Below are 256,695 nucleotides of genomic sequence, written 5' to 3' on the forward strand. Positions count from 1 at the left end.
GCAAGACTTCTGGTGGGCTTCCCTCCCTCCACCCCAACCTCTTCTGCCCCCCTCCCCCCACCTTTCCCGCTGTGTCAGGTAGGGTGGGGCGGGCGGCCATCTCTGACACAGTCTCAGTGGCCTCGCGTGCTGCCACTAAGCACCTCGCCACTCCCTGCCCTGCAATGCTGCCAGTGCTTTCCCTCCAGCAACCGCAGCCACCTTGCTTTCCACTTTCCCTCCCTCTTCCTTCTATGCTGTCTATAGTCTTCACTCCTCCCTCTGTGTATGCAAATTAACTGCCATCTTTGTTGGGTTAATTTGCATACTCTGATTGGGTGGTGGGCATGGCTTGTGTATCAGAGTGACGGTTAATTTGCATATTACTCTATTATTAGGTTAGATTGTTTAATCCCCACATATTTGTGGTTTCTTCCTTTTTGAGGTTGATTTCTAATTTCAAGGCATCATAGTCAGAGAATATACTTGGTATAATTTTAATCTTCTTGAATTTGTTGATGCTAGTTTTGTAACCCAATATATGGTCTATTCTTAAGAATGTTTATGTGTGCTGAAAAAAAAATCTGATATTCTGGAATGAATGGTTCAATAAATATCAATTATGTCCATTTGGTCTAGTGTTTCATTTAAGGCCAATATTTATTTATTGATTTTCTGTTTGATTGATCTATCTAGAGCTGTCAATGGAGTATTAACATGCCCAACTATGATTGTGTTTTTCTCTCTTTCTCTCTTTAATTCTGTGAGTAGCTGTTTTATATATTTCAGTGCTCCTTGGTTGAGTGCATGTATATTAAATAGTGTTATGTTTTTTTGTTTTGTTTTGTTTTTTTGTTTTTTACCATAAAAAAGTTATAATAGTGAAAAAGTTTGGAATGTTGTGAGAATTAACAAAATGTAACACACAGACTCGAAGTTAGCAAATACTGTTGGAAAAATGGTGCTGATAGACTTGCTGGATACCAGGTTGCCCCAAAACTTCTGGGCTTATAGTCTGGTTCCTCTACTTCCCAGCTATGTTAGACTTAGCAAGTTTCTTCACCTCTCTGAACATTTTGAAAGCATATTGTAAATTTCTCTGCCATCCTGACTGGTAGATGAAGATTAGGGCTTTTGATTCAGTCCCCAAAATAATTTGCCTTTTCGTGACCAAGCAAGCAAGACTCTAATTGCAATACCTGCACACCATAATGGTTCCTGTTGGCCCCACATAGGGCTCTCAGCTGGGAGGTGTTTGGAAAACACTTGGGGTTGTTTAGACTGTGTATGGTGTAAGTTGGTGGTCTAGTTTCATTTTTTTGCATGTTTCTGACCAAATTTCCCAGCACCATTTATTGAAGAGACTGTCTTGACTCCATTGTATGTTCATGCCTCCTTTGTCAAATATTAATTGAGCATAATTTCTGGGTTTTCTGTTCTGTTTCATTGGTTTATATGTCTGTTCTTGTGCCAGTCCCAGGCAGTTTTGAGAACTGAGGCTTGGTAATATAGCTTGTTGTCTGGTATTGTGATCCCTCCAACTTTTTTCTTCTTTCTCAGGATTGCTGTGGATATTTGGGGTCTTTTATTATCCCACATGATTTTTTTGGAAAGCTTATTCTAGACCTTTGAAACATGCCATTGATATTTTAATGGGGATTGCACTGAATCAGTAGATTGCTTTAGGTAGTATGAGCATTTTAATGATGTTGATTCTACAAATCCATGAACATAGTATATTCTTCCATTTGTTAATGTCCTCATCTATCCCTTTTTTTCAATGTCCTGTAGTTTTCTTACTACAGGTCTTTTACGTCCTTGGTTAAGTTTATTCCTAGGTATCTTAACTTTTTTGGTGCAATGGTAAATGGGATTGTGGTTTGTTTGTTTTTTTGTTTTTGTTTTGTTTTTTCATTTATTTTTCTGTGAGTTCATTATTGGTGTATATAAAGGCCATATATTTCTGGGTGTTAATTTTGTATCCTGCTACATTGCCAGATTTATTTATTAGGTCTAGTAGTTTTTTGAAGGAGTCTTTGGGATTTTCTAAGTATAGTATCATGTCATCTGCGAATAAGGACAGCTTTACTTCTTTTCCAATTTGGATGCGTTTTATTTATCTTCTTGTCTGATCACTATGGCTAGCACTTCCAGTACTATATTGAACAGGAGCGGTGAAATCAGGCATCTCTGTCTTGTTCTTGTTCTTAGGGGAATGAGTTTAGTTTTTTCCCATTAAGTATGATGTAGGTTGTAGGTTTGTCATATAAGGATTTTATTATGTTGAGGTATTATCCCTCTATTCCCATTTTGCTGAGAGTTTTTGTCAAGAAAGGATGTTGGATTTTGTCAAATGCTTTTTCTGCATCAATTGATATGATTATGTGATTTTTGCCTCTCGATTTTTTTAAATTGATTTGTGGATATTGTACCATCCTTGCATCCCCCTAATATTTACTTTTCTTTTTTTTTTTTTTTTAAATATATTTTATTGATTTTGTACAGAGAGGAAGGGGGAGAGATAGAGAGTTAGAAACATCGATGAGAGAGAGTCATCGATCAGCTGCCTCCTGCACACCACCCACTGGGGATATGCCCGCAACCAAGGTACATGCCCTTGACCGGAATCGAACCCGGGACCTTTCAGTCCCCAAGCCGACGCTCTATCCATTGAGCCAAACCAGTCTCGGCCCTTGCATCCCCCTAATAAATCCCACTTGGTCATGGTGTATAATCTTTCTAATGTAATGCTGAATCTGACTTGCTAGAATTTTGTGGAGGATTTTAGCATCTATGTTTATAAGGATACTAGAAGCCCAATGCATGAAGATTCGTGCAACAATAGGCTTTCCTTCTTCTGATTGCCAGCATGCCACCGAGGGCTCCTTCAGGCAGCCTGTGCAGCGGTGGTGGCAGACAGTGGTGGCAAGCCCTGTGTGCTCCAGCGCTACTTCCGCCTTGCCCTCCTTTCCCAGAGAGTTCCTCTGTGCAATACTGGCGCTCCTGGGGAAGCACGGAGGGGAAGAGATCAGGGAGTGAGGCAGGCGGGGTGGACTGAAGACTTTGGATGCAGAAGTACATTTCACTTTCCCATTGTGAAAGTGGGTTGCTACTGGCTCTCTTCCTCATCCTCTTCCTCCTCCGCCCTCTATCTCCTGCCTGCCAGTCCTCCCTCCATATCCATCACCCTCCCCTCTTGATTTGGCAAGATAGGGAGGAGGGAGATCTGATAATTTGGGTTACTGAGTAGGTATCCTCTTTCATCCATTCAAAACAAAGCTGAGCTGCCTGCTACTGCTGCCGCGGCCACCACCATCGCCCCTTGACTGGATCAGGGCTCCCGAGGAGTGCTAACTGTGCACTAAGCAAGCTCCTGTGTGCATCCTCGCCTGCAGGGCTGCTCCAATGCTAGGGTTTTGTTTACCAGAGCAGCAGAGCAGAAGTGGGGTAGAGGGAGATGCCAGACACCAAGGAGGTATGACCTCAGGCACCAAAGGGTTGCCTCTGAGACTGGGGGCTGGGAAACAGGGAGGCTGCAAGGATGGTTGACAGGTGTAGAGCATGGAAGGGTAGCTCTGAGGAGGCACACTACCCAGAGGCTAGAGCAGCATGAGGGCGGGGCCACTACCATCTTTGTTGGGTTAATTAGCATACTCACTTCTGATTGGCTGTGAGTGTCGTGAAGTGATGGTCAATTTACATGTTTCTCTTTTATTAGTATAGATTGGTCTGTAGTTCTCTCTTTTTTGTGGTGCTTTTATCTGGTCTTGGGATTAGGGTAATGCTGGCTTCATAGAAAGAGCTTGGAAGTCTGCCTTCCTCTTGAACTTTCTGGAATAGTCTCAGGGGGATAGGTTTTATTTATTCTTTGAATTCTTGGTAAAACTTCCTAGTGAAGCCGTCCAGACTAGATCTTTTGTTTTTTGGAAAAAATTTTTTTTACCACTAATTCAATTTCTTTGGTAGTCATCAGCCTATTCAGGTTTTTTTATTCTTCCTGATTGAGTTTTCTTTTTAAATAAACCTTTATTATTCATATTATTACAAAAGTTCCTCATTTTTTCCCCTCCACCAGGTTCCTACCCCACCCTTTGCCCTTTCCCCACCCCCCATTGTCCTCATCCATAGGTGCACAGTTTATGTTCAGTCTCTTCCCGCACCCCTCATTCCTCTTTTCCCTGAGAATCATCAGTCCACTCCCCTTCCATACCTCTGATTCTATTACATTCAACAGTTAATATTGTTCATCAGGTTTTTTTAATTCCCTTGGTGTTTTTGTTTTGTTTTGTTTGTTTGTTTTTATTGGCTTTCAGAGGGGATTTTAAGGTCAAAAGGAGTTTCAGGTGTGCCCAGATCCTATTCATCAAAATCCTTATTTTTTTGGTACAAGATTTAGCATATCGAGACCTGGGTGAGTCAAGGTCCTATTTGTTCCTCATTCCAAGCACATGGATTAAGAAATCAGTACTGATAAGAGGATTCTGCTAGTGCCCTCAGGCTCAGTTGATAAGAATTAAAAGAATGTTCATGTGCCTTCTCAGGCGGCTCTCTACATCTCACCCTTTTTTACTAAATAAAATTTAAACATCAACAATAGGGCTCTAAAATTAAAAACAATTGCAAACAATGCCAATGCAAAAACTAAACCACATACATGTTATTTTCAAAACTTGAATGTCAAGAGCAAAACTCTGGCTATTTAATAATAACAATGCCATTGCAAAACAACAAAATGAGAAATCAGAATTATGGACATATTAATATTTTTAGCAACTAAATGAGTCTCTTTTGTTGCTGGTGTAGATTTACTCAGAGTCCTTGAACTTGCTGCACAAGACTTTGCAGAAGACTGTAAGCTAACAGATGCTATAATGAGCAGGAACATGATTAAAGAAGTATCTTCCACTTTAGTCTTTAATTTCTTCAGATGACTCCATGTTGGCACCTCAGTCCCTTGCATAGCCTTCAGATTTCTTCTCCTGCTTTGCTGTTTGCTGTTGTCTGGGCAACTCTCCATCCTTTTGGGTGAAGGGACACAGGAGCTTCTCTGAGTCCATTGTGATGACGGGCATAACACTCTGGTACCTGAATTGGCTGCATTGCTTCTTCTTTCCTTTCATTTTGAACCCAGGGTTTGACCCCACAGCACTCCGGGCCTGGCTGCTCCAGGCCTGGATGCTGCTCCGGGCCTGGCTGCTGCTGCTCTGAGCCTGACTGCTGCTGCTCCAGGCCTGGCTGCTATAGGCCTGGGTGCTCTGGGACTGGCTGCTGCTGCTACGGACCTGGCTGCTGCTGCTCTGGGCCTGGATTCTCCAGGCCTGGATGCTCTGGGCCTGGCTGCTCCAGGCCTGGCTGCTGCTGCTCCGGGCCTGGCTGCTCTGGGCCTGGCTGCTGCTGCTCCAGGCCTGGCTGCTATGGGCCTGGGTGCTCCGGGACTGGCTGCTGCTGCTCCGGACCTGGCTGCTGCTGCTCTGGGCCTGGCTTCTCTGGGCCTGGTTGGTCTGGGCCTGGCTGCTCCAGGCCTGGCTGCTGCTGCTTCGGGCCTGGCTGCTCTGGGCCTGGCTGCTGCTGCTCTGGGCCTGGCTGCTCTGGGCCTGGCTGCTGCTGCTCCGGGCATGGCTGCTCTGGGCCTGGCTGCTGCTGCTCCAGGCATGGCTGTTCTGGGCCTGGCTGCTGCTGCTCCAGGTGTGGCTGCTCTGGGCCTGGCTGCTGATGCTCCGGGCGTGGCTGTTCTGGGCCTGGCTGCTGCTGCTCCAGGTCTGGCTGCTCTGGGCCTGGCTGCTGCTGCTTCAGGCGTGGCTGCTCTGGGCCTGGCTGCTGTTGCTCCGGGCCTGGTTGCTCTGGGCCTGGCTGCTCTGGGCCTGGCTGCTGATGCTCCAGGCCTGGTTGCTGCTGCTCCAGGCCTTGCTGCTCTGGGCCTGGCTGCTTCGGGCCTGGTTGCTCCAGGCCTGGATGCTTTGGGCCTGGCTACCCTGGGCCTGGCTGCTCTTGGCCTGCCTGCTCTGGGCCTGGCTGCTGCTGTTCTGGGCCTGGCTGCTCTGGGCCTGGCTGCTGATGCTCCAGGCCTGGCTGCTGCTGATCCAGGCCTGGCTGCTCTGGGCCTGGCTTCTTTGGGCCTGGCTGCTCCAGGCCTGGATGCTCTGGGCCCGGCTTCCCTGGGCCTGGCTGCTCTGGGCCTGGCTGCTGCTGCTCTGGGCCTGGCTGCTGCTGCTCCGGGCCTGGCTGCTCCGGGCCTGGCTGCTGCTGCTCCGGGCGTGGCTGTTCTGGGCCTGGCTGCTGCTGCTCTGGGTGTGGCTGTTCTGGGCCTGGCTGCTGCTGCTCTGGGCGTGGCTGCTCTGGGCCTGGCTGCTGCTGCTCCGGGTATGGCTGTTCTGGGCATGGCTGCTGCTGATCCAGGCCTGGCTGCTCTGGGCATGGCTGCTCTGGGCATGGCTGCTCTGGGCCTGGCTGCTGCTGCTCCAAGCCTGGCTGCTGCTGCTCCAGGTCTGGCTGCTCTGGGCATGGCTGCTACTGCTCTGGGCGTGGCTGTTCTGGGCCTGGCTGCTGCTGCTCTAGGCCTGGCTGCTCTAGGCCTGGCTGCTTCGGGCCTGGTTGCTCCAGGCCTGGATGCTCTGGGCCTGGCTGCCCTGGGCCTGGCTGCTCTGGGCCTGCCTGCTCCGGGCCTGGCTGCTGCCGTTCTGGGCCTGGCCACTCCAGGCCTGGCTGCTGCTGCTCCAGGCCTGGCTGTTCTGGGCCTGGCTTCTTTGGGCCTAGCTGCTCCAGGCCTGGATGCTCTGGGCCCAGCTTCCCTGGGCCTGGCTGCTCTGGGCCTGGCTGCTGCTGCTTCAGGCATGGCTGCTCTGGGCCTGGCAGCTGCTGATCCAGGCCTGGCTGCTCTGGGCCTGGCTGCTGCTGCTCCAGGTCTGGCTGCTCTGGGCCTGGCTGCTGCTGCTCCAGGCCTGGCTGCTGCTGCTCTTGGCCTGGCTGCTCTGGGCCTGGCTGCTTCGGGCCTGGTTGCTCCAGGCCTGGATGCTCTGGGCCTGCCTGCCCTGGGCCTGGCTGCTGCTGTTCTGGGCCTGTCTGCTGCTGTTCTGGGCCTGGCTGCTGCTGCTCCAGGCCTGGCTGCTGCTGCTCCAGGCCTGGCTGCTCTGGGCCTGGCTTCTTTGGGCCTGGCTGCTCCAGGCCTGGCTGCTGCTGCTTCAGGCATGGATGCTCCAGGTCTGGCTGCTCTGGGCCTGGCTGCTGCTGCTTCAGGCGTGGCTTCTCTGGGCCTGGCTGCTGCTGCTCCGGGCCTGGTTGCTCTGGGCCTGGCTGCTCTGGGCCTGGCTGCTGCTGCTCCAGGCCTGGCTGCTGCTGCTCTAGGCCTGGCTGCTCTGGGCCTGGCTGCTTCGGGCCTGGTTGCTCCAGGCCTGGATGCTCTGGGCCTGGCTGCCCTGGGCCTGGCTGCTCCAGGCCTGGCTGCTGCTGTTCTGGGCCTGGCTGCTGCTGCTCCAGGCATGGCTGCTCTGGGCCTGGCTTCTTTGGGCCTGGCTGCTCCAGGCCTGGCTGCTGCTGCTTCAGGCGTGGCTGCTCTGGGCCTGGCTGCTGCTGCTCCGGTCCTGGTTGCTCTGGGCCTGGCTGTTCTGGGCCTGGCTGGTGCTGCTTCAGGCCTGGCAGCTGCTGCTCCAGGCCTTGCTGCTCTGGGCCTGGCTGCTTCAGGCCTGGTTGCTCCAGGCCTGGATGCTCTGGGCCTGGCTGCTCTGGGCCTGGCTGCTCTGGGCCTGGCTGCTTCGGGCCTGGCTACTCTGAGCCTGGCTGCTGCTGCTCTGGGCCTGGCTGCTGCTGCTGCTCCAGGCCTGGCTGCTGCTGCTCTGGGCCTGGCTGCTCCGGGCCTGGCTGCTGCTGTTCCGGGCCTGGCTGCTTTGGGCCTGGCTGCTTCGGGCCTGGCTACTCTGAGCCTGGCTGATGCTGCTCTGGGCCTGGCTGCTGCTGCTCCAGGCCTGGCTGCTCCGGGCCTGGCTGCTCTGGGCCTGGCTGCTCCAGGCCTGGCTGCTCCAGGCCTGGCTGCTCTGGGCCTGGCTGCTGCTGCTCGGGCGTGGCCCAGAGCAGCCAGGCCCATTCTTCCATTTCTCCAGCTGGTCACATTCTAAGAGCCCCATCTGTCCCTCATCACTCCCACCATCATGTTACCATTGACCACTAACTACCCAGTACCTCCTTCCTGCATTCCCGGATGACAGATGTCCTTCATATTAGTTTTGATCCTCAAATTGTTGTGGGCGCGGCAGACCAGCTGCTCACCCATGCCGCCATCTTGGTTTTTCCTCCAATCGATCCTGATTGAGTTTTGGGAGCTTGTATTTTCCTAAGAATATGTTCCTTTTGTCTAGGTTGTCCATTTTGTTGGAATAGAGTTGTTCATATTGATAGTATTTTTTCATAACAGTTTGCATTTCTGTGGGATCGGTTATTGCTTCACTTCTTTCATTTCTGTTTTGTTTATTTGGATTCTCTCTATTTGTTTCTTGGTAAGCCATGGCTAGAGATTCATCAATCTTGTTTATCTTTTCAAAGAACCAGCTCTTGGTTTGTTTATCTTTTGTATTGTTGTTGTGAGGTTTTTTGGTCCTTTTTTTTTGTCTCTATGTCTTTTATTTCTGCTCTAATTTTTATTATTTCATTTCCTCTGCTTACACTGGGCTTTTCTTGTTGCTCTTTTTCTGATTCTTTGAGTTGTAATGTTAGATAATTTATTACCATTTTTTCTTGAAGTAGGCCTGTAGAGCTATGAAATTCCTTCTCAAGACTGCTTTAACTGAGTTCCATAGATTTTTGGATTATTGTGTTTTCATTGTCATTTGTTGCCATGATGCTTTTTACTTCTTCTTTGATCTCTTTGGTAACCCAATCATTGTTTAATAGCATGCTGTTTAGCCTCCACATGATTGATTTTTATTTGTTTTTGTTGTAGTTGTTTTCTAATTTTATGCCATTGTGATCTGATTTCTATCTTCTTGAATTTGAAGAGACTTTACCTGTTTCCCCATATGTGGTATATATTCGAAAAAGACCCATGTGCACTTGAGAAGAATATATATTCTGTAGCTTTGGAGGGAAATGTTCTGTAGATGTCAATTAATTCCATCTGATTTAGTGAGTCATTTAGGATTGATGTTTCTTTGTTGATGTTTTGTTTAGAGGATTTGTCCAGTAGAATCAATGGGGTATTAAAGTCCCCTACTATGATTGTATATTGCTGTCAATCTCTCCCTTGATATCTTCCAGAAGTTTATTTATGTGTTTGGAAGTTCCTGTATTGGGTACATATATGTTTACCAGAGTTATATCTTCTTGTTGGATTGCTCCATTTAGCATTATGAAGTGGCCTTCCTTATCTTTTGTTATGTCTTTCACTTTGAGATCTAATTTGTCATATATAAGTATTGCTACCCCAGCTTGTTTTTCATTTCCATTTGCCTGAAAACCTTTTTTCCATCCCTTCACTATCAGTCTGTGTGAGTCCTTTGTTCTGAGGTGGGTCTCCTGTAGACCGCATATATATGGGTCAAGTTTTCTTATCCACTCAGCTACCCTATGTCTTGATTGGAGCATTTAATCAATTTACATTTAATGTTATTATTGTAAGGTACTTGTTTGTTGCTATTTTTCTTCTTTATTCCTGTGTTCCTTCTTAGCTTCCTATTTCTTTTTCTTACAGCAGACACTTTAGCATTTCTTGCATTGTTGGTTTGGTGATAATGTGTAGAAAGCAGCCTGGGAAGACACATGGGCAATTTTCTTTAATTATTGTCAGCTGAAATCAAGGCATAGGCAGAGCCATGCCTTGGGAACATGTTTTCCCAAGATGGAGGACACGTTGTCAGCTTGGCCTTCTTATCAGCCCAGGTGTCGGCAGGGGCAGGACTAGATATGTAAATCCAGGCATGCTAGGGCCTACTTAAGAATGCAAATAAATTGGTGTTACTTCCTGGTATTGGGGGTATAAAATAAATGCGCTGGGAAGGGTCATGTCGCCTTCTTCCTGCCTCTCCAGCAGACAGGATGGCAGCCTACCCAGCTCCCAGCTTAAAACCTATCTCTGTGTCTTCTCTCTTTATTTCTAATATTTCTCAATCCCTGACCTCCTCCATTTAGAACCGGTTTGTGCAGGATGGGGAAAAGGGAGATCCCCGCCATGTTTGGCCCCCACCAAATCAGGCCCCTGCAGTAATGAACTCTCTTAGTCCCTTTTTGTCTGTGAAGCTCCTGATTTCACCCTCAACTTTGATTGGTAGCCTTGCTATGTATATTATTCTTGGATTCAGTCCTTTGCTTTGCATGACTTTATATATTTCATTTTATTCCCTTCTGGCCTGATGTGTTTCTGTTGAGAAATTAGTCAATAGTCTGATGGGAGATCCCTTGTAAGTAACTTTCTGTTTCTCTCTCTGGCAGCTTTTAAGATTCTTACTTTGTCATTGGTGTTTGCCAGTTTAATTATAATGTGCCTTGGTGTCGGTCTTTTGGGTTCATCTTGTTTGGGACTCTGTGAGCTTCTTGGACTTGTGTGAGTTTTTTCTTTTTGTTTTTTTTAATCATTTTTTAATTTAATAAATCTTTATTGTTCAGATTATTACAATAGTTTCTCCTTCCCCCCCCCATAGCTCCCCTCTACCCAGTTCCCACCCCCCCTGCCCTTACCTCACCCCCACCAATGTCCTCATTCATAGGTGTACAATTTTTTTCCAGCCTCTTCCTGCACCAACCATACCCCTTTCCCTCTGAGAATTATCAGTCTACTACCTTTCTATGGCCCTGATTCTATTATATTCACCAGTTTATACTGTTCCTCAGATTTTGAATCCACTTGATTTTTTGGTTCACTTGTTGATAGATAAGTATTTGTTGTTCATAAGTTTTTAGTTTTTTAGTTTTTTTTTTGTTTGTTTTTTTAAAATATATCTTATTGATTTTTTTACAGAGAGGAAGTGAGAGGGATAGAGTGTTAGAAACATCTATGAGAGAGAAGCATCTATCGTCTTCATCCTGCACACTCCCCACTGGGGATGTGCCCGCAACTAAGGTACCTGCCCTTGACTGGAATCAAACCTGGGACCCTTGAGTCCGCATGCTGACTATCCATTGAGCCAAATAGGTTAGACTGTTCATAATTTTTATCTTTACTTTTTTCTTCTTCCTCTTCTTAAAGAATACCTTTCAGCATTTCATATAATACTGGTTTGGTGGTGATGAACTCCTTTAGCCTTTTCTTATCTGTGAAGCTCTTTATCTGACCTTCTGAATGATAACTTTGCTGGGTAGAGTAATCTTGGTTGTAGGTTCTTGTTGTTCATCATTTTGAATATTTCTTGCCACTCCCTTCTGGCCTGCATAGTTTCTGTTGAGAAATCAGCTGACAATCATTTGGGTGCGCCCTTGTAGGTAATTAACTGTTTTTCTTCTGCTGCTTTTAATATTCTCTCTTTGTCTTTTGCTCTTGACATTTTAATTATGATGTGTCTTGGTGTGGTCCTCTTTGGATTCCTTTTGTTTGGGGTTCTGTGCACTTTCTGGACTTGTAAGTCTATTTCTTTCACCAGGTGGGGAAGTTTTCAGACATTATTTTTTCAAATAGGTTTTCAGTATCTTGTTCTCTTGCTTCTTCTGTCAACCCCATAATTCTGATGTTGGTATGCTTGAAGTTGTCCCAGAAGCTTCTTCCACTATTTTCAACTTTTTGGTTTCTTTTATCCTTTTGCTTTTGTAGTTAAGTGTTTTTTGCTTCTTTGAATTTCAAATCTTTGACTTGATTCTTGTGTTGCTCTGGTCTGCTGTTGGGTCTCTGTATAATATTTTTTATTTCAGTCAGTGTACGTTTAATTTCTAGTTGGTCCTTTTTCATATCCTCTAAGCCCTGGCTAAATTTATCGGCCTTTTCTAGGAAATTCTTGAAAAACCATATAACCATGGTTTTGAATTCTATATCCAAACGTTTGTTTTCCTCCATTTCTTTTGTTTGTGATCTGTTACTTTGTCTCTGCCTTTTCACTGCTCCCCTGAGTTGGTAGGATAGCTTTTTGTTCTAGGTTTTCTATATGACCCAGTGGGTCAGCCTCCCCAGTCCACCTGAATTGGACACTCTTGGTGCACCCCTTTGTGGACTGTGTACAGCCTTGTTGTAGTTAAGTCTTGATTGTTGTTGGTATCACTGGGAGGATTGATCTCCAGGTCAATTGGCTATGTGTATCAGCTGTGTCTATGCTGGGAGACCTGTGCTGGAGATAGCCATCTAGGACAGACTTGCAAAATTGCTAAAGCCTCTGTGTACAGCTTGGATGGGGCAGAGTCTCAAGGCTGAGAAGATTGTCTTGGCTTCTTGTCAGCCTTGCCCTTGTGTGCACACCTCCAGATCTCTGCCTTCTTCAGCTCTCCTGAGTTTCCACCTGACAGTCCAGATTCCCCCAGGCTCGCCCAGAACTGGGGTTCAGTGCAGTCTGAACTGAGGTTCAGTGCAGTCACAAGCTTCAGACTCCCTTTTGCTAGAGAGAGCTAGCAGCAAACTCAGCAGTCAGTCTTTTCTGTATGCACTCACATGCCTCCAGACCCCTGTCAGCCATGGGGAAGCTGAGTCTCTGAGTCTCCATGTGCCTTCTTCTCTACATGACAGTCCACTCCCTGTATGAGCCTGGTTCCTGACGTTTTGCCCTGAACTGGGGTTCAGTGCATTTGGAGGCTTCCTTCCCTCTTCTGCCAGAGAAAGCCTGCCAGGCACTCAGCTACCCTTCCTCTCTGCACATGTGTCTCCATACCTCAGTCATTTGCAGTTCTTCTGATTCTCCATGTGCTTTCCTCTTTTCTTTTAGTTGTAGAATTTCCACTCAGCCAGCTTTCCTGTGGTTCTATATGATGTCCGTTCTGTCTTTCAGTTGTAGTTTTAAAATTGTTATGTGAGGCAACAGTATAGGTGTTTACCTATGCCGCAATCTTGGTTTCCCTGTGTGAGTTTTTTCTTCCTGATATCAGGGAAGTTTTCTGTCATTATTTCTTCAAACAGGTTTTCTATTTTTTGCTCAGTTTCTTCTCCTTCTGGCACCCCTACAATGTAGATATTGTTTTGATTCATGTTATCCTAGAGTTCCCTTAGACTCTCCTCCTGTTTTTAAGTTTTTTTTGTGTGTGTGTGTGTTTTTCCCCCCATAAATACTGCTCTGCTTGGATACTTTTTCCTACCTTGTCTTCTACCTTGTCTTCTCTGATGTGGTCCTCCACTTCTTCTAGTCTACTGTTGATGCTTTCTATTGAGTTTTTTATTGCAGCAATGTAATTTTTTCATTTTTTCTTGATTCTTGTTCTTTTCCTCTTGGTTCTTACACATACTTTTGTATTTGTCTTCCATCCTTTTCAGCATCCTAATGACCATTGCTCTGAATTCTTTCTCTGACATATTGTTTACCTCCATTTTGTTTACATTCTTTTCTGGTTATTTCTCCTTTTCTTTCATATGCGGGCTGTTTCTTCATCTCCCTATGATTTTTCCTCTTGGGGTGTCTGGTTATTTAGCTATCTCTCTCCTGCATTGACTTTCTCTAGGTGATATATGACCTCTCTGTCTATGGATTGCCTCACCAGCTGTGTTTAATTTGCCAATTCTGGGTTGGTGTTGTTCAATTCAATTGTTCCTTTTATTTGCTCTGTGAGAAGGCATAGGGCCTGTCTGTGTATTTGCTGCCACTTTGTCTCCCCCTGGACAGACTTTATAGGTGCCTGTGGTTGGGGAGGTTGGACTCGTGGTGTTTGTGGGTTCACAGCTGAGGCAGCCAGTTCCTGGCAGTAGGGTCTCAGGAAGTATCTGAGGTCTCCCTGGTTGAAGGTAAGGCTGGACTTCCAATCTTGCCACTCCAGGCAAGATTTCAGCAGCAGTAGAGGCTGCTCAGTCAGGGGAGCCTTGTCTGCAGTCCCCAACAGTCCTGAGGAATATAGCTGTCTCTCACTCCCAAATACAAACACTCCTCACATGTCCACACACTTTCCTTTCATTCTCTTACACACTATCTTGCAGCCTGCTGTCACTTTGGCAGACATCTTGGATCTCTCACTCCTTATAGTTTTAATTTCCATTTCAATGATGACTAATGGACTCCAGTGTCATTTAATTTGCATATGGGCCATTCTTACATATTCTTTTGTGAAGAGTGTTAGAATCTTTCAATCGTTGTTTAACATTTTTTCCAGTTTTATTGAGAAATAATTTACATATACCACTTATAAGTTTAAAATATACAGTATGGACAGAATCCAAGATGGCTGCACAGGTAAACACCTAGCCGCAGCCGCACACAACAATTTCAATAAAATACAACTAAAATATAAAATGGACATTACCCAGAACTACAGGAAAGTCGACTGACTGGAAATTCTACAACGAGAAGCAAGGAGAAAACCAGAAGGAAATCAGAGGAGCTGTAAAAGCCTGAGGTACGGAGACACGCTGCGCGCTCGGAGAGGAGGACAGAGCCGGAGAGGAGGGCGACTGAGTGCCTGGCTGGCGTTCCCTAGCGGGAAGGAGATAAACGCTCCAACTGTGCTGGGCCCCAGTTCCGACTGCTCTGAACCCCAGTTCTAGGCCAGACCTCGGGGACCCAGGCTCATCCATAGGGAGCTGGGCTGTAAGGCGGAACCCTGGGGAAGTGGCGAAAGGAGGTCCCGGCGGTGCGCACACTGCGCACAGAGAAGGGACTGTCGGCTGTGCCGCGGGATTACCCTGACAGGAAGGAGACTGGGGCTCCAGACTGCTCTGAACGCCACCTCCAACTCCACTTCCAACTGAACTGAACCCCAATACCGGGCTCATTGTGGGAGAGCATAGACTGTTTGGCAGCAGGCGAAAATCGAGGGCACCTTTCTCTCAGAGGCGCTGGCAGTGAGCACTGAGGGACCCGCATAGGGCGGGGCTGACGGAAGCCAAAGCTGCAGGCTCCACCCTGAAACCCCGTCCCATCTGTAACTGTGAAATGCGACAACAAAATAGATCACAAACGAAAGAAATGGAGAACAAAAAGCGTCTGGATATAGAGTTCAAATCTACACTTATAAGGTTTTTCAAGAATTTCCTAGAAAAGATGGATAAGGCCTATGAGGATATGAAAAGAGATCAACTAGAATTAATAAGGAGTCATCGAGAAATGATAAGGGATCAATAAGAAATAAAGAATACATTGTCAGAAATAAAAAATATTTTACAGAGTCCTAAAAACAGAAGGGAAGATCACAAGAATCAAGTCAAAGATTTGGAACATAAAGAGCCAGAAGACACTCCTCCACAGAAGCTAGAAGGCAAGAGAATCCAGAAAATTGAAGATAATGTAAGAAACCTCTGGGACAACTTCAAGCGAACCAACATCAGAATTATTGGGGTCCCAGAAGATGAGAGAGAGCAAGATATCGAAAACATACTGAAAGAAATAGTGACAGAAAACTTCCCCCACCTGGTGAAAGAATTAGACTTACAAGTCCAGGAAGCGCACAGAACTCCAAACAAAAGGAATCCAAAGAGGACCACACCGAGACACATCATTATTAAAATTCCAAGAGCAAAAGACAAAGAGAGAATATTAAAAGAAGCAAGAGCAAAGAAGGTAGTAATCTATAAAGGAGCACCTATACGATTGTCAGCTGACTTCTCAACAGAAACCATGCAGGCCAGAAGGGAATGGCAAGAAATATTCAAGGTGATGAATAGCAAGAACCTACAGCCAAAAATAATCTACCCAGCAAAGCTATCACTCAGAATCGAAGGCCAGATAAAGAGCTTCACTAATAAAAAAAAAGCTAAAGGAGTTCATCACCGCCAAACCAGAATTATATGAATTGCTGAAGGGGGTGCTTTCAGAAGAGAAAGTAAACAAAGATAAAAATTATGAACAACAAATACGTAACTATCAACAAGTGAATCTAAAAACCACGGAAATTAAAAAAATCTGATGAACAATATTAACTATTGAATATAATAGAATCAGAGGTATGGAAGGGGAGTGAACTGATGATTCTTGGGTAAAAGGGGAGAGGGGGGCGTGGGAAGAGACTGAACATAAACTGTGCACCTATGGATGAGGACAATGGGGAGAGGGGAAAGGGCAGAGGGTGGGGTGGGAACCTGGTGGAGGAGAGCAATGGTGGGGGGGAGAAAAAGGGAACATTTGTAATAATATGAACAATAAAAACTTATAAAAAATATATACAGTATGATGGTTTGAATTACATATATTGTGAAATGATTGGCACAATAGGTTTAATTAACATTTCATATAGGTACCATAGAAAGGAAAGAAAAAATGTTGCTTTGTGATAAGAACTCTTAGGATCTATTCTCTTAACTACTTCCTTATATATCATACAGCATTGTTAAATATAATCGTCATGCTGTACATTACATCCCTAGTATTTATCTTACAACTGAATGTACCTTTTAACCTCTTTCCTTTGATTCCCTTTCTACCCCTCACCTCTGGTAACCACAAATCAGATATTTTTCTATGAGTTTTGTTTAGATTCCATGTATAAAGGAGATCATACAGTATTTGTCTATCTCTGTCTGACTTATTCCACAGTGTAAATTCTTCAAGGTCTATACAAATGGTAGTATTTTTTTCTCTTTTGTGGATGAATAATATCCCACTGTGTGTGTGTGTGTGTGTGTGTGTGTGAGAGAGAGAGAGAGAGAGAGAGAGAGAGAGAGAGAGAGAGAGAGAGAGAGAGAGAGAGAGAGAGAGAGAGAGAGAGAGAGAGAGAGAGAGAGAGAGATCACAGCTTCTTGTATTTTTTTTGTTGTTGTTAATCCTCACTCAATGATATTTTTTCCATTGATCTTTTAGAGAGAGGGAAAGACAGAGAGAAAGATTGATGTGAGAGAAATACATCCATTGATTGCCTCCTGCATGTGCCCCAGTGAGGGCCCAGGTGGGAAGGCGCCTGCAAGCAAGGTACTTTCCTTGACCGGAATTGAAACTAGGATCCTTTGGTTCACAGGCTGATGCTCTATCCTCTGAGCCAAACCAGCTAGGGGTATAGCTTCTTTATCCATTCATCCATCAATGGACACTTAGGTTATTTCTATGAGTTAGGTATTGTGAATAATGTTGCTATGACCATGAGGATGCAGATATCTTTTTGAATTTATATTTTTGTTTCCTTTGAATATATTCCTAGAAATGGAATTGCTGGATCATACAGTAGTTCTACTTATAATTTTTTGAGGAACCTTTATACTGTTTTCCATAGTAGTTGTAACAATTTACACTCCCATCATCAGTGCACAAGAGTTTCCTTTTTTCCACATCCACACCAGTACTTGTTATGTCTTGTCTTTTTGATGATGGTCATTCTAACAGATGTGAGGTGATAATTCATTGTGTTTTTAATTTGCATTTCCCTAATGACTAGTGATGTTGAGCATCTTTTCATGTACCTCTTGGCATTTGTATATCTTTGGAGAAATTTGCACATTTTTAAAATTACTAGTTTTGATATTGAGTTGTATCAAATCTTTACATATTTTGGATATTAACCTCTTATGAGACATATGGTTTTCAAATACTTTTCCCCATTCTTTAGATAGTCTTTTTACTTTGTTGATGGTTTCTTTTGCTGCACAGATGCCATACAAAATATTGCCCATGAGCAAAATGTTCCCTGAGGGTTTTGATTTGATGTAGTCCTACTTATGTATTTCTTATTTTGTTGCTTATGCTTTAGGTGTGATTTCCAAAGAATCATAACTAAGACCCATGTCAAAGAACTTTCTTCCTCTGTTTTCTTCTAGAATTGTCATGGTTTCAGGTCTTACATTTAAGTCTTTAATCCATTTCGAGTTAATTTTTGTGGTTGTTGTAAGATAAGGGTCAAGTTTTATTCTTTTACATGTGAAAATCCAATTTTATTTTACTATCTATATTAGTTTGTCTTTTCTGGTCGTTTCATGTAAATGAAGTCATATATTGTAGTACTTGGTGTTTGGCATTTGGTTACCAAGGCTTTTGAGGTTCATTCATGTGGTAGCTAACTATCAGCAGCTCCTTTTCATTGTTGAGTAGTATTCCATTATATGTATATATAATAATCTATATGTAAATTCAACAATTATATATCTGGATCTTTCTCACCTTTTGCCTATTATCAGTAATGCTAGTATTTGCAGTACAAGTTTTTGTGTGGTCATATATTTCATTTCTCTTAAATATATACATACAAGTAGAATTGCTGGATCATATGGTATCTCTATGTTTAACATTTTTAGGAACAGCCAATTTGTTTTACAAAGTGGCTGCACCATTTTACATTTCCACAAGTAGTTTATGAGGGTTCCAGTTTATTCACATTCTTGACAACACTTATCTGTCTTTTTTATTATAGCTACCCTAGTGGGTATGCAGTGGTATCCCATTGTGGTTTGATTTGTATTTCCCTGATGTCTAATTATGTTGATCATATTTCCATGCTCTTATTAGCTATTATGTGGTGAGTTGTGTCCCCTAAAATTTTATGAGGTGGGGTCTTGTCCAACTGAGACACAGAAGACACCACAAGAGTGGGATCTGCATAGCTCTGTTGCCTAAAGAGGTGGCTGAGCTTGCATCCATGAAGACACTTTTTGGGCCTTCAAAGCCCCAATGGGCTTCTGTGGTATTTAGGTAACCATCATTTTTTCATCTTGCACACAAGACAGTGCCCATGAGCAAAAGTTTCCCTGAAGCCTGGCAGAGCTGGGCCTGAAGACCCTGAGGCCAACTAGTCTGACTCGAGTGGCCATCACAGTTATCAGCAGATCATGAAGGTGGGTGTGGTTCACTGCTAATCTGGAGGCTGAGCCTGGCCAGTGACAAGTGTTCTGAGACTGCAAGACAGGGGTTGCAGCCTGTCCTGACCCTTCTCCCCAGTTCACTTGCCTCCACTTCTCACTGCCTATTCTTCATACTACATCTTTGAAATCCAGTGTGTATTTTATGCTTACACAAAAATCTCAGCTTGACTAGCCTCATTTCAAGTACTCAATAGCCACTTGTGGACAGTGGCTACTATATTGGACAGCATAGCTCTATAGTTCTATTTTTGTCTGAACTGTCATTTACAGAAAGAGGTATGATAGACTTGTCCTATGACTATGGATATATTGACTTTTAGTTCTATGAAGTTTTTGCTTTCATAATTTTGAATCTAGGTTATTGTATACCTTAAAATTTTTATCTCTTCCTGGTGACTTGAATCTATTGTCATTATGAAATGATCCTTGTTATCTTTAGTTCATACTTCTTACATGAACCCTTTAACATCAGTTATTCTCATAACTTGTTTTTATTGTTTCTGTATAATTTAATACTATATATATCATTGACTTTACATGACATTATTATTATTATTATTATTATTATTTATGAATGCAGTTAATATTTGCTTTGATTTACCAATAGATTTACTATTTTTGTTTTTCATTACATCTTGCATCTCTAAGCTGCCATCTTGGGTCATTGGTATTTAACGTTTCTGCTAGTAACATATTTTCTCAGTTTTTATTTTTGAAAATATATCTAGCTCACTTTTCTTGAAAATATTTCTTATAACTTTAGATTCACATGCAGTTATAAGAAATAATATACAAAGATCTCATATACTTTTTACCAAGTTCCCCCAAATCTTGCATATAGTACAGTATTACAATCAGGAAATTGTCATATTGAGTACACTGATTTGAGATTTCTCCAGTTTTAATAGTATTTGTTTGTGAGTGTGTCTTGGTCAATGCAATTTTGTGTTTCTACCACCACATCCAAGATACATAGCAGTTTTATATCACAAGGTATTCCCATGCTACCCTCTACAGACATATCCATCTCCTCCCACCCACCCCAACTCTTGGAAACTACTAATTTAACATTTAAAAAAATGTTTATTTTTCAAACATTATGTAAATGCAATTATATGGTATGTGGCTTTTTTTTCATTCATCACAAATCCTTGGAGGTTTATCTAGGTTATCGTGTGTATATTTTATTGTTGACTAGTAGTCCATAGTGCAGATATGCCCCAGTTTGTTTAGCTATTCACCAATGGAAGTACATCTGAACTGTTTCTAGTTACTGGATATTATAAATAAAGCTGCTATAAACACTCACAAGTTTTTGTGTAGACATAAGTTTACATTTGTCTGGGATAAATGACCAAGAATGCAATTGTTAGGTTGTTATGTGTATGTTTGTTTTCTAAAAACTGCTATACACATTTTCCTAGGGTGGCTGTACCATTTTATGCTTCAATATATAAGTGATCCAGCTTTTCTGCAACCTCTCTATAGTATTCGATGTTGTCACTATTTTTATTTTAGCCAATATGATAGATATGCGTGATATCTCATTGTGGTTTTAATTTACATTTACATGGAGATTAATGTTATACCTGGCTTGAAATGTGTCTCCCCAACATTCATATGTTGAAGTACCATCCACCGTACCTCAGAATGTAACTATATTCAGAGATAAGGTCTTTACATGATGAGTACATTGAAATGAAGCTCTTAGGATGGGAACCTAAACCAATATGCCTGGTGTCCTTATGAAAAGAGAAAGACACCAGGGGCATGTGTGCATAGATGGATGACTATGTAAAGAAGTTTTAAGAGCAACCATCAACAAGCCGAGAATGAGGCTTCAAAAGAAACTAACCCTGTTGGCACCTTAATCTTGGTCTTTCAGTTCCAGTAGTGTGGAAAAATAAAAGTTCTATAGTTTTTGTCAAATATTTTGTCACAGCAGTCCTAGCAAACTAATATAGGTAATGATGTTTAACATCTTTTCATGTACTTATTTACCATGTGTATATTCTCTCCAGTGACATGTCTGTTCATGTATTTTACCATTTTCTAATTGGACTTTTTTTACTGTTGAGTTTTGAGATTTTTAAAATATTTTTAATATGAGTCTTCTGCCAGTTATATGATTTGCAAATATTCTCTTCTGGTATGCAGCTTGAGTTTTCATGTAATTCACAGGATTTTGATTTGTCGGATTTTCCCCCCCCTTATAGTGTGGTGATTTTGGAATCAGGTATAAGAATTATTTAACTGCTTGTAGATTGCAAAGATGTACTACTATGGTCTTCTACTAAACTTTTATAATTTCACTAGAGGCCTGTTGCATGAATTGAATTCATGCATGAGTGGGGTCCCATGGCGTGGCTGGTGATCAGGGCCAATCTGGACCATTTAGCCCAGTCCCGATCGGGGCTGATCAGGGTTGGCCGGCCAGGGGTAGGGGCCATGGGAGGTTGGCCAACTCTGGGTGGGGGTGGGGGTTGGGGGGAGGGGGAAGGAGGACACTGGACTGCGGGAGGTTGGCTGTGGGAGCACACTGACCACCAGGGGGCAGCTTCTGCATTGAGTGTCTGTCTCTGGTGATCAGTGTGCATCATAGCAACTGGTCAACTAGTAATGGTCGCTTAGGGTTTTATATATGCACAGATGTTTCATATTTTTCTGTTATCTATTTAATTTTTGTATAAGGTGTGAGATTTAGGTCAAGTTTCATTTTTTGCCCCTTCATGTCCAATTGTAGAACCATTTTCTGAAAAGACTCTCCATTGAATCATTTTTACACTTTGTCAAAAGTCAATTGGACATATTTATATGGGTGTATTCACTTTCATTTTCAGAATATATTTTTACTTAATATCAAATTCTAGATTGCTGTTTTGGTTTTATTTTTCCAGCAGTTTGACAATATCATCACATTATCTTTTAACTTCTGTTTTTTATTTCTTTTGTAATTTTTAGTGTTGCATTTTTGAAGTTAACCACTTTTTATTTCATTTTTATTTTTAATTGGATTTATTGGGGTGATTTTAGTTAATAAAAGTATATAGGTTTCAGGTCTACAATTCTATAATATATCATCTGTATTGCGTGTTCACCACCCCAAGTCAAGTCTCCTTCAATCACCATTTATCCCCCCTTTTCAACCTCTTCTATCTCTTTCACTCACATCACCCTCCTTTCCCTCTAATAATTTTTCTCTTTTTAATCATACTCTCTTCTATCTGGTTTCAGTGTGGTGTGTCCAGATACATGTAATATATTTTTTTAGGTTTTGATAAATCTTTATTGTTCAGATTATTACAATTGTTCCTCTTTTTATCCCCATAGCTCCCCTCCACCCAGTTCCCACCCCACCCTCTACTCTTACCTTCCCACTACTATCCTCATCCATAGGTGTATGCTTTTTGTTCAATCTCTTCCTGCACTCCCCACTCCCCTTTTCCCCCAAGAATTGTCAGTACATTCCCTTTCTATGCCCCTGATTCTATTATATTCACCAGTTTATTCTGTTCATCAGATGTTTTATTCCTATGGTTTTTAGATTCACTTGATTATATATATATATATTTGTATATATATATATTTGTTATTCATAATTTTTATCTTTTTCTTCTTCTTCCTCTTCTTAAAGAATACCTTTCAGCATTTCAAATAATTCTGGTTTGGTGATGATGAACTACTTTACCTTTTTCTTATCTGTGAAGCTCTTTATCTGACCTTCTGTTCTCAATGATAACTTTGTTGAGTAATCTTGGTTGTAGGTTCTTGCTATTCATCACTTTGCATATTTCTTGCCACTCCTTTCTGGCCTGCATAGTTTCTGTTGATAAATCAGCTGACAACTGTATGGGTGCTCTCTTGTAAGTTACTAACTGATTTTCTCTTGTATGACACCCATATAGTTGTCAGCTGATTTATCAACAGAAACTATGCAGGCCAGAAAGGAGTGGCAAGAAATATGCAAAGAAAGAAAATCAGTTAGTAACTTACAAGAGAGCACCCATACAGTTGTCAGCTGATTTATCAACAGAATATTAATATTCTCTCTTTGTCTTTAATATTAATATTGTCTTTATATTAATATTCTAATATTAATATATTAATATTCTCTCTTTGTCTTTAATATTAATTAATAAGACAATCTCTTTGTCTATAATATTAATATTATCTCTTTGTCTTTTGCTCTTGGCATTTTAATTATGATGTGTCTTGTGTGGTACTCTTTGGATTCCTTTTGTTTGGGTTCTGTGTGCTTCCTGCACTTGTAAGTCTATTTCTTTCACCAGGTGGGAGAAGTTTTTGGTCACTATTTCTTCAAGTAGGTTTTCATTATCTTGCTCTCTCTCTTCTTCTGGGACCCCCATAATTCTGATGTTGGTTCGCTTGAAGTTGTCCCAGAGACTTCTTACACTATCTTCAACTGTTTGGATTCTTTTTTTCTTTTTCTTTTTCTTTTTGCTTTTCTGGTCGAGTTTTTTTTGTTTTGTTTTGTTTTGTTTTTGTTTTGTTTGTTTGTTTGTTTGTTTGTTTTTTGCTTCCTTGTATTCCAAATCTTTGACTTAGTTATTGCAATCTCTCTAGTCTGCTTTTAGGTCTCTGTATAATATATATTTTTTTTTTATTTCAGTCAGTGTTTGCTTAATTTCTAGTTGATCCTTTTTTCATATCCTCGAGGGTCTCATTAAATTCATCAGCCTTTAATAGGAAATTCTTTAAAAACCTTATAACTGTGGTTTTGAACTCTATATCCAGTTGTTTACTTTCCTCCATTTCCTTCATTTATAATCAGCCTCTTTGTCTCCGCATTTTGGCTGCTTCCCTGAGTTGATGGAGTGGCTTTGTGTGCTAGGTGTCCTAGCAGGGCCCAGTGTCTCAGACTCCCCAGTTACCTGAGGTGGACACTCTTGGTATGCCCCTTTATGGGCTGTGTGTGCAGTCTTGTTGTAGTTAAGCCTAGATTGTTGTTAGTATCACTAGGGGTAGTTGACTTCCAGGCCAACTGGCTGTGAGGATCAGCTGTGTCTCCACTGGGGAGAGCTTCTGTGCTCAACTTGGATGGGGCTGAGTCTCAGGGTGGAGCACACAGCCCTGGTTTCCTGTCAGCCCCACCATAGGAGGCTCCTGTGTCTCAGTGTCCCAAGGCAATGGCTGCATGCACCTCAGAGAAGGCTGCCCTCGAGTTTTGCCCACTGCCAGACAGTCCAGTTTCTTTCTGAATGAGTCTGGGTATGCAAAATCTCACCCAGAACTGGATTTCAGTGCAGTTGGGAGGCTTCATTTCCTTCCTGAATGAGAAAGCTAGCCACGCACTTGCTGCCTGCCCTCTCTGAGTGCCGCAAGTAAGCCAGCTGCGTATTCAGCCTCCCCCCCTTTCCTCACGTGCAGGTCTCCACACCTCTGTCCTCCACAGCTCCTCTGGGTCTCAGTGTCCTTTTATCTTTCCTTCTAGTTGTAGAATTTCCACTCAGACAGCTTTCTGGTGGTTCTGGACGATGACCACTCTGTCTTCCAGTTGCAGTTTTGAAATTATTGTGCGAGGCAGCAGTATAGGTGTTTACCTATGCTGCCATCTTGGTGTCTCTCTCATATTACCCTGTAATATTCTTGTATTTACAAAAATGAATATGAAGAAGCCTTGCAAATATTTACATTCATAATCTTAACTTCTATGTAATAGTAAAAGAAATCTTTCTACTAACTCCTCACAAACTTCTTTGTGGTTTTATATATGTTTAAGGAGAAGGGCACACAAAAGGTGCATATTATATAAAAACTAGTATCATCACCCTTTCTTTTAAAAGTAAAAAGGAGGGAGAAATCAAGATGACGTCATAGGTAAACACCTAAACTGCTACCTTGCACAACAATTTCAAAACTACAACTAAAAGACAATACGTCTATCACCCAGAACCACGGGAAAGCTGGCTGAGTGGAAGTTCTACAGTGAGAAAGAAAGAGAAAAGAGTGTTGAGACGTGCACACGTGCTGAAAAGCTGAGGTACGAAGGAGCGCAAATAAGGCTAGTGGCAGGTGACTGGGAGCACTGCTTTTTTCAACCCGAAGGGAGACAAGCTCCCTATTACTCTGAACTCCAGTTTCTGGGGAGACACTGGGGACCCAAACTCCTATGGGGAGAAGCTGGACTATCTGCCATTGGGTCGGAAAGTGAGGGTGACTTTCTTGCAGAGGTGTGCCCAGCAATCATTGATTACTTCTCTGGGGAACGGGGCATGGGGCATGGGGACTTGAAAACATGGAGACGAAGAGATGGCTGACTGGCAGCCATCACTGTTTACAATGCCTTAGTGACTCCCTGAGACCCGACCCCGCACAATCTGCAAACCCACCCAAACTCCATGTAGTGGCTTTTGCATATAAATGACCTTCCCTATCACAGCTTAACCTAACAATCTGAAGCTCTGGTCAGGCAGCTCCAAAACCTCCAAAACTCAAGCAAAACATAGAAAACTGTAGTTCTTGCTGTAGCTCCTGCTGGATGGCCTCAGACAGTAGCTGACCTGCACCACATTGGAGATCCAGTAGCTAGTATATCTAGTGGTCAGTGTGAGACGACACCAGATTTGAACTACTCACATCTATAAGTGACACATTCAAGAGACAGACTCAGTGAGCACCAAAGCCACACTGAAACAACTTCTGCCCCATAAGTGTGTCTCCAGCATAGCAGTTCTTCCATCATAGACACAACAGGTCCTTTCTGCCAATTGGCCTGGAGGTCAATTCCTCCCAGTGACACCAACAACAATTAAGACTTAACTACAACAAGACTGTACACACAGTCCACAAAGGGGTGCACCAACAGTGTCCATCTCAGGTAACTGGGAGGCCTACCCTCTGGGACATATAGAACATCTCGCACGCAAGCCACCCTATCAACTCAGGGAAGCAGCGAAAATGTGGAGACAATGAAACAGAACACAAATTAAATAAATGGAGAAAAACAAATGAATATAGAGTTCAAAACCATGGTTATAAGGTTTTTCAAGAATTTCCTAGAAAAGGCCGATAAATTTAAGGAGACCCTCAAGAATATGAAAAAGGATCAACTAGAAATTAAGCATATACTGACTGAAATAAAAAATATTATACAAAGACCTAAAAGCAGTCTAGAGGATTGCAAGAACCAAGTCAAAGATTTGGAATACAAGGAAGCAAAAAACACTAAACCAGAAAAGCAAAAAGAAAAAGAATCCAAAAAGTTGAAGATAGTGTAAGAAGCCTCTGGGATGATTTCAAGTGTATCAACATCAGAATTATGGGGGTCTCAGAAGAAGAGAGAGAGCAAGATACTGCAAACCTATTTGAAGAAATAGTGACCAAAAACTTCTCCCACCTGGTGAAAGAAATAGACTTACAAGTGCAGGAAGCACACAGAACCCAAACAAAAGAAATCCAAAGAGGACTACATCAAGACACATCATAATTAAAATGCCAAGAGCAAAAAACAAAAAGAGAATATTAAAAGCAGCAAGAGAAAAACAGTTAGTAACCTACAAGAGAGCACCCATACAGTTGTTAGCTGATTTATCAACAGAAACTATGCAGACCACATGGAAGTGGCAAGAAATATTCAAAGTGATGAATAGCAAGAACCTATAACCACGATTACTCAACAAAGTTATCATTGAGAACAGAAGGTCAGATAAAGAGCTTCACAGATAAGAAAAAGGTAAAGTAGTTCATCATCACCAAACCAGAATTATTTGAAATGCTGAAAGGTATTCTTTAAGAAGAGGAAGAAGAAGGAAAAAGTAAAGATAAAAAGTATAAACAACAAATACATATCTATCAAGTGAATCTAAAAACTAAAGGAATAAAGACTCTGATGAACAGAATAAACTGATGAATATAATAAAATTAGGGGCATAGAATGGGAGTGGATTGATAATTCTCAGTGGGAAAAGGGTGTGAGGGTATGGGAAGAGACTGGACAAAAATCGTACACTTATGGATGACAGTAGTGGGGAGGTAAGGGCAGAGGATGGGGTGGGAACCGGGTGGAGGGGAGTTATGAGGGGGGAGGAGAAACAATTGTAATAATCTGAACAATAAAGATTTATTAAATTTTAAAAATAATAAAGGAATTTTTAAAGGCAAAAATAAAATAAAAGTAAAAAGGAACTCTTACCATTAATTTTCTTTTTATTCCCATGGCTCTGCCTTTATTTTACTGTATTAACTAACATTTTGGTTAGTTGGAATTTCTCCTACTATTTTTAGTGTTGTTCTTGTGTTCTGAGATAATGCTTTTATGAATTATTTGTAAATTTTCCACTCTTATATAGAATTTTTTAAATTTCAGTATCTTTTTGGAATTTAAATAGGATCAATCGTTAAAGTGATTTCTGGCGGGGTGGAGGAGGGGGATGGGACAGGGGAAGAATGCCATTTCCAACTGGCTGAGTACATTCACAGTAGCACAATATGTTCATTGTACTCAATATGCAGGCAGCCTAGCTTTGGAGAAATAGCATGAATTGAGGATTTTGTAAACCATTGCCAATGACATCTACCAAAAATCACCAATCCCAGCAATTCAAGCAAAGCTACTTTTCCCATGTTCACATTTTTCTATATACAGGGCCATGTTGATTAGTAAATGGAGTATCCAGGAAATGTGGGCAGGCAGAAAAATGGGAGTATTTCAGCTACCTGTAGAAGTAAAGTCATGAGTATTATCATAGCACCTCTAGTAGTTTACCTGAATGGCTTTTACACCAGATCTCCAAGGGTTCCTCCCAGAATTTTCTGGGGCTTGTGCCTGCATTTGAAAGGCAGACTGTTATACTGATGTTCTTTTAACTGTGTTTATTAAAATTCCACAACACTCCCTTGGCCAGGTAGCTCAACTGATTAGAGCGCCATTCCAATACACCAAGGTTGTGGGTTCAATCCCTGGTCAGGGAACATACAAGAATCAACCAATGAATGCATAAGTGAGTGGAACAACAAATCAATGTTTCTCTCTCTTTCCTTCCCTCTCTAAAGTAAATTTAAAAAATTAACTCCAAGACGTCGCTGTCACCTCAGAAAATATTAAATAGCCATTAATAAATTTTAATTTTGCAAAGAATAGATTTTTATTTTAAACTTTTCTTACCTATGGAAATTGTTGCAGTTTTCCAAAAATGTTTTGACAAGTTTCCATGGATCTGTTTGAGCAGTGGAAATTTTCACTGTTAGCTGAAAGCAAAGTGCCTTCTCCTAGTATAACAATTTTTCTGCATAGTCAGGTCACTTCTGGGTGTCCATGAAAGAGCTACACACAACTAGAGCTCTCAATATGGAATTTGAATTTAAAATAAATTTCCTCCCCTGGTTCTCAGAGATCGGTGAACGATAAAGAAATTGAACAAGTACACCAGTGTAGCCATGGGACAAGACTGATTCTGGGTAAATCTTCCTAGGTATTGTGGGTTCAAGGAAGAGTTTTAATGCTTGAATTCTACCATGTACCTTTCTCCTCATGACTTTATACTGAGAAAATTATGCACACAAGGACAAATTAGAACAGCAAGCAAAGTGTCATTTGTTAATAAAAGCTTGATTTGAGAATTCAGAATATGCTCAGTAACTCTTCCTCCCCTCTTTCTATCACTCTGTTTCAGGGTTCTCTGGTTAAAAAAAAAAAAAAAAAAAAAATAGGTCCTGATAGGGTTGCTCAGCTGGTTAGCATTGTCCTGAGATACCAAGGTTGCAGGTTTGTTTCTCTCCCTCTGTTTCTCTATAAATCAATTAATAAAAAAATTACTGTAAAATGAAGCTTAAGTTACTCCTCCCTTCTGATTCTGAGAAGCTTTTAAAAAAAAATTGGGCCTGACTTAATCATCCAGAGCCAGTGGAACCGATTACTGTGTACAGTCAAAAATGTGTATTGCTTTTCATTGTGATGACCCTGCTCACTGGTGACAGGTAGCTTAAAACTTGATCTCAGACCAATCAGATTACTAGCTCTGATGCAGGAAGATCTTAGAAAGGAGTATATCAAGAACCTGGAATTGTGAGTAAAGTATTGGCTCTCCACCATCAACCAAGATTGAAGCATGGAGAGAGGGTTAAAAATGTACCCTTCCCTAGCCCAGTGGTGTGGCTCAAAGGTTGAGCATTGACCTATGAACCAGGAGGTCATGGCTCAATTCCTGGTCAGGGCATATGTCCAGATTTCAAGCTCAATCCCTAGTGTAGGGTGTGCAGGAGGCAGCCAATCAATGATTCTCTCATTATTGATGTGTCTATCTCTCCCTTTCCCTTCCTCTCTGAAATCAATAAAAGTATTTTAAAAACAAAAATATAATAAAAATGTTCCCCTCCCCTAACATTAGGAAGAGTATACTTGCTGTTCCACATATGTCTGTTGGGTGAAGTTGGTTTCAATGATGACTCCCTCTTGGGTTGCCATGTGATAAGAGAGTGAAGAAGAATTGACAGCAGAAAAGAAAATTTAGTGCCACCTGGAGATCTAATGTTCCAGGAGGAAGTAACAAGATTTTCCTTTCAGCAGAACCAAGTTTGCCAGGGCTTCAGTGCCACACAGGGACTAAGGAGGGGGTCTCTGGACTGAATTACTTGTTATCTCAACAGTCTTTATGTTGTTGCAATTGTTAAAATTGAGGGGATACCAGCCTCTGGTACTGACAATCAAGCCTGCATTTTCTACTCCCAGAGTTATGTCAAGGGACAGACATTTTATCTTACTACTTCCCTCAGTGCCTGCAAATAGTTTCTGCCATCAGAACCCATACTGATGACACACACACATCTGCACCTCCCAATCTGTACTAAGGACAGAGTTGCCCTTTTGTGCACTTGACGGTTACGTACACCATGAGATGAGTGGCTAAATCAAGCTGGCTGTGAGTACAGAACAGTGGCTAATTTCTCAGCAGTGCATGCAGCTTAGCTGAGGAGATCATGTTCATCTCTCCTCTAACCTGCCATCTAACATTTGATTTGATTTTTGGCATGTGCTGGAGATGTGATTATCTTGGGTTCCCAGTCCTGATAACTTGCTGCCATTTCTTTTAGAAGGATCTTTAATAGTTTACTGATGATATAACGTTGGCCACAGTAGAAGCAGCAGTCTTGTCAGAGTGCAGTAATGTGGCCTTCAAACCATAAGCCAACTCCTAGATTATAGATGCTTTGTGTTTAGCTAGACCTCAGGGCCCTGAACAATTGCAAGTGTTAAAGAAAAACACTAGACTCAATGTAAGATTCTGAGGTCCAGTCTTGACTCCTGCAGTGACTTTCTTTATAACCTTGAGCAAGTTACTTCCCTTCCCATTATCTTCAATTTCCACATTGAATAATGGGGACATATCATGGGGAATATAAAGAGTTTCAAATGAGGTCATTGATATAAAATCGCTCTAAAATGCAGAAAAAAATTTAGCACCTGAGTAACGCAAGCATATTAATATTCACAGGATAGTGAAGGACAAAGATGTACAGTTCAAGATTCTTGAAAGTATTTATGGAGAAAAGCAAGTGTCTTAGCCCAGGTCTTACACACAAGCCTTAGGTGAGAGTGTGGACATTGCCTCCCTTGGGGTAAGACAGTGGGCTTGAAGACACCAGGGACCTAATAGATAGGGAGAGAGTCAAAGATGTAACTACTGAAATGATAGCATGTGTCAAAAAATAATGATATGTGTATACACACACTACACACATACACATGTATATCACATCTATAATGTGCTAAATACTCTGCTAAGTCGTGTGTGTGTGTGTGTGTGATCTCATTTAATCATAATAACAATCCTGTGAAATAAGTATGATTATCATCCCTATATTATAGATGAAGAAACTAAGGCTTAGAGATCAATTTGCTATTTTTTTCATGGTCACTTAGCTAGCAAGGAGGAGGACCAGTATTTACTTGTAAACTCAGGTCTAGTGTGACTCCAGAGCCTGTCCTGATAATCACCAGGCTGGCCATAGAATCCTTAGGGTGGATGAGCCTCCTGATCCCTTTTCTGGTGCCATAGGTCTAGGCTCAGTCTAGAGCTCAGCCACTACAGGTTGTTGCCTCTCATGCTGTTAATGGACACTAGTTGAATTGCTAGGGACTTGCAGCTGGCTCTTCTCTTTCAGATATGGCAGACCTTCAATAACCCAGAGCCTGATTCCACCTTGTTCTTGTGCTCTCCCTCAACCCTCTTTAATTCATACTTGGCCCCAGGCCCCAAGTGCTTCTGGTAATGGAGATAGAAATGCCTTAGCATGGCAGTTTGTGTGCTTCTTTCACATAGGCCATGGGTTACCAGGCAAGCTGCGGGCCCTTATAGGACTCTTAGGACTTCTTTGGGAGAATGAGTAGAAGAGTAGGAGGGACCCAGTAGTTAAAAGCCAGGACTCTATCTACACTGTCTGGGGCCTCCCCACTTCACCTCTATGAGCCCATTCCCCATCTGTAAACATAATAATAGCACAACTCACCCTGCTTGGGGCTTTTGAATCTTGTTTAGCATAAAACAGCTCACTATGGGAGAGCTCAACAATTGATAGTTCCTCAGACTGGGCCCAGACTGCAGATGGGAAGCACCACACTCAGCCAGGGCCCATTATACTCAGAAGCCACAGAGTGGAACAGAAGTCCCTTATGTGCCCCTCTCCTCTGGTAGCCCTGTGACTGTATCCCAGGTTCTGTGAGAGCATCCCACTTCCCTTCAGGAAGACCCCAAATATCCCTCAGTGATCCCTCAGCTTTTCCTGGTCCAGAATTCTTCCTAACCTCTGATTCACTTCCTTACACCCAGAACTGCAACATTTTCTCTTCTGCTCTCCAAGAGACTTACTCTTCACGAAGCCTTATAGATTGCACCTCCTAAAAGCATGGGGCTCTAGAATGAGTCAAGTCTGAATGCTGTCCTGATTTTTATAATTGGTGTAACCTAGGGCAAATGTGGGCATCTCTCAAATCATGTCTCAGCCAATTATTCACTGTGTGAACTTAACCTCCCTGAACCTGTTTTCTCATCTATAAAATGAGGATAAAACTAGTACTTAAGTCTCAGGATTGTTGTAAGGATTAAATGAGGGACACAGGTAGTCCTGGCCATGTGACTCGGTTGGAGCATTGTCTCATACACCAACAGGTTGTGGTTTTGATTCCCAGTCAGGGTGGGTACAAAAAGCAACCAATAGATGTTTCTCACATGGATGTTTCTCTCTTCCTTCCTCTTTCTCTAAAAATCATCAACAAAAGGGGACATATGTAATACTTGCAACATAAAGATTTAAAAAATAAAAATACAGGGAGCAACAATAAAAAATGCACCATGTCTAAAATTAATAATAAAATAAAAATCATCAATAAAAATTGAGGAATGCAGGTAAAGTGCCTCACGCTTAGAAGGTGTTACAGATGATCTGTGATTTTTGGTAAGGTTTTTTGAAAAAACAAAAACAAAAACAAAAACAGAAACAACAACAACAACAACAAAAAAAAACCCAAAACCTCAGTCTCCCTAATTGTAGCTATATCTCAGGATTGTTATTTTAAGTGAGTTAATCCATGTAAGGTTCCTAGCCATGCACCCAAATCTATAGTAATAATTCAATAATTATCAGTTGTTATAACTCCTAACCACCATATTGCCTAGCCTTCTCTGGACAGGAAAAGCCCATTCATCTACCTCAGTGGATATTATCACCTTCTACCCACCCACCTCTAACTTTGCCTATGTGGTTATCCAGTGAGCATTTTTTCCTCTATCCTCCCAGTCCTCTTCTGTAAATTGGTAGCACAAGTTCACTGTTCTGTCCTGTCAGAGGCCTGGAGTTAGTTATTGTGTTTTGGTTTTACACTATAGCTTGAAAGGCTTGTAGCAACCTCTATGCAAAACGCATACCCATGTACAAAAACCTTGCTAACTCTTATTTTTCTCATTCTTAAATGGGCATAATAACTGTGCCTATCTTCTAGGATTGTTGTGATTACAGTACCATAGAGGAACCATAGCTGTAACATGAGTAGCAAGTGCCTTGCAAAGAGTATTGTGGCTACTACTTACTAAGCCAAGCTTTTGTGTTTGGGTTTGTGTACTTGCCTAGAGGTTGCCACAAGCCTTCGCAGCTGGGAATAAACACAAAACACAGTAACAAACAGGTCAAGAGAGTGAATTCAGGCCATCTAACAACCTTGTTTGGGAATAAGATTGGCAAACATTTTACAATAGGGGTCTGGGGTGGAAGGGAGACAAACTGCCCACTAGACAATCACACAGGCACAATTAGGGACAGGAATGAAAGGTGGGAGTTGGTAACACCCACTGGGATAGGTGAGGGGGTTTTCTTTGCCCAGAGACAAAGGGACAAAGGAGAATAGGCAACATTTAATGAGTATGTGCAGTGCATGCTTGCGTGTGTGTGTGTGTGTGTGTGTGTGTGTGTGTGATATGATAAGAGATTACAGAGCTGGTTGTGAGAGCAGAGAGTTGACCTTGACACCTGACCTGAGGGGAGTGGGCCCATGGATAGAGCCAGCATTGCGGCAGATATGGGATTTGAAGCCAGGTGCTTCTCCTCCAAAGCCCATGCTCTTAATCAGTATAATATTAATGCTTGGCACAGAATAGGTGCCCAATAAATATTTGTTTAATGAAAGAATCATATTGTTGCCTCTTTATGGAAAGTTTTTTACCTCCATCTCTAGCTGGGCCCAGCTCAAATGCAGCCTCATGTTCAACCAATGTACCCTCTCTCTCTGTTACTATGGGGTGCAGGAAACAGGAGGCATCTGTGCTGGGGTCTGAAGTATGGAACACTAGGATGGATTAGTAGGATGGACCTGGAAGAAAGACTCTGGGTTTTGCACAGATATTTTTCCTTCTGAGTTTGTACACTGGTCTTGAAGTTATTATAAGGACTGGATATACCCAGCACAAAGTAACTCACACTGGGCTCTGATTAGTCAGAACAGTAAATTCCAATTACTTAGCAACCATGTGTACAGAGGACTGAAGTAATTTTTGAGCTATGAAATGCTGGGAGCTTAGAACCCAAAACAAGGATTTTAAATGGAACACTGAACATGTTAAAGCACTAATCCCCATTAGACTTCAGATCAATTATATTTTAACCCTTGGGACAGTGGATTCCAAGTAGCCTTCCCACAATCCAGGAATCCCTGGCTGGTGCCTTACAGAAGGGAATGGAGAGGCTTTGTTTACAAGAGAGAGGACACCATGATGGGAATTCTATGCCTCCCCTCCCCCTGGATTGTGGCTTCCATGAGAACAGCTCCAGCTCTATTTGGTTTGTATATGGAATATCTATATTCAATTCAAAGGAAGAGTGTTCCTGCTAAAGCACAAAAAATAAGTTTTGAAACCTCTGTCCCAAGAAGCCATATTTTGCCTCTATTTTGTGTTTTGTTTTGTTTTATTTTGTTTGTTTGTTTGTTTGTTTGTTTATGAGGAGCAAACATTGCAAATATGTTGTGACTGATAAACCATCAAATGGTGTCAGGGAGATCAGGTGTAGAGGACTGACAAATCAGTCATTAGTTGAGTAAACCAGTCATTAGCTATCTTGAGCCTACAAAGCTTATTTCTGTTATAAAATTAATAAAACCACTGCTACAACTATGATTACTATGACTGCAACCACTTATTGAGTGTTTTTATTATGTGCCGAGAGCTGTGCTAAGTACTTTACATATATTATTTCATTGACTCACACCAACCCTGAGAGGAAGTGTCATTATTTCCCCCATTTTACAGATGAGGAGACTGGAGCTCAGCATGGATAAGTAACTTTCCCAAGATCATACAGCTAGACATAGTAGATTCCACTTTACTTACAAGCACAAATGAAATCAACTAAAGCCATATAGCAGTCAAAGGTCAACTGCCTGACAGTAATAAGGAATAAGGTTAAATGTTGAACAATAGATGGCACCACTGTGTGAATTTGATTGCCTACTCAAGGCTGAGTCCAATTCAAGGAACTCCAGCAGGGCTCAGAACTGAAGTAGCCTGTCACAAATTGATGGAAGAGGGAAGGAAAGATGGCTAGCATTTTATTCTTGAATCAGACTGTGTTACTCTATCCTGTTTGTAGCTAAGCAAATAAATGGGAAGCCAGTAAGGGAAGGAACAGAGGAAATTCTGTCAAGAACTGCTTTAAAAGGACCTTATTGCCCCCCCCCCCCAACATTTCCTGAGTGTCTGCTTTGTGCTAGGCAGTGTGCTGTGCAATGAAGTCACGTGGAGATATTAAACACAGCCCTATCTTGTTGCGTAAGAAGTGGGAAGATGCTATAGTAAAGGAGGCACTGAATGTAATGGGGACACCCATCCTAGACTTAGAGGTCTGGAAGGATTTTCACAGGATAGATGTCTAAGCTAGTTTTATTGGTTGAATAAATTTATCAGACAGGTAAAAGTGGAAGAGCATTCCAATCATAGACTTAAAGCTATGATTGAAATAGATGTGAAAAAAAGCATGATACATTCAAGGACAGTCAGCATATCTTTCAAGTGTTGAGAGATGAGTCTGAGGAGACAGACAAGTGAAGAATAAGATACAAACTTCCAGTTATAAAATAAGTCGCAGGATATAGTGTACACCATGTGGGAAATAGTATTATAATATTGTGATAATTTTTTATGGTGTCAGATGGGCTCTAGACTTATTGTGGTGATCACATTGTAAGGTAGATAAATGTCAAATCACAATTTTGTACACCTGAAACTAATATAGTATTGTATGTCAACTGCATTTTAATTTAAAAAAATTTTAAAGAGAGATAGGCAACAACCGAATAATTGGACAGCTTGGAATATCAAGTTAAGAAATTGATTTGTGAATCTATGAGTAGAGAGGCAATAGATTTTCAAGAGGATCTGTGATTTTTTTTAAAGGAGAAGTTTTCAAATATTGGTGAGGCAATGAAGAGCCATGGTAGGCCTTTAAACAGGGGTGCAACATGATCTGACATGGTGGCCACTGTGGAGGATGAATTGCAGAGGACCACGCTGGAGCATGAAAATTATCTGATGAGTACTTGGGATAGGGGCAATGCATGAGAGCCTGAACTGTGGAAGTAAAACTGATAGGACTGAGTAGCCCCTAAGCTCTCCTCCCCATATGTACACGCTCATTTCCAAGGCTGAAATCTCTCACCCCTCTACCCCAACTCATAGTCCTATTCTCAATTTTCAAGCTATATTTTGGGGGCGTTTTTGCCCTCTTTCCATGTGTCTTTGAAGTTTAATCTAGCCTGATTTCACAAATTGACATAGAGGGCCTGGCCTGTGCTGGGGCCTCTGGACCTACATCCCCATCTGTAAACTGACCTCAGATAGAGCAAGAATTGGCCTTGAGCTGGTCTCTGACCCTGTGCCCACGGCCTCACAACATGAACAGAGTTCAGTTAAGAAATCAGCAGTTACAGGAAAAAGGCAAACATCATCTAGTTTATTTTTCTCCTGATTCATCTCATGCCAACAGAGACTGCAGTTGATAGCAGCCAAAATGAGGGTAGGTCCCCAAAGCAAGCTGATTCTCTAGATGCCCTCCTTCTTGTTGCAAGGCCCATCATAAAAGCATTTCAACTCTGCTTAAACATGGTGTTGGTATCCCTGGAGGTGAAGCCTGAAGTCAATTTTTCCACAGGGAGACAGGACTACGTGGCCACCTGAAAGGCTGGGGAGTCAAAGAGCCCTGAAGAGTGAGACTGTTGCCCTCTTCATGACCATTCTTTGTTTTGTTCTGTTTCCTGGGGGCTTCATAAAGCAGATCTTCCTTCCCCTATAGCTACTTGTACCCTCCCACTGTCAACACAACAGCAACCCAGACAATGAGATGCCAGAGACCTGTACTTACAATCCAGTTGGATATAGCCAGGGTAAGTTGGTACTTGAGGACCCAACTTTCAATCCAGAGAGCTACGCCTGGAGATTCCTGGCTAATCAATGCCCTGGAGCCTTGCCAGGCATATGAAACCCTAATCAGACTCTGGCTCAGTTTGAACAGGTAAGGGATGGGGAAAGAGGATGACTTGTGACTCTGTGTGGTGCTGTCCCTAGTATCCTCACACACATTTATGGCCCCTTTTTATTTGCCTCCTTTTCCTCCTTTTTCTTCTTAGTCCTCCTCCTCTTCTTCATCGTCCTCCTCATCCTCTTCACTGTCTGAGTCTTCATACAGATTGATAGTCGCCTGGACAGGAAAGTTCTGCAGTAAAATCTCCCCATAACTGTACAGGTAGTCGAAGGAGCGGGATTTAGGCCAGAAGAGCCTGTGGACAGAGAAAAAGCATGGCCCCTACCTTAGACAGGTCTCTTATGTACAGAGGGGTCAGTAGGACCATAGAGGAAGCCAGACCCTAAAATTTTTGTCCTACCCACAATAATGGTGTGAGACAGAAAGGAAAAAAGAGAGCTATGTAACAGAATTTTCTGAATTGTTGCAAAATGGCTCCAGGCAGAAAGGTAACATCTGGTGGGCCTATAACTTTGGGGATCTGCAACCCCAGCATCTATCAATTCTGACACTGATTTCACCCTCACCTCAGAAGGTCTCTACCCCAAAATTATGTAGATTTCTCCTGTGTCCACCATCTCCTACTAAGGTTCTTTCACTGATCTATCCATAAAGTCTCATTCTTAGGAATCATTGACAATGCCTCTAGGGAAGGCAACCTTGGCAAAGTTCCTAACTTCTCTGGGCTTCAGTTTTCTGGTTTATGAAATAGTGATCATAGCAGTGCCTCCCTCCTCCTGATACACAAGGCTGTTGTGAGGGTTTGAAGAGCTAATAAACCTATGTAAAGTTATAAGCTTGGTGCCAGGAGCTTACCTGACAGGATGATGGAACTTGGAGTCAGCTTTGGTGACCTCAGCACTTGTTGCCCCATCAGTGGCCTGTTCAAAGCAAAAGCTAGCATGTGGCTCAAAGTACATGCAAGATAACTGCCTCCTCTTTATCAGGGGTCAGAAACCTTTAGGTAAGATGATCTAGAAAGAGACCTTAGACATCTCTGGGGTCCAGCTCTTGCCCCACTCCCACCAAAGGGGTCTGTCCTGGCTTTGCTTGAAAAACTAGTGGAAAGAATCCTGGGGCTTGTTAACTTTCCTCTCCCTGTTCTAACACATGTTTGGAGATTGCCCAGGGGACAGAGTTCTACTGGAACAGCAAAGATTTGGGGTGAGGAGTGGGGGAAGAGCACTGGGGTTAAGTGCCAGGAAACCAGGATTCTAGCAGCAGTTCTACCATAGCCTAACTTTGGAGTCTGTTCATACCCTCCCCTATTTTGGGCCTCAGTCTCTTTATCTTTAAATTACACAGAAATCTCAGGTCAGCCTTCCTTCTAGAGCTGTTGTGAGAATCAAATGTGAGCAAGGCTGCAAAGATGGTTTCCCAGATATGCAGACCTGGACTGAGATCAGGGGCTCTCTGGGAAGGGACCTGGTCAGTGTGAATGCAAGTGGCTACATGCAAACATGTGTAACAGGGGCTCAAACTTACCAAATCCACAAGTTTCCTCACCTGCCTTGGAGGATCATTTGTAGAGTACAGCCAGGGTCTCCAAAGACAAACCCCTCTAGGACATAGAGGAGAGATCTATCAGTGAAGGAAGGAGACTGAAAAGTAGGCTCCCTGAGATAACAAAAAGGCCTCCAAAAACACTTGACTTGGATGCCATCTATTTCAGGAAGCCTTTCCTAAGGAACTTGAGCCCACATCAGGACAGATCCCTTCTTCTCTGCTTCAACAATGTTATCATTACTCTTATCACAGTTTTGTAATTGTTTACTTGCCTTTGAGCTTCTTAAGGGTAGATTTATGTTTGATCATATCTGGTTCCCCAGCAGCTATCACAGTGCCTGGTACACAGTAGGCATTTCAGTAAATATTTGTTGAATTTCTTAAATATTTGGAGGAATGAATGAGGGTTGGGTGGAGAATATCTTACCTCCTGCTCCAAGAAGCAGAGGTCAGAGTCCTCCCACCTTCCTGGGATGGGGAAAGGGGCCAGAAATATTCCTGGGCCAACTGCTTCCCCAGTAGACTTCCATAAGTAGGGGGAAAGCAAATAGAAATCTTATAGTGTGGTCAGGAAATAGACACTCCCCCAGTCAAAGACTTCTTGGTACTTTGGCCCTCTTTCCCTTCATCTGCAGCCTAAGTCATGTTAAACCCAGGTTTCATAGCATTCTCCTGTGTGCCTCTCAGTTGACTGAGCAACTTTACCCATGAGGGCCTGGCTGCTCAGCTTTCAGCTTTGGCAATGGCCACTGTCCCCAAGTCCCCTCCTGTCATCCAGAAGGATTAGTGAGGCGAAAAGTCAGTTGAGATATTCCAGCCAAGATGTGGAGGGGATGGTTTCTGAGCGTTATGAGGCTTTAGCCTTTTTTTGTTCTTCACAGAGCACAGGGCCACCTTTTTCCCCCAGGAAACCCACTAAAGTCAAAGTTCAGGTTGCCAAAGGCCAAGTTCCACTTACCTTTTACTCCCATCTACTTCTTGTCCAGAGAAAGGAAGGAGTGATGGGCTTAACAAGGCAGGGAGTGCCAGGGGAGCCTGTGCTAGAGCTGGAGCTACACTTAATGTCAGGGCTGGGACAGGGACAGCAGCAGCAGTGGGAGCAGAAGGATCCATTCTTAGGGTGTTAAGACCAGGCAGGCTGTGAGGGCTTATATTTCTCAGAACCTGCTGCACTCTTGGCCTTTCCTGGTTGACCCTTTATAAGACCTGACTGGACTCATAAATTATTCAGGGAAGTACAGAGATGGGGGACTTGAAGGGGGGGGGGTGAAGATTTAAGAAAGGCACTGAAGGAGGGAGAACTGGGTTACTGGGTGTGAAATCTCTCCCAGTTGAATAAACAGAGTCAGTGGGGGAAGGGGGGGTGAGAGGCTACTTTACCTCCAAGTCAGAAAGAAAAACACAGAAGGGGAAAATCACACACCATTTGTGTGAATACCCCAGGCAGCAGCAAAGCCGGAGGGGGGAAAGGTGGGAAGCTCATTAGTATCTGAAACCACAGAAAGTTGTCAGGCACAGAGGGCTGGACAGACAGGTCTTTAGCACAGCTTGTTCCCAACAAGAAGGACAATTGACTGGCTAAGGAGAGTGGGGAAGTCACCCGTTATTTCAGCTCAAACTCCAAATATATTTGCCAGGTGCATCTGATACAGGGTGGCTGCCACTAAGCATACCACCTGGATTAGGAAAGACAGAGGTTCTGGGTAGAGCAGGTATAGTTGCCCTTGGGCTAAACCTCAAATTTCCTGCCATGCCCTCCTTTTTACTTGTTAGCTCTTTTGCAAAAGTGTCAGAATCCCCTTTCCAGCCTCAGCAGTAAGTGGTTCTGTAAAGGAATGCAGGCAGCATTGTCAGGACTTCCAGGTCAGATTCCAAATTTTACAGTTCAGAAGCCAGGATTCTGGGAGAGGCAGAGTTTTGCCCAGCTACTAAGCTGCCAAAGGACTATCCCTGGTTCCATGGCTTTCACTTCCCTCACATGTAAGAGGAAGGTGTGAGCCCAGTGGTCCCAAAAGGCCCTGCAGCCTGAACACTCTGTGACAGGGGCTGGGTAAATGTGTACTGACCCCAGGCAAGCCTAGAGGCTCAAGCACAGCCCTTGGCCTTCGCCAGTCTTCTGAGCTTTAGACAAAAAGCTTCCAGTTACAACTACTGGCAGGTTCCTTGTGCTTTGGAAGTCCAAAAATATTCTTCCTGACCTCAGTGTCCAGTGCACCATAACGAATTTAGCTTCTTGGATATTCATTACAGTCAGGTTTGTAATGGTGAAAAATTAGAAACAACCTCAAATGTCCAATAATAGGAAACTGGTTAGATTAATTAGAGTAAGTCCTTGCAACTGAATACTAAGCAGGCACTCACAATCATGTTCTAGGAAGTATAATTATCCACAGAGAAAGTGAAAAAAATCAGGTGCTAAAATAGGATAAATTATATGACTGGAGGGCTCCTCTTTTCTCTGTTCACCTCCTTCCATCCCCCCACCTCTACCTCACTTCAAATTTCAGCCCCACTGTGTTCTTTACAAAAAAGGAAAATTGGAAACAACCTAAATGTCTCATTTTAGAAAGTTGTTTAAATAAATCATTGAACAGTTATACAATTTTGTATTAAAATTGACTTGGTAGAAGATTGGGGAAATGTCAATGTATTGAAGAAAGAAAAGAAGAAGCCTCTACAATATTACTCATAGTAGGATCACATTTTGGTAAGGAAAAAGTGTAGAATATACAGAGTTCAGGGGGGAAAAAAAACTGGTTAAAAGAAAGAAGAATGTAATAGTGGTTGGTTTTGGGAGTAAGATGTGGTAAATCTTTACTTCCTTCTCTATGCTTTTCTGAATTTTCTAAAAAGTTCCATAAGACCTAATATTATTTGGGCAGTAATAAGTAATGACATAAAAATAAAAAGAAAGGAATTCTTGGAAAAATATCAGCCATTTTTAAATATCTGAGGTTAGACTGCAATGGGGTTATACTTGTTCTGTGTGACTTCAAAGGATAGGTTGAAGGCCCAGGGTGGAAGCTACAGGGAGACACATTTTTGGCTCAATCAAAGGAAAACTGTCTAACAGCCCAGCCACCACCTAACCCAAGGGCCTGGCACTGTGCCGACCTTTAATAAACAGAGGTTTATTATATGTGGTGAAATGGAGTAAGCTCTCTGTCCCTGAACTGTGTAAGTGCAGACCAGATCCTGGATTCTAGAGAGGAAAATCTTTGGGCAGAAAATGAAGGCTGTTGGGGAGCCCAAGGTTCTATCAATCTCTGAGGGTTATTGCTAAATTTACCTGCAGAAGATGAGAATTTGCTTAAACTGCATCACTGATTCAAATGAGGAAGGAGGCTGAGAAAGGAAGCCAGATTGAAAAGATTGGGCTAGAAGGAGATGACAAGTGAGGGTGTAAGGAATGGAACTACTGACATACCCTGGGAACTTTTTTATCTCTAGGTGGCCTTCGTCTCTGAAAATAGGCAGGAGGGAAGAAGGAAAAGGGGCACAGGTAAACAATTCTCCTGATCCCAGGGCTCATTACCAATTATACATAACCATGCCAGCTCCCACTTTGAACTTGTGCTCATTCAGCCACAATCCTTTACGATTGGGGCTGTCCAGACCCTTTACTCCTCTGAGCAGCAGGTCTCAGGATTCCCCCCACAACAGCTCTCTGCATGCTTTCCTGGAGTCCCCTTAGCCTTCAGGCCTGTCTCCATGGTTCTTTGTTCCCCCTACACAACTGATCTGTCTTGCTACTTTCTAAGAATTTTCTCAGCCACATTCAGCTTGTGGGAGATAAAGCCGCTGGATGCTTTTATTGGCCTCTCCCCAGCCTAAAGAATTTAAGGCCTGCAAATGTTGCTGAGCATAAGTGGGAGCCCCACCCCTCTCTTACATGGAACAGCCTCTCCTCCCACTTCCCTGAGAAAACAGAGGCCTTCAAGCATTAATTACCTCAGTGCTCTGCCCCACCCCCTAAAAATTGATATGCCTTTCCAATTTCCTTCCACTCCAACCCTCCCTTCTCAGGGGACAAGGTATCCCTCTTCCCTCTTAGAGCCTTATCCCTTCCCCATAAGCCTTGACATTATCCACCCTCTTTCTCTGGACCCTTCCTTCAGACATGCTCCTCCTCTTCAGAAAAAAAGTTTAGTTTTTCTTCTGATTATAAAAATACCCTTTTCTGTTATCTCCCAGAGCAAGCCCCCTCCTTGCTCAGATGAGTTTGTTCTCTTGCTTGCCTAACTTGCTCTCTTTTTCTCTCTGAATAATATCTTTCTCTCTCTCCCCCTCCCATCTCTCTTTTCTTTCCTTTTCCCTCAAATTTGTTGAAAGTAGAGCCTAAATTCTAAATTGCCACTTTTCCCAACTTTCCATTCCCAGCTCAAACTACTGCAATTTGGCCCCAGCCCCATCCTCCTAGTGTAAGGGCACTATCAAAGGTCACCAATGACCTCCTAATTGCCAAATTCAATGATCTCTTTGAACTCTGGGTGGCAAAAGACACTATTGGCCAAGTCCTCATTTCTGAAAGTCTCCTTCCTCTCTTGGCTTCAATGATCACCCCCTCCTGGTTTTCCTCCTTCTTCTGGAACCATTCCTCTCAGTCTCTTCTGCTGACCGCTCTTTTGCCTATTCCTCAAATCTGTGGTTCTCAATTAGTCCACAAATCAGGATGATACACAGTAATGTTTTCAATAGGTCACAGCAAAATGGGGAAAGCATCAAATGTATTTTTTCAATAATCTAAATGTATTCAATTATAAAGGACTGCACTTTATTTTAAGATTATGCCTTCTGACTGTCTGGTATGACTCAGTGGTTGAGCATTAACCCATGAACCAAAAGGTTAGAGTTTGATTCCTGGTCAGGATACATGCCCGGGTTGTGGGCTCTTCGAGCAAGAGGCAGCTTATTGATGATATTTCTCTCTCATTGATGTTTCTATCTTCCTTTACCTCTCCCTTTCCCTCTCTCTAAAAATCAATAAAATTTTTTAAAAAAATATTATGCTTTCCTTATTTTTTGGGGTGGCAAAATATTCTTTTTCAAAATACTGTAATGGCAATAATCAGTGTTACTTTATTTCTACTTCTTTAATGTAAAAATAAAATGTTAGTTTCTCTAAGTCTGTCTCATTAACATGTATTGAATGAAAAATTGAGAATTATGTTTCCAGCCCAGCCAGTGTTGCTTAGTGGTTGAGCATCAATATATAAACCAGGAGATCAGGGTTCAATTCCCGGTCAGGGCACATGCTGGGGTTGTGGGCTCAATCCCCATTGGGGGACAAGCAGGAGGCAGCCAATTAAGGATTCTCTCTCTCATTGATGTTTCTATCTCTCTCTCACTGCCGTCCCTTCCTTTCTGAAATAAATGAGATATATATCAAAGAGAATTATGTTTCCAGTATGAAATCCTTCCAGTAGGTATCTCAAACTCACGCCAAAATGTACCTGTTTCCCCCACCCCATAAACCTCCTCTGTACTTGCCTTGGTAACCAGCATATTGGCCCAATCAGTCTAGTTAAAAACCTAACCACCAAGCCCTGATGTTTGTAGTCTTTACTATTTCTCATAACTGTCAACTTTGTGCTCCCCACTCTCCCAGTTGTTTCTTCAATTGTAGCTTCACCTGTCCTCTCTCATGTGGATGCCTGAAACAGCTTCCAGATATGTACCCCATCCTTGACTTGGCCTTTCCAATCCATCTTCACAGCCACCCCAGTGAACTTTCTAAAAACTAAGTAGGGTCCTCCTGTACTTAAAAATCTTCCAGTGAGTCCTAATTGCCTATAGAAAATGTCCAAACTCATTTGTGTGGCAATTGAAGCCTTTTTTGTCTAAGTCCAGCTTGCTCCTCCAGTCTTTTGCCTCCAATGCCCTCCACACATCCTCCCTGAAGGTCCCCTTGATTTGATCTGCCTCTGATCTTTTTAGGGTTCAGGGCTTCTGAAGGTCTAAAGCCCACCCTGTACAGGGGTTATCACAGAGAACACTGTAGGTTATAACTGATAAGCAGGGCTTAGAATCAATTTAGTGGGTTGCAACCAGCATTTAACAAAACGAATGAACAGCAAATAGAAGAGTGAATCACATGTGGTAAGGGCACATATTGTTCTGTGAAACTTTTGTTTTAGTTATATATCTAGATCTAGATCTAGATTTAAAGATACACAAATGCATGCACTAGGACATGTTGTAAAATATTATATATTTCTACTCTGGGTTCCAGTTGCAAAATTTTATTGCCTTAGGGGGACTAGATATTATTTTGTAATTCGTTTAGTCAGTGCTGTTCATGTCACAGGCCTTGCTCTCAAAATAGGACTAGTTTCACCGAGAGTGTAATTGAGGTTAGAGGTTAGGAGAACATGTAATGCTAGGAAGATCTCATGGAAGAGAGTGATTGAGCTGAGCTGGGCTTAAGTAGGCAGTGAGAAGGGGAAATGTAATCCTGGCAGGGAGAACTGGCACAGAAGCAGATAGTAAGAGGAGAGAACATTTGTTAAACATTTATGTACCAGGCACTGTTATAAGCATTTTGCATGGATTAATTTAAGTCTCACAAACAACCCTCTGAGGAAAACCTGATAACAAGCCTCATTTTATAGATGAGATTAAGGTACTTGCCCAAGGTCATAGAGCTAAAAGTGACAAGGCTGAGATTTGAATCCAGGTAGTCTCTGTGCTCTCAATCACTACACTGCACTGCACTGCCATTGGGGGCCAGTGAAGAGAGGGGGCTGTCCAGGGAACAGTGAGAACCTATGCCAGCAGGAAACAGATGGAGAAGGCTTTAGAATACCCGGTTGAAAGTCCCAGAACAGGTTCTGCTCTCACCTTGAGAAAGGAGATCTTACTCTTTTCCTCCAGCCTCTACCTTTTGAATCAGAGGCCCTGTAATTGGGGACAGGAGGATTAACAGGCCACTATAAGGGCCAGGTGGAGGCAGGAAGCAAGGCAGGATCTGCTATGAAAAAGGAGGAAAGGGGAAGATTCTCTCCCCCACCCAAGCCTGTCCCAAAAACAAAAATAGCAAATGGTGCCGGGGACCTCTGCCCTCAAGTCCAAATGTCCCAAATGTGCCAAGTCTTAGACCCAGCCCTTTGGGTTCCTGGGATAGGGGGGATCTCCTTTGGAGAACAGTTTGTTGCTAGGTCAGCTCTGCCTGCACCCTCTTGACTCTTAGCCCACCATTTGAGCCAGGGCAGAGGTGCATGTGGTGCGGGACTCTTGGCAAGGCCCCTCGCAGCTCCCCATTTGCTCCTCATTTGGATGGTAGGGGCCTAGAAAAACAGAGCTCTGGGGATGCAGGAAGGGTAGGAAGTAAGATGCCTGGGAAGGTCACTCCTAGCCAGGCTTCTTCTCTGCCCCAATTTAATCCAGTCAGCCTCATCCCTGGCTCCTCTACCCAGTCTCTCCAGCCCCTCTGCTCTGACTCAACCTCCTTTCTCAGCCTGTCCTGAAGTCATGGGAAGACAGAGTGATGCAGAGTTTTCAGTACATTCTCTTCTCTTTTTATTTTTATTTTTGGTTTTTTAAAAATTGATTTGAGAAAGAGAAGGAGAGAGGGGAAGGCAGTGGGTGGGTAGGGGAGAAGAGAGAGAGAGAAACAATGATGTGAGATAGAAACATTGATTAGTTGCCTCCCATACACACCCAGACCCAGATCAAACCCAAAACCTGGGTATGTGCCCTGATTTCAAACCTGTGACCTTTTGGTATATGGGCCGATGCTCTAACAAACTGAGCCATCTAACCAGGGCCATTCTCTTCTCTTTTTAGAATTGGCATCCTGTTGATCCTGTCTAAGTATACATATTGACTAATAAGAATAACAACCACCACAACAGAAATAAGTAACACTGGGTGCTTACAATGTGCCAGTCACCGTGCTAAGCACTTTCTTACCTTATTGTTTCATTTGCTCCCTATGAAAATTCTAAGAAGTATCGATACTATTATTGCTTTCATTTAAAGATGAGCAGGAAACAGAGAGATTAAGTGACTTACCAAATTGCTAGTGAATAAAAGATCTGAAATTGGAATTCAATGTTTTAATCCAACACTCTATGAGATTTTAGAATACAGCTTTGTGGAGGTTATGGTCCATTTGGCAATTGCTTCAGGTGCCCCACTTAGGGGCCATGTGCTACTGTGGAGTTAGGCAGATTGTAAAAGGGGCCACAGAAAGTGGGTGATTGGTGCCACAACTAGAGCAAATCCCTACCATAGCCATCACCATTGCTCTGGTGCTGGGCCCCATCTGTCAATAGAGGCAGCTGGTATTTCTTTCAGTGCTTCCTTCCTTCATGACAACTCTTGACTCAGACCTCACTAGCCATTGCTGTAGAGTGGTTTAACTACCACTCTACCTCAGGTCCTTATCATTGAATGTCTGCATTTCTGAAGTAGACCTTAAAGTGAAAATGCTTGGTCTCTAGAAATAAAGTTTGATGTGTGTCCCAACTTCAACATGTATCTGTGTGGCCTGGGGCAAATTATTTAACCTCTCATTTCTTAGTTTTCCCTTTTGTGAAATGAGATAATAATGGTCCATGCTTCTTCACGGGTTGCAGTGAAGATTTAATGAAAGAGTTATAGGAAAGATTGTCCAGCCTGACACGTTTATAATAATAAAAGGGTAATATGCTAAATAGACCGGATGTCATTCCAGATGTCCTTCCAGATAAAGACAGGGCCAGAGCAAACCCCGGCCCCGGGTGCCAGAGGCAAGCCGGTGCAGGCAGCCAGGGGGTTGGGGGGGAAGGAAGGCCTATTCTTGCATGAATTTCATGCATTGGGCCTCTAGTATTTATACTCATTGTGGCTGTTATCATTATTATAATTATTCCTTTTTCTCACTTCATCATGGGTTATTCAGAACTGAGGCTTTGGAAGGCAGGCCTGTGTTGTAATCCTTCCTGGGTAGTTTACCATCCAGATGACCTTGGGTAAGTTACCCAATCTTTCTGAGCCTCATTTTTGGGGGAAGAAAATAATAGTACCCATCTCACAGGGTTGATGTGAAGATGAAATCATATATTATAGGTAAATTGTTATTAGTTCTTTTTGTTCCACATGCTTTCAGGTATTTTCTCTGCAAATGGCCATATTTTACTTCCTAAAACACAGCTTCCATCCTGCTCACATACCTGCATTGGCAAACTATGACTGACGAAATAAGTCAGGCATTCACAATTTCCCCCATATTTTTACCTCCAATTCCACCTGGCTCTCTCTCTCACTTCCAGCAGGCTTGTCACTACCAGTACACTGGCCTGCACATGGTCATCTCAACCTCCTTCCCTGGTCTAGAATGTCTTCTCTCTCACCCATGATTCAAATTCTACCTCTTTCCAAGGTCCTCCTTAAACACACATTTACTCCAGGAAGCCTCCAAGATGTGCTAATATCTGCCTTCTTCCAGAGCCATTCCTTTAAAAAAAAAAAAAAATATATATATATATATATATATATATATATATATATATATATACACATACATACACATACAGTGGTGCCTCGCATAAAGAACGCCTCGCACAGCGAACGCTGCACACAACGAACTTCATTTCATGATTCATACAACGAACTTCGTTTCACACAACGAAGTCGCCTGAGCTTCCACGACCGCTTTGCCCGAGCTTCCACGATCGCTGCCAATGTATTGCATCCTTGCGCGCAGGCACTGCAGGCAGTCGTTAGTCACTGCGCTTAACTTAAGCACGTATCTCGGCAGTCGTTCTTCATTACGAATTAAATCACGCACGTATCACGGCAGTCGTCCTTTTAAGTTAAACTCAATATTTTTTTTATATCATGGCTTCTAAAAAAAGCAGGAAGGTGATTTCTGTTGAAATGAAACAGGAAATAATTAGAAGGAGTGAATGTGGGGTAAAACAGTGTGACCTCGTCAAAGAGTTTGGCCTCAGCAAGACCACCATTTTCACCATTTTGACAAATAAGGATGCAATCAAATCAGCCAAAGTAGCCAAAGGAGTATCAAAACTATTTCATGAAAAACATAGGTCTTCAATCCACGAGGAAATGGAGAGGCTATTAGCGATTTGGATTAAGGACAGGCAGGTGAAAGGTGACATAACAACCCAAGATATTATCTGTCACGAAGCCAAGAGAATTTATGACGATCTAAAGAAAAACGTCCCTGGAAGTAGCAGCAATCAAGATAATGAAGAAGAATTCAAAGCCAGCAGGGGGTGGTTTTTTAGATTTAAGAAAAGGTGTGGAATCCACAGCGTTACTATGCATGGTGAGGCTGGCAGTGCTGACAAGAAAGAAGCAGAAAAGTTCTCTATTAACTTTCAAAAATGTATTAAGGATGAAGGATACTGCCCACAACAAGTGTTCAATGCCGATGAAACGGGTCTTTTCTGGAAAAGAATGCCGAGCAGAACCTTCATTACAAAAGAGGAGAAGAAATTGCCAGGACACAAAGCCATGAAGGACAGACTTACCCTTATGTTTTCGTCTAATGCCAGCGGAGACCTCAAGATCAAACCTCTATTGTTTTATCACTCTGAAAATCCAAGAATTTTCAAGAAAAATAACGTTATTAAGTCCAAACTGCCCGTCCATTGGAAGTCCAATCAAAAAGCCTGGGTGACCCAAGTTATCTTCAACAAATGGATTCTGGAAACCTTTGCTCCTGCCGTGAAGAAATTCTTGCTGGAAAAAGAACTGCCGCTCAAAGCCCTTCTGATACTTGACAATGCCCCTTCTCACCCAAAAGACCTAGAGGAAATATTGCAGGAAAATTATCCTTTTATCAAGGTGCAGTATTTGCCACCAAACACCACATCCATTCTTCAGCCAATGGATCAGCAAGTTATTGCGAACTTTAAAAAACTCTACACTAGAGCCCTCTTTAGCAAGGTGTTTGAAGAATGCGAGTTTGGTGGAGACAATATGACTGTCCGAAAGTTTTGGAAGGAGAAATTTGATGTCCTTATGGCAATACGACTTATACAGAAGGCCTGGGAAGAAGTGTCACAAAGGACCCTCATTTTTGCTTGGAAGATGCTTGTGCCTTCGTGGACCCAGGAAGAAGCAGTAGTTGATGACACAGAAGTGGTGAAGGACATCATCACAGTGGCCCAAAGGTTGGAATTAGAGGTAGAAGAAGAGGATGTAGAGGAGCTTATTGAGGAACACGAAGAAGAGCTGACAACTGAAGAGCTCCAAGCACTTCTGGTCCAGCAACAGTACAATGCTCAAAGGGAAGCGTCATCTGATAACGAGGAGCAACAATCAAACAATCAACCAATCCCAACTGCTGACATCAAGAACATCCTGGTCAAATGGAAAGCAGTTCAGGAGTTTACCAATGCCCACTATCCGGATTCAGCTGAAGCAAACAGGATCAACGATCTTTACTCCGATACTCTTGTCCGTTATTTCCGGCAGATGTTGGAGAAAAGAGAAAAACAAACGACTTTGGACAGGTTTTTCATGAAACCATCGGCCAAAAAGCAGAAAATGGATGAAGATGTGCAAGATTCGGTAGACTCTACTTAGTCTGTCTTAAAATTTAAAAAATGTGTGGTTTTTTTTTTAAAAATTATGTTTTTAGATGTATCTAAATAAAAATAATAACAAAAAATTTATCTTTTTTTATGTCATCTTAGCATATTTTATGCTACAGAACGAATTATGTTTTTTAACATGTATTGTTATGGGAAAACGCGTTTCACATAACGAACTTTTCGCATAACAAACTTGCTCCTGGAACGAATTAAGTTCGTTGTGTGAGGCACCACTCTGTGTATATATATATATATATATATATATATATATATATAGAGAGAGAGAGAGAGAGAGAGAGAGAGAGAGAGAGAGAGAGAGAAGAAAGGAGAGGGACAGAAGAGATAGAAACATCTGTAGAGAGATAGAAACATCTCTTTAAAAATTTTTTATTGATTTCAGAGAGGAAAGAAGAGAGGGGGATAGAAACATCGATGATGATTGGCTTCCTCTTGGGGATCAAGCCCACAACCCAGCATGTGCCCTGACAAGGAATCAAACTGTGACCTCCTGTACCTAGGTGAGCCACACTGTTGGCTGGGCTTCTAGGGCCCTTTTATCAGTTCCCTTTTCAAATGTAAATCAACTCTTCAGCCATGCTGCCAGTGTGAGTGGGACAGAGCCCATGCTAGCATGGAAAAGGCTCTTTTGTTTATTGCATCGGACTCGGCTCCCTGGTGGTCCTTGGGGATCACGAAGTCTGGGCGTAACATATGGGGGAATTGGTCTGGGATTCCCCAGCCAGAACCATGAGGGACCCCGATCCAGAGAGTCTGACTGGCCACGGTAGGTGTGTGTGTGTCTGTGTCCTTGTGTGCGCGCTCTGGAGGGACTTAAAACCCCTCATGGAATTGGTGCCCGAATACGCCTGGTGGATGCACCATGAAAGCCACGGGCAGGAGGTCAGAAGACGTTCTGACCTCCCAGGAGGGCCCTAGAGAGACCCTCATGTGGGGAGAGGGATAGAAGCCTCTCCCAGGATGAAGTGAGCGGCGTTAGCAGTTGCCTCACCTGCGGAAAGTTACGGAACCTTTCCCAGGTCTGAGTTTGGTATCTGTGGGAGACATGGCGCCCTAGGATGGAGCTGGCAAAGTGTGGCCGGCGTGGTGGTGCGGGGTCCCTTGGTGGCGTTGGGTCGGAGGGGGCGCTCCCAGGGGGCTCAGTCTGCACATTGAAGCGCAGCTGGGCAGTGGTGGCCTCGCTCGAGGAGCAGGCACCTGGGTTAATTTGCTGGCTGCCTGGAGAAGGGGAGGCGGAGCTTGGAAGACGCTGGGGCGACCCATACTTCCTCCTCATGGGGCCGCCTGAGTAGCATGGCTGGGGCGGCGGCAGCAGCAGCCTCACTCCGGGGGCCTGGGCCCGGGGGGCCTGGGCCGACTTGGAGGCATCGGGTACAGGAGAAGAGCTCAAGGGCGAATCTCTGTGCTCAGTAAAGGAAAAAGGCCAGTTCAAAACGAGTGCGCATAGTTTTGGGCTGTGCTTAAAACTTTTCTGTGTACAGAATGAGCTTTAAAAATGGTGGAGATTAACTGGGAGATAAATTAAAACTGATTTCCCAAGTCATTGTAAACAGCTTTTGAAATTCCCAGAAACTAGAAGGTAATGGCTGGGAGTATTCAGCTAAAGAATGTGTTCATTTGCATTTGAATGCTACTCCAGTGATTTGCAGGGAGTGGCAGGTGATTCCGTGGTGAAGCAGCCCAGATGACCTTGCTTACAATGTTTAGTCTTTGTCATTGGTATCAGCTAAGCAGAGTCATATAGCTACTTAAGTATGAATTGTGATTGACCTATGAACAAAATTCATTCTTTTTTCTGACATTGTCTTGAATCTTAGTAAACTGCCTCTGGTGCGGTCTAGGTCTAGGGGAGGCCGGAGAGGGCAAGACTATTTGCTCTCCTGCAAAGAGATTATTCAGTGCTTTGTTTGAACTTCAGAAAAAATTTTGAGATCTGAAAAAATGTGTGACCAGATCTGTTGCTGAAACATTACCCTAAGTAAGCAAGATGTATTAGAAATGTAATGTTATTAATCTAAAAAATGCCAAATATATTTGACTTGCCAGCTTTAAAAGTTCAAAGTATAAACTGAATTAGGAAAAGTTAATTGCAGTAACTAAATGCCTAGAATATGGCAGGCTAAACTGTATAACATGTGTTAAGAATAAGCAGTATGCAGTATTTTTTTTTAAATATATTTTATTGATTTTGTACAGAGAGGAAGGGAGAGAGACAGCAAGCTAGAAACATCTATGAGAGAGAGTCATCGATCAGCTGCCTCTTGCACACCCCCTACTGGGGATGCGCCCGCAACCAAGGTACATGCCCTTGACCGGAATCGAACCTGGGACCCTCCAGTCCCCAAGCTGACGCTCTATCCACTGAGCCAAACCGGTTTCGGCGTATGCAGTATTTTTTTAAGTCAGTTTTTCTGAAGTAATGTTTAATGTAACATATGAAACTTTTATATTTGATTTGTTTTGTTTTGCTTTTCTTATATGCCATTATTGTTGAATTTGGGCTTGTACCTGCATCTTGTATTTTGTTTACACTTTGGGAATCATTTTTGGTTTTAGTCATGTGTGTCTACTTTATAGATTTAAGTAGACTTCATCACAAAGGTTTATAATTTATTTAGAATTGTGTTAAAACAATGTGAAAACAATTATTTGTATGATTTAACCCCCCACGACTGCTTGGACAAATTTTCACTGATGTTCTGTGGGGGGGGGGGGGGGAGTACAAGGGGGTTTAGAAATGCAGATAAATCTGTATCTGTAGGAAAAATGTGGCATTTTAATTTTTAAGTGGCTGGAGGCCTGGGAACAGGTACTGGATCTGCTCCCTCCTCCCTTGCCTTTTCTTTAAAATTTGAGGCATGATTATGTATTTTTGGAAGATAAGATTTTTATAAAAGTTATAAAGAGAATGTCCTGACAGGTTAGCTAGGAGAGGCAAGCCTGTTAGTTTCCTGATGGGCATTGGGGCAGCCTATTTAGTCTTGAGAGAGCCAATAGGACTCCTACATCAGCCCAAGAAGCCACCGGACAAACTGCCTGTTTTCCTTGGACATCAAGAAGGACTGTGGTCCTCAGAAGGAACACGTACTGGGGGAATGCAGCTATTGAACTGGTCCAAAGTGGAACAACGGGCCTTTGAGGAGCTAAAGAAGACTCTCATCTCAGCAACTGTCCTAGCCTTGCCAGACGTCGCGAAGCCCTTCCACCTCTACGTGAGTGAGGTAAGAGACATTGCCAAAGGGGTTCTCATTCAGACTCTAGGTCCCTGGAAGAGACCTGTTGCCTAAGAGACTGGACCCTGTGGCAGCAGGGTGGCCAGCGTGCTTCCAGGCAGTGGCCACCATAGCATTGCTGGTGAAGGAGGCAGATAAGCAGACTCTAGGCCAGGAGCTAAGCTTTTCTCCTGGACCAGCCCTGTGTTGGGTTTCACAAGACTGTGATCATCAACCCTGCCAGCCTGCTTCCAGATGATGATGGAGGAACCCATTCATGACTGCACAGAGGTAACAGATGACAAGGTACTGTTCATGGATGGGAGCAGTTATGTTCAGGATGGGACCTGATATGCAGGGGCAATGGTAGTCATCCTGGACCACACCATTTGGGCACAGCTCCAGAACTTTTGGCCTTAATCCAGGCCCTTTGATGGAGACACTGTGCCATCCACAGAGAAAAGAGGATTACCAACTGCAGCCAGAAGGAATAGGCTGAACAGAAGCAAGCCCCTGACAGACCAGATGATTGGTGGACCCTCCAGATGACAAGACTTTTGGTCCCAGAGGCTCTAGGTCAGAGTTGCCCAGTGACAGCAGATTACCCACTTAAGTGTCACCAAGACTTCTGAACTTCTGTGAGGCAGAGTTGCTAGAAGTACTGTCTGTGCACAGGTAAATGCTAAGCAAGGTAAGGGGGTCCCAGAGAACTTCCCCAGGAGAGCATTGGTAGGTGGATTTCAGATATTAAACCACCAGCATTAAGGTCTAGTTTTTGTAGACACTTCAGATTAGGTTGAAGTATACCCTACTAAGACAGAAACTGCCTCTATAGTAGACAAAAGATTACTCCAGGAGATTATACCTAGATTTGGGCTGCCAGTATCAGATAACAGCCCCACCTTGGTATCTCAGAGTATACTTCTAGCCTTAGGACAGGTAAGTGAGACTCTGGAGAAGGGGTTTAACTAAATGTGTCCTAGAATCAGTGAAAATTGGACCAACCCCCTGTCCTTTGCCCTCTTGAGGGCCAGGTGTACCCCTTACTGGGACAAGTTTCCCCTTTTTGGGAGGGGATCATGTATGGTAACCATTCCCTTGCTCAAGTCCTTACAGGCTCTGCAGTTTGCTTGTTCCAGATGCACTGCCAGTACCCACCACAGACCCTGTAGCCCTGGAACTCAATGTGGGTAAAGAAATTCACTGCCCAAGGACTCAAAGGGACGCTGCAGTTATCCTGAGCACGCCCACTGCTGTTGAAGTAGATGGCACCCAGACCTGACTACATGACTCCCAGCTCCTGCATGGCCTGGATCCTGGCAACTACAGGCCAGGAGGAGAACTGATGCCTGCAGGAGGGGAACTGGACTTCAGGTCACTTCAGGAACCAACCCCAGGACTGTGGATTGGTCATTCATTCTTCAGATCTTCTGCTTGGCCACTGATGGAAGGGAGGTGCAGCTGCAGGAGATAGATGTGCATGCTCAGGCACAACCAAGTGATCATTCAAAGGCTAAATATCAAACATATAAAGTACTTTGGCAGATGTCTACAGAAGAATATTTGGTTAAATACTGTTGGGATATAGACAGATTTTATTTTTCCAATTAAATCTGAGGCATTGTTAAAAAACAAACAAACCAACCAACAAACAAAAAACCCAAATGTAAATCAAGCCTCTCTATTGAAGTGAATAGGAAGGGACTGTGACTTTATCATTCCTCTTTCCCATAGCACTTGACAGAGGACTGAGTACATAGTAGGTGGTCATTCCATGTAAATAGAATGTCATTTGACACAGGGTAGTTGGTCTAAGAAGACTAACAAGATTCAGGTTGGCAGTGCCTTAGGACTTTATGATAGGGTGGAAAAAGTTCATGGGCCAGTATAGAATTCTCTATTAGTGTTTTGGATTTGCAGGATAGAGCATCCAATATCTTAGGATGGGGGAGTTTTGGAGGGTGGTCTTGATTTGGCTGGGATATTTCAGGAACAAGGCAAGTCAGAAGTAGGGAGGGGCACAAAAATCTAGAAATTATCTCCTCCTCTCTATTCCCAGCTGACTCCTCTATTGACAGGACATCTCAAAGCATAATTAAATATTCATTTTCACCCTTCCATATCCCTCTCCTTTCAGCCTCAGCTTAGACCAGCAGCCCTAAAAGTGTGGTCCAAAGACCACTGGGAGCCTCTAAGAGTCATTCACTAGCCATTCAAAAATAGTTTAGTCAAAACTACTTTTATGATAATGCTAAGACATTACATGCCATTCTCACTGTGTTGGTTCTTGCACTAATGAAGCAAAAGCAATAATGGGCAAAAGTGCTCGCAACTTAGCATGGTTCAAGGCAGTATGCCAAACTATAGTCATGTTATTTCTTTTTCTTTTGTAAAAACATTTTTTTATTTTTTTTATTTTTATTAAATTATCTGTGTACATATTTTACCATTGCCCCCCCTCCCATACACACCCACCCACCTCAGAGTTTTGTGTCCATTGGTTGTACTTATATGCATGTATACAAGTCCTTTGATGGATATCTTATCTCCCCCAGATTTCCCTCCCCTCCCCACTGTAATTTGACAGTCTGCTTGTTGCTTTACTGTCTCTATATTTATCTTTTGGTTCATCAGTTTATAATGTTCTTTATTATCCATAAATGAGTGAGGTCATGTGGTGTTTCTCTTTCATTGACTGGCTTATTTCACTCAGCATGATGTTCTCCAATTCTATCCAGGTTGCTGCAAATGATAAGAATTCCTTCTTTTTTATGGCAGCATAATATTCCGTTGTGTAGATATACCATATTTTTTTTTATCCAATCATCTGCTGATGGGCACCTAGGCTGTTTCCAAATCCTAGCTAATGTAGATTGTGCTGCTATGAACATAGGGGTACATATATCCTTTCTGATTGATGTTTTTAGTTTCTTGGGATATAATCCTAGGAGTGGGATTACTGGGTCAAATGGGAGTTGCATTTTCAAATTTTTGAGGAAACTCCATACTCTTCTGCACAATGGTTGCACCAGTCTGCATTCCCACCAGCAGTGCATGAGGGTAGCTTTTTCTCCGCAATCTTGCCAACACTTGTCGTTTGTTGATTTGTTGATGTTGGCCATTCTGACAGGTGTGAGATGGTACTGCATTGATGTTTTGATTTGCATCTCTCAGATAATTAATAACTTTGAGCATGTTTTCATGTGCCTCTTGGCCTTCCTTCTGTTTTCTTTTGAGAAGATTCTATTTAGATCCATTGCCCATTTTTTAATTGGATCATTCATTTTCCTTTTATTTAGTTGTATAAGCTGTCTGTAGATGTTGGAGATTAAACCTTTATCAGTGATAACATTTGCAAATATGTTCTTCCATGCAGTGGGCTTTCTTGTTGTTTTGTTAATGGTTTCTTTTGCTGTGAAAAAGCTTTTTATTTTGATGTAGTCCCATGTGTTTATTTTCTCTTTAGCTTCCATTGCCCTAGGGGCAGTATCAGTGAGGAAGTTCTTTTGGCGTATGTCTGAGATTTTGCTGCCTGTGGATGCCTTTAGAATTTTTATGGTTTCCCATCTTTTGTTTAAGTCCTGTATCCATTTTAAGTTTATTTTTGTGTATGGTGTAAGTTGGTGATCTAGTTTCATTCTTTTGCATGTATCTGTCCAATTTTCCCAACACCATTTATTGAAGAGACTCTCTTGACTCCATTGTATACTCATGCCTCCTTTATCAAATATTAATTGAGCATAGTGATTTGGGTTGATTTCTGGGTTCTCGATTCGATTCCATTGATCTATATGTCTGTTCTTATGCTAGTACCAGGCTGTTTTGAGAACAGTGGCTTTGTAATACAGCTTGAAGTCTGGTATTGAGATCTCTCCTACTTTACTTTTCTTTCTCAGGATTGCTGTGGCTATTTGGGGTCTTTTATTGTTCCAAATGAACTTTTGGAGAGTTCTTTCTAGGTCAGTGAAATATGCCATTGGTGTTTTAGTGGTGAGTGCATTGAACACATAGATTGCTTTAGGAAGTATGGACATTTTGATGTTGATTCTACCAATCCATGAACAAACAGATTGATGTTCTTCCATCTGTTTACATCTTCCTCTATCTCTTTTTTCAGGGTCATGTAGTTTAGGTACTTTACTTCCTTAGCTAAGTTTATTCCTAGGTATCTTAATTTTTTTGGTGCGATGGTAAATGGAATTGCTTTTTTAGTCTCTGTTTCTATAAGTTCACTCTTGGTGTATAGAAATGCCATAGATTGCTTGTCGTTAATTTTGTATCCTGCTACATTGCCAAATTCATTTATTAGGCCAATTAGTTTTTTAATGGAGTCTTTTGGGTTTTTTTATGTACAATATCATGTCATCTGAAAATAAGGACAACTTTACTTCTTCTTTTCCAATTTGGATGCCTTTTATTTCCTCTTCTTGGCTAATTGCGATGGCTAGTACTTCCAGTACTATGTCAAAGAGGAGTGGCGATAGTGGGCATCCCTGTCTTGTTACTGTTCTTAGAGGGAATGGTTTTAGTTTTTGCCCATTGAGTATGATTGGCTGTGGGTTTATAATATATAGTTTTTATTATGTTGAGGTATGATCCTTGTACCCCAACCTTGTTGAGAGTTTTTATCAGGAAAGGGTGTTGGATTTTATCAAATGCTTTTTTCTGCATCAATTGATATGACTATATGATTTTTATCTTTCAATTTGTTTATGTGTTATATCATGTTTATTGATTTGCAGATATTGTACCATCCTTGCATTCCCGGAATAAATCCTACTTGGTCATGGCTTATGATCTTTCTTATATGCTGCTGGAGCCGATTTGCTAAAATTTTGTTGAGGATTTTGGCATCTATGTTCATGAGGGATATTGGCCTATAATTCTCTTTCATTGAGTTGTCTTTATCTGGTTTTGGTATTAGAGTGATGCTAGCATCATAAAAGGAGTTTGGAAGTGTTCCTTCCTCTTGAATTTCTTGGAATAGTCTGAGGAGGATAGGTTTTAGTTCTTCCTTGAATGTTTGGTAAAACTCTCCTGTGAAGCCATCTGGCCCTGGGCTTTTGTTTGCTGGAAGCTTTTTGATGACTGTTTCAATTTCTTCCCAAGTCACTGGTCTATTGAGATTTTTATGTTCTTCCTGATTGAGTTTTGGAAGCTTGTATTTTTCTAGGAATATGTCCATTTCCTCCAGGTTGTTCAGTTTGTTGGAATAGAGTTGTTTGTAGTATTTCGTAACAACCCTTTGTATTTCGGTGGGGTCTGTTGTTATTTCACCTCTTTCATTTCTGATTTTGTTTATTTGAATCCTCTCTCTTTGTTTCTTGGTTAGCCTGGCTAGAGGTTCATCTATCTTGTTTATCCTTTCAAAGAACCAGCTCTTGGTTTTGTTGATCTTATATATTGTTTCTTTGGTCTCTATGTCATTTATCTCTGCTCTGATTTTTATTATTTCCTTCCTTCTGCTTACACTGGGCTTTTCTTGTTGCTCTTTTTCTAAATCTTTGAGTTGTAGAGTTAGATAATTTGTTACCATTTTTTCTTGTTTTTTGCAATAGGCTTGTAGGGATGTGAACTTCCCTCTCAAAACTGCTTTTGCTGTGTCCCATAGATTTTCGATTGTTGTGTTTTCAGTGTCATTTGTTTCCAGGATGTTTTTAATTTCTTCCTTGATTTCTCTGGTAACCCAGTTCTTGTTTAATAGCATGCTGTTTAGTCTCCATGTGTTTGATTTCTTTGGATTATTTTTATTGTATTTAATTTCCAGTTTTATGCCACTATGATCTGAGAAGATGCTTGGTATGGTTTCTATCTTCTTGAATTTGAAAAGACTTTGCCTATGTCCCAACATGTGGTTTATCTTTGAAAATGTCCCATGTGCACTTGAGAAGAATGTATATTCTGTGGCTTTGGGGTGGAATGTTCTGAAGATGTCGATTAATTCCATCTGGTCTAGTGAGTCATTTAGAATTGATATTTCTTTGCTGATTTTTTGTTTAGATGATTTGTCCAAAGGTGACAGTTGGGGTATTAAAATTTCCTATTATGATTGTATTGCTATTAATCTCTCCCTTAATGTCCTCCAGCAGTTTTTTTTTTTTTTTGTGTGTGTGTGTATGTATTTGGGTGCTCCTGTATTGGGTGCATATATATTTACCAGGGTTATTTCTTCTTGTTGGATTGCTCCCTTTAATATTATGAAGTGGCTTCATTATCTCTTGTTATGTCCTTCACTCTGAGATCTAATTTGTCAGATATAAGTATTGCTACCTCAGCTTTTTTTTTTTTTTCATTTCCATTCTCCTGGAAAACCTTTTTCCATCCCTTCACCCTCACTCTATGTGCATCTTTTTTTCTGAAGTGGGTTTCTTGTAGACAACAGATATATGGGTCTTGTTTTCTTATCCAATCTGTTACCCTATGTCTTTTGATTGGAGCATTTAATCCATTTACATTTAAAGTTATTATTGATAGGTACTTATTTGACACCATTTTTATTCTATACCCCTGTGTTCCTTCTTCACTTTCTATTTCTTTATTTTTACAGTAGACCCTTTAGCATTTCTTGCATTGCTGGTTTGGTGGTGAGAAATTCCCTTAGTCTGTTTTTGTCTGTGAAGCTCCTGATTTCACCTTCAATTTTGATTGATATCCTTGCTGGGTACAGTATTCTTGGATTCAAACACTTCCTTTGCATGACTTTGTATATTTCATCCCATTCCCTTCTGGCCTGATGAGTTTCTGTGGAGAAATCAGTTGCTAGTCTGATGGGGGTTCCCTTATATGTAACTTTCTGTCTCTCCCTGGCTGCTTTTAAGATTCTTATTTTGTCATTGGTGTTTGCCAATTTAATTATAATGTGCCGTAGCATCGGTCTTCTGGGGTTCATTTTGCTTGGGACTCTGTGAGCATCTTGGATTTGTGTGGGTTTTTTCTTCTCTATCTCTGGACAGTTTTCTGTCATTATTTTTTGAAATACGTTTTCCATGTCTTCCTCAGTTTACTTTCATTCTGGAACCACTATTACTCTAATATTGTTTTGTTTTGTATTGTCCCAAAGTTCCCTTAGGCTCTCCTCCTTTGTTTTAATTTTTTTTCCAGAAGCTGGTCTAGTTGGGTATTTTTTTCCATCTTGTCCTCTAGCTCACTGATGCAATCCTGTCCTTCTTCTAGTCTACTCTTGATGCTTTCTATTGAGTTCTTTACAGTAGCGATGTCATTCTTCATTTCTTCTTGGTTCTTACTCATATTGTCAAATTTGTCTTCCATTCTTTTTAGCCATCTTATGATCATTACTCTGAATTCTTGCTCTGGTAGGTTGCTTGCCTCTAACACATTTACTTCCTTTTCTGGTGATGCCTGCTTTTCCTTCATATGTGGGCTGTTTCTTTGTCTCCCCATGATTTCTCTTTTTAGGATGTCTGGTTATGTAGTTCTCTCTCTCCTTTTCACTGTGTGGTTGGGCACTTCTTTTTGTCCAAGTGTTCACGCCGCCGGGATCAGCGTTCTGGGGGTCACAGCTGCTTGGTGGTCGCTGTGGCTGTGGATATTGAGGTCTCTGACACAATACAATTTTCCCTCCCAGATTGCGAGATTTCCCCGTCCAAGCCTGTAGTAGCTCCGGGAAGGGGCCTAGCCCCGCCATGGGTGCTTCCATGTCAGGGGCACCCTGATCAGTGGCCCCCAGTTTCTTCTGGTGTTTGGCTGTCTTTTGGCTTGCTAAAAAACACTCACAGCACGACCCTCAGCTGCTCTCTCTTTCTGCTTCTGGACAAGGCTCAGAATCCGCCTATCTATTCTTCTGCCATTTTGTCTTCTCTATTTTTATTGATTTCAGAGAGGAAGGAAGAGGGAGAGAGATAGAAACATCAATGATGGGAGAGAATCATTGATCAGCTGCCTCCTTCATGCCCCACACTGGGGATTTAGCCCGTAAGCTGGACATGTGCCCTGATGGGAATCAAACCCTGACCTCCTGGGCTTCCAGGGCCCTTTAGTCAGTTCCCTTTTCAAATGTAAATCAAACCTCTCTATTGACATTATAGGTCAATGTTCCACCATGAGCTACACCAATTGGGCTAATGTTATTTCTTCATGAGCAATGTATTCTCAGTATAAGATATATCAGATTTATTTAAGAATGTCTTGATGAAACAGTAAAGATTATTAATTTATTTAAAATCAACCCTTTGGCCTTAGCTGGTTTGGCTCAGTGGATAGAGCATTGGCCTTTGGACTGAAGGGTCCTGAATTCAATTCCAGTCAAGGGCACATGCCCAGGTTGCAGGCTCGATCCCCAGTAGGCAGCCAATCAATGGTTCTCTCTCATCACTGATGTTTCTATCTCTCTTTCCCTCTCTCTTCCTCTCTACAATCAATAAAAATATGTTTAAAATAATAAATAAATAAAATCACCCTTTGAATACAGGTCTTTTTAATAGTCTGTGTGATAAAATAGGAAGGATTGATAAAACACTTCTACTGCATACCGAATTAAGACTTTTTGTCATCAGGATAAGTACTTGGGCAATTGAATTGCAAGCTAAACTGGCCAAATGGAACTTTGTTTTTAATTGAAAAAACAAATAACAGACAAACTATTGTTATTCAGACTTGGGTATTTGGTTAGCATTTTGTTGAACATAAATAAAGTGATCCTATTATCTCAAGGAAAATGACTGATAGTATTGGTTATCAATGATAAAATTTAAAATTTCAAGTAAGAAAATAGAATTTTTAAAACCTGCATCTGCCACTGTGAGCTTGAGAGTTTCACAAAATCCTAAAGACATTTCTGATAATATTAGTAGTGACATTATTAGTGAATGTTGTTTTTTATATTCCATAATCATGATATGAGTCAACAATTGGAAGATCTATATAATTGGTTGTGCTGATATTTTCCAAAATGACTAATGCATGATATTACAAAATCATACATGGATAATAGATCCATTCGAAGTGCAATACAGACCAATGGATTTCAATGTCACAGAATACAAAAGGTTCATTGATATGGTTTCAAATTCAACATTGCAAATAAACATTAAGAAACTACCACTTCTGGAGCTTAGGTGTGGTACTGAGGAAGAATATCTACAATGTATTAGTTTTCTATTGCTGCCATAAAAAATTATCACAAACTTAACAACTTTTACACAACACTCCTTTATTATTATGTAGGTCAGAAGTCCAGGTGAGTTAACCTGAGTTCTCTGCTGAGGGCCTTAAAAGGCTAAAGGCACATTTTTGACTGGACTGGGCTTTTATCTGGAGACCCTGGGGAGAAAGTCTGCTTCTAAGCTGATTCAGAATGTTAAAAGAAATCGAGACCTTTGACTTGTATGTCTGAAGTCCCCATTGCCTTGATGGTTGCCATCCAAAGGTCACTCTGCCTTAGAGGCTGCCTGCCTACATTCTTTTTCATGCAGTCCCTCCCATTTTTGAATCCTCAATGGCAAGTCAAGTACTTCTCACACTTTGAATCTCTATGACTTCCTTGTCTGCCACTTAACAAAGCATTCTGCTTTGAAAGGACTCACATAATTAGATTAGGCCCACCTATATAATATCATGGGAATGATAAACATCATAAACACAACTCTCAAAGGAGGAAGAATTTATATACAGGTCATGGTCCTTTGTGAGTCATTCTTAGAATTCTACCTTAAAAAAAGCTATTAAAGCCCTAGGTGGTTTGTCTCAGTGTATAGAGCATTAGCCTGTGGACTGAAGGGTCCTGGGTTCGATTACAATAAAGGACACATGCCTGGGTTTCAGGCTCAATCCCCAGTAGAGGGTGTATAGGAGGCAGCCAATCAATGATTCTCTCTCATCATTGATGTTTCTATCTGTCTCCCTCTCCCTTCCTCTCTCTAAAATCAATAAATATATATTTAAAAGAAAAAAAAAAGGGTACATGCCTGGGTTGTGGGCTCAATCCTCAGTAGAGGGTGTGCAGGAGGCAACCAATCAATGATTCTCTGTCATCAATGATGTTTGTATCTCTGTCTCCCTGTCCCTTCCTCTCTGAATCTATAATATAGATAGATATAGATATAGATATAGATATAGATATAGATATAGATATAGATATAGATATAGATATAGATAGATACAATATATATCTCGCTATTAAATAACTCCCTTCTTTAACCACACTTCTAAGTGAGGCTGAATTACTTTCATATACTTTAATTAAAATAATGTAATATTGCAACAGATTGAATGCAAGAGCAGATATGAGAATCCAGCTGCCTTTTATTCAGCCAGATGTTAGAGAGATTTATAAAAATGTAATATAATGCCACTTTTCTCGCTAATTTTTTTTGTTTTGGAAATCATTATTTTTTTCATAAATACATTATTTATTTTTACATACAATGTTTTTTTCATTGTGATTTTAAATTTAAAAATTGTTTTAAAATGTATCCACTTTTATTTCAAATATATTATATATCAATCAATATAACCCATAAAAATTAAAGATCGGGATTATTCTATTAATTTTTAATGAGTACCTTTTATTTACTTAAGTATACATACATGTCATTTTAATATTCTGTGTGATAAAATGTGGAAGGACACATGAAATTCATTCTTTTGGGTGTATGGTTCCATGAATTTGGACAAATACAGCTATACAACTGTTACAGTTTCAACAACCAGAATAATTCCCTGTGCCACACCACTGTACTCAACCTCTTCCCCCAACCCCAAACCCTGGTTACTATTATATTGTTTTCCATCACTATAGTTTTGACATTTCAAGGATATCACATAAATGGAATCATACAGTAATCAGACTTTTTTTTATAATTAGCCTTTTGAATCTGGGTCCACTCAGCATAATACATTTGAGCTTCATCCATGTAATAGTTGTCTATGTGGTACATTCCTTTTTATTGCTTCATAGTATTCCATTATACAGATGTGCCACAGTTTGTCCATCCACTAGCTGAAGGACAATGGACTGTTTTTTTGTGTGTGTTTTTTTCTCAGTAGATTATCCTTTTTATTCATTGAATACAAAATGAGCAAAGAAAAAGAAATAAGCCCAAATGTTCTGCCACAGAAAGATTTTGCTACCCGTAGGAATTTTCACTGTTCTCTAGAATCTCAAATATATATATAACTTTTGTTAATCCTCAGCTGATGATATTTTCCCATTTATTTTTATTTTTTAATATGTTTTTATTACTTTCTGTGAGGAAGAGAGAGAGAGAGAGAGATAGAGGCATCAAGGATGAAAGAGAATCATTGGTCAGCCTCCTCCTGTACACCTCCTACTGGGGATTGAGCCCAAAACTCAGGCATGTGCCCTGGCCGGGAATTGAACCAAGACCTCCTGGTTCATAGGTCAATGGTCAACCACTGAGCAACACCAGCCGGGCTTTTCATTGATTTTTAGAGAGAATGGAAGGCAGAGGGAGAGACACAGAGAGAAACATCAATGTGAGAAAGACATATCGATTAGTTGCCTCTACATGTCAGTCTGCAACTGAGGTACATATGCTTGACTAGAATTGAACCCCAGACCTTTCAGTCCACAGAATGATTACTCTATCCACTGAGTAAAACCAGCTAGGCTAGAATCTCAATCTTTCTACATCTGAACTTCTAAAATAATTTTATCACCAGTTGGAAGGCCAAGACTTAAAAAAAAAATCTACAGATAAGAAATGCTACCATATTCTTGAGAAACCCTACTGTGAGCAAGTCACTTTGCCACCCATAAATATACTGCCTAGGGTGCCTTGTTTCTTCGTTAATTAAACAAAATGTGGACAGGACTGTGCAATGTATGTGCTGGCCTAAGTGCACCTATTTGCACACATGATTATCAACTAAGTCAATCTTCTCAAAGGGAGTGACATAATACCAAGGGTCTGAATCCTGACAAGGTCACTTCTTACTCGACAAACTTGGGCAAGTTACTTAACTTTTCTCTGTTTCCTCACATCTGAATATTTTTTAAAGTGTAAAGAGGACCTAAGACTACAAATTTTGAGAGATGATGGTAATGGAGGTATCATTTTTATATGGGAAATAATTACATGGATGAAAGGGTTATATTTTGGAAGTAGAATTGAAAGGATTTACACATCAGATGAGATAGGGTGTGGAGGGTAAGAGAAAGAGAAAACAATGAAGTTAACTTTAAGTCAGAGGTTTCTGACTTTAAAGCTGGTTTTGGCAAATGGAAGGTTGGTTTTTGTTCCAAGGGAACCAAGGACATCATTTTGGACATGTTGATTTTGAGATGTTTTTGAGCTATCCAAATCAAGATGTCGGTATTATAGGGGCCTGAATTTCAGAGAAGTCTGGGCTGAAAATTTATGATTTTTGAAGTCATTAGAGTGTAAAGGATAATTGAAACTATGAGAGATACATGAAACCTCCAAGAGTGGGAATTCAGAGTAATAAAGGAAGAAGACCTAGGTCTGACTCCTGAGAACCACCTGTATTTAAGGATTTGGCAGAGGAGGAGTCAATGAAGTATTAGCTGGAGAGACAGGAAAAACATGAGAAAAGAATTATATAACAGGAACCAAGAGAAGAAAACATTTTAAGAAGGGCAAAGTTATCAAGGATATTGAATGCTACAATAGAGGTCAATGAAGTTAAGAACTGAAAAGTGGCCATTGGATTTGGTGACATGGAGTCATTTTTTAACTTTGACAAAAACTTCTTGGTCTTTGTGCAATAGTGGGGATGGAATGTCACTAATCCTCTCTCTGCCTTAGAGTTTAACTCCTTTCCTCTTAGCCCTCTCTCTCCTGCCCCTTTGACCCTAGAATCTCTTATTTTCCTTCTATACTCTTGTTTTCAGAGCACCAGTTACTCCTTCTCTCTTAATATCTTGCTTTATAGTCTTCTCTTTGATTTTCTTCTTTAAAGACCCCTCTCCCAACTCTTTTACTCTATTCCTTAACCCATCTCTATCCAGACCCTCATTTTTCTTCTTTATCCTTAACAAGATACTGCTTTTCTTCTCTTCTTTCAGAACCCTCTCCATTCGCTCTAGGCTCTCTGAATCTCAGCAAGGATCCCAAAATTACTAAGGAGCCAAGATTGAACACTGAGGAGTCACAGTCTTTGGCATGATTCCACCAGGATCTGGCAGTGCCAACCCACAGAAAACACAGTGTTAGAACCTAGTCCTTGAATGAATGCCAGTCTGGTTACCACATCCTGCCAACACAGTACATTCATCCGCCCTGGCAGCTGCTCTTAAGATTTTTCCTATTCTTATTCTCTTTTTATTTATTTATTGTTATTGTTATTATTATTATTATTATCATCATCATCATCATCATCATCATCATTTTTTGCCTTTTCCTATTCTCAATTGTACAGTCATAGTAAGGCACCCCTCTATTACATATTCTGTCTGGTACTTAACCAGCATTCCTTATTTGTCAAAATGCTTTCATGTTGTTCATTAGCCCAGCCTTGGGAAGTCAGCTGGCTGAAGCCTAGAGAAAGAAGATATGAAGACTTGTCTCTGGTCACACAATTTGATTAGAGGATTAACCTACTATCACTACCACTCCTTTGGTCTTCTTGTTTTCATGCCCCCAAAATCCCTGACCTGAGCTCAGGCATGGCTTCCCTTTGAACCTGCCCCAGCCTGCCAAGGGGTAGCACCCTACTGCCATTTGCACTTGCAATATAGTTATGGGCCCCTTTGAGAAAGACAATGATTTCTGATTTGCTTCACTAAATTCTCACTAGGCAACAAATCTGACTGATTGCTTTGACATTACTTAAAAAAACAAAAAACAGCTGAGACCGGTTTGGCTCAATGGATAGAGCGTCAGCTTGGGGATTGAAGGGACCCGGGTTCGATTCCGGTCAAGGGCATGTACCTTGGTTGCGGGCATATCCACAGTAGGGGGTGTGCAAGAGGCAGCTGATCAATGACTCTCTCTCATCGATGTTTCTAGCTTTCTATCTCTCTCCCTTCCTCTCTGTACAAAATCAATAAAATATATTAAAAAAAAACAACAAGAACAACAAAACGGAGTAGAGAATAATGATGAAGAGCCAAGCTCCAGAATTGGCCAGGTTTGGTGTCAGGCCTGACTCTGCAGTGGTTCAGTGAGACAATATACAGAAAACCTCAGCACAGTGCTTGACACCCAGAAAATGTCAAATAAATAGTGGCCACTAATCTTACTTTATTTGCATAGGAATCCTTAGGAGGGAGTCACTGTGATACACTGGAAAGTTTACTGAACCAGACACAGAGATCTGGATTGTAGGTCCAGCTATTCCTGCTCAAATAAAGTTGCTGGGTAACTCATTCATTTTATCTCATGAGACATAGACTTTCTCATCTGGAAATAGTAATAGCTGCCTTATTTTTGTATTATGTTGTTTTAGCTTTTAAAGTATGCATCCTCTTTGCCCTAGCTAGTCTATTCTTAGGAATTTGTGAGTATTATGTGCAAAGATTCCCAGCTATGAAAGTGAAAATTGAAATAACAAAAATGTCTAATAGTTGATGATTAAATAAATTATCTATACTAATATCAGGATAATATGCTAATTAGATGAGGTCAACCAGCCATCTTTTGGATGTTTGACTTCCTTCCAGACAAAGCCATGGGAGCCAAGGCAGAGGCAGTTAGGGGTGATCAGGCTGGCAGAAGAGGGCAGTTGGGAGCAATCAGGCTGTCAGGGGAGGGCCATTGAGGGAGACCTGGCCAGCAGGGGAGGGCAGTTGGGGGTGACCAGGCTGGCAGGGGAGAGCTGTTGGGGGCATTAGGCAGGCAGGCCGAAGAGCAGTTAGGAGTTAGCAGTCCCAGATTGTGAGAGGGATGGCTGACTGTGGGATTGGGCCTAAACCAGCAGTCAGACATTCCCTGAGGGGTCCCGGATTGGAGAGGGTGCAGGCCTGGCTGAGGGACACCCCCCACAAACGAATTTAGTGCACAAGTCTCTAGTCCTATATAATAAAAGCCTAATATGCAAATTGACAATTATTCCAACACACAAGATGGCAGCCCCCATGTGGTCAGAGATGGCTGACCCCTTGTGGACATAAGATGGCCATCATAAGATGGCCAGCAGAGGAGGGCAGTTGTAGGAGATCAGGCCAGCAGGGTAGGGCAGTTGGGGGGGGGGGGGGACCAGGCCTGCAGGGGAGGACAGTTGGGGGGACAAGGCTGGCAGAGAAGGAAAGTTGGGAGGGATAAGGCCTGCAGGAGAGGGAAGTTGGGTGTGACCAGACCAGCAGGGGGAGCAGTTAGGGGTGACCAGGCCAGCAGAAGAGGACAGTTGGGGGCAATTAGGCCAGCAGGAGAGGGCAGTTAGGGGTGACCAGGCTGGCAAGGGAGGGCAGCTAGGGGTGACTGGGCCAGCAGGGAGGGCAGTTGGGGTGATCAGGACAGCAGGGGAGGACAGTTAGGGGTGACCAGGACAGTTAGGGGCGACCCCTGCTGGCCCAATTAGGGGTGACCCCTGCTGACCCACTTAGGGGACAGTTAGGGGTGACCAGGCCGGCAGGAGAGGGCAGTTAGGGGAGAGCAGGCCAGCAGGGGAGGGCAGTTAGGGGCAATAGGGCCAGCAAGGGAGCAATTAGGCATCAATCAGGCTGGCAGGGGAGTGTTAGGGGATGATCGGGCTAGCAGGCAGAAGTGGGTAGGGGCAATCAGGCAGGCAGGCAGGCAAGCAGCTGGGAGCCAGCAGTCCTGGATTGTGAGAGGGATGTCCAACTGCCCATTTAGGCCCAACCCCACTGGGATCGGGCCTAAATGGGCAGTTAGACGTCCCCTTAAGGGTGTCCCAGATTGGAGAGGGTGCAGGCTGGGCTGAGGGCACCTCTCCTGTGCACAAATTTTGTTCACCAGACCTCTATTCTATATAATAAAAGTCTAAGTGCCTGTTTCAGCAGAAGGATAGGAACAACTGGTCGCTATGATGTGCAGTGACCACCAGGGGATAGACACTCAATGCAGGAGCTGCCCCCTAGTGGTCAGTGTGCTCTCACAGCGGGAGTGCCTCTCAGCCAGAAGCCTGGCTCAAGGCTGGCAAGCCTCTCCCACCTCCGCAGCAGCGCTAAAAAGCAGTGAGCCAAGCAGTAAGGAGTGAGCAGGCAAATGGGTGGTAAAGAGCAAGAGGTCCTGGACTGTGAGAAGGTGCAGGCAAGGCTAAGGGCCCCCCCTGCCCCAGTGCATGAATTTTGTGAACCAGGCTTCTAGTATCCTATTTAATAAAAGGCAAATATGCAAATAGACCAAACGGCAGAACAACTGAACAACCTAACAACCCATTGTTATGACGTGTGCTGACCAACAGGGGGCACTTGCGGAACATGGTGGGCCGTCAGCAGCAGGTGGCAGAGCTTGGAACAAGGCGGGCTTTGGCCATAGTGGTGAGATGGTGGAGCAGGTGAGAGGGGGCACCAGACCAAGGCAGGGCACCAGACACTGTCATTGAGGTGAGCCTCTGGTGGTTACTGAAAATTCTTTGCTCCCCTATGCCATCATCCCGCCTGGCACTTGCACCCTCTGCCAGTGCCAGTCCTGATTGTTTGGTGCCATCAGTGGGTGAGAGCAGTGGGTGCCAGCTCCGATTGCCCCTGAGAGCTTCATCACCTCCCCTTCTCCTAAGGGGCAATTGGAGCAGCAGCTGCCACTAGCACCTACTGCGCTGGCCCCAATCACTCCGCGCTGTTAGCGTGTGGGAGCGGCGGCAGTGGGAGTAGGGCTGCTGGCAGACAGGACAGGGAGCCACGGTGGGTGAGGCTGGGCAGGGGTGCAGAGGATGGGCTGAGACCCACCCCTGTGACCACTGTAGCCTTGTGACCCATAGTTACTTTCAAAGTGCACAAATTTGTGCAGTAGGCCCCTAGTATCTATATAATAGAATGCAATGCAGCCAAAAGAGAGTGATCCAGATCTATTTTTAAAAGTATATTTTTATTGATTTTAGAGAGAGAAAGAGAGGGAGAGAGAAACATCAATTATAGAGAAACATTGATCGCTGCCTCCTGCACACTCCGCACTAGGGATTGAGCCAGCAACCTGGGCATGTGCCTTGACCGGGAATTAAACCATGACCTCCTCCTGGTTCATGGGCCATTGCTCAAGCACTGAGCCACATCGGCCAGGCCAGATCTATTTTTTAATTGACAAAGAAATAGGATCATGTCAATGTCATATCATTAAATAATTTATAAATGATAGGCAACAAAATTACAGGGTATAACGTGATGCAATTTTGTAAAAAAAAATATTTTGACTCATGTCTTTTTCAGTACATCAAAATGTTAACAATGGTTAACATTATACCTATTACTGGTGACATTATAAAAACCTCCATTTTCTTCTTTATGCTTTATTTTCTGAATTCCTTGCAATAGCATCTAGTATCTGATCAGAAAAAACAAAACAAAACAAAACAAAACAAAACAGAAAAATGTTTTTTCCCATTTGGAGAAGAAACCCAATCTCTGCACTCTACTCCACAGACCTTGTGGGAGACTGAAATGTATAGAGTATGGTACTCTTGCCGAAACCGGATAGAGCGTTGGTCTACAGACTGAAAGGTCCCAGGTTCAATTCCGGTCAAGGGCATGTACATTGCTTGCGGGCACATCCCCGGTGAGGGGTGTGCAGAAAAAAAAAAGAGTATGTACTCTTGTGTGCAGTATAAAGGCGAGGCCCATGGTTATCATAGCCACTTCTGTCCTACCTTGTAAGGATCTGTTCTTTGAATACCTGCAGTATTCATGTTTGCCCTGTACAATGGGGTCGACCTTAAGGGTGGAGTAGGGTTGGAGGCTTGCTGGAAAACAAATCTGCATGGAAGAGTTTGTGGGACTATAGACAGCACAGGGTTGCTTGGGCACTAGCTCACTAGGCTGTGTCATGAGGCTTACTTCCTGCTGGGTTGTAAGGCCCCTAGCCAGGAACATCTAATGGGCATAAGAGAACACTCTCCTCTCCCTACTTCCAAAGCTGAAATGTTCTGAATTCCTCCTTGGGTCAAACTGCTCTCCCCAAAGCCTCTCCTGGGCTCACAGAGGTCACCACACAAAAGCTCAGCTGGAGTTTTTGACAGGAAAAACATAAAACTCACCAAACTTCTTTTTAAGTACCTCAATCTTCCACAGCCTCCAGGGGTTTAATTCTGATCTGAAATAAGTCTCTGACCCAATGCTAAGATTTGCAAATGGATTTTGCAAAGCTGCTGGCAACTATTAGAAATCCTTTATCACCTCAGTCTGGGGCCCCTTGTACCTTGCGCTCCTCCCTCAGGATCCCTTCAGGATCTTCTCCAGGGTCATACGTCTCCTCCAAGGATCTGCAAAAGAAGCACTTCGTAAGTGTCTCAATTCCAATTTATTTACTGCCGTTTAAGCTCACTTAGGTGGTCTCTTCCTTCCTAGTTGCTCTCAATTTGGCTCATAGTGCTGTCTGGCTAGGCCACCTTGGGTTTCTGAGGGAAGGACAAGGGAGAGAAAACTCCACAGTACATGGGTTAGTAGTATTTGTTTCCTCAAGGGTACCACAAAGTTACCTATCTTTGAACCTATAGGGCTAGAGGAAGCACTCTACAAATCGATAATAAGTTCTGAATGGAGCTTTTGAGAACAAAAGGACTGAGATAGAAGGATGGAAGGAAAGAAGCTACAGTTTACACCTCTATCTAACATGCAGATTGGTTAAGGAGGATTGGAAAGGGTACTCCCTCATAGCCAGGACCAGTGCCTTCCTCAGCATGAGAGTCAGCAGAAAGTAGAATTTGAGTGAAGTAATAAGGCCTCCCCTTCAAGTCCTTAAATAACTTACCCCCACTGCTCTGCAAGTCTGTAATTAGAAAATCCTTTTTTGAAGAAAATCTAGACATTTGGGACAGCACAGATGGACCTTGGGGTATTATGCCAAGTAAAGGAAGCTAGACAGAGACAAACACTGCATGATCTCACTTATATGTAAAATCTTTTTTAAAAAATCTGAGATCATAGATACAGAGAATGAATTGATGGTTGCCAGAGGCAGGGGTAGGTGAAATGGGTGGAGATGGGTCAAAAGGTACAAACTTTCAGTTAAATGATAAATAAATCCTGTGGATGTAATATAGCGATGATGATTATAGTTGAAAATACCGTATTGTATATTTGCCTAGGTAGTGGATCTTAAAAGTTCTCATCACAAGAAAAAAGAATAATATATAACTATGTGTTGGATAACTAAATTTAATGTGGTATTCATTTTGCAATATATACATATATTAAATAATTATGCTGTGCACTTAAAACTAATACAATGTTATAGTCAATTATATCTCAATAAAAACAAAAGAAATTCTTTCTTTGGATGGAGACATTATTTTCTTTAAGTATTCTCTTTGAAAACGCAGTTTCAAATAAAACATTAACAGCATTTTAGTTGTGGACATTGTAGGTGATATCTGTTCTCTAAATTCTGCCTTTCTGCATTTTCTAGCTTTCTAAAATGAGAGTGCCTTACTTTGATGATCAGGACAAAAATAAACTTATTTTTAAAACATTTAGAAAATCTCTCAATCCAGTTATAGTTTTTCCAGAAAGTAGGGCTTCAAAGGAATGGCTTTGCCACTTACTAGGGCAGCTGGGGGGGTGAGATACAGAGAGTTGAGCAAGTGTCTCAGATTCCTCTGAGATCAAGGAATGGAGAAACCCACTTGTCCTGTCCCACTCAATCTTTAGAGGGTACTCCCAAAGAAGGGATACTGTTCACAAAACTCTCAAGTAAGATATGCAGGGACTAGTGGAGCAAGTATCCAGGAAAGAAGTGGTTAATTCAGAAACTGCTGTCAGTCTTGATACCCCTAATCCTCTCCTGCACTTCCAATCCCTCCCTTAAGGAAGATTAAGGTAAGGATCCCAAATGAAGCCTTCTTGCCCAGCCCTTGGGCCATGGAATATGTTGGTCCCGTGCCCAGAAAACAAATTCATCTGGCAAGGTCTAGAGTTCTCTGTTACTCCAAAGTAGCCAGGGCTTGATTTCTAGGAGGATCCCCCATAGAGAGGAGTTTCTTTTAGAGCTTCCTGCTTCTAATAACAGCTGTTCAGTCTTCTATATTTGTCAAAGTGGCTTTCTGTCTTCATTACCTTACTTGAAACTCAAATTCTTGGACGTGAACAAACTAGGGCCTGAAGAAGTTAGGTGACTTCTTAAACAGGTTCCAGGAAGAACCAAGACGCATACATTTTGGTGTGACTTTGACACTACCATTTAGATGATCAATATTCTTAGAATACAATTAACCATTTGTTGATGACCTACTATATGCCATGACCACACTGAGAAGCAAGTGCCATTTGCATTTTACACACAAGGAAACTCAAGTGTAAAGAATTGAAGTGACTCTCCCAAGGTCACACAGCTAGAGGGTGCAGAGGCAAAGCCAAATCCTTGTCTGACTCCAAAGCATAGGCTCTTTTCCTGCTATACCATACCACCTATCTTGAAAACAAATACCCTCAGCTTTTTTCTTTTGATAAGAAAATGCTAAAGCCAGTCCATATTAATAAGAATTTCCAAGGTCTTTTGATTCTCAGGCCAGGACTCTTTCTCTAAACCCTCTACTGCTCATCACACAAACAAAACCAGAATTCAGTCTGTGTCACTGCTCAATCAGTTGCTATTTTGTCCACCACTGACTTCCTGACCATGGCTGAAAGCTGACCCACATTGGGATATTTTTCCCATTTGCATAGTCAGTTTCAACAACTTGTTCTTCCTCCTGCCCAGCTTTGCTAAGTCAGACTTTAGGGATTTCAAATCTCGGTGATTTTTTTTTTTTTTTTACTCTGCCTCTCCCTCCCCCATGCCAAACCACTTTTCTACTTACTCCTACTGAGTCAAGATTGGGTCTGAGGAGAGGATATCTTCTTGGGTACACTTTGGAATTCCATGGGAAACTCAAACTGGACTCTTCTGTCACCATTCCAGAAAGGCTAAAGCAGGTACTGGGAGACAGGAGGTCTTTTCCCAAAAAAATTCAAGGTAGCTTATCAAATATATTGTAGATGGGAAGTACAAAGGGAAAGTATTTATCCCAGTCTGAGTAGAAAGAGGGGTCCAAGGAAAGTTTCAAGGAAAGGATGATTCCTGAAGGATGGCTAGCAATTAAGCAGGCAAATGGTGGATGGTAAAATAACATGCTTAAGGGCTTGGAGACAGAGAGAAAGGCAAATTCAGAGAAGTGCATGTGTCCAGGTATGGCTGGAGTGTGTGTGTGTGTGTGTGTGTGTGTGTGTGTGTGTGTGTTTTGAAGCTGGGAAGAAAAGCAGGAGTCAGACAATTGAGGACTTGCCTGGCATCAGGCTACAGTTAGAACTTCATCCTGAAAACAAATAAGAGATCCTGAAATTTTTTTAAAGCATAGTAAAGAGGTGGGGTGGCACTCAAGATTTCATTTCCATTTTAGAAAGATCTGCCCAGCCAGTTTGGCACATTGGTTAGGGTGTCGGCCCTCACACCAAAGGGTTGAGGGTTCGATTCCCAGTCAAGGGCATGTACCTCCATTGCAGGTACAATCCATTTAGGGCACAAGCAAGAGAAAACCAATTGATGTGTCTCTCTCATGTAGATGTTTCTCTCTCTCTCCTCTCTGTTCTCTCTAATATTCAGTGGAAAAAATATCCTTGCTGCTTGGGTGTTAAAAATGCACCATTCTACAAAGATCTTTGACTGCTGGATGGATCATTGATTACAGGGGCAGGGCAGAAGTGGAATTAAAGAGACCAATTTGAGGTGCCTATGAGATTTCCAAATGGACAAGTTTAGGCAATGGATATGGGGAAAAATGGATTTGTTTGCATATATTTTGACAGTATAGCTAATAGGACTTCATAAATGACTATATATTAAAAAGAGGTGAGGAATCAAGGATGACTGGCTTGGGTTATTGAATTAGTTATGGTCCCATTGAAATAGAGAACACTATGTAAATGTTTGGGGTAGGGAGAGAAGACGGCAGATGACTTCAGTTTTGCAAATGTTGAATTTGAGGAAACATGAAAACATTCAGATGGGGTCATTCCAAATGCAGATAAATATACAAATCTTGAGTTCAAGAGAGAGATCTGTGCTAGAGGTCTAGCCTTAGAAGTCATTAGCATAAAGACAGAGTGGATGAGACCATCTATCGAGAATATGGAGAGGAGGATGGGTGGAGGTGGGAGAAAGCATAGAGAGATAAATGGTGATGGAAAAAATAAAAACAAAAAAGTAAGTTCTGAAAATCAATTAACAATTCCCTTTTCAAAATGCCCAATAAAAACATAAACTATTATGAATGGGGAAAACACAAAATAAAAAGTCTAGATTAAACCCTCAGTGGAATAATCAGATCTACAGAGGGAGCAGAAGAACTTTAAAAGAGACATAGGAGAATCATTCTGAGGGACAGGAAAAACTAGAACTGCTGTTATAGGAAACAAGAGAGAAGACAATTTTATGAAGGAGAGGGAGAAGGTGAAATGACAGGGATATGATAATTGGATTTTGGGATAAGGAAATAATTGGTAATCTTAGTGAGAATATTTTCAGTAGAGGGTTAATGTCAGAAGCAAGACTTCAGAGGGTTGAGCAGTGAGTGGGAAAGGGAAGAAGTAGAGACATCAATATTAAATGGCTTGTTTAAGAATTTTGGATGAAGCCAAAACCGGTTTGGCTCAGTGGATAGAGTGTTGGCCTGTGGACTGAAAGGTCCCGGGTTCGATTCCAGTCAGGGGCATTTACCTTGGTTGCGGGCACATCCCCAGTAGGGGGTGTGCAAGAGGCAGTTGATCTATGATTCTCTCTCATCAATGTTTCTAACTCTCTAACCATCTCTCTTCCTCTCTGTAAAAAGAATTTTTATATATATATATATATATATATATATATATATATATATATATATATATATATATATATAAAGAAAACCAATGCCTGGAAATGACTTGCATAGAATCACAGCTGGAAAGTGACAGAGCTGAGATCCAAGTTAGATTTCCCTTCCTACCTCTTATCAAACGTTTATTGCCTCCTGCTCTGCACTGCTTTGCATCAACATTGGCATTGTCATATCCATCATGGAGGAATGAATACTATTGACTATCAACCAATGCAGCAGAGACACAAAAAAGTTTAATATATGATTTCCTCCTTCAAATTGTTTAGAGATTGGTTGAAGAGATAAGATATTCAACAAATGCATATATATATATATATATATATATATATATATATATATATATATATATATAATGATGCACTTTGTTTTTCTCTATCTGTCTCCTTTTTTTTGGCTGTATTTCTCTCTTTGACTCTTTGTTGCCACTCTGGGTGTTCAAATGCGCTGTGTAAGGCACTTGAGATATAGAAATGAATAATATACAGCCCTTGGCTTTAAATAGTTTACAGACTGGGGGTGGGGGGGGAAGATAAGGATTTCTATAGTTTCCTCATCTGTATAATAGGGACTTGGGTACCACAAAGCATTATTGTGGTATTAAGTGAGTTAACAAGAAAAACCAAGATGGCGGCATAGGTAAACACCTGAACTTGCTGCCTTGCACAACCACTTCAAAACTACAACTAAAAGACAAAACAGGTATCATCTAGAACCATGGGAAGGTTGGCTGAGTGGAATTTATACAACTAGAAGGAAAGAGAAAAGCACACTGGGACTCTGAGGAGGTACAGAGGTGCAGAACTGAAATGCAGAGGTACAAAGGAAAGTGCTCGGAAAGGGCTGGAAACTGAGTATGCTGTTGTCTTTTTCAATCTGGAGGGAGATACAAGCTCCCAACTGCTCTGAACTCGTTTCAGGCGAGAATCTGGGGACCCTGATTCATATGGGGAGAAACTGGACTGTCTGGCATTGGGTGGAACTCAAGAGCAGCTTTCTCTCAGAGGTGCTAGTGATCATTGTTTCTGCATGGTGCCCTGGGACACAGAGACATGGGACCTCTTCAAGGCAGGGAATGACAGTCAGCCATTGCTGCTTGCTCCACTCTGGTGCTTCCCTGAGACTAAGTCCCACCCAATTTACAACCCCACCCAAGCTGTGTGCAGAGGCTTTTGCATATGAATGGCCTGGCCCTTTGCAATCTGAAACCTAACAAACTGCAGCTGTGTCAAAGAGCCCCAGAGCCTCCAAAGAAGACACAAGAGTAGACAGAAACTTGCATTGCTTCACAGCTGGGCCTCATCTGGGCACCTCCAAACCCCAAACAAAGAGAAGGAATCTGCATATCTCTCTGTAGCTCCTGCTGGATGGCCTCTCTCCTTGGAGATACAAGATCTAGTGTACCTAGTGGTCAGAGAGAGACCATTCAGACTATAATTCTTCATATCCATAAAAGACACACTCAGGGGTCAGACTCAGTGAGCGCCAAAACCCCACTGAAGCAAGTCTTGCCCCATAAGGTTGTCTCCGGCACAGAAGTTTCTCCCATCATTGACACAATTGATCCTCACAGCCAATTGGCCTGGAGGACAATTCCTCCAAATGATACCAACAACAATCAAGGCTTAACTATAACAAGACTGTGCACACAGCCCACAAAGAGATGCACCAAGAATGCCCACCTCAGGCAACTAGGGAGGCTGAGCCACTGGGCCCTATAGGACACCTACCACACAAAGCCACTCTTATCAACACAGGGAAGCAGCCAAAATGCAGAGACAAAGGAACAGATCACAAATGAAAGAAATGGAGGAAAGCAAACTACTGGATATAGAGTTCTAAATCATGGTTATAAGGTTACTCAAGAATCTTCTAGAAACCTCCAAAAAATTTAGAGAAACCCTCAAGGATATGAAGAAGGACCAATGAGAAATTAAGCATACACTGTCTAAAATAAAGAATAATATACAGAGATCCAACAGTAGACTAAAGGATCCCAAGAATCAAGCCAAAGATTTGAAATATGAAGAAGCAAAAAACACCCAACTGGAAAAGCAAAAGGAAAGGAGAATCCAAAAATATGAAGATAGTGTAAGAAATATTTAAAGTGATGAATAGCAAGAATAACTAAGATTACTCTATCCAGCAAAGCTATCATTTAGAATTGAAGGTTAGGTAAAGAGCTTCACAGATAAGAAAAAGCTAAAAGAATTAATCACTGCCAAACCAGTATTACATGACATGCTGAAAGGTATTCTTTAAGAAGAAGAGGAATGCTGAAACCGGTTTGGTTCAGTGGATAGAGCGTCAGCCGGCGGACTGAAAAGTCCCAAGTTCGATTCTGGTCAAGAGCATGTACCTTGGTTGCAGGCATATTCCCAGTAGTGGGTTTGCAAGAGGCAGCTGATCTATGATTCTCTCTCATCAATGTTTCTAACTCTCTATCCCTCTCTATTCCTCTCTGTAAAAAAAAAATCAATAAAATATATTTTTTTTTTAAAAAGAAGAGGAGGAAGAAGAAAAAGGTAAAGATGAAAAATTATGAATAACAAAGTGACAAAAATATATATCTATCAACAAGTGAATGTAAAAATCAAGTGAATAAGAACTCTGATGTACATAATAAACTGGTGAATAAATAAGATCAGGGGCATAGAAAGGGAGTGGACTGACAATTCTCTGGGGAGGAAAAGGGTGTGGAGGGTCGGGAAGAGACTGGACAAAAATTGTACACCTATGGATGAGGACAGTGGGGGAGGGGTAAGAGCAGAGGTGGGGTGGGAATTGGGTAGAGGGGAGATATGGAGGGAAAAAGGGGGAACAACTGTAATAATCTGAACAATAAAGATTTATTTGGGAAAAAAAAGAAAAAAGTGAGTTAACATTTGTGAAGGGCTTATAATGGTCAGGAAACACTATATAAGTATAGCTATTCTTTTTATTATTACTATGTGGAGGTAAGTAAACACAAGATATTGTAAGAACATAGAGGAAGGCCACTTGATCCTGGCTAAAGTAAGAGATATCTGAGTTGAGTCCTAAAGCTTGAGAAGAATGCAAGGCATTCTGTATAGAAGGAACAGCAGTGCTCAGGTTTGTAAGCAAAAGATAACATGATCTGATTAAGGAACTGAAAGTATTTTAGTTTAGTTAAAGCATAGAGCATAAGGAGGAAAATGACAAGAGATGAAGCTTGAGAACTCATAGAATACAAATAAGTTTGGACTTTATTCTTTAGCTGATGGGAGCCACTGGAACGTTTTATGCAGAGTAGTGACTTGATCAGATTAATGTGTTGAAAGCTCACCTTAGCAACAGCGTGGAGAATGAATTGGAAGGGCAAGATTGGAAGTAAGACCAGTTAGGAAGTCATTACAATAGTCCAGAGGAAAGAGGATGAAGCAGCTCTGAACTAGGAAAGTAGCAGTGGGGATGGAGAGACTGGTACTATGGATTTGAGGGATAGCCATAAGGTAGAATTGGTGAGACAGTAAACATAGAGTGTGAGGGATAAGTGTAAGAGAGGTATCAAGAATCACTCCCAGGATTTTGGTCCAGCACAAGGGATCAATAGAGATATCATTCAGTGTCCATTTGGGAATCCATGGAAGACCTACTTGAGGAGGGGTGTGATGGGAGAAGTGACTATCATATTTTTCCATGTATAAAACCAATGGGCATCTTATACATGGAAGTCAGCGGAGAAGGGAGCCATACGGGTGCATAGCTGCCCATTCCTTGTCAAACAGATTTCCTCCAATCACAATCCTTATTGTTACTAATGTGAGCTAATGCTGTAATTGTAGGTTGAGGTAGAGAATGTGCAGATGCAATAGGGACCCGAGCATTTTGAGTCCATAAAAATGTCAAAACATAAAAAGATAAATACTGATAAGCAATTGTCTTTTTCTGCAAAATTCAAACTGCATGTAATCAGCTATGCAAAAGAGCATGGAAATAGAGCTGCAGGAAGACAACTTGGACCTCCTCCCACTGAGTGTATGACCAGACAATGAAGAAAACAGGAAGAACAACTCCTTAAGTTGCCAAAAAAGACCTTAAGCAAAATGTTTAAAATATTGATTTATTAATTTTGGGTTGGGAAAGTGGGGGCATCCTATACACAGAAAAATATGGTATATATTTTTACTTAAGCACATTTAATTTGAGGTGTCTATGAGATTTTCAAGTGGAAATTTTAAATAGGTAATTGTTTTGGCAGTATTGAAGCTTAGGAAGAAGGTTTATGCTGGAAATACAGATCTGGGAATGCCAGTGGATGGGTGTGAGATTAAGTCATGAGAGTGCATAAGTGTACTCAGGGATAGAGTGTTAATTGAGAAAAAGTATAGACTTCTGAGGAAAACTCATTTAAGAGATGGGTAATGTAAGAGCAATTTTGAGGAAGGCTAAAATGGAATAGCCAGATTATGCTGGTTGGAAAGCTAGTGGACTGGAGGAAGGATGTGCCCTTTACCCTTAGTGTCTTGAACCTTGGCAAGATTATCAGCTCCTTCAATACTGCAAAAGCCTGGACAGCTCTGAGTTTCCAAAGGATTGGCTTAGATGTTTTCCCCTTACAAAGCCCTCTATTTGGCTTCCCTTTCCTCTGTTCACCCTAACAGAGAGCCCAAGGAATTTTAGGATTCCATCCAGGCCCTGGAACAAACTTTGCTCCAGAGCCCTCCCACATCATCTGAGAGTTCTAGGGCTGATATGGCTATATATTAGGAGAATAGATGGAAAACATCTGGGTGTATTATATATGCAGGAGGCCTTAGGCTAGCTTCATGGTTGGCAAACTGGCTCGCAAGCCACATGTGGCTCTTTGGCCCCTTGAGTGTGGCTGTTCCACAAAATACCACGGCCTGAGCAAGTCTATTTTGAAGAAATGGCATTAGAAGAAGTTTAAGTTTAAAAAATTTGGCTCTCCAGAGAAATTTCAATTATTGTACTGTTGATTTGGCTCTGTTGACTAATGAGTTTGCTGACCACTGGGCTAGCATGTGGAGGGGGATTTGGGCAGATCCTGGAGAACCTGAACTCTAGAGTATAGACAGAAGACTTTGTTGCCTACCCCAACCTGCCCTGGAGTAGATTTTCACCATGGGTAGGATGACCCAGAGCTAAACCACTGTTTTCTAGGCCCTTGAAGATTCAAGAGGCTTCTAATAACTTGGAGTCCAAGTCTGTATCTTAGGACCTGTTATTCCTGGTCTAGTCTCCTGGAGTTTGGCCTCAGTCTGCAATTGAGGGGCCCTGTGTCACTGTTGCTGGGCAATGTGTGTTAAACAGAAGGCCTTGGAGACAGAACCACGCCAGCCAACAGCCAGACATGGAGTTAACACAGCCACCACAACTGCCAGTGCCATCATCACCTTCTTGAAAATGGCCACCTGTCTGGCCCCTAATTCTGTCTGGCTGCCAACCTAAAACATGTGCCTACGTAGGAGGTGATGACATTTTGGCTCCACTTTCAATTTTTTTTTCCTTTCTCATGCTTTATTTCTAAAGATAACAAAGTTCAAAAGGCACCCGGTATTTTCTAGTTTCTCATAAGCTTCTGGTCAATATTTAATCTGGTTTATGGATTTTTTTTTTTTAGGTCTTCTAGATGCCTTCTTGAGCCTGATTGTGGCCACCCACAGACACTTGTAAGGAGAAGAGAAGTCAGCATAGCAGAGAGACTCTGAAATTAGGAAATAGAGGCTGGGATTCAAGGAGCAAGAGCTGCAGCCAGAACACAAGAAGGCAAGCCCTGAAGACACTTCTACTGAGAGGTCTGCCATGGCCTCTCTTGGCATTCAACTTATAGGCTATGTCCTGGGCTTTCTGGGACTGTTGGGCACCCTGGTGGCCATGCTGCTCCCCAGCTGGCGAACAAGTTCTTATGTTGGTGCTAGCATTGTGACGGCAGTCGGCTTCTCCAAGGGTCTCTGGATGGAGTGTGCCACGCACAGCACAGGAATCACCCAGTGTGACATCTACAGCACCCTTCTAGGCCTGCCCCCCGACATCCAGGCTGCCCAGGCCATGATGGTGACGTCCAGTGCAATTTCCTCGTTGGCCTGCATTATCTCTGTGGTGGGCATGAGATGCACAGTCTTCTGCCAGGATTCCCGAGCCAAGGACAGAGTGGCGATAGTGGGTGGAGTCTTATTCATCCTTGGAGGCCTCCTGAGCTTCATCCCTGTTGCTTGGAATCTTCATGGGATCTTGCGGGACTTCTACTCCCCAATGGTGCCTGACAGCATGAAATTTGAAATTGGAGAGGCCCTTTACTTGGGCATTATTTCCTCCCTGTTCTCCCTGGTAGCTGGAGTCATCCTCTCCTTTTCCTGCTCACCCCAGGGAAATCGCCCTAACTACTATGATGCCTACCAGGCCCAGCCCCTCGCCACTAGGAGCTCTCCAACACCTGGTCAACCACCCAAAGTCAAGAATGAGTTTAACTCCTACAGCCTGACAGGGTATGTGTGAAGAACCAGGGGCTAGAGCTGGGGGTGGTGGTGGCTGGGTTTGTAAAAACCAGTGGACAGCCCCCCCCCTCCCTCGGGGCCACAGGTGAGGGACATTGCTGCTGGATTATGTCAGAAGGTGGTGCTGAGGATAGACTGACTTTGGCCATGGGATCAAGAGAATGCAAAAATGAATGCTGGTGTGACAGTGTCCAGGTTGAACTGTCAATATGCTTACCAAATCAGTCTTTTTGTTTCCTTCACCTTAGTTCCCAACCCTACACCCTGAATCGTGCAACCCTCAACTCCAAATCCATCCCCTACTCTAGGCCAGACTCCATAGCTCCAATTTGCTTTTTGGTTTACCTGGTAATCCATTCATAAACCCACTGATCACATCCCATGGACTGACGCTTTCTGTGATCAAAGACCATCCCTCTGGCTGAGGTTGACTCTCAGCTCATTGGTGGGGGTTGAGAAAAGAAAGAGTGGTGGCTTTTATAAAGATGGTTAAAATCCTCCTCCTCAAGCTTCCCTCCAAATAAGCTGACTGGCCACTAATGGGCCCTGGAGAGTCCATTCCAGTCTTGTTATGACTCCACAGTGCTCAGACTCATTTGTGCACAAACAGAAATAGAGCCATCACACTGTACAGAGGGAACAAAGAACAACTGGATGCAGGATGACAGGGAAGGAAGGTAGCTGAGGACCCAAAAGACCAGAGCCACTTCTCAGAGAAATTCCAGAATTCTCTCACACTTCTGTGTTAGGGATCTAGCCCACAGCTAGAGGAAAACAAGGAAAGAAGATATGATGTAAAGTTCCACTCCAGGCAGCAGCAGACCCTTACTCCATTGAGGAACTGCCTCAGAAGCTGCAGCCCCAACTTTCACTGAAGTTTCTGCCTCCCTCTGAGGCACCTGACCTGGCCTCCTATTAAATAACAAGGCTAAGGGCCCCACACAATGATTTCCTTAAGAATGGGAAATTAATTTTTCTAGAGATGGCCCTTGACTGGGAGGTGAGAGTGTGGGAGCTATGGGGACTGTGAAAGATATCATTCCTGGAAAGATATCATGCCCAAGAAAGAATAAGGACTTTGATATATCAGAAGCTAGGTGGACATGTGTGCTTCTTTAGTAGATGTTTCTTTTGGGCCAGAGAGAGTCAGCTTCCCAGAGAGACTTCAAACCTAATAGAAAATCAGCTCAAAGGCTGAGATCAGACACCCAGGGGTCTAACCATAGAGCACACTACAGAGACTGAAAGACCACAGTACAAGGTGGGCCTCCTTATTGTCCTTCATATTCCCCACATCTTCCATCACCAGATACTCCTGAGCTGCTAAAATGCATCCAAGGGCTTCAGCATAGAATAATCAGGCCCAACGTGTTATGGCCCTGATCTGAGTGATAGCTAAGCTGCTGCCTGGGATTTCAGGTGAGGTGAGAAAGTACAGAATGGTTCCCAAGCAGACGGTTCAAGATCCAAGACCTGAAAATGCTCCATTTCCCCTGAAGTAGAGGTGGATGTGTGAGTCATAAACAAACCAAAGGCATTTTTGCTCACAACTTCCGAAGAACTCTAGTACACCTCCCCAAACCTCAGTGCCAGCAGAAAGGGCCCATTCATTGTATCTAGCGTGCCTTGCATGTTTTCCACTTCCTTCCCTATGTTTAAGCTGTTCTTCCAGACTGGAAAGCCCTATCCCTTTTGCAAAGTTTTCCTCATGCTGAACAACTTGCTCAGCACCATCTACTCCATTGAGCCTCTCCAGACCACTCTGTCCCTTTCTTCCCCTCCCTCAATGTACAATTCACTTCTTTGATGCTTATCATTCACAATTTTGATGCATAGTTATATTTTCATGTTTGTATATTTGATTTCACAAGTACATTGTAAACTTTTGTAGGGTAGGGGCCATATCTTAGACATATATGTATCCTCTAGACTTACAGATAAAGATCTGTAAGAGTGTTTGGCAAATAGTAGATAATCAATAAACATTTGTTGATTGAATAACTGTTTTATTCTTTCAAAGTGGCCCATACAGGGCAGGCGTAATGGAGAGAATTGGGCTAAGGGGAGGGTAGGATGGAAACTGGCTTTTATTCCCTCTGAGTGGACAGAAAGTTCTAGACTTTTCTGAAGATATTATGAAAGTAAAGCGCCTCCTCCCCAAGAAAATTTAATCTTTTCATCTTGCACAGGGCTCCTCCTTTTCAAAATAATTGAAACAATTTAAGTTATTTACTAAATTTGCTATGTGTTTATTCCTTTCATTTTCTGACTAACATTGGGAAGAAAGTGAAATAGATATGATAATCTCCATTTGCCAGATGGAGAAACTAAGGTCCATATAAGTAAAGAAATTTTTCTAGGGTTACACAGATGGTTTTAGTGTTCCAGTCTCTTGACTCCCAAAATAGGACTCTGCTGATCCAATAATATTCTCAGCCAATAGGAAGAGCCTGACAGTAGTCCCCAAACTGCCTGAGGAAAATAACTTATGGCCAACAAGGTAACATTGGGAATACATAGGGTCTCCTGGTTTCCTGTGAGGGGGATCTGGGAGAGAGGACAAATTCACTGAGTATACCACCTGGAACTGCCCCTCCTGCCATGCTGGCCAGCTGGCCAGCCTGGGCTCAGCTAACTGTCCCATCAGAGAAAATGCCGAGCTTATATTTGAATAAGTCACAACACTTCAGTTCCAATTACCCTAACTCTGGAGGTATAGGATTTTGGGAGGCCAACAATTTGGCCCTGTTTAAACTTCTTTTGTAATTAACAAAGCCCAATTCATGAAGATGTTTACTATGACAACACTGACCATAATGGGGCCCTACAGGATTCAGCTTACCCAGCACCTGAACCTAGTGGGCCTCAGTACACAGGAGCCTGTTATAACAAGCACTACTATCATTGCACTACTGAAGTGAGCCTTCTCTGCTGCAGAGGCTAGGACTCCAGAGATAGTGACCATCCAAGCCCAGTTAGAAGGAATGCCAGCAGGCAGGAATAAAGGTGGAGAGAGGGCTTGATGAACAGAAGTTTGATAAGAGATAACATCTCTGGTCTGGAACCAGGAACCCAAGTGCTCTCAACTGGGGCCGCTGAAGGTTAGAAGATGGGTTGTCTTGCTGACTCTGCTATACTATTATAAGTGGGCACCAGTCTGGTATGGGCTCCAATGCCCCGCTCCTGGCAACCAAAACACTTTCAGATCCACCTTTATTACATGCTCTAAATACCCCAATGAAATGGATCTTTTGCAGGAAACAAAATGGATACTCAGAGAGGTAATTTCCCTAAAGTCATAGAGTGTCAGAGTCTGAAAATAAGCTTGGAAACCCTTCCCACAGGATCTATGATTATGTTAGGAACACCTATTGCTCTTTAGATTTCTGCAGCCCTCCTACCTCTCTCTGCTACTGTAATCTAAGGGATTTTGAGGAAAACAGAGCATAGACCTTATCTTCATCTTAGGATAAGGCTGACGTGGGAGGTTCTTCCTTTCTTTAAAAAAAATAAGAATTTATTTGAGCTAAACTGGTGACATATGCAGGGAACAAGTGCTCTTCCTGCTCCTTTTAATTTGGGAAGATTCTGTGGAAGGAGTTAGAAATTTATCCTCAACTGAGGAAAGCAGAGAAGAGCCAACAAAGAGCAACTGGTTGAGCAAGAAAGGCCTCTATCTAAATAATTTCCTAGAAATCCCTTTGAAACTGAGTCCATGTTGAATAGCTTTCAACTAACCCCATTAGCTTCCATCATAAAGTAATTTAGATTAGCCATAGACTGAGGGGATAGTGAAGGCTGTTGTGTTTATGACCCTTGCACAAGGAGAGATGTTTCTGCCCTCCCTCATTCCTCTGATAATATGGTGACTCATGTTCCCCCTCCTTGGGGCCCTGGTGACCCACTGCTATGTGATAATTAATGGGAAGGTGGAAGTTAAAACTGGCTTCTTCGTGGGAAGGCAAGTTCCAACTTTCTGTGAGACCTTTACCCAGTCAGTTAAACAACCATTCAACCAATTCTCTAGCCATCCAGCCCACATCAACTGCATTCTTAATCTGTGTCAGGCAATGTCTGCTTTAAGGGCTACAAAGGTGAATAAGGAAAGATAAGTCATGCACATCTAAGTGTGGTCTAAGGCATAATATAGTCTGTCCTGTGAGCAGGGGAAAGTGCCATAAATTGGGATGTCAGGGGCTAGTTTAAAAAGTTATGTAAGTCCCCTCAAGTCCCAATTAATATAAAATGAGGCTCTAGCACTACTTGAGCTTCTGGGGGAAGAATGATGAAAAGAAACCGTTTCTCTAGCTCACATGTGTCAAACACAAGGCCCGCGGGCCAAATCCGTCCCGCCAGGCCTTGCAATGTGGCCCACACCGTGCTGTCATCACTGCACTCCGCTGCGTTTCCATCACAATGACAGTTTATGACTGTTCAGTAAACCATTCGGCCCGCGATTTAGGCTGGATTTTAGATTTTGGCCCCTTCTCTGATTGAGTTCGACACCCCTACTCTAGCTTAAGGCCCATGGGAAATGAGAAATAGGGTGGAGTGCAGTGCTAAGGAAGAAACAGGGAGACACTACTTAGCTAACCCAGAACACCTTTGAGTTTACCTCACAACACCCCCAAACAGCTCTAATGCAGAGAGTGACTCTGGGGTTCAGCCTCTTTTCCCTCAGTTCCTTCTCTTGGACAAGTCTATGGTACTGCTGATGGCAGCAGAGATAGTGACCATCCAAGTAACCTGAGACCTTTTGGCTCTGGACCAGAGGAGAAACACAGGTGTGGGGAAAAGGGGCACAGTTGTAAAGGAAGGCAAATGAGGCCTTGCAGAGTCAACAATTTCTTCCCACTCAGCCCAGGGCCATGGACAGGTGATTTTTTCATGCCTTCAGCTGCCCACTAAGACATAGAGGCCCCAGGCTGGGAAGTGTCTGTGCTTCTCCTCAGCTGGCTGAAGCCTGGCCTTCACCTAGCCTGGTCTCCGTTCCCAGGTGGCACCTAACTTTGATGAGAAATTCTGTTATCTTAATGGGAGTTGGGGGGAAGACTTAAACAAGAAGTCCAGCAAATTATCTCTTTCTTTTCCCCGGATGTGGTGGCTCGCTGCTGCATGCTATGTGGTGATCACTGATAAAATATTAACAGGCTGTTATCAAGCACAGCAATACAGAAGCTGTAATCTGATCACCCCCCCTACCCCTCGCTCTACCTCACACAACCTGCCACTTTCCTGAAAATTGCAGCTCCCGGAATTCCTCAACTCCTGCCTACAATTTCCTGCTGTGGGCCTAATTTCTCCACAAAGCAAGTCTTAGGACTTTGCAAAGCAGAAAATCACCGTACAAGGGCAAATCATCAGGTCTTATTTTCCTGTCATACATGAATTCCCATGGCACCCTTACCACTTCACAAATCTCTTTCTTGGAGGGCTTTGAAGAACTTTCTATTTGGAAACATAGCCTTGTGAAGATAACACCGAGAAAACTCACATGCTTTCAAACAAATATTAGAAATGTATAATGGGATATGAAATTAGATGCCAAATGAGTATAAGCATTGTGGCAGACAATCATGCATCTCAGTAGTAACTCTTTTTCTCCAATAGCACTTCCTTATTTTAAAAAATATATATTTTTATTGATTATTTTACAAAGAAGAAGGGAGAGGGATGGAGAGTTAGAAACATCAATGAGAGAGAAACATCGATCAGCTGCCTAATGCACACCCCCTCTTGGGGTTCATGCCTGAAACCTAGGAACATGTCCTTGACCACAATCAAACCCAGGACCTTTCAGTCCACAGTCCGACACTCTATCCACTGAGCCAAACTGGTCAGGGCTCCAATAGCACTTTCGTAGTCTGTGATATTTGATGAAGTTTTGTTGGGTTACTCAGGAGAAGAAATAGTCACACCAAAAGTACAAAGAGAAGATGTTCCTTAAAGTCTTTCACTTGAATTTATTTCTGAAATTAGCCAATGGGATACAAGAGGGTGGATCAGCACCTCTCACAAATGATATCTGGTGAAATTGTGAAGACAATTTAATCCCTTGGGTTAAAGACACTAAATGCCTTGGTTAAAAAGCAAACATCCTATATAATAAAAGCCTAATATGCAAAATGTCCCCTTTACTGGAGTTAACTGAGAGTTCAATGTCTCGCTATGATGTGAGTTGACCACCAGGGGCAATGTGGAACATGGCATGCATTGATGATATGGTGCTGGCGGTGGGCGGCAGTGTAGGTACTTACAGCCCCAAAGGGCACTGATGGGCACGATGAGAGCAGGACCATGGTGGGATAGTGGAGCAGGTGAACGTGCAGCACCAGGCCAAAGCGGGTATGATCAGGGACCCAATTGCCCCACCGATTGCCCCACAGATGGCGACCAGCAGCAGCAGCAGCAGCAGCAGTAGCAACTGGAGGCGGGGATGCTGAGGGAGCCAAGCAGGGGGCCTGGTTCCAACCAATTGCCCCATAGATGGCAACTAGTGGCTGGCAGGCCCTGATCACCCAATTGGGGCTGGGCCCCAGGCTGGGATGGGGAATTGGGGTAGGTGGCAGTGACCAACCTCTTGTGGCACCCGGGCAGGGGGCTATGACCTCTCGCTGGCTACCTGGGGGCAGAGGTGACAGGGACGGAGATACGGTGAGAATGCAGGATGTCCACTGACCTCGCTCTCACTCCCCCCGCTGGCCTCCCCTGGGACACGAGGACCCTTCCCTGCATTCATGCAGCCTCTTACAGATGAGCCAGGCCATAGTCACTAGGACTGCAGGAGCTGGTCAGGCTCCCTGTGGGTTCACACAGGATCTGGTCTGCAAGGCTGGCCAGGAGAGAGCGTACTGCCTGCTTGGCTTCCGTGTGGCACCGCTGGGTCGCCCATAGGCCCACACTGCACCCTGCCCCATAGCATCTGGCTGTGCTCACCACATCTCCACATGGGGACTCAGGCACCGTGATTCAGGTAGAGGGGGCACATGGGAGCCTGGGGGCCCAGATGCTGCCCAGGCCCAGAGGTCAGCTGAGACCTGCCCTTCCATGCCAGATGCTCACACTTCGATCACTGGCCAGGCCTAGGGACACACCATGCATGAATTTTGTGCACCCGGCCTCTAGTATTTTATGGAAAGAGAAACTAATTTAGCCAAAGATTAGTCATCAATACCAGAATTTGTATTAGTTTCTTTGTTTAGCCCTAAAAGGATCCAGAATGAGAAGATGAGACCAATGAGTTTAAGATGGAGAAGATTAATTCAGAGACAATGGACACTACAATTTGGGGGAGCAGGGACTTCCCTGAGTAACACATGCACCCTTCAACTAAATGATTCAACAGCTTTAGGAATGGAAACAAAGTAAAACCCAAGAAATAGGCAGACAAGTTGAGAAAAGTGGTTCCATCTTCCCTTAGGTAATTTCAGAGGCAACTCATGTGGTTAATTTTACTCATCTGTGTGTAATTATAAACCAGTATGTTCTCAAATGTCATTCCCCAACTCAGCACTCTTGGGATGGGGGTGGTGGGGAATCGTGGTGGTACAAAGGAGCCAGTGAGAGCACCAGAAAGCAAAGGCCAAGTCCAAGACCTCCTGGAGTGTAAGAATAGGGTCTTGATGGTTGTTTTTATATCAGGAAAGCTGCCAAGTGACAGCCCTGAGTAAAAAACCCGGTCAAGAGGAAATGCATTGCTATGTTGTTTGGAGGAATATTCATTACATAAGTGAACAATTTCCTGATCATGAGGGCAGTTAAACATTGTGTGGGGTTGTAGAACTTTCCTCCTTGGAAATTGTTATTAGTATAGGCTGGCTTTAGCATTTCTTATCAAAAGGAAGAAACCGATACTAAGTATTTTCAAGATAGGCAGTATGGTGTGACTGGGCTTTGGCCAGGCTGGTGTGGCTCAGTGGTTGAGCATTGTTCCATGCTCTAGGTCTAGGAAGTCACTGGTTCAATTCCCAGTCAGGGCACATGTCCAGGTTGTGGGTTTGATCCCCAGTAGGGGGCGTGCAGGTGGCAGCCAATCAATGTTTCCCTTTCATCAATGTTTCTCTCTCTCCCTCTTCATTCTCCTCTCTAAAATAAATAAAACTTAAAAAAAGAAAAGAAAGAAGAAACTAGGCTTTAGAGTCAGACAGAATTTGGCTTTGACTCTGCACCCTCTAACTATGTGACCTTGGGAGAGTTACTTCAATTCTTTTCACTTTAGTTTCCTCATGTGTAAAATGAGAATGACACCTGCTTCTCAGTGTGGTCACAGTAGATAGCAGGTCCTCAACAAATGGTTAACTGTATTCTAAGCATATTGGTGAGCTAAAAGGTAGTGTCAAAGTCACACCAAAATGGGTGTGTCTTTGGAAAATGGGAGCAAATGACAAGGTATATATTATAGGACAGATCTGAATCTACATAAGCAAGGGGATATTCTTTCCCAGGCCAAAATTTCTCAATATCATTCCCAAAAGTCTGAATACTTTTAAGACCTTCAATAGGCTTCTGTTCATCAGATTCCATTAACAGAAGCCAGGGGGAAGCTGACTCCAGAAGTTGGAAAGGAATGGTCATGGCTCTTTGACCTTCATCCAGATTTACAAAAATCTGAGGTGATAAAGAACCATGATCAATCAGGTACCACTCTAGTAAACCCTCAATTTTGAGGACTTTGATTTAATGACTTTGGATTTAACAGACAAAATTTCCAGTCTATATGTCATATGTAAAAATTAACACCCTGTTAATTTTAAAATGATTTTAACCAAGATTTGCTTATAATTAACAGGTTATTTTTTGTTATTATTTCACTGTTTGTTCTTCTTGTTGTTAAGCCTCATCCAAGGATATTTTTTCCATTGATTTTTAGAGAGAGTGGAAGAGAAGGAGGGAGGGAGAAGGAGAAACATTGATGTGTGAAACATTGATTGGCTGCCTCCAACACATGCCTCCACCAGGTTGGGGATGGAACCTTCAACTAAGGTACATGCCCTTGATTAGGAATCAAACCCAACACCCTTTTGTTCATGGACTGACATCTAATCACTGAGAAACACCAGCCAGGACTAATTCACTGTTATTTTTTCCACTGTTATTTTTTTTTTAAACAAATTTTAGCAATTAGGCCATATGTTGGAAAAAACACTGTAATAATTTAACTGACATAAACATTACATATGTACAACTATAGTCTACATACTTAAATCCAAGAGTCATCACTCTTAAACAATGATCAGGGAATGATTTCACATGAGCACACCCCATTGCATGCTGGTTGTCTCATGGTGTGATTTCAGGTAGCAATTTTAAAGCCTGCCTGCCAAAGTGCGCTAAGCTATACCCCAGCCATGTGTATTTGTTTACTTGGGGTGACTGGTAAATATATACATTCACTAGACCTCTTTAGTATAAACTTAAAATTATAGTAATACATATAGAAAACTCTTCGGTGAAATTAAATTTTTCACATATACTTAATTTTAATTACACAAACATGTCTACATAAATAAAAACAAGTAAATTAAATAATTTGACAATGTTTTAACATATGCATTTGGAAAACCTTTATTATATAACAGACTTTTGGCTTTAACAGACATCACTGTACCTGAATTAATCTCTTATAGAGAGGTTTTACTTTACTAGAAAAAAGCTTAGTCCAAGGGAGCAGAGCAGCAAACTGCGGTTAATTTTCCAAACTCAGGGACAACTGGAAAGATTTCAACAGCCACTTCCTAAATCATAGCCTATAAGGCTCCATTGTTGAGCAGATTTAGAATAGCTTTCCTCTTGTTGGCATTCCCAAGCCCTTGGTCCATTCTATTTCTTATACTTCAAAGTGAATTATACACTACCTGGTGTATGAAATTCATGCATGGGTAGGGTCCTAGGCCTGGCTGGCAATCAAACTCCTGGCCTCCTAGTCAAACTCCCAAGGGGACAATTTGCATATTAGGCTTTTATATATATAGATTCCTCACAGCTTCTTGGGTGTTCCTTTATTTACACCCCTCCAACTAGTCTTATGACTTTGCTTATACTATTGCCCACACACCTTTACCTTTCCAATCCTTACAAGCTTCCATAGCCTAACTAGAAAATCAGGCCTTTTGGGAACACTTTCTGACCCTCTGCCTAAAGTCGTTTTGCCTACCCTGAGGACTCAATGAGCAGATGAATGGAATGTGTTTGGTACATAGAAGGCATCCCAAACATTTGAACTGTTCTTATATATAGTGGGTTTGGAATTTCTGGTGATTCACACAAAAGCTTTGGGCTTGGGATGAAGGCAAGTAACAAAACACATTTCTTCTGCAGATTTTATTTCCGATTAGAAAATGAACACTACTTATATTTTACTTAATGACTAAGGTTTAATATACCCCAAACTATGTAAATTAGTTTTTTTCAAATTATCTAATTTATTAACTAATCATGTGCCCTTAACTTTTTTTGACAGAGAGAGAGAGAGAGAGAGAGAGAGAGAGAGAGAGAGAGAGAGAAAAGAAAAGAAGAAGGAGGAGGAGGAGGAGGAGGAGGAGGAGGCAGGGAGGGAGGGAGGAAGGAAGAGAGGGAGGGTGAGGGGAGAGAGGGTGGGAGAGAGAGAGAGAGAATGAATGAATGAGAGAGAGAAAAATTTTGATTTGTTGTTCCACTTATTTATGCACTCATTGGTTGCTTCTTGTATGTGCCCTGACCAGGGATCAAACCTGAAAGCTTGGCATATCAGGATGATGCTCTAATCAACTGAGCTACCCAGCCAGGGCATGCCCTAACTTTTGATTCAGAAAGTATGATTCCTGAATGTCCTCTCTGTCTAAGGTAAGTCCTGAGTTAGGAATATCCTTGTCACCAAGCATAAATTATTCTTTTGGGGAAATTACATTTAACTTAACCTGAGCTCACTCCCTGAAGCTTTCCTGACCATACCTCCATACTTCACTCTTTTTTGTTGTTGTTGTTAATCCTCACCCAAGGATATTTTTTCCATTGATTTTTATTTATTTTTTATTTTTATTTTTTAAAAGTCATTTCTTACTTTTTTTTTCTTTTTTATTGATTTTGTACAGAGAGGAAGGGATAGAGATAGAGTTAGAAACATCGATGAGAGAGTCATCGATCAGCTGCCTCTTGCACACCCCCTACTGGGGATATGCCCTCAACCAAGGTACATGCCCTTGACTGGAATCGAACCTGGGACCTTTCAGTCCCCAAGCCGACGCTCTGTCCATTGAGCCAAACCGGTTTCGGCTTTTTCCATTGATTTTTAGAGAGAAAGGAAGGAAGAGGGGGGAAAAAGAGAAACATAGATGTGAGAGAGATACATTGATTGGTTGCTGCCCAAATGTGCCCTGATTGCACCAGGGATCGAGTTTGCAACCAAGATACATGCCCTTGACCAGAATCGAACCTGAGACTCTCCAGTCCAAGGGCCATCTCCTGGATCCACAAAGTCTCTGATCTAGTCCTCTGCTAGTACTTATTTTATTTTATTTTATTTTTTTAATATATATTTTATTGATTTTTCAGAGAGGAAGGGAGAGAGATAGAGAGCTAGAAACATCGATGAGAGAGAAACATCGACCAGCTGCGTCTTGCACAGCCCCTACTGGGGATGTGCCCACAACCAAGGTACATGCCCTTGACCGGAATCGAACCTAGGACCTTTCAGTCCGCAGAACGACGCTCTACCGCTGAGCCAAACCGGTTTCGGCTATTTTTTTTTTTTAATCCTTCAAGCATGTAATGCCTTCCTCACATGTGCCAGAAATTTATTTCCTTGAAATTTACTCTGTCTGTTGTTTGCTTATGGACAAGTTCCTCTTCTCTAGGAAAAAAAAAAATACTGTCACTGCTCTTGGAAAAAGTGAACAAAAGACTCAGAAATTTCTCCTTTACTTCTCACGCTCAAGACCTGGTCTCTATAGACTTCTCCTGATTATATTCTATAATTATCAGTATTTCAAAGTTGCATGTTAGGAGCTTCCTTTTGATGATATTCAGAATGTCTGTAAGAACACCATATTCCCTTTCTCCTTTAGTAGCCTTTCTTAATTATTCAAATGGAAGATCAGCTAAAGAGAAACTCTAGGCCACTCCAGCTAACACTGAATGTCCCCCATAACTTATGCCATTTATTGTCTCAGTCTTTCATTTTCAGAGTTTAATGTCCAGGATTGCTATATACCTCACTCATACAGTATGTATCCAATCTCTTCTATGAATGAGGCACTATTTTAAGCTCTTGATGGAGACGGAGATATGAACAAAACACAGTTCCCATCATTACAATTATTTATTGATTACCTACTATATACCAGGTAGTATGATAAGCTTAAGGATACAATGACTGGCAAAAAAAATGGGCATGATCTTTCCCCTCATAGAACTTAATAGTGAAAGAGGCAGACAGAGGCCACATGTGTTGTGTTCTTCACTGTATATCATACAACATATAGTAGATACCCAATAAATATTTGTTAAATGAGTCAAAGTAAACAGCCAAATATATAATTGCAAGTTGTGAAAAGTGCTACGAACAAAACACAATAGGAAATAGTGATAGAATAAGGTAGAGAAAAATGGTTCCCAGGCAGATCTGTCTGAGAAAGTTGACACACAAAGACCTGAAGGATGAGGAATAGCTGGCATGCCAAAACTGGAGATATAAACATTGTAGCATAGGGAACAGTATGGATAAAGACTCTGAGGTTAAGTCAGAGCTTGACATGTTTCACTAGTAAGACCACAGTGAGCAAGGGGAAAGTGAGATATGAATAGCTGCAAGAGAAAAACTAGAAGTAGGTGGAGGTCTTTAGGATATTGTAATGAGCATGGATTTTTATTCTAAGTGCAATGAGAAAACATTAAAGGGCTTTAAGCAATGAGTCATGTGATTGGACTTGTGTGTGTTTTTTTAAAATCACTCTGGGTAAGACAACTGTGGGAACAAAAATGAAAGCAAGGACACCAGTTAGGAGTTGCAATTATCTATGGGAGACGATAGCAGTTTAGACTAAGGTAGCTGTGGTAAAAGTGACTGAAATCAAGCTAATACTTTGGAGTTTGAGTTGACATGCTTTCTGAAAGATTGGATGTGGAGGACTAGAGAAGAGGAAAGTTGGGATGATTTCCAGGTTTCTAGCTTATGTGCTTAGGCGGGTGGAGGTGCCATTTTTCAAATGGGGAAAATTAAAAGAAGGAACGGTCCTGGGGGAGGGTATGTCACTGTTCACTTTTAACATGTTTTATTTGAAATGCCTGTGAGACATCTAAATGTAAATGCCAAGTAGGCAGTGAATATTTGAATCTGGAGCTTTCTAATAGGGAAGACAGGACAAGGAAGTTTGTAATAAGAGCCTTATAAGTGATCCAAAACTTACATGTTCAAAGAAAATGTCACATCTCGCGGGATAATTAGAGGAATTTTCAGAGGAAAAAAGTTGACATCTGAGCCAAAGGGAAGATGTAAGGGAAAACATTCCAGGCAAAGGGAATGGAACAGCAAAAATCTTAAGGCAGGTTCAGAAACCTACAAATAGTTCATTTCGGATGGAGCATGGTTTGCTTGAAATGCTGGAGGATGAGTCTAGAGAGCATGGTTTAATCCAGATGCGAATTTGTATTACAGTTGGTGGGCAACTGGAAGCACTATTAAAAGCAATTTTGAGATAGTGAGTACGGTGGATTTAAGGAGTGAGAACAAGAGGCAAGGGAGGCCAGTTAAGAATCTATTTCAATAATCAAGAGTAGATAATAAGAACCTAAATGTTGACTGTGGAAGTGGAAATTTAAAGGGCAAATAGAGACATTTGAAAAAATTATGATTATGTTAACCTAACAAGATAGAAAGGAGGAAGCATCCACCTTTTTCTTCTGAATCTCTTTTGCCTCCACACTGTTTCTCGTAAGCTCTAGTAAGCCTGAGTGATATTTTTTCAATCTCTCTGCCGTGACATTTAGCATTGGTTAAAGGGACTTTATATAGTATGATTTCTTTCTAAATAGATAACAAAGAGGTAGCTCTGGTTTTGTAGTAAATAGGTTCACACAGTTAACTGTTGCTGGAAGAAGCAATATGGGGTTGGGATGAGGAAATGGGCTGAGAATAAACAATAGTAAAGATGAGTTAAAAATTTCCACCTTTTTAAAAAGCCCAATGGCCTATCTCTCTCTTTTACACACACACACACACACACACACACACACACACACACACACACAAAACCTACAATTATCGGAATTTTTTCCTACACCACGTTCTCATCCACGTTGTCCATATCTGTGCAAAGCCCCATGTTCTCACAGCTCCCATCTGAAGAACAAGTGTTACTGTTCATAGAATGGTTGAATATGCTCCCCCCTGCCCTCTGAGCAGCATTTAGATAACTGGGGCCCTCAACATCATAGTCCAAATGTCTGACATAAGAAATAATCATGTGGCAGGCTAGAGCTGCAGTGAGGTGAAAGTAAGGTGACAGGAATATTTTGAGTACTTATTCTAATGGTGACATTCGACTCTGGCTTCCTCCTAGTCCTTGCAGTCTCATTGGAATATCTACGATGGGCATCTTTCAAAGGAGATAAAATAAGCTTGGGAGAATCTTCTGAAGTAATTATGCAGAAGAGAAACAAAAAATATCCAAAAATTTCCTCTGGACTAGTTAATCCTTTTGTGATTGCTTGATCCTACCTCCCTTTTATTATTTCGCTTTTATAGTTTTCACTGTTGCTATGCTTTTTATGTGTTCAATGTTCAAAGTATTTTGAAGAGTACCTTGAACTCTTTGGAGAGTATGTGCTATATAAATACAATAAAGCAAGGAATAAACAATATGTCTAGTTTTACAAGAGTAAGTTTTACTATTTCTGGTAATATGAGATCTACCCCTCACTAAGCACTGGCCTGAAGAGTAGGTGCATGGTGTATTCTGAGGAATGTCAAATAGATCTCCCTGCCCTAAAATGGCTCTCCCACTACCTAAAATCCCGGGTTGGTGATACATATATATATTTTTTAATTTGGGCCTTGAAGATTTATTTTCCAAGAATTCCTTATTAAAATGCAAACAACACAAATGGAGGTGAGTAGATGGGTAACGATTTAACATTAGATCCCTTTACATTAACTCATCATTCCTACTAAACACATTTTTCACATTCCAACTTTTTCCATGCCTTTGTTCATGCTATTCTTCCAGAGGTAATGTGAAATACAACGTAAATTATAAAATGAACTTATACTTTCACAAGTCTCTCATTTGATATCTAAATCCAAACCTACTCATTCCTTTTTAAAAGAATTTATTTTTTCCAATGCAAGAAGAATAACAGGTTTATTATAGAAAATTTGAAAAAGGCAGGAAGATAGCAAGAAGAAACAATTAACAATCATAGTCCTACCATCTAAAGAACAACAGTTGTTAAGTGTGGTCATGTTCATTCTTTAAACAAACCTTAGGTCCCATTTCTGATGTGACTCCTTCCTTGAACTTTCTCCTCCAGACCTTCCCTATAATGCATGTACTACTCTCTTGTACCAGTTAGTTAACTTGGTGTGTGTCTTGTGTTTCCAATTAGATTGTTAGATCCTTGAAGACTGAATCCATAAGTTATAATTGTTAATTTATCCCCAAACACCTAGTACATTAACCCAAAATTTGTTGACTGATTTAACCTAAATGAATACAAACCACTTCAGAAAGGATATAAAATAGGCCAAGTATCTAAGCCATGAAAGTTAACACTTTCAGGTCACTTGGTTTGATGACTATTGCTTTTCTGTTCCTGAAACTCTTGAAAGCTTATTGAAATAGCCTCTTTCCTCACACCAAACTGAATAAGCAGCAGACTGATTAAGAGTGAGGATTTACTCAAAGATTATCTAAATAAGGCATAAAGGTGAGAGAGAATGGGAGAGAAGTGGAGGAGAGAGGGAGGAAGGATAAGAGGAGAGGATGGAGAGGAGAGGAGAGGATGGAGAGGAGAGGATGGAGAGGAGAGGAGAGGAGAGGAGAGGAGAGGAGGGGAGGGAGGGGAGGGGAGGGGAGGGGAGGGGAGGGGAGGGGAGGGGAGGGGAGAGGAGAGGAGAGGGAAGGAGAGAAGAGAAGAGAAGAGAAGAGAAGAGAAGAGAAGAGAAGAGAAGAGAAGAGAAGAGAAGAGAAGAGAAGAGAAGAGAAGAGAAGAGAAGAGAAGAGAAGAGGAGAGGGGTAGATAGAGTATATAGTCTAGTGTTCAATCCAGTATGTGATTTGCCTCCAGCACCGTATACAGGATCCCATCCACTTGTTCTGAGTCAAACCCGATCTCACGAAGCTCCAAGTGAGGGAGGACAGAAGTAAGGAGATAGCTGACGTGGATACGCAGCCGCGTAAGCTTTGCCAAAGCCCTGTATGATGGAGTGAGGGGCAGGAGAAGAGATGACATGAAGTCATTAGCCAACAGAACAAAATGAAGCTCCTTAAAAACGGGCCTACATTTCTCAACAATTATGTTTCCATTAGCTATAAAGAAAGAAGAAAGCACAATGCCACCAAGCATAGGGAGACTGGCTGCAGCTCTCTGAGAAGTAATTCCTCAGTCCTTGGTGGCCTATAAATTGATTTAGACTTCCTCCCTTATTTATGACCAGTAACTGGGGTCCTAAGGGATGTTTCCCATTAGCACTCACAAGCTGATAACTAAACCCTAGTAATTAACCTTTCTAGGTCATCTCCCTCTGGGGTCCGGTAGGAGACCTGAGCCTTCTGCAGCACTTCCAGGTGTGTCTCTGTCTCCTTCAGTTTCTCTTTTAGTTCTTGCTTTTCCTCTTTGGTTCTTTCCAGCTCAGCTTTCAGAATCTGGAATTCAGCTTGGCGATAACCCATGTGCTTCTTGCTCCAATACAAGCCTTCTGTTTCCTGGGTACTGTAGGTCACCAATTCATGTTGGACTTTCTTGAATTCAGAATGCCAGTGATTCCTCTCCTGTTCCAGCTCCTCCACCTGCAGTCCAAGAAATAGAAATTCAATGACTCCACATGCTACAAGAGTGGCAAAAATTGTCCCTAATATATTCCCTCAGTGATTCCTCTGTACGTATTCCTCTACTTATGGACCTTTTCAATCCCAAAATATAGGAGGGAAGCCCACTAGGGTTTACTCAATCTGAAGCATACAACAGAATAATTCAATGGCTTATTTTGCTTAAAGGCCTCAGAACATGAATTCATCAGAGCTCCAGCTCTCAGGTCCCTTGGTGGCCTATTATTCAATTATCTTTTATTCCTAGTGGTAAGGTGCTGCCCTAACCTTTTGCTGGAACAAATTCCTTTCTGCCAGAACACGTTCCAATTTTTCAGTGGTTCTTTTCAGTTCCTCCAACTCTCTTTGGTTCTTCATCTTTGGTGTATTATGACCTCCACTCTCCTCATAGCCTCTTCCTTTCTCCCCAGCGGCTGCAGCAGGAGTTGTAGCAGAAGCCACAGAAGAATAAGGCATTGGGTTCCAGGATTCAGCTGCTTTTCTTCTCTCAGCAAGCTCCTCTCGGTTAAAAGGGATCAGCTGAATGGGAGCTCCTGAATCTCGAACACCTTTTGCAACTCCAACAACAGCTACAAAAGGTCCTTTGTTTACTTCTTCCTTGTTTATGTTACCTCTGTTAGATTCCTCTGCTACCAATCTTGGCATCTGATCTTCTAATTCTTCAGGGAGCAGGGACCCCTGATGTTCTTGGGCTCCTGGATACAGAACTGAAGCCTCCCTACTTTGATTGGTACTTTTGCTTGCTTCTGGGTATTCTGGGGAAAGATACGGTGGTGTGCTTCTCTCAGAACTGGATTTATCATGGCTGTTCTCTCCTTCTGGGTAAGCAACAGCTGCCTCTACCCTTCTGTAAGATCCAGGCATGGAATAATCTAGAGGAGGTGTTGTTATCTCATTCTGAAGCCTTCTTCGTTTCTCCACAGGTTCCTCACCTAGGATCCATTTGTACTTACTGTAACAAGAAGAGGAATAAGCTGTCAAAATAGGCTAAATATATTCTTATCTTATAGAGCCCCTCTTCAAATTTCCCGTATTAAAACTGACTCTAGTTGTTATCTACAGCTCATTTCAGGTTAGCAATACAAGTTTACCTCCAAATCCCTACCACTTCACTTATGCAGATAGCTGAGATAGCAATTGGTCTTAAGAGAGAGAGGAAATAAAAAGATATGAAGAGTCAGCATCTGGATATAACAGGACCAGATTGACCTTGGTAAGAATTCTGAAAATAGGATTAAAACCAGCCTGACTTAGAAGTTTCAGAAATTCAGGTCAAGGAAGGAAAACAAACAAAAATACACATGCAAAATCCTCTAATATGAGAATGGGGGGGAGGAAGCCAGAAAGAAAGAAAAAAGGCCATAAAAAGCCTAGGGAATATGTGGAGGAGAACCGAGCCAGCTCGTTAATTTTAGAGTCACAAAAACCTTCCAGTATCAAAGACTTATGCACATTTTTTTAAATTATATTGCAACAAACACCATACAATTCCTTTACCAGCCAACTCGATTGTGGCTATTGCCTGTTATTCACTTGTAAAAGTTAATTGAAACATAGGGCCCTGGTCATAAAAAAAGAAACTGAAACAGCCAATTCAAGTCATTTTTCCCTATGGCAAAAGAATCCCCTCTATTGGGGTAAACAGGCACTCCCAGGAGGTGACCTGAATCAACTTCCATTTCTGGCTGCTATATGCTCTAAAGGTTGAAAGAACAAACAACTGGCACCAGTGAAATCCATAGACAATTTTATGTCATGTGGCAGGATGGGACCCCTATTTTTATCCTTATAACTCTTCTGCTGTCTCTGTAGAAAACCAAGAAATTTCAAGGTAAAGATCGACTTTCAAATTTTTAATGAGAAAGAGTCAAGTCATAGTATTTCAAAAGCTGCTTATATTTCTCTGCAACATCTGAGAACATATATAAGACATCTCAAGCCTTAGCTTCTTGTAACAACCTGAATGTTCTTCAAAACTAGTGTTCACCAGAAATAAAACTGGTCTGCCATTTTAATATAATTTATTGTATCAGCCTTAGTGGGAAAGCAAAAGGATTTAGGGGCTATATAAGAACAAATGTATCCATCTTTAAATGCCTTTTAGGGCCACTGCAGATCCATTTAGCTGAAGTACTGAGGAAGATAGTGAAACAATCAGTTTGCATGTACAAAAAAGGGTAAATAATGCTAGAAAACAAAGTTTTATGAAAGGCAATGAATGTTAAATTTTCTTCCTTCTCTTAATTTTCCAATTTCTAAGTGTTCTGTCCTTAAATCTCTTCTATACCTACAATTTTGTTCCTTTGGTAATATCATACAGTCTCTTGGTTATAACCTCTGAACAGTAACTACCAAGACATTCCACGAGCCCTGATCTCCAGTACTGGATTTCCAATGGCCTGTTACACTTTTGTTTTTCATGGAAGTCTTACTGATATCTCACCCAGTATGTATAAAATTGATCTTTCATCTTTACCTTCAAACCTGGCTCCCTTCTCTCACCTCCAGATCACCCACTGCCAAATTAATCTTCCTAAGTAAGGTATTGCTCTAATTATGTCACTCCCCTATTTGAAATCTTTAATCATTGCTTCCATATCTAAGTCCAGCTCAAATGCCACTTCTGAATTCCCAGAGCATGTCTAAGTCCAGCTCAAATGGTACTTTTGAATTACTGTATCACTTTAGCCCTCTCTTACATGTATCACTTTTTACCATATGTATGCAAGTATGTGTGCATGTGTGTATGTATGTATCACAGGTTCCGTACTAAAGTATGAGCTTCTTGACAGAAGGAAGCTTGAGTAACTGTGCTAGAAGGGAATGAGGGAACAAAAACTTTGCACATAAAAGCCAATAAAAAAGAAAGTATTGCTTTAAGGAGATAAAAATAAATGGATTTTACTTATTGGTTCTGTAAATACTTATTAGTTTTATAAGTAAAGATTCTTCCCTCTAGGAATCAATTGTTATTCCAAATCTGTATTCACTCATTTAGTAAAGATTAATTTTGAGTTTGTATACTAGGAATTCTTTTCCAACTACATAGTTCCTTTGCATTTTCTTCTTCTTTTTGTCACCTTCATCCAGTGCTTGTCTGCAAAGAAGCTAGCTGATATTTTGATAAGAGACTGCACTGAATCTGTAGCTCAATTTGGGAAATATTGTCATCTTAACAGCATTAAATCTGATCTATAACCATGAAATGTCTTTCCATTTATTTAGGTCTTATTTAACCTCATTCAACAATATTTTGTAGTTTTCATTATACAAAGTTTTGCTTGCACTTTGTTAAATATATTCTTAAATATTTTATTTTTCAAACAACTATAAGCACGATTGCTTTCTTAATTTCTGTTGTTCTTTTCAAAGAGCCAACTTTTGGTTTCACTGATTTTCTCTATTGTTTTTCTATTCTCTATTTCATTTCCATTCTGATTTTGTTATTTTCTTCTTTCTGCTTGATTTGGGTTTACTGTGCTCTTGTTCGTGTAGTTTCTGAAGGTGGAAGTTTAGGTTATTAATTTGAAGTCTCATTTCAATTTTAATATAAGCCTGTATATTAATAATTTTCCCTCTGCGGGAAAGGGAAAGAGAGATCAAAATATTATCCCATAAGTGTTGGGATATTTTGTTTTCATTTTTAACTTCTCAAGATATTTTCAAATTCCTCTAGTGATTTACTCTTTTTTCCTTGGTTCTCTCTGTTACTAAACATCTAATTGCTCAACTCTTGCTTGTTGTAACTTGTATTGTGGAGCTATGAGTACCCTGTCAATTGTTCTCCACCATAATTTCCTTTACTTTTGACAATGCCCTTAGGAATGGAATTCTCCATGACCTGTTATAGGTAATGTGCATTCTGGCAGGTAGAGCTAAGGAATTCATCATCTTTAAGGCCTGTCTCTCTCCCTAAGGAAGAGGTGGGAATAGGGAAAGTGACCCACTTCTCCAGGAGTGAAACTTTTATATTAATAGGTGCTGAGGTGGGTTTTTTGTTTGCTCCTTCTGGTATAAACCTCTGCCCTACAAGCAAGCTGGGTCAGGAGTAATAATAGCCCCATGACTTCCCTAGGTAAGTACTTTCACCATGAGTTGGGGCTGGATGAGGGAAGAGAAAGCTAGCTAGGAGAAGAGAGACCCAGTCCTTCTTGGGTCTGTTTAGAATAGAGCTTCTGCAAGAGAGAACTGGGGGAGATGAGAATTGTCGGAGGCCTGATTCTCTCAAGTAAAGCCATAGCTGTAGACTAGGAGCTAGGGGAAGATAAAGACCCCAACTTCTTGACCTCACCCACTTGTATTAGAGATCCTAGAGTAGTTTTAATAAAACACAGCTTGGGGGAGGATGGAAACAGGCTAAATGCCAAAGACTCTTGCTGTTCTTTCTGAGATTTAATAAATTTACAGAATAAATGTTTCTCCATTTTCTGTATGCCCCTAAGGCAATTTCCAGGAACTTAGAATGATTGTTTTGTTTTAATAACTTCTTCCAGTTAAATGGTTATTTGTTGATGAAAATGCCCACTACACTCTTCATTTCTCCATTTTGGAAGTATCTCTCAAAGAACATATTTTAAAATGTTAATACTGGCCCCTGAATCAACTTATTCATTAGGAAAATTGTTCTTTTACTTCTGTCTCTATTTGTTGTTTCAAATATTCCTTTAAACATACTAGAATGTCTCTTCTTTCCTCCCACTATTACAATATAATTTGGATTTTTTTTGTTATCCTCTTAAACATGAAATAATTAGCTTTTGACATTTAACTTACTCAAAATCTTTCTAAATATATAAATATATTTCAGCCACTAGTTATCTCCTTTGTACATATGCTTATGACTAATTTAGACCTCAGTTTGTACTACTTATATGAAATCTAGAATGTATTGGGGATAGCTATATATAAAACTTTGACTATCATAAGCTCTTTCATCTTTGACTCCATCACTGCCTTAAAACACTATCTTTCATACAGTAAACACTCAAATATATGCAGAATGAGTGAACAGTAAAGGATGATTTACATTAAGAGAAATAAGCTTAAAAAGTTATGCCTGTTTCATATTACCAGCTAAATCTATTATCTATTGCAAGTGCTCCACTCTCTTGTTAGATTTGTGAAACTCATAAAACTATTTCCAATGACACATTGGGAGGCCTTGCTAGCCCACTAGGAATTTTTAAAATTTTCTTTTATAGAGAAGGCTTTATTTTATCTAGAGTTGGAGAGTTGTACTCCATGGCCCAAGGATCTTTATCACCTTCAGGTTTTGATAACAACAAAGGATACCTTTGTAACTCTTGGCTAAATTGATAATTCCATTAACATTGTTTTATCAGAAAACCTTGTATATTTCACTGAACTGCTGAGCACCCATCACTTTCCCTTATAGAAAAGCAGACTCGGGGGGAGGTCAAGAGAAAAAAAGAGACATATGTGCTACTATTTGTAATGCTTCAAACAATTAAAAAGAAACTAAAAAAAAAAAAGAAAGAAAAGAAAAACAGACTCCGTCCAATCAAACTGAATTTCTCTATACATGTAGCATGAAGTGACATAATAATCATTTAGTGACCTTACATAAAACATGACATTAGCAGCAACATCAGTTATCATGTATCTCTTTCTCTTGAAAGAATATTATTCTCAAATTAAAACTAAACATGATGAATAAAAGTATTTTACCTGTTTTCTATAGTCAAAACCCAACTCTGGGCAGTTCCATACAAAAGTATCAATAAAGACTGATAAAGTATGCCACCTAATGGATGAACTGACATACTGCACTCATAAAATACACACATACATAGGTTAGCATTTATAATCTCCCTTAGGTTGCCAAAAGTCACTATAGAGTAATGAAAGAAACACTGACAAAACATGGAAATTTGTCCAATCAGGGAAAGTAGAGCCATCAAGATCAATGACACCTTAATAATCCAGTAGCAATTCTAATACATGATCATTTCAAGGAGACTGAGATAGAGAGGTAACAAAGTACTTCAAAAACACACACTTCATTGTACAACCTTCCCAATCTACAATGAGAGCTAGAAAACTACAAATGGGAACAGAGGAAAAATTACTCTCAAGCTCCTGATACTGACTATATTTCTCACTCCCTTGCTATTAATATATAGTTCAATCTTAGAAACTGCTCTTTCCATATTACTCATTCAATCATTAGTTAGTGAGTAACTCTAAATTCTTTCATACAAGTTCTCATTTAATTCCTTTAGAATTTTGTAAGTTTTGCTCCTAATAGCTTACTTCCTCTTGAGACTTTTTGTTCATGTTCAGGGGGGTGGGGGGGGGGTCATGGGGTTCTTCCAATATCTACAGGGCTTAATTTTGATAGAATCACTGAATAGGGGACTTGCATACATGTAGAGATGTTTGTCTAGATGAGAAGCTGAAAAGACCCACCTAAGAAACAAGAAACAAGGAAAAATATCAGTAACATTGGGGGGGGGGGGGGGGACAGGAGTCACTTTTACCGTATCATGTATTCCATTGCATCTATCCTAAGTTAAGAAGATATCCAAAGTGAAGAGGGTAAGTTGAAAGTTTACATTATTGATGACTGTAGAAGTTTCTACTGTTAGAGAACAACTCTACCTGCCCTATAGCTTGGCTCTATCAGAAATGAGAAGCATAACAGAGGGGAGAAAGTAAGTTTTAATCAGAGTCCTGAGTTCCAGTCTTGTGGCATTATAGGGGCAGTCATAACTTTCAGTGCTTCAAATATTTCTGATATTTAAGAAAAGGTATTTTTCTTCCTGTTATAAAGACTAACAAAATAATATTGATGATGAGCTATAAGATGAACAAGTAAAGCCAAAATCTAAATTTATACTAATAACTTACTCTAGGAAACAAAGAACTAGAAGGCTTACCTAATGGCACAAAATTCTAATGGTTATTTTTATATGTGGCCAACATGTACTAGGCCTATAGAGATCTACAGGACTTTAATATTCCTAAACTTAAGGAAAGAAACAATGTTTATCTCTGTAGTTTTAGCTTATATTTGTATAGCAGATAGTACTTTTCAAAGAGTTTGCATCTCTATTATTCCACAAACACAATTCTCAGAATAATATGAATATACAATACATAAAAGCATTTGTCAGATGATCACCTCAAAAAGCAAATAAAAAGGACAGGTTTGACATAGCAGTTGTGATGTTGAATAATTGGGATACATGCAGCACACAATTCTATCAACACAAAATGGTGTTTATCCTTCTAAATTCCATGCTATGCCTAAGAAAAAACATAAATATGATAATCATACAAACTTACATTACAAACCCTGAGGCTTACTATTGAAGAGAGGCTATGTTTTTACTCACCTGGAAAACTGGAAAACACTGGAATCCAGAGGCTTAAGTTGAAGAGCAGGTGTTTTGTTTTCTTCTCCAACAGATGGAAACTGGCTGGGGCTATCAATTTCTTCATATCCAATTGTTTGGCTATTTAATTCATCCATGTCTTGAATCGTAGGAATCTTCAGTGGATTAGTGAATACCTAGCAAAGAAAAAAATGATGCATAAAAAATTCCAATTTCAAACTAAATACCAAAGGATGAGTCAATCCTTCTGATGCTAGGAAAGAACACTTAGCCAAATAAAAAGAAACTGTTTCCTACAACAGAACAAACAGCACACAGTAATGTACACTAGAACACTGAACCCAGGCATGTTCACTTATAACCTAATCAGCTGGCCGCCAACAGACCTCCCCAACTCACTTATTGGCTCCTAGAGTCATCCCACCCACAACATAAACCCAGGTCCCCTAGTCAGTGTCTAATTCTGTCTTTTGACCCAGTTTAAAGCTGGATTTTCACTCCTCTGAGATCTGTGATGAGGGCAGGGATGGAGGGAATAAGCATTGCAGCATGTGTCGGTGCTGGATTTGGAGAAATGCATGCGAGACATTAACATGTATTCATAGTGCACACACACAGAGACATGCATCTGGGATCTTGTGGCAGAGCCAGCTTATGAAAATAGTATGAATGATGAAGGTGAAGGAATGTAAAGGTGAGGTAAACTGAATGAGGACAGGGCAGTCCCAGGAAATCTCCCAATCTCTACATCAAACTATTAAGCAGAGCATGAAACCTGAATATTCATATAACTAGGTCTTAGTAGACTGTCAGAAGAAGAATTAGTATTAAATTGCCTCTATCCTCACCAGTCTGACCTACCCTGATTGAGTGGGTGAAAGGTGAGTCTAACATGCGACTAGACTAGTAGATATCTCTAGGAAAGAGGGTCAAAAGGAAAATCATGCAGAAAGGCAAGGTTGAGGGAGGGGAGATAGATGGGTGCTACGGTGGCTGTCAGAAAAGGAGTGTCCCTGAAAGGACGGCCAACCTTATTACACCCTTCAGCGTCCGGAGCTGGGTAACCATGTCCGAGAGACAGTGCTCCTGAAAATTCAAAACAGCAGAGTCTTTATAAAGCCAGCCAGCCTGAAAGCAGGGATGGGAGAGGGGCACAAAGGATCACCCTTCTTCCCAAAAGGAAGGAGGAAGAATCACCCCTGAATCCTGGAAGAAAGGAGACTGAGGAAAACAAGACACTCAACAGGAGCAGCCTGTATGAGGATGGAACATAACCCTGAAAATTCTGTGACACAGAAAGTGACCTTCACACTGTTCAGAATCACTACTGAATCCAAATCTGGAAAATGAATGATTTGCCTCTTATTTTTGGTGATCTGAACATCAGTAACAGCAGATCCAAGCAAAAGAATAAGATGCAATGAAAAAAATAGTACCACCAGAAGAAATGGTTCATTATTTCAATGCAGCTTTCAAGACTGCTGCTTCCTTCAACCTATGTCCTCTGTTGGGGAAAATTTTGTTCAGAAAAGGAAGAGGGTGGACTGTCTCTCACCTGGTGGTTCTCTTTTTCCAAGGGCACCTTCTTCTTCTCAACAGTTTGATCTCTAGGAAAAGATAAAAGTGCTATTTAGTTCACTCATGACACTTCTCAGTCTAAAATGGATTACCAATTGTAGATTTGGCTTTTAATGTTCCTTCCAAATTAGAAATAGTATGGGCCTCATTGAATTTCTAAGGATACCTTTCTGAACATGGCTACTGCAGAGAAATTTCAGATGCCCCATGAAACAGAGAGAGGGGGAGGGAAGGGAGACTAAAGACAACCACTAGTTGAGAAACTCAGGAGATGATTAGAAGGAATAAAAACTGGGATAACAAAGAGGTGAGGGGGAAAATAATTAAAAAAATAAAAGAGGAGGAAAAAGCACCCTTCTTTTAAAAATTCCCCTATTAGGAAGAGTCAGTCTCCTCTACTGTATAACACAGAATACTATCTTAGGTATACTCAACTGTTTCTTAGCTTTGCTCAAATACATGTCTTCATCAGTGAGTTCTTGTTCTTCTGGGACAGAGCATCTCCTGCAGAATAGAGAAGAAATAATCTTTTGGAAACAAAAGGTATTCTTCGCTTTTACTGTCTACTTTCCTCACAATTATACCAAGGCGGCTTAACAATCTTCTAACCTTATAAAGCTCAGATTCCACCCACATTGCAAAACCCATGTGTAGGTTAATATGTAGCAATTCTTATTTCAAGGAATGCAGTCATCTATAATAATTATTTTTGGTGCATATATCACCTTTCTCCCAATCTACTCAAAGTACTTGACAGCTTCAAAATTCATATTATGGTAGACAGCACAAAACGTAATCTCCATTCTTACACAGTGAAGTTCAAGCACATAAGAGACTTGCTTGAGGTTCCATACAAAGAGAATGTTGCTGAAACTAGAACCTAGGTCTGTTGCCTATCATTTATGAAGAAATTCCCAAGATGCAGTATAGAAGCATCCCTAAACTAGGTGATGCCTGAAGAAGAAAATGAAAGGCTATGATAGAAAGCAAAAACAAGGAACCAGGAGCTTACATCATAAAAAGAATAGAACAGAGACTAGCAAAGAGAAAAAAAGGAGGGTTCTATAAATGAAAATATATACATACATTTTCAATTTGTAATGCACAAAGAAAATAATTTTAGAGGAGTAAAAACCTGAAGACAGTACTAGAAAAAGTATTCAGTGGTCAAAAGTAATCCTAGAAACAAATAAAAATTAATAATAATTAGAAATCCTATGCTATATAAGGGGACAAAATATCCTGGAAGGTTATGTTTCCTGGACTAAGTATAAACCAATAGAAGATACAGGATTAAAAAGTGAGACTTCTATGCACTCAGTCCTATATTCTAATCACAATCTCAGTTACTAGCCACGAAGAAGAAGCTGTGCTGGAGATTATGAAGGAATACCTACTCATTACAGACCTAGACATCATTTATTTTATTTCCTCCATTTTAAACATTTTCTTCTAAAAGGCATACTGTGTTTTAGTGCCTTTTTTACTTTATTTTTATTTTGAAAGTACATTTATTAAAGCTGGGACAGTGAAACAAGAAGCAACAGGAAAGAGCCTAGGCAGGTCTGCTTTGGCTGACTGGAAAGTCAGAGAAAAGGGGGCCTTGGAGACAGGTTCAGGGGTTAACCCAGAATGAGCTGCCACCGCCCATTGCTCCCCTAGTTGCAAGTTTCATAGGGACCCTTAAAGTTTAGGAGATTCATGCCTGAGAAGGAAGAAAGGTGTGTGTGTGCTCTTGGGAAGCATAGCGCCTAGTATCTTTTTTCTAACAGCATTTATCCTGAGGGGGTAAAAATTACATCTTAGCCTAAATGAAGCAAACTGAATTATTATCATAAACATATGTGACTACTGAATCAAATAAAAATATTTATTAAATTGAAATTAATGCCCATGGAAATGCCAGGCACTATCTAAATGTTAGATGCTATAAGGAACATAGAGTGTATGAAAAAGACAAACATGTAAACAAATAGCACTGAATGTACAGTAGGTACTACAACAGATTCAGGTATAGGAGGCATGTGAAGAAAACCATCATCTTGAACCAAAATGTAAAGCCCTTATTCTCATAGCTTACAGTTTCTTGAAGAGCCAAAGTATATACATATGAAAAATATCCAAAAAATACAAAATGATATGTGAATAAATGTCAAGAATTAAATATCATAGAAAGTCAAAGTAAAATCCTATAAAATATTGTCAACAGGAAAATAAAGTGTCACACAAAACTCTTACGCACTTAAGCATCCCAGATGGATATGATTTGGATAGGCAGATGGAATGCATTAAGTCACTGTAAGTATGTGGAAAGTCATGAAGGAGGGAATAAGCATGGCATGTGTGGGGAATACTGAAGCCACATACCTACCTAAAACATAGGGTTTGTTTTAAGATACAATGAAAATTAAGGCTGGATAGTTAAGGGGGGACCAGTTGGCATAGAGGCTGGAATGCCAGGCTTAAGAGTGTAGACTTGAGATAAAAAGTGTTTTAGAATATAGAGAAAAATCAGGAGTTATCTCTGGCATAATACCGAGTCCCAAGCTTACCTGTACTTTGGATGGGAATTATAGTAACAAAACCATCTTGCAGGTAATGTAGATGGATCAACCTTGCCAGGAAGCTTCCTCCATTTAAGACATTCATCACACTGTACCCACGTCTGGTCAGGAATCTTCCTAAATGAAGAACAGAATTATGACTGTTTATATCTTAGCTCTGTATTGTGTCTTACATTCGAAAGGCATAACCTAAAAGTGAAACAACATAATTTTATATATGAAATGTGTTATAACTGTTACATCTAAGTGTTTAAACTAGATACAGATACAGATACAGATATAGATATCCTAGCTGGTTTTTCTCAATGGATAAAGCGTCGGCCTGCAGACTGAAGGGTCCTGGGTTTGATTCCGGTCAAGGGCACATGCCTGGGCTACAGGCTCGATCCCCAGTGGGAGGCTTGCAGGAGGCAGCCAATCAATAATTCTCTCCCATCATTGATGTTTCTCTCTCTCCCTTTCCCTTCCTCTCTAAAACCAATAAAAATATATTTAAAAATAAATATATACACATTTCTTTTGATAATTTTAAAATATCAGCCTAAGAACTTTATATCTTGAAAGTCACAGAAAAGAGAGGAACCAAGATGGCGGCATTGGTAAACAGCTGAACTTGCTGTCTCGCACAACCACATCAAAACTACAACTAAAAGAAAAAATGGATATCATCCAGAACCACGGGAAGGCTGGCTGAGTGGAAGTTCTACAACAAGAAAGAAAGAGAAAAGCGCATCTAGACTGGTAGGAGGTGCAAAGGTGAGGAAGAGCGAAGGTATGGAGGTGCGAGTGGAAATGGGCTGGCAACTGGGTACGCTGTCTTTTTCAATTGGGAGGGAGATACAAACTCCTGACTGCTTTGAACTCCAGTACTGGGCGAGACTCTGGAGACCCAGACTTATACAGGAAGAAACTGGACTATCTGGCATCAGGCAGGAACATGAGGGCAGCTTTCTCTCAGAGGTGGTCACATTGTTTCTGCATGGGCCCGTGGGACACAGAGACCCAGGGACCTATCGGGGCAGGGCCAACAGGCAACCATTGCTGTTTGCACCAACCCATGATTCCCTGAGACCATGCCCCACCCAATTTACAACCCAACCCAAGCTGTGCACAGGTGTTTGCATATAAATGGCCTGACCTTTTGCAACCTAATCTAACAAACTGGAGCTGGGTCAATGAAGCCCAGAGCTTCCAAAAGAATGCTCATCAGCAGCCTGCATTGCTTCAGAGCTGGGCCTCATCTGAGCACATCTAAACCCCAAACTAAGAGGAGGAATCTGCAGATCTCTCTATAGCTTCTGCTGGGTGGCCGCAGGCAGTGGTTGACTTTGCACCTCCTTGAAGATCCTAGAGCCAGTGCACCCAGTGGTCAAAGTGAGACCAAACCAGATTACAACTCTTCAGATCCATAAGAGAAACTCAGGGAGCAGACTCAGTGAGCAACAAAGCCCCACTGAAGCAAGTCCAGCTCCATAAGGGTGTTTCCAGCACAGCAGTTCTCCCACTGTAGACACAACTGGTCCTCACAGCCAATTGGTCTGGAGGTCAATTCCTTCCAGTGATACCAACAGCAATCAAGGCTTCACTACAACAAGACTATACTCACAGCCTACAAAGGGGAACACCAAGAGCATCCATCTCAAGTGACTGGGGAGGCTAAGCCACTAGGTCCTATAGGACACCTAGCACACAAAGCCATTCTATCAACACAGAGAAGCAGCCAAAATGTGGACGGACACACACACACACACACACACACACACACACAAACAAACAAAAACAGGTCACAAATGAAAGAAATGGAGGAAAGCAAATTACTGGGTATAGAGTTCAAAATCACAGTTATAAGGTTACTCAAGAATCTTCTAGAAACCTCCGAGATTATTAGTGAGACACTCAAGGATATGAAAAAGGACCACCCATTAGAAATTAAGCATACACTGACCAAAATAAAGAAAAATATACAGAGATCCAACAGCAGACTAGAAAATCCCTAAGAATCAAGTAAAAAATTTGAAATACAAAGAAGCAAAAGACACCCAACTGGAAAAGCAAAAAGAATCCAAAAATATGAAGATAGTATAAGAAGTCTCTGGGACAACTTCAAGTGTACCAACATCTAAATTATGGGGGTGCCAGAAAAAGAGAGAGAGCAAGATATTGAAAACCTACTTGAAGAAATAATGACAGAAAACTTCCCCCACCTGGTGAAAGAAATAGACTTACAAGTCCAGGAAACGCACAGAACTCCAAACAAGAGGAATCCAAAGAGGATCACATCAAGACACATCATAGCCCTAACCGGTTTGACTCAGTGGATAGAGTGTCAGCCTGCGAACTCAAGGGTCCCAGGTTCGATTCTGGTCAAGGACATGTACCTTGGCTGCAGGCACATCCCCGTGGGGGGGGTGTAAGAGGCAGCTGACCGATGTTTCTCTCTCATCGATGTTTCTAACTATCCCTCTCTTCCTCTCTGTAAAAAATCAATAAAAAAAACACATATATATAGTATATATATATATATATTATATATATATATATATATATATATATATACATATATATATATACTATATATATATATTTTTTTTTAAAAGACACATCATAATTAAAATGCCAAGGGCAAAAGACAAAGAGATAATCTTAAAAGCACCAAGAGAAAAACAGTTATTTACAAGGGAGTACCCATACAACTGTCAGCTGATTTCTCAACAGAAACTATGTACGCCAGAAGGGTGTGACAAGAAATATTCAAAGTGATGAGTAGCAAGAACCTACAATCAAGATTACTCTACCCAGCAAAGCTATTATTTAGAATTGAAGATCAGATAAAGTGCTTCACAGACAAGAAAAAGCTAAATGAATTCATCACCACCAAACCAGTATTACTGACATGCTAAATACCAGACATGCTGAAGGGTATTCTTTAAGAAGAGGAGGAAGAAGAAAAAGGTAAAGATAAAAATTATGAATAACAAAGTGACAACAAATACATATCTATCAACAAGTGAATCTAAAAATAAAGTGAATGAAAAAATATGATGAACAGAATAAACTGGTGAATATGAGAGTTAGGGGCATAGAAAGGGAGTAGACTGACAATTCTTGGGGGAAAGGAGGTGTGGGGTATGGGAAGGGACTGGACAAAAATCGAACACCTATGGACGAGGACAATGGAGGGGAGGTAAGGGCATGGGGTAGGGTGGGAACCGGGTGGAGGGGACCTATGGGGAGAAAAAACAGGAATAACTATAATAATTTGAATAATAAAGACTTATTAAAAAAGTCACAGAAAAAATAATGATAGAACTATGCCAGATATGGATATAAAAAATAGTAACAAATATTAACATGGTGAGCTACCATTATTTATGTAGGTCAAAATTATTTATCTGGAATCTCTTGCTCTAAGCAAGCAAGAGGTTAGCTTTAATTCTAAAATTAATGAATAGGAAAAAAATTATATATTACAATATTGCCAAGAAATAAAACCCAAAGAATAATTTTATTTGGTTTATCCAATTCTGTGATAAGTTTAAAATGGGAGGAGGTAAGAGGTCAACCAATGAATTCATATGCATTGGCCCATGGACACAGACAATAGTGTGGAGAAGGCCTGAGGTGGGAAGGGAGCCAGGTGGAGGTGGGCAAAAGTGAGTGGGAAATGAAGACATCTGTAATACCCTCAAGAAGAGATCCTGCACCACTTTTTTCTGAAAGAATTCAGAGCCAAGATCCTTGAGGTGGGAGATGTGATAGGCAGTTAGACAGTTAGGCATAGTAAGGATGATGGTCCAAGTAGAAAAGGTCATCAGAGCAGAAAGCCCAGATGCCTAGCAAAGGACAATTGTAGGGTCGGATCTTGCCCTCAGGGTGGTCTTTCTTTCCCTAGCATATTCTGGTTGCTGGTCATGAGGTCTGGACCCCCTGACCTTTCCTCCCTAGAGATAATATCTAGGCCTCAGTTGTATTTCAGCTCCAGGCCCAGAAAAGCGGAAAACAGACCAGTGACACCAAGGCCAATCTCAGGATGAACTGCATTGAATAATGAACCCCTGTTCTGGCAATCAATCAGTGGAGACCTAGACCATGAAAGGGCATACCTGAAAAGCTGCTGAATATTCCATTAAGATCTTCCACTGGAACCTCCCCTAAAATATCCACCTTTAAAATCCTTAGGACAGAGGATCCAGTGGGCCCTTCTTCCTGGGAGCATGCCCATGCTTTTCCCTTTTCTTTCCCTTCCCCCTCCCCCTTCATTTTCCCCTGTCCCATAGGGGCATAACCATCAGCTTTCTCACTCCCAAGCTCCATGGACCCTTCCTTTATCTCTGTAACATATTTTCTAAGCCCATTTATTCTAGGAATTACTTTTTCTACCTCTATGATTTTATTAATAAACTGGGGGCCCGGTGCACGAAATTTGTGAATGGGGGGGGCGTGTCCCTCAGCCCAGCCTACACCCTCTCCAATATGGGACCCTTTGAGGGATGTCTGACTGCCCTTTTAGGCCCAATCCTACCAGGACTGCTGACTCCCAACTGCTCACCTACCTGCCTTCCTAATTGCCCCTAACCACTTCTGCCTGCCAGCTTGATCACCCACTAATCACTCTTCTGCCAGCCTGATTGATGTTTATCTGTTCCCCTGCCAGCCTGTTTGCCCCTAACTACCCTCCCCTGCAGGCCTGGGTCCTCCACAACTGCCCTTCCCTGCAGGCCTGGTCGCCCTCAACTTCCCTCCTCTGCTGGCTTGGTCACCCCTAACTGCCTTCCCATGCTGGCCTAATCACCCACAATTGCCCTCCCTTGCAGACCCAATCCCTCCTAACTGCCCTCTCCTGCTGGCCATCTTGTGTCCACATGGGGGCAGCCATCTTGTGTGTTGGAGTGTTATTATTTTATTAGATAGGATAGAGGCCTGGTGCAAGGGTGAGGGTCAGCTGGTTTGCCCTGAAGAGTATCCTGGATCAGGGTGGGGGCTCCCTTGGGGCATGGAGTGGCCTGGGCGAGGGGCCTGTGGTGGTTTGCAGGCTGGCCACACCCTCGGTGACCCCAGCAGAGGCCCTGGTATATGGGATTTATTTAACTTCTATAATTGAAACTTTGTAGCCTTGAGCAGAGCCAAGCCTCCTGCTTGCTCCGTGGCTGCAGCCATTTTTGTTGGGATTTATCTATCTTCTATAATTGAAACTTTGTAGCCTCAAGCAGATGCCAAGGCAGGCCAGAGCAGGTGGAAAGCTTGTCTTCCTCCGTTGCTGGGGAAACCCAAGCCTTCTGTGTAGCCATCTTGATTGGGTTAATTTGCATACTTGCTCTTGATTGACTAGTGGGTGTGGCTTGTGGGTGTAGCAGAGGTACTGTCAATTTGTACATTACTCACTTATTAAATAGGACTAGGGGCTCAGTGCACAAATTTGTGCACTTTGAAAGGAACTGTGGGCCACGAGGCTGCTGGGGGCACAGGGGTGGGTTTCAGCCCATTCTCTGAGCCCCTGCCTGACCCCTCCTGCCATGGCTCCTTGTCCCCTGTCTGCTGGCAACCCTGCTCCCGCGGCACCCAACCTGCTCACACCCGCTGATGGCACAGTGATTGGGGTTGGTGCTGTTAGTGGGTGCGAGCTGCGGCTGCTGCCCCGATTACCCCTCAGGAGCAGCTCTAAGAGGCTATCAGGGCCGGCAGCCACCACTTGCACCCACTGATGACCGGGACAGGCGCGCTGGGCTCTTGCAGCAGGTGTGAGCAAGCAGCGGCTCCAGCACCAGCTGGAGGTGTGAGTGGGGCCAGTGCCAGCAGTGGGTGCGAATGGAGCAGTCGCTGGCAATAGGAGCAGGGAGAGGTGGAGAAACCCTCCAGGGCAATGGGGGCCAGCAGCCACCACTTGCACCTGCTGATGGCACTGAGCGATCAGGGATGGCACTGGGCACTGGCAGCAAGTGCAAGCAGTAGCTATGGTGCTAGCAGCAGGTGTGAGCGGGGCCAGCACTGGCAGCAAGTGAGAGTGCTGGGCGGGACCGTAGTGTGAGGGAGCAAAGAATTTTCAATAACCACAAGAGGCTTGCCCCAATGACAGTGACCAGCGCAATGCCTTAGTCTGGCACCCCCGCTCACCTGCTCCACCATCCAGCCTCAGCTGATGTCCGCCATGTTCCACGTGCACTCCCTGGTGGTCAGTACATGTCATAGCAACCAGTTGTTCAGTTGTTCTGCTGTTTGGTCTATTTGCATATTAGCCTTTTATTAAATAGGATATCCTCTTATTTTAAAAAAATGCATTTGTGGAAGTCACTGAAGAATCATCATCAAAACATCTTCATTTCCCTATAAACTAAGGTGAACAGACATCCCGCTTTTGGCGGGACAGTCCTGATTTTTAACAATTTGTCCCGCGTCCCACAGTGTCTTAAAAAAGTCCCGATTTTAAAACACCATGGGACGCAGGACAAATTGTTGAAAATTGAGACTGTCCCGCCAAGAGCGTGACGTCTGGTCACCTTACTATAAACTCCCTACACCTATTATTTTTCCTTTCAAAATTGGTCTTTGTTTATACTTTAATCAAAATTTTATTAGGTTGCTGAAACTGGTTTGGCTCAGTGGTAGAAGGTCGGTCTGTGGACTGAAGGGTCCCAGGTTTGATTCCGGTCAGGGGCATGTACATTGGTTGCGGGCACATCCCTGGTGGGGGGCGGTGCAAGAGGCAGCTGGTCAATGTTTCTCTCTCATCGACGTTTCTGGCTCTCTATCTCTCTCCCTTCTTCTCTGTAAAAAATCAATAAAATATATTTTAAAATTTTTTTATTAGGCTGATGTTCCCAAAATTAATCTTAAAAAGTAATATAAATTTTATTAAATTTCATAACTAGAAATGGTGGCTCCAGTCTGTCGATTACCGTGTTTCCCTGAAAATAAGACCTAGCGCAACTTTGGGAGAAAAAATTAATATAAGACACTGTCTTATTTTTGGGGAAACAGGGTAGGTTAAATTATTAAGATAAATTCTTCCAGAGTTCTACTCTTTTTAAAAAATATATATATTTTATTGATTTTTTACAGAGAGGAAGGGAGAGCGAGAGCTAGAAATGTCGATGAGAGAGAAACATCGACCAGCTGCCTCTTGCACACCCCCAACCAGGGATGTGCCCACAACCAATGTACATGCCCTTGACCGGAATCGAACCCAGGACCTTTCAGTCCGCAGACCGATGCTCTACCACTGAGCCAACCCGGTTTCGGCCAGAGTTCTACTCTTAATACACATACCCTCTCCCCACCACCCTCCCACCTCCAGGAAGCATATCCAGTCACCTTCACTATTTCTCTGTGGAAGGAGGTGGTCCATGTATATCAGAAATAGCACCTAAGGTATGAAAGGAGTGGGAACCAGGAAGTCTGGAGAAAAGTCACAGAAAGAGGGTAGATGGGCACGTAGGACCAATTTTAAAAACATGTAATTTAACCTAGGGTGGGTTTTGTGTTACACTTATATTGCCCTTATACTAGTTATTTCAATAGTGATGTGTTTTTTGTACATTTTAGTTCAATATTTTCCTTATCTTTGTAGATAGTGCTTTATTTCTAGTTATAATAATCATCTCATTATAGAAAAAAATGGAAATACAGAAAGATCTAAAAAGAAAATAAAAGACACTCATAATTCTACCACTCAAATATAATGTACTCTTCTTGTTTAAAGCTCTGTTACTAAGATAATTCATACAGATTTTTGGATATATAGCTTCCTATCTCCTAGCTCCAGGTTGTTTCAGCTTTAGAACTTCTAAACTCTGAGCTCAGGCCTGGTGTCTATATATTTCCCTTCATCCACTGTTTTATTTAGAACCAGAGCAGCAAAAGCAGTTTCAGCAGTAGTGAGAGGGGAGAGGAAAGGTCATATTAGTTTTGGTGTTTTGTGTTTGTTTGTGTGTGTGTGTGTGTGCGTGTGTTTATTGTTTAACGTATTACAAATAGTAGTACATGTGTCTCCTTTTCCCCCAGTTGACTTCTCCCCAGTCTCCCCTATCCCCTGACCTATGCCCTCATCCCACCCCCACCCCCAGTGTCTTGTGTCCATTGGTTATGCTTATATGTATGCATACAAGTCATGCACATGCACAGAAGAGTCTCTTGCAGATGCACGTCAATATTACTCTCTTATGGGCAAACATTGAAGACAGTAACTCCCTGACTCAAGTTACTGCAGACCATGGTAGGAAAGGCTTTTCAGCTTGTGTTTGTAATAAATAGGTAATTGAAGAGGCTATACAATATAATCCTAATTGCATCCTTCCTGAAGAGTCATGGTTAAGATCTTGTGCTTTGGAGCCCAATTGCCTATATTTGAACTTTTGATCTACCATTTTGTACCTGTCTAATCTTGAGCAAGTTACTCAAGCTCTCAGTTACCAGTGTCTACATTTGTAAAGAAGAAATAATATTATCTTTCTATCTCATAGGATTTTTATGATGAATACATGTAAATATAATTAGAAAATTTAGACCAGTACCTAGAATATAAGTAAATACTCAATAAATGATCATCATTATTACAATTCTTCTTCCAGAAAGATTCTTTAATATATATAATAGTGGCCTGGTGCATGGATTTGTGCACATTGAAAGGAAACTAATTAGAAAAAATATTTTAATATTGCTATTCACCCTTTCTTTATAATAGAAGTGTCAACCAAATTTGCTGGGAACTGAAACCTAACATTGTCACTGGTAATAAAATGTAAAAAGAGCTAGCCAGGCTTGATGGCTCTGAAAGGTCAGAGCTATTAACTCATTGACTCTAAAGTTAAGTCACTGGTGGTAAAATGTAAAAAGAGCTGGCTAACCAAAACCAAACATTTGTTCCCTGTAGTAAAATGTAGAAAGAGCTGGCCAACCTTGATGGCTCTGAATGGTCGGAGCTATTAAATCATCGTCTAGTTGAGATAGTGGTGGTTGAGGCAACTTTAATTTGTTAATCATATGTAAATGTAAATTCTTGTTGATTTTCTGTTGTTGGAACTTCCCGCCTAAGAGATGTCTTTGTTTCAGAATCTCAATAAAAGGAATGGTAAAAGGCCAGAGCATGGGTTAGTCTTCCCACTAGAGGTGGACTTCCTGCCTGGCCCTCATTTTCCAAAATTAACTATTTTCCAGTTTCTCTCTTCATTTTAGTGTGTGGCCTTCTCCAGAAACCAGACCCTGACTGGGCCCTGAACCACACGGATCGTGATAAGAGATCCCACACAAATTCACATTGACAAAGACAGATGGAAACACATGCGTGCTATTGGTACCAGTATAAGTTTTATATGTCTCACATGCGTGAGTCAATGTTTATTTTTAAATTGCCAGTGTGCATCATATGTACCATGTTGGGAGCCATCAGAGTTGAGACAAGCAACTCCGTCTTAAGGAAATAGAATTAAGTTCCTTCCAGCAGAAGTTATGCGATGCCCTGAGGGTTTGGCCAGAGGCTAAAGATTAACCTGCCGCTTAGCATCTCTGCAACTTCCCCTTCCTGATCCTCCCCCATAGCTAGCCCAGCTTTGGAATGTTACACCTTGGAATGTTACACCGCCCTGGCAGTTAGCCAATCCTGTGTTGCCAGATACCTTACCACCTTGTCACTCAGTGCCTAAACCAATTATACACTGCCAAAGACCCCTCTGCATAGGCAACCCTGCCCCCCTTTGTTCCTGCTGCATATATACTGCCATTTAAAAAAATAAAGTTCGGGGCTTGATCAGAACTTTGTCTTGCCTCCGTTCTTCGTGTTCCTTGTTTGTTTCATTCTCTTAGGTGGTTCCTACGTGCCCCCGTTATTGCCCCTCGGGTCGGGGCAGTACCAGATATGTACCTGCTGGTCAGATGGTCGGACGTATGGGTAGATGTATGATTGGTCACTTAGCCTTTTATATAGTGTGTGTGTGTGTGTGTGTGTGTGTGTGTGTGTGTGTGTATTAGGAGCCCACTGCAGGAATATTCCTACAAGCTACGCGTCATGTGCTACGCGGCCACCGCCCGCCCACCCAGCCCCACCCGCGGTTTCCCTCTGGCAGCCGCCTTGCTTTCTGCTTTTCCTCCCTCTTCCTTCTATGCTGTTTTCAGTCTTCACTCCTCCCTCTCTCCTTATATGCAAATTAACCGCCATCTTTGTTGGGTAAATTTGCATGCTTGCTTTGATTGGCTGTGGGTATAGTGAAGGTACAGTCAATTAGCATTTTTCTCTTTTATTAGTGTGTGTGTGTGTGTGTGTGTGTATATATATATATATATATATATATATATATATATATATGTTATATATAGTGTACATATATAGTATATACACTCCAGCAATATATGAACAACTGTTCCATTGCATTAATCATTGCTTATTTGAAAGATCAAAAATGGCATCTCATTTTAACTTTTATGTCTTTGAAAACCATGGAGGTTGGGCATGAGAAAGATATTTAGAATAAGCTAGTGATATTTATATAGCAATCAGGTAGCATTTGAAACAAAATTTTATATCATGTATTTTCCTGATGATTTCCATTTAAAAAAGACACAAGGGGCTGCCTACCTCAAAATGAACTGTTAATAGTACTCTAATCTTTGTCTTGATGGTGGTATAACTGACTGTATATATGTTGTTACACATTCTATTCTCTGTATTATGCTCCTTTCCTGGACTACTGAGGTATTTCATCCTCATCCATAGTTCTTTTTTTCTCTGATATGCTGGGTTCTCTACTTCCATTGTCAAATTCCTTGGTACAATTCCAACAATGTTCACTAGAAATAAAAAGCAGGTAAGTTTGCTAACATTTCTGAATATCTACTATATGCCAGGCACTATGCTAAAAAATGTTATATCATCTAATTTATTATATTCATAGCGGTAAAGTGACTTACTTACCCAAGCTCATCCAACTATTAAGAAGCAGATCCAGATTTTCAACCCTGGAGTATCTGATTTAAATGTCCATCATCTTCCACTATATCATACTGCCTATAGGGTAAACTGAACATACTAAACTCTTTATGTTTATGATCTAGACCACACAAGTGTTAAACCAGAATGAAAAGGTCTAGAAAATAATAAAATTAGTACTGGTGACTTCCCAGTTTTAGTGCATTAAACTTCCTTATGTGAAAAGCACCATCTTTTTTGTTCCATTTGCTTCCCAAATACTTTTATGTTTTACTAGAGGGCCAGTGCACAAAATTTGTGCACAGGTAGGTTCCCTAGGCCTGGCCAGTTATCAGGGTTGATTGGGGCCTCCTAGTTGCCAGTCAGGGCCCTCCTTCATTCCACACTGCCCCCTGGTGGTCAGCACATGTCATAACGAGCAATCTAACTCCTGGTGTCCCTTTTGAACTCCTGAGGGGACACTTTGCATATTAGCCTTTTATAATATATAGAGAGATATTTATTACTCACGGTATTATCCTGGCTATGGCTGAGGTTTCAAAGTTCTCTTGGGAAGTCTTTTCCTTCCAATAAACATTGAGTTTCTGGGCAAGGGCATTTATTGTCAACCTGAAAGAAGAAGTATGTCAATGTTGAGAATTTGTTGAACAACTTTGTGACCCATGAGATGTTCTCATCTAACAGAAGCCAACAATTTAGAATATTCAGCATAGGTTTGAATATCAACACTTACAGGATCTAGGATGAGAATCCACCACATTGCAAATTATATGTCAAAATGATAATCAGAATCCTGAATAGTTGCATTGATTGAAATGGTAAAATGGTTATGTCCTAAAAAGTACTGTTCTCAAAAATTTCAGGGTTTTTAGAATTACAGGGAGTAGGGAGTTGATATTAGAAAAGTGACACAGGACTAAATTTCAGAGTTAGGACAGAGCCAAATATGATAAGTTATTTGATTGTCAGATGAGTACAGGTAAACAATTCAGGTCCAAGTTGAAAGTCAAAAGATCAAATATTGTACCCTATCTATTACAAGTCAATCAAATATTAAATCTAAAATGTCCAAATTTTAAATGTTCCTCTTCATGCAAATGTTGCTTAGAGCAGTCACGCAGGCGTCTTCAAACTACGGCCCTCGGGCCACATGCGGCCCGCAGAGGAGTCTGATCCGGCCCGCCAGGTTTTTTTGGGCAGTGAGCGCAGCCGAGGTGTTACAGTAGGAATTAGTAGTTCATATAGTCCGGCCCTCCAGCTCTCTGAGGGACCGTGATCTGGCCCCCACTTTAAAAAGTTTGAGGACCCCTGTTAGTATCCATAGGCAACAAAGTTCTCTTTGACCTTCTACTACACAGCTGTTAGTAATCATATATAAGGTTCTTCCCCGCAACCTACCAATGTTCCTATCTCTATGTTTCTATCCTTCCCTCAAGTCACAGATGAAGAAATATTTCTTGTTTTCTTTTAAAATTATACATTAAACCTACTTTAAAAAGAAGTAAATTAGACAGTATTCTGGGAAGATGGTGAAGTAGAAGGCACCAAGAATCTTACTCCCCCAGCTAGACAACAATTACATAGGCAGAATCTGTATGGTGCAACTATTTGGAACTGTTGGGTCTATTGAAAGCTTGCAACTTCCAAAGGAAGGCTTAGACTAAATTGGAAAATTTCAGCTCTTAGCACAGTAGTAGCTACCACCCCAACCCTAGCTCAATGACAGGCAGCTGTGCATACATCCTAAGAGTAGATTATAGGAGTCAGGGTGTGCAAAAAAGGACTCTGTCCTTAAAATATTAGGGATCTGTGTTCTGATAGCTGTTTGCTGCTCCTGATCATAGGATTGTGAAATCTCTGTGGCAAAAAGAAAGAAAATGGCTATAAAATATGCACACAAAAAATGAGATTTAAATGTTTTACTATGAAAAATTAACTGAACATAAAAGAAGGCAATAATGTAGGAAATGAGGGTCACAAAATCTATAAAGCATAAAGAAAACAAATAGCAAAATGACAGAAGACCCTCCTTATCAGTACTTACTTTAAATGTAAATAGATTAAACTCTCCAATCAAAAGACAGAGATTGGTAGATTGGGGAAAAACAACAACAACAACAACAAAAACATGATCCAGCCCTAGCAGATTTGGTTCAGCATCAGCCTGTGAAACAAAGGGTCCTGGGTTCAATTCCCATCAAGGGCATGTACCTTGATTGCAGGCTCCTCCCCGGGCCCAGGCCCTGGTCAGGGATCATGCAGAAGGCAACCAATCGATGTGTTTCTCTCTGTTTTTACTTCTCTCTTCCATTCTCTCTAAAAGTCAATGGGAAAATATCCTCGGATGAGGATTAACAAAAACAAACAAACAAACAAAAAATAAATAAGTAAAAGTGTTGAAATGTCTAAAAAAAGATATGATCCAAATATTTTCTGTGTACATAAAACTAAATTTAGATACAAAGACACAAGTAGGTAGAAAGTAAAAGGATGAAAAAGGATATTCCATATAAATAGTAACCTAAAGAGACCAAGGATGGCTATACTAATGCATAGTTAAAATAAAGTAGCCCCCCCCCTTCTTATCTGTAATTTTAGTTAACTACAGTCAAATATGGTCCAAAAATATTAAATGAAAAATTCCAGAAATAAACAATTCATAAGTTTTAAATTGCATACTGTTCTGAGTAATGAGATGAAATCTCACACTGGCCTGCTCCAACCCACTCAGAAAATGAATCATCCCTTTGTACACCATATTCATACCATATCCTATATAATAAAAGCCTAATATGCTAAGTCTCCAGTCGTCGTTCAAACAATCAAAGCTAATTGATATGCTAATGATATGCTAAGGCCACTCAACATCTTATATTGACATGTACTGATCACCAGGGGACAGATTCTCCGGCTGGTAGGTTAGTTTGCTGCTGGGGTATAGCCAATTGGGACTGAGTTAGAAGGGCTGGACATGCCCTGGAGTCCTCCCATGGTCCCTCCCTGGCCCTGATCATGCACTGGTGGGGTCTCTCAGCCTGGCCTGTGCCCTCTCACAATTTGGGACCCTTTGGGGGATGTTGGAGATCCTGTTTTAGCCTGATCCCACAGGCCAGGCTGAAGCACCCCATTGGTGCACAAATTTGTGCACTAAGCCTCTAGTGCACATGTGTCAAACACAAGGCCCGTGGGCCAAATCCGTCCCGCCAGGCCTTGCAATGTGGCCCGCACCGCGCTGTCATCACTGCACTCCGCTGCGTTTCCATCACAATGACAGTTTATGACTGTTCAGTAAACCATTCGGCCCGCGATTTAGGCTGGATTTTAGATTTTGGCCCCTTCTCTGATTGACTTCGACACCCCTACTAGTGTAGAGTATAATAAGATATCTTGAGAGAGATCACATCCACATAACTTTCATTATAATGTATCGTTATAATTGTTCTATTTTGTTATTGTTAATATTTTTCTGTGCCTAATTTATAAATTAAACTTTATCATAGTTATGTATATATAGAAAAAAAAACATACTGTATACTGTATAAGGTTCACTACCATCCATGGTTTTAGGCATCCTTGGGGGGGTGGTCTTGAAATGTATCCCCTGTGGATAAGGGGAGCCACTCTAGACTATAAATCACTATTGCTAATATGTGGAAGCAGCACAAATGCCCATTAATGGTTGAATGGAAAAGCAAAATGTAGTATACACATACACTGGAATACAATTCAACCTTAAAAAGGGAAAGCATTCTGATACATGCTAAAACTTGGATAAAGCTTGAGGACATTATGGTCAGTGAAATCTAGTCACAAAAAGACAGACAATGTATGATTTAACTTTTGTGAAGTACTTAGAGTAGTCAAAAATCAAAGAAACAGAAAGTAGATTGGTGGTTGCCAGGGGCTGATGGGGTGCATGGGGAATTATTGCTTAATGGGTATAGAGTTTCATTTTGCAAGATGAAAAGAGTTTTTGAGATGGATGGTGGTGATGGTTGCTTAACAATATGAATGTACTTAATACCAATGAACTGTACACTTAAGAAGTTAAGATGGTAAGTATGTGTATTTTACCATAATAAAAACTATGAAAAAAAAGGAAGTAGATATATGGTTGTTAGAGAATAAAGAGAAGGAGAAATGTGGAGTGACTGCTAATGAACAAGGAGTTTTTTTGTTTTGTTTTTTAAATATATTTTATTGATTTTTCACAGAGAGGATGAGAGAGGGATAGAGAGTTAGAAACATTGATGAGAGAGAATCATCAATCAGCTGCCTCTTGCACACCCCGTACTGGGGATGTGCCCATAACCAAGGTACATGCCCTTGACCAGAATCGAGCCAGGGACCTTTCAGTCCGCAGGCAGACGCTCTATCCACTGAGCCAAACCAGTCCTGGCTGAACAAGGAGTTTCTTTTGGTGTTATGAAAATGTTTTGAAGTCAGTGATGATGTTTTCACAATTTTGTGAATATACTAATAAGCACTGAAATGTACACTTTAAATTGGGGACCTTAAGGTATGTGAGTTATATCTCAATTAAAAATAAACATCTGGCCCTGACCGGTTTGGCTCAGTGGATAGAGCGTTGGCCTGCAGATTGAAAGGTCCCAGGTTTGATTCTGGGCAAGGGCATGTACGTTGGTTGTGCGAACATCCCTAGTGGGGTGTGTGCAGGAGGCAGCTGATAGATATTTTTATCTCATTGATGTTTCTAACTCTCTATCCCTCTCCATTCCTCTCTGTAAAAAAATCAATAAAATATATTTTAAAAAATAAATAAATAAATATCTACTCTCATGTACTCAGTTAAAATTGATTGAGATAAAAATTTATATAGAGTAAAATTCATCTTTTTAAGTGTACAGTTCTATCAATTTTGACAATTGCATGCAGTCATGTAACCGTCACTTCAATTAAGTTATTGTTCTCATGTATTTTGAAACCCCATTCTTTCTGACAAAAACCATGGCTTTATTGTTGATGTAAAAAAAATTAAATTTTACCCTGGCCAGGTGGCTCAGTTGGTTAGAGTATTGTCCCATACATCAAAAGGTTTCAGGTTCGATTCCCAGTCAGGGCACATACCTATATTGTGGGTTTGATCCCTGGTGGGGGTGCATATGGGAAGCAATCAATTGATGTATCAATGTTTCTCTCTCACATTGATGTTTTTCTCTCCTTCTAAACATATTCTCCCATGTAGATTGGAGGTTAAGAAGGCTCTGTCTACACTGGGAACTCTCCCAGGAACACACCTCTCATCCACATTCCTGCCACCGACGAGTATTTATTGCCTCTAGCTTTTTTAAAGGTCTGTAATTACTTTAGAATCAGTAATCCATGACCGAAGCCGGTTTGCTTAGTGGTGGAGCGTCGGTCTATGGACTGGGGGGTCCTGGGTTCGATCCTGGTCAAGGGCATGTACGTTGGTTGCAGGCAACTCCCCGGTGGGGGGTGTGCAGGAGGCAGCTGATTGATGTTTCTCTCTCATCGACGTTTCTGTCTCTCTGTCTCTCTCCCTTCCTCTCTGTAAAAAATCAATAAAATATATTTTTTTAAAAAGAATCAGTAATCCATGGAGTCAAAGAAATTTGCTATTAAACATTGATTTTGAAGGGGAAAGTGGATGTTATCAGAAGCCTGAAAATCTACAACTGCAGCACCCACTGAACAGCTGCGAACCCCAGAACACCAGTCCCCAATTGGCACAAACACGGGGTCTACAGTCCACCATGGAAAGGTCAGATTTTGCCTGGGATAAGATGAGGTCTTTGCTCCCTGCAGGAGAGGGAAATGCGCGCACTGAGGGAGCTGGAGGACTAGGGAAGTCTGCTCCTAGAAAAATCCGTGGCTGTTGGGGCTGGCATGATCCTTGAATGTGGAAGGGTGTCCTCAGAGCTGTTAACAGAAGGGATCTCTAAAAAGCAGCCCATTTTGATCTGACGCAAAAGGACAGCCTAAAAATATTTTAAAAGTGTGCCGGCTGCTTAGACCCTAGGGGGAAAAGGGGAATTCACACACTTGGGCTTTTCTCTCTTCAAATCCTTGCTTCTGATTACTAAGCCAGATACATAGGATCACCCAATTGGGACACCCTGGGAGACTGCAGGGGAAAGTTGTTTTTCTGGAACCTGGGGATCAGAGCGGGGAGTGACCATTGGATAACCAACTCTGGGACAGCCTAATCCCACAAACTGGTATTGAATCCCACAGGGAAAGCAAGATCTAATCACAGGCTAGAGAGGCCCTATAGACCCGGAGGTCAACTGAGAAACACTGCCACCAAGGGAATCACAAATTGTCTCTTATGTAATCACAAATAAAGGAATACAAGAAATTAAGACACTGCCTGCTTAAAAATCAGGACTGACTTACAACACTTGGGAGCAGTGGAACGCAGGGAACTCAATACTCTCCTGACTAGGAAACAGGTGTGCCAAACAGAACAATAGAGGAAGTGAATGACCTTCACAACTGCACAATTTATATTTTATATTTTTATTTTTCATTTAAAATTTTTTTTTATCTTTTACTTAAGAAACTATTTTTTTTCTTTTTTCCTCACTTGATTTTACATTTTTAATTATTACATTTTTATTTTCAATCACTGTTATTACTACTATTATTTTACCATTTTTTTTAAAGTGCCATTTTATTTTCTCTTTATTTTACTTTGGGATTAGTGTTCTACATTCTATTTTGATCTTTCCTTTAGCATCTTTTCACTATCTCAACTCTATCTTTATGCCATCACTCTCTTCCTAACTCTTCCCCGCTTGGTGTCCTATTTCTATTACCCTTTTACTGCTTTAGATTTTCCCTATTCTTTCTTTTACCCCCTGTTTAAATTTCACCCTACTTACATATCTAATTTCTAACCCCCTGCTCCAAGTCCATACACACTTCTTTCTTCTCTGTCTTCACTATCCAAAAAAATTGTTTTTCTCTTTGTCCTTTTGTTGTTTGCCTGAATGTTAATTGTATAGATTTTTTGTGAGATTGTTTTGCTTATTATTTTTGTTTTGTTTTGTTTTCTTGTTTGCTTTGTTTTTTGCTTCTGTTTTCCCTCACCTCACTTGATATTAGTTGTTCTTTGTAGTTTGTAATAATCTCCAGGTACTTGTTGCTGGCATTTGTTGGGATTAGTGAATGTTCTAATGGAGTTTTCTCCCCATATATACGGTTTGTTCCCCTTTTCTTTCTTATTCTCTTTCTTTTCTCTTTTACTTTTTTTTTTTTCCTTTCCCCAATTTCATTTTGGAACTCCTTTCTTTTTTATTTTTTTTGCTCTTCTTATTTCTCTCCTATTCCCTAATCCGCCTTTCTCTGGTGGTCACTTTTATTTGAAGTTATCAATATTGTGAATACATTCCTGTTCAGTACTTTGTGCGTTGTACCTGGTTGTGTTGTATTTTGTGCCTTTAAATCAACACCGGAGAGAGAGAACTACATAACCAGACACCCAGAGAAGAGAGACCATGGGGAGACAAAGAAACAGCCCGCATATGAAAGAAAAGCAGGCATCACCAGAAAAGAAAGTAAACGAAAGAAAGGAAAGCAAGCTATCAGAGAAAATATTCAGAGAAATGGTCATAAGGTGGCTGAAAAGAATGGAAGACAAATTCAACAATATGAGTAAGAACCAAGAGGAAATGAAGAACCAAAAAGAAATGAAAAATGACATCACTGAAGTAAAGAACTCAATAGAAAGCATCAAGAGTAGACTAGAAGAAGGAGAGGACCATATCAGTGAGCTAGAAGACAAGGTATAAAAAATACACAAGTAGAGAAGCTTCTAGAAAATAAATTAAAAATTAGGAGGAGAGCCTAAGGGAACTTTGGGAAAACACAAAACAAAACAACATATAATAAGGCGCCAGAAAAAGAGGAAACTGAGCAAGGAATAGAAAACCTGTTTGAAGAAATAATGACAAAAAACTTCCCTGATATAGGGAAGAAAAAACCCACACAAATCCAAGAAGCTCACAGAGTACGAAGCAAAATGAACCCCAAAAGACCTACTTCAAGACACATTATAATTACATTGGCAAACACCAACGACAAAGTAAGAATCTTAAAAGCGGCCAGAGAGAGACAGAAAGTTACATACAAAGGAACCCGCATCAGACTAGCAACTGATTTTGCAACAGAAACTCAACAGTCCACAAGGGAATGGAATAAAATATACAAAGTCATGCAAAGAAAGGATCTGAATCCAAGAATTCTGGACGCAGCAAGGCTATCAATCAAAATTGAAGGTGAAATCAGGAGCTTCACAGACAAAAAAGGACTAAAGTAATTTATTACCAACAAACCAGCAATGCAAGAAATGCTAAAGGGTCTGCTGTAAATAAATAAATAAATAAATAAATAGTAAAAAAGGAACACAGGGGTAAAGAATAAAAATGGTGACAAATAAGTAACTATCAATAATAACTATAAATGTAAATGGATTAAATGCCCCAATCAAAACATAGGGTAATGGATTGGATAAAAAAAAATGACCCATATAGCTGCTGTCTACAAAAAATCCACCTCAGCACACAGACTGAGGGTGAAAGGATGGAAAAAGGTTTTTCAGGTGAATGGAAATGAATTAAAAGCTGTGGTAGCAATACTTATATCTGACAAATTAGATCTCAAAGTGAAAGACATAAAAAGAGATAAGGAAGGCCACTTCATAATACTAAATGGAGCAATCCAACAAGAATAAATAACTCTGGTAAACATATATGCACCCAATACAGGAGCACCCAAATACATTAAAAAAAAAAAAAAAACCTCCTGGAGGATAACAAGGGAGAGATTGACAGCAATTTCTACATAGTAGGACACTTTAATAACCCACTATCATCATTGGACAAATCATCTAAACAAAAAATCAGCAAAGAAATATCAATCCTAAATGACTCATTAGACCAGATGGAATTAGTTGACATCTTCAGAACATTTCACCCCAAAGCCACAGAATATATATTCTTCTCAAGTGCACATGGTTCATTTTCAAAGATAAACCATATATTGGGTCATAAGCAAAGCCTTTTCAAATTCAAGAAGATAGAAACCATATCAAGCATCTTCTCAGATCACAGTGGCAAAAAACAAAACGAAACTGGAAATCAACTACAATAAAAACAACCCAAAAAATAGAACACATGGAAACTAAACAGCATGCTATTAAACAATGACTGGTTACCAGAGAGATTAAGGAAGAAATAAAAAACATCATGGCAATAAATGACAATGAAAACACAATCCAAAATCTATGGGACACAGCAAAAGCAGACTTGAGAGAGAAGTTCATAGCTCTACATCTACAACCTTACTGCAAAAAAAAAAAAAAAAAAAAAAAAAAAAAAAAAAAAAAGAAAGAAAGAAAAGAAACAATGGTAATAAATTACCTAACCCTCAAAGAGTTAGAAAGAGAGCAACAAGAAAAGCCCAGTGTAAGCAGAAGGAAGGAAATAATAAAGATAAGAGTGGAGATAAATGACATAGAGACTGAAGAACAATAGAAAAGATAAACAAAACCAAAAGCTGTTTCTTTGAAAGGATAAACAAGATTGATGAACTTCTAGCCAGGATCACCATGAAGCAAAGAGAGAGGACCCAAATAAACAAAATCAGAAATGAAAGAGGTGAAATAACAACAGACTTCACAGAAATACAAAGGATTATTAAAAAATACTATGAACAACTCTATTCCATCAAACTGTACAACCTGGAAGAAATTGACATATTACTAAAAAAATATAACCTACCAAAACTTGATCAGGAAGAATCTAAACAGCTTAGTAGTCCAATAGCTATGGAAGAAATTGAAGCAGTCATCAAAAAAGCTTCCGGCAAATAAAAGCCTGGGGCCAGATGGCTTCATAGGGGAGTTTCACCAAATATTCAAGGAAGAACTAAAACCTATCCTCCTCAGACTATTCCAAAAAATTCAAGAGGAAGAAACACTTCCAAGCTCCTTCTATGAAGCCAGCATCACCCTAATACCAAAACCAGATAAAGACAACACAATGAAAGAGAATTACAGGCTAATATGAACATAGATGCCAAAATCCTCAACAAAATTCTAGCAAATCAGATTCAGCAGTACATCAGAAAGATTATACACTATGACCAAGTAGGATTTATCCTAGAAATGCAAGGATAGTACAATATCCACAAATCAGTAAACATGATACGTAAACAAATTGAGAGATAAAAATCACAGTCCTATCCATTGATGCAGAAAATGCATTTGATAAAAAACAACACCCTTTCTTTATAAAAACTCTCAATAAGGTGGGAATAGAAGAATCATACCTCAACATAATAAAAACCATATATGATAAACCCACAGCTAACATCATACTCAATGTGCAAAAACTAAAACCATTTCCCCTAAGAACAGGAACAAGACAGGGATGCCCACTCTCACCAATCCTGTTTGACATAGTACTGGAAATATTAGTCATTGCATTTAGACAAGAAATAGAAATAAAAGGCATCCAAATTGGAAAAGAAGACGTAAAACTGTCCTTATTTGCAGATGACATGATATTGTACAAAAAAACCCTAAAAACTACATAAAAAATTATTAGACTTAATAAATGAATTTGGCAATGTAGCAGGATACAAAATTAATGCCAAGAAATCTATGGCCTTTCTATACACCAATAGTGAACTTACAAAAAGAGAGACTAAAAAAGCAATCCCATTTACCATTGCACCAAAAAAATTAAGATACCTAGGAATAAACTTAACTAAGGAGGTAAAAGATCTATACGTGGACAACTACAGAACACTGAAAAAAGAGATGGAGGAAGACGTAACAGATTGAAGAACATACCATGTTCATGGATTGCTAGAATCAACATCATTAAAATGTCTATACTACCCAAAGTAATCTATAGATTCAATGCACTCCCCATTAAAATACCAACAGCATATTTCACAGACCTAGAAAGAACTCTCCAAAAATTCATCTGGAATAAAAAAAAGATCCCAAATAGCCACAGCACTCCTGATAAAGAAGAATAAAGTAGGAAGGATCTCAATACAAGATTTAAAGCTGAGTTACAAAATCACTGTTCTCAAAACAGCCTGGTACTGGCACAAGAACAGACATATAGACCAATGGAATAGAATAGAGAATCCAAATATCGACCGAAATCAGTATGCTCATTTAATATTTGATAAAGGAGGCATGAACATACAATGGAGTCAAGACAGTCTCTCCAATAAATGGTGTTGGGAAAATTGGACAGATCCATGCAAAAAAATGATCACCAACTTACACCATACACAAAAATAAACTCAAAATGCATACAGGACTTCAACATAAGATGGGAAACCATAAAAATACTAGAGGAATCCACAGGCAGCAAAAATCTCAGACATATGCCAAAAGAACTTCTTCACTGATACTGCCCCTAGGGCAATGGAAGCTAAAGGGAAAATAAACAAGTGGGACTACATCAAAATAAAAAAGCTTGTTTACAGCAAAAGAAATTATGCACAAAACAACAAGAAAGCCCACTGTATGGGAGAACATATTTGCAAATGTTATCACTGATAAAAATTTAATCTCCAACGTCTACAGGCAACTTATACAACTTAATAAAAGGAAGATAAATGGTCCAATAAAAAATAGGTAATGGATGTAAATACAATCTTTTCAAAAGAAGACAGAAGGAAGGCTAAGAGACACATTCAAATATGCTCAAAGTCATTATTATCTGAGAGATGCAAATCAAAAGAATAATGTGGTACCATCTCACATCTGTCAGAATGTCTATCATCAACAAATCAACAAACAACAAGTGTTGGCGAGGATGCGGAGAAAAAGGAACTCTTTTACACTGCTAGTGGAATGCAGACTGGTGTGGCCACTGTGGAGAACAGTATGGAGTTTCCTCAAAAACTGAAAATGGAACTCCCATTTGACCCAGTAATCCCACTCCTAGAAATATATCCTAAGAAACTAGAAACACCAATCAGAAAGGCTATATGCACCCCTATGTTCATAGCAGCACAATTTACAATAGCTAATATTTGGAAACAACTTAGGTGCCTGCCAGTAGATGACTGGATCAGAAAACTGTGGTACATCTACACAATGGAATATTATGCTGCCATAAAAAAGAAGGAATTCTTACCATTTGCAGCAACCTGGATGGAATTGGAGAACATTATGCTAAGTAAAATAAGCCAGTCAGTGAAAGAAAAATACCACATGATCTCACTCATTTGTGGATAATAAAGAACATTATAAACTGATGAAAAAAAGATAGATCCAGAGACAGTAAAGCATCAAACAGACTCAAATTACAGTGGGAAAGTTAGGGAGAGGTGGTGGAGATAATAGATCCACCGAAGGACTTGTATGCACGCATATAAGCATAACCAATGGACGCAAGATATTGAGGGGTGAGGGCATGTATGGGAGTGGGAGGGGGGACAATGGAAAGATATGTATACATGTAATACCTTAATAAAAATGGGGGGGAAAAACATATTCTCAGGTGAGGATTAAAAAAATAATTTTAAATCCACATATAAGTTCAAACACACATTGTTCAAAATCCATACTTAATTGGATTTGTAAAGTTCAAACCTGCATTGTTTGAGGGTCAACTGTAATTTTTATGTTCAGTTGGGAATTTGTATATCTGGACTTAAGTTCTATGCAGGTTTTTAAGAAATATATTTTTATTGATTTCAGAGAGGAAGGAAGAGGGAGAGATAGAAACATTAATGACGAGAAGGAATCCTTTATCAGCTGCAGCTTCCACGCCCCCCACTATGGAAATCAGGTTTGCAACCCAGGCATGTGACCTGAATGGGAATGGAACTGTGTCCTCTTGGTTCATAGGTTGATGTTCAACCACTGAGCCATGCCAGTTGGGCATTGTATGCAGGGCTTTTACTGCATGGGTGGTGTGAGCCTCTAACCACATGTGTCAAGCACAAGGCCCTCGGGCCAAATCCGTCCCGCCAGGCCTTGCAATGTGGCCCACACCGCGCTGTCATCACTGCATTCCGCTGCATTTCCATCACAATGACAGTTTATGACTGTTCAGTAAACCATTCGGCCCGCGATTTAGGCTGGATTTTAGATTTTGGCCCCTTCTCTGATTGAGTTCGACACCCCTACTAACCCCTTCATTGTTCAAGAGTCAACTGTACTATATTCTTTTTCTTCTTTATTTTTTCCCCTGTTCTATATTCTTAAGATAGTGCTTCAATTCACTCCCCTATTCAAGCCACCCAATTAATTCTCATTGCCTAAGACTGGTCGGCAAACTGCGGTTTGCAAGCCACATGTGGCTCTTTGGCTACTTGAGTGTGGCTCTCCCACAAAATACCACAGCCTGGGCGAGTCTATTTTGAAGAAGTGGCATTAGAAGAAGTTTAAGTTTAAAAAATTTGGCTCTCAAAAAAAATTTCAATCATTGTACTATTGATATTTGGCTCTGTTGACTAGTAATTAGTTTGCCGACCACTGGCCTAAGGCATCAACCAACTCTACCCAATGTCCCTCTAACATAAAAGTTCTCAGACCTTCTCAGTTTATGGCACCCTTAGTGTCTCAAGTTTTTCATGGCACCCTTAAATCAAAATAAATAAATACCAGCTCCATTTATTAAATAGTTAGGTGTAAACAACTTAGCAAGTATTTATGAACTAAAATTTAGAATCCATTTAAAAAATAATACATATAAATTAAAAAATATTTCTATTTCATTCTTAAATAACCACAATTATTTACTAATGGGATGTGTATGCCTATTGGGTACTGTACTTCTCAAACCTTGGAATCAAATTGGACAGTTTTCCTCATTTCTTAGTCAACACCAAGTTACTTGCTTTGTATCACAGCAACCACTGAAAGCCCAGATACACAAAGATATGTTGTAATCGAAAGGTATGCAGATTTTAGAATTACATGGAAGTGGGGGTGCTACTATAAAAATCCTTAAAAATGTAGAAGTTACTTTAGAATTAGACAGTGGACAGAGGATGGAAGAACTTGAGTAGCACAACAGAAATAGCCTAGATTGCCTTGAACAGACTGTCAGTACATATATGGATGTTAAAAACCCCACTGGTGAGGGCTCTCAAGGAAGTGGGGACCATGATAGAGAAAAAAAATGAATTCCCTTAGATAATACCAAAATTATTATGAACAGACTCTTAGTAGAATTATGATGTTAAAGGTGTTGCTGGAAGGAAATAAACATGTTATTGGAAAACTTGAGGGAAGGTGATGCTTGTTATACAGTGCAGAAAGCTTTAACAGAATTGTGTTCTACAGTTATGGGGAAATCAGAATTTGTAAGTGATAGAACATTTAGCTGAGATTTCAAAGAAAAGTATTGAAAGTGTGGCCTGGTGTCTTCTTGCTGCTTACATAAAATATGAGAGGAAAAAGATAAATTGAGGGAAGAACTGTTCAACAAAAAGAAAACAGGACTTACAGGTAATGATTTTGGAAATTCTCAGCCTATCCAGATTGTATACGTTGCTAAAATTTTGAGATTCCATGCCAGGAAAGCATGCTCTACAGAAAAAGTCAAGGTTGTGACTGGACAACCTTTTGCTAATATCTCAGGAAGATCAAAAGGTCAGAGTATTCAGTCACACAAAAAGCTCTTTGAAAAAAAAAATTAAACACGTAACTCAGATCTCCACAGCCATCTCAGCAGAAGCTAAGAATAGAAATAGGATTATCTAGGAAAGACCTGTCAGAAACTTCTTGTCTGATGGAGTGAATATCTATGATATATATGTGAGATTCACAGGGTTCTTAAGAATGGTATACTACCACAAAACATGCTAGATTTGACTGAAAGGGAGAAGAGAGCATAAAATAAAAGAAGGCTGTTAAACCTCCAAAATTCTATAGTCTGGACACAGGCTGATGAAACATCTCAACTGTAAATATATGCTACCCTTCATGAAAAATTAAAGATAATGCTGAGCCGCCAAAACCGGTTTGGCTCAGTGGTAGAGCGTCGGCCTGCGGACTGAAGGGTCCCAGATTCGATTCTGATCAGGGGCATGTATGTTGGTTGCGGGCACATCCCCGGTAGGGGGTGTGCAAGAGGCAGCTGGTCGATGTTTCTCTCTCATCGACGTTTCTAGCTCTCTATCTCTCTCCCTTCCTCTCTGTAAAAAACAATAAAATATATTTTTAAAAAAAAGATAATGCTGAGCCATTAGGTTAGAAAGCAGAATCTTAAATCCAGGGGGTGGAGCTTTAAGCCCCTGAAGATTATTCCCAGGCCTTGAAATGTAATGGCTAGAGTTTGAAATTTCTTGAGACCAAATACTCCCTTTTCCTTCAAGTTTATCCCCATTTGAACTGAAATATTTATAATGGTATTCTATGCCTGTCCTACCATTGTATTTTGTGAGCAAAATATGAAAATAAAATAGCCATGCCTATACTAGTAGGTGGAAAAGAATTTTATCCAAAGATGGATCAGACTCAGAAAATCACCCATCTCTGATTTAGATTATGAGAATTTTGGATTTTGAGCTGATGACATTAAGATGAGAGTATAGACTTTGAGTTGCTATAATAATTGAGAATGGGGAATATTGATATGGGGTGGGAATATTTTGCATGTGAGATGTATATGGATATTAGGGGGTCAGAGGGCATAATGTAATAGGCAGAATAATGGTCCTTTGAAGACATTTATGTCCTAATCCCTGATACCTATGAATATATTAGGTTACACAGAAAGGAAGAATTAAGGTTACTGACAAAATTAAGGTTATTAATCAGCTGACCTTAAAATAGGCTATCTTGAATTATCCAATTAAAAGTGGAAGTGTGTGGCAAAAGAATCATAATTAGAGATGTGATGATAGAAGGAAGGTCACTGGAGTGATGTAATGTAAGAAGGACTCAGTCTACCATTGCTGGCTTTGAAGATGGAGGAAGGGGGTCATGGGCCAACAAATGCTAGCAGCCTCAAGAAGCTGAAAAAGGCAAGGAAATACATTCTCTCCTAAAGCCTCCAGAGAGGAATGCCGCCTTGCCAAGACCTTGATTTTAGCCCAATGAGATCCATGTTCTACTTCTGACCTACAGAATTCTGCAATAATTAGTTTTGTCCTAAGACACTAAGTTTGTGGTAATTTGTTATGATAGCAATAGGAAACAATTTCTATTGTTTATAAACTAAAGTCAAGTATCACTGCATTTCCCTCAAAATTTTAAAATATCTTATGGTTTCCCTGTGAGTTCATTTTGTATAGCTAGGCACATAGTTTGGAACTATGGCTCTAGGACAGGGGTCGTCCACCTACAGCCTGTGGGCCCAATCTAGGTCACTGACTGTTTTTGTCTATGGGTGCTTTCATGCTACAGCACACATGTCAAACACAAGGCCCACGGGCCAAATCCGGCCCGCCAGGCCTTGCAATGTGGCCCGCACCGCGCTGTCATCACTGCACTCCGCTGCGTTCCATCACAATGATGCGCGGTGACATAGGAGGCTTGTGATCTCGCCGGCCGCCTCGCCAACCGCCGTACTTGCTATCTATTACACATGCGCATAGATAACAAGTCACGTGAGATTCAGGAGGCGTGACCTATAGTCCGGCATCCAATGTGGTTGTGCGGGTGGCAGAGCAGAGGAGAGAGTGAGTGTGCAGGCATAAAAAATACACAGCAGAAGCTGCCAGTTCCTGGCATAAAGTGCAGGCATAAAAATCGCAACAGAATCTGCTATCTGTACCCAGCCAGGCATTTATTGACTGACTTTTTTTTTTCTCCACTCCATCTGCCAAATCAAGCTATCCCTGTGCAGTTTTCAACTTTTTCCTTCTAACGCAGATTTCCAATAAACTACATCTTTTACTGCCAATATTGATTCCAAAATGTCCAGGAAAAGAAAAGTTGACGGTGAAGGCAGACAATTTAATGACAAATGGGAAAATGAATACATGTTTGTGCTTAGAGAGGGCAAACCAGTGTGTATATTGTGTTATGAGACAGTGTTGGTGATGAAAGAGTACAATATACGTCATCAATTTGACACCAAACATAATGTTAAGTATGGCAAATATATTTTGGAAGAAAAGCATAAAATTGTTAAAGAACTAGAAGGCAAACTACAATCACAGCAGCAAATGTTTACAAAGGCTACAGCGAAAAATGATGCTGCAGTGAAAGCAAGCTTTATAGTGGCTGAAGAAATTGCCCGTACTTCAAGGTGTTTTTCAGAGGGTGCCTTTTTGAAGCAATGCATGCTAAAAGTGTGTGAGCAAGTATGCCCAGACCAGATACAGAGTTTTCAAAATGTCAGTTTGTCAAGAAACACCATTGCAGATAGAGTTCAAGAACTCTCAGGAAATCTATCATCACAGCTGGCCGAACAGGCATGCAGTTATCTCGCTTTTTCACTTGCTATCGATGAAAGCACAGACAGCACTGATACAGCGCAGCTGTCCATCTTTATACGTGCTACGAAGACCGACCTCTCTGTCACTGAGGAACTTTTGGATGTAGCTGCCATGCATGGGACGACGACTGGTAGAGATATATTTGAGGCTGTGGAGAAATCTATAAATAATTTTAAATTACCCTGGGAAAAGTTGGTGGGGCTAACTACAGATGGCGCACCTTCAATGTGCGGAGAAAAGAAAGGCTTGGTTGGACTAATGAAGGAAAGAATGCAAAAAAGTCACTGCCACACACCCTTGATTACTTATCATTGCATTATCCACCAAGAGGCTATGTGTGGAAAAGTTCTGGACATGAATGACATAATGACCACAGTCATTAAAACTATTAACTTTATACGGGCACGTGGCCTGAATCATCGCCAGTTCCAGCAGTTTTTACAGGAGGTGGGTGCAGAGCATGGAGACGTGCCATACCACACAGAAGTAAGATGGCTGAGCAAGAGCACAGTCCTCAAAAGATTTTTTGAGCTCAGAGAACAAATTGCTCTTTTCATGGAAAGTAAAGGAAAGCCCTTGCCTGAACTGTCGGATCCCGCCTGGCTATGTGATTTTGCTATGATGTGTGACATATGCGAGCATCTCGCCCAACTGAATCTGAAGCTGCAGGGACGCAAACAAGTCATCACAAAGATGTCTGACATGATCACAGCATTCCAGAGTAAACTTCAACTATGGAAGTCCCAACTGGAACAGGACAATCTTGCCCACTTTCCCGTTTGTTTGAGTATCTCAACCACTATTTCTGGTACTTTTCCTTGCAGTTGGCTGGCTACCAAAGTTAGCCATTTACTAAGTGAATTTGAGCGGCGCTTCTCTGACTTTAGAACACAGCACTCAGGCTTTGACATCTTTGCCAATCCTTTTACAGTTGATGTCAACAATGTGCCCCATCACCTTCAGATGGAGATAATCGAGCTTCAGTCTGACAGTGGCCTGAAATCAAGGTTTCAGGATGTTGAAATTGAGGACTTCTACCCTCTACTGCCCCCTGACTCAATGCCAGAGCTCCGACTTCAGGTTGCCCGTATTCTATCCATGTTCGGGAGCACCTATCTTTTTGAACAGATGTTTTCAATAATGAATCTGAACAAAAACAAGCACAGATCACGCATTACCGATGACAACCTCCATGCTGTTTTGCGGGTTGCTACAGCCCAAGAAATAAAACCGAACATTGACTCATTGATCATGGGAAAACGGTGTCAGACATCTAGCCAGAAAACAAAACAATGAGCATTTTAGGTACATTCCAATATTACTGTTTTGCTTGATACCAATATTACTGTTTTGCTTGATAGCATGTGAGTTGGTTAACAGCACTGTTAAGGAAAAGATTGTTCCACTCATTTTAAATTCACATTTCTGGTTAACATTGTCAGTTTATGACTGTTCAGTAAACCATTCGGCCCGCGATTTAGGCTGGATTTTAGATTTTGGCCCCTTCTCTGATTGAGTTCGACAACCCTGTGCTACAGCATAATTGAGTAGTTGTGACAGAGACCATATGGTAAAAAGCCTAAAATATTTAGCCCTGGACCTTCACAGGAAAAGTTGGTCAATACATGCTCTAGAATATGGCCCTACTCTATCCATCTGACTTTAATTTTTCTCACTCTAGTTACTTCTCTCTACTCTTACTCCCAATATTTTTACCATTTTGAGTTCCTGTCACTACCTTAGCTTATGCTATAATTTCCATCCCTAAATTCCCTTCCCCCCTTTTCTAAATCCTATATCCTTCAAGGAAAATCTTAAGTCATACTTTTTACCAAATCTGTTATCTCAAGGAATTTTTGCTATACCAGTGGTTGGCAAACTGCAACTCGTGAGCCACATGTGGCTCTTTGGCCCCTTGAGTGTGGCTCTTCCACAAAATACCATATGTGGGCGTGCACGTACAGTGAGATTGAAACTTCGTGGCCCATGCGCAGAAGTCAGTTTTTGGCTCTCAAAAGAAAATTCAATCGTTGTACTGTTGCTATTTGGCTCTGTTGACTGATGAGTTTGCCAATCACTGTCCTATACCATACCACTTAGGTTTTGATTGCTCAAATAGCCATTATATTAATCTCTAAATTGTTTAATGTATGTGACAATCTGCTATTATAAATAGACTATAAGCTCCTCAAAGACCGAAATCATATCTTGAATTTCTCTAGAAAATTCCACAAAGCCTAGCCACTGTACCATGCAATGGTGGGGTGCTCATTCAGTATGTGTTGATTACACTTTTAAGCTGAAATTTACTCTAAAAATGTTGTAAGTTTTATGAAAAAAATGCTCAAAGTCACTGATCATCAGAGAGATGCAAATTAAAATGACAATGAGGTATCACATTAGAATGGCTACCATCAACAAATCAACAAATGACAAGTACTGGTGAGGATGTGGAAAAAAGAAAACACTAATACACTGCTAGTGGGAGTGCAGACTGGTGCAGCTATTATGGAAAACAGTATAGAGTTTCCTAAAAAATAAATAAATAAATAAATAAATATGGAACTGTCATTTGACCAAGTAATCCTACTTCTAGGAATATGTCTTAAGAAACCCAAAACACTAATCAGAAAGAAAGTATACACCCCTATGTTTATAGCAGCACAATTTACAATAGCTAAGATGTGGAAACAGCCCAAGTGCCCATCAGTAGAGAAGTGGATAAAAAAGCCGTGGTACATTTATACTATGGAAAACTATGCAGCAGTAAAAAAAAATATCTTACCCTTTGAAACAGCATGGAGGGACCTGGAGAGTATCATGCTACGTTAAATAAGTCGGTCAGAGAAACAAGTATCACATCATCTCACTCATATGTGGAATCTAATGAACAAAATAATGAATTGAGAGGATCCAGAGACATGGAAGTATGGAACACAGAGTGGAATCTCGGAGGAAAGATAGGGGAGGGTGGGAAGCAATCAACCAAAGAACTTGTATGCATATATGCATAACCCATGGATATAGAAAATAGGGTCATAAAGACCTGAGGCAGGGGTGGAGGCAGAACAGAAGAGATCAAGATGGGGAAAAGGGGGAGATATGTAAAGCTTTCAACAATAAAGATTATAAAAATTAAAAATAAAAATAAATGTTGTAAGTTTGAGCCCTAATAGTTGCAGATTTAATCTGATAAATATTAAAACTAATATTAGAGATTTATTTAAAAACATTCTAGGAGAAAAAACAAGATGGCAGCATAGGTATACGCCTAACTGCAGCCTCACACAACAATTTCAAAAAATACAACTAAAATACAAATTGGACATTATCCAGAACTACAGGAAAGTTGACTGACTGGAAATTCTACAAAGAGAAGGAAAGAGATAAACAGAAGGAAAAGCAGAGCTGAAAAAGCCTACGGTACAGAGACATGTTGCGCGCAGAGAGAGGACGTAGCCAGAGAGGAAAGGGAGGCTGAGTGCCTGTCTGGCGTTCCCTAGAGGAAGAAGATAAAAGCTACAGACTGTGCTGAACCCCAATTCCGACAGCACTGAATCCCAGTTCTGGGCGAGACCCGGGGCCCCAGGCTCATACAGAGGGAATCTGGGCTGTAAGGCGGAAACTCAGGGGAGTGGCGAAAGGCAGTCCCGGAGGCGTGTACGTTGTGCGCAGAGGATGGACTATTGACTCTGCTGCTAGATTGCCCTAGCAGGAAGGAGACAAAAGCTCCGGACTGTGCTGAGCCCCTGTTCCGACTGTACTGAACCCCAGTTCTAGGCCAGACCCTGGGGACTCAGGTTCATACGGAGGGAGCCTGGGCTGTAAGGTGGAAACTCAGGGAAGTGGCGGAAACTCAGAGAAGCGGCGAAAGGAAGTCTCAGAGGCATGCACATTGCAAGCAGAGAATGGACTGTTGACTGTGCCTCTGGATTGCCCTAGCGGGAAGGAGACAAAAGCCCCAAAGTGCTCTGAACCCCACTTCCAACTGAACTGAACCCCAGTTCCAGGCTCATTGGGGGAGAGCCTAGACTGTTTGGTAGCGGGCGAAACTCCAGGGCACCTTTCTCTCAGAGGTGCTTGCAGCGAGTACCGAAGGACACAAAGGAACACTGAGACTCAGGAACCTCATAGGGCGGGGCTGAGGGAAGGCAAGGCTGTTGGCTCCATCCTGAAACTCCGCCCCATCCAAGCTGAGTACAGAGGCTTTTGCATTTTTCCAAGTCTAGTCGAATAAGGCTGTCTCCCGGCATAGACACAGCTGATCCTCACAGCCAATTGGCCTGGAGGTCAGATCCTCCCAGTGAAACCAACAATAATCAAGACTTAACTACAACAAGGCGGTACACACAGTCCACAAAGGGGTGCACCAAGAGTGTCCACCTCAGGTAACTGGGAGGCTGACCCACTGAACCATATAGGACACCTTAGCACACAAAGCCACCCTACTAACTCAGGGAAGCAGCAAAAATGCCGAGACAAATAAACAGATCACAAACGAAAGAAATGGAGGACAAAAAGCAACTGGATATAGAGTTCAAAACCATGCTTATAAGGTTTTTCAAGAATTTCCTAGAAAAAAGCCAATAAAATAAATGAGACCTATGAGGATATGAAAAGGGATCAACTAGAAATAATAAGGGATCAATTAGAAATAAAGAATACATTGTCTGAAATAAAAAATATTATACAGAGTCCTAAAAAAAGAATGGAAGATTGCAAGAATCAAGTCAAAGATTTGGAACATAAAGAGCCAGAACACTCCTCCACAGAAGCAAGAAGACAAGAGAATACAGAAAGTTGAAAATAATGTAAGAAACCTCTGGGACAACTTCAAGCAAACCAACATCAGAATCATGGGGGTCCAAGAAGAAGAGAGAGAGCAAGATACCAAAAACTGGAAGAAATAGGGACAGAAAACTTCCCCCACCTGGTGAAAGAATTAGACTTACAAGTACAGGAAGCACACAGAACCCCAAACAAAAGGAATCCAAAGAGGACCACACCAAGACACATCATAATTAAAATTCCAAGAGCAAAAGACAAAGAGAGAATATTAAAAGCAGCAAGAGCAAAGAAGGTAGTTACCTATAAAGGAGCACCCATACGATTGTCAGCTGATTTCTCAACAGAAACCATGCAGGCCAGGCGAGAATAGCAAGAAATATTCAAGGTGATGAATAGCAAGAACCTATAGCTAAAAATACTCTACCAAGCAAAGCTATCACTCAGAATCGAAGGTCAGATAAAGAGCTTCACAAATAAAAAAAAGCTAAAGGAGTTCATCACCACCAAACCAGAATTATATGAATTGCTGAAGGGGGTTCTTTAGGAAGAGGAAGAAAATAAAGATAAAAATTATGAACAACAAATACGTAACTATCAACAAATGAATCTAAAAAATCAGGGAATTTAAAAAATTTGATGAACAAAATTAACTGGTGAATATAATAGAATTAGAGGTATGGAAGGGGAGTGAAATGACGATTCTCGGGGAAAAGGGGAGTGGGGGGTGTGGTAAGAGATTGAACATAAACTGTACACTTATGGATGAGGACAATGGGGTGTGTGGAAAGGTCAGAGGGTGGGTTGGAAACCTGGTGGAGGGGAGCAATGGAGGGGAAAAAATGAGGAACATTTGTAATAATATGAATAAAGATTTATTTAAAAAATTAAAATAAAAACATTCTAGCAGTATGATGGCTGTTATCATTTTATCATTTGCAGCTTTGATATTTATAATACAACAGCATGAGTTTGTGGTAGCAGACAACCTTCTCTAATGCCCCTCTCTAATTCAATTTTTTTTTAACTAAACACCTTTCCTTCTATATAAAATAAATTGAGTGAAAACAGAAAATGATGCCAGATTTGGAACAAGAGTTATGCAAAAATTGTCCTCAAAGACTGTATGCAGGATAATATATTAGTTGTCTATTTTTAATGAAATGTGTAGCAGATTATTAAACAACTTAAACCAGAAATCCTATATGTTTACCTAAATAAGCCTACAGGTGATGAAATATATCTGGAGTCCCTTCAATCACCTCAAACTCATATTGAAACTTAACGTCATAAACTAAGGATCAAATACCTCTAAAATTTAAAATGTAGATGAGGATTTGGAAAACATAATATAAGAAAGGTGGTAAATAATTTTTTATATTTAACATTTGAATTTCACAGATCATAACTACTTGCTTAATCAGCAGAAAGTCACTATTCCATTTACTCAAGAGAAACACAGTGACTTGGCTCTGAAACTGCTATCAAGCTGATGTCATTTCTAAACTTTCACTTTTAAGAGTCAAGTCCTAGCCAAAGATCTCCATGATGAGCCAGACTCATATTTAAAAGACCATTTTATAATACTTAAAACTGAGGGCAGGCAGCTACTATAACCATTGAATAGCCCCAGTGATCAAGAACCAATTACCAAGAGATCCAAGATGGCTGCGCTCAGGTAAACACCTAGCCGCAGCCGCACACAACAATTTCAATAAAATACAACTAAAATATAAAATGGACATTACCCAGAACTACAGAAAAGTCGACTGACTGGAAATTCTACAAAGAGAAGCAAGGAGAAAACCAGAAGGAAGCGCGGAGGAGCTGGAAAAGCCTAAGGTACGGAGACACACAGTGTGCGGAGAGGACAGAGCCGGAGAGGAGAGCGGCCTAGTGCCTAGCTGGCGTTCCCTAGAGGGAAGGAGATAAAACTTCGACTGTGTTGGGCCCCAGTTCTGACTGCTCTGAACCCCAGTTCTAGGCCAGACCCCGGGGACTCAGGCTCATCCATAGGGAGCTGGGCTGTAAGGCGGAACCCCGGGGAAGTGGCGAAAGGAGGTCCCGGCGGCACACACATTGCACACAAAGAAGGGACAGTCGGCTGTGCCGCGGGATTGCCCTGGCCGGAAGGAGACTGGGGCTCCAGTCTGCTCTGAACTGAACCCCAATACCGGGCTCATTGGGGGAGAGCATAGACTGTTTGGCAGCAGGCGAAAATCAAGGGCACCTTTCTCTCAGAGGCGCTTTGCAGTGAGTACTGAAGGATCCTGAGACACAGGAGCCGCATAGGGCGGGGCTGACGGAGGCCAAGGCTGTAGGCTCCACCCTGAAATCCCGCCCCATCTGTAACTGCAAAATGCGACAACGAAATAGATCACAAACGAAAGAAATGGAGGACAAAAAGCGACTGGATATAGAGTTCAAATCTACGCTTAAAAGGGTTTTCAAGAATTTCCTAGAAAAGATGGATAAGACCTATGAGGATATGAAAAGAGATCAACTAGAATTAATAGGAGTCAACAAGAAATGATAAGGGATCAACAAGAAATAAAGAATACATTGTCTGAAATAAAAAATATTATACAGAGTCCTAAAAACAGAATGGAAGATCGCAAGAATCAAGTCAAAGATTTGGAACATAAAGAACCAGAAGTTCTTCTCCCCCACAGAAGATAGAAGGCAAGAGAATCCAGAAAATTGAAGATAATGTAAGAAATCTCTGGGACAACTTCAAGCGAACCAACATCAGAATTATGGGGGTCCTAGAAGATGAGAGAGAGCAAGATATTGAAAACATAGTGATAGAATTAGTGACAGAAAACTTCCCCCACCTGGTGAAAGAATTAGACTTACAAGTCCAGGAAGCACACAGAACTCCAAACAAAAGGAATCCAAAGAGGACCACACCAAGACACATCATAATTAAAATTCCTAGAGCAAAAGACAAAGAGAGAATATTAAAAGCAGCAAGAGCAAAGAAGGTAGTTACCTATAAAGGAGCACCTATACGATTGTCAGCTGATTTCTCAACAGAAACCATGCAGGCCAGACGGGAATGGCAAGAAATATTCAAGGTGATGAATAGTAAGAACCTACAGCCAAAGATAATCTATCCAGCAAAGCTATCACTCAGAATCAAAGGTCAGATAAAGAGCTTCACTAATAAAAAAAAAAGCTAAAGGAGTTCATCAACACCAAACCAGAATTATATGAATTGCTGAAGGGGGTTCTTTCAGAAGAGAAAGTGAATAAAGATAAAAATTATGAACAACAAATATGTAACTATCAACAAGTGAATCTAAAAACCAAGGAAATTAAAAAAATCTGATGAACAATATTAACCGTTGAATATAATAGAATCAGAGGTATGGAAGGGGAGTGAACTGACTATTCTTGGGAAAAAGGGGAGAGGGGGATGTGGGAAGAGACTGAACATAAACTGTGCACCTATGGATGAGGACAATGGGGAGTGGGGAAAGGGCAGAGGGTGGGGTGGGAACCTGGTGGAGGAGAGCAATGGTGGTAGGGAAAAAAAAGGAACATTTGTAATAATATGAACAATAAAAACTTATTTAAAAAAAAAAAAAAGAACCAATTACCCTAAAATTAATATGGGGTTGCCATCCAAAAAAATTATCTCTGTCAGACATGAATCCTAAATTTCTTACAATTACAGATAAATTAAGGTACAAAATTTATCTAATTTTTTTTTACAGTTTTGGCACACACACACACACAAAAATAACGAAATTTGGGAAATTACTTTTCTTGCATTCTAAAAAGAAATTTCTACTGAGATGTCAAAAAAAGAAAGAAAGAAAGAAAGAAAGAAAGAAAGGAAGGAAGGAAGGAAGGAAGGAAGGAAGGAAGGAAGGAAGGAAGGAAGGAAGGAAAGAAGGAAGGAAGGAAGAAAGGAAGGAAGAAAGGAAGAAAGGAAGGAAGAAAGAAAATGGGGAGGAACCAAGATGGCAACACACCTGTATTTGCTGCCTCTCACAACCACATCAAAATTACAACTAAGCCCTAACTGGTTTGGCTCAGTGGATAAAGCCTCGGCCTTTGGACTGACGGGTCCCAGGTTTGATTCCAGTCAAGAGCTTGTACCTTGGTTGCGTGCACATCCCCAGTAGGGGCTGTGCAGGAGGCAGCTGATCAATGTTCTCTCTCATCGATGTTTCTAACTCTCTATACCTCTCCCTCCCTCTCTGTAAGAAATAAAATATATATATTTTTTAAATTACAACTAAAAGACAGAACAACTATCATCCAGAACCATGGGAAAGCTGGCTGAGTGGAAGTTCTACAACTAGAGGTAAATAAGAAAGCATATTGAGACTGGTAGGAGGTGTGGAGGCATGGAACGGGCTGGCACCAGGGTGCGCTGCTTTTTTAATTGGGAAGGAGATATAAGATCCCACTTGCTCTGAACTCCAGTTCTGGACAAGACTCTAAAGGACCCAGACACATATGGGGAGAAACTGGACTGTCTGGGATTGGGACAGGGATAAGAGGGCAGCTTTCTTTTAGACAGAGGTGCTTGCAGTAGTCATTTTTTCTGTGCGGGGACCTCTCTGGTGCAGGGTTAACTGGCAGACATTGCTGTTTGCTCTGCCCAGGAGATTCCCTGAGATCCTGCCTCAAAACTTGTCAAACAGGCAGCAGCAACAGCAACAGCCTGCCTTGCTACACAGCTGGGCCTAGTCTGGGCACTTCCAAACCCAATAAAAAGAGGAGGAATCTGCAGATCTCTCTGTAGCTCCTGCTGGATGGCCTTAGGCAGTGGCTGACTTTGCACCTCCTTGGAGATCCAAGAGCCAGTGTACCCAGTGGTCAGTGTGAGACCATACCAGATTACAACTTTTCACATCCATAAGAGACACATTCAAGGGGCAGACTCAGTGAGCACCAAAGCCCCACTGAAGCAAGTCCTGTCCCATAAGGGTGTCTCCTACACAGAAGCTCTTCCATTGTAGACACAGCTGGTCCTCACAACCAATTCGTCTGGAGGTCAATTCCTCTCAGTGATACCAACTGCAATCAAGGCTTAATTACAACAATACTGTGCACACAGCCCACAAAGGGGTGCACCAAGAGTGTCCACCTCAGGTGACTGAGGAGGCTAAGCCACTGGGCCCTATAGGACATATACCACACAAGGCTACTCTATCAACTCAAGGACACTTAGCAGTTACCCAATATATAGAAATAAATATAGGGAAGCAGCCAAAATGTGGAGACAAAGAAACATGTCACAAGTAATGGATGAAAGCAAAATACTAGATAGAGAGTTTAAAACCACAGTTATTAGGTCACTCAAGAATCTTCTATTATATAATAGAAACCTCTGAGGAACTTAGTGAGACCTTCAAGGATCTTAATGGGAATGCCAAAAAAAAATGGAAAAGGACCATTCAGAATTTAAGCACACAGTGACTGAAATAAAGAATAATATTCAGAGATTAAACAGTAGACTAGAGGATCCCAAGAATCAAGTCAAAGATGTCAAGTACGAGGAAGCAAAAGACATGCAACTGGAAGAGCAAAAAGAAAAAAGAATAAAAAAAAATGAAGATAGTGTAAGGAGCCTCTGGGAAAACTACAAGTGTACCAATATCCGAATGATGGGGGTGCCAGAAGAAGACAGCAAGATATTGAAAACCTACTTGAAGAAATAATGACAGAAAACTTCCCTACATGGTGAAAGAAATAGACTTACAAGTCCAGGAAGGGCAGAGAACCCCAAACAAGAGGAATCCAAAGAGCACCACACCAAGATACATCATGATTAAAATGCCAAGGGCAAAAGACAAAGAGAGAATCTTGAAAGCAGCAAGATAAAAATTCCTTTAGTTACCTACAAGGGAGTACCTATACAACTGACAGCTGATTTCTCAACAGAAACTATGCAAGCCAGAAGGGAGTGACAAGAAATATTCAAAGTGATGAATAGCAAGAACCTATAACCAAGATTACTCTATCCAGCAAAGCTATCATTTAGAATTGAAGGTCAGATAAAGAGCTTCACAGACAAAAAAAAAGTTAAAGGAGTTCATCACTGCCAAACCAGTATCATATGAAATGCTGAAAGGTATTCTTTAAGAAGAGGAAGAAGAAGAAAAAGGTAAAGATAACAATTTTGACCAACAAAGTGATAACAAATGCATATCTATCAACAAGTGAATCTAAAAGTCAAATGAATAAAAAAAAATCTGATGTACAAAACAAATGTAATGGTGAATGTAATAGAATCAGGGTCATGGAAAGGGAGTGGACTGACAATTCTCGGGGGGGGGGAGAGAAGGGAGAAGAGGGTGTGGGGATACAGAAAGATATTGGACAAAAACTTATACCTATGAACAATGACAGTGGCGAGGGCATGGGGTGGGGTGGGAACTGGGTGGGGGAGCTATGGAGGGAAAAAGAGGAACATCTGTAATAGTATGAACAATAAAGATTTAAAAGAAAAATGTCTTCATACCTTATCTCTCTATACACCCAGAACACCACTTGCACTTGAACAAAATAAACTAACAAACAAAATAGAAACAGATTCATAGATACAAAATGCAGATTGACAGCAGTAAGAAGGAAAGGTGGTTTGGGGGCTGGAATTAAGCAAACAAAACAAACAAACAACAACAACAATAAAAAAAAAACCCCGTCATAACACAGACAACAGTATGGTGATTACTAGAGGGAAAGGGAGGTAGGGAAGGTAGAAGAGGGCATGGAGGGGATAAATGGTGTTGGAAGGAGACATGACTTTGAGTGGTGAACACATAATGTAATACGTAGATGATCTAATATAGAATTGTACATCTGAAACCTTTATAATTTTAGTAACCAATGTCACCTCAATAAATTCAATAAAAATGGGGGGAAAAACTGCTGCTGGCATGTATGCTAGAATCAAAGAAGATGTGATATTAATACAGATTATATATTAAAAAGAGATAATTCCAAGGCTCTTTGTTTCACTAGAAGTATTTTACTAAATGACTTCCATGCTCTTTACATAATGTTGAGGTAAGGTTTATCTCAACTGAGCTCCATATATCATGTATATATAATCTTATATATAAAGCTCCATATATCATGTATAATATAATCTTTCATTTAAAAGTAAATCATTTTGCCATGGCTGCTTTGGTTCTGTGGATAGAGCATCAGCCTGCAGATTGAAAGGTGCTGGGTTCGATTCAAATCCTGGGCATGTATCTCAGTTGCAGGCTTGATCCCGGCCCTGGTCAGGGCGCATCCAGAAGGCAACCAATTGATGTGTCTCTCTCATCATTGATATTTCTCTCTCTCTCTCCCCCTCCATTCCTCTTTGAAAAGTCAAATCATTTTCTTTTTCATCTAAGAAAATAGATTTGAAGGAATTATCAGTTAATTTACCAGCCTGATTTTTAGAGGTGCTTTTAGAGGTTTCATAGAACAGAATCATATCTGAAGAAACTACCAGAAACTCTTTAGGTTGTGAGTGACTCACCGGTACTCCTTGGTGTACTCAAAGTCTTGTTTGTTGTAGGCAGGTTTTAAGAAATTGCACTCAATGACTCCAATTACTCCCACACCTTCTCCATGAGTTGGCTTAGGGAAAAAAATATTAATTTCAACACTCACATTACTGTTGACTGCCTGGAAGCATTTTCTTTTGATTCCAAACAATAATAGAAAGGTTACATAACCTTTATGGGCAAGGTAAGGCCAACAAGATCTATAGAAACACTCAGAATATATTTCAATAGACTGCAAATATTACATTTAACTGCAACCTCTGGCAAGTTCTAGGACAAGATTTTCTAACTATGATCCATAGATCTAGGCTATTCTAAGGTTTATAGCCATCTCTATTTCTCCCACACTACCTTCGTTTTCTTCTGTTTTATACTGCCATATGATTTCATTTGAACAAAAAATGACACTGCTTAAAAAAAATCAAACTTATATACTGATTAATACTACTGTTCTAGGGAACACAATCCAAACTTCCTCTGAAAAAAATTTAAGGATGCTATGTAATTATCATGCTCTATTAAAATAAACAAGTAGGCCACTAATCAACTACTAACATGAGTCAGATTTGCAGTGTTATTAATTACAAGTTGATACAAGATATTTTTTGGATTAAAAATATTTTTTACTCTTTAATGGAAGGAATTGAGTCAAGATGTAGTTAGACAAGCACACAAACATGAGTTGTATAAAAATGATATAGCAAAGAAAATCAACATAGACTGAAAACTATTCTGGGTCTAATATAAGTTTGTCCTACTGTTAAATATAAAGCAGTTTGTCATTCTTTGTACTTTAGCAGTCTTATCTATAAAATAGAAATGAATGGAATTGTGGCTATTTCTACTTTAAATTGCAATTAAAATATTAAAGATGATGGTAAAATTTGTATAGTTCAGTTTATAAAATATTTTCACATAATTTATCCCATTTAAATCTTTCAACCTTTTAAGCATTAGGTAGGTAGAGCAGGTAAAATTATTATTGTGGTTCCCATTCTACAGGTAAGAAATTGAGCCTCAGATAAATTAAGCAATTAGGTTGCATAGCTTGTAAGTAGAAAAGCCAGGTCTCAAATCCTGGCCATCAACCACTAAATTTTATTCATTTTCCACTATGCTGTATTGTCTCCCCAAGAATATAAAAAAACTACCTTCAACACTAATAGACTTATACACATGGCAGAGTTCTGTTGTTCTCATTCTATTTCTTATTAACATTCACCTAGAAAATGCATTCAGCAAAGTTTCCGTGTTGATTAGTATCTAAGAGGAATGAGAAATAGATTTTTTTAACACAAGATGGCTCACTGGTAACATTGAATTCCAGGATAATATTTAAAAACCATTATAAGATGGGAGTAAAAGTCATTAATAATATAATGTCAAACATTTAAATTAGTTATGTTAATTAAATTTTAAATCCTCTTCCCACTTTTTTCAGTCTTCTATGAAAAAAAAAATCACTCACCTTCACTTGGCATCCCACCTTTTCAAAGGGCTTTATGAGTCGGTTGTTGTGATACATCATTATTCCAAACTGGTTATTATTCTTGCAAGAGAACCCAAAAGTTATTTTCACCTGCTTATTCTGAAAAAAAAAATCATTAAGGAGACAAACACCAGGAACTTTGGCAGAAAAAAAGCTTGCAACCTATTACAGCAAAGAACATCGGATATAAATTGGTGCAACATTTCTAAAGGGCATTTTAAAAACCGGTAGTAGTAACTTGACAAATATTCTTAACCTTTGACCAAGTGGTTCTCTTTCTAGGAATCCTACAGAAAAGTCAGGGAAGCCCATAAAGGTTTATGTTACAGATTTATCAATTAGTTATAATGGCAAAAAATACATAACTAATTTAAATGTTTGACATTAAGAAAATGATTAGATAAATGTTGGTATATCCACACTGTCTATTATGTAGCTTTAAAATTATGTCCTTGAAAAACATTTTGTAATATTAGAAAATGTTCTGAGTATAATAACAAGCATTACCTAAAAATAATTATATACAAACATATACATAGAAAAGACTGTAAGAATGTATACCAAAATGCCAGCACTGATTTAAAAAATTACAAATAATCAAAATGATTCTTAACATTTGCTAGTGGCTCAATTTTCTGCTAGTTCTCCCAGGTTCTCATAAGAGTTGTAAATAATACAACACAAATCTAAACAATTAAAATTAAAAGTGTAAGTCCTGCTAATCATGTGAAACAATGACAACAAAGCATGAAGAATCAAATAACTTTTAAATGTAAAGGATAGTCCTGTTGTAACATATACCATGGGACGAAGTTAACAAGCTTGTATAGATGAAATAAAGACAACTAATTATTATATACAAAAAATGAATAATGATGAGTTTTTAACAAGTCTGATTTGATTTAGAAAGAAAGGTAAGAGAGTGAAAAAGATAAAGGGGAGAAAAAGTAACTAAGATTTTCATTAAAACAAATACTAACAAGAAATCTTCATATCCTAATTAGTTAAATAAAATTTATTTTTGTTACTTTTTTATTTAAATTCTTTATTGTTTAAAGCAGTGTTTTTCAACCTTTTTTGGGCAAAGGCACACTTGTTTCATGAAAAAAATCACGAGGCACACCACCATTAGAAAATGTTAAAAAATTTAACTCTGTGCCTATATTGACTATATATAAAGTAATTCTCTTGAATAGGAATCAAATAAATACAAAGAAAGTATTTTATAATTACTTTATTATGAAATATTAAGTAAACAAAATAGTGAAAAATTATAAAATTCTTGTCTTGTCTGCACCTACGGCACACCAGGCAACATCTCGCGGCACACTAGTGTGCTGCGGAACAGTGGTTGAAAAACGCTGGTTTAAAGTATTACATATGTCTCCTTTTCCCCCCATTGACCTATCCCAAGGCACTCCCAGCCCCCAACACATGCCCTCATCCCCTACTGTCTCTGTCCTTTGTTAAGGTTATATGAATGCATACAAGTCCTTTGATTGATCACTCCCCCTTACCCCCACCCTCCTCTACCTTCCCTCTGAGATTTGATGGTCTGGATTTATTTTTGTTCATCAGTTTATGTTGTTCATTATATTCCAGAAATCAGTGAGATCATGTGATATTTATCTTTCTCCAAGTGGTTTATTTCATGTAGCATAATACTCTCCAGGTCCATCCATGCTGTTTCGAATGGTAAGAGTTCTTTCTTTTTTTACAGCAGCATAGTATTCCATTGTGTAATTGTATCACCATTTTTAAATCCACTAATCTGCTAATGGGCACTCAGACTGTTTCCAAATCTTAGCTATTGTAAATTGTGCTGCTATGAACATAGGAATGCATATATCCTTCATGACTGGTGCTTCTGATTCCTTGGGATATATTCCTAGAAGTGGGATCACTGGGTCAAATAAGAGTTCCATTTTTAATTTTTTGAGGCAACACCATACTGTTTGCCACAGTCTGTATTCCTACCAAGAGTGAATGAGTGTTCCTTTTTCTCCACATCCTCTCCAGCACTTGTCTTTTGTTGATTTGTTGATGATAGCCATTCTGACAGGTGAGAGATGATACCTAATTGTCATTTTGATTTGCATCTCTCAGATAATTAGTGACTCTGAGCCTGTTTTCATGTCTCTTCGCCTTCTGTATGTCCACTTTCAAAAAATGTCTATTTAGATCCTTTGGCCATTTTTTGATCAGATTGTTTATCTTCCTTTTGTTAAGTGTATGAATTCCCTATATATTTTGGAGATTAAATCCTTATTGGATATAACATTGGCAAATATGCTCTCCCATGAAGTGGGCTCTCTTGTTTTGTTAATGGTTTCTTTTGCTGTGCGGAAGCTTTTAATTTTATTGTAGTCCCATTTGTTTATTTTCTCCTTAGTTTCCATTGTCCTAGGAGCTGTATCAGTAAAGATATTGATAGAATATACTAGTATGTCAGATATTTTGCTGCCATGGATTCTTCTAAGATCTTTATGATTTGCTATCTTATGTTTAAGTCGTTTATCCATTTTGAGTTTATATTTGTGTATGGTATAAGTTGGTAGTCTAGTTTAATTTTTTTTGCATGTATCTGTCTAATTTTCCCAACACCATTTATTGAAGAGACTGTCTTGACTCCATTGTATGCTCTTGCCTTTTTAAAAATATATATTTATTGATCTCAGAGCAGAAGGGGAGAGAGAAACATCAATGATAAGAGAGAATCATTTACTGGCTGCCTCCTGCACATCCCCTACTGGGGATTGAGCCACAACCCAGGCATGTGCCCAGAATCTAACCTGTGACCCTTTAGTCCGCAGGCTGATGTGCTAGCCCCTGAGCTAAACTGGTTAGGGCTGCTCTTGCCTTCTTTGTCAAATATTGAGCATAATGGCTTGGATGAATTTATGGATTCTCTGTTTTGTTCCATTGGTCTATATATCTGTTCCTGTGTCGGGACAAGGCAGTTTTTAGAACAGTGGTTTTTTAATTTAGCTTGATATCTGGTACTGCGATCCTTCCAACTTCATTTTTCTTTCTCAGGATTGTTGCAGCTATTCGGGTCATTTTTTATTACGTATGAATTTTTGGAATGTTTTCTCTAGGTCTGTGAAATACGCCATTGGAATTTTAATGGGGATTGCATTGAATCTATAGAGTACTTTGGGTAGCATGGACATTTTAATAATGTTGAGTTTACCAATCCATTAACACAATATATTCTTCCACTTGTTTGTCTTTCTCTCTCTCTTTTTTCAACATCCTATAGTTTTCCGAGTACAGGTTTTTTACATCCTTAGTTAAATTTATTCCTGTGTATCTTAGTTTTTGTTGTTGTTGTTGTTGCAGTGGTAAATGGGATGATTTTATTAGTTTCTCTTTCTGTGAGTTCATTATTGGTGTATAAAAAGGCCATAGATTTCTGGGTATTCATTTTGTGTCCTGCTACATTTCCAACTTCATTTTTAAGTCTAGTAGTTTTTTGATGGAGTCTTTAGGGCTTTCTATGTACAATATCATGTCATTTGGGAATAATTGCAGTTTTACTTCTTTTCCCATTTGGATGCCTTTTATTTCTTCTTCTTGTCTTACACTATGGCTAACACTTCCAATATTATGTTGAACAAGAGTGGTGAAAGTGGGCATCCCTGTCTTGTTCCTGTTCTCAGGGGAAATGTGTTTGTTTTTGTTTTTGTTTTTTGTTTTTTGACCATTGAGCATGATGTTGGCTGTAGGTTTATCAGTAAAGTTTTTATAATGTTGAGGTATGATCCCTCTACTTCCACTTTGCTGAGAGTTTTTATCAAGAAAGGGTGTTGGATTTTGTAAAATGCTTTTTCTGCATCAATTTATATGATTATGTGACTTTTGTCTCTGAATTTGTTTATGTGATGTATCACATTTATTGACATTTATTTATTGTACCATCTTTAAATCCCCAGAATAAATCCCACTTGGTCATGGTGTAAGATATTTCTATGTAATGCTGTGTTCAATTTGCTAGAATTTTGTTGAGGATTTTAGCATCTATGTTCATCAGGGATATTAGCCTATAATTCTCTTTCTTTGTAGTGTATTTTTCTGGTTTGGGGATTAGAGTAATGCTGGCCTCAAAGAGCTTGGAATTGTTCCTTCCTCTTGAATTTTTTGAAATAGTCTAAGGAGGGTTTTAGTTTTTCTTTGAATGTTTGCTAAAACTCCCTGGTGAAGCCATCCAGACCAGAGATTTGTTTGCTGGAAGGTTTTTCATTACTGCTGCAATTTCATCGGTAGTTATCAGCCTATTCAGATTTTTTATTTTTCCTGATTGAGTTTTTGAAAGCTTGTATTTTTCTAGGAATATGTCAATTTCATCAAAGTTGTCCAGTTTGTTGAAGTAGAATTGTTCACAGTAAATTTTTTACAATCCTTTGTATGTCCGGGGGGTTGTTTACTTCACCTTTTTCATTTCTGATTTTATTTGGATCCTCTCTGCTTCTTGGTGAACTTGGCTAGAGGTTCATCAACCTTGTTTAGCCTTTCAAAGAACCAGCTCTTAGTTTTATTGATCCTTTGCTCTCTATGTCATTTATTTCTGCTCTGATATTATTTCCTTCCTTCTACTTACTCTGGGCTTTTCTTATTGCTCTCTTTCTCATTCAGTAATTTGTAGGGTTAGATAATTTATTACCAGCTTTTCTTGTTTTTTTTTTTAAGGTAACCTGTAAAGCTATGAACTTTCCTCTCAAGACTGCTTTCACTGTATCCCATAGATTTTGGATTGTTGTGTTTTCATTGTCATTTGTTTCCAGGATGTTTTTAACTTCTTCTTTTATCTCTTTGGTAATCCAATCATCCTACATAATAAAGAGGTAATATGCAAATTGAGCATCACACCCTTACACAAGATGGCCACCCCATGTGGTCACAAATTAGCCACCACAAGAAGGCCAACAGGAGAGGGCAGTAGTGGACGTTTAGGTCAGCAGGGGAGGGCAGTTGTGGATAACCAGGCCAGCAGGGGAGGGAAGTTGGGGGTGACTGGGCCTGTAGGGGAGGGAGGGCAGTTGGGGGCAACCAGGTATGCAGGGGAAGGCAAATAGGGGTGACCAAACTGGCACTGGCAGGCAGTTGGGGGGACCAGGCCTGCAGGAGAGGGCAGTTAGGGGCAACTGGGTCAGCAGTAACTCTCTCTTTCTTGCAGACCTTAAGATTCTCTTTTGCCTGGACAGTGTGGCTCAGTGATTGAGCATCGACCTTTGAACCAGGAGGTCACAGGTTCAATTCCCAGTCAGGGCACATGCCTGGGTTGCGGGCTCAATTGTCAGTACAGGTTGTGCAGGAGGCAGCCAATCCATGGTTCTCTCTCATCATGGATGTTTCTATCTTGCTCCCTCTCCCCTCCTCTTGGAAATCAATAAAAATACATTTTTTTAAAAAAGATTCTCTCTTTGTTGTTCACATTTACCATTGTAATTATGGTGTGTCTTGGGGTGGGTCTTTTGGGGTTCATCTTGTTTGGGACTCCTTGTGCTTGAGTGACTTTTTTCTTCCCCAAGTCCAGGATGTTTTTTGTAATTATTTCTTCAAACAGGTTTTCTAATCCTTACTCCTCTTCTTTTCTTCTGGCATCATTATTATACAGATGTTGCTTCGTTTCATGTTGTCCCAAACCTCCCTTAAACTTTCCTCCTGCTAATTTTTTTTCTCCAATTGATGTATAGATTGGGTAACTTTTTCTACCCTGTCTTTTAACTCACATATTCAGTACTCCACTTCTAGTCTGCTGTTGAAACCTCCTATTATTTTTTTTAATAATAAACCTTTATTGTTCAGATTATTACAGGTTTTCCTCCCCCCTCATAGCTCCCCTCCACCTGATTCCTCACCCCAACCCATGCCCTTTCCCTGCCACTGTCTTCATCCATAGGTGTAAGATTTTTGTCCAATCTCTTCCCACACCCCTCAGACCCCTTTCCCCCTGGGAATTGTCAGTCCACTCTCTTTCTATGTCCTTGATTCTATTATATCACCAGTCCATTCTGTTCTTCAGATTTTTTATTCACTTGATTTTTAGATTCACTTGTTGGTAGGTATGTATTTGATGTCTTTTTGTTGTTCATAAAATTTACCTTTATCTTTTTCTTCTTCTTCCTCTTCTTAAAGAATACCCTTCAGCATTTCATGTAATCATGGTTTGGTGGTGATGAACTCTTTTAGTTTTTCGTGTCTGTGAAGCTCTTTATCTGACCTTCAATTCTGAATGATAGCTTTGCTGGGTAATCTTGGTTATAGGTTCTTGCTATTCATCACTTTGAATATTTCTTGTCACTCCCTTCTGACTTGCATAGTTTCTGTTGAGAAATCAGCTGACAGTTGTATGGGTGCTCCCTTCTAGGTAACTAACTCTTTTACTCTTACTGCTTTCAAGATTATCTCTTTGTCTTTTGCTCCTGGCATTTTAATTATGATGTGTCTTGGTGTGGTCCTCTTCGGATTCTTTTGTTTGGAGTTCTGTGGGCTTCCTGGAATTGCAAGGCTATTTCTTTCACCAAGTAGGGAAAGCTTTCTGTCATTATTTCTTTCAATAGGCCTTCAATATCCTGTTGTCTTTCTTCTTCTGGCACCCCAAAAATCTGGATGTTGGTACACTCAAAGCCATCACAGAGGCTCCTTACACTATCCTCACACTTTTGGATTCTTCTTTCTTTCTGCCTCTCTGGTTGGGTGTTTTTTGCTTCCTCATATTCCAGATCATTGGTTTGACTCTTGGGATACATTAATCTACAGTTGAGTTTCTGTATATTCTTTATTTCAGACAGTATATTCTTAATTTCTGACTGGTCCTTTTCCATTTTGTTGGCATTCTCATTAAGGTCTTTGAATGTCTCACTAAGCTTCTTGGAGGTCTCATCAAGTTTTTCAAAGGTTTTCAAAAGATTCTTGAGTAACCTTATAAATGTGATTCTGAATTCTGTGTCTTCCAGTAGTTTAATTTCCTTCATCTCTCCCATTGGTGACATGCTTCTGTGTCTCAGCATTTTGGTTGTCTCCCTGTGTTGATGGAGTGGCTTTGTGTGGTCGGTGACCTATAGGGGCCAGTAGCTCAGCCTCCCCAATCACCTGAGGTGTTTGCTCTTGGTACATCCCTTTGTGGGCTGAGTGCAAAGTCTTGGTGTAATTAAGCCTTGATTGCTGTTGATACACTGGGAGGAACTGACTTCCAGGCCAATTGGCTGTGAGGATCTGCTATGTCTATAAAAGAAAAACTGTTGTGCTGGATACGTGCCTTGTTTCAGTGGGGCTTTGGTGCTCACTGAGTCCATCTCCCGAATGTGTAACTTATGGGTGTGAAGAGTTGAAACTGAAGAGTAGGAACACTGGCTTCTGCATCTCCAATGGGGTACACTTCAGCTACTGTCTGAGTCCACCCTACAGGAGCTACAGCAAGAACCACAGTCCTCTCCTCCCTGCTTGGAGCTTGGAGGTTTTGGAACTGTCTGCACCAGGTTGCAAGTTTGCTAGGTTAAACTGCAGTAGAGATGGCCATTCATATGCAAAAGCTGCTGCTTGGAGCTTGGGTGTGTTTGTAGACTGTGTGGGGTGGAGTCTCAGGGTGGAGTCTCAATGTGTCTCTAGTTTAGGGCATGGCTAACAGTGATGGCTGCCCATCAGCCATTTCTGCCTCTCCAACCACGTCCCCGGGTCTCCCCGAGTCTCGAGCCCCCGCAGAGCAAATAATTATTCTTGCACGCAGCTCTGTAAGTAAGCCACCTTCACTTTCCGACTTGATGGCAGACAGTCTAGCTTCTCTCCAGAAAATGGATTTCAGAGAGATTGGGAGATTGTCTCTCTTTAGGTTGAAGAAAGCAATGCCCGCCCCCAGCCAGGATCCGCTACCAGCCCATATCATACGTGCACTCCCCTACCTTAGTTTTTCAGTGCTTGTGCTATGAATTCTCCTTTCTCTTTCAGTCTAGTTGTAGAGGTTCCTTTCAGCCAGCTTTCTCATGGTTTTGGGTGATAGATGTTTTGTCTTTTAGTTGTAGTTTTGAAATTGTTGTGCATGGCAGCAGTTTAGGTGTGTTTACCTACACCGCCATCTTTTCCTTTCCTGTTTTTTTTTTTGGTTTTTTTTTTTAATTGTAGCCATATCAAACTTCATTTGCTCTTGGTTCTCACATATGTTGTTGATTTTCTTGTCCAGTCTGTTTAGGAACTTTATGAGCCTTACTCTGAACTTGGTGACATATTGATTGCCTCCATTTCATTTAGTTCCTTTTCTGGTGGTTCCTCTTTTCATTTTTTGGGGGGGAGGGGTTGCTTCTTTGTCTCCCCATTTTTGCTGTCTCTTTCTGGCCCTGGGCTCCCTGCTTGGGGTTTGAGGTTGAAGACACTATCAGGGCAATGATCTTGAAAATTGTTAGTCCAGAGGCTGGGTCGGGCTTGAGTCTCACACCTTTATTGTCCCTGCTCTGTGTTGTATCCCCTTCTCCCATGGATCTCGTCCCTCAGTTGTCTGCTTCAGATGCTTGGAGTGGTGGAAGCACGTGCACAGTTCCTCTGGTGTGTGACTTTCTGTAAGGACCCAGAGCCCTTTGGCATGCAATTTGCCTCGTGGCCCTGGCACCCATGGCAGGGTGGTACCCCAGGACCCTCTGGCAGTGCACTTGCAGTGTGATCCGTGGCTGGGCATACCAGATTGCTCTGTGACTCCTGGAAGCAGTCTCCTGTGGCCTGATTGGGGCACATGCTTGGTTGCTCCGGTTAGCCCTGGTGGGACTGTCCCTGGAACTGGGGTGGAGCAGGTGTGAGTTGCTCTGAGTTGCACAATCAGAGTTCTCCTGTGGCCTGATGTGGTGTTCACACTGGATTGCTCTGGGTCTCCCAGCAGCAGGTCCCAGGGCTCAAGGTAGAGTGGGTGCCAGGTGGCTCCAGTCAGACTGGCATCATGGTTCTGGGACCTGGGGTGAGGGTGGGGCACAGGGATACCCCAGGCTTGCACTCACTGCAGGGTCCTGGAGCCAGATCCTGGGTCACTGGGTTCTGGAAGGCTGGTGAAGAGGTCTGGTGTGGAAGGTCATTCTGGCAAGCACTCACTGCAGACATTGGGAGCCTGCTGGGAGATACTGTTCCATTCACTGCCAGGGCATGGTAGTGGTTCCATGTGGGTTATGGCTGGCAAGTGGCCTTCTCTAGTTATCCTCTGCCCTTCCTTATTGAAAATTGTCTCTTTAGCTGTTCCTAATTTGTTAATTCGGGTGGATGTTCTCCAATTTAGTTGCTTTTCCAGTCTGGCCCCAGGAGAAGGTGTGAGACATTTCTGCCTATTCAGCTGCCATTTTGAAATTCTTTCTTACTATTTTTTAAAATGATATCAACATCCCCCTCTAAATAACAAGCTACTGCATAAACCCAAGTGACAAATGAGCCAGGTATGAGAAAACACAGTAATGTCTGGTTCAGAACATAAAATGTTCTGGACTCCAGAAGCTCAAATCACACCACAAGTAAGACCCTATACAAATGCAAAAATAAAAGGACAAAACTCACCCAAACATACTCAAACTCTACATCATAAAATTAACATTTTAAAGATAAAGATTGTCAAATACTTTTTTTCTATGCTATACTTTTAAAATTCTAAATTATGAGAAGGGAGTACACAGGGGTAAAAGGTTCTCCAAATTAGTATAAGGAGAGTACAAGAAGGGGAAAGAGGCCTGCACTAATAGAGGAATAAATAAACCAGCATCAGTGATCTTGTCTCTCAGTGACATTGGGGGAAATGTTATTAGGAGTTTAATTTTATTCATGTCTATAGTGAATTTTATTTGAATATTTTTTGTTGTTTTTTAAAAATACATTTTTATTGATTTCAGAGAGGAAGGACGAGGGAGAAAAAGATAGAAACATCAATGATGACAGAGAATCACTGATCAGCTACTTCCTTCACACGCCCCACTTGAGTCTGAGCCTGAAACCTGGACATGTGTCTTGACCGAGAATCGAACCGTGACCTCCTATTTCATAGGTGGATGCTCAGCCACTGTACCTTGCCAGCCAGGCTCTATAGTGAATTTGTTTAGCTCACATTCTATTAGTGTGAGTAATTAGTTTAATGAGAAGGACAGGTAAGAAGAGTTAAGGTACAAATAGAATGCATAGGAGTCACCCTGATAAAAACCCATAAAAGAAGTTGGTACAGAAATGTGACACATCTTTAAAGACTAGCTAGAAAACAATTCTTTAGACTGACTCTGTTAAGCTTATGACACTGATATTCTAGCCTACATATAGGGATATAACTAATTTACCTATAGATGCTTATAGTGCTACCTCTGGCTTTGTTAAATTGTGCTTTTTCAGGGCTTTAAAAAGAACTTCCCCAATATACAATCTATTTCCAAAAAAGAGAGAATCAATCATCTTAGAGCAGTGTTTCCCAAACTTTTGACATATGTGTACCCCTTCTATAATTTTCGTAACGCTGAGTACCCCTCGTACTCATGAGAACGTAGAATTAGGTGCAGATAAGCACAGTGCAGTGCATATCCCCACCAAACTCCGGTGCAATGCCTACCCCCACCAAACTCTTCCCGTACCCCTGAGGGTATGCATATCACATTTTGGGAAACACTGTCTTAGAGTAACAACCATATAGCTTTTTAAAAAGAAACAACAATTTCTAATTTTTGGTCAGGGGAAGAAAGACAAAACAAGATAAATAACACCTTTGATAAAGTAAACAGAGTGTGTTTCTTTGTCCAATAACTGTGTTTAGCTACTAGAAAACACCGTAAATTACAAGAGTAATTATTCATGATTTCTTATGATTTCTCAACCTTTCAAATACTTTTTTACCCAAAAAGCCATCAACAAGGTTAGACCTAATTTTCTCAAGTGTCTGAAATCCATTCCTAGTGCAGTGGGAGGGGGGTTAGATGTGAAAATGAGTAATTATTTCTCTGAGTGGCTGCCATTATAAGAAGTAGAAGGAAATCCAAGTTAAACCTGTTAAAGATTTATCTCACTCCAAAAAATCAACCTTAAATTCCCACTCTCCTAACTTCCATCTACATAAGTATGAACTTGTCATGACAAAAGTTCATGTTATGAGTCCTAGCCAGTTTTGGCTTTGTGGAGATAGTGTTGGCCTCTGGACTGAAGGGTCCCAGGTTTGATTCTAGTCAAGGGCACATGCCCAGGTTGCAGGCTCGATCCCCAGTAGGGGACATGCAGGAGGCAGCCAATCAATGATTCTCTCTCATCATTAGTATTTCTATGTCCCTCTCCCTTCCTCTCTGAAATCAATAAAAATATTTTTAAAATTTCATGCTGTCCAAAACATTAACAAGTTCTAGTCAATATTTTGCTTATTTCAATCAATCTATATATATAAAGCCTAATATGCAAATTATCTCCATGGCAGTTTGATCAGGAGACTGATTGCTCACTATGACATGCACTGACCAGGGGGCAGTACAGAATAAAGGAAAGCCCTGGCCAGCAGCCAGAAGGGCCCAATAAGCACTGATCACCAGCCAGGTCTAGGGACCCTACCCGTGCATGAATTTCACGCACCAGGCCTCTAGTGTTATAAAATCCCAATATAAACCAAATGGTGTGGACCTTAAAGCAGAGTATCAAACCTGGCTATTCACTAGAATCAGCTTAGAATTTTAAAATAAAAAATATTATTAAAAAAAGAGATTTCAGAATCTACTTAATCAGAAGCTCCAAAGTCTCAGATTCTGTATTATAACCATTTTCAGGTGGTTTCTGACAACAACAACAAAAAATAGACAGATTGGCAACTAAGAAACAGAGTAGCCTTTACCAATTTTTCTCAATGGTTAGAATATTGGTCCTGAAACCAAAGGGTCTCAGGTTTGATTCCCAGTCAAGGACATGTACCTTGTTTGCAGGTTTCATCCCCCAGGTAAGGCATGTGGGGGAAGCAACTAATCAATGTGAGATGTTTCTCTCTCTCTCCTCCCTCACATCCACTTTCTCTAAAAAAAAAAAAAAAAAAAAAAAAAAAAAAAAAAAAAAAAATCAATGGGAAAACAACTTCCAGTGAGGATTAAAAAAAAAAAAAAAAAAAAATAGAGTACATTGTAATAGGATTTATATTATAACATATATTTTTTACAATAATTAGAAAAGTAAAGTTTTTTGTTTTTCTGTGCCAACTTTGAAATCTAATCCTGAAATGAAGAGATAAATGTCATGTAGTTGTAAGGATACTGTGAAGGTAGGTTTATATATATCATATGCTACATTCGCCAGGCTCTTGGCAATCATCTGGGTAGTCACCTTCTTTTGACGCAGAAAAATTTTCATTCTTGGCTTCATATACAGAATACCACAAAATGCCTATGGAACAGTGAAGGGAAAGTTATTATATGATGTAACTAATTCTACTAACATCCCCTTTAAACACTGCTAGCAACTGAGGTCTATTCTGGGTAAGGATTTGGCTCAGTTCCATACCATGTTATACTATGTGAACTACCATACTAAGGTGGTATTGAATCTATTCACTAAACACTTTTGGTGGAGCCAGTGAAAAGGAGCCCTAACACCGGGCTAAAAGACTGTAATCTCTATATAACTAAAGAGATATTGTTATATAGATTTTCATGTTACAGGAAATCTTACCTCTCATTGTTGAAGAAAAACCATTCTTACTCACCCGTAAAGAATACTCTGTTTCTGGCAGTTCAGAAGTAACACCACCAGTCTCTTTTTCTTCTGTGCCAAAGTCTGATACCAGGATATCATATTGATCTGTATCAAAGTCCAACTCAGACTTTCCATCTTTATTTCTGAGTAAAAGAGACAAGTACCAATCTAACAAAATCTGGTTCCAAAGGACAAAAATGCACTAGGAACCCAAGAGAAAAGAAACAATATGAGCCCAAACTCAGATACCTATTTTTTCCCCTGACTACCAGTACTGAATTACACATTACTCAGTTTGAAGATCACACAATATTTAGGCTATTTCCATTCTAAACAAATCTAATAATGCATTAAGAGGTGGTAATGCCAAGTATAGAAGGAAAGAAAAAAGAAAAGTGTGTATGTATGTGATCTGATCAAGCAATTGGATGTCAGTTATCCTCAAAGAAGGACCTTATAATAGATCCCAACCTTCTGGGTATTGTTGTGTAGGTCATTCAACATTATATTTCCTTACTGAATAAAAAGATGAATCAAACCTACTTTTTCTCATTGTAACAATTGTGTAAGGACTAATGAGATTTTCACAGATCTTATCTTACTTCTAAGGGAAAATGGTTATTTGCTAGTGCTCTAGAATATCATTTATGGAATTATCATTTAAATATAATAGTACTCATATTCTTTCATAATTCCTTTTTCTCATAATCATTTTGGATCACTTAGCTGTGGTTCATTCCAAGACTCTGAGTTATATAACTAACAACTGCCAGAGAAAAAAGCTAAAACCCATTTTATTCCTGATGGGTTATAGAGAAAACATATAAATCAGAACAAAACTTGTTCTGTGCAACAGTATCATCCCCAAATACTCTTAAATAGAAAGTGAAGGAGAGGGATGGAAAGGAAAGGTAGGTTGGTTGCATGACTAAACGAATAAAATTGAAAACTATTCCTGACTCTCAGAGCTACCTCAAAGCTCTAGTGATACCTCCCTTCATTCAGGCTTTGCAAGCTAAGAGCTGCTGTGGTGACAGTCTTCTAGGCTGGACAAAAGCAATTATAGCATGTAGTTTTTATAAAGCCCATGTCATTATAATAGTATATTCTGGATTTTCCTGGATAATCCTGATTCTTGCTACCCCATCCCACTCTAACACATCTCTGAGGAGCTTCCCTGTCCTTGCCCTTCACCATTCACCATCCAAGGAAAAAACGTCTGGAGAAACATTTTTTAAAATTGGGTAATGCTGCATACTATATTGCTCTTATATATTTCCAATGCATATTGCAATAACATTCACCTCTGAGAAGTCCTGCAATAAAACATCATGGTAAACTTTAAGCCAGCTTTTCCTAAAGTTATATGACCATGGAATCCTGTATTTACGTGACACCTACTACTATATGATTGACAATGTACAATGAAAAAAAGTCTGCTTCATGTATTTAAATCACTATAAATATCTCAGGAAAATGATCCTTTATAATACAAATTATATTATTTGACGTTTTCCCAGTAGGACAAAAGAAAATCTAAATTACTAGTGTGAAAAACCTCTTTACTTTTTGTTTTTTTAGTTGAAAGTACTTTATACAAACCAGCATAGTGTGTGTTTTTTTAATTTACTGATGGTTTTTAAAGAGGGTGTAGAGGGAATTAGAGAGAGGAAAACATCAATTTGTTGTTCCACTTATTAAGGTAATTGTTTCTTGTATAATATGTGCCCTGACCGGGGACAGAACCCGCAACTTTAGTGTATGAGGACAATGCTCTAACCAACTGAGCTACCTGGCCAGGGCAAGTATGTTTTTTATGTAAGTTTAACCCAGCTAAGAAAGGAAGTGAAATACTTGACTTAAGGATAAAAATAAATATACCTGATACCCTGTTCTATTAAACATAAAATAACACCTCTATTTTATAATTTTTTTTTTTTTTTAGTTTTTAGTGGACATTTAACTGTATTCCATTTGACATGACTATGTTAAACAAATGACATAATCTTGCATATTTCTAGGTTTTCTTATTAGCTCTTAAAACATAACCAGAAGCCAGCCTCATTACAGTTCAAATTTATTTGCTTCAAAGAGTTTTCTACTTCTAATTCAGTTTCTCTAAACCACTAATACAGAGGTCTTTATTTTTAAATATTGTGTTGTGCTTTGTTAATTAACCTTATGTCTCTTTTTCTTTTATTCCCCTTTTATTGAATTTATTGGGTGACAATGGTTAACAAAATTATACAGGTTTCAGGTACACAATTCCACTTCACATCATCTGTACCATGTATTGTGTGTTCACTGCCTCAAGTCAAGTCTTCATCCATCACCATTTATCCCCGATATACCCTTCTCCAGCTCCACCCCTCTGCCATAGTCACCACACTGTTGTCCATGTCCATTAGTTTTTTCTTCTTTGCTCAACCCCTCCAACCCCAACCCAGCTTCCCAACCTCCCTTCTGATGGCTGTCAGCCTGCTCTTTATTTAAGTATCTGTCTCTATTTTGCTTACTAGTTCATTTTTTCATTAGATTCCACATATGAGTGAAATCATGTGGTACTTATCTTACTGGCTTATTTCACTTAGCATAATGCTCTCCAGGTCTACCTATGCTGTCGCTAAGGGTAATATTTCCTTCTTTTAACAGCTGAGTAGTATTCCACTGTGTACTAGTAAATGTACCATAGGTGCTTTATCCACTCATCCACTGATGGACCCTTAGGCTGCTTCCAAATGTTGGCTATTGTAAATACGCTGCAATGAACATAGGGATGCATATATTCTTTTGAATTAGTATTTTGGGTTTCTTCAGATGAATTCCCCAAAGTGGAATCGCTGTATCATGAGGCAGTTCCATTTTTAATGTTTCAAGGTAATTCCATACTACTTTCCATTGTGGCTGCACCAGTCTGCATTCCCACCAAAAAGGCGTGAGGGTTCCCTTTTCTCCACATCCTCCACAGCACTTGGGGTTTGTTGATTTATTGATAATAACCATTCTGACATGTGTGTGGTGATATCTCTTTGTAGTATTAATTTGCATTTGTTGATGATTAGTGATTTTGAGCATTTGTTCATATGCCTCTTGATCATCTGAATATCCTCTTTGGAAAAAGTGTCTATTCAGGTCCTGTGCCTCTCCCCACCCCCCCCCCCCTTTTTTTTTTTTTTTTTTTGAGACTGGGAAAGGAAAGATGAAGTCCTGTCTTGGAAAGGTCAAACACAATCAAGAAGCAAAACAGTCATCAGGAGACAAATCAGACGTCTCTGTTCTGTAGGGAGACTACTGCTGCCCCACAAATGAAGGAATACTAGTCCCTCTCGATGTTAATGACAGAATTACACCCCAGCCCTTGAGTTCGGCTAATAAGGAATTCAGAGCCAAGAACTCAAATACAAGCAAATGTTTATTGAGAAAGTCATAGAGGTAGAAGAAGTGCACCAGCTGGGCTGTATGACTTAGAAAACACGTTATAGAGGCAAAGGAAGGACCATTGGAGCTTAGGAGAAAGAAAGCAAAATAAACATGCCTGAGGGAAGAGGGGGAAAGGCATGCTCCAACAGAGTGTGCCCTGGAAAGGATAGGGAGAGCACATCCTGCGCCCATTTTTAAATTGGATAGTTTATTCTTTTGGTGTCGAGTTTTATGAGTTCTTTATAAATTTTGGATATTAACCCCTTATCAGATGTATTCAGCAAGAATGTTCTCCCATTCAGTGGGTTCTCTTCATTTTGTTCACATTTTCCATTGCTGAGCAAAACTTTTCAGTTTGATGTAGTCCCATTTGTTTATTTATTTTTTTTTTTTATCCCTTGAGATATATCAGAAAAAAAAAATATTGCTACAAGAAATGTCCGAGATTTTACTGCCTATGTTTCCACCCCTCTCCCCCTAGGAGTTTTATGGTCTCACGACTTACATTTAAGTCTTTTTATCCATTTTGAGTTTATCCTTGTGTATGTTGTAAAAAGGTGGTCTAGTTTTATATCTGTCCAATTTTCCCAACACCATTTACTGAATAGACTATCTTTATGCCATTGTATGTTTTGCTTCCTTTGTAAAATATTAATTTACTATAATGGCATGGGTTTATTTCCTGGTTCTCTATTCTGTTCCCTTGACTTCTATAGATGTTTTTATGCCAGTACCATACTGTTTTTATTATTTTGGCCTTGTAATAGTTTGCTATCAGGTAGTGTGATTCCTCCAAATTTGTTCTTCTTTCTCAAGATTGCTATGGCTATTCAGGATCTATGATATATGTCATTGGTATTTTAATAAGAATTGCATTGAGTCTAAAAATTGCTTTAGGTATTATGGACATTTTAATGATGTTAATTCTTCCAATCCATGAACACACTTATTTGTGTCTTCTTTAATTTCTTTCTTCAGTATCTTATACTTTTCTAGTCCACGTCTTTTACATCCTTGCTTAAATTTATTCCTGGGTATTTTTATTCTTTTTGAAGTAATTGTGAGTGAGATTGTTTTCTTAGTTTCCCTGATGGTTCATTATTGGTGTACAAAAACGCAACTGATTTATGGATATTTATTTTGTATCCAGCCACTTTACTGAATTCATTTATCAGTTCTAGTTTTTTTGGTGGAATCATTAGGGTTCTCTATATTCACTATCATGTCATCTGCAAATAATTACAATTTTACTTCTTCCTTTCCAACTTGGATGCCTTTTATTTCTTCTTCTTGTCTGATTGCCATGGCTAGGACTTCCGGGAGTATTTTTGAGTAAGAATGATGAAGGCAGACATCCTTTTCTTGTTCCCAATCTTAAAGAAAATGCTTATTAATGTCTAGTTTTCATATTTTATTTTCATTGTCAAATAAGTTAAATAACTATCATGTACCTATCTCAAGACAGTGATGATGAATATAAAATAGATATTTATAACGGATTCTAAATATTTTAGAATAACATTGAACTGTTTGATTATTTGTGGCAATAGCTTCAGGATATGCACGTCTCTTCATTATCAAGCTCCACATTTTACTAATAAGAACCACTATCTCTCACAGAGCTGAGGTTGTATGAAAGAAAAAGTATGCAATGAAAGGCAAATATCTATCAAAATTTATCTACTTTGCTTCTCTAGAAATGTATTGAAATGTACTTCATCACACTACCTTTGCTTATTAAAATCTATCACCCTTGGTATACTATACCTGCGGATGTTCCAAATGAGAACACGAGTGCCTTTTTTGCCTGGGATGGCATCAAACTGGGACAGCAGATCGTTTTCACTGTTGAAAATTGAATAGTTCAGGATGGCTTCTAGGCTGGGCAAGGAATCCTCAGTAATAATCATTTTTTGTAAAACCAATACAGTCAAAGAAAAATTAATATTTTAAGAAGATGCTATAATTAGGAAGATCTGCCTTTTGAGTTGCATGTTTAGACAAAATATAGACATATAGCATGGGCATCACTGCTACAGAAGAAAGGAAAAGGCAAAACGAATAAAGGTTGTAGAGACAAACATAAAAATCAATTACCGCTGCAGAATATAGCTTCAAAAATATAATGTAAAGACTGTCCTAAATATACAAAATGGAACAAAGGCTGAATTTTCAGACTTTTTGGAAGCAATGAGCTCAAACTTTACTGCTCTAGGGTCAAGAGGACCTGATATCTAACAGAAATAATAGCTTGTCCAGGAATGAGGAAATGAGCGATTCTGCCATCAGATAAGCTGATAATAGAAGGTTTCTAGCAGTATGATACAAATATAGCTGCCCTTAGGGGAAAATAAAGAGAGGGGGCATTTTATCAAGGGAGTGGTGGTGTGAGAGAGATAGAGATCAAATCACATAACAGTGAAATTTTCCATACAACAAAAACATTTCTAGGCTCTGTCAATGGTCCACTTATTTTTAAAAAACATTTAATAGGGGAGGAATTTAAGTTAAATTTAGGACAGTTGAAATGATAGCTGGATTTGTCATGAAGAAAGAGGTTTCTATCAAAATATCAGATTAGACTAATTTTTAACCAACATTTCCAGAAAGGATATTGTTTTGCTGGTTGAATGGAACAATTGGTACAATAACTGCCTGGGCCTGGACATATTCCAGGTAAGTCTGTGATAGGAGTCCAACAGTGAGAGTACCCCCATTCTTGGTGAAGACAAGAGCATCCTTTCCTAGCCGCATGGAGCCTGACTTGAAACCATTACCAAAGACCCCGATGGGACACTGGCTCTTCTTTATTACTTTATCTGTAAAGCCAAAGCTGTAATTACACAAGAAAAAATAAATCAGAAAAAAGAAAGCAGAAAGATAAAAAGCATCCTATGATAGATGACAAGCAGAATGTTTAGCTTACAAATGAATAACACTTGTAAAAAGTCATTCCTTTTTTACTGTTGCTATTCTGGGCAAAACTATTAAGTTAAAAACATAGGAAATTACTATGGGGTAATGGGACTGATTTTCCTGTATGGTTTGTGTGTACATAAATATTTCCAGTACATTAGTGTCACATTCTATAAATGTAAAGGCGGCCTCCTTTTACTAAGAAAGATAACTGGAGACGGTCATGGGTCTAGAGAAAATGGCTCTGATTGCTAATAGTAAGGTAAAGGTAGGGTAAAAGGGTGGTTATCTCAGAGTACACTGTATAGAGGGTAACAAAAGTACTACCAGATAGTGGCACTGGTCAGATGTGCCAGCCTAGGCATCCCCTAACCTGGTTACATCACCTTCTAGAAATCTGAAAGTCAAAGGTTATATATCTAAACAATTTCAACTCTCCACCCAAAAGATAACCCTTCCAATTCTTACCCTCGGCTTAATCTGCTGGGACAGTTTGTTGGAATGTGGCCAAGGGATAAAAATAGGTAGTTCTTCCTCTGAATATCAGCAAACAGCTGCAGTATAAAGTCTCTCTTATTCTATTAAGGGCATTTCAATGAGTCACCTCAACGATCTCTGTATCTCTTTATGATCAGTTTAATCTGTGGGTCAGATCTTTCCCCTTTCATAATTCTCCATTCAAACATGCAACAAAATAATAGAACCAAAAAAATAGATATGAAACCTATAAAATTATTATTATCTTCCTCATATATCTTCTCTCACCATAAATAAAAGTAATTTTAAGGATTATTTCTCTCCAGATTGACTATGTTTACAGTGTTATATACTACCATTCATCCAATAAATATTTACTAAGTACCTATTATGTGCCATGCATTGTGCTAAATACTGGAGACAAAACTGTTAATAAAAGAGACAAGATTCTTGTCCTTGTGATTTACAGTTTAAAGAAAGATTTCATATATTACAGATTAGATGCTTCCCCAATATCAATAAACTAGATACTCTATATGCTATGTCAGAACAGCATGGGCTTGGTTGTTATACTTTTGAGCAAGATTAAGATGCCTGGTTTCCACTTCCTGATGGCTGTGGTTTGTTTTTTTCCCTAAGAAGAAGTACCATCTTTCAATTTTCTTTTTCAAAGTGTTATGTCCTTCTAGAGTAAACAATTTACAAGAGCTTTGTGCACCCTACAAATAAATATAACATAAGGAAAAATAATTTCTAGGGCAGTAGTTCCTTTGAAAATCCCAAAGACTGTTGTCTTTTTGCTATCTATGGGCCTTAGTATTCCAGGAAATAAACTTACAGAAGTTGGTAAGATTAAGACATTCCTATTTCTCTAATGAAAAAAAAAATTGGATATAAAAGATTTGGTTATTTTGAGGAATAAATTATATACTATATGCACAATATATTATAAAACTAGGGGCCTAGTGCATGAATTTGTGCACCTTGAAAGCAAGGCTGTGGTAGGCACAGGGGTGGGTCTTGGCCCATCCTCTGCATCCCAGTCTAGCCACTCCCACCGCTGCCCCCAGTCCCCTCTCTGCCAGCAGCCCTGCTTCTGCTGCCAATGCTCCCATGCACTAATGGCACTGGCCCAGCTTATACCCGCTGATGGTATGGAATGATTGAGGCTGGTGCCAGCAGTGGGTGCAAGCAGAGGCTGCTGCCCTGATCACCCCTCAGGAGCAGGGGGAGGTAAAGAAGCCCTCAAGGGTGATTGGGACTGGCAGCCACCACTTGCACCGGCTGATGGCACCAAGAGCTTTGTGCCTGAATTCCACTCAAAGAGCTGGTATCCAAGCCCCCTTGGTGTGTAAATACTGTTGGCTCCAGCACCAGCAGCAGGTGCGAGAGGGGCTGGCTCCGGCAGCAAGTGCAAGTGCCAGGCAGGACCGTGGCACAAAGAGTTTTCAGTAACCACCAGCGCCCCACCTTGTTCTGGAATCCCGCTCATCTGCTCCACCATCCCACTAAGGTCGATGCCCGCCTTGTTCTAGGCACGCCCCCTGGTGGTCAGCGCACGTCATAGTAACTGGTTCTTCAGTTGTTCCGCAGTTCGGTCTATTTACAAATTAGGGAGATATATATATATATATATATATATATATATATATATATATATATATATATAATATTCAAATTTGAATTTTAAACCAACTCTAGAAGTCATTCTGAGAATTGTTTGTATGCTATCCTCTAGTTCCACTTCAGACCTAATATCATACATAAAAATCAAGGTTCTTCATAAGCAGTAACCTACCATGTGAAATGAACCTATATGGTTATCTGAACTTAAACTTTCTCTACTGGTACAAAAACTTCAATTAGGTGATAAAGAGAAAGTAGTGAAAACATAATTCTATATCACTCTCTTAATTTCCTAGCCATTCCTGTCCTTTCTGCCATCTATCATTTCCCCTTTGTGAGTATAAATCTTGATTGTGTTAGTTTGAGAAGACCAAATGACTGTACAAGGTTGAGAAAGTAAGTAGTAGGGTAGGTCCAGAACAAGAAATGGAAATGGTTATGAATAATGAAAAGAGAGAATTTGGAACTCTGGATATTGTTGTTATGTTCCACTTAATTCTCCCCGTTGTTCTTTTATTCCACTTCACAGTCCCATGCTAGGTATTCTATTTACTGAAAATTGCAGAATGGATGCCAGATACCAATCAAATAACTACCTAATATAAAAGCCCTCACAATAAATAATAGAATTGTAGGAATGAATTTTGTATAGTTTGGTATAGCTCACTCATTTTCCACAGAGTTAGCGTGGCTTACATAGGTGGTTTCAAATCACTAAGTCCTATTCTATCCTTTCATGTAAGAGATCACAGTATTTACACACCAAGGGGGCTTGGATACCAGCTCTTTGAGTGGAATTCAGGCAGACAACAGCTTGTTCCTAACTTTATTAAAATGTCAATATTCTAGAATCTAGAGAGGAGAATTTAGATTGGGACTCTGACCAATGAAACAAACCTTAGCAAATCCATGAACATATAAGGGTGGGCACTTCTGTTTCCCAGATACAATGGAGATATAATATGCAATATCAAAGAATGAAAGACTAAGCACGTTGCTATTCTCTTGCTGTTGTTTTGAAAAATGACCTACTAGGAAATGCACTTCTGAGCAGAGTTAGCAACCAAATACATTCAATCCATGGATCTGTGGCTGATGTTTACTCTTGTCCTCTCAAAGAAGAGGTTTTCCACCTTGCTGAACAAGGCAGCTGAATATATAGACCAGCTGGTTCACACACTAATCGCAGAAGCTAAAGATAATTAATTATCGGCCTTAAATAAATTTAATGATAGGCTTTTACTTTTTTATTTTCATGGGATTCTGTATTTATGGAGAAACTGTTGCTGTAGTTACATAACTATTTTATTTACCTGAAAATTGGAAGGTTACCATAAAGAGCTGGAAAATGTGAATAGGATTATAAGAAACATTATAGATCGAATTGAATTTCTGTAGGCTTAATAATTTTGCACATCTACTTCTATTATTTTTTCCAAATATAAAGGTAATATTCCCCCAACCCATATAAGAAAAATTAATGTACTTACCGTATTTTTCGGACCATAAGACACACTTTTTTCCCCCAGAAGTGGGGGGAAAAAGTCCCTGCGTCTTATGGTCCAAATATAGCCTACACATATACTTTTAAAAAAAAGTTTTTTTACTTGCCCGGCTCTGTGTGGTCTCTGTGTGCTTGCCCGGCTCTAAAATGGTTCTAAATGCTGCTGTTTACTTTACAGGGTTGATTACATGTGTTTATGACTGTGATGTTGGGTTTTAATGCACATAAAATATTTTAGGACACTATTTGTTTCAGAATCTTTTTTTCTTCATTTCCCTTCTCTAAAAACTGGTGCGTCTTATGGTCCGGAGCGTCTTATGGTCCGAAAAATACGGTAATAATAATTTTCAAAGCTACCTCAAAGTTCAATTATTTTTTAAAAAATTATGGTAAGTGGAATCCTTGGCTAGAAGTTAGGATTGGATTACTAAATGATCTCTTCTAAATAAATGAGATCTCCTAACAGATTCAAGTTTGTTTTAAGTTACAATCAGAAATAAAATACAGCACATATATCATATATAATCCAGGACTCATTAAAAATTCTTTAAAATTAATATTTAAATATGAGGAAAAATTTCCCAGCTCAAATTGGTGGAAAATATATTTGGCATGGTAACTCCAAAAAATGCTATGGTGAAAGAGGTTTCTGCCTGTTTAGGTCTCTTTTGTTCTCTGAGAAAAAAATGAAATTTTAAATGAATGATACATATTTCTCATATTTCAACTCAAATGTCATTTCTTCAGGGTAGCCTTTTTTTGTATTCCATATATTAGAGCAGCTCCCATCATTATATGTTCTCATAGAAACTACTTTTCTCATAGCAGTTATTACTAGGTGGGATAGCCTATTTAAATATTATTACTTCTAATTAATCCTTTTCTATATTTCTCTTTAAACCATCAGTCCCTTGAGAGCAAAGATCATGTCTGACTGGTTCACCAACTTATCTCCAGTAACTTTTACATAGATGTCCAGTAAAAATTTGTTGAGTGAATCTGGAACAAAAATTTTTGCAATTATTTTAAAAACCATCCTCTTTTTTCCTCCTGCTTTGTAACTATAAGCACCAATTTTCACAGACGAAATGGAAAGTGGTAAGATCTGCTGGGCACACTATTTGACACCAACATCACTGGAATAAAGTGTGGTGGGAAGGAGTTTGTAAAAAGATAAGTGATTTATTTACTTAATACGTTAAGTGCCCAGTCACCAGTGACTGACATTATACTTTCCATCCGGAAGACAAAATAGGCTGGGCGCTTAAAGTTTTAAATATATTTTTATTAAATTCAGAGAGGAAAGAGGAAGAGAGAGATAGAAACATCAATGATAAAGAGAATCATTGATCGACTGCTGTCCCCTACTGGGGATCGAGCCCACAAACCGGGCATGTGCCTTTGACCAGAATCAAACCCAGGAACCTTCAGTCCGCAGGCCAATTCTCTAGCCACTGAGTCAAACTGGCTAGCGCAAAAGATAAGTGATTTAGATAAACTAGTACATACGGAATTAGACATATAAATATTGTTGTTCCATCCCATCTAAAATTTGTATTTAATAAAAAATATTAACTTTAGCAGATAAAAGTGATGGCTAGCTCTATAACTTCAACATACTGAACACTTTTTTATCTCACTTCTAGATGCCTTCCTCAAACATTCTTCTAATTATGAGGGTCTGAGACACAAGGTACACAAACTGCTGAGTAGTAAACCATAACCAAATTTATAATTAGTTATGCCCAAATTTCATTTCTTTCCTTTGATAGATCAACTGAATTCCCCTACAAATAGGGTTACAGAATTTGAATACCTTCAAAAAGAATTACAACAAAATGAATGTTTTCCAATTCTATAGTTTGAAACCCTTTCCCCTCCATAGAATCCTTCCATTGTTACTCATGCTTCACATACTAGTTCAGGAAGCAAGATGGAGAGTAATCAACCTCATCTACTAAATAAAATGAAGAAAGAAGAAAGGAATTGAGAAAATACTCATCTTTCACTGAGTGATATATGAAGATCATAAAGTTACATTCTCAATCACAAATCCTTTCAAGTAATTAGCTGAACTGAGAATAGCAATAGAAATCATTGCTATAAAGACCGCCCTGGCAGATACATCTGGATCTACAGCATTATCTATTTCATCACCAGCTTCAACAGCTATAAAAGAGAATTTCCTGACTTTGAATTTCTACTGTAAAATCTTTAAAGATTATGTATATAAATGCCTTGTATTTATCTTTTATGGGACTTGATTGTACCCAGCTACATTCATAGTTTTAATCCAAAGATCATCCTAATTCCAATACTTCTGATCTTAGAGTAATTTAGGTTAATATAAATTATAGAAGGTCCCAGACAAGAGATTGCCTCCACATCTTTGCACTTGCTCTTCTCTTCACCAGAATTCTATCCCTTCATACCCTGTTCCTTTACCTTGTTAAACTTGAATACTCATACTTAGATCTTAACTAACACTTCATCTATGGCGCTTTTTCTGATCTCTTAGACCAGATTGCATTCCCCTGATTAATAGTCCCATGGCATCCTAAATTTTCTTATCATTATACTTATCATTTTATTATGATTACTGGAGGCCTAGTGCATGACATTTGTGAACTGGGGGGTGGGGGGTGTCCTCAGCCCAACCTGCACCCTCTCACAGTCCAGGACACCTTGGAGGCAGGCGGACATTCCCTGAGGGATCCTTAAGCACAGCTGCAGAGGCAAGAGAGGCTCCCACCACCACTACTGCGCGCTCTCCAGCCTTGAGTCTTGCTTCTGGCTGAACAGTACTTCCACTGTGGGAGAGCACTAACCACCAGGAGGTAGCTCCTGTGTTGTGTCTGACCCTTGGTGATCAGTGCGTGTCATAGTGACCAGTGTGTGTCATGGTTCTGCCATTTGGTCAATTTGCATATTAGGGTTTTATTATATAGGATTGCTTAATTGTTTGAATTGCCAGTTAGACTGTATGTTCTGTGAGGACAAAAACAGTATCTATTTCATAACCAGTGCCCTGGCACATAATAAATGCCCAATAAATATTTGTTGAATGAATAAAGGGAAAGTAAAATATTAAAGAAAATTATTAAGCCTTAACTATAGTTCATGAGCACAAGATGAGAGGCAAAGAATGAGACATTTTTACCTGAGCATTCGGTGTAATTTATGAGGTGTCATTCCACATCCATCATCAGTAAAGGTCAAACAAGATTTATTCTTGACCTCCTCAACATCTATAAAGACCGTCCTGGCAGATACATCTGGATCTACAGCATTATCTGTAAAAGGTAGAAATCTGTGATATTAGATCACTTTTTCTAATATTCTAATAAAATCTCTAGTTCAATGCCCCTAAGATATAGAACATGTTCTTTATTCCCTTCATGTGGATGTCCCAGAAGGTGAGCAGGAAGTGGTAATGGTAGTGTACATACTAGGTTATAGGAAACAATAGATATGATAGCAGATGGAATTATAAGCTGATTTTTATTTCATATAATGTCTGATCTGTGATCTGCTTTTCTCCCTTTATTATTCAGGGTCTGTGGGAAAAATAATTCTTCTTATATACAAAGCATTTTGCTTTGTTTTCATCTTATTATTTATTGCCTTTTAGCCACTTTGCTGCTCATGAACACACATAGTAAAGGCTTGTTGTAGAGAAGAGCTAAATCACAATTTTGGTCTAATAGATGTGTATTATATGCATTATAGTTTATTGTGAAAATCTTATTTTCTACTTTTTTTTTTACATAAATTCCTCTGCTAAAGAACACAGATATAATCATCATCCATCTTTATAGCCTAAGAGGCATTTAAAGAGTTAGATGTTAAAATTAAAACATTTAATTGCCTCCCTAGGTCCCAGTAATAGAAACAAGCTTACTTGGGAAAAACAGTGATTCTACTTACACTCTGGAATAGTCTTAAAGGTGAGACTGCCCAATCCTCATTAAATAGAGAACATAGAATTAAAGTAGAAAAAAAAAAATAGAGAACATTTCATAATTCCTCTTGAGTTAGGTCTTCATAACAGGTTAATTATTTAAAAGTCCAAAGACATCAGCTATAGCCACAATCTTACATCTGCATCATGTTCACAACACCAGATGCCTTTGTCTAGTGGCCACATCTTTTTTGCCACAGATGCGAGTTTACACAGTCACAGACACATGTCGTGCAACTAACTGTCTTAAAACTTACTGGCCTGAGTGGGAGGGAAGTTTGTGCAATCTGTTGGATAGGTTTCTTAAGCACTCCTGTCTCTACTAGCTCTTTAATCAAGACTAAGACCTTCCCTTCCACCATTTCCCTTTTCCCTGGCATCCTATACTGCTTTACTAATAGCACAATGCTGGGCTGAGTGATCCAATTGGGAGGCTGTCTATATAGCGATCCCATTGCCACTGTTCAAATTGTGGTATTTCTCCATTGTGAACATCCCTTAAAAGCAAGAGAAGTATTACACATATTAAAAATATTAATTTTTACAATACAATTAACAGTATCAGTTATAACCACTTTGATGTGTGGAATGTCCATTGTATAAAACAAGACACAGATTAATTTCAAGGGCCACATGATGTTGCCAGAACCAGTGATAAAACTGTAGGTCTGACAGAGAAAATCTTTAAGGATTAGGTAGGCCCCAAACTCTGTGTCATGTTGCAGATCAATTGGGCCAACTTTTGGCAGGAATTATAAGTTTGACATGCAAGAGTGGCTTTATTAGAAATACAAGTTTTGCTATGCAACAGAGGGAATTGGTTTTTTCTTTAAGTGACAGAAGGATCCAGCATTTTAAAGCTGCCTACATTGTTTCAAGAAACTATTTGGCAAACAGGCCTTGAATTGTTTTAGGACCTATCAGTCACTCCTGCTGGCAGAAATCCAGGGCCATTGAGAATGATACATTTAACTTGTCAACCAACAGGACATCATGTCTACTTTGAAAACTTTGCATGTGGAGAAATTTTTTCTAACACTTCACAAACAAACATTCACAGTACAAAAATGTAACACATATCAATTCCAATTAACTGAATCACCTTGCAAGCCTCTCATAAAATCACTTTTACTTTTTTCCTCTTTAGTGCAAAATTTGCCCAAACTTTAGTAGGTGGCATCACCACAGGAACACACCAAAGAGTTTTAATACAGGCACTTCAGGAGTTACAAAGTAGTTGCCAGGAGCAGCTAGATATTTTATCTCCTTGGCAGAAAGCTGGTAGAGTACAGGGGGGAGGGGGCATGCAAGATCCAGGATCAGCTGGAGCCACAGGGCAAAAATCAGTGAAGCAGTCACAGCAATAAATTCAGCTCTGCACTTACTTTCGGTTTTAAGTGGCTTTTCATTTAGCCTTAACAAATGAAATAATAATAATAACAAGATCAGCCTCAACAAATGAACTTATAATAATAAACCACAAATATGGTGGCTGATTTCAATCCTACCTCTTGCTACTTAACCTTCCAAAATTGTATGCTGCCAAATGCACTTTCTCCCATGGCCCAACCCACCCAGTCTTATGAACAGGTAGGACAATGAGAGAATTTCTACTCCTCTGTCCTTACCCATTACTTAGGCAAGGTTTATACCAGCAGATCCTGAGATGTCTTTATCCCCTAATCTGGCCCACACAATCACATGTACTACCAGATCCCAAGCGGTCTTATCTCTTCTAACCTGGACAGTGCCACCCTTAGTGGGTAGCACTCTACCTCTCCTCAACTACTACCGTGTTTCCCCAAAAATAAGACATCCTCTGAAAATAAGACCTAGCGCATGGAAAGATAAGACATCCCCTGAAAATAAGACCTAGTGCAACTTTGGGAGAAAAAATTAATATAAGACACTGTCTTATTTTCGGGGAAACAGGGTACTTAGTCAAGGGCATAAAAAACCAGATTGCAGCTATCTATTTCATCCCCTAACCTGGTCCATCTGATCCCTGATCTTCTAAAAAACAAAAAACAAAAAAACATTGTCACTAAAGCTTCATTCCTCATCAGAACCTGGAAGGCAATTGTCCCATGACAACCTCCCTGGAGAAACAGGTTGGAGAGTGGGAAGATTGCTTTTTTATTTAATTGAATTTATTGGGGTGACGTGGTTTAATAAAATTACATAGATTTAGGCTTACAATTTTATAATACATCATCAGCATACTATAGGCCCGGTGCATGAAAATCCATGCACTGGAAAGGGGGATCCCTCAGCTTGGCCTGCCCCCTCTCACAGTCTGGGGCAGAAGGTGACCCAGCCATCAGGGGAAAGCAATGCTTCCATCACACCTCTGCTGCTGCCACTGCCGGCAGCGCAAGCTTCAGCCGACTCTGGTTACCTGAGCCTCGGGTGGCCCTGAGTGGCTGAGCAGCCAACATCCAAGGCTTATCTGCGCACTGGGCCAGCCCTGGGTGGCTGAGGGCTGAGGGGACTAGGGGACTCCAGAGGCAGGCGCCGCCATTTTGTGGCTGTGGGTGATGCCATCTTTGAGGGCATGCAGTCAATTGGCATATTCCCTCCTTATTGGCTGTCAGCACTGCCATATTTGAGGGTGTGGCAGTCAATTAGTATATTCCCTTTTTATTGGCTGTAGGTGCTGCCATCTTTGAGGGTGTGGCAGTAATTAGCATATTCCCTCTTTATTAGATAGGATTGTACTGTGTGTTCACCAGCCATGTCAAGACTTCTTTCATCATCATTTACCCCTCCTAGGGAGATGTCTTTGAGGTAGTGCTTCATGAGTCTCTCAACATCTCCTGTCCCAAAAAATGCCTATGTGGATTCCTACAAGTTTGCAGTTACCCTACAGACATCCTGCAAATATCTAAAAGTATTTGCATCTAAAATTAAGGGCACCCTCTTCTGACACAAGCTATTCTTACTGTTTCATACACACACACACACACACACACACACAAACAGAGTCATCATTCAAATGACCTCCAGTTTGGTATTCAAGTCATTATTCCCTCTCATCTGGATTATTAAGATAACCTCCTCACCAGACTTTTAAAATCAAGTCTTTATGCACTGTTGCAAGATTAACTTTCCTGAAGCAGAGCTCTGATCCTGACATTGCCCTGCTCGGTAAACTTCAGACTAGCCCAGCTGGTGTGTCTCGGTGGTTGAGCATGGATCTATGAACCAAGAGGTCATAGTTTGATTCCTAGTCAGGGCGTCTGCCTGGGTTGCTGGCTCAATCCCCAGTAGGGGTTTGCAGGAGGAAGCTGATCCATGATTCTCTCTCATTGATGTTTCTCTCTCTCTTTCCCCCTCTCTCTAAAGTCAATAAAAACCTATTGAAAAACAAAAAAAGTCAGACTAAAATATCAAACCTTCTAGTCAAATCCTGATCCCGCTGGGCCTTTTTAAAAAATATATTTTTTATTGATTGTAGAGAGGAAGGGAGGAGAGAGATAGAAACATCAATGATGAGAGAGAGTCATTGATTGGTTGTCCCTGCACACACACACCCCACCAGGGATCTAGCCCACAACCCGTGTATGTGCTCTTGACTGAATCAAACCCAGGACTCTTTAGTCCACAGGCCAACACACTATCCACTGAGCCAAACCAGGTAGGGTCCAGTGAGCCTTTTTAACTTCATTCTCTATTTGGAACTTGGAGAAAAAAAAAAAAAAGAAAAAAAAACACCTATGTTTGAGTCCTGGATTTGCCACCTACTAGACAGGTAACCTTGGAAAAGTCAATTAAATGCTATGAGCCTCTGTATCCTTATCTTCAGGATGATGGTGATAATAGTAATAATACCATTTATATCAAAGGATAAAGTTAGAGAAATCAAGATGGCGGCATAAGGTAAACACCTATACTATGACCTCACACAGCAATTTTAAAACTGCAACTGGAAGACAGAGCAGACATCATCCAGAACCACAGGAAAGCTGTATGACTGGAAATTCTACAACTAGAAGGAAAGAGAAAAGAACACAGACTCAGAGGAACTATGGAGATGCAGAGATCCATGCATGCAGAAAGGGCAGGCTGGCTTACTTGCAGTGTGCCAGCTACAAACCCGTAGCTAGCTGTCTCGTTCGGGAGGAAAACAAAACTTCCCAACTGCACTGAAATCTAGCTCCGGATGAAACTTTGGGTACCAGACTCATTCGAGAAGAAATTGGACTGTCTGGCAATGGGCAAAACTCGAGAGCAGCCTTCTCTCAGAGGTGCATGCAGCCATTGCCTCAGGATACGGAGACACAGGGCCCTCGTAGGGTGGGGCTGACGGAAAACCAAGGCTGTCTTCTCCACCCTGAGACTCAGCCCCATCCAAGCTGAGCACAGAAGCCTTCTCAGCAGAAACACTGCTGATCCTCACTCACAGCCAATTGGCCTGGAGGTCAACTCCCCCATGATACCAACAACAATCAAGGCTTAACTACAAGATTGCACACACAGCCCACAAAGGGCTGCACCAAGAGTGTCCACCTCAGATAACTGGGGAGGCTGAGCTCCTGGGCCCTGCTAAGACACCTAGCACACAAAGCAAATCCATCAACTCAGGGAAGCAGCAAAATTTTGGAGACAAAGAGGAGGGCCACAAATGAAGGAAATGGAGTAAAGCAAAAGACTGGATATAGAGTTCAAACCACAGTTATAAGGTTTTTCAAGAATTTCCTAGAAAAGGCCGATAAATTTAACAAGACCCTCAAGGATATGAAAAAGGATCAACTAGAAATTAAGCATACACAAGCTGAAATTAAGCAAACATATACAGAGACCTAAAAGCAGAATAGAGGATTGCAAGAATCAAGTCAAAGATTTGGAATATGAAGAAGCAAAAAACACTCCTCTGGCAAAGCAAAAAGAAAAAAGAATCCAAAAAGTTGAAGATAGTGTAAGAAGCTTCTGGGACATCTTCAAGCGTACCAACATCTGAATTATGGGAGTTCCAGAAGAAGAGAGAGAGCAACCTATATGAATAAATAGTGAGAGAAAACTTCCCCCACCTGGTGAAAGAAATAGACTTACAATTCCAGGAAGCACACAGAACCCCAAACAAAAGAATCCAAAGAGGACCACACCAAGACACATCATAATTAAAATGCCAAGAGCAAAAGACAAAGAGAGAATATTAAAAGCAGCAAGAGAAAAACAGTTAGTTACCTAAAAGGGAGCACCCATACGACTGTCAGCTGATTTCTCAACAGAAACTATGCAAGCCAGAAGGGAATGGCAAGAAATATTAAAAGTGATAAATAGCAAGAAACTATAATACAACCAAGATTACTCTACCCAGCAAAGCTATCATTCAGAATTGAAGGTCAGATAAAGAGCTTCACAGATAAGAAAACGCTAAAGGAGTTCATCACCACTAAACCAAAATTATATGAAATACTAAAAGGTATTTTTTAAGAAGAGGAAGAAGAAAAAGGTAAAGAAAAAATTATGAACAACAAATACATATCTATCAACAAGTGAATCTAAAAACGTAGGGAATAAAAAAATCTGATGAACAATATTAACTGGTGAATATAATAGAATCAGGGGCACGGAAAGGGAGTGGTTTGACAATTCTCAGGGGAAAAGGGGAGTGAAGGGTGCAGGAAGAGACTGAACAAAAAGTGTACACCTATGGATGAGGGGGGGAGGGTAAGGGCAGAGGGTTGGGTAGAAACCTGGTGGAGGGAGATATGGGAGGGGGGGGGAGAGGAACAATTGTAATAAACCGAACAATAAAGATTTATTAAATTAAAAAAATAAAATAAGAAACCAGAAAAAAAAAAAGTTAAAAATGTATTTGTGAAAGATCTTTATAAACTCTAAGGACCTAGAGTTTTGACTATTTGTGAACTTCATGCTCTAATTAAACTCAACTACTCAGTATTCTTCATGCCTTTGTTCAAGCAGTTGTTACTTTTGCCTGGAATGCCCTCCCCACCCCACACCCATATCCACATGTCCCAATCCTTCAAATCTCAGCTCAAATGTCACGTCTACAAAGCTTCCCCTAACACTCTTCTTCCTGGTAAGCTGGAAGTCATCCCTTTCTCCTCTGAACTCCCACAGCACTTGATGTGTATATCTTTACTGATAGATCACTTTTTATTTTATTGTTATACAAAGCATAATACTTCTATACATATTTTATCTCTCTTACTAGAAGTGTGAATTTTTGTAGTGAAATGGTGGCCTTGCCCACAGTGAGTACTCAATAAATATTTATTTAATGAATGTTTCACTAGAAAATTAATACACAAGTGGAGAAGAAAACTGTTGAAGGAAAACCTACAATGAAAGATTTGGATTACCAGTTAACACTTTGCTCTCCCTTTTCCCTATTATTAATATAACCACAAATAGTTGTGATTTGGATTTAAAATACATGTTATTTTTTATGAGCATTTTATCTGTATACACACATTTATGCCTGTGTGTGTGTATATATATATATATATATATATATATATATATATATGTATATATATAGATAAAATACCCATAAAAACTGGTATTCATATGGGACAGCTTAGACCAGGCTTAGGTTAAGTTAATGCTTGAGACGAAAATCATATGTACATAGAATTACAAATCACCATAAAGTTCAGTATACTGTAGATACATATGGTTTTGAACAGTGTCACTATGAACTAGCTGAGCAAAAAACACACTTGACTCCCATTCCCTATTAAGTAAATTGTTAGTTGTCCCTCTCTTTTTGTTTTCTTTTACTAAGTTACATGCACATAGATCTCATTCCACTGGGCCAAATTTCACTCAAGGCATAGTGCAAGACTAAAAATATAGTCCCTGTTCTCTAGGATTCAAAATATGTCAATGTCACTTTTTTCTCTGCACCTTCTAATGGACAGTCATACATATTGCAAGCATTATGGTCAAACTAATCATGAAAGTTCCCAGTCACCTTTCCAAATAACTCTCCTGCTCCTCGCTGACTTCTTGTCCCAGACAATTCACACTGCATGGCCACAGCGATTGCTTAAGTAAGAACTGGGGAGCTCTGAAACATTTTCAATATTTTTTGTGCTACCTTGCCCCATAAACATCTCTCATCTCTTTAAGTTTTTGAGACAATGTGCTCTGTATGCTGCTGCATTTTGTCCAGGAATGGTTTTCTTCTTTGCTTTTCACACAGTATTTAGCACACTACAGCAAAAAGCTGGTGTACTTGGCTTCAAGGGAACCAACTGAAAAAGCTATAAAAGCAAACATCAGTGGAACAAGAGGTTAAGTGCTCAGTATTCATTCCAGCGGTGTGAGGGCGCTCTTGGACCACGGACCTAGCCCTCCGAAGTCGCAGGAAGCCAAATGCACTCGTGTCATCTCTTAAGAAATGTCCCATCATTCCCAAATTCTTTGGTCCCCAAAGTTAAAGAACTCCGTTTTCCAGACCTTTCTTCCTGACCCTACTGGGTGCACTTACAATGGCCTTACACTAGCTTGGGGCCTTTCCTCTATAGACAGTCCCTGTGATGCACAGCTGCCTTGGGGCCCCATCTCCCTTTGATTATTAACTAAGTTATCCTAAAGTGCCTGGAACATCACGAGTCAGAGGGGGGGAACAAAAAAACATAGGAGTCATAACTCTTGGAAACACCTTGTTTCCTCGGCTTTATTCGCGAAACACCATTCCTGTCTAGAAAGCCATCCTCCAGCTCCTCCGCCAGGGGAGCGGGGGGCAAATCCCGACGCCCTCACCCCGGCCCCAGGCCCCCCGCTCCCCCCCCCCCCCCCCCCGCGCGGCTCCACACGTTCCTCTCGCGGCCGCCGCACCACGTCGGCAGCACGGCCTCGGGCGGTCGCGGCCAGGCCCGCCCTCGCCACTCACCTAGCAGCTCAGCGATGGCACTGAAGGGTCGCGTGTGGCTGCTGGAGTTGCTCTGTAGATAGCGGGGGCTCATCTGGAGGCGAGAGAAGGTCCCGTCCCGCGTGAGGCCTCGGTCCGCCGGGCCCTCCCCGCGCGCCCCCCGCAGCCCCGGGGCCCGCGCGCGCGTCCGCCCCCTGGGGTTTCGGACCTACCGTGCTCAGGCGGATCCCAAACGCCTGCGGGCTGCCGCCCGGCCGGGCCAACCCGCTGCCCGGCGCGCCAGGGCCCGCGGGGGCCCCTCGGTACAAGAGCATTTTTTTGGCCGCCACGATACTCGGTCGCTGCTTCTAGACTGCTCGCCCGGCCGCCCCGGGCTGGATCGCTCTCGCACTTGCAGCAGGCGGCGGCGGTCCGGCCGGCCCCCCTCGCTCCCACCCGCAGCTGGCGGGGGCGGGGCGCGCTCCAGCCACCTGTCCCGGGCGGGAGGGGTGAGGCCGGCAGAGCTGAGCGGTGGCCCCGCCCTGTTAGCACCTCTCTCGACCCACCGACTGCCTGGGCGTCCTCCTGGCCGTACAGAAATATGGCGACCTCCTGACAGCCTCTCCTTGATCCCCGCCCCTAATTAATTCTTGGCGTTTGCCATAGGCCAGACCGCTGAGCGGGAAAGCGCGGGGGGGGGGGGGGGGGGGGAGGGGGCGGGTGCGTGGGGAGAGGCTGGAATGAGGCAAGGAAAGGGAGAGGGTGTAGGGTTTTCTGGAACAGAGTCCCGGTTAGGCTGCATGACTAAGGGGCAGGATAAGACAAGTTTTAGAAATTCTAAAGACCACAGTTGTGCTATCTGGGTAGATGGGAAAGCATTCTGACTACTCTGGTTCAAATGTCTCCCGAAGCACCCAGAACTTTCTAGAAGGCAATTGGCAAATCGTCTTCAAATCTTTGCAGGCCTGGGGGTGAGCTGTTTATAAAAAAAAGAAATTGGAATGCACTTAAATACACCAACATAGCGATTGGTTAAATTACAGAGTGAATATTGATGTAGAAAATATTCATGAGGGAATGAAGGAAACGAGGTTACAACATACGGTGCAATGTGATATCTTTTTATTTGAAAAACAAGTATTGGAAAAACAAGTATACATACATATGCATGCGTACACATGCACACACTCACACACCCTCAGAAACATGAAATCATATATTCCAAAATGATCTCTCCACGTCTGGAATTATGAACTTTTTTCCTTTTTTCTTATTTGTACTTTCTAAATTTTATACTATTAAACGTATACTGTTTAATTATAGAAAAAAAAAGTTTTTTACTTTTTAAAACAATATAAAGTTCCCTAGTATGATCATATTTGATCATTCTTCTATGATAATTTAGGTTGTTTTCAACTTTTTTTTTATAATACAGAAAGTGCTGCTTCACACATCCTCATTTACAGATTATTAATTTCTGGCACTATTATTTCTACAGAATATCGCTGTGTCTAAAATCATGTTTACTCTTAATGAATATTTAATACTATACTGGGAGGTGATTTGCCCTCCCAGAAATGGTCAGAACTAGATGGTCCTCATCTGATCTGACCAACCTTCCCCACCCCCCCCGTGTTTTTTTTGCCAATGTTTTGAATAAAAAAATGTGTCTCCATATTGTTTTAATTTGCATTTCCCCAACTACGAATAAAGCTGAATATCTTCTCAGATGTTTATTGTATATTTGTATCTCTTCTGTAAGTACCTGTTTATATCCTTTGAACATCATCTCCCCCTGCGTTGGATCCTTTGCATTTGTCTTTTTTTATATCTTTAAAAAAAATTAAATATACAAAAGTACAGAGAATGATATAATAAATCCCCAAAAACTTATTACTGAGATTAAAATATTATCAGGAGTTTACCATATCTGCTTTATATATTCTTTTCTTTTTTATTTCTGTAAAAATTTTAGAGCAAATCTCAAATATCATCTCAGTTTACTCTATACACTTCAGTCTCCTCTGAAAATATGCAATTTTCTTAGAAACATAACCACATGGCCACTTTCAAACTAAACAAAATTCATACCAATTATTTGATGTCCTCTAATATCCAGTCCATATTCTGATTTCCTTAAGTATCTCAAAAAATATTTTTTACATTTAGTTTGTTTACATCATCATCCAAACATTGCACTTAGATGTCTGCCATCTAAGCCAGTCTCTTTATTCACACTATTGAGTTGCTGAAGAAACCAAGTCACTTGTACTGTTGAATGCCTACACTCTCATTTCTCTGTTTGCATCTTTGTTGACACTTAGCCTGCTCTTCTTGATAGAGGAATAAGTGAAAAATAACTATAAATCATAAGTTGGCTATGAAGGCTTTATTAGATTCCAGTACAATTTTTTTAAAAGCAGGAAAGCTACCGAAACAGGTTTAGCTCAGTGGATAGAGCATCGGCCTGCGGACTGAAAGGCCCCAGGTTCTTTGATTCAGGTCAAGGGCATGTACCTTGGTTGCGGGCACATCTCCAGTAGGGGTGTGCAGGAGGCAGCTGGTCGATGTTTCTCTCTCATCCATGTTTCTAGCTCTCTATTCCCTCTCCCTTCCTCTCTATAAAATATCAATAAAGTATTTTTTTTAAAAAGCAGGAATGTTCAGAAGTGGTGCTGTATAGTTCCTATTGCATCACATTAGGAAGTACATACTGTTCAACCCTTAGTGATGTTCAGGTTGATCCATCAATTCAGGTGGAGGTAGTCTGAATGTTCCACCACAGGGTTACCTCAGAAATATTGTGGATTCAGCTCCAGACAGACTCAATAAAATGAATATTCCCATAAAATGAATCACATAAATTTATTGGTTTCCCAGTGTATATAAAAGTTATATTTACACTATATTGTAGTCTATTAAGTATGCAATAACATTATGTCCAAAACCACAATGTACATGTTTTTTGTGTGTGTGTGTTTTTTTAAATCAATCTTTATTGTTCATATTGTTACAAAGGTTCCTCATTTCTTCCCCCCTCCACCAGGTTCCCACCCCACCCTCCGCCCCCTTCCCAATCCCCCATTGTCCTCATCCATAGGTGCAGTTTATGTTCAGTCTCTTCCTCCCTCCCTTTCCCCGATAGTAAATCCCTTTTCAGATAGTAAATCAGTTACTTAGCATTTTCTCATATCAATAATACCACCACATGCCCAATGATACATTTCACACAAAAGACATTTCCAAATAGGTCAACCAGCCTCATCCAGGCCCCACCCAAGGCACTCACAGATCAACACCCCAGCACTATACTAACTCAACACATCCAGATCTAAGCCTTCATCACTTGATTCAGCAGACCCTCAAGTTCCCACAAAAGTTTCCAGCCATGTCTGAGAGGCAGCCGTGGGGCAGGGGCAAGCGAAGAGCGAGCTGTTCCGGCCTGGCTGTTCCAGGCCTGGGCTCTGTTGCTCTGGTTCGTTCCACAACCAGCTGCTCTGGGTCTGGTCACCGCCGCTCCTGACCTAGTTGCTCTGGACCTGGCTGCTGCTGCTCCGGGCCCGGCCGCTCCGGGCCTGGCCGCTCCCAGCCTGGCAGCCGCTGCTCCGGGCCTGGCCGCACCCGACCCGGCTGCTCCGGGCCTGGCCGCTCCCAGCCTGGCAGCCGCTGCTCCGGGCCTGGCCGCACCAGACCCAGCTGCTCTGGGCCTGGCCGCTCCCAGCCTGGCAGCCGCTGCTCCAGGCCTGGCCACTCCAAGCCTGGCAACCGCTGCTCCGGGCCTGGCTGCACCAGACCTGGCTGCTCCGGGCCTGGTCTCTCCCAGCCTGGCAGCCGCTGCTCCGGGCCTGGCCGCACAAGACCCGGCTGCTCCGGGCCTGGTCTCTCCCAGCCTGGCAGCTGCTGCTCTGGTCCTGGCCGCACCAGACCCGGCTGCTCTGGACCCGGCTGCCCCGGGCCCGGCCGCTTCAAGTCTGGCTGCTCCCAGCCTGGATGCTCCGGGCTTGACTACTGCTGTTCTGGACCTGGCTGCTCCCAACCCGGCTGCTCTGGGCCCGGCTTCTTCGGGCCCGGCCACTCTGGGTCTGTACGTGTTTTTTTTTTTTAATATATTTTATTGATTTTTTTGTCCCCCTCCCTCCCACACATACCCTCCCTCCCCGGAGTTTTATGTCCATTGGTTGTACTTATATGCATGTATACAAGTCCTTCGGTTGATCTATTATCTCCCCCAGAGCTTCCTCCCCTCTCCACTGTAATTTGACAGTCTGCTTGTTGCTTTACTGTCTCTATATCTATCTTTTGGTTCATCAGTTTATAATGTTTTTTATTATCCATAAATGAGTGAGGTCATGTGGTGTTTCTCTTTCATTGATTGGCTTATTTCACTCAGCATGGCAATGTACATGTTTTAATTTAAAAATACTTTACTGCTAAAATATGCTAACCATCATCTGAGCCTTAATAATCTATCATAATTTTTTTTCAAAAATCTTTATTATTGAAAGTATTACATGCCCTCTCCTTTTCCCCCATTAACTTCTTCTAACCCCCACCCTGCCCCCGCATCCCAGACCTTCAAATCATAATCTTTTTGCTGGTGAAGGGTCTTGCTTCAATGTTGATGGCTACTGACTGATTAGGGTAGTAGTTGCTGAAGATTGGGATTGCTGTGACAATTTCTTAAAGTAAAACAACAATGAACTTTGCCACATTAATTAACTCTTCCTTTCAGGAATGATTTCTCTGTAGCATTAGAGATACTTTAGAGTAGGGGTGTCGAACTCAATCAGAGAAGGGGCCAAAATCTAAAATCCAGCCTAAATCGCAGGCCGAATGGTTTACTGAACAGTCATAAACTGTCATTGTGATGGAAACGCAGCCGAGTGCAGTGATGACAGCGCCGTGGGGGCCACATTGCAAGGCCTGGCGGGACGGATTTGGCCCGCGGGCCTTGTGTTTGACACATGTGCTTTAGAGTCAGTCCTCTCAAACCCTACCACTGCTTTATCAACTAAGTTTATGTAATATTCTAAATCCTGTGCCCTTATTTCTATAATCTTCACAGAATCTTCACTAGAAGTAGATTCCATCTCAATAAGTCATTGTCTTTGCTCTTTCATAAGAAGCAATTTGTCATTTGTTAAAAGTTTATCCTGAGATTGCAGCAATTCACTCATATCTTCTGGCTCCACTTCTAATTCTAGTTCTCCTATTATTTCTACCACATCTGTAATTACTTCATCCACTGAAGTCTTGAACCCCTCAAAGTAATCTGTGAACTGTTAATATTGATTCTTCTCTCATGAATCATCACCATGTTCTTAATGGCATCTAGAATAATGAGTCCCCTACAGACTCACTATTCTAGATGCCGTTTTACTTTGCCCAGATCCATCAGAGGAATAATAATCTATGGTAGCTATAACCTTATAAAATGTATTTCTTAAACAATTAAACTTGAAAGTCAAATTTACTCCTTGATTCATGGGCTTCAGGATGGATATTGTGTTAGCAGGCATGAAAACAACATTATTCTCATTGTACACTCCATCAGAGCTTTTGGGGGATGAGGTGCATTGTCAAATATTTTGAAAGGCATCTCTTTTTTTTTTTCTTTTTTTGCTGAACAGTGAGCTTAAAATATTCAGTAAACCGTGTTGTAAACAAATATGCTGTCATTGAGGTTTTGTTGTTTCATTTACAGAGTCTAGACAGTAGATTTACTGTCATTCTCAAGAGCCCTTGGATTTTTTTGGAATGGTAAATGAGCACTGGCTTCAACTTAAAGTCACCAACTTCACTAGCCCATAACAAAGTTTTAAAAGAGACTGTCTTTTGAAACTTTAGAGCCAGGTATTGACCTCTCTCTAGTTAGGAAAGTCCTAATTGGCATCTTCTTTCAATCAAAGTTTGTTTGGTTTACATTGAAAATCTGTTCACTGCAGCCACCTCCATTACCTTATCTAGATCTTCTAGATAATTTGCTGAAGCTTCTACATCAGCAATTGCTACTTCACCCTACACTTTTATGTTATGTACAAGGCTTCTTTCCTTAAACTTCATAAACCAACATCTGATACCTTCAAACTTCTGCAGCTTCCTCACCTTTCTTAGGCCTTGTAGAATTGGAAGGAGTTAGGGCTTTCCTCTGAATTTAGCTTTGGTTTAAAGGAATATCAGTAACTAGAGGCCTGGTGCACAAATTCTTGCACAGGTGGGGTCTGGACGACTGGCCTTCCCCATCAGGGCTGACTGGGCCGGAATGGCCTAGGGAGAGGCGTGGGCAGTTGGCCGGCCAACCTCTGGCCAAACTCCCAGTTGAAATCCCAGTCGAACTCCCAGTTGAACTCCCAGTTGAGAGGACAATTTGCATATTAGTCTTTTACCATATAGGATAAGGCTGTTTCACTTATCACTCATGTGTTCATAGGAATAGAACTTTTAATTTCCTTCAAGAAAATTTTCTTTGCATTCACAACTTGGCTAAATGTCTAGTGCAAGAGGCCTAGCTTTTGACCTATCTTGACTTTCAATATGCCTTACTCACTATGCTTAATCATGTCTAACTTTTGATTTAGAGTAAGGGATGTGTAATTCTTTCCTTTACTTAAATACTTAGAGGCCACTGTAGAGTATTACAATAATTGGTCTAATTTCAATATTGTTGTGTCTCAGGGAATAGTGAAGCTGGTGAAGAGAAAGAGAATGGGCATTTGGTGGAGCAGTCAGAACACACACAACATTTCTCAATTAAGTTCTCCATTTTATAAGGGTGTGGTTTGTGGTGCCTTAGAAGTATTACAATAGTAACATAAAATATCACTGACCACAGATCACTATAACAAGGATAATTATAATTTTAAAGTTTTAAATATTGTGAGAATTACCAAAATATGACACAGAGATATTAAGTGAACAAATACTGTTGGGAAAATGGCAGCAATAGACTTGCTTGAGGCAGGGTTACCACAGTCTTCAAACTGTAAAAAAATGCAATATCTGTAGTTAAAGTGAAGCACAATAAAACAAGGTGTACCTGCATAAAGTTCCCCATCAACATTTTACTTTATGTTTTCATCAATTGATGGTCATTGTCTGAAAAATATTTACTGGGATTGCAAATGATGATAGTTTAAACCCATCATTTCTTTTCTTTCTTTTACTTTTATTTTATTTAATTTTTAAAATCTTTATTGTTGAGAGTATTACAGATGTCCCCCATTTTTCCTCCTCATTACCTCCCAAAACCAGGTCCCACCCGCTCCAGGCCTTCACCACCCTATTGTTTTTGTCCATAGGTAATGTATATATGCATATGTCCTTTGGTTAATCTCTTCTAACCTCTACCTCCACCCTTCCCTCTGAGATTCATCTCTTTGTTCCATGTTTCCATGCCTCTGGTTCACTTTATTCAGTTTATTTGTTCATTAGATTTCTTGTTTGATTATTTTGATTTTTAGATTCAATTGTTGATAGCTATGTATTTGTCATTTTATTGTTCATATTTTTCTTCTTCCTCTTCTTTGTCTTCTCCTCCTCTTCTTCTCCCCCCCCCCCCCCCCTTCAACATTTCATGTAATACTGGTTTGGTGGTGATGAACTCCTTTAGCTTTTTCTTGTCTGTGCAGCTCTTTATCAGACCTTCAATTCTAAATGACAGCTTTGGTGGGTAACCTTGGTTGTAGGTTCTTGCTTTTCATCACTTTCAACATATCTTGCCACTCCCTTCTGGCCTGCAAAAGTTTCTGTTGAGAAATCAGCTGACAGTCATATGGTGTTCCCTTGTAGATAATAGCTTTTCTCTTGCTTTTAAGATTCTCTCTTTGTCTTTAACACATGCCATTTTAATTATGATATGTCTTGGTGTGGGTCTCTTTGGATTCCTCTTTTTGGGGACTCTGTGCTTACTGAACTTGTAAGTCTATTTCTTTCACCAGGTAGGGAGAGTTTTCTGTCATTTCTTCAAATAGGGTTTCAGTGTCTTGCTCTCTCTCTTCTCCTTCTGTACTACTATAATGTGAATACTGGTACACTTGAAGTTGTCCCAGAGGCTCCTAAAACTATCTTCATATTTTTGGATTCTTTTTTCTTTTTGCTCTTCTATCGAATAATTGGGTGTTTTTTTCTTCCTTGTATTCCAAAACTTTTATTGATATTTGATTCTTGGAATCCTGTACTCTACTGTTGAATCCCTGTAAATTATTTTTTATTCTAGTTAGTAGATGCTTTTAATTTCTGGCTGGTCTTTTATTATATATTTGTCATTCTCACTAAAATCCTTAAAAGTCTCACTAAGTTCCTCTAGGCTCTCATTGAGATCCTTGAGTAATCTTATAACCATGGTTTTGAACTCTGTATCCAGTAGCTTGCTTGCTCATTTCTTTCATTTGTAACATGTTTCTTTGTCTGCATTTTGGCTGCTCCCTTGTGTTTGTTTCCATGTATTAGATAGAGCTTCTATGTCTGCTGGAATTGGTAGAGTGGACTTGTGTAGTAGGTGTCCTATAGGGCCCAGTGGCTCAGCCTTCCCAGTCATCTGAGCTGGGCATTCTAGGTGTGCCCCTGTGAGGACTGTGTGCACAATCTTATTGTAGTTGAGCCTTGATTGCTGTAGTTGGCATCATTGGGAGGAATTGACCATTAGTCCAATTGGCTGTGAGAACGAGCTGCAATGACAGTGAAAGAGCTGCTGTGCAAGAGATATCCCTATGGAGCAGGACTTGCTTCAGTGGGGCTTTGGTGCTCACTGAATCTGTCTCTTGAGTGTGTTGCCCATGGATGTAGAGATGTAATCTGGTGTGGTCTAAAGTTGTCCACTGAGTGCACTGGCTCTGGGGTCCCCTGGAGGTGCAAAGTCACCCACTGCCTGTGCCCTACTTGGGGCCACCTGTCAGGATCTACAGAGTGATCTGAAGATGTCTACTACTTGTGTTGGGCTTAGAAGTGCTCAGAAGAGGTGAATCTGTGAAACAAGGCAGGCTGCTGCTAGTGCCATGCCTGGGGCCACTGATGGAAAGGAATGGGTCATACTGACACCAGCTGCTGTTTGTTTGAGAGATTTTAGGAAAGCCTAAAGTCTGAGCCAGGACAGGCCATTCATATGGAAAAGCTGCTGTAACTAGCTTGGATGGAACTGCAACTTGGATGGGGCAAGGTCACAGGGAATCACCAGAGCAGAGTGAACAGTGTAAGCCATGTTAATGGAGACTCAGATATGGCTCCTGCCAGTTAGCTCTGACAGGGGAGGTCTCAGCATAGGAACATGACCTCTGCCAGCACTTTTCTCTGGGAGAAACTTGCCCCTGAGTTTTTCCCCCAATGTCATATAATCCAGTTCCTCCAGGTATGTCCCTGTATTCCCTCCCCCCACCCCACCCCAATGCCACTGTCCCAGTGCTGTAGCTCAGGGCGAGCGAGTCCAAGTAAGTCAATGTGATGGCCCTTTAAGAGGAACTTCCTGGGACTCCTGAAGCCTCCGTGTCACTCAGCAAAATCTCTACTAGTTTTAATAGCTCGAGGTTACAGGGATTTCTCTTCCCAGCACTGAAAACCTGTGATGAGTCTGGTGCGGGACTAGGACCCCTTGCTCCTCAGGGGAGGTTTACACAGTTTAGATAAGCCCTCCCAATTTTAAAAAAAGATGCCACACATGGGTTTTGGACCAGCCTATTCTGTACCTCTGCCCCTCCTACTTTACTTCTCTAGTTGTAAGACTTTCTTCTTTACTTCTCTAGTTGTAGGACTTCCACTTAGCCAGATTTCAAGCGGTTCTGAATGATGGTTGTCCTGTATTTTAGTTATAATTTGGATGTGGTTGCAGGAGGAAGCCAGTACCATATTTAACTACACTGCCATCTTGTTTTTTCTCCCCATCATTTCTTGTAATTTATTAACTAGATCCTTCTGTATAGAACTTAGCCTTATCAACCATGGCTATTTTATTACTCTGAAATACAATTTATATAGGAATGATAGGATAAATGCTTACTTCTTTATTTTTAATTGAAAATTTTAAAAGAATTTGTGCATGTAGTGAATACATGTGCCAGCCCACTTCCATTTCAATAAATAAGTTTTTGGCTGAGCTTCTGTGAGAACTATTGGCAAGATGCCTTCAGTTCCTAGCACTTCAGGGATTGCTTCAGGTGCAGGACATTGTTTCACTTAAGGTCACAAAGTTTTCTGGGGAAGCCCAACACCAGGACTAGCAAAGAAAAGCCTTACATCTCAGCCCAACTTAGGATAATTCTAAAGGGTCACTCCAGATCTCTCAGTGGGATTGGCAGAGGCTACTGTTGGACATGAAGTACAGCTTGACTCCCTCCTCTGACTGTGCCTGATTTCTTCCACAAGTGTCAATCTAAAATACTCTTCTTATTAAGCTTCCAGAACACTACATTCTGTATTGTAGTCAGTTTTCTGGGAAACTCAAATTATGACACTTGAAACTTGAGAGTTAGTCAAGAAATCCATTACTTAGATGGGATTTGGGAACTACAGTAGATCACTCACTGCACAATTGGCAATGAAGACCATATCACAGAGGGTAGGTGGAGCATAGATAGCCCCCTGCCACAAAGTGGCAGTCCTATTATTGTTAAGATGTTCACCAGGTGGTGAATTAGGATGATATACTGGTAGGGGACAGGATATTGGTGTGGTGTATCAAGTGTTTGAGAATTATGGGGAATATATTAGCTATAAGCCTATATAATTTGGTGTTTATTGAACACCAACAAAGTTTAAACTCCCAGTGGAGACAGGTTTGCTATGCCAAAACCAGGGTGATTCCTGGAAAAGAATAGTATGTTGACAAATGGTTTGGGGATATCTAGATTGATGCCACCAAACTCTTGATTATTCAAATTTCCTTGGATCTTCTGAGCCTGAAGAATTGTCCTGACTTCCTTATTGATAGAACACCCTCCATGCACACTTCTTGCTTGGAGATGATGCAGAGCTTAGTCCCTGTGTTGGGCTTCCCAGGAAACGTTGTGACCTTGAGTGATCAATGCATCATCTGCATTATATACAAGATAATATGTGCACTTACTTCCCCTCCTGGTCACTAAGCCCATAACAAGGATTAAGGCACAGCATGAACATTCTAGGCCTGATAAGAGAGGAAAATTACTATACTCCAAGGAGTTGCAAGACTAAGCCAACATATATTGGCAGGGGTTTCAAAGATTCATTTGAAATTGTATTCTGAAAGTGCTTGATCAAGGGAGCTGGACTATATGCTTGGATAAAGGGGTGTTTATCAATGTGAGAACACTCTCCTGAAATATAAGATTTAACACCCTGGCAAGGACCACAAGAGATGTCGCAAACTCATTACTTGGATAGTTCCTAGAAGTATAGAAAAAGTGATGATGCATGCTAAGTGAGGTGGAAATGCCAGTGTTGCTGTGGCAGTAGTGGAAAAAGAAATGAAAAGATTTAGAACTGATCTATATATATATATATATATATATATATATATATATATACTTACAATATATCAACTCTATATATTGACTGAGTTGTCAGTATATCAACTCTGTCAATATATAGAGTTGATATACTGACAAGACTGGAAAACTAAAACAGAAAAGCACAGAATACATCATTTACCAAGGATGAGAAACAAGCTGGTAAGAGGGACACCAGCACCACTAAGAAATACAACAGTGGCTCTCCTCTGTAGGTTAGCCTGACAGTGAAAATGGCCATTACAGAGCTAGGCTCATGATAGCATTGTGGATTGTAGGGTTCTGAAAATATGGAGATTCTATAGCTCAGTATAATCATCAAAAGTCAGGTGGGTGCAATTGCCATAAGGAGTTATAAGCTTGGAGGAGAAGCCAGAGGAGCCAGAATTGCAATTATGGACATGGTAAGTAGAAACTGACATTCCTAGGGGACAAAGAGATGTGCAAGAAAAATAAATGTCCATTTTGGTGATGTTTTAACCAGAACTCTTATGTCTGAAATGAGCATTCACAGTCTTCCTAGCGGAATGATCCATAGCCACGTCTTCCTCTCAGTACAACATTCTGAGAGTTTTGTTTGGCTTTGTTCTTATTTGTCCCAAGACTTGGAAGTTCTAAAACTTCCCATTTACTGCCTTCTTCTAAGGTGTGTGGTCTATCTGTCTCATGCGCTTTGGAAACTGGAATGCTTTACTCAGTATTGGCGTGCTTGCTACTTAAGGGACTTGGTGTATAAACAAAAGCTTTCTTTCATCCCAAGAATTTGGCCTCCTGATTGGAATCTAGGGTCAGAGGCCTCCTCTCAGCACCTCTCCAGCTCCCCAAGACAGAGAGGCAATCCCGAGGGAGCTGCTCAAAGTCTAAGGTTTGGCTTCCTTCAGGCCTTGCAGCCTCTGTGCACCAGTAAACAAAAGCAGCAAATGACTGCATACAAATCCCATCACAGTGGCTCCACAGGGCTGTAAAAAAATCAACACAAGGTTCCCTGTACTTCACCACTAAACAGGGCAGCAGCAGCTGGCATGTTGTGAGGGAGGACTCCAGGGAACAGAGTCTGTCAATGGGCACAGCATGGATGCCAGTTGTGAAACCCTGGGTTTTACTTCAAGAGGAGTAGGGAGGTGCTTCAGTGTGTGTATGTGTGTGTGTGGTGGGGCAGGGGTAGGGAGTCTAAGAATCCTCTCTCTTTCTTGGAGCATGTCCTTGGGTCCCAAGCCTTGAGCCATCTGTATGATCTTTTTCATTTCAGCTGGCTCAGGCTGAGCTCCTCTAGCCACTGTCCCAGGCAAATGGAGGAGCTGGGAACAGCCACAGAGGCACCTGACATCTCCTCCTGTTGGAATTTTTCAACACACATATACTCATTGCCAATCAGGGTGCTCCCCGTGGGAGGAGAGGTGTTTCTTCTATCACCTTGTGGTTCAGTCTCAAAGGCCACTTGTTCCAAGTTCTCAGATGGATGTGACAGAGGTTGAGGGTTATAAGAAACGGGCTCCTGTCACAATTGAATTGTCCTGTGACCTCAGGGAAGTGTCACAAGCCATATTCCCAGGGAAACCGTGTAAGACAGAGCTAAGTGAACAGGAGGATTCTTGGGGAGCACACCTAGGATCAACACCTGCTGTGGGGTAGGAGTGGTGAAGAAAGCAGAACTCGTCAGAGAAGGAAATTGAACCGTGATGCAGCCACAACAAAGGCTCCTACAGGGAGCTCTGGAGCCAGTGGGGCCCCTCAGAGTTGTCTTTTTTTTTAATATAATAAATCTCTATTGTTCATATTATTACAGGTGTTCCTCTTTTTTCCCCGATAGCTCCCCTCCACCTGATTCCCCACCCCAACCCATGCCCTTTCCCCTGACACTGTCTTCATCCATAGGTGTAAGATTTTTGTCCAATCTCTTCCCGCATCCCTCAGACCCTTTCCCCCTGGGAATTGCCAGTCCACTCTCTTTCTATGTCCTTGATTCTATTATATCACCAATCCATTCTGTTCTTCAGATTTTTTATTCATTTGATTTTTAGATTCACTTGTTGGTAGGTATGTATTTGATGTCTTTTTGTTGTTCATAAATTTTACCTTTATCTTTTTCTTCTTCCTCTTCTTAAAGAACACCCTTCAGCATTTCATGGTTTGGTGATGATGAACTCCTTTAGTTTTTCCTTGTCTGTGAAGCTCTTTACCTGACCTTCAATTCTGAATGATAGCTTTGCTGGGTAGAGTAATTTTGGTTATAGGTTCTTACTATTCATCACTTTGAATATTTCTTGTCACTCCCTTCTGACTTGCATAGTTTCTGTTGAGAAATCAGCTGACAGTTGTATGGGTGCTCCCTTCTAGGTAACTAACTCTTTTACTCTTACTGCTTTCAAGATTATCTCTTTGTCTTTTGCTCTTGGCATTTTAATTATGATGTGTCTTGGTGTGGTCCTCTTTGGATTCTTTTGTTTGGGGTTCTGTGAGCTTCTTGGACTTGTAAGTCTATTTCTTTCACCAGGTAGGGAAAGTTTTCTGTCATTATTTCTTTCAATAGGCCTTCAATATCCTGTTGTCTTTCTTCTTCTGGCACCCCAAAAATCCGGATGTTGGTACACTCAAAGCCATCACAGAGGCTCCTTACACTATCCTCACACTTTTGGATTCTTCTTTCTTTCTGCCTCTCTGGTTGGGTGTTTTTTGCTTCCTCATATTCCAGATCTTTTGTTGGACTCTTGGGGTACATTGATCTACAGTTGAGTTTCTGTATATTCTTTATTTCAGACAGTGTATGCTTAATTTCTGACTGGTCCTTTTCCATTTTGTTGGCATTCTCATTAAGGTCCTTGAATGTCTCACTAAGCTTCTTGGAGGTCTCATCAAGTTTCTCAAAAGTTTTTAGAAGATTCTTGAGTAACCTTATAAATGTGATTCTGAACTCTGTGTTTTCCAGTAGTTTAATTTCCTTCATCTCTTCCATTGGTGACATGCTTCTGTGTCTCAGCATTTTTGGTTGCCTTCCTGTGTTGAGTGGCTTTGTGTGGTCGGTGACCTATAGGGGCCAGTAGCTCAGCCTCCCCAATCACCTGAGGTGTTTGCTCTTGGTACATCCCTTTGTGGGCTGAGTGCAAAGTCTTGGTGTAATTAAGCCTTGATTGCTGTTGGTACACTGGGAGGAATTGACCTCTAGGCCAATTGGCTATGAGGACCCGCTGTGTCTATGAAGGAAGAACTGCTGCACTGGAGACACGCTTATGGTGCAGGCCTTGTTTCAGAGGGGCTTTGGTGCTCACTGAGTCCGCCTTCTAAATTTGTCACTTATGGATGTGAGGAGTTCAAGTCTGGTGTCTCACACTGACCATTAGATACACTGACTTCTGGATCTCCAATGGGGTACAGTTCAGCTACTGTCTGAGACTACCTTGCAGGAGCTACAGCAAGAACCACAGTCCTCTCCTCCCTGCTTGGAGCATGGAGACTTTGGAACTGTCTACACCAGGTTGCAAGTTTTCTAGGTTAAACTGCAATAGAGAAGGCCATTCATATGCTAAAGCCACTGAGGGGAGCTTAGGTGTGTTTGTAGATTGTGTGGGGCAAAGTCTCAGGGCATCACTAGGCTAGGGCATGGCAAATAGCAATGGTTACCAGTCAACCGTCTCTGCCTCTCTGACTGTGTCCCCGTATCTTGTGCCCCAGCATAGCAAACAATTATTCTTGCAAGCAGCTATGCAAGCAAGCCCCCCCTCACTTTCCGACTCGATGGCAGAAGTCCAGTTTCTTTCCAGAAACTAGATTTCAGAGAAATTTGGAGCTTGTCTCTCTTCAGGTTGAAGAAAGCAATGCCTTCTGACAGCAGGGATCCGCCGCCAACCTGTATCACACGCATGTCCCCGTTCCTCAGTTTTTAAGCGCTTGTGCCCTGAATGCTCCTTTCTCTTTTAGTCTAGTTGTAGAGCTTCCTCTCAGCCAGCTTTCCCATGGTTCTGGGTGATAGATGTTTTGTCTTTTAGTTGGAGTTTTGAAATTGTTGTGCACGGCAGCAGTTTAGGTGTGTTTACCTAAACCACCATCTTAGATCTCCAGAGTTGTCTTAAATTATGGTGAAGGTACAAGGACTTTGTGCTCCTGCACTGACCAATCCTCTGGAATGGGTGCACAACCTTGGGCATGGTGGCTTTCTTCAGCCAAAGGCCATTCCTGGTGACGGACTCAGTACACTGTCCATCACCAATACTCCCTACAGATGGGGAAACCAGGGCTTCAGCACTAAAGGGGAGGGAGATCTGGGCAGTGCTCCACAGCATCCTTTCAGCAAGCTTCTTGCCCCAGTTTTCTCTTATTTCAGGTGAATGGTGAGGATGAGCTCTAGGATCCCTTCTAACTTCCACCAGCCCTCACCTCTGCTCTTACTATCACCTCCCTTTCTCTTAGGCTACACTTAATTTGATCTCCCACCCCTTCTTAATGTTTTGTAGTGACTTCTCATTGACTATGATAAAGTACAAATTCCTTAAGTGACTTACAGGGCCCTGCACAATGGAGTTCTGACCTATCCCTGCAGTTTCCTTCCTCATTACTTACTCTCCATGGCCAACATTTGTTTTTGACGTTTTCCCTAAAAATACTCTCCCTCATTTCTTCTCTTCTTTCATTAAGGATGTGTCCTTTAGGCATTTATGAGCAAGGTACAATGGAAAGGGCTTTGGACCTAGATTTGGAATAAAATCCCAGCTTCAGATAGAACACAAGAAGGGAGACCAAATGGCGGCCAAACAGATGGACCTGTTCTGAGCCTAGTCCCAGAGCAGATAGAAGGAGCACCTGAGAGTCGCTCGGGGAGTGTTAGTTGGCAAGCTAAGGGGTAGCAGAACTCTAAGAGAAGGTAAGGGTCTGCTGGACAGGATTTCCTGACCAAGCAACCCGCACTGCAGCAGAGACCTCTCCCGGAGCTACAGGCTCAGAGAGAAAACTACTCCATCTTACAAAGGAAAGAGGATCTTATCTGAGGCCTGAAAAACCCATGACAGTGGAGACCACCGGACAGCTGTGATGCCCCCATAGGAGCAAACACGTGGATTCAAGGGAGTTCTTCAATCACCCATGGAAAGATCAGAGTTTGCCGGGGATAACGTGAGGGATCTGGGTCCTCTTTGTGGCGGCGGCTGCTGCAGCAGCTGCACGGCCAGAGCGGCTCCAAAAGAGGCAGCGGCTGCAGAGAGAATTGCGAGCTGCAAGATCCAGTGCTGGGTTTGGCGTGATCTTCCCAAAAATCGGGACTTTTTTTAAAACGCCAAGTGATGCAGGACAAATTGTTAAGAATTGGTACTGTCCCACCAAAAGTGGAACATCTGGACACCTTGGCGCAGACCCATCCTGCGCCTGGTCTCCTTTACCCCCTTGCTTCTGAATACTAGGAAAGGAATGCCCAGTTTGGCATATCCTGGGAGACTGCAGGGGGAAATTGCCTTCCTGGAAACAGGGGATCAGAGGGGGAAGAGACCATCTGGGAGCCAGCACCAGAGGCAGCCTACCTCCACAAACCATAGAGAGTACCATAGAAAAAGAAGGCTAGAGCAGCCAAAAAGAAGGGGAAGACAATCCAAAAACAATGCCACCTAGGGGCTGAATTACAAATTGACTTTTTTTTATTACTTTTAATTAATCAAAAATAAACAGACACAAATAACTAAGAGAAACAAACAGACACAAATAAGTAAGAAACCTACTTAAAATTAAGGACTAGCTTACAAAACTGAGATGCAGTGGAATGCAGGGAACTGCAATACTGTCGGACCGAGAAACCAGTGTGCCAAATAGAATAACAGAGGAAGTGAATGATCACTACTGCACATTTTATTTTCATTTTTTACATCTTTTACGTAAGAAATGACTTTTTTTTTTCTTTTTCCTCACTTGATTTTACCTTTTCAATTATTACATTTTGGAGAAACCAAGATAGCAGCATAGGTAAATGCCTAACTACAGCCTAACACAAAAATTTCAAAAAAATACAACTAAAATACAAAATGGACATTATCCAGAACTACACGAAAGTTGACTGACTGGAAATTCTACAACTAGAAAGAAAGAGAAAACCAGAAGGAAAATCAGAGGAGCTGTAAAAGCCTAAGGTACAGAGACACAGTGCGTGCAGAGAGAGGACGGAGCCGAAGAGGAGGGGGAGGCTGAGTGCCTGCCTGGCATTCCCTAGCGGGAAAGAAATAAAAGCTCTAGACTGTGCTGACCCCAGTTCCGACAGCACTGAACTCCAGTTCTGGTCGAGAACCTGGAGACCCAGGCTCATACAGAGGGAGTCTGGGCTATAAAGTAGAAACTCAGGAGAGCGGTGAAAGGCAGTCCCAGAGGCGCGCACGTTGTGCACAGAGGACAGACTGTTAACTCTGCTGCTAGATTTCCCTAGGGGGAAGAAGACAAAAGCTCCTGACTGTGCGGAGCCCCAGTTCTGACTTCACTGAACCCCAGTTCTAGGCCAGACCCTGGGAACCCAGGCTCATAAGGAGGGAGTCTAGGCTGTAAGGCGGAAACTCAGGGGAGCGGCGAAAGGCAGAGTCCCTGAGGTGCGCACGTTGCGCTCAGAGGACTGACTGTTGACTGTGCCGCTGGATTGCCCTAGCGGGAAGGAGACAAAAGTTTCATACTGCTCTGAACCCCACTTCCAACTCCAATTCCAACTACCCTGAACCCCAGTTCCAGGCTCATTGGGAGAGAGCCCAGACTGTTTGGTAGCGGGCAAAATTTGAGGGCACCTATCTGTCAGAGGTGCTTGCAGCAAGTACCGAGGGACACTGAGGAACACTGAGACTCAGGAACCTCATAGGGTGGGGCTGATGTTAAGCCAAGGCTGTTGGCTCCACCCTGAAACTCCGCCCCATCCAAGCTGAGCACGAGGCTCTTAAAATTTTCCAAGTCTAGTCGAATAAGGCTGTCTACTGGCATATACACAGCTGATTCTCACAACCAACTGTCCTAGAGGTCAATTCCTGACAGTGATACCAATAACAATCAAGACTTAACTAAAACAAGGCTGTAAACACAGTCCACAAAAAAGGACACCAAGAGTGTCCACCTCAAGTAACTGGGAGACTGACCCACTGAACCTTAGCACACAAAGCCACCCTACCAACTCAGGGAAGCAGCAAAAATGCCGAGACAAGGAAACAGATCACATAAAAAAAATGGAGGACAAAAAGCAACTGGATATAGAGTTCAAAACCATGCTTATAAGGTTTTTCAAGAATTTCCCAGAAAAGGCCGGTAAAATAAATGAGACCTACAAGGACATGAAAAGAGATCAACTATAAATAAAGAATAGATTGTCTGAAATAAAAATATTAGACAGAGTCCTAAAAACAGAATGGAAGATCGCAAGAATCAAGTCAAAGATTTGGAACATAAAGAGCCAGAGTATACACCTCCGCAGAAGCAAGAAGACAAGAGAATCCAGAAAGTTGAAGATAATGTAAGAAGCCTCTTGACGTTGTTCCAAGTGAACCAACATCAGAATCATGGGGGTCCCAGAAGGAGAGAGAGAGCAAGATACCGAAAACATACTGGAAGAAATAGTAACAGAAAACTTACCCCACCTGGTGAAAGAATTAGACTTACAAGTCCAGGAAGCGCACAGAACCCCAAACAAAAGGAATCCAAAGAGGACCATACCAAGACACATCATAATTAAAATTCCAAGAGCAAAAGACAAAGAGAGAATATTAAAAGCAGCAAGAGCAAAGGAGGTAGTTACCTATAAAGGAGCACCCATACGATTGTCAGCTGATTTCTCAACAGAAACCATGCAAGCCAGACAAGAATGGCAAGAAATATTCAAGGTGATGAATAGCAAAAACCTACAGCTAAAAATCCAAAAACACTCTACCCAGCAAAGCTATCACTCAGAATTGAAGGCCAGATAAAGAGCTTCAAAAATAAAAATAAAAAAGCTAAAGGAGTTCATCACTGCCAAACCAGGACTATATATGAATTCCTGAAGGGGGTTCTTTAGGAAGAGGAAGAAAATAAGGATAAAAATTATGAACAACAAATACGTAACTATCAACAAGTGAATCATAAAACCAAGGGAATTAAAAAAATCTGACAAACAATATCAATTGGTAAATATAATATAATCAGATGTATGGAAGGGGAGTAAACTGATGATTCTCGTGGGAAAGAGGAGTGGGGGGTGCGGGAAGAGACTGAACATAAACTGTGCACCTATGGATGAGGACAATGGGGTGTGGGAAAGGGCAGAGGGTAGGGTGGGAACCTGGTGGAGGGGAACAATAGAGGGGGGGGGTAATGAGGAACATTTGTAACAATATGAACAATAAAGATTTATTTTTAAAAATATTACATTTTTTAGTATAAATCATTATTACTACTGCTATTTTGCATTTTTGTTTCCTTTTTCTTTCTTTTTCTTTAAGTACCATTTTATTTTCTCTTTATTTTACATTCAATTCGTCTTCTTCATTCTATTTTCATCTCTAGTATAGCATCGTTCAACTCTATCTCTACTCGACCTTTACGCCATCACTCTCTTACTAACCTGTCCCCTTTTTGTCTCCTGTTTATCTTAACCCTTTCCTGTTTTAGTTTTTCCCTATTCTTTATGTATCCCCCCTGCTAAAATTCTCACCCTACTTATATACCTAATTTCCAACCCCTTGCTCCAAGTTCATAAATACCACTCTCTTTGCTATATTAACTTTAAAAAAAAAACAACTCTTTTCCTCTCTGTCCCTTTGTTGTTTGCGTGAATGTTGATCATATTGAATTTTTATGCTTTTTAGGGAGATTGATATGCTTATACTTTTGTTGTTGTTATTGTTGCTTAGTATTTTTTAATTCCTTTGTTTTTGTTTGATTTTTACTTCTGTTTATCCTAGCCTTGCTTGATATTAGTGAGTATTGTAGATTGCATTAATATTCAAGTATTGTTGCTGGCATTTGTTGGGATTAGTGGTTTATTCTATTGGAGTTTTCTCGTCGTTAATCTTTTGTTCCACTTTTGAGTCTGAGTTTGTTGCTTCTTGTTCGTCTCTTGGGTGGTCTGTTGTTTTCTTCTTCTTCTTTCTCGCTCTCTCTCTCTCCTCTCCTCTCTCTTCGTCCTCTCCTCTGATATCTCGCTCTCTTATGTCTCTATATCTTCTTTCTCTCTCTCTCTCTCCTTCCCTTCTCTCTCTCTCTTTCTCTCTCTTTCTCTCTCTTTTCCTATTTCTCTTAATTTCCTTTTTAATGTTTACTTTTTTTCCTTTTTTCTTTCTCTTTATTTGTACCTCTTTCTTTCTTTTCTTTTCTTTTTTTTTTTTTTTTAACTTTTCTTCTTTATATCCTATCCCCCAATTTGCCTTTCTCTAGTGGTCACCTTTATCAGAGGTTATTTATATTGCAAATACATTCCTGTTAAGTACCTTTTGTGTTGTACCTGGTAGTGTTGTATTTTATGCCTTTAAATCAACACAGAAGAAAGAGAATTACATAACCAGATATCCTGAAAAGAGAGACCATGGGGAGACAAAGAAATAGCCCGCACATGAAAGAAAGGCAGGCATCACCTGAAAAGGGAGTAAACGAGTTAGAGGCAAGCAATCTACCAGAACAAGAATTCAGAGTAATGACCATAAGATGGCTAAAAAGAATGGAAGAGAAATTTGACAATATGAATAAGAACCAAGAGGAAATGAATAAGAACCAAGAAGAAATTAAAAATAACATCGCTACTATAAAAAAACTCAATAGAAAGCATCAAGAGTAGACTAGAAGTAGCAGAGGACTGCATCAGTGAGCTAGAAGACAACATGGAAAAAAATACCTAATTAGAGCAACTTCTGGAGGAAAAAAATTAAAAAGCAGGAGGAGAGCCCAAGGGAACTTTGGGACAATACAAAACAAAACAATATTAGAATAATAGGAGTTCCAGAAGGAAAGGAAGCTGAGGAAGACAAGGAAAATGTATTTCAAGAAATAATGACAGAAAACTTTCCTGAGATAGAGAAGAAAAAACCCACACAAATCCAAGATGCTCACAGAGTCCCAAGCAAAATGAATCCCAAAATATCAATGCCAAGGCACATTATGATTAAATTGGCAAACAACAACGACAAAGTAAGAATCTTAAAAGCAGCCAGAGAGAGACAGAAAATTACATATAAAGGAACCCCCATCAGACTAGCAACTGATTTCTCAACAGAAACTCATCAGGCCAGAAGGAAATGGGATGAAATATACAAAGTCATAGAAAGGAAGGGTCTGAATCCAAGAATATTGTACCCAGCAAGGCTGTCAATCAAAATTGAAGGTAAAATCAGGAGCTTCACAGACAAAAAAAAGACTACAGGAATTTAACTCCACCAAACCAGCAATGCAAGAAATGCTAAAGGGTCTACTCTAAAAATAAAGAAATAGAAAGCAAAGAAGGAACACAGGGGTATAGAATAAAAATGGCGTCAAATAAGTACCTATCAATAATATCTTTAAATGTAAATGGATTAACTGCTCCAATCAAAAGACATAGGGTAACAGATTGGATAAGAAAACAAGAACCATATATTTGTTGTCTATAAGAAACCCATTTCAGAAAAAAAAGACACAGTCTGAGGGTGAAGGGATGGACAAAGATTTTCCAGGCGAATGGAAATGAAAATAAAGCTGGGATAGCAATACTTATGTCTGACAAATTAGATCTCAAAGTGAAGGACATAACAAGAGATAATGAAGGCCACTTCATAAAACTAAAGGGAGCAATCCAACAAGAAGAAATAATCCTGGTAATCATATATGCACCCAATACAGGAGCTCCCAAATACATTAAAAAAAAACTGCTGGAGGACATTATGGGACAGATTAATAACAATACAATGATATTAGGAGATTTTTATACCCCACTCTCACCTTTGGACAAATCATCTAAACAAAAAATCAGCAAAGAAACATCAATCCTAAATGACGCACTAGAGCAGATGGTATTAATCTACTTCTTCAGAACATGTTACTCGAAGCCACAGAATATATATTCTTATCAAGTGCACATGGGTCATTTTCAAAGATAGACCACATGTTGGGAAATAGGCAAAGTCTCTTCAAATTCAAGAAGATAGAAATATCAAGCATCTTCTCAGAACATAATGGCATAAAATTGGAAATCAAATATAATAAAAATAATCCAAAGAAATCAAACTCATGGAGACTAATGAGCATGCTATTGAACAAGGACTGGGTTATCAGAGAAATCAAGGAAGAAATTAAAAACATCATGGCAACAAATGAAAATGAAAACACAACAATCCAAAATCTATGGGACACAGCAAAAGAAGTTTTGAGAGGTAAGTTAATATCTCTAAAAGCCTATTGCAAAAAACAAGAAAAAATGGTAACAAATTATCAAATTCTACAACTCAAAGAGTTAGAAAGAGAGCAATACGAAAAGCCAATGTAAGCAGAAGGAAGGAAATAACAATAATCAGAGGGGAGATAAATGACATAGAGACCAAAGAAACAATACGTAAGATCAATAAAACCAAGAGCTGGTTCTTTGAAAAGATAAACAAGATAGATGAACCTCTAGCCAGACTAACCAAGAAACAAAAAGAGAAGACCTAAATAATCAAAATCAGAAATGAAAGAGGGGGAATAACAGACCCGGCCAAAATACAAAGGATTGTTACAAAATGCTAGGAACAACTCCATTCCAACAAACTGAACAACCTGGAGGAAATGGATATATTCCTAGAAAAATACAACCTTCCAAAACTCAATCAGAAAGAATCTAAAAATCTCAATAGACCAGGGACTTTGGAAGAAATTGAAATAATCATCAAAAAGCTTCCAGCAAACAAAAGCCCAGGGCCAGTTGGATTCACAGGAGAGTTTTACCAAACATTCAAGGAAGAACTAAAACCTATCCGCCTCAGACTATTCCAAAAAATTCAAGAGGAAAAAACACTTCCAAACTCCTTCTATGAAGCAAGCATCACCCTAATACCAAAAGCAGATAAAGACAACACAATGAAACAGAATTACAGGCCAATATTCCTCATGAACATAGATGCCAAAATCCTCAACAAGGTGAGAATAGAAGGATCATACCTCAACATAATAAAAGCTATATATGATAAACCCACAGCAAACATCATAGTGAATGGGCAAAAACTAAAACCATTCCCTCTAAGAACAGGAACAAGACAGGGATGCCCCCTCTCACCACTCCTGTTTGACATAGTACTGGAAGTACTAGCCATTGCAATTAGACAAGAAGAAGAAATAAAAGGCATCCAAATTGGAAAAAGATGAAGTAAAGTTATCCTTATTTGCAGGTGACATGATATTGTACATAAAAAAACCAAAATACTCCATCAAAAACTAATTGACTTAATAAATGAATTTGGCAATGTATCAGGATACAAAATTAATGCCAAGAAATCTTTGGCATTTCTATACACCAACAGTGAAACTACAGAAACAGAGACTAAAAAGCTATCCCATTTACCATCACACCAAAAAAGCTAAGATACCTAGAAATAAACTTAACTAAGGAGATAAAAGACCTATATGTGGAAAACTACATGACACTGAAAAAAGAGATAGAGGAAGATGTAAACAGATGGAAAAACATACCATGATCATGGATTGGTAGAATCAACATCATCAAAATGTCCATGCTTCCCAAAGTAATTTATAAGTTCTATGCACTCCCCATTAAAATACCAACGGCACACTTCACAGACCTAGAAAGAACTCTCCAAAAATTCATCTCGAACAAAAAAAGAGCTCGAATATTCACAGGAATTCTGAGAAAGACGAATAAAGTAGTAGGGATCTCAATACCAGATTTTAAGCTATATTACAAACCCACTGTTCTCAAAACAACCTGGTACTGGCACAAGAACAGACATATATTGATACATCAATGGAATAGAATAGAGAATCCGGATATCGACCCAAACTTCTATATTCAATTAATATTTGACAAAGGAGGTATGAACATACAATGGAGTCAAGACAGTCTCTTTAATAAATGGTGTTGGGAAAATTGGACAGACACTTGCAAAAGAATGAAACTAGATCACCAACTTACACCATACACAAAAATAAACTAAAAATGTATACAGGACTTAAACATAAAATGGGAAACCATAAAAATACTAGAGGCATCCACAGGTAGCAAAATCTCTGACACATGCCAAAAGAACTTCTTCACTGATACTGCCCCTAGAGCAATGGAAGCTAAAGAGAAAATAAACAAATGCGATTACATCAAAATAAAAATCTTTTTTACAACAAAAGAAACCATCAACAAAACAACAAGAAAGCCCACTGTATGAACATATTTGCAAATGTTATTACTGATAAAGGTTTAATATCCAACATCTACAGACAGCTTAAACAACTTAATAAAGGAAGATAAATGATCCAATAAAAAAATGGGCAATGGACCCAAATAGAATATTTTCAAAAGAAGACAGAAGGCCCAAAGGCATATGAAAACATGCTCAAAGTCACTAATTATCTGAGAGATGCAAATCAAAACAACAATGCAGTACCATCTCACACCTGTCAGAATGGCTAACATCAACAAATCAACAAACGACAAGTGTTGGCGAGGTTGCGGAGAAAAAGGAACCCTCGTGCACTGCTAGTGGGAATGCAGACTGGTGCAACCACTGTGGAGAAGAGTATGGAGTTTCCTCAAAAAACTGAAAATGCAACTCCCATTTGACCCAGTAATCCCACTCCGAGGAATATATCCTAAGAAACCAGAAACACCAATCAGAAAGGAAATATGCACCCCTATGTTCATAGTAGCACAATTTACAATAGCTAGGATTTGGAAACAGCCTAGATGCCCATCAGCAGATGATTGGATCAAAAAACCATGGTACATCTACAGAATGGAATACTATGCTGCCATAAAAAAGAAGGGATTCTCATTATTTGCAGCAACCTGGATGGAATTGGAGAACATCATGCTGCATGAAATAAGCAAGTCAATGAAAGAGAAACACCACATGATCTTACTCATTTGTGGATAATAAAGAACATTATAAACTGATGAACAAAAAGATTGATACAGAGACAGTAAAGCAACAAACATACTGTCAAATTACAGTGGGTAGTATAGGGAGATATGGGGAGATAAGAGATCAACCGAAGGACTTGTATGCATGCATATAAGCAAAACCAATGGACGAAAAACTCTGGGGGGGAGGGCCAAACTATGTATGGGAGTGGGGGAGGGGGCAATGGAAATATATGTACACATATAATAATAATAGTAAATCCCAGGTTCATCTCTTATCAACTTTATTACCTTAAGCAGGTCACTTAAGCTCCTCAGGTTCAGTTTCCTCATATGAAAAAATGGTGATGTCTTTTAAGAAATTTGTATATGGAGAGGTGGGCGAAGGTGGCTGTCGACCAGAAGGCAGACTGCAAGATAGTGTGTGAGTGAGAAAACAAAGGGATACTATGCCATCTTAAAGGGAAAAGTGGATGTTATTGGAAGCCTGAAAACCCCAGGGAATCTACAACTATATCACCCACCAAACAGCTGCAATCCCGAGAACACCAGTTCCCAATTGGCGCAAACACTCAGATTCAGAGGAGCTCTAAACCACGGAAAGTCAGATTTCGCCTGGGATAGTGAGGTCTGTGGTCCCAGCAGGAGAGAGAAATGAGAGCACTGTGGGAGCTGGAGGACCTGGGGAAGTCTGCGCCTAGAAAAATCCGTGGCCTGCTGTTGGGGCTGGCGTGATCCGTGAATGTGGAAGGGGGTCCTCAAAGCTGCTAACAGAAGGGAACTCTAAAACGCAACCCATATTATCTGGACAACCTAAAAAAAATTAAAAGTGTGCCAGCTGCTAAGAATTTGTAGATGGTTATTGTGGGAAGCAAATATAGAAACATATGTCAAGGGTTTAGTGTGAAGCTTAACAGAGCTCAATAAATATTGGTTCTCTACCCTCTTTCCTTTGTTGAAATAACTGAACCTAAATAATACCCAATGATACATCCATTTAAGTAATATTAGAATAAATAAGTTCTGTACATAATTTGGTACTTTTCTTACTAATATTTAACTAAAAAATACATCAAGTCACTCAGAAATGTTAGACTAGTGCCAAATAAATTCCCAGTCTGTGTTCAGGCTGCTCCCTGGTCTGTGTCTCTCTCAGCAGCCAAGGCATCTCTGCCTTAGTCCTCAGAACTTAAGAACACAGAAGCATTTTTATTCCCTTGACCAAGAGGCATCAGTCAGCATCAGCTGGGAACTTGTTGGAAACATACAGCCCCAGCCACCACCATCCCAGACCTACTGACCAGAAGCTTTGGAGGTGGTCCTAGCAATCTGAACGCATCCTTGCCCCAGATGAAAGCTCAGTTTGAAAAGTACCTCTGCTGTAAAGCACAGGGCTATATCACTTGGGCCACATGCCCTGGTGTTTATTGGTGTCTTCATTCCCTCCATGACCCAGAAAGAGGATGGCATGACAGCAGGGGTTTGGTGACTCCAGTAAACAGTGGGCCTTTGACAGGAGGTCCAGGATGTAAGTTGTCTCATTGACCAAAGTAAGAGCCCCAGGAATGGGTTGCTGGGCTCTGCCCAAGGACCAGTCTCATGAAGCCAAAACCTCCTCCAGGTCACATGGTGCATTCCCTGCCTCTGGACAAGTCCTCCCAGGACCAGAGACTCCTGATCTTCAAGGCTACTCAGCATAGTCCCTAAAGTGGTGGTTTCCAAAGTGTGGCCCCCAGACCAATAGCATTAAAACCACATGTTAGAAATTAAAATTCGCAAGCCCCAACCCAGACCTGTAGGTGATTTTTATTCCAGTTCAAGTTTAAGAAATACTGGCCTAGACTTTACTTTACTAACTAGTTTAACTGAATTTGTTTTCCCAGCCTCCTCATTCTCTGGCTACTTCTTCCTTACCATGGAGAAGATAAAAAGGAAGACAAAAAACATATTGATGGAGAAGATATATGAAGCCCTGTTTCCTAATTTGAAGAATTCCACTTTACTCTTTGGATTATCTGTTCCTACCTGCCGTTTTAAATAGGACCCATGATTGGTCTAACTTGATTTATATTTGGTACTTATTTCTCCAGTGGCTTATTGCTACTGGTAAAAGCTTCAACACACACACACACACACACACACACACACACACACACACACAAACAAAAGCAAAACAAAACAAAACAAAACAAAAAAACAAACAGAATGTTTGGAATACGATATGAATAAGCATTTGAGCAGAGATTTAGTTTCATTTCAGCCATTGACATGGTGTGTTCTACAGCTCTAATTTTACTTTTAGTTGTGAAGACATGGGAAAGGCAAACATATCATATTTCAGAAAATAAATAAAGGGCAGAGGTTGGGGAGATATATTTTTCAACTAGTAGCTCAATTATAGGTCTAAATAGATCTAGATAACTAAGTTAGCCAGGCAGCTTTACAGCAAGGGAAATGGGAATGCAGGAAGCATAATTAAGCTATGGAGACCTCACTGGGGAACAGGCGATCTGGCTTAAGGCTGGATAGAAGACCAAGGATGGGAGGGAGCTCTGTTGGAGGAGCCCAGAGAGTATATCAGGGGCTCTGGACCAAGGTCAGGGGTCACATGGACAACTATAGGACTTCCCAGCCAGAGTGATGGCTCCATAAAATGCTTGTTGAGAGAAGAGTCAGTGCTCTCCCATGTACCTGCCAGTCTGAAGGAAATGGAAGAAAACAAAGTGTTGAATAAGCCTCCTAATCTTTCAAGCACCTCAAACTGGCCTGCAATCAGTTCACTACTTTTATCCAACTTGTCTCCAGCTCAATGCCAAACATAAAAGGCCTTCCTAGAGAAAGCCACTCTCCCTTCTGGGCTTCATTAGCTAAATGGATTTCCTCCTTCTTTCTGTTCCTACGGTCTTATTAGGGGCTTGAGTGGACCTGCCAGGGACTGACACTTTGGTCAGCACAAAGCATGTGCACTCCATGATTTCAATTTTCACACTGTGCCTCTGGGCAGCCCTCCTCCTCCTAGTTGCTGCCTGATAAGAATCCCAAAGCATCTCAGGAAGCTCCAGCTATCTAGAGGGATGAAAAGTGGGAAACTTGTGGGTGGGGGTTGAGCTCCAACTAGGCTGGAGTATGCTGTTAACTCACCAAAAGCTGACTCTCCTGGGAGTGCTCTTAGTGCCAACTGGATATCAGGTCAGTCTTCAGCTGTGCATCAAGGAGGAGTGTTCCCTGGGTACATGGGTTCAGAGGGAAGAAGGCACCTATGCACAAAGTGCTGGATGCATAGCTTGTTAGCTCACACAGGTGGGGCTAGATCAGGTGTGTATATTTGTTTGGGAGATGGAGATACTTAAATAGCATTATACATGGGTTATATGCATTTGTCAAAATCATCAAATGGTACTCTTAAAATTTGTTCACTATTTGAAAATTTTACCTTAAATAATAACTGTTAAGGAACACTGATCTTTAATAATATGCATGATGAATTACAGTATTTCAAAGGAAGTTCCTGATACCTGCAACTTACTTATAAATGCATTAAAAATTATGTGGTGTGATACACATATATGATTGGATAAACGTGATAAAGCAAACATAATAAAATGTAAAATTTAGGACTACTTGGTGTCTATATGAGTGTTAACTCTATCATTCTTTAAACTTTTTGTAAATTAGAAAATTTTCCCAAAATGGAATAGTGGAAAAAATAATATTGTATTTGGCAGGGAAGTGTGGAAAGTAGTGTCATTCTCAATGATCTAAGTATGCAGGAGATTAGAAACTGCATATCTATATTTAGGTCATTAATATGACGCCTGGGGAAAAAAGCAGATAGATCTTGGTAAATGATAGAGTATGGTTCAAACTTCTGCCACTGTGCTAGAGGTGGTATATTTCCTAGAGGATATTAACACAGCTTCCGGTGTATGGAATGCTGCAATTAATTTGTTGAGTATTTTATTTTTTATATTATTCAAAAAAGATGATAAGAGGGGAGGAGACAAGATGGCAACCGAACAGACAAACTTGTTCTGACCCTGGTCCCAGAACAGATAAAAGCAGCGTCTGAGTCACTCAGGGAATATTGATTGGCAGCTAAGGGGCAGCGGAACTCTAAAGGAAGGTAAGGAAGGGCCCGCTGGACAGGATTTCCTGACCAAGCAGCCAGCACTGTGGTGGTGGAGACCTCTCCCGGAGCTACGGGCTCAGAGGGAAGGCTGCGCCATCTTACCAGGAAAGGAGGATCTTCTCTGAGGCCTGTAAACCCAAAGCAGAGGAGACCATCGAGCAGCTGTGACACCCCAATCGGTGCAAACACATGGATTCAAGGGAGTTCTTTGGTCACCCATGGAAAGGTCAGAGTTTGCGGGAATAGCGTGAGGGTTCTGGGTCTCCGCTGCCCCGGCAGCAACTGCAGCCGCTGCAAGCCCAAGCAGGCCCAGTGCCTAGCTGTGCCGAAAGTAGGCTGCGGCTACAGAGAGAATCCTGCCCTGCAAAACCCAGTGCTGGGTTTGGCATAATCTTCCCCAGAAGTGGGACTTTTTAAAAACGCCAAGGGACACGGGACAGATTGTTAAGAATCAGGGCTGTCCCGCCAAGGGCGGAACATCTGGACACCTTGGCGCCTGATCCCCTTCACCTCCTTGCTTCTGAATACTATGGAAGGACTGCCCAGTTAGGAGACTACAGGGGGAAATTGCCTTCCTGAAAACAGGGGATTGGAGCCAGAAGAGATAGTCTGGGAGCCAGCCAGCACCCTGGCAGCTAGAGCCATAGAGAAAAAAGGCCAGAGCAACCAAAAAGACTGGGAGGTCAAACCAGAAACACTGCCACCTAGGGGCTGAATTACAAACTGCCTTTTTTTTTTTTTTTTTTTTTTTTTTTTTTTTTTTTTTACTTTTAAATAATCAAAAATAAATGGACACAAATAACTAAGATATAGCCTACTTAAAATTAAGGACTACCTTACAAAACTGAGGTGCAGTGGAACGCTGGGAACTGCAAGACTGTCTGGTCCGAGAATCAGGCATGCTAAATACAATAACAAAGGAAGTGAATGACCACTACTGGACATTTTTATGCTAATTTACTATTCTTTATTTTATTTTCATTTTTTACATCTTTTATTTTATTTTCATTTTTTTACATCTTTTACTTAAGAACTGAATTTTTTTCTTTTTTCCTTACTTTATTTTACCTTTTCAATTTTTACATTTTTCAATCTCAATCATCACTATTACTACTGCTATTTTGCATTTTTTGTTTCCTTTTTCTCCCTTTTTTTCTCCAGTACCATTTTATTTTCTCTTTATTTTACATGGGGATTAGTCTTCATTCTATTTTAATCTCTACTATAGCATCCTTCAACCCTCTCTCAACTCGGCCTTTACATCATCACTCTCTTACTAACCTTTACCCTTTTGTCTCCTGTTTATTCTATCCCTTTCAGGCTTTAGTTTTTCCCATATTCCTTCTGTATACCCCCTGCTAAAGCTCTCAGCATACTTATAGACCTAATTTCCAACCCCCTGATCCAAGTATATAAATACCACTCTCTTCACTATATTAACTAGTTAAAAAAAAAAACAACAACTATTCTCCTCTCTATCATTTTGTCATTGTTTGCGTGAATGTTGATTATAGTGAATTTTTATGCTTTTTAGTAAAATTGTTATGCTTATTCTTGTGTTGTTATTGTTGCTTTGTATTTGTTAAAAATCCTTTGTTTTTCTTTGTTCTTTACTTCTGTATATCATAGCCTTACTTAATAATAATGGATATTGTAGTTTGTATTAATCTCCAAGTATTGTTGCTGGCATTGGCTGGGATTAATGGTTGTTCTATGGGAATTTTCTCCATTTCCCCTTTCTCTCTTAGTCTTCTTCTTCTTCTTCTTCTTATTTTTCTTCTTCTTCTTCTTCTTCTTCTTCTTCTTCTTCTTCTTCTCTCTCTCTCTCTCTCTCTCTCTCTCTCTCTCTCTCTCTCTCTCTCTTCTCTTTTTCATTTTTCCCTGTTTTCCAACTTCATTTTGTCATTACTTTTTTTTCTTCTTTTTCTATCTCTTTCTTCATCCCTCCTTTTTATTTTTATTTATTTCTTTCTATTTTATTTTTACCTTTCTTCCTTCTCTCCTATCCTTTAATTTGCCTTTCTCTAGTGGTCACCTTTATTAGAGGTTATTAATATCGCAAATATATTCCTGTTAAGAGCCTTTTGTGTTGTACCTGGTAGTGTTGAATTTTGTGCCTTTAAATCAACGCAGGAGAAGGAACACCACATAACCAGACATCCTGAAAAGAGAGTCCATGGGGAGACAAAGAAATGGCCCATGCATGAAAGGAAAGCAGGCATCAGCAGAAAAGGAAGTAAAAGAGTTAGAGGCAAGCAACCTACCAGAGCAAGAATTCAGAGTAATGATCATAGGATGGCTACAAAGAATGAAAGAGAAATTTGATGATATGAATAAAAAAAAAAGAAGAATTTGAAGAAGAACCAAGAGGAATTGAAGAAGAACCAAGAGGAAATGAAGATGAACCAAGAAGAAATGAAAAATGACATCGCTACTATGCAGAACTCAATACAAAGCATCAAGAGTAGACTAGAAGAAGCAGAGGACCGCATCAGTGAGCTAGAAGACAAGATGGAAAAAAATACCCAATTAGAGGAGCTTCTGGGGGAAAAAAATTAAAAAGCAGGAGGAGAGCCCAAGGGAACTTTGGGTAAACACAAAACAAAACAATATTAGAATAATAGAGGTTCCAGAAGGAAAGGAAACTGAGGAAGACATGGAAAATGTATTTCAAGAAATAATGACAGAAAACTTTCCTGAGATAGAAAAGAAAAAACCCACACAAATCCAAGATGCTCACAGAGTCCCAAGCAAAATGAACCACAAAAGACTAACCCCAAGGCACATTATAATTAAACTGGCAGCCGAGACCGGTTTGGCTCAATGCATAGAGCATCGGCTTGGGGACTGAAGGGACCTGGGTTCGATTCCGGTCAAGGGCATGTACCTTGGTTGCGGGCATATCCCCAGTAGGGGGTGTGCAAGAGGCAGCTGATCGATGACACTCTCTCATCGATGTTTCTAGCTTTCTATCTCTCTCCCTTCCTCTCTGTACAAAGTCAATAAAATATATTTAAAAAAATAAACATCAGCTTTTAAAAAATAATAATAATAATTAAACTGTCAAACACCAACAACAAAAAAAGAATTTTAAATGCAGCCAGAGAGAGACAGAAAGTTACATATAAAGGAACCCCCATCAGACTAGCAACTGATTTCTCAACAGAAACTTATCAGGCCAGGAGGGAATGGGATGAAATATACAAAGTCATGCAAAGGAAGGGTCTGAATCCAAGAATACTGTACCCAGTAAGGCTATCAATCAAAATTGAAGGTGATATCAGGAGCTTCACAGACAAAAACAGACTAAAGGATTTAACTCCACCAAACCAGCAATGTAAGAAATGCTAAAGGGTCTACTGTAAAATTAAAGAAATAGAAAGTGAAGAAGGAACACAGGGGTATAGAATAAAAGTGTTGTCAAATAAGTACCTATCAATAATAACTTTAAATGTAAATGGATTAAATGCTCCAATCAAAAGACATAGGGTAACAGATTGGATAAGAAAACAAGACCCATATATCTGTTTTCTACAAGAAACCCACCTCAGAAAAAAAGATGCACACAGACTGAGGGTGAAGGGATGGAAAAAAGTTTTCCAGGCAAATGGAAATGAAAAAAAAAAAAAAAACTGGGGTAGCAATACATATATCTGACAAATTAGATCTCAAAGTGAAGGACATAACAAGAGATAATGAAGGCCACTTCATAATACTAAAGGGAGCAATCCAACAAGAAGAAATAACCCTGGTAAATATATAATATATGCACCCAATATGGGAGCACCCAAACACATTAAAAAAAAAAACCGTTGGAGGACATTAAGGGAGAGATTAATAGCAATATAATCATAGTAGGAGATTTTAATACCCCACTCTCACCTTTGGACAAATCATCTAAACAAAAAATCAGCAAATAAATATCAATCCTAAATGACTCATGAGACTAGATGGAATTAATCAACATCTTCAGAACATTCCACCGCAAAGCCACATAATATACATTCTTCTCAAGTGCACATAGGACATTCTCAAAGATAGACCACATTTTGGGACATAGGCAAAGTCTCTTCAAGTTCAAGAAGATAGAGAACATATCAAGCATCTTCTCAGATCATAGTGGCATAAAACTGGAAATTAACTTCAATAAAAATAACCCAAATAAATCAAACACATGGAGACTAAACAGCATGTCATTAAACAAGGACTGGGTTACCAGAGAAATCAAGGAAGAAATTAAAAACATCCTGGAAACAAATGACAATGAAAACACAACAATTCAAAATCTGTGGGACACAGCAAAAGCAGTTTTGAGAGGGAAGTTCATATCCCTACAAGCCTATTGCAAAAAACAAGAAAAAAATGGTAATAAATTACCCAACTCTACAACTCAAAGAGTTAGCAAAAGAGCAACAAGAAAAGCCCAGTGTAAGCAGAAGGAAGGAAATAACAAGAATCAGAGTGGAGATAAACAACATAGAGATAAAAAAATAATACATAAGATTAACAAAATCAAGAGCTGGTTCTTTGAAAGGATAAACAAGATAGATGAACCTCTAGCCAGGCTAACCAAGAAACAAAGAGAGAGGACTCAAATAAACAAAATCAGAAATGAAAGAGGTGAAATAACAACAGACCCCACCGAAATACAAAGTGTTGTTACAAAATACTACGAACAACTCTATTCCAACAAACTGAACAACCTGGATGAAATGGATATATTCCTAGAAAAATACAACCTTCCAAAACTCAATCAGGAAGAATGTAAAAATCTCAATAGACCATTGACTGGGGAAGAAATTGAAACAGTCATCAAAAAGCTTCCAGCAAACAAAAGCCCAGGGCCAGATGACTTCACAGGAGAGTTTTACCAAACATTCAAGAAAGAACTAAAACCTATCCTCCTCAGACTATTCGAAAAAATTCAAGAGGAAGGAACACTTCCAAACTACTTCTATGAATCCAGCATCACTCTAATACCAAAACCAGATAAAGACAACTCAATGAAAGAGAATTATAGGCCAATATCCCTCATGAACATAGATGCCAAAATCCTCAACAAAATTCTAGCAAATCGGCTCCAGCAGAACATCACAAAGATCATACACCATGACCAAGTAGGATTTATTCTGGGAATGCAAGGATGATACAATATCCACAAATCAATAAACGCGATACATCACATAAACAAATTGAAAGATAAAAATCATATAGTCATATCAATTGATGCAGAAAAAGCTTTTGATAAAATCCAACACGGTTTTCTGATAAAAACTCTCAACAAGGTGGGAGTACAAGGATCATACCTCAACATAATAAAAGTTATATATGATAAACCAACAGCCAACATCATACTCAATGGGCAAAAACTAAAATCATTGCCTCTAAGAACAGGAACAAGACAGGGATGCCCACTCTCACCACTCCCTTTTGACATAGTACTAGAAGTACTAGCCATTGCAATTAGACAAGAAGAGGAAATAAAAGGCATCCAAATTGTAAAAGAATTAAAGCTGCCCTTATTTGCACAAAAAAAAAAAAAGATATATAGGAATAAACTTAACTAAGGAGATGAAAGACCTATATGCAGAAAACTACAGGACACTGAAAAACGAGATAGAGGAAGATGTAAACAGATGGAAGAACATACCATGTTCATGGACTGGTATTGTAGAATCAACATCATCAAAATGTCCATACTTCCTAAAGCAATCTATAGGTTCTATGCACTCCCCATTAAAATAGCAATGGCATATTTCACTGACCTAGAAAGAACTCTCCAAAAGTTTATTTGGAACAATAAAAGACCCCGAATAGCCACAGCAATCCTGAGAAAGAAGAGTAAAGTAGGAGGGATCTCAATACCAGATTTCAAGCTGTATTACAAAGCCACTGTTCTCAAAACAGCTTGGTACTGGCATAAGAACAGACATATAGATCAATGGAATCTAATTGAGAACCCAGATATCAACCCAAATCACTATATTCAATTAATATTTGACAAAGGAGTCACGAATATACAATGGAGTCAAAACAGTCTCTTCAATAAATGGTGTTGGGAAAATTGGACAGATACATGCAAAAGAATGAAACTGGATCACCAACTTACACCATACACAAAAATAAACTAAAAATGGATACAGGAATTAAACATCAGACGGGAAACCATAAAAATACTAGAAGCATCCACAGGCAGCAAAATCTCAGACATATGCCAAAAGAACTTCTTCACTGATACTGCCCCTAGGGCAATGGAAGGTAAAGAGAAAATGAACAAATGGGACTACATCAAAATAAAAAGCTTTTTTACAGCAAAAACAAAACAAAACAAAAAAAAACTATCAACAAAACAACATGAAAGCCCACTGTATGGGAGAACATATTTGCAAATGTTATTACTGATAAAGGTTTAATCTCCAACATCTACAGACAGCTTATACAACTAAATAAAAGGAGGATGAATGATCCAATTAAAAAATGGGCAATGGACCCAAATAGAATATTTTACAAAGAAGACATAAGGAATGCCAAAAGGCACATGAAAACATGCTCAAATCACTAATTATCTGAGAGATGCAAATCAAAACAATAATATGGTACCATGTCACACCTGTCAGAATGGCCAACATCAGCAAATCAACAAACGACAAGTGTTGGCGAGGTTGCGGAGAAAAAGGAACCCTCGTGCACTGCTGGTGGGAATGCAGGTTGGTGCCACCACTGTGGAGAACAGTGTGGAGTTTCCTCAAAACACTGAAAATGGAACTCCTATTTGACCCAGTAATCCCACTCCTAGGAATATATCCCAAGAAACTAGAGAAACACCAATCAGAAAGGATATATGCACCCCTATGTTCATAGCAGCACAATTTATAATAGCTAGGATTTGGAAACAGCCTAGATGCCCATTAGCAGATGACTGGATCAAAAAACCATGGTACATCTACATAATGGAATACTATGCTACCATAAAAAAGAAGGAATTATTATAATTTGCAGGAACCTGGATGGAATTGGAGAACATCATGCTGAGTGAAATAAGCCAGTCAATGAAAGAGAAACACCACATGTTCTGACTCATTTATGGATAATAAAGAACATTATAAACTGATGAATCAAAAGATAGATATGGAGACAGTAAAGCAACAAGCAGACTGTCAAATTACAGCAGGTAGGGTAGGGAGATCTGGGGGAGATAATAGATCAACCAAAGGACTTGTATACATGCATATAAGTACAACCAATGGACACAAAGCTCTGGGAAGGGAGGGTATGTATGGGAGGGGGGTCAATGTTAAAATATGTACACAGATAATAATTTAATTTAAAAAATGTAAAAAAAAAAAAGATGATAAGAAAACCTTCAGATCTATATGGGACAGACAACAATATATGTTTGTAATTTTATTACCAGGCTATGTTAACTCTTACCCTCTGTTACAGTATAGTCTGGAGAGATCTTGATACCTCATAGGACATCCCATTAATCCATTATATGAAAGAAATTATTCTAATCAGACTAAGTAAAAAATGGCTTGCACATTGGTGGACTTGGTTATATACAATCACTCACAACATGGGAGATGAGCCCTATAATCACTCAGGGGCTTGGCACATCAATACATTTCTTAAGTGTCTATTGGTTAGGTACACATTGAGTAATCTCCTCCAACATAAAAGACAAACTGTTGCACTTGGCACCTCTCATCACGAAGAAGGAAAATGCAACTTCTGGTAAGCTTCTGCTGGTTCTACAAGCAGTATATTCCCCACCTTGGAATACCGCTCTGACCCATATGCTGAATGATGTGAAGACTGATACTTTGAGTGGAAGTCAAAGCAGAGAGCACTCTATAGCATATCTTTACTATAGTACAAGCAAACCTGCCGTTTGGGCTATATGAACAGATTACCCTATGGTATTAATGGTAGTAATGATGGAAAAATATGCTTTGTGGAGTTTTTTACAAATTCCATGGTATAATCACAATGAAGACCCCTGGAGTTTTGGAGCCAGGTCATGCCATCTTCAGAGGATAATTACATGTCTTTGAAAAATAACTCTGAGCATGCGACTTGGTCCTGGTATAAATGGAGCAAGCTGCTTGTGGGATACCAGGTGAGCATGTGGCCACAACAGCTCATCATGAGGTGGGTTCTGTCAGGCCCACCAAATTTTAAGGGCACATTGGCATAATAATAAGCTTCTAGAAGGAAGTGATATTTCAGCACAAGTAGGACCAGAGGACATAAGTAGCTATATAAGTGGGTTGCCCATACTCCCATGTTATCCACCACTATTTCTCAAGCATCTCCTCCTATGCTTATACTTATGGTATACTAGACGCCCAGTGCATGAAATTTGTGCACTGGTAGGGTCCCTAGCAACTGCCAGCTGCCAGATGGGTACTCCATCACTTCCCCCAGCTGTCTGCTACCACCATTGCCACTGGCTGGGGCCTCACTCCCTTCCCCTGGCCAGCCCCCAACCCCCTTGGTAGAACTCCCAGATGAACTCCCTGTAGAGGGGACAATTTGAATATTACACTTTTATTATATAGAATGGGAGCATCCAGCTGATGATGGAGGAAAAAGTCTGAGCTTGTTTCATGGGTGGATTGCCATGGTGCATGGTTGTCAGCTGAAAATGAATGGCAGCTGCATTACAGTCCTACTCATGATGACCTTGAAAGAAATTGATGAGGGATAACTCTGAAGGGACATTCTAATTGAGACTATCTTTGAGCCTGCATCATAGCTTAACTTCTCCCTCTGCTCATAGCTGTTTCTTTCCTCTCCCTTCCCTAGGTGGTGATCCAAATGTTAATTAATTAACATGTTGCTTACTAACACCATCTCAAGAGTGCATCTTACCAGAAAAGTGTCTCTTCTTTCTTTACTTCTTTACCTTTTTTATTTTCTAAATTCTCCACTTGTAAGACATCTTTGTATATTAGTAGTATTAAGCCTCTGTTATATGTGCTGCAGATATTTTGTCCTAGTCTGCCTTTTGCCTTAACTTTGCTTATAGTGTCGTTTGTAAAACAAATAATTTGTTGGATTGTTTTTTTGCTTTGTTTTGTTTTGTAATTAAATCTGTTCATCTTTTCCTACATTTACCAAAAGATAATGACTTTGGTATATAGGTATATACCTGAAAGGGTAATTATGGTATATTGTTAAGAGATATATGCAAGTTGCAGAATAATATATACAGCAGCATTTAACAAACTTTTCTGATTTAGAACTTTAGAAGTGCAGATTCAATAAGCTTAGTGTGGGGGCAAAATATGTATTTTAAAAACACTCAAGGTGATTTTATGATCATATTTGTTTGGATATAGAATATCACTCCATTTTTAAAAAGAAAATAAGGGAAGGAAAAAGTCTGTGGGGGGGGCATGTGCCTATACATGCTATATGAACATAAAGAAAAGTGAGTAAGAATACATTAAATTAATATTGGTTTTTCCAAGTGAATGGAACCAGAAGAAATTAGGAGATTATATATTTTCTTTATATACTTCTGTTATTCTTATTACAATGGGCATGAATCACTTTTGACATTTTAAGAAATCCCATAAATTTTAAACCCATTTTCACCGAGCCAAACCGGTCAGGGCAAAAGCCATTTTCAAATTGACTTTTTTTTTTTCTTTTAAAGGAATAAGATGAAGAAAGAGAAGCATTCAAATGAGTTGTCATAATTCTTGGCTAAACCTTCCCTGCAAGTTCCACCACAGCCATCAGGAATTTCCCCTCTATCAGGGCAGTTAAACCTGGCCAGTGGCAGATGTGGTTTCCACCTAGGTGACCATGAAATAGTTAATAGAGTTTCTATGTTTTTTTTTAAATTTTGGTTCACACCAAAAATAGTTTATGCAGGTTGTGTAACAGCTGCTATTGCAATTATGTCTAATGGAAGGTTTTGATTCACACCAAAAACACTTACATGTGTTTTGAGTAGCTAAAACTTCTGGTTTCCTAGGAACTAACTATACAAGTCTCCCCTTGGGACTCTGAAATCATCCTTCTTACTTTGCCTGGTTCACTGCCTTGGAAACATTCAAAACACATTTCTGATCTGCTTCTTTAGGCACTGGGATTTTGAGGCTTACTTGTCCCTTTTATTTAGAAAAAAATGTTTGTCCAATTATCAAGTAATTACATGCTCACTGTAGGAAATTTGAAAAAATATAAAAAGAAACAGGAGAATCACTCATAACGCTACCACTCAGAGACAACCACTGTTAACCTTTTGGCATTATTTAACTTCCAATTCTGTTTCCATGTACCTTTTACATAGAGCTCATCTTGGGCATATAATTTCATATGCTACTTTTATCATCCTATATAATAAAGAGGTAATATGCAAATTGACCATCAGTCCAAACACACAAGATGGCTGCCCCCATGTGGTCAAAGATGGTCACCCCCATGTGGACACAAGATGGCTGCCACAAGATAGCCAGCAGGGGAGGGCAGTTGTGGGTGATCAGGCCTGCAGGAGAGGGCAGTTAGGGGTGACCTGGCTGGTAGAGGAGGGCAGTTGGGAGAGACCAGGCCTGCAGGGGAGGGAAGTTAGGGGCAATCGGGCTGACAGGGGAGCAGTTAGGGGTCAATCAGGCTGGCACAGGAGTGGTTAGGGGCAATCAGGCAGGCAGGCAGGCGAGCGGTTGGGAGCCAGCAGTCCTGGATTGTGAGAGGGATGTCTTACTGCCCACCAGGATCAGGCCTAAATGGCAGACAGACATCCCTCAAGGAGTCCCAGATTGGAGAGGGTGCAGGCTGGGCTGAGGGACAGTGCTTGCCCCCCCACCCCCACCCCCCGCATGAATTTTGTGCACCGGGCCTCTAGTTCAACAATAATAGACATTGTACATCTTAGCATTATGAGGAAAAGGTCAAATGGATGATTTTGAAAGTCAGACATCCCTCTCACAATCCAAGACTGCTGGCTCCCAACAGCTCGCCTGCCTGCCTGCCTGCCTGATTGCTCCCTAACCACTCCCCTGCCAGCCTGATCGACACCTAACTGCTCCCTTACTGACCTGATTGACCCTAACTGCCCTCCCCTGCCAGCCTGGTCACCCCCTACTGCCCTCCCCTGCTGGCCCAGTCACCCCTAACTGCCCTTCCTTACCAGCATCGTTGTCCCTAACTGCCCTTCCCTGCAGGCCTGGTCTCCCCCAACTACCCTCCCCTATAGGCCTTGTTTCTCCCAACTGACCAGGCCTTGAGAGGTACCAGATTGGAAAGAGTGCAGGCTGGACTGAGGGACACCCTCTCCCCACTGCATGACAAATTTTGTGCACCGGGCCTCTAGAATAATATGATAAAATAAGCAATTTCCAACAAACCATGCTTTTTATAAGATTCAATTTATATCCATGCACTCTGATTTACGTTATTATTCCCCTTTTATTCAGCATTTAAGGTTTTTCTATTGTTTTGCCATTTTTAGATAACATTGAATCATGTTTTTCTAGGAATAAAACCATCTGAACTTGAAACCATTGCCCATTTCCAATACTTATGATAGTGTTGCTTAATTTCTGTACTCTAGTAGGGTACTTAAAACTTTTCGCCTAGTATTCATCACAGTGAATTCCAGAATACCTTAAACCTATCAACTAAGAGACCACTGTCCTGAAAATAGGGTCAAGGAAATAAATGAAATTGTACTTTAATGATAGAAAGGACCAGAGGGTTAACCTAAAACCTAAATATACAAAACTCGCAGAAAAGCAACAACAATGGTATCCTTTATATTCAGTCCAAGCTCCTATGTATCTATTTCTTCATTGTCCTTTGTTTTTATCTGAAGTGTTAGGTCAAAAACTTTTCCATTCTATTTGTTTTGGCAGAATACTTTCAAAGAGAGAAAGGCTAAAAGACACCTTTGTCATTTGAACTGTGCATTTGCTAGTTGAGCTAATGCCATAAAAGAGATTGTAGTAAAACTGGAATCATTTCTACAAAATCATACTGGCAATTTAATTAGGGCTAAAGGTCTATGAGATTTCAAAAGACATATTTTTTATTCTAATTTCAAACACCTTCAAACCTCTCTCAAAAATAGGACCCTAGTTCCTTTAAAAATACTCCAGAAAAAAAGTGTGGCAAAATTAAGTCCATTGCAGTGTTATTTATAATAGCTAAAATCTGGAAATAGCCTATATGCCCATCAGTAGATGAATAGATTAAAAAAAAACAAAAAAAACACACACACACAAAAAAAACTGTGATACATTTACACAATGGAATACTACTTGACTTTAAAAAATAAAGAAATCTTACCTTTTACTACAGCATGAATGGACCTGGAGAGTATTATGCTAAGCAAAATAAGCTAGTCACATGATCTCATTCATATATGGAATCTAATGAACAAAATAAACTAAGTGGGTGGATAGGAAGAGATCAACCAAAGAACTTGTATGCATAACCCATGGACATAGACAATAGAGTTGTGAAGGCCTATGGCAGGGGTTGGGGGTCAAAGGGGGGGGGGGATATATGTAATACTTTCAATAATAAAGATTTAAAAGAAAAATAAAGAATTGGTATAAGGGTTACAGGTTACAGGCAATGGGGCCGGGGTGTGATTCCATTGTTTGGGCAACAAGATTGTTAATCTTTCCATGGTAATATGCAGCTCTCGATGAGAATGGTCCAAATTCCAAAGTTGGCTCCCAGGTCCTAGGGATGTGAAACCCCAAGCCAGATTGGAATGTGTTTTCTTTAATCAGAACAAAACAATCAAGTTTATCAGAGTATTATTAATATTTCTTATAACTATAGCTAGTCCCCAATATTCTATTTCTGCCCCTAACATATCTTGTTAAACTGGCTAGAGATATTTTAAGCTGATTTTGTGATAACACAAAGCTTTTCTATTTTTCCTGATGTATTATGATTTTTCTTTAAGTAAATGAAAAAGAGCCCACATACTAACCCTCACAAGCTCAGGAGAGGCCTGCATGGTGGGCCTTACAAACTCAGAGACCAAAATTAAGCATGGAGAATGGTCTGAACATAAACATTCCTAACTAATATCTGGTACCATGGAGGGTAGCAGATGTAGCTTCCTTAACAAAGGCAGTTTTTACCTTAAGTGAGCCTGACTATTGTCAGTTTGCATCTAAGATAACATAACTTTGAAATGTCAGAGTAATCTCCTTTGCAAGACCCCTCAGGGCACAATTTCCACACCAAAGCAGAGACAATAGAATCTTTTATCATTACCTTTTTCTTGCACACCATTTCTATGTGCTGTAAATGTTAATCATTAACTACTAGAAGCCTGGTGCTTAAACTTCATGTGGTGGAGGGGGGTGTCCCTCAGCCCAGCCTGCTCTCTCTCTAATCTGGGACCCCTCTGGGGATGTCCAACTGCCCTTTTAGGCCCGATTCCACTGGGCAGTTGGACATCCCTCTCACAATCCAGGACTGCTGCCTACCTTCCTGATTGCCCCTAACCGCTTCTGTCTGCTAGCCTGATCACCATAACCACTCCCCTGCCAGCCTGATTAATGCCTAACTGCTCTCCTGCCAGCCTGTTTGCCCCTAACTTCCCACCCCTGCAGGCCTGTTCTTTCCCAACTGCCCTCCCCTGCTTGCCATCTTGTGGTGGCCATCTTGTGTCCCATGGAGGCAGGATCTTTGATCACATGGGGGCAGCCATCTTGTGTGTTGGAGTGATTGTCAATTTGCATATTACTCTTTTATTAGATAGGATATTGTACCCACCAAACTAAAAAAAAAAGTGTCTTTCCATTTCACTTTTTATCCAATCCCAGAGTTGCCTCTGCTCTTCTTTCTACTGCCTCCCTAATCTATCACCAATGCATTTCAGGTAACCATCTTTATTCTCCTCTTTTGATACTAATGTATAAAATAAGTTGTAAAACTGCCATTCTGGAACTTTGTCTCAATATATTGCAATTTTGCTTTCCAGCAAATGTCAGTTTGGCTCAAATAAGTTCATAAAAATTGTCTACAAGTTTGGATGTTTCTTACCTCTACACATATATGTTGTATTATGAACTTTAATATACTACATATATGTAGTTATCACCAAACATTTAAATTGTAATACTATCTAATGTATAAAAGTTAATTTTTTGAATATATTTTTATTGCTTTAAGAGAGGAAGAGAGAGGGAGAGAGAGATAGAAACATAAATGATGAGAGACAATAATTGATTGGCTGCCTCTGCAGTCTCTACACTGGGGACTGAACTGCAACCCAGGCATGTGTCCTGACTGGAAATAGAACTATCACCTCTTGGTTCATAGGTCAGTGGTCAACCACTGAGCCACACCAACTGGACTAAAAATGAATTTTAAAAACATCATAGTCTTATTAAAACATATAATTAAAACAATTGTCTTAATATATTAGTTATTTATTACTTTACTTTGAGCTTTAGAAAAACATATTTATATATATTTTTAAATATATATTTTATTGATTTTGTACAGAGAGGAAGGGAGAGAGATAGAGAGTCAGAAACATCGATGAGAGAGAGTCATCGATCAGCTGCCTCTTGCACACCCCCTACTGGGGATATGCCCTCAACCAAGGTACATGCCCTTGACCAGAATCGAACCTGGGACCCTTCAGTCCCCAAGCCGACGCTCTATCCATTGAGCCAAACCGGCCTCGGCGCATGTTTATATTTAGATAAAAATACATAGAACTCATATAGGGGTTGTATGGTTACTTGTATTATTTTTCTTTCAAATTTTTATACTGTCAAAGAAAATAAATCAACTGAGTAAATTTGAAGATCTAACTCTATTAAGCTATTCATAAATCTGGCATCATTCCAAGTACCAAGTAGAAGAGCACCCCTAGGGGTTGTGCAAAATGAAAGGTTCTTATAGAGAAATGAGAAGGGAGCATGGGAGCTATAACAAAATAAAAGAAAGGATTGTTTTGGGGCCAGGGCATCTCTTTGTGGTATGCAGAGAATGGCAAAGTTTTTTCTTTTTCTTTTTTTCTTCTTTTTTTTTTCAATCCTCACCCAGGATATGCTTTCAATGATTTTAGAGAGACAGGAAGGGATCAGGACAGAGAGAGAGAGAAACATCGATGTGCGAGAGAAATACCTTTCAGTTGCTTCCCACACGTGGCCTGATTGGGGATCAGACTGCAACTTGGGTATTACCCTGACTGAGAATCAAACCTGTAACCTTTTGGTGTATGGGACAACACTCCGACCAACTGAGCTACTCAGGCATAGGCTGGCAAAAATTTTTATCATGCAAATTGCTTTTTATTTTTTTATTTAAATAGTTATAGATATTATCACCACACTGTTTTACCTGTCTAAAAGTCACTATTTAAATGTCAGAAAATCACATTGACATCACAACACAAAATATTGATTTAAAATACTAAAGAATAATTAAACTTCACTCAGAAGTTTTATTTTTATATTTTTTTTCATTCAGAATTTTTTTTCCAATTTTTTTATTGATTAAGGTATTACATGTGTCCATATCTCCTTATTGCCTGCTCCACCCCACTCCCATACATGCCCTCACCCCCCAGTGCCTTGCATCCATTGGTTATGCTCATATGCATCCATACAGGTCCTTCAGTTGATAGCTTATATCCCCCACCCCCAACCTTCCCACTGTAATTTGACAGTCTGTTCCATACTTCTCTGCCTCTGTATCTATCTTTTTGTTCATCAGGTTATAGTAATGTTCTTTATTATCCATAAACTAGAAGCCTGATGCATGAACATTCATGCAGGAATGTTCCTTTTTCTGGCTGCTAGCACCACCTTCACTCTGGCTGGAGCCACCTTTCCACCTTCCCACAGGGAAGTGGGATGAGGGCATGCATTAGGAAGTAGGGGAGCCTAGGGGAAGGTCAATGGGGGGAAAAGGAGATATATGTAATACTTTATATTACTTCTCCTTCCTCTCCCTACTTCTCTGAAATCAATAAAAGTATATTTAAACTTCCCTGATGCTAATGCTTTTGTACACCCATTAATATATTTATTCGTCATTTATATATCTTTTTTTTTTTTTTTCTGACAAAACCTTGGAGCACTTTCCCCCCATTTTTTTTTAAATCAATCTTTATTGTTCATATTGTTACAAAGGTTCCTCATTTCTTCCCTCCTCCACCAGGTTCCCACCCTACCCTCCGCCCCCTCCCCATCCCCCATTGTCCTCATCCATAGGTGCAGTTTATGTTCAGTCTCTTCCTCCCTCCCTTTCCCCGATAGTAAATCCCTTTTCAGATAGTAAATCAGTTACTTAGCATTTTCTCATATCAATAATACCACCACATGCCCAATGATACATTTCACACAAAAGACATTTCCAAATAGGTCAACCAGCCTCATCCAGGCCCCACCCAAGGCACTCACAGATCAACACCCCAGCACTATACTAACTCAACACATCCAGATCTAAGCCTTCATCACTTGATTCAGCAGACCCTCAAGTTCCCACAAAAGTTTCCAGCAATGTCTGAGAGGCAGACGTGGGGCAGGGGCAGGCAAAGGGCGAGCTGTTCCAGGCCTGGCTGCTCTGGGCCTGGGCTCTGTTGCTCTGGTTCATTCCACAACCAGCTGCTCCGGGTCTGGTCACCGCCGTTCCTGACCTAGTTGCTCTGGACCTGGCTGCTGCTGCTCCGGGCCCGGCCGCTCCAGGCCTGGCCGCTCCCAGCCTGGCAGCCGCTGCTCCGGGCCTGGCCGCACAAACCCGGCTGCTCCGGGCCTGGCCGCTCCCAGCCTGGCAGACGCTGCTCCGGACCTGGCCCCACCAGACCCGGCTGCTTCCGGCCTGGCCCCTTACAGCCTGGCAGCCGCTGCTCCGGACCTGGCCCCACCAGACCCGGCTGCTTCCGGCCTGGCCGCTCCCAGCCTGGCAGCCGCTGCTCCGGGCCTGGCCCCACCAGACCCGGCTGCTCAGGGCCTGGCTGCTCCCAGCCTGGCAGCCGCTGCTCCGGGCCTGGCCGCACCAGACCCGGCTGCTCCGGGCCTGCCCGCTCCCAGCCTGGCAACTGCTGCTCCGGGCCTGGCCACACCAGACCCAGCTGCTCCGAGTCTGGCCGCTCCCAGCCTGGATGCTCTGGGCTTGGCTACTGCTGTTCTGGGCCTGGCTGCTCCCAACACGGCTGCTCTGGGCCCGGCTTCTCCGGGCCCGGCCACTCTGGGTTTGGGTGTTCCTGGACTGGCCACCCTGGGCTTGGCTGCCTCCGCCTCAGGCCTGGCTGCCACTGCCCCAAGTCTGGCTGCTCCAGTGCTGGCTGTTGTTGCTCTGGTTCTGGCTGCTGTTGCTCTGGGGCCTGGCTTTTGCTGCTCCGGGCCCGGTTGCCACTGCTTTGTGCCTGGGCACTCTAGGCCTGGCCGCCACTGTTCCAACATTCTGTCCTTTTTTTTTTTTTAAACGCATTTATGTTGCAATGTTGGCTGGTGAGTTGAGTTCTGACTTAGTCTTTGATTTTTCAAGATCTTCTTTGTATTCTTTCTTAAGTAATTTTACTATCTTTTGCTCTCACTTGATTTCTTCACATTGAGAACTTTGGTTTCTTCCTCCTTGTCCTGGGAGCTCCGCAGGTTGGCCTGTGGCACCCCTTTGTTCTCCGCGGGCTCCCACGCTGCTCCAGCCTGTTGCCGGGGTCGGCGCCGCCCAGGAAGCAGCCCCCGGCCTTGGCTTCATTGCCCGTGCTCAGAGGTCGATGGCTCAGGGGCACCCTCCCCACTGGGGGCCCCGTCGCCCTGCTCCCTGCCGGGGCCCGGCTGGCTGGTGTTCGGCAGGGGCTCCTGCTCCCTGTCGCATTCCTCCAGTCTGGAGCTTTTTTTTTTTCTCCTTCCCGCTAGGGGAGTCTAGGATCAGAGTCAACAGACTGTCCTCTGCGTGCAGTGCGCGCGACTCTGGGGGCTCCGCTTGTCACCACTCCCCTGGGATTCTGCCTCACAGCCCTGTCTCCCCCTGCCCGAGCCTGGGTCCCCAGGGTCTGGTCTAGGACTGGGGTTCAGAGCAGTCCGGACTGAGGCTCAGCGCCACCGGAGGCTTTGTTTCTTCCCGCTAGGGTAATCCAGCATCAGAGTCAACATTCAGTCCTCTGCGTGCAATGTGCGCGCGACTCCGGGGGCCCTGCTTTTCGCTGCTCGCTTGGGATTCCGCCTCACAGCCCCGTCTCCCCGGCCGGAGCCTGGGTCCCCAGGGTCTGGCTCATAACTGGGGCTCAGCACTGCGGGTTCGGGGGTTTAGCCCAGGCTGGGGGTTTTATTTCCTTCCTGCTAGGGAACGCCAGGCAGCACCCAGCCCTCTCCTCCTCTCCGGCTGCGACCTCTCCCCGCACGCGTGCGTGTGGGTGCACAGCTTGTCTCCGTACCTTAGGCTTTTTTTCAGCTCCTCTGATTTTCCTTCTGGTTTTCTCTTTCCTTCTTGTTGTAGAATTTTCAGTCAGTCGACTACCTGTAGCTCTGGGCGATGTCCACTCTACATTTTAGTTGTATTCCATTGAAATTGTTGTGTGCTGCTGCAGTTAGGTGTCTAACCGAGCAGCCATCTTGGATCCTCCTTTCCCCCCATTTTTTTTAATGTAACTTTTGTGTAACTTCCCACACTGCCTAGAGGCCCCGAGTGGCTTCGGTGGTGCAGAACGCCTGCACTGTCACCATGGCAATGACATAAACGTCAACCTGCCCCTGGTCATTTGGCACCTGCATATGCAAATTAACCTGCCATCTTTGTTGGCTTAATTTGCATACTCACTCCTGATAGGCTGGTGGGTGTTGCGAATTAGCATGTTACTATTTTATTAGGTAGATGAGTGAGATCATGTGGTATTTTTCTTTCACTGAGTGGCTTATTTCACTTAGCTTAATGCTCTCCAGTTCTACCCATGCTGCTGAAAATGGTAAGAATTCCTTCTTTTTTAAAGCAGCATAATACTCCATTGTGTAGATGTACCACAGGTTTTTAATCCACTCATCTGCTGATGGGTACTTAGGTGTTTCCAAATCTTAGCTTTTGTAAATTGTGCTGCTATGAGCATAAGGGTGCATATATCTTTTCTGATTGGTGTTTCTAGTTTCTTGGGATACATTCCTAGAAGTGAGGTCACTGGGTTAAGGGGGAGTTCTGTTTTAATTTTTTTGAGAAAACTTCATACTGTTTTCCACAGTGGCTACACCAGTCTGCATTCCCACCAACAGTGCACAATGGATCCTTTTTCTCCACATCCTTGCCAGCACTTATGGTTTGTTGATTTGTTGATGACATCCATTGTAGCAGATATGAGGTGGTACCTCATTCTCATTTTGATTTGCATCTCTCAGATGATTAGTGACTTTGATCAAGTTTTCAGCTAGATTTTATCATTCAGATATTTATGGTCGAGGACTGTGGCTCATTTGGTCAAATCTTGCTACCGAGTCTCAGAACAGAATTGAGTTTTATTGCTAAATCTAGCAAAGCTTTTTTATTTAAGCTGTCTTTAGTTTTTCCATGGACAATTTCCCCAATTCTCTGGGAAACTCCCTCTGGGAAGTGTGCTTAACCCTCCCTCTTCTCTGAAAAAATAATATAAAATTACATCCATAACATGGATGACTTTCAAAAACAATTTTAAGTCGAAGCAGTCAGAGACAAAAAAGCACAATGTGTATTTCACTTATATAAAATACAAAAACAAACAACACCCACCTATACAGTTAGAAGTCAGAATAGTGGTTACCCTTAGGGGCAGGTAGGGATGGAAGAGAGCCTAAGGATTCTATATATGGAAAGTTGTGTTTCATAATTTAATTGTCAAGTTACCAGATACATTGTTGATTAGGCACACAATAATTATGATTGTTTTGTATTTGTGTTATACTTCAATAAAAGCTTAATAATAATAATAATAAAAAGAATAATAAACAAATACTTAAATTGTGCTTACTATGTACCAGGCACTGTTCTAAGTGATTCTATATTCATTAATTCATGCAAATCTTTCTAGACATACCCATGGGCATCCTTCCTTTTCTCTTGCCATTCTCTTTACCTGCCATGCTTATGACCTCATCTTTACATGGCTGGCTTCTTTCTGCCACTCAGCTCTAAGCCAAGTCTCAACCACACTGCTCTATTTTAATTTTATAACTTATCATAACTTGAAAATTTTTCTTTTCATTTATTTGTTAGTTTGCTGTCAATCTTCACTAAAATGTAAGAAGCTCTATGAATTCAAAGATCTTATCTCTTTCCCATTTCTGTATTTTAGAGCCTAGAACAATGCTTGGAACCTAGTAGATGCTCAATAAACATTTAATGAATGAATGACTCCATGATAAATCAGATCTATATAGCACTTCTTAATACATTCTCCACATTGGAGCCAGAGTGATCTGTCTAAAGCACAATTTTTATTAAAAATAAAAAATGGAAAACAAAATAAAAAATTACAGCAAAATTTTGATCAAGATCATCTCCTCCTTAAAATCTCAAAAGTGCTCCCCCATTGCCTTAAAGGTATAATGCCAAATCTTTAGCTTCATTCGTGTCTATTCTTTGCAAATTCACAAAGCCTCATCTTATCTTTATTTTTCTTCTTCCAGGATAGCTCAGCCATGCTGAAATAGAGCCTGCACCCTTTCCAACCTGGGACCCCTTGGGGCAGTCTGAAATCCCACTCACAATCCAGGACTGCTGGCTCCCAACTGCTCTCCTGCCTGCCTTCTGATTGCCCCTAACCTGCTTGTCAGCCTGATCACACCCTAACCACTCTCCTGCCAGTCTGATTAATGCCTAACTGTTCCCCTGCCAGCCTGTTTGCCCCTAACTGCCCTCCCCTGCAGGCATGGTCACCCCTAACTGCCCTTCCCTGCAGGTCTGGTCACCCCCCAACTTCCCTCCTCTGCTGGCCTGGTAACCCCTAACTGTCCTCCCCTGCAGTCTTGATCACCACCAACTGCCCTCCCTTGCAGGCCTGGTCACCCCTAACTGCCCTTCCCTACTGGCCTGATCATCCATAACTGCCCTCCCTTGCAGGCCTGGTCCCTCCCAACTGCCCTTCCCTGCTGGCCATCTTGTGGTGGGCATCTTGTATCCACATAGAGGCAGGATCTTTGACCACATGGGGGCAGCCATCTTGTGTGTTGGAGTGATGGTCAATCTGCATATTACTCTTTTATTATATAGTATAGAGGCCAGGTGCATGGGTGGGAGCCAGCTGGTTTGCCCTGAAGGGTGTCCCAGATAAGGGTGGGCATTTCCTTGGGTTATGGAGTGGCCTGGGTGAGGGGCCTGTGATGGTTTCCAGGCCAGCCATACCTCCTGGAAACCCAAGTGGAGACCCTGGTATCTGGAGTTTATTTATCTTCTATAATTGAAACTTTGTAGCCTGGAGCAGAGCCAAGCCTCCTGCTCACTCCTTGGCTGCCACCATTTCTGTTGGAAATTATTTACCTTCTATAATTGAAACTTTGTGGCCCTGAGTGGAGGCCCGGGCCTGCCTGCCAGGTTTCCATTGCCAGGGAAATCCAAGCCTCCCTCCTGCTTGATCAGTGGCCGCAGCCATCTTGGTTGGGGTTAATTTGTATATTTTCTCTGTTTGGCTAGTGGGTATAGCTTGTGGGTGTAGCGGAGTGATGCTTAATTTGCATATTTCTCATTTATTAGATATAATTATATGTGTACATATCTTGCCATTACCCCCCCACCCCACTCCCATGCATGCTTTCACCCCCCAGTGTTTTGCATCCATTGGTTATGCTTATATGCATGCATGCAAGTCCTTTGGTTGATCTCTTATCTCCCCCACTTCTCCCTAAATTTCCCACTGTAATTTGATAATCTATTTGATATTTTACTGTTTCTGTATCTATCTTTTTGTTCATCAGTTTATAAAGTTCTTTATTATCCACAAATGAGTGATATCATGTGGAATTTTTCCTTCATTGACTGGATTATTTCACTTAGCACAATGTTCTCTAGTTCCATTCAGGTTGCTGCAAATGGTAAGAATTCCTTCTTTTTTTATGGCAGCTTAGAATTTCATTGTGTAGATGTACCATAGTTTTCTGATACAGTCATCTGCTGATGGACACCTAGGCTGTTTCCAAATCTTAGCTATTATAAATTGTGCTTCTATGAACATAGGGGTGCATATATCCTTTCTGATTGGTGTTTCTGATTTCTTAGGATATAATCCTAGTAGTGGGATTACTGGGTCAAATGGGAGTTCCATTTTCAGTTTTTTGAGGAAAATTCATACTGTTCTCCACAGTGGCTGCACCAGTCTGCATTCCCACCAGCAGTGCACTAGGGTTCCTTTTTCTCTGCATCCTCGCCAACACTTGTCCTTTGTTGATTTGTTAATGATAGCCATTCTGACAGGTGTGAGATGATACCACATTGTCGTTTTGATTTGCATCTCTTGGATAATTAGTGACTGAGAATGTTTTCATGTGTCTCTTGGCCTTCCTTCTGTCTTCTTCTGAAAAGATTCTATTTAGGTCCGTTGCCATTTTTTTTATTGGGTCATTTATTTTCCTTTTATTAAGTTGTATAAATTGCTTGTAGATGTTGGAGATTAAACCTTTATCAGTGATAACATTTGCAAATATGTTCTCTCGTAAAGTGGGCTTTCTTGTTGTTTTGTGGATGGTTTTTTTTTTCTTTTTCTGTGAAAAAGCTTTTTATTTTGATGTAGTTCCACTTGTTTATTTTCTCTTTAGCTTCCATTGCCCTAGGGGCAGTATCAGTGAAGAAGTTCTTTTGGCATATGTCTGAGATTTTGCCACCTGTGGATTCCTCTAGTATTTTTATGGTTTCCTATCTTATGTTGAAGTCGTATGTATTTTGAGTTTATTTTTGTATATGGTTTAAGTTAGTGGTCCAATTTCATTTTTTTTTTTGCATGTATTTGTCCAATTTTCCCAACATTATTTATTGAAGAGACTGTCTTGACTTCATTGTATTTTCTTATGTTTTTTGTCAAATATTAATTGAGCATAGTGGTTTGGGTAGATATCTGGATTCTCTATTCTACTCCATTGGTCTATATGTCTGTTCTTGTGCCAGTACCAGACTGTTTTGAGAACAGAAGCTTTGTAATACAGTTTGAAATCTGGTATTGAGATCTCTCCTACTTTATTCTTATTTCTTAGAATTGCTGTGGCTATTTGGGGTCTTTTTAATTTCAGATGAACTTTTGGAGAGTTTTTTCTAGGTCTGTGAAATATGCCATTGGTATTTTGATGGGGAGTGCATTGAATCTAAGATTGCTTTGGGTAGTACGGACATTTTAATGAGGTTGATTCTACCAATCGATGAACATGGTATGTTCTTCCATGTGTTTATGTCTTCCTCTATCTGTTTGTTCAGTGTCCTGAAGTTTTCTGCATATACGTCTTTTACCTCCTTAGTTAACTTTATTCCTAGATATGTTATTATTATTATTATTTTTTTTTTTTTTGGTGCGATGGTAAATGGGATTGCTTTTTTAGTTTCTCTTTCTGTAAGTTAACTATTGGTGCATAGAAATGCCATACATTACTTGGTGTTATTTTTTTATCCTGCTACATAGCTGAATTCATTTAAGTCTATTAGTTTTTTATGGAGTCTTTCAGGTTTTTTATGTACAATATGATGTCATCTGCAAATAAGGACAGCTTTAATTCTTCTTTTCCAATTTGGATGCCTTTTATTTCTTCTTCTTGTATAATTGCAATGGCTAATACTTCCAGTACTATGTCAAAAAGGAGTGGTGAGAATGGGCATCTCTGTCTTGTTCCTGTTCTTAGGGGAAATATGCTTTTAGTTTTTGCCCATTGGGTATGATGTTGGCTGTGGGTTTATCATATATACCTTTTATTATGTTGAGGTATGATCTTTCTATTCCCACCTTGTTGAGAGTTTTTATCAGGAAAGGGTATTGGATTTTGTCAAATGCTTTTTCTGCATCAATTGATATGACTATATGATTTTTTTTCTCTCAATTTGTTTATGTAATGTATCACATTTATTGCTTTGTGGATATTGTACCATCCTTGCATTCCTGGGATAAATCCTACTTAATCATGGTGTATGATATTTCTGATGTGCTACTGAAGCCTATTTGCTAGAATTTTGTTGAGGATTTTGGCATTTATGTTCATGAGGAATATTGGCATGTAATGCTCTTCCACTGAGTTGTCTTTATCTGGTTTTGGTATTAGAGTGATGCTGGCTTCATAGAAGGAGTTTGAAAGTATTTCTTCCTCTTGAATTTTTTGGAATAGTCTGAGAAGGATAGGTTTTAGTTCTTCCTTGAATGTTTGGTAAAACTTCCCAGCAAAGCCGTCTGGCCTCGGGCTTTTGTTTGCTGGAAGCTTTTTGATGACTGATCCAAGTTCTTCCATAGTTATTGGCCTATTGGGGTGTTTAGATTCTTCCTGATTGAGTTTTGGAAGGTTATATTTTTCTAGGAATATGTCCATTTCCTCCAGGTTGTTCAGTTTGTTGGAATAGAGTTGTTCGTAGTATTTTTTTTTAACAATACTTTTTATTTTTGTGGGGTCTGTTGTTATTTCCCCTCTTTCATTTCTGATTTTGTTTATTTGGGTCCTCTCTCTTTGTTTCTTGGTTATCTGGCTAGAGGTTCATCTATCTTGTTTATCCTTTCAAAGAACCAGCTCTTGGTTTTGTTGATCTTTTGTGTTATTTCTTTTTTCTCTATGTGGTTTATCTACACTCTGATCTTTATTATTTCCCTCTACTGTTTACACTGGGCTTTTCTTGTTGCTCTCTTTCTAACTCTTTGAGTTCTAGGATTAAGTAATTTATTACCATTGTTTCTTTCTTTTTTTTTTTTTTTTTTTTTTTTTTTTTGCAGTAGGGCTGTAGAGCTATGAACTTCTCTCTCAAGACTGCTTTCTCTGTGTCCCATAGATTTTGGATTGTTGTGTTTTCATTATCATTTGTTGCCATGATGTTTTTGATTTCTTCCTTGATCTCTCTGGTAACCCAGTCATTGTTTAATAGCATGCTATTTAGTCTCCATGTGTTTTTTTTTTATTATTGTTTTTATTGTAGTTGATTTCTAGTTTTATTCCACTGTGATCTGAGAAGATGCTTGATATGATTTCTATCTTCTTGAATTTGAAGAGACTTTGCCTATGTCCCAGCATATGGTCTATCTTTGAAAATGACTCATATGCACTTGAGAAGAATGTATATTCTGTGGTTTTGGGGGTGAAATGTTCTGAAGATGTCAATTAATTCCATCTGGTCTAATGAGTCATTTAGGATTGATGTTTCTTTGCTGATTATTTGTTTAGAGGATTTGTCCAATGGTGATAGTGGGGTATTAAAGTTCCCTACTATGATTTTATTGCTGTCAATGTCTCCCTTGATGTCCTCCAGGAGTTTTCTTTATGTATTTGGGTGCTCCTGTATTGGGTGCTCATTTGTTTACCAGAGTTATTTCTTCTTGCTGAATTGCTCCCTTTAATATTATGAAGTGGCCTTCCTTATCTCTTGTTATGTCATTCTCTTTGAGAATTAATTGCCAGATATAAGTATTGCTTCCCCAGTTTTTTTCATTTTCATTAGCCTGAAAAAAATTTTTTCATCTCTTCACCCTCAGTCAGTGTGCGTCTTTTTTTCTGAGGTGGGTTTCTTGTCGACAGCAGATATATGGGTCTTGTTTTCTTAAGATTTCCATTATCCTATGTGTTTTGATTGGGGCATTCAATCCATTTACATTTAAAGTTATTATTGATTGGTACTTATATGTCACCATTCTTTTTTTTTTTTTTTTATGTCACCATTCTTATTCTTTTCCCCATGTTCCTTCTTTGCTTCACTTTAGGATTTCTTGCATTGCTGGTTTGGTGATAGTAAATTCCCTTAATCCTTTTTTTCTGTGAAGCTCCTGATTTCACCTTCAATTTTGTTTGATAGCCTTGCTACGTACAGTATTCTTGGATTCAGACTCTTCCTTTGCATGTCTTTGTATATTTCATTCCATTCCTTTCTGGCCTGATGAGTTTCTGTTGAGAAATCTGTTGCTAGTCTGATCCTTTATATTTCTCTCTCTCTCTGGCCACTTTTAAGATTCTTATTTTGTCATTGGTGTTTGTCAATTTAATTATAATGTGCCTTGGTGTCGCTCTTTTGGGGTTCATTTTGCTTGGGACTGTGGGCTTCTTGGAGTTGTGTGGGTTTTTTCTTCCCTAAATCAGGGAATTTTTCTCTCATTATTTCTTCAAAGGTTTTCTACTCCTTGCTCAGTTTTCTCTCCTTCTGGTACCTCTATTATGTGTATGTTGTTCTGTCTCGTGTTGTCCGAAGTTCCCTTAAGTTCTCCTCCTGCTTTTTATTTATTTATTTTTCTAGAAGCTGCTCTACTTGGTTATTTTTCCCCATCTTGTCTTCTAGCTCACTGATGTGGTCCTCTGCTTCTTCTAGTCTACTCTTGATGCTTTTTATTAAGTTCTTAACAGCAGCGATATCATTTTTCATTTCCTCTTGGTTCTTACTCATATTGTTGAATTGGTCTTCCATTCTTTTCATCCGCCTTATAACCATTTCTTTGAATATTTTCACTGAGAGCTTGCTTGCCTTTATTTTGTTTACTTCCTTTCCTGGTGATGCTTGCTTTTCTTTCATATGTGGGCTGTTTCTTTGTCTCTCCATGGTTTCTCTTTTCTGGGTGTCTGATTATGTAGTTATCTCTCTCCTGAATTGTTTTAAAGGCACAAAATACCACACAACCAGGTACAATACAAGAGGCAATGAGCAGAAATGTTTTCATGATATTAATAACCCCCAATAAAAGTGACCACAGAGAAAGGCAAATTAGGGGTAGGAGAGAAAGAAGAAGAGGAAAAAGAAAAAAATGAGTGCCAATATGTAATTAGGTAAAGGAAAAAAAGTAAAAGGTAAAAGAAAGAGAGTAAGAAAGAAAAGGGGAACAAACTATATATTATATATAGGGAAAAAATTCCAAGAGAACAGCTACTAATCCCAGCAAATGCCAGCTAGAGGTACCTGGAGATTAATACAAACTACAAACAACAACTAATATCAAGCGAAGCAAAAAAAAACACCAAAAAACAAACAAACAAACAAACAAACAAAAAAACAAAGCAAACACACAAAAAAATTACAAAAAAAAGAATAAGCAAAACAACCTCACAAAAAAGTGTAAAGAATTGATATTATCAACATTCAAACAAGCAACAACATAATGAGAGAGAGGGAAACAATTTTTGGATAACTAAGACAGAGAAGAGAGAGGTGTGTATGCACTTGAAGCAGGGAATTGGAAATTAGATATATAATAGGGTGAAATTTTAATGGGATAAACAAAGAATAGGGAAAAATCTAAAGCAGGAAAAGGGGTAAGAGAAACAGGACATGAAAAGGGTAAAAGTTAGGAAGAGAGTGATAGCATAAATGTATTGTTTAGATAGAATAAAACAATTAAAGGAAAGATGAAAAAAGAATGTAGAACACTAATTCCAAAGCTAAATAAAGAGAAAATAAAATGACACTTTTAATAAAAGGTAAAATAGTAGTAGTAATAATACTGATTAAAAATAAAAATATAATAATTTAAAAGGTAAAATCAAGTGAGAAAAAGGAAAAAATTAGTTTCTTAAGCAAAAGATGAAAAAAATAAAATAAGATAAAAAATATAAAAAGTAAAAAAAAAAAAATGTGCAGTAGTGAAGATCATTCACTTCCTCTATTGTTCTGTTTGGCATGCCTTTTTCCCAGTCAGGATAATATTGAAGATCCCTGCATTCCACTGCTTCTCAGTGTTGTAAGGCAGTCCTGATTTTTAAGCAGGCATTGTGTCTTAATTTCTTGAATTCCTTTATTTGTGATTACACAAGAGTCAAATTGTGATTCAGCTCCTGGGTGGGACTGTCTCTTGATTGACTTCCTGTACTATTGAATATATGGGCTCTCTAGCCTGTGTTTATATTCTTCTTTCCCTATGGCACTCAATACCAGTTTGTGGGAGTAGGCTGCCTCAGAGCTGGCTCTCCACTCCAATCCCCAGGTTCCAGAAAAACAACTTTCCCCTGCATTCTCCCAGGGTGTCCCCAACTGGGTGATCTTATATATTGGACTTAGTAATCAGAAGCAAGGTTTTGAATAGGAAAAAGCCCAAATGTGCCAACAACAGGGCTGCAGGCAATTTTGCAATCTCCCTTTCTCCCTTGGGTCTAAGCAGCCAGCACACTTTTAAGATTTTTAGGCTGTCTTTTTGCATCAGAACAAAATGGGTTGCTTTTTAGAGAGCCCTTCTGTTAGAAGCTATGAGGACCTCCTTCCACATTCACAGATCATGGAAATCCCAACAGCCACAGATTTTCCTAGGCACAGACTTTCCCGGTCCCCCAGCACCTGCAGTGTGTGCGTTTCTCTCTCTCGCCAGGACCAGAGACTTCACTTTATCCCAGGAGAAATCTGGCTTTTCTGAGGTGGAGTGTAGATTCCTCTGAATCCACATGTTTTCACCAATTGGGAACTGGTGTTCTGAGGCTTGCAGCTGTTTGGTGGTTGCCATAGTTGTAATTTTTCAAGCTTCCAATAAGATCCACTTTCCCCTTCAAGATGATGCGATCTCCACATCTGAGCAGGTTGCTCTGAGAGGGAATCCAGCCGCAGTGGGAGCTCCCTGGTCAGGGGAACCCCATCCAGCAGTCCCCCACCTTCTCCTGGAGAAGAGCTGTCCCTTAACTCACCAACAAATACTCCCCGTGAGACTCTCTGCTGTTTTTTCTTTCTGCTCCAGGACAAGGCTCAGGACCCATCTATCTATTCTGCCACCATTTTTCGTTTCCTCTTCCTGTATATATTCTTAAATTAAGTGCCTCTTCTGGTTTTTGTCCATTTTTCTATAGGATTTGCTCTCCTTCTGACTGATTATTAGTAGTTCTTTATGTATTTTGTATATGAGTCCCTGGTCAGTTATATATTTTGCATATATCTACTCTTCTGCTTGCTTTTTCACTCTCTTAGTGGTATAATTTGATGGTGATAATAAGTTCTAAGTTTTAATGTATTTTCAATTTATCCATATTCATTTAATGGTGTTATGTTTGTATACTATTTTATAGAATCTTTGTTACTCCAAAGTCATGACTGTATTCTACTAAGTTATGTTCTAGAAGCTTTATTGTTTTACCTTTCACATTTAGATCTACAATCCACCTTGAAATTATTTTTATATAAGTGTAAGATTGAGGTCAAGATTAATTTCTTCCTTTACAGATATTTCATTGACCCATAATGATTAACTTTATTTTTTATATTTTTTTAATATATATATATTTTATTGATATTTTACAGAGAGGAAGAGAGAGGGATAGAGAGTTAGAAACATCTATGAGAGAGAATCATCGATCAGCTGCCTCTTGCACACCCCCTACTGGGGATGTGCCCGCAACCAAGGTACATGCCCTTGACAGGAATCGAACCTGGGACCTTTCAGTATGCAGACTGACACTCTATTGAGCCAAACCGGTTTTGGCCATAATGATTAACTTTAAAAAATCCTTTTCTCATTGCTCTGTAGTGTCACTTTTTCATAAATGAAATGTCCATATATGTGTGGTTTTATTTCTAGAATCTATTCTATAGCTCTGTTTGTCTACCATTTTTAAAAGACCAAATCATTTTAGTCCATATAGTTTTATGTCTTGCTATATGATACTGGCAATCCTCCAACTCTTCTTTAGGATTGTCTTGGCTGTTAGTTCATTGTGCTGTTTTACAAATATTAGAATCAGCTTGTAATTTTCCACACACACACACACACACACACACACACACACACACACACAAATAAGAATAATGTGTGGATATTTTGATTGGTTAGATTGCTTCTAGAAACCAATTTAGAAAGAACTGATATTTTTACAATATTAAGTCTTTCAGTTCATAAACTTAGCAAATGCCACTATTTGTTTACATCTGCTTCCACTTTCAAAAATAATATTAGGTAGTTTCCTGTAGAGGTCTTGTTACATTAATTTCTAAGTGCTTTATGATATTGTAAAGGCTATTTATTTAAACTTTAATTTAAAATTGTTTGTTGATAGTGTAATGAAATTGATTTTTGCACATTAACTTTTTGCCCAATGATTTTGAAAAAAATATTAGTTATAATACTAATCTGTAGATTATTTTGTGTTTCTACATACATATTCATACAGGCAATACATTTTTTTCATGAATATGTGTGTGTACATATCTTTATTTAATACAAAAGTTTACTAGGCAATTGCAGCAATAGGATACTTCATAGGTAACTACAAATTAATCTAGCAGTTGTGATGTCTACTCAATATCTACTATGATCTTTCCTCTTTTTCTGGATTTCACGTGTCTACATCTTCTGCCTATAAAGCTACTCAGAAAAGTATCACCATTGACACCACCTATAGTATTAACTAGGTCTGTCTCTAGATACTTCTAAAATGCCCAGTCTTTTCCTGGCTGGTGTGGCTCAGTGGTTGAGCATCAACCCATGAATCATGAGGTTAGTGATTCCATTCCCAGTCAGGGCACATGCCTGGGTTATAGGCTCAATCCCCAGCATGGGGCATGCAGGAGGCAGCCAATTAATATTTCTCTCTCATGGATATTTCTATCTCTCTATTCCTCTCTCTCCAAAATCAATAAAAAAACGTATTTTTAAAAAATTGTTTCAATTAAAAATAAATTAAATACCCAATCTTTGGGGTATTGGAGACAAAGGAAAGGGCCTCCCTACTCTGTGTAACATTATGTTGACTGGGTTCTAAACCTGATTTTTCTATGCCTACTTTTCAGAGATTTTCTTGAATGTTCCCTGTAGTTTCTACATACCTATTCATACAGCTCACCCATTTCTAACCACAAGATGTCACTCAGTCCACAAGGTTGGGGCCATATCCTATGTCATCACCTTTATCTTTTTTCTTCATCTCTTTTGGTTCCTCTCTGCAGAATTAAAAAAACAACATTTACTGTAGTTTATTGGAGAAAAATGTATACTGGTATGTGGAGGGTGAAAGATATACAGGGAGCTCATTAAACTGGCTGCAGCCATTGTAAATTTTCCATTGTAATTTCATAATAGTAAACTTTTCAATGTCTCTTAATTTAATTGATCATTATTAGAATGGTATGAGAGTTATGTGGGGTTGTAGATACAAATACACAAAAACTAGGATAATAGAAGGGGGTTGTTTGAAATGCAACTGTAAATAGACTAAAGAAATTGAGACTCCTCCAGGTTTGATCCTGATTAAGGGCACATAATTCGGTTGCAGGCTCCTCCCCTACTAGGCCCTGGTTGAGGGTGGGGAGGGTCCTGCAGAAAGTAACCGATGAATGTGTTTCTCTCACATAAATAGTTCTCTCTGTCTTTCCCTTTCTTCCACTCTCTCTAAAAATCAATGGATAAATATCCTCCAGTGAGGATTAAATAAAATAAAATAAAATAAAAAAGAAATTTTGACTCTTTCAGTATAAAGTTAAACATATCCTTATCATATAATCCAGGAATTCTACCTACCATGTTTCCCTGAAAATAAGACAGTGTCTTATATTAATTTTTTTCTCCCAAAGTTGCGCTAGGTCTTATTTTCAGGGGATGTCTTATCTTTCCATGTGCTAAGTCTTATTTTCGGACGATGTCTTATTTTCGGGGAAACACAGTATTTAGGTGCTAGCTTGTTGCCTGCATTACTACCCAAGCCACCCTTTGCATGTTATCTGGGTCAGGCATATTTTTTTGCCTTTTTTTTTGTCATTTGCCTTTTTAAAAATTACAAAGGTTTTAGAATCAGATCTTTGAAACTTTAAAAAATGATTATGAAGTCCATCTGGAAGAATAAATATTCAAGAATAGCCAGGAACTTTCTAAAAAATGAACAGTAATAAGATATTAAAATGTGTGGTCCTGGCACAGAAATGCAGAGTGATCCAATGACCATGGTAGAAAGTATATGTGGAAATTTAGTATTGTACATAATCTAAGTAGCATTTTATAAAAATGGGAATAAGATAAATTATTAAATAAATGATCTTGAAAGAACTAGCTAGCCATTTGGAAAGAATAAATAGAGCTGGATCCCAGCCTCATTCTTTATACTAGTTAATTCCAGAGAGATCAACAATTTGAATGTAAAAACTAGAACTTTAAAAGGAATCATATTTCATTGATTTTTTACAGAGAGGAAGAGAGAGAGATAGAGAGCCAGATATGTCGATGAGAGAGAAACATTGACCAGCCGCCTCCTGCACACCCCCCCACAGGGAATGTGCCCGCAACCAACGTACATGCCCTTGACCGGAATCGAACCCGGCACCTTTCAGTCTGCAGACCGATGCTCTACCACTGAGCCAAACCAGTTTCGGCCGCCCCTACTTCTTTTCTAATACCTTCCATAACTTCCAGAATAATACCTTCAGGAAATGTTAGTTAAGTCATTTACATACTCTTCCTTTCTGAAAAAATCAGTTTCTATATATTTGCTGACTAAATGAATGTGTGAATTAGTGAAAATAGAGCTGTTTTATATTAAGTGAAAAATCAAGTTTTAAGACATGCATAATAGTATCTTTCCTCTGTAAAAAAAAAAAAAAATCATATATATCGATATTTGAATAAGCCCAGATGCATTAAAGAAAAGTCTAGAATTATACAAAAAAACAAAACAAAAACAAACAAACAAAAAAACTTTTACCAAGATATGTGATCAATATTGGGGCCCCACCAGCAGGCTAAGGGATCTCAAGGCAGGTGCTGGGCATGGAGGCCACGGGGGCATAGGCTACCAAGGAGATAGAATTGAACTTCACATCACCCTAGAGGATGGCTGGTTAGCCAGAGATGGGTAAGATTCCTCAGGGAAGGAACAGCCTAAAACAGGCACAGTCGCACAGGGGCCATCAGGAGAGAACTTGGGGGTCAACTGAAGTGGGGCACAGACCCTCCCCGCCCAACTTTGCAAGGGCCTGAATCCTCACCCCTTCTGAGGAAGGTCTCCTGCCCCCATGGCTGCTTAACTTCCCATGCCCAGCTCAAATCGGGATACAGGTAACAGACACACAAGTCTTGTTGCAGTGAGAGGACAGCAGCTGCCCTCTCACTGCAACAAGACTTGTTTGAGTTGTCTTGTATCCATGGTGTGGGTTTTTGATATCTAAATCCAGTCTAGCACCAGGAATGCTCAGGGCCTACTCAAGAAGGCAAATAATCCTTTCCACTAATATTTACAGGGTAAAATAAGATTGCTGTTAGAGTACTAAATTTGATAGTAAAACAGTAGTCAAGTTTTCAGACTGATTTAAATTGGCTAATTGAAGTAAGTGAATATTCTAGAAAAATTATAATGGTAGTGGACAAAAAACTGTTCCTAAAGTGCTAACTAAAATTTTTATTGGTAGTTCATCTCATAGTAAAATTGCATAACATGTTAATTAACCCCAAACAGTTATATTTTAGTGCAAAAAGTTAAAATTTAAAAGCTATCAAGAATACATTACATTACAAAATTTCCAAAAACCTCCTAATATTTAAATTAAAAAAGGGAGGATATGCAGAAACTGGTTTGGCACAGTGGATAGAGTATTGGCCTGTGGACTGAAAGGTCCCAGGTTCAATTCTGGTCAAGGGCATGTACCTTGGTTTCGGGTACATCCCCAGTAGGGGGTGTGCAAGAGGCAGCTGATCGATGATACTCTCTCATCAATGCTTCTAACTCTCTATCCCTCTCTCTTCCTCTCTGTAAAAAAGTCAATCAAATATATTTTTAAAAGGGGGGGATAGCGGAGGAATATCATGTAAAGAAAAATATTCTGTAAGTAAATTACATCTAGAAAATTTTTACTTTAGAAAATTAGCTTTCATTTGTAATGCTAACAGCAAGACACCCATGAAAAAGACACATGGTGTCAAACAAGCCAAAGGAAAATTGTTTGGACAAAAAATGAAAAAGGATCTCAAGTCAAATTTATAGAAAAGATTCATTTATTAACTTTTGGTGAAGAATATGTTTGTATATTTTCAAAAAACAACTCCAAGACCATGTGGATTCTTGCAACAGAGAGGAATTGATAGGACTGCTCCAGCCATGAAGACAGAAGAGAAGCAGTCCAAAGATGGAAGATGCTGACGACACCTTGTCATACTAGCATCCAGCAGCTGTGCATCACTGCAGGTTGCCCAGGACCAAGCCAGAGAGGGTCGGACCTGCATTACCACCATTTGTCCACCATCCAGAACTGAAATATAATTGCTGACATGTACACATAAGGAACTGTTTGACATTTAAATTGGGACTCAAAAGAACTATTGGCCCAGAAAGAAACTCACTACAGACTGATTCATTTGCCTCTCAGCATAACCATTATTGCTTGTCTCATTTTCAGTTCTTATAAGTGTATTTCTTGTATCACATGAGCTCACTCATCTAGGGGAAATAATAAACAACATAAACTGATAAACAAAAGCAGACCTAGAGACAGGGAAGTATCTATCAAACTGTCAAACCTCAGAGGAAAGGAAGGGGAGGGTGGGGGAAAGAGAGAGAGATCAAACAAAGGACTTGTATGCATGCATATAAACTTAACCAGTGGTCATGAACAACAGGGGGGTGGGAGCATGCATGGGGAGGGGTTTGGGATGGAAATGGGAGGATGAGGATTAATATGTGATACCTTAATCAATAAAGAAATTTTTAAAAAACTGAAAAAAACTTGAAAAAAAATTTTTTAATTGATTTCAGATAGGAAGGGAGAGGGAGAGAGAGATAGAAGCATCAATGATGAGAGAGAATCATTGATTGGCTGCCTCCTGCACGCCCTCTTCTGGGGATTGAGCAGACAACCAGGCATATTCCCTTGATTGGAATCAAACCCAGGACCCTTCAGGCTGCAGGCCTATGCTCTATTCACTGAGCCAAACTGGCTAGGTCACAAAAAAACTTTTAATAATACTTTACCTCTGAAGTTTTAAAAATTATCAACTTTTTACACTTCCTTCCTTCCTTCTTCTTCCTTCCATTTCTTTCTTTCCTTTCTTATTTCTTTTATTTATTTTTTTCTATCACAATCACATATTACATTTTTAAATAAGCTTTTTTGTTTTGGAATAAATTAAGATTTACAAAAATGTCAAAATACTATATCATTTCAGTTTATATTAATGTTATCATTTTATATTAATGTGGCATATTTGTCAAAACTAAGAAACCAACTAGCTCCTTACTTTAATAATATTTTATCAGTTTTCCATTAATTCCATTTTTCATTTCCAGAATCCAATCCAGGGTACCATGTTACATTTAGTTATCATCACTCCTTTGTCTGCTCTGCTCTGTGACCATTTCTTTCCTCATTTTTAATGACCTTGATAGTTTTGAGAAATACTTAGCAGATATTTTGTAGAATGTCCTTTAGTTTGTGTTTATCTTATATTTTTATTGTGATTGGATAACAATTATGAGTTTTTGTAAGAAAATACTATGGAAATGATGTGTCCTCTGCATCATATCATATCAGGAGTACATGATATCATCACGACTTATTTTTGCTGATGTTAAATTTGATCACTTAGTTAAATGGTATGTCAGTTTACTATTTTTTCCCCTTTCCAGTATGTATTCATTTTGTAATAGAATAACTAATAACATATTTTTCAAAGTAGAGAAAATGATTCCAAGGACCAAATGGATCCCTGCAGATTCGTGGTTTCCCAACCTGTCCAGAGGCTTTTCCAAGAGTGTCAGACGCTGAAATATTATTTCCCAGAAAACGAAGCAATATGACTTACTGGAAATTTCTTTTTTATTTATTTTTCCAACAAAATTAAATTTCACTCATATTGTTCCTATACTTCCCCTCAGGAATATAGTACTTGCTTTGTTTAAGCAGTTTGAGTAGTAATGGAAAAAGAAAGTTTCTATTTTGTTTTATAGCAATCTTAAAGGGGATGATTTTAACTTGATTCTTGGATCGTAGACCACAGCTGTGCTAAATGCACCTTTACACTTATGGTATGTTATCATAGAATGTTTTTCTGTTACCTTCACAACTGAAATGACAAAACAAGGCCTCATTCTGGTTGAAGTTTAAATTTAAATAATGCCTTTGTAGAAAAATTGTCATGCTTCGCTAAAGAAATATAGAAGAGTGTCATTGTTTTAGAATACTACAATCCTTTAATCTCAACCCCAAAGAGAAATAATCTGTGTTCCACTTCCCCTAAATACTGTATACTATTAAAAGTATAAGCTTGCCGAAACCGGTTTGGCTCAGCGGTAGAGCGTCAGTCTGCGGACTGAAAGGTCCCCGGGTTCGATTCCGGTCAAGGGCATGTACATTGGTTGAGGGGGCATACCCGGTGGGGGGTGTGCAGGAGGCAGCTGGTCGATGTTTCTCTCTCATCGACGTTTCTAGCTCTCTATCCCTCTCTCCTTCTCTCTGTAAAAAATCAATAAAACATATTAAAAGCATAAGCTTGTTCTGGATACAGTATTTACATACGCATAAGTCCCATAATGTTTCTGTAACTTAGATTCCTCGTCTGTAAAAATTAGAATAATAAAAAATACAATACCTACTTTATAGAATGAGGAATATTATTTTCCTTTTGAATTGACCCTTTTATCATTATGAAATGTGTCTCCTTACCTCCATTAATGATTCTTTACTTAAAAAATACTTTTCTGCCGAAACCAGTTTGGCTCAGTGGATAGAGCATCGGCCTGCAGACTGAAGGGTCCCAGGTTCGATTCCGGTCAAGGGCATGTACCTTGGTTGAGGGCATATCCCCAGTAGGGGATGTGCAAGAGGCAGCTGATCAATGATTCTCTCTCATTGATGTTTCTAACTCTCGGTAAAAGATCAATAAAATATTTATTTATTTATTTATTTTATTATTATTTTTTAATACATTTTATTGATTTTTTACAGAGAGGAAGGGAGAGAGATAGAGAGCTAGAAACGTCGATGAGAGAGAAACATCGACCAGCTGCCTCTTGCACACCCCCCACCGGGGATGTGCCCGCAACCAACGTACATGCCCTTGACCGGAATCGAACCCGGGACCTTTCAGTCCGCAGACTGACGCTCTACCGCTGAGCCAAACCGGTTTCGGCTAAGTTTCTTTTTATTTCTCATTTCATTGTCCTTTTTAATCAGTAAATTATGTTCTTTATACAAGTTTGTATGCATGATACATTTTACAGCTCAATAATAGGAGAAAAACACAATAAAGGGATGTTTTTCTAATTGAAAAATTACTTTAAAGATGTTTCAAACAGAAATGAGTAGCAAGGAACATAAGAACCATTAAAATTACTAGTAATATGCATTATTATTTTTATTATTGCTACTAGCTGTTAACACAAAAACATTCAAACCTGTAAAGAATTTTTGTGAGCTTATTTGAGCCAAACTGTTGACAATTGCCAGGAAGCAGAATCTCAACGGATTGGGATAATGCTCTGGAGAATTTTTTTTTAAATCTGTTTTTATTTATTGCAAACAAAACAGGAGACATGGGTGGGTTACATGAAACCTATTGATGATAGATTAGAAAGACAGGAGAAAGCAAGGTGGGGAAACCTGTGGAATTGGAAAAAAAGTAAAATGATAGACACAGACTTCTTTTACTTAGGTGGGTACAGGATAGTTAACAGTCAACAACATGATAACAGTAACAATGAGGGAATTTGTCCTGGCGCCCAGGTGCAGTTGGTTGTGCCCCAAGTGGTCTGGTAAAAAGGGAAGTTACAAGTTACCCTGACGTTTCAAAAAGACAAATAGGCTCAATTAAGGTAAAGGAGGTTAAAAGTTATCCTGACACTGCAAAAAGACAGGTTCAGTTAAGGTAAAGGTTGGGGGAGGGGGTGTAATTACCCAACATAACTGCTTTTAGTTAGTTTAATTTCAGACCATTTTTTGTGGTTACTTTAGGTCTTTGAGTTTACAAGACTGCCATGCAGGCCTTCCCTGAGCTTGTCAGGTTAGTATGTGGCCCCTTTCATCCACATAGCCAACTCCTTTACTTCTATTTTCCCTCATTTGCAGAAAGGACAAGAAAATATTTTAAGTTGTCACAATTTCATATATCAGATCATCTAGCCAAGAAATAAAGGTGATGTTCATATTTTTCACAGAGATAACCTGTCATTTTCAGGAAGGGCAGTTTTCTTCCTCAAAAAATGTTATTCTGGGAATAAGTTAAATCCCACTTAATGAGAAAATTGTATATAACATAAATAAAAATTTAAATAAACAGAAAACAGAGTTTAAACAGAAAGAAGTTCAGTGATCATAAAGAAAGTGAATTTAAATTTTCATCACTCTCCATTATAACACAATTATATACAAAAGCATAATTAAGCAATAGTAAGAACCAGCAATTACTGAGTGCTTGTTCCTTGTCAGTTATCTAAGCTTAATATACATATTAAGTCATTTTGTTGTGGCAGAATGCATGGGAGAACCAAAGCCTGAACCGAACTCCTGGGGAAGCTCTGACCTATATATCTCCTCCCCTGGTGGGCCCCTGAGGGTCCCCACAGCTCTATCCACCCAAGCCAATCTTGGCAGGGCCTTGGGGACGTGCTCTGCAGCTCTGCCCAAGTCAGTCGAGTGGGGAAGAAAGACTACAGTTTTAACCAGATTATGAGCTAGGCTGCAAGACCCTCCTCCCCATTTACCTTTACATTTCCCTCACTTATTCCACAAGCTATTGTTAGCCTTGGGGATTACAAAAGACTCAGGAATTGGGGATAAGGTAGAGGACAGCTCTAGCTACTTCCTGCTGAAGGGGGGGATGTGACAAAAAAGGGAGTTCAGTATCCTGAGTCTTCACCATCTTCCCCAAAGGAGTCATCAAAGTAGCAAGGGCACAAGTTCTCCTCCTGCTACCAGTCTGGGGCTCCAGTGACACTTGTATGACAACAGAATAAAATTTAGAAAAAAACAAAAACATTAATTATCCAGATAAAAGGGGATAAGGAGATTCAGGTCAGTCACCCATATCCATCATCTTCTTGAAGATGATCTGCAGGGGGTGGTTCAGGTCAGAGGTCACCTTCCACTCTGGATACTGATTGTCCAGCTGGTGGGCTGATTTTACACGGGAGTGGTGAATTCAGGTGTTCAGTCCTGCAACTTTGAGAGCTGAGGGGGTGGTTAGTACTACTGGATAAGGTCCCTTCCAGCTTGGCTGAAGGGGTTCCTTTTTCCAATCTTTTACTCAGACCTGATCCCCAGGCTTGTGAGGGTGCACAGCTGTACCTAGAGAGATGGGCAATCAATTAGTAACCCATCTGTGGACTTCAAGGATAGTTTCCCCAAGTCCTTGTAGCTGTTTCTGAATTTCTAAGTTCCCTATTTCCCCCAAATCTCTCTTTTGGCCAAATTAAGGGAGGGGGGTCTGCCATATGTAGAACCTCATGTGGAGAGAACTCTACCCTGGCTCTCAGGGCACAGCACATCTGCAGGAACACAAGTGGTAAGATATCTGTCCAGGGTAAGTTTGTCTCTTGGCATAGCTTAGCCATAGCCTGCTTGAGAGTTCAATTAATGCATTCTACTTTC

General features: G+C 40.6%; 3 protein-coding genes across 8 annotated transcripts; 1 reads left to right on the forward strand and 2 right to left on the reverse strand.

The window, feature by feature from the left end:
- Positions 1 to 36,223: 36,223 nt before the first annotated feature.
- RIPPLY1 (ripply transcriptional repressor 1) lies at positions 36,224 to 37,993 on the reverse strand. Its single transcript, XM_036460757.2, has 2 exons — positions 37,628 to 37,993; positions 36,224 to 37,067 (listed from the first exon to the last, which is right to left on the reverse strand). Exons 1-2 carry the CDS (start codon positions 37,729 to 37,731, stop codon positions 36,914 to 36,916), a joined length of 258 nt encoding a protein of 85 aa, XP_036316650.2. The 5' UTR covers positions 37,732 to 37,993; the 3' UTR covers positions 36,224 to 36,913.
- A 32,751-nt stretch (positions 37,994 to 70,744) lies between these two features.
- On the reverse strand, positions 70,745 to 188,129 carry MORC4 (MORC family CW-type zinc finger 4). Of its 6 annotated transcripts, none has more exons than XM_036460739.2 (17): positions 187,742 to 188,129; positions 187,551 to 187,623; positions 178,880 to 179,012; positions 171,812 to 172,029; positions 170,964 to 171,111; positions 165,787 to 165,919; positions 165,339 to 165,467; positions 153,096 to 153,215; positions 151,600 to 151,700; positions 122,418 to 122,516; positions 110,981 to 111,109; positions 108,864 to 108,932; positions 108,406 to 108,457; positions 106,851 to 107,026; positions 99,760 to 100,444; positions 99,170 to 99,453; positions 70,745 to 71,408 (listed from the first exon to the last, which is right to left on the reverse strand). In XM_036460739.2, the coding sequence occupies exons 1-17, from the start codon at positions 187,841 to 187,843 to the stop codon at positions 71,324 to 71,326; spliced, it is 2,736 nt and encodes a 911-aa protein (XP_036316632.1). In that variant the 5' UTR covers positions 187,844 to 188,129; the 3' UTR covers positions 70,745 to 71,323. The 6 variants fall into 6 exon arrangements, with proteins under 6 accessions (XP_036316632.1, XP_036316631.1, XP_036316633.1 ...); XM_036460738.2 differs by lacking the exon at positions 70,745 to 71,408 and adding an exon at positions 98,551 to 98,858 and having other exon boundaries at positions 187,742 to 188,128; XM_036460741.2 differs by lacking the exon at positions 70,745 to 71,408 and adding an exon at positions 98,625 to 98,858 and having other exon boundaries at positions 99,208 to 99,453; positions 187,742 to 188,128.
- CLDN2 (claudin 2) lies at positions 81,598 to 84,469 on the forward strand. The gene has a single exon (XM_036460753.2). The coding sequence runs from the start codon at positions 81,780 to 81,782 to the stop codon at positions 82,470 to 82,472; it is 693 nt and encodes a 230-aa protein (XP_036316646.1). The 5' UTR covers positions 81,598 to 81,779; the 3' UTR covers positions 82,473 to 84,469.
- Positions 188,130 to 256,695: the final 68,566 nt, after the last annotated feature.

Source organism: Pipistrellus kuhlii, unplaced genomic scaffold (genome assembly GCF_014108245.1).
Source record: "Pipistrellus kuhlii isolate mPipKuh1 unplaced genomic scaffold, mPipKuh1.p scaffold_m20_p_33, whole genome shotgun sequence".
Classification (NCBI taxonomy): domain Eukaryota; kingdom Metazoa; phylum Chordata; class Mammalia; order Chiroptera; family Vespertilionidae; genus Pipistrellus; species Pipistrellus kuhlii.

Excerpts from the sequence above, each read along its gene's own strand:
- RIPPLY1 (XM_036460757.2), bottom strand. The coding sequence starts at position 37,731 with ATGTACTTTGAGCCACATGCTAGCTTTTGCTTTGAACAGGCCACTGAT. Across the intron at positions 37,068-37,627 it reads AAGTTCCATCATCCTGTCAG|GCTCTTCTGGCCTAAATCCC; the intron begins GTAAGCTCCTGG and ends CTCTGTCCACAG.
- CLDN2 (XM_036460753.2), top strand. The coding sequence starts at position 81,780 with ATGGCCTCTCTTGGCATTCAACTTATAGGCTATGTCCTGGGCTTTCTG.
- MORC4 (XM_036460738.2), bottom strand. The coding sequence starts at position 187,843 with ATGCTCTTGTACCGAGGGGCCCCCGCGGGCCCTGGCGCGCCGGGCAGC. Across the intron at positions 172,030-178,879 it reads AAATTACACCGAATGCTCAG|CTTTGGCTTTACAGATAAAG; the intron begins GTAAAAATGTCT and ends GTGTAATTACAG. Across the intron at positions 153,216-165,338 it reads TATATAAACCTACCTTCACA|AATAAGCAGGTGAAAATAAC; the intron begins GTATCCTTACAA and ends TTTTTTTTTCAG.